Source organism: Microcaecilia unicolor, chromosome 8 (genome assembly GCF_901765095.1).
Source record: "Microcaecilia unicolor chromosome 8, aMicUni1.1, whole genome shotgun sequence".
NCBI lineage: Eukaryota > Metazoa > Chordata > Amphibia > Gymnophiona > Siphonopidae > Microcaecilia > Microcaecilia unicolor.
Genome location: NC_044038.1, coordinates 19,021,518 through 19,309,875, shown reverse-complemented (window position 1 = coordinate 19,309,875; position 288,358 = coordinate 19,021,518). Strand labels below are relative to the sequence as shown.

The following is a 288,358-nucleotide window of genomic DNA, read 5'->3' as shown; positions in this document are numbered from 1 at the left end:
GTTTTTTTTTTAAAATTTTCAACCATGTGGCGCTAACCGGGCAGTAATCGGCAGTGTAGGCACGCTGATGATTACTGACCAGTTAACATGTGAGACCTTACCGCTAAGTCAATGGGTGGCGGTAAAGTCTCAGGCCCAAAATGGATGCGTGCCAATTTTTATTTTGCCGCATGTCCACTTTTAGCCAAATAAAAAGGCCTTTTATGCCGGCGCGCTGAAAAATGGACCTGCGCACGTCCAATGCATGCTCTTACACCAGCACAGGCCATTTTTCAGAGCGCCTTAGTAAAAGTTAGGCGCCAAAGGGTCGAAGGCTAAAATTCTATAATGGCAGTTGTGCACAAAATCTGTTCTACAATACTAGCGAAAGTCTGCAGTCTTGCGCCAAACGTTAGGGTCCTTTTACAAAGGCGTGCTGAAAAATGGCTTGTGGTAGTGTAGGCGTGGGTTTTGGGTGCACACGCTGATCCATTTCTTTAGCGCGCTTGTACAAAAGGCCTTTTAAAAATTTTTGCCGAAAATGGACGTGCAGCAAAATGAAAATTGCTGCGTGTCCATTTTGGGTCTGAGACCTTAACGCCAGCCATTGACCTAGCAGTAAAGACTCGTGCGGTAACCGGGCGGTAATGGCCTACGTGTGCCAAATGCCACTTGGCGCGCATCCATTACGCAAGCCTGAAAATAAAAAATATTTTTCAGATGCGCGTATCGGACATGCACCAAAAATGAAATTACTGCAAGAGACATATGATAGTCAGGCGGTAACTCCATTTTGGCGCACGTTGGGCTCGTGTAGACGCTTATGCAACTTAGTAAAATTATCCAAACATTTTTAAACCCTGCTTTTAGTACATTTTTTGGCAACAAATTCCAGAGTTTAATTACACGAGTGAACAAATATTTTCTCCGGTTTGTTTTAAATTTACTATTTAATAGCTTCATTGTGTGCCTCCTAGTCGTAGTATTTTTCGAAAGAGCAAACAAGTGATTCACCTGTACCCATTAGGCATGCTGTTTATGAAAAATGATGTCTGCTGTGTGCACAATAGCAAATTAGCGCTAATTAGCACTTGTTTTTAATGCCAATTATTGGCATTTATCACCAATTATTTGCCAAGTTAGCGCCAATTAGTTAAGTATGTTACGTAAATAACTGGCCCTATTCTATAACTGTGCGCCCAGTTGCGTTTCTAACTTCGAGATCCATTTATAGAATTTAGAGGTTGGCCTCCAACGGCGGCCAGTGCAGGTCATTTGGAAGTACGCAGCAAATCCCAATGGCAAAGTCCCTTCTGTGCCAGTCACCCCGAGAAGTTAACAAATTCATAGTTTAACTGTGCACAGAGGGACAAATGGTATGATTGAAGCTCCCAATACATTTCCATAGAAGAATTGGCAGAGGGAGTGGTAGCTAAGAGGGCAGCTAATGTGTCTTTAAACATGTCTTTTTTTTTTTTATTACAATTTTGTGTTTCTGTTCTAAATTAGTGAGTTTTATACATGTGACAGAGCCAGACTGATTGCACTTGAAACTCAGGTTCCCCATATTCACACACAAACTCTGTTTTAATAATGCTCAGATCACAGCCAAAACTGAGACATCAGTTCAGTTCACTACAGCTATGCTCTGAGTCTGCTAAATCGGATACCAACCATTCAGTGGCAGGTATGATGAAAACAGTAGCAACGTGGTGGACATTAATCAATTGAGAGCTAGGAAATGAAAAACAGCCTCTTGCACATAGGATAACAAAGCTCTGTCAATGATGTCAACTTTGTTACCATCAAACACAGCCAGAAACAAACAAACACAGGTCCATAGAATGTAACAGTCATAAATGGTATTGAAAGATCCAAAATGTTACAAAACTGACTGTTATTTGAGAAGGGATAGAGAATTTCTTTTTTTCAAAAAGCATAGTCCAAAATATCAGAAAAAGTCAGGAGGAAAGGAGAAACAGGGGTGATATGATACAGACGTTCAAATATTTTGAAAGGTATTCATCCGCAAATGAACCTTTTCCTTAGATGGGAAGGCGGTAGAACTAGAGGACATGAAATGAGATTGAAGGGGGGCAGACTCAAGAAAAATGTCAGGAAGTATTTTTTTCACGGAGAGAGTGGTGGATGCTTGGAATGCCCTCCCGCGGGAGGTTGGTGGAGATGAAAACGGTAACGGAATTGAAACGTGGGATAAACATAAAGGAATCCTGTTCAGATCCTCAGAAGCTTAGCCGAGATTGGGTGGCAGAGCCGGTGGTGGGGCTGGTGGTTGGGAGGCGGGGCTAGTGCTGGGCAGACTTCTACGGTCTGTGCCCTGAAAATGGCAGATGCAAATCAAGGTCAGGTATACACATAAAGTAGCACATATGAGTTTATCTTGTTGGGCAGACTGGATGGACCGTGCAGGTCTTTCTCTGCTGTCACCTACAATGTTACTATGTTCTGTGCCGATTTGTTCATATTGTACCTTGTTGAAATTCTTCTCAACCCCCTCTCCATCGACAGCTTTCATGCTACCGGTTGAAGTCAAATTATCGCCAGCCTTGCAGTGCAGGAACTTAAGGTTTCTTCTCTCTTTCCTTAATAATTATTTTTAGAAAATGTAATCCAGCTTATTATTTTTCATCACACATCTTCATCATTCTCTCTTAGCTAAGACTAATGCCGCATCTAATGAAACACCAAGATCATACAGAGAACGGCTGGAAACTCTTAGGAACAATTAAGAATTCCATTAAAATTCAATAAGATAGTTATTGCTGGGTAATTAAGATGTAATAATTGATAACAATCTTATTAGCATTTAATAGTTGTGCACCAAACTGATAGCATAAAAGTAATAAAACCAAAATTACCCATTTTTTTTTTAAATAAATTCATTTGAAATCTAAAGCGACAATAATATGTTCCCTGTGGATTTGTGAAAATGTACTTCAATTAAATAAACTTTAAATGCCTCTATCTACCTTCAGCTGAGAATTAGAGCTGCCTCTCGAATGCTGGACACAAGAACCCTTGACAGATGGAGAATCATGGTGTTTTCCTCCTTTCCAGTTGAATTCTACGGAAAAAGCCCTACCTAAAGGTTTTACCTAGCATGGTACTTTAGTTTCTTACGAGATATATAGAGATTGAATATTTAGGAATGGGATGCTCTGTTTCAAGAATCATTAGCTTGTCCTATGTTAATTTTCTTTTCTCAGTGGGTAATGTGAGAAGGGAACTTCTTGAGAAGGCCGCGGGCTTTAAAACTCCTAACACATGGAATTGAGAGACGAGGAGAAGGAAGAGGGACCCCAGCCCATGGAAGTGGAAAACACCAGTGCTTCAAATTAATTTTGACAACTCAGTCCATATACCCCTGAGGATGGTGAGGAGATGGAAATAGAAACTGACATTTAAATAGCCTCTGGAAAAGTTCAGAATTAATCTAGCAGCTACCCTGTAAGTAAAGTGTTGTCTTTTGTTTTGCTGGCAGGTGTGTGTGTGTGGGGGGGGGGGGGAGCATAATGACTATGCATGGGATCTGCTAGCTGCTTGAGCCCTAGGATTGTTAGAGGGGCTAAACACAAAACATAACAGAGACATTTTGGGTGCACCCAGTGTTTTGTTGAAATAAGACTGTTTGAGGAACAGGGAATTTGGGGGGACTCTCCCTCATGCCTAAAGACTGAACTATAGTCTGTTGCCATTAGGATAAAACTTTGTTTGAGCAGAAGGAAGAAGCATTACCTTTAAGCAAAAGAAAGATAATTGTTTGCCAAACAGTAATAGGGAACTGCCAGAAAAGCTCATTTGCATAAAGCTCCCATGGTCCTTGGTTGGATTTATATTCTTTTCTTTTGAGGACAATATATGGCAAATGAAATTGAAACTTAAATATTGCAAAAAAGGATACAGGTAGCCACCAAGCTGGATGTTTATTCCTTTTCAAGTTGTGATGTTTGGACAATATGCTTTTATTTCACCCTGAATTAAAAGGGAACTCAAAAGACTGACCCTGCGGTATGGAAAGTGCTTTATATTATGGATTTCTTTGTTTACTTCTGATTATCTCTATGATTTTCTGCTGAGAGGTGTTGCATCACAGTAAGAGATTTAACATTCAGCAGGGCAATTGGCAATTTGAGCATAAAAACATAAGTGGTGCCACACTGGGATAGACTAAAAACCCACTATCTTTTTTATAACAGTGGCCAATCCAGGTCAAATTGGGCGGTTTTCCGAGACCCGCAGCAGGAAATTTTTGCCCGTGGCGGGTCGCGGTTTTTTGGCCTTCTTTTTTGTTCTTTTCTGTGGTTTTTTGGGTGGTTTTTTTGGCTGTGGGGGGTGGGGTTAGTGATGTTCTGGGTGGGGCTGATGATGGGGGAGGCGGGGCTGATGATGGGGGAGGCGGGGGTGGGGTGATGATGTGGGGGTGTCAGGGCGTGGTTTGAGTTTGGGCGGGGTTTGGGCTGTTTTTAGGCTGGATTGGGTAGGAAAAAAATTTTCCACCTGGCAACCCTGATTACCTGGCAAGATCCCAGACCAGTAAAATACAGTTTATCGTGCTGCTTATCCTAGAAATATGCAGTGGAGTTTCCCAAGTTCCACTTATGGACAGTGGTGTGCAGGAGCCGGTTGTTTGTAGCATTTTGCACAGCTGGTTTGCCTCTCCTCCTCCCCCCCCCCCCCCGGTGGTTTAGTGGATTCTTCGGGGCAGGAAATATCCCCAGTCTTTGTTGCTGGTGCTGACCCTCCTGCTGCTGTGTCGCAGCAGCCATTTTTAAGAACGACACAGCAGCAGGAGGGTCAGCACCAGCAACAAAGACTGGGGATATTTCCTGCCCGAAGAATCCACTAGACGACCAGGATGGATGCCTTCAGGTATGTGCTGGGACCCTGTGGCTCAGGGACCCGGGTAGCGGGAAGAAGGTCCTGGAATAGGTGGGTGGAGTGGGGACCGTGGGGAGGATGCTGTAAAAAAAAAAGTTATATTTTCAAACATGCTGGCTTGTGCATAAGGATGTACACAGAGGAAGTATAATAAGGGAATAACTTTTCATAGGTAGAGTAGTAATTTGTTATACCTAAATCGTAATTGGTGTGTCAATTGGAGGGGCTGGTTATAGGGACATCCTAACCCTGTTATATTGGTGCAGAGATTTTTTTTTCTCCTGGTAAAGGCCGTCTGAAACGGACATCATGTTATGAGGGTTATAAGAATTCCTTATATGGTGAGAGTTCCACCACAATACTGGTCTGTCCAGGTGCAACTGTGGGCTCCTATCCTGGACTATTTTTAACCTTCATAAGAAGTAGAGGTGGGTAGATTTATGCCAAGGAGTAGCAAAAAAAAAAAAGCAAAATCTATCACTGATAGTTATTCTTATGGACTGGTGTGTTAGTCAGAAGCTCCCACAGCTGAGAAAATTAGTCATACCCTGTTTGGTCTTTTACGCTAGCATCAAGAATTTATTTCCTCACTGCTGCCTTCCTGCTTCATTTCATCTTTCTCATTCACCAGCGCCTCCCCTCCCAGGACAGAGCAAACAGTAAAATAAACACACACGCAAGCGTATGCTACTTTTGCTATAAAAAAAAAAGGTTTCATGATTTTCAAGGGAGAAAAGACTTATTAAATGGCCACATTTGGGTGTGTGTTTGTCCCCAATACATTTTGTGATTGATGTCCTATCCAGATCAAATTTTCAGGACACATCTGGAGGTCCGAGCAGATGCTGAGCGGAGCAATTATTTTGGGATCCACTTATCCAAAAGCTGGTTCTTTCAGTTCTGCATGGAACTTCTTGTATTGCATTCCAATATGTCATCTAGTTGGCCCCAACCAACATCCCCTTCCTGTTGCTCCTGTTACTCTCACCTATGTCCTATGTCTTTTACGTCTCTCTGTTAGATACTCATGGTTCTTCTCCTTACTTTTTATTGCCCTGTTGCTGTACAAACTCCCTCCCCTCTCTGTAGTCTGTTGTGGTAGAAATTCAGATTAAAAGTCTGCTTTCATCCCTCCTGCTCGGTTAGTAAATGGTTTCTACTAAGTGTGTTACAATTTTATGTCTGTATGGTTCATTTATTGTTTGTGGGGTTTTTTTATATGATTTGTGATCTGCACTGTTCTTTCATTGGATTGAAAAGGCAGGCTATAAATGCAGACATTACAATTAAATTAAATTAGGAAGTGCAAGACATTACTAACTGATTGGCTAGAAATGACTGGAACATTCCATGGTTGCATTAGGAGATTATGGAATGGCAAACAGGACTCTCCGCAAAAGCATATGAAAATTAAACCCTTCATTTGACAGCTGTTAGCTTTTACGTCCAGTGAAATCTTTTGATCCCTCCAGTCACTTATATTCAGCATCTCTGTTCTTCTTATCATGCTTTCACCACCATCCGATAATTAAGAAACAGAGAAACAGAAAAATGTAGGCGGATAAAGACCATGTGGCCTATTCAGTCTGCCCATCTACTCTCCCTATCACTTCCTGAAAGATCCTATATACTCGTCCCAAGCTTTCTTGAATGTAGATACTGGTTTCATCTCCACCACTTCCACCAGGAGGGTGTTCCACAAATTCATTATCCTTTCTTTGAAGAAGTATATCCTCAAATTACTTCTTAGTCTATCTCCTTTCACCTTCATCTTGTGCCTCCTCGATCCGGAGCATCCTTTCAATTGAGAGACACCACCTGCGCATTTATGCCGCATAGGTATTTAAATGTCTCTATAATATGTCCCCTCTCCCGCCTTTCTTCCAAAGAATGCATATTGATATCTTTGTCTGTCCTCATATGCTTTATGAAGAAGACCACTGACCATTTTAGTAGCCGCCCTCTGGACGGACTCCATCCTGTTTCTGTTTTTGAAGGTGTGGTCTCCAGATCTGTACATAGTTTTCAAAATGAGGTCTCATCAAAGTCTTATGATCACTTCCTTTTTCCTACTGGCCATTCCTCTCCCTATGCACCCAAGAATCCATCTAGCTTTCACCACCGCCTTTTTCTACCTGTTTGGCCACCTTAAAATCATTACATATGATGACACCCAAGTCTCATTCCTCTTTCATGCAAAAACGTTCTTCACTCCCTAAACTGAACTGTGCGCTCAAGTTTTTGCAGCCCGGATTAATGACCCTGAATTGTTTAGCATTAAATCTAAGCTGCCAAACTCCAGACCATCTCTCTAGCTTTGCTAAGCCCTTTCTCATGTTATCCACACCATCAGGGGTGTCTACCCTATTGCAGATTTTGGTATCATCCGCAAAGAGGCAAACCTTACCAGACATCCCTTCAGCAATATCGCTTACAAAAATGTTAAAAATAGCCAGTCCAAGAACAGAACCTTGCGGCACACCACTGGTAAAATCCTTTTCCTCAGGATGAGCTCCATTTCCACTACCCTCTGTCACCTTCCACTGAACCAGTTCCTAACCCATCAGTCAATTTAAGGCCCATACCGAGGACACTCAGTTTATTTATTAGTCGTCTATGTGGAACTGGGTGAAGTCTTTGCTAAAATCTAAATACACCACATCTAGCATTCTCCTTCGATCCAACTCTTTGGTCACCCAAAGAAATTAATCAGATTTGTCTGACTAGACCTGCCTCTAGTGAAACCACATTGCGTTGGGTGCTGTAATCCATTGGATTCCAAAACTTTACTATTCTCTGTTTTAAAAGCGTTTCCATTAATTTATTTACCACAGAAGTCAGACTTAACCGGTCTGTAGTTCCCAACCTCTTCCTTGCTTCTGCTTTTGTGAAGAAGGACCCCATCTGATCTTCTCCAGTCCTCCGGGACCACTTCCAACTCTAGAGAAGCATTGAAAAGGTCAGCCACAAGAGCTGCTAGAACTTCCCTAAGTTCCTTCAGTACCCTCAGATGTATGCCATCCGGCCCCATCACCAGATCCTCATGAATACAGTACCTCTGAAAATCATTCCGGGACTACCACCCCTTCATTCCCTACTTGTGTTTGTCTTCTGCGGTCCTCTTCCCGGCCCTTCAGCTGTGAACACAGAGCAGAAATGTTTATTAAGCAATTCCGCCTTATATTTATTAGCTTCTGCATATTCCTCCCCTTCCACAATGACACTTTGCACTTCCTCCTATCACTAACATATCTAAAAAAAAAAAAAAAATGTTTTGTCCCCCCCCCCCCCCCCCCCCCCCATTTTACCGTACTGGCTATTTTTTTTTTCTTCCATTTGCATCTTTGCTTTCCTGACTGCTCTACCAGCTTCTCTTCGCTTTTCCAGATATTGTCGCCTGTCTTCTTCTTTCTGTGATCTCTTTTTCCTTACATTTCAACTACTATTTCTGAGAACTAAAGCGGCCTCCTTTTCCATTTGCTTTTATTTACTTTCCTTACAAAAAGGTTTGTTGCCCTTACAATAGCTCCTTTGAGTTTATCCACTGCTTTCCAACTTCTTCCAGATGTTCCCATCTAGACAGCAATTCCTTGAGGTAATCCCCCATCTGAATAAAATTATTATTATTTTTTTAAGTCTAGAACCTTCACTTTTAAAAGATCCTCTCGCACATTCCTTAATCTTCAACCTCCCAAGTGCAAGGGTCTGAAATACAAATCAATGCATGCATCTACCTTTTCCTATACGAGCACGCAGCTCCGGAACGCTTTGCCACGTAACCTGAAAACGGTCTATGAACTGACCAATTTCTGCAAACTATTGAAAACCTATCTCTTCGACAAGATATATCACAAAGATCAACATGTGTAACGGTATAATCTTTAAAACTTCCAGACTGTCTTATAATGTCTTATAATGTATTTCTGCTTTGACACCTTCAAGTATTTCTCCATCATGTAACACAAAACCCTCTGTAAACCAAATGTATCTTCACTGCTATTTCCAGTATCCATGATGAATTGTAAGCCACATTGAGCCTGCAAAGAGGTGGGATAATGTGGGATACAAATGCCATAAATAAATAAATAAACCTCTCTACACCATCTGGTGATCATCTCCTCGTTCATTTAGTTGCTGCTATTAATGTGCATTAGTTATTTTTCTCAATGAAAAGAAATAATGTGTACATTTTAAAATTTAACCCCCCCCCCCCCCCCCCAGATGTTTAGTGGGATGAGTTTCCTCCTCCCAAAATAGGCGCCTAATTTTTGGGGATTTAGATGGGTTGCTTGCCTTTTCTTAATCCATTCTAGAGGTGAGTTGTCTCCTTGCTCAAACTGGTTTACAATCTAAATTGCACCTAAGGCGGTAGAGGGTGAAGTGACTTGCCCAAGGTCACAAAGGGGGATTCTATCAATAGTGCTAAAAAAAAAAACTACACTGGCTCCCAATCAAAGAACGCATCGCCTTCAAAATCTGCACCCTGGTTCACAAAAATCATCTACGGAGAAGCCCCGAGTTACATGACAGACTTGATCGACTTACCAATTAGAAATACATCCGAATCAACCCGATCTTCTCTAAATCTGCACTACCCAAGCTGCAAAGGACTTTACAAAACAACTTACGCATCTAGTTTTTCCAACATAAGCACACAACTGTGGAACGCATTACCGAAAGCCTTGAAAACGACGTACGACCACCTAAACTTCCGGAAATCACTAAAAACCAACCTGTTTAAAAAGGCATACCCTACTGATCCAACTTAAATGCCTAATCTCTGCAACACAACCAAACTAAAGCACGTAATGGACATAACACAACTCTTCCGTTCTCCGATTCCCTAATGTGGCTGTGCCACATGAACTTCATCTTAACACAACATCACCCTGTATTTGTTCACACCGGCGCCTGCAAAGGCCTCTCCGGTACTATGTAAGCCACATTGAGCCTACAAATAGGTGGGAAAATGTGGGATACAAATGTAACAAATAAAAAAAATAATAAATAAAAATTGGCACTGGAAAAGATTGGCAGTAAGTGGCAGTCTATAAAGGGTGGATGCCCTTTAATAGAATAATGCTTAGCATTGATTCCCAGAATGTATGCAGTGTTGTACATTATATTCAGGTACTTTTCTTCCTAGTGGGCTTATAATCTAAGGTGTTTTTTGTATCTGGGGCAATAGAGGGTTAACTGATTTGCCCATGGTCACAAAGAGCTGCAGCGGGAATTGAACCCAGGTCACCAGGATCCAGGGACACTGAGAGACAAAGCCGGGCCTGGGGCAAACAATCTTAAGGGCACCCCAGCACCCTTCCCCATGCAGGTGGGGGAAAGAGTTGGAGGGGACAGTGTTACCAGTGGGCAGATGAGGGATAGATCAGTATAATTGGAAGACTTTCAGAACAGGTTACCGAGTCCTGGTTTAACAGTGTGTGGTACACACCTGCAATTCCCATTCCCTGGTTTCAATTTTATTTATCTAGTCGTTTATATTCTGCATATCAAATCATCCTGTGCAGGACCTCTTTCTCAGAGTCTGACTGCTCACCTCACCACTTTGTCTCCTGCTGTGCTGTTAAATGGCAGGAACAAAGGCTGGGAAGGTGATGAAGGGAGACCACCAGAACGGATTATCACCTGCAGCCCCCACACTGGCGGAGGAAGTATGTCACAGGGCCGCATGTGCGCCAGAGAGGCAGGAGGGGAGGACGGCAGACAAGGACCTGCAGCTGCGGCGCCACATTAAGCATTAACGCTGTAATGTGTTGCAGCCCAGAAACTCCTCCACTAGCAACATTCCATGTAGAAGCCTGCCTTTGCAGATCAGCAACGTGGCCGCGCAGGACGTCAGACTCACAGAAACAGAAGCCTGCGCGGCCGCATTGCTGATCTGCAAGGGCAGGCTTCTACATGGAATGTTGCTAGTGGAATATCAACATTCCATGTAGAATCTCAAATAGTAGCAACAGAATCTCAATAGTAGCAACATTCCATCTAGAATCTTAAATAGGGAAAGGGAAATGGGACTTGATTTACCACCTTTCTGAGGTTTTTGCAACTACATTCAAAGCGGTTTACATATATTCAGGTACTTATTTTGTACCAGGGGCAATGGAGAGTTAAGTGATTTGCCCGGAGTCACAAGGAGCTGCAGTGGGAATCAAACTCAGTTCCCAAAGATCAAAGTCCACTGCACTAACCTCCATTGCAATGCAGCAGAACAGCGCCAGGCTGGTCATGGAGACCGGGGCTGGGGAATTTGTCATCCCCCCCCCTGCCCCCCTTGGCAGCCCTGCCAGGATCTCAGCTCTCTGCATTAACCATTAGGCTACTCTTCCACTCCTTGGTGTAAATTCTGGTGCCCAAGTTGGATGCAGAGACCCATCCTATCCTATATAATAATTTGCACCTCCGTCTGGCTGTCTGGGTTCGTAACATCTTTAAGAGGCTGACGTCAGCCAGCCTCCAGCATTCCCTTCCCTCTCACTGACCCGCCCTCGCGTCAAAACGTAATGATATCAGAGGAGGGCGGAACAGTGAGAGGGAAGGGAACCCTGGAGGCTGGCCGACGTAAGGAGATGTTAGGAATGGAACATTATGGAAGCCAGCCAGCCAGAGCTTTCAGCAAGTTGACTCCTGCGTCCTCCCCAGGCATTTTACACGTCCAGTAAACAATTGTTTTAGCTAGCAGCTGGGACGTGTAAAAAGGTTGTCTGTGGGCCATTATGGAAGTAGGTTTCGGTTTCAGAAGTTGAACAAGCAAAGGGGAGGAGAAGATAATAGGTTTGTTTAACAGAGCTGTTCCCATAATAGAGATACTGAGAGCAAAACTTTGATGGTGTCGGCATGGTCTGTTCCTGCTGTCAGCTACTGTATGAGGCTTGAAACCTTCCTTGCGAACACACACACACACACTCTCTCTCTCTCTCTCTCACACACACACACACACACTCACTCTCTCTCTCTCTTACACACACACTCACTCTCTCTCTCGCACACACACACACACTCGCACACAGTCTCTCTCTCTCACACACACACTCTTTCTCTCTGTCTCACCTACTCTCTCTCCTAATGGTTCCCTCAAAAACATAATCGCCATTACACGATAACCTTGCTAGTGCCCGTTTCATTTGTTTGAGAAACGGGCCTTTTTTACTAGTTCTTCTATAACATTGTGCCCAACTTTATGGAATGTCTGATCTACCCGTGGCTGTCCTGTGGCTGTGCCCCCTTTCGAGTTAAGTGCTATGGGCCAAATTCTATATATGGTGCATTAAAAATTTGCACCAAAAAAAACCCACATGTTAGCGTGATTCTATAAAGTACGCCAAAGGTTAGGTGTAGTAATTAGAATATGCCCTTTGCCACTCTTACGACTACAATTTAGGCGCATCCATTTAGGCCACCAAAAACCAAGTCTAAATACCTGTGCCTAAGTTAGGCGCAGTTCGAATGTATTCCATAATAGTGCACATAGTTTTTTTGAAATGCCCACCCCTTTTTTGACTGTATGCATTAGAATTTACATGCACCACATTATAGAATACATCTAGAAAGTTGTGTGTATAAATCCTAATTAAAGCCAATTAGTACCACTAATTGGTTAAGTACCAATTATTAGCACAGATTATTTATTTAGATTTTGCTCACACCTTTTTCAGTAGTAGCTCAAGGTGAGTTACATTCAGGTACTCTGGATATTTCTCTGTCCCAGGAGGGCTCACAATCTAAGTTTGTACCTGAGGCAATGGAGGGTTAAGTGACTTGCCCAAGATCACAAGGAGCAGCAGTGGGATTTGAACTGGCCACCTCTGGATTACAAGACCGGTGCTCTAACCACTAGGCCACTCCTCCACTCCAATCAATTAAGTTGTGCGTTCAATTTCACCATGTGGCCAAATTAGCACATACAACTTAAGGCGCCATATATAGAATTTGGGAGTATGGGATTTAGGAACCCAGCATTATAGAACAGTGAGCAGCCAGATGCGTGTGCAAATCCTAATCAGTGCCAATTAATGTCAGTAATTGGTTGTTAGTATCCAATTATTGATGGCTAGCAGCTCGTTAGCCAACGCATCATGGGAGTGTGCACAGATCTAGGTACCATATATAGAATCCAGGAGTAAGAGTGCAACCAGCAGAAAAGGAACTGAGCCTCTGACTTCCCTAGATTATAACCTGCTTATCTCACCCCTAGGCTACTTCTTCACGGCTCTTTTATGAAGTATTAGTTATAATTGAAAAGAGTAGCTGAAGACTGAACTCCACACAAAGGAGGTGCAGGTTATGTGTCTAGAAAACCAAGAGTTAGATTTGTAAAAGGCAAAATACATACAACCGGTGATTTTATAGAACACCACCATAGTCGTTGGGTAAAAATGATCTATATATATAAAACTCACCCTCAATGTTCTATTTGCACTGACGTCACTGAAGCCAGGTTCGTAAGTTCGAAGCTCTGAAGCCACACAAAATCACAGTCTGTGGGCCCCACCCTCACGTCAAACGTTATGACGTTGAGGGCGGAGCACATTCTCAGCTCCAACGATGTACTGCACTGTAGCTCTGCTCCGCCCTCACGTCAAAACGCGATGACGTCGAGGGCGGAGCACACGTTACTTCGCCAGGTCAGTGGGGTGGGGGGGCCTTCAGCGGAGGCTGCAGGGGGGCCGGCGACACACGGAGACACAAAGGGACGGAGGGGAGCCTTGCTAGCGCCCGTTTCATTGCGATTTGAAACGGGCCTTTGTTATTAGTACATTCATAATACTAAAAGCACCTTAAATAATGCAACATTTCATTAAATCACCAGCAGGGGCGAACTGACAGTGATCTGGGTCCCCGGTAACTAAGGGTCATGGGCCCCTACCCACCTATCAACAATGATTAAAGTAGATGGAATCTATGGGAGAATGGTGCCCCCTACTGCTGTGGGCCCTCGGGCACTGCCCTATTGTCCCAACGGTCAGTCCGTCTCTGATCACCAGGCATATTTTGAGAGGTCCTTCCGAGTATACATATAGGGCCAGATTCTATATAATGTGCCCCAAAAAATCAGCACCTAAAGTTAGGCGCAGTTTATACAATATGCTTAGCGGCCATCCTGCGACTAAAATTTAGGCACAGCCATGTACGCCAACTAAAACCTGGTGTAAATGCCTATGTCTTATTCAGGCATCGATTGGACATATTCTGTAACAGTGCGTGGAATGCCCTTGACCGGACCACGCCCCTACCATGGCCACACCCCCTCTTGTGATCCACGAATTAGAATTTACACAGGCCACTTTACAGAATATGCTTAGAAAATTGCACATGTAAATTCAAATTAGTGCCTATAATTGCTTGTTACTGGCCAATTAGTGGTGCTGATTAGCTTGTTAATCGGTTAAGTTGTGCGTGCAAAATGGCTACACATGCAGATTTGCACATGCAATCTTAGTCACCATTTATAGAATCTGGGGGATAGAGTGGCAAATAAATCAGAACTGCTGGTATTGGGTCTGCTGATGTAGATCCTTTCCCTGCTCTGTGCATCGGCAGCACCTGTTTTAGAACCATAAACTTTGAAAATATAAATGGGATCAAAACAGCACATAAACATGTATGTTCTAAAATAACATACATGCCTATGTGCCAGAACATACATGTTCATGTCAAAACAATGTATGAAATGAACAGAAAAGGAGACAAAAGAAATCTGGAAAAGTGAAAACAAATCAAATTTTGCAGACAGCAATATCACTATAATAATTTAATTTGAATTGTGAACCACATGGCTGTTCCTGAAATGAATGGTAGTATCTCAAATCTCATGTTATGTTGTATTGTATTAATTTACTTTTGTATGACCTCTCTTAGATGCCATTTTCAGTGCTCAGCCCATTTTATAAAATGACTTCCCTTCTGATCACTGATCGACCCCCCCCCCCCCCCCCCCCTCAACGTTTTTCTTTCAGACTGTCATTTGAAGACTTTGTATGAATTCACTTATATTGTCTGGTAAATGTCAGCATTCTCTTATAACCTGAGGAAGCACATGCTATCTCCTGAAATCTTGCCAAGAATCCAAAAAAAAGAGGTATCTCTTTATCTCTATAGATAGATTTATCTATTTATTTATTTTGGTGTATGTTTAACCTTAATTTCTGTTTGTTCAAGTGAACTAACAATTTGCAAACTCTTTGCATTATCCGCTTTTCGGTTTCTAAGGCAGGGCTCCCTCTAGTGGTTTTTAGGGGTATACATTTTGGAAGCCCAAGACAGAAACTTGCTAGTTTGTCCCCTATTTTTAGCTAAGGTTGCTAACTAACGTGGAGGGGCATAATCGAATGTCGCCGGCCAAATAGATCGCCAGTGATCTATGTTGGCGGCGGCGGCGCTACAGCTGGCCGGAACCGTATTATCGAAAAAGATGGCCGGCCATCTTTTTTTTCGATAATACACAGTTTAGCCCGGCCAAATGCCGTGGAGTTGGCCGGGTTTGTTTTTCAGCGATAATGGAAAGTTATGTCGGCCATCTCAAACCCCGGCCAAATTCAAGGCATTTGGCTGTGGGAGGAGCCAGCATTTTTAGTGCACTGGCCCCCCTGACATGCCAGGACACCAACCAGCCACCCTAGGGGTCACTGCGGTGGACTTCAGAAAAGCTCCCGCGTGCATAGCTCCCTTACAGATGGTAATGATTCACAGGTTAACATCACACTTACTGTCTGTACGAGATTTGAAGCTCTATAGTTTCAGTAATCAATGCTTAGTGGAATAACTGTGTAGAAAAAAAATTTTTCAGATGACATCATGATAACCTTTGGCTTAGACAAAAGTCCTAAGGCAACCTTCCATAGAGGAAAATGAGCAAAACTGAAAATGTCTCTGAGTAATGGCTGTGACATGAAGGAACTTGAACAGGAAGATGTATATAAATATCTAAAAGAGTACAGGAAGGAGCAACAATCCAACATAAATTACCAAGAGAAAAGCTCAGTACAGAATATTACAGGAGATTAAAATAGATATTGAAAAATATTTTAACATCACAGAACAAGAAAAAGCTATTAATCAGATAAAAATTCCAGTACTCTCATGCAGCTTTGGACCTGTGTACTGGTGAAGAAAAAAAAAAACTCCTCAGTGCCTATGAGGTTATCTATAAGAATCAGTATATGCTGAGACTGTACATTCCTCAAGCCAAAGAAGAAATGGTCCTCATACAGATAGATTATGCATGCAAAGCTACTTTCGTAGGCCTCCAGGTCTATTCGGCAGCATCAACAGACCCATGCACAAATTTTAGGTGCACCAATTTATAGATTAGCTGCACTTATGTGAATAAATGATGTCACTAATTGGCATTTATGCTCGTCAGTGCAAATACAAAGAACAAATCATTAAGAAACTTCAAACTGCCAAAACACAGCAGCCAGACTCATATATGTCCCGCCGTCATGCAAGTTACGTCAGACAAGGGCGGGACAAAGGGAGGGAAGGCCCGAAGGGAGGCGATCTGCAGACTGCCGCTGCTGCGCTTCTTTCACACGGAGCGAGGTCGAGGTGAGGCGCTATGATTTGAATTCAGGGGGGTCCGGCCCGGTGGTGGATGGAGGGGGGCAGGTGGAGGGGACTGTGGCCCCGGGCCCCCCTTGGAGGCCTGGGCCCGGAGAATTTTGTCCCCCCCATGCCCCCCCTCTCAGCGGCCCTGAATCTGCCCAAGGCTGGGTGCTGCCTTCGAGGTACACCCACGAAAGGAAGACAGCCATAAGGGATCTGTGCTTGGTTACGGAGTGCATCGGAAGGAGGAGGGGTTACATCTGGCTGCAGGATAGGCATAAGTGGAGACACTGTACATATGTGAATAGCCATAGTAAGAAACGCTCCCTATATATATATATACTTGAGAAGCACAGTGGTAAAGCTGTTCCCCCCCCTCCCCCCCCGGGACAACAGAAATTTGACACATAGAAGAGTTTCCATCAATGACTGTGTCAAGGATCAGTGACTTAAGAGTTTGCCAGTTGCAAAAGTTACAATAAAAGGTTGAAGTTTGTTAATGAGCCTCCTGGACTGGAAAAATGTCTCTCAAACCCCCGGATCGCTATTCCGGACCATTACCCACCTCATCTCGACTGTAAGGGAACTGGAAAGAAGTGCAGGGTGGCATCAGTGAACCTACATTACTGGCACGGCCACTTAAGCCACGTCAACGGCAGGCATAAATGGGCACAACTAAGTGCAGGCAAATGGCACTGTAAAAAATCAGGGGCACTCAAAGATGAGCATAAGCTGATTTCGGCATTCGGATTTGGGCGCCAGGACTTAACACTTGTTGAAACCAGGTGTAATTCCTGGCATCCAATTTGGGCACACATTCCTGGTATTCTATAACACTGTGCACCAATTCTAGGGATGCCCCTGACCTACCTAAATACCTCCCGTGGCCACGCCCCTTTTTGAGTTGCGCGTTAAGTGATTTGGGTGCACATTGTTATAGAATAGCACATAGCAAGATGTCTGCGCAAATTCAAATTGGTGCCAATTAACATCAGCACCTAATTATCAGCACTAATTGGCTCATTAGCCAATATTAAGTTGGCATACATATTAGATTGGCATCCAAATATTGGCACCCAATGTTGGGCACCATATATAGAATCTAGGGGATAACTTATAGCATCTTATAAGCTGAAGACATGCCCATGACCCTCCCATATTCCATCCGTGTGTATGCCCCCCCCCCCCTTGCCATTACGCGTTTTGCTACAGAATAGCATGCAGTGCACTTTCACACATACGTTCCAATTTTCACGGTACTCACACACGCAACACACATGCAACTGCATGCACCCAGTTACAGAATTGCCAAGCCTCAGGAGCAGACTGAACATACGGGCAACCGGGCAATGCCAGAGGACCCAGAGGCTCTCCCCCCCCCCCCCCCCCACACACACACACAAACTACAGCCCCCTTCTGGTTCAACCTTAAAAGGCCCTGGTGATCTAGTGGCCTTTTTGCGGGCAGAAAAGATCCCCATTCTTTCCTGCCCACTTCCCTGAGACAGTCTCATGAGACGAAGACAGGAAGTCTCGGCAGCCATTTTAAAAACAGGGCGGTGTCGGGCAGAACAGCAGCAGTGGGTAGGAAAGAACGGGAATGTTTCCTGCCCCCGAAGAGGCCACTAAACCACCAGGGTCCTTCAAGGTGTGACCAGGGAGGGCGCACTAGTATGCAAGGGGGCAGCAGTGTGCAGATAGGGTGCACAGGCAGTGCCGGGGGGGGGGGGGGGCCCATGATCCTTACTGCCTGGGGGCCCAGAGCACTGTCATTCCACCCCTGCCTAGCCCACTTCTTCAGCTGCAGTGAAAATGAGTGTGTTAAGATGTTTTTGTGCGCTGCTTTTCAAAAATGTATAAACCTGGAGCTGCTTTGTATGTTTCCGCATTGCAGCAGCTTATTAATAACAAATTTCCATAAATTTTCGTGCATGGATTATGCACAAAAGGTTTTTTTTTAATAAAAGGATGGCCCTCATTTTGCAAATTCTTTGACAAACAGATCCGCCACAAGAAAATCTTGCAAAGTGAAGGATTTTGCATATTTTGGGCCATTGTAAACATGTTTATTCATATAGGCTCCTATTTGCAAAAAAATTTCACAGTTTAGTACATCGACCTCTTTCTAACAGAACTGGATCGACTGTAGCCGTCAAAAAATGTTCAGGAGGCTGAAGTCACAGTAAATGCGGAATATCCCTGCTCGTCTATCTCTCTTGGACAGTCTACAATCTTCTGAGTGAGAAGCAAGACTTGAAGAAATACAAACTGTATCCCAAAAAAAAAGATTGGGGTGGAAACTCTGATGGAAGTGCCCACATTTCAAAATAATTGCGAATGTGAAAGACAAATAACTCCTCCCTGGACACAATGAAGGAGCTTCCTCAGTATTGGAAATGTTCAGCGCCCACAGAGCTGGCTCCTATGAAAAGCCGTTGGTCAGGTGCTCTGAAACCATTTCTTCTGTCCTCCTGTCTCTACTGCTGGTCCCAGTGCCAGCTCAGTCTGGTTCTGAACTGCAGAACTCTGGATCTCAGCCTCATGTTTTCGTGCTTTTGCTCGCAGAATGGCAATGCTACCGGAACGCATCTCTTCTGGATTGGAATCATCCTTTTCCTGAGGTGCTCTGGATAAGGGAAGCAGCGCAGCATTTAACCCTCCAAGCCTGGGAGCCTCAGTGGCATTGGATGACCCCACCATCGGCTCTGGCCGCCCTGATGGTGGTGAGTTCCTGGTGACAGCTCTGCCTGAGTGGTGTCCCTGTAGTTTCAGCTGCCTCCTCATCTTTGCTCTGCGATTCTGGAACCAAACCTGAGAAAAAAGATAGCATGGACAAATCAAGTTCAGGTATACATATGTTGTATCACCTCATACCTTGTGTAATTACTACTACTTCTCATTTCTATAGCGCTACTAGACGTACGCAGCACTGTACACTTGAATATGAAGAGACAGGCCTTGCTCGACAGAGCTTACAATCTATTTAGGACAGACAAACAGGACAAATAAGACATAAGGACAAAGAGTAGCAAGATTCCGGAATCCCAAAGAGTATCTGCGCAGAATCCCAATAGTAGAAAGATTCCGGAATCCCAAAGAGTAGCAAAATTCTGGAATCCCAAACACTACTACTACTATTACTTATCATTTCTATAGTATAGTGTTACTAGACATACGCAGCACTGTACACTTGAACATGAAGAGACAGTCCCTGCTCGACAGAGCTTACAATCTAGTTAGGACAGACAAACAAGACAAATAAGAGATAAGGGAATTACTAAGGTGGGAATAAAATGGGATGCTAAACATGCGAGTAAGGGTTAGGAGTTAAAAGCAGCATCAAAAAAGTGGGCTTTTAGCCTAGAGAAGGAGCTTGACATACCGGCTCAGGAAGTCTATTCCAGGCATATGGTGCAGCAAGATAAAAGGAACGGAGTCTGGAGTTAGCAGTGGAGGAGAAGGGTGCAGATAAGAGAGATTTACACAGTGAAAGGAGTTCCTGGGGAGAAGTGTAGGGAGAGATAAGAGTGGAGAAGTACTGAGGAGCTACAGAGTGAATGCATTTGTAAGTCGATAAGAGTTTGAACTGTATGCGGAAACGGATAGGGAGCCAATGAAGTGACTTGAGGAGAGGGCTAATATGAGCATAGCACTATGAGTTTATCTCTTCGGGCAGACTGGATGGACCGTACAGGTCTTTATTTGCCGTCATCTACTGTGTTACTAAGATTAACTCACCAAAAGAGTTCAACTAAGATAAATGTATTAAGCTTTCTACTTTTTCTTTCATAAAATTCCTAGCCCACTGGTCAGAAGTAGCTTGCTCCTCAGTAGGCACTGTTCATTGTAAGCTGAGCAGGAGTCCTCCACCTACACTACTGCCAGTGGGTGGTGCTGTTTCACCATCACATTTTCAATAGTAAGGGATTGGCAAGCTCTGCAGGACTCCAGGGAACATGCCTGTCTGTAGTGACTGAAAACACAGTATTAAGCACTGCCCCCCACTGGCAGCAATGAAGTTTATTTTATTTATTTATTTATTGCATTTGTACCCCACATTATCCCACCTTTTTGCAGGCTCAATGTGGCTTACAGAGTGTTGTTATGATGTAGTCATTACAAGATCTTAAATACAATCAATGATAGGCTGAGGGATCTTAAGTACAATCATAGTAACATAGTAACATAGTAGATGATGGCAGATAAAGACCTGCATGGTCCATCCAGTCTGCCCATGACAAACTCATATGTGTATACCTTACCTTGAATTTGTACCTGTCCTTTTCAGGGCACAGACCATATAAGTCTGCCCAGCAGTATTTCTCGCCTCCCAACCACCAGTCCCGCCTCCCATCACCGGCTCTGGTACAGACCGTATAAGTCTGCCCTCCCCTATCCTCGCCTCCCAACCACCACCCCCTCTTCCCCCCAACTGCTCCGCCACCCAATTTCAGCTAAGCTTCTGAGGATCCATTCCTTCTGCACAATCGATAGTAGGCTGAAGGTAAATGGGGATTTAGATGAAAAGGTGGTAGGTAAGGTAGTGTGAGAGGTCTTTTTTTTGGTGCATATGAGTGGTTTAAGGAATGATTTGTTTCACCTAGGATTGCTTTGTAGGCTTTGTTGAGTTGGAGGACTCTTGCTCAGTTTAGAGGGCACAGTGTCAGTAAATTACAAAACTATAAAAAATGCAGTTACGAATAAACGAACATAATGGACTCCCCCCTCCCCCTACAAAAAGAAATCCTTTGCTATTACATTCTACCGCCTCTAAGGAGGAAAAGCCTGCAAAAAATGTGTGCTGGACTGGTGTTCTGAGATATTTGGAGAGGTTCAAAACAGTTCATTCTCTAATCTAAATATATCGTTTCTCCCTACAACTGGCAGGAAGTAGAACAGCCGTCTGTCTGCATCCAATGTTCCTCTCCCTGTCTCGGGAGGTTATTTATTAAGCTATGCAATTTAGGAACTATCCAAAAACGTTTTGATTTCAGCTATTTATTACTGCAAAAAGACTTCAGGAAACATAATTCTTGTGTAAACGATTGATAATATCTTTACCAGGGTAATGTCCCAGGAGATTATACTATTTTGGGATCCGCCCAGTGTATGGTGGTGGCCAAGAAAGCAAACAGGATGCTAGGAATTATTAGGAGAGAGATGCAAAATAAGAACAAAAATATTTGAATGCCTCTGTGTCGCTCCAGGGTGTGAGCTCACCTTGAGTATTGTGTTCAATTCTGGTTGCCATATCTCAAAAAAGATATATCAGAATTAGAAAAAGTTGAAGAGCGACCAAAATGATAGAGGGGATGGAACTGCTCCCGTATGAGGAAAGGCTAAAGAAATTAGGGCTCTTTAGCTTGGAAAAGAGACGGCTGAGGCAGTGGCGTTCCTAGGGGGGCTGACACCCAGGGCGGATCGCTGATGCGCCCGGCCCCCCCCCCCCCCCGCCGGTGCAACGCGACCCCCCCCCCCCGGCGAAAGGACACCCCCCCCCGCGGCGGTGAAAGAACCCCCCCCGGGTGCACGCCGCTGGGTTACTTCCTGTTCCGGGGCAGAGGGAGCATGGAAACGAACTAAGCTGACTGGCGCGCGGCACCCCCCCAGCGGCGTGCACCCAAGGCGGACCGCCCCCACCGCCCCCCCCCTTGGTACGCCACTGGGCTGAGGAGGGATATGATTGAGGTCTACAAAATCCTGAGTGATGTGGAACGGGAGGAGGTGAATCGATTTTTCACTCACTCAAAAAGTGCAAAGACCAGAGGACACTCAATGAAATTGCATGGAGATACTTTTACAACTAATAGGAGGAAATACATTTTCACTCAAAGAATAGTTAAGCTCTGGAATTCATTGCTGGAGGATGTGGTAACAGCGGTTAGCATATCTGCCTTTAAAAAAGGGTTGGACAAGTTCCTGGAGGAAAAGTCCATAGTCTGTTATTGAGATGGACATGGGGAAGCCACTGCTTGCCCTGGGATTGGTAGCATGGAATGTTGCTGCGATTTGAGATTCTGAATGGAATGTTGCTAACCTCTAGGGTTCTACATGGAATCTTGCTACTCTTTGGGATTCTGAATGGAATCTTGCTACTCATTGGGGTTCTACGTGGAATGTTGCTACTATTTGGGTCAGGTACTTGTGACCTGGATTGGCCACTGATGGAAGCAGGATATTGGGCTAGATGGACCATTGGTATGACCCAGTATGGCTATTCTTATGTTCTTAAGATAGGAAACTGTGGAACAGAATTCTTTAATGTTATGTAATGCTTTTGCATCTAACACATTTTAACAGCCAATGTTAAGGCATGTTAAGTGCAAAACTTCTGCCTTAAAAGTTTGGGGCATTCCGAGCACTTTCAAGAAAGGAAGCCATGAAGTTAATGGAGAGCAATGGTCACTACCAAATGTGGAATGCACTTAGCTACAGCACTGTGTTACCAGCTAAGGTGTGGAAATGTTCTACATTTAATGCAAGGTACAGTCCTTGGCCTCCCTCCCCCCCCCCCCCCCCCAAATTCATGCCCACCAACAGAAACTGCCATGGTAAGAGGGCGATTCTAACAAGAGGGCACCAAGAACATATGTAAATGTCAAGAATATTGGCATATACACATGTATGCATGCACATATATGTGTAAATGTCATTATTCCAGCTGTGCAGTAATCTGTAACATGGCACCTGCATGCTTTGAAACTGAATGCACACATGGGCGGAGTCTAGGCAGAGCAGAGGAGGGGTCAAAGTTATGTACAGAACGCTAAAAGTTACATGTGATTTTTAGATAATAATTAGAAATAAAACAAAGAAAAGTAAAGGGGAACGGGAATGGATATACTGCCTTTATATGACTTTAGCAACTACATTCAAAGCAGTGGCGTAGCTACGGGGGGCCATGGGGGCCTGGGCCCCATAAATTTCATTCAGGCCCTTAGTTTGGCTGGTGGGGGTCCCCAACCCCCACCAGCTGAAGCCTTCTTCAGCACAGGTCTCCGGCACAGCCGCGTTCGCTGCCCTGCTCTTCTTTCTTCTTGCTCCTCCTGTGCACGCTGCGTCAGCGTGCACAGGAGGAGCAAAAAGAAGGAAGAGAAGGGCAGCGAACGTGGCTGCGCCAGAGACCGATGCTGAAGAAGGCTTCGGCTGGTGGGGGTTGGGGACCGCCGCCAGCAAAGGTATTTGTTTTTGTGGGGGGAGCGACGAGCAGGTTAGGTGGTGGGGTAGGGGCAAGATGGCACTCAAAATGTGGCCCCCAACATCAGACTCTGGCCCCCTCCCACTGTGAGGTCTGGCTACGCCCCTGATTCAAAGTGATTTACATATTCTATACAGGTACTTATTTTGTAGCAGGGGCAATGGAGGGTTAAGTGACTTGCCCAGAGTCACAAGGAGCTGCAGTGGGAATCAAACCCAGTTCCCCAGGATCAAAGTCCACTGCACTAAGCACTAGGCTGCTCCTCCACTCATTCCACCAATAAGAGCCAACCTCATCAGTGATGTCACAATGGCTTGATTGCCTGATACTTGGCTCACTTCTGATATTGTGATGTCATAAGGGAAAGGGGGAAAGGGGGAAAGGGAAATGGGACTTGATATACCACCTTTCTGAGGTTTTTGCAACTACATTCAAAGCGGTTTACATATATTCAGGTACTTATTTTGTACCAGGGGCAATGGAGGGTTAAGTGACTTGCCCAGAGTCACAAGGAGCTGCAGTGGGAATCAAACCCAGTTCCCCAGGATCAAAGTGCACTGCACTAAGCACTAGCTTATCTTTTTGATGAACTAACTTAATATATTTTTTGATCAGCTTTAAACAGCAACACCTTCTTGTTCAGATTAGACGTAAGACATAAGCACCGCCACACTGGGACAGACCAAAGGTCCATCTAGCCCAGCACCCTGTCTCTGACAGTGGCCAATCCAGGTCACAATCACCCGACAAGATCCACGGAGCAAAGCATTTTGTACTGCTTGTCCCAGGAATAGTGGATTTTTCCCTACGTCCATTTAATAACATTCTATGGCCTTTTCCTTCAGGAAGCCGTCCAAACCTTTCTTAAACTCTGCTAAGCTAACCGCCTTAACCACATTCTCCGGCAACGAATTGCAGAGTCGAATTACGCACTGAGTAAAGAAAAAATTTCTCTTATTTGTTTTAAACTTACTGCACTCCAGCTTCATCGCATGCCCCCTTGTCCTAGTATTTTTGGAAAGCATGAACAGATGCTCCATATCTGTCTTTTCCACTCCACTCATTATTTTCTATACCTCTATCATATCACCCCTCAGTCGCCTTTATTCCAAGCTGAAGAGCCCTAGCCGCTTTAGCCTTTCCTCATAGGAAAGTCGTCCCATCCCCTTAATCATCTTTGTCACCCTTCTCTGCACCTTTTCTAATTCCACTATATCTTTTTTGAGGTGCGGCGACCAGAATTGAACACAATACTCTAGGTGCGGTCGCACCATGGACCGATACAGTGGCATTATAATATCCTCATTTTTGTTTTCCATTCCTTTCCTAATAATACCTAACATTCTATTTGCTTTCTTAGCCGCAGCAGCACACTGAGCAGAAGATTTCAACGTATCATCAATGATGACTCCCAGGTCCCTTTCTCGTTTCGTGACTCCTAACGCTGAACCTTGCATGACGTAGCTATAGTTTGGGTTCCTCTTTCCCACATGCATCACTTTGCACTTGCTCACATTGAACGTCATCTGCCATTTAGACGCCCAGTCTCCTAGTCTCGCAATATCTTCTTGCAACTTTTCACACGTAATCTAGGTTTGAACATTTGCACCAGCCCTATGGCTAGTGTAAGTGACTGTACCTAAAATATAGACTTGTATTTGCCTGTTATGCTAATTTTCTATAAAGGAAACTAGGCACCTACTTTTCTTTACAGAATAGGTTGCAAATAGGTGACTTTTTGATGCCTCTTTATAGAATTACCCCCTAAGGACAAGATTATATATGACGCCGAAAATATCGGTGTGGAAAAAACACGCTTGGCGCTATTTTATAAACTGTGCCTAACATTAGGCACGGTTTACAGAATACATGTAGCGCCGAACAAGCGACTTAATTTAGGCATCACCATTTACTCTGATTAAGACCTGTAGTAAATGCCTGCGCAATTTGGCGTATTCTATAACAGTGTGTGCAGTTTTGAGGAACACCCACGACCCACCCATGCCCATCCCATGACCACTCTGCCCTTTGCGCATTAGAATTTACGTACTCCACTTTACAGAATGTGCTTAGAAAGTTGTGTGCGTAAATTCTCATTACTGCCGATAAATGCTTGTAATTGGCGCCAATTGGCTTGTTAAACAATTAAGTTACATGAGCAATTTGACAGCACGGCCAAATTTTCACGCACAACTTTAATCGCCATATGTAGAATCTGGGGGTGTTTAATGTAGCATGTGCTCCTCATTAAAGCTTCATGTTAACTGTCAGGGCTTTTTTTGAGGGGATACTTGGGGGTACTGAGCAGGGGCGTAGCCAGACTTCAGCAGGAGGGGGGGCTAGAGCCCGAGGTGATGGGGCACATTTTAGCCCCCCCGGCGCCGCCGACCCCCCGCCATTGCCAACCCCCCTTCCCCCTGCTGCCACCACCACCAACTTTGACCCCCCCCCCCTCCGCCGACGACCCACTCGACCCCCCTCCCACCCGCCATCGCCGTCTGCTACCTTTGCTGACAGGGGACCACAACCCCCGCCAGCCGAGGTCCTCTTCTTCCTTCATTCTGCTTCTGAGTCTGACGTCCTGCAAGTTGTACGTGCAGGACATCAGACTCAAAGAAACAGAACGAAGCCTTGCGATCTGCAGGGCCTCGTTCTGTTTCTGTGAGTCTGACGCCCTGCACATTGTACGTGCAGGACGTCAAACTCAGAAACAGAACGAAAGAAAGAAGAAGAGGACCTCGGCTGGCGGGGGTTGGGGTCCCCCACCAGCAAAGGTAGCAGACGGCGGGTTGGTGGCGGGAGGGGGGGTTGAGAGGGTCGTTGGCAGGGGGTTCAGGGCCAAATCTACGGGGGCCCAGGCCCCCGTGGCCCCACATAGCTATGCCCCTGGTACTGAGTACAAGCACCTTTTCCATTGTCTGCTAAAATTGACCCATGGACCCCAAGTTTTAATGAAAGAGCTCAGGCTCTACACACCAATTCTGCCTTGTCATAGATTCAGTGACTGGTTGCAGGGGGCCTAGCTATTGTGGGGTGGGTCCCTCAGGGATCACCACACCCCTAAAGGGTAGCCTGGCATTTGAGTACCGGCACCTTTTTTGCTAGAAAAAAACACACTGTTAACTGTTAATGCAGAACCTCGCTGTTAGAGCGCATTAAAATCCACATTCATACCTAACACAGCTTAATAAATGGACTCCTTATTGTAAATTCTGGAAGTGTTGATACCTGTACCTGGACTCTGGCCTCAATGAGGTCCAGACGGAGGGCCAGAGCCTCCCTCATGAAGACGTCAGGATAATGATTGGTCTCAAAGGCCTTCTCCAGTTCTTCCAGCTGCCAGCCGCTGTAATTTGCCCGGGCTCTGCGCTGCTTGGGTGGTCGGCCTTCGTCTGAAAAAGAACTTCATTAATGCAACTCAGAAAAAGAGACTCGCTTTTTTTTATTATGGCCTTTGGAGACTAGGGGCTCTGGGAATGGGATAGCTGCCACTTTCCAGTTGGAACCCCTCTCCTGTTGGACCCCTTAGTATTTATTTTGTTACATTTGTACCCCGTGCTTTCCCACTCATGGCAGGCTCAATGCGGCTTACATGGGGCAATGGAGGGTTAAGTGACTTGCCCAGAGTCACAAGGAGCTGCCTGTGCCTGAAGTGGGAATCAAACTCAGTTCCTCAGGACCAAAGTCCACCACCCTAACCACTAGGCCACTCCTCCACTGTTGCTACTATTTGAGATTCTACATGGAATGTTGCTATTCCACTAGAGCAACATTCCATGTAGAATTCGGCCCTTGCAGATCACCAATGTGGCCGTGCAGAAGCCTGCGCAGCCTTCTACATGGAATGTTGCTAGTGGAATAGCAACATTCCATGTAGAATCTCCAATAGTATCTATTTTATTTTTGTTACATTTGTACCCTGCGCTTTCCCACTCATGGCAGGCTCAATGCGGCTTACATGGGGGCAATGGAGGGTTAAGTGACTTGCCCAGAGTCACAAGGAGCTGCCTATGCCTGAAGAGGGAATGAAACCCAGTTCCTCAGTTCCCCAGGACCAAAGTCCACCACCCTAACCACTAGGCCACTCCTCCACCCTTGGTATGTGTGACTTACTAACTTTTTTATTTTATTTTACCGGAGATCTTCTCTTTCCTGCTTCTTTTTATATTTTTTGTAAACTGCTTTGACCTTATTTTAGTAAAGGTGGTACATGAAGCTGCAGTAAATAAGAAGAACCATCAACTAACCTTTCATTTTCCAAAAAGGTCTCAAATTATATATGTGGAATTCACAGGCACTAATTTTAAATTCATTCTCTTTAGGGGGATTGAGCAAAGGGCTGCTCTAATAACGTCACCAATTCTTGAGGCAATGCTTTCCTGAAAATCTAGAACTCCAAATTTAATTTATTTGGGGAGCAGCATATTGACCCCCCACCAAAAAAAAAAACAGTACGGGTAATATTTAGCTTGTGATGGTCAGCTGTTCTTCAGCTGATGACCACTGCTGGTACAATTGACCCTGAATATTCAATGCTGGGTCATCTCCAGGCTCCGGCGTTGAATATCCGGGTATATTTTGGTCACCCGGAAGTTAATTGAGCGCCAGCTGATATTCAACCCAGTGCCTAGTCAACAAATAAAGGGGTCCTTTTTACCAAGATGCGCTAGAAAGTTGGCACTGATTAGCACGTGGGTTTGCCACACACTCTGGCTACTTTCTAGCAGGGGTATAGCCAGACTTCGGTGGGAGGGGGTTTCAGATCCTGAGGTGAGGGGGCACATTTTAGCCCCCCCCCCCGGTGGCGCCGACACCCCCGCCATTGCTGACCCCCCCCACCATTGCCAACTGCCGCCACCGCCACCAACAACAACTTTGACCCCCCCCCCCCGACGATGACCCTCTCGATCCCCGTCCCGCCACCAACCCTCCCCCAACATCACCTACCTTTGCTGGCGGGGGACCCCAACCCCTACCAGCCGAGCTCCTCTTCTTCCAGCGCAAGGCTTCGTTCTGTTTCTGAGTCAGAACGAAGGAAGAGGACCTCGGCTGGCGGGGGTTGGGGTCCCCCGCCAGCAAAGGTAGGCGACGGTGACGGCGGGTTGGCGGCGGGAGGGGGGGGTCGAGAGGGTCGTCGGCAGGTGGGTCCAGGGCCAAATCTATGGGGGCCCAGGCCCCCGTGGCCCCACGTAGCTACGCCACTGCTTTCTAGCATGGCGGAAAAATGCCGGAATTGTAATTTGTGTCAGTAATGGCCATGCGCTAACTGCACAATTGGCACACGGCCATTCCCGCCTGATCCCTTACTGCCACCTATTTAGTTGGCAGTAAGGGCTCATGCACTAATCCTGTGTTAATCAGGCAGTGCTTGGTGATGGCCATGAGCTGCCTGATAACTGCAGGACACACTTAATCCCTGCCCCCTTCCCCCACCCATGCTAGAAAATAATTTCTATTTTCTAGCACAGGGATCGACGCATGCTGATCACAGCAATACCACAGGGATCCCCGCCAGCCAAGGTATGTGGAGTTCTGGCAGGGAGGCGGGCCAAACTGTGCCCTCCCCCCACACTTTGGGCTCTGGATCCCCCAAACGTTGAGGTCTGGCTACGCCCCTGGGGATGGAGAGCGAGCATTTCTGTGCTAATCAGTTAACAAAGCTGCATTACCTCGCATTAACTGATCAGCCCAGGATTAGCGCATGAGCCCCTTAACACCTACAAAATAGGTGTCGGTAAATGCTCATGTGCTAATATTTTTAATGGCTACTTTAGCGCATGGCCTTTAATAGGAAAAATAGAAAATCGGCCACTTTACTGCTGCAATAGAAACGGCCTTACTGCATGGGAAAAACCCAGGTAAGAATGCACTAAGGTCACTTTATACCACAGCTTAGTAAAAGAACTTCTAAATACCTTGATAAAATTATCCACCAAACTCATAGAAATTGTGGCTAAAAGGAAGCCTTGGACTTTACACCTACTCGTAAATATTAACATGCAAAGTATGCTATCACATGCATATTTTACCAGTAACACATGTGAACCTTGAATCTGCCCAAACTCTACCCCCAAACACACCTACATCTGAGTCATCTAAAAGTACGCGCTTTCTTGTTACCATGCGTCAGGGGCATAGCCAGACTTGGACGGGAGGGGGGGTCCAGAGCCCGAGGGGAGGGGGCACATTTTACCCCCCCCCCCGGCGCCGCCAACCCCCGCCCACTGCCGCCAACTTTCACCCCCTCCCTGCTGCCGCCACCGCCGCAACCCCCCCTTCCTGCCACCAACCCTCTCCCGCTGCGTACCTTTGCTGGCGGGGTCCTCTTCTCGGCCGCGCGGCATTGCTGACCCCCCCCCCCCCCGCTGCCAACCCTCTCCCACCGCGTACCTTTGCTGGCGGGGGACTCCAACCCCCGCCAACCGAAGTCCTCTTCTCGGCTTCGCGGCATTGCCAAATGATCTGATCAAGTTTGAATCTGTTTCTGTGCGTGCGTCTGACGTCCTGCACGTCAGACGCATGCACAGAAACTTGATCAGATCATTCAGCAAGCAACGCCACGTGGCCGAGGAGAGAACTTCGGCTGGCGGGGGTTGGGGTTCCCTGCCAGCAAAGGTACGCGACAGCAGCGGGGGAAGGTTGGCGGCGGGAAGGGTCGCAGCAGGGAGTTCCAGGGCCAAATCTATGGGGGCCCATGCCCCCATGATAGCTACTCCCCTGCCATGCGTGTGACATGGGGTAATTTTTTTTTTTTTTTTACTAAAGCTTAGCGTGTTCTATATGCTAAGCCCATTTTCTACCTTCTGCACCAAATTGTTCTAAAGCACCAAAACAAGACAGAAATTGCAGATCCACACAAAAATAGTAAAGAAAGTGTTCCCACAACCCTCATACTCTCCAAAATTGTGAATTGATGTTAGGTATGAACCATCAGCGGTGCTAATCCCAAGTCTGACTCAAGGGAGCTCAATTTGCACCAGAATCTTCACTGGTCCCATGTAGCAGTCTAATTTTCACTCATGTTATTTCTCCATAATACAGATCGCTTTTTTCAACAAGTTTTCTTTTTAAATAAAAGTATCAAATCACTTGTCCTGGCAGTGAACATTCATAGGGGAAATCGGTGCCTACATGTGTTTTGCCAAAAAGCTGTTTCGAAGCGTTCCCCTTTCACCATATTCCCAACTGGTTAATATTTGAAGGAATTCATTAACTAGTTTGGAGAATGGTGAAAGGGGAACACCATGAGACAGCTTGATGGCTAGACAAGTGTTGACAACGATTCCCCTGTGAATATTCGCTGCCAAGATAAATGATTTGATAGATTTATTTTAAAAGGAAAATTGTTTAAAAAGCGATTTCTATATTATGGAGAAATAAAATGAATGAAGATTAGACAGCTTAATGGGACCGATGAAGATTTTGGTGCAAATTGAGCTCCCTTGAGTCAGACTTGGGACTAGCACTGCTGATGGTCCATACCTAACTTCTAATCACAATTTCGGAGAGTTTCTGGACTGTGGGAGCACTTTCTTTACTATTTAGTCATTAGGATTAATTTACCACCTTTTTTGAAAGAATTCACTCAAGGCAGTGTACAATAAGAATAAATCAAACATGAGCAATAGACAATTATAGCAGTAAAAAATATTCAAATAACAATACAAAGTATGGCATAGTATGCTACTTTATCTGTTGGGGACCACTGGTTGTATATCACTTTATAATTTTACCAAATGGTGTTGAAATATTCATCTCTCAGCGTGTGTGTAGAATTACTGATTTATCAACCCACTGCTATTAAATTTCTCCAACCGGTTGGTGCGTTCGCTCGATGCTCTCCAATCTTCACTCCTGCAATCCTATATTACGTCTTCCATTATGATCTTCTTCTTCTACAAGAACGTCTTGTTTCGCAATTATTGCTGCTTCAGGAAGAGTTCTTCTGTTAATGTGATTTCCCGCTCCAAGATGGCCGCGGTATTTAAACAGACGCCACCCGGACCTGTAACCAATCCAGGGTGATGAGTAATGGCCCTTTAAAAAATCTCCCACCCTGCATTGGTTACAGGTCCGGGTGGCGTCTGTTTAAATACCGCGGCCATCTTGGAGCAGGAAATCGCATTAACAGAAGAACTCTTCCTGAAGCAGCAATAATTGCGAAACAAGACGTTCTTGTAGAAGAAGAAGATCATAATGGAAGACGTAATATAGGATTGCAGGAGTGAAGATTGGAGAACATCGAGCGAACGCACCAACCGGTTGGAGAAATTTAATAGTGGTGGAAGGACAGAATACAGTAGTGCCTCGGTTTTCGTTGACTTCGGTTATCATTGGTTTCGGGTTTCGTCGATTTTTTTCTGCAAAAAATTTCTCTCGAATTTCGTTGGTGTGCGTGCCCACGTGACCTTGCTGCTAATTTTGCGAAAACAAAGGGCGACCCACGCGTTCTCCTGCTCAGTGTGGCGTTGTTTCTCGTTGTGTGAGCGTCACCCCGCGCGTCTAGCCGAACAATTCCATTGCTTTCCAGTGTTGATTCATGTGGAAATAATTGCCTCGGTTTTCGTCGGTTTCGGATTTCGCCAATTCTTTTCAGACGGATTATCGACGAAAACCGAGGTATCACTGTACCTAAAGCCATAACACAGCAGGACTATAAGCTGAAAAAGATAAGTGCACGGCTGGTAGTGGGCAATAAGAGTGCTGTATAATAAGAAATTAAAAAAAACAAACTGCAAAGAATAGACACAGAATGTAAAATGTTAAGATTTAAGCTTATCCTATATAATAATTCTCACCTCCAACAGGATGTGCTTGGGACCGTGCCTGCCGGAAGTGGTCTGCTAGGCAGGTATGCACTGACCTCAGTGACAGACAATTTGGCAAAGCAAAACAATCTGAGTACTGGCCATTAGGACACAGGGTTGATAGGAGAGTTTTAAAAGACTGAAGGAACCGAAAGTGTTAAACTGGAGAAGGGGGGGGGGGGGAGTTGTGAATGACTGAAAGACATGCAAATTTGGGACAGGAAAACAATCTCAATGCTGGCCATTAGCACACAGGGTACATAGGACAGTTTTAAAAGACTGAAGGAACCAAAAGTGTTCAGGGGGGGGGGGGGGGGGGGCAAGTTCTGAATGAATGAAAGAAATGAAAATTTACGAGAGGAACACAATCTGAATGCCGGGCATTTGTACACAGGGTAGATAGGACACTTTTTTTAAAAAAATGAAGGACCTGAAAGTATTACATCTTGGGGGAGGGGTGAGGAGGAAAGCGGTGGGGTATCCGGATACTGGGCGTTAGGGCCACGGGGGTACATAGACTTTTGAAAGCCTTAAGGAACCCAAAGTGTGGGAAGGAGGAGGAAAAGGAGGGGAGGGAACGGGGTGAGGGGCATTAGGAACAGGGGAGGGGGCCCTGTCACACACACTGTCACACAGACAGTCTCACTCTGTCACACACCCGCACATTCACTCTGGCTCTCTCTCTCTCAAACATGCACACTCCCAGGAAAACCTTGCTAGCGCCCGTTTCATTCATTCCAGAAACGGGCCTTTTTTTTACTAGTTTGAATATATTTCTCTCACTCACAGTATGGGTGTTTGCAAGTGGCGGGTAGACTAAAAAACCAATGTTTTTTCTCCTTGTTGAGTTTTTTACATTGGTGTGTAGTGCTCCCGCTGCAATAAAATAGAAAAAATAAGGACCAATGATAGGAACAAAGCTCCAATGATAAACGGAGGCGCACTTAGAGAACTAAGAAAGAGCAAGTATTCTTTGCAGAATAAAAAGAAAAACACAAAAGGCAACAGTCTACTTGCTACATAAAAGTCTGTTATAAAAAGTAGACCGATACACATATATAAAAACAAAGAAATAATTTAGTCAAACCAAGATAAAAGCAGTACCCTGCTTTTATCTTGGTTTGAATAAATTATTTCTTTGTTTTTATATATGTGTATCGGTCTACTTTTTATAACAGACTTCTTTGCAAAATAGCCAAGCTTGGTAGCGTTGAGGTCCTAGGTTGATAAATCAGTAATTCTACACACGTGCTGAGAGACGAATATTTCAACACCATTTGGTCAAATTATAAAAAAGAAAGTGATAGTGTACTACTTACAATGTCAACACAATACGTAATAGAACATTTTAATAGTCAGTGTAGGGTATAAGCAAAGATGGAACATATAGATAGGTAAGAGAGTAAGAGGAGTTAGAAATTAAGGTGACTAATTTAATGAAAGTTGCACTGGCTTCCTATCCGTTTCCGCATACAGTTCAAACTCCTCTTATTGACCTATAAGTGCATTCACTCTGCAGCTCCTCGGTACCTCTCCACTCTCATCTCTCCCTACATTCCTCCCCGGGAACTCCGTTCACTGGGTAAATCTCTCTTATCTGCACCCTTCTCCTCCACTGCTAACTCCAGACTCCGTTCCTTTTATCTTGCTGCACCATATGCCTGGAATACACTTCCTGAGCCGGTACGTCAAGCTCCATCTCTGGCTGTCTTCAAATCTAAGCTAAAAGCCCACCTTTTTGATGCTGCTTTTAACTCCTAACCCGTATTCACTTGTTCAGAACCCTTATTTCATCATCCTCACTTTAATATTCCCTTATCTCTTGTTTGTCCTGTTTGTCTGTCCTAATTAGATTGTAAGCTCTGTCGAGCAGGGACTGTCTCTTCATGTTCAAGTGTACAGCGCTGCGTACATCTAGTAGCGTTATAGAAATGATAAGTAGTAGTAGTATTATCTCAGCTAGGGTAGGAGTGGGTAAACATGTCCTGCTGCAGTATGTGCAGCCTGAGTCACTCCTTGTGTGTGTGAGTGAGACTAACAAGTACGTTACTTCTTCCATTAAAGGCCTGGTTGAAGAGCCAGGCTTATGGGTCTATGATCCTGGCAACCGTATTCCTTTCCAGTTGAAGTTTGCCTATTGTGTATACTGTTACAGTGATCCACACAAAATACACTTATGTCTATTTCTAGAAAAGTGCGTGTTTCCATGTGGATCTGAAAAGGGAGTGTATTTATGTATTTATTGCATTTGTATCCCACATTTGTAACCTCTTTGCAGGTTCAATGTGGCTTACAATACATCATGAATAGTGGAAATAAGAAGGGAATAGACATTTGGTATTACAGAAGGATTTTGGGTTACATGATAATGAAAAACATGATAGTAAAATAACAAGAGAACATTTTAAGACAGTATTGGATACATGTGGGGGAGATCATATGTGTTAATCTTTGTTGTATGTCCTGTTAAAGAGATGGGTCTTCAGTAGTTTGCGAAAGTTGGTTAAATCATGGATCGTTTTTAGGTTGCGCGGCAGCGCATTCCAGATTTGTGTGCTCATATAAGAAAAGGTTGAGGCGTGCATTAGTTTGTATTTTAGACCTTTACAGTTGGGGAAATTTAGATTAAGGAATGTGCGAGATGATTTTTTAGCATTCCTGGGTGGTAGGTCTATCAGGTTTGACATGTAGGCTGGGGCTTCACCATGGATGATTTTGTGAACTAGGGTACATATTTTGAACGCGATGCGTTCTTTGAGTGGGAGCCAGTGTAACTTTTCTCGTAGGGGTTTAGCACTTTCATATTTTGATTTTCCGAATACGAGTCTGGCTGCTGTATTCTGGGCTGTCTGATGGGCAGGTCTAGGGCGTTCTTTTAATGTGCGCAGTGTTGTAGAATAGTCTGGGTCCGTAGCCAACGTGCGTGCCAGGATTTATGCCTGGTTTCAGTTGGTGCAAATCCTCGTGCCCATAGTTGAGTGTGGATCCCGGCACTATGCACTGTTCTACGAAGGGCGCTCATTATCGAATACCGTTCAGTGCTGATTTTTTTGGCACTGAATTTTGAGCGTCAGTCCTTAGTGCACGTTAATTCTGTGAGCACACCTTAAGCTTTAGTAAAAGGGCCTCTTTATGAGGGTTTATGTGTGAAAGCAACATTTGATAAGATTGCCCTTACAATGTACTTTTCAGTAGCTACATGGGCAAAGCTCTATAAAGAGTAGTCACCAAGGGCAATCAGCTGGTCCACAGCCTACATTTTAACAGGGGAATAATCCACTCCCCCCCCCCCCCCCCCCCCCCCCCCCCCCCCCCCCCCCCCCCACTGGGACAGGCCTTGGCTGCCATGGCGGGCTCATTCTGGTTTCACCCTATCATTTCCCCATTGTTACTCTCCATTGTTCTATTCCCAAATGATATCTTGACTTTGACTTCCCATAACTCTTCACAATGTAACCCATAACCGTACTGTGACAAATTGTATTTCCATCATTCACAATGTATTGTAAGCCACACTGAGCCCGCAAATAGGTGGAAAAATGTGGGATACAAATGCAATAAATAAATAAATTCTCGAGACCAGCTTGCCAAGGCCATGGAGAGGGGGTTTGGGGTACAGGACTGCTAGAAGTACTAGCAGGGGCAGCTCTTAATCTGATTGGGCTACAGTATTTACTTTTAAACTTTGGTGGCAGGAAATGCCCTCTCAATGGGGAGCATTTCCCTCCTTACATGGGGAGGGGTTTTGGCCAGGGATAGTTAGGCGAGCACCTCCGAGGTCCAGGACCCTTCCTGCTCCTTGGAGGCAGCTCACTTACACTTCTCGCCCAAATTTTGTTCTTAAGAAACTGAGTTGTTGGTTGCACCATTTTTTTCTCAGGGATTGCTTTGTCGCAGCTCGGGGAGGGGGTGGGGGGTTACCTGAGCTAAGAACATGTTCAAAAGGAGGTCCTAGGTAGTGAATGTTGGGCTCCGGCTTCCGAACTCAGGCATGAAGGTCCATGCTTTTCATTAGCTCTAGCTGCTAAGGTGGGGTAGTTGTTTAGTTACGTTTCAGCTACTGTTACACATGTAACATAGTAGATGACGGCAGAAAAAGACCTGCACGGTCCATCCAGTCTGCCCAACAAGATAAACTCATATGTGCTACTTTTTGTGTATACCTTACCTTGATTTGTACCTGTCCTTTTCAGGGCACAGATCGTGTAAGTCTGCCCAGCACTATCCCCGCCTCCCAATCACCAGCCCCACCTCCCACCACCGGCTCTGGCACAGACCGTATAAGTCTGCCCAGCACTATCCCCACCTCCCGCCACCAGCTCTGCCACCCAATCTCGGCTAAGCTCCTTAGGATCCATTCCTTCTGAACAGGACTCCTTTATGTTTATCTCACGCGTGCTTGAGTTCTGTTACCGTTTTCATTTCCACCACCTCCCGCGGGAGGGCATTCCAAGCATCCACTACTCTCGTACTGACATTTTTCTTGAGCCTCCTAGAAGCTGACCCGCAGGTAGTCCAGGTTTTCGATTGTTCAATACATTTTTACCTTGTTAGCCGGAGTCAAATTTGCTTACCAATAAACGAAGCCGCGGTCTGTATGACTCCACCTACTTGTCTGGTCCAATTCTGAAGTGTCTTGGTTAAATAAAGCTTCTAAGAGTTCAAGTGCTATTGTGATATTAATCATTGTTTCGGGGTAAAGATCTGAGGGGGATGAATTGACTCATATCCCCTGTTAGTTAAATGGGATATGGGGGTGGGCTGCCAGCCACCCTGGTTCCCGACTACTAAATAGCCAAGCAGTGACCGCCCAGCCCAGCAAACGCCTCCGATCCGGTTATTGCTGTCAGATGACCCTAAGAGCTTTCAAATCCTATCACCTCTGCCCCTCACGGAGGATAATCCAGCTCCAGGACTGCCAACGTCAAATATTTATGAGGAGAATTTTCTCTTGAACAAACATACGTTAATGTCTTACGGCCCAGACCATTCGTTTTATTTTAATTTTAAAAATCCTCTGCATCAATATTTTATGAAAATAATATTGTTTGCACATTGCCGGGGCAGCCAAACCTGCTTAAACCTTAAAGCCTAAATTGAAAAATGATTTATATGAAAGTTATACAAAATATCTTTACAGGAATGTCAAGAAAACAAGCTTGGCCATAAAATAACTTATTGTACAGCAGTGTATGTAGGCTTTCAATACCTATGCACTGGAGTACACTTTTCTATTTTTCATTTAAAGACTTTATGGCACAACATTTCCATTTCTTGCTCTTCACATTTCATTGTTTGTATTCCTGGAAATGTGCATCTCAATCCTCTAAAATATATATATATATAAAGTGGAAGTATACTGATGAAGCCAGAATGCTCTCCTGGTGCAAATGATATCAGAGAAATATTCCATTGGAATAAGTGAAGCTAAACCTAGCAGGGCTTTTCAATCGATACATCACAATGCATGTTTCCAGTTTGCCTGATGGCTTCTGGTCATTCAGTGACGGGAAGCCAGGCCTTTACTGGGTCTTCTTCGGACTGCCCATAACAGAAAGTCTGTGCTTACCGGAAAAGTCCCCCAGGGTCCCCAGCCCCGCAGCCTGGCTGGCTAGCTGTAGCGCTTGCTTACAGGGCTCTGGGGGGCTGCAGGACTGCAGGAGCTGATAACTGAAGAAAGGGGGTGGCAGGAAGAGCCCACAACCTGGGTAGGAGCCCAGTGGGCCCGGGAAAGGGACCCTAGAGAAGTGAACTGCTGCTGGGCCACAGGGCAGCAGATGACCAGGGTTGAACATCCTTCCCCAGGCTGAGATCCGGCACTAGAAGAGCATGACAGCACCTGGAGGGGAAAGACAAAACAGTCAGAGACCCAGGGAAGGCTCTAAAGAGTCTGCCAACAAACCAGGAGGGGTTGGAACTGAAGGGTGAGGAGAGATAGAGGAAACCCAGCAGTGCAGAATGGAGCTCTGGGGTGAGAGACAGAGAGAGGTGACAAGAGAGACAGGAAGTGCAAAAAAAAAAAATCCTTAAAGCAAAAGGACTGAGGAAAAAGAAAATGAGGAAGAAAACCTGCTAGAGACCACTGAGGGGTAAAGAGAGAACTAAGGGGGTCTCCAGGGAAAAGATTGAGGAGTCCCAGGGTACTGAAAAAGAGAGACCAGATATACCTTGGAAAAGGATGGAGGGGCCTCTGGGAGGCGGGGGAAGAGGGCTAAAGAGAAGAGAACTACAGAGGATCCTGAGGGAAAGGATGGAGGGCACAAGGGTTCAGAGAAAAAGGGACAAGCAGAGAATTATTTGAGATCTCTGGGGAAAGGGTGGAGAGGGCTGGGCACAGAAAAAGAGGGGTGAAAAAACAGAACTACAGGGAGAAAGAATAGGGGGGGGGGGAGGAGCAGTAAAAGAGGGGTAAAGAGAGGAGAACCACAGGAGATCCACCGAGGAAATGATTGAGAGAAAGAGGATCCTCGAGACAAATATAGGAGTCTCTGGAAAGGACGGACGGGCCCCGGTGCAGAGAAAGCGGGCCAAAGAAACGACTAGAGAGAATGCCCAGGGGAAAAGATAAGGAGATAGCGCGAGAACTATAGGGAACCGTGCGATGCACGAAGACAGGCGAAGAGGTCCAGGGAGGGTCCACAGCGTCCAAGAGGGAAAATACAGGAGAAGGGGCTCGGGGAAGGTACAGCAGAATGGGGCTGGTAGACGAGAAACCTGGAGTCCGACCCCCGAACCCCCCTCCTCAGGATGCTGGAAATGCTTTGACTCTTCCTTCCCTTTACCTGTTTGACAAGTGATCCGGGCGCTCCTGGGTTCCCACACCGAAGACCTGTCTTGGGGTGGAGATCCCGCCTCTGGCTCTGATCTCCCGTGGGAGTGTAAAATGCGGCCGGGGAGCTGGAGACTCAGGTGTGGTGGACTGAACCCTCCCCCTCCTCTCCGGAATCACGTGTTGCCGGACCAAAGTGAGCCGCTCACTTCAAAAGAAACTCTTCAGTCAATTAGAGCGAAGTGTGATCTGGAGGCTGGGATTGAATTTCTGGGTAAATATTTCCACTAATGCATCCTTTGCACTGACCCAGAAAAACGGTCGCACCTAGGGGATGAGTTCACAGAGTCAGACCGAAACCAGGAGTTTGCACTGGCAATAGTTGAGATTTCCCCCCCAAATCCTGAATTTCACAATCTCACTTCTGGGGACACACTTTGCAGCTTTCCAACGAACTTGTCCTCCCCACCCCCCACCCCAGAACCGCGGCTAAACTTCCTCTAAGGCTTCTTAACAGTGATTTTTTGGGGGGGATTCCTATTGCCTGGAATCGGCATGGCCGAGAAATCAGTGTCTGCATTTCCATTCTTAAAACATTCCATCACAGGGAGCTTATATTTCACAAAATATCACTGAACCATAGTGTTCAGGATTTACAATGCTGAATAAGAACAGAATTCCCTAAATTAGAAAATAAAAATCAAATGCAAACTAACAGGAAAGAGTTTAATGCTTTTTTCTAAACTGCAAATAATCACTAATAGATCTAATAGACATCGGTAATGAATTCCACAAATTTGCAGCATGGTTTCCCAATGAAGATTGTAATGTTTTCACTGATGTAATAATCCCTTTAATTATTAGAAAATATTTTAGTAGAGGGTCATGTAAATTTTAAGGATTTATAAAGAAAGTATATCATTTGAATTGCTGTGTTTTGGACCAGGGGCGTAGCCAGACCTCGGCGGGAGGGGGGGTCCAGAGCCCGAGGTGGGGGTGCACAGTTTAACCCACCGCTGCCCCCCCCCCCCCCCCACCACCACCACCACCACCACCACTTTCGACCCCCCTCCCGCCACCAACCCTTCCCTGTCGCCGCCGCCAGGTACCTTTGTGGTGGGGGTCCCCAACCCCCACCAGCCGAAGTCTTCAGCCCCGGTCTCCGGCGCGTTTGCTGATCTGTTTCTGTCGTCCCCCTTCTCCTCCACTGCCAACTCCAGGCTTTGTTCCTTTTCTCTCGCGGCACCTTATGCCTGGAATAAGCTTCCTGAGCCTGTACGTCTAGCTCCATCTCTACCTGTTTTCAAATCTATGCTGAAAACCCACCTTTTCACTGCTGCTTTTGGCTCCTACCACTACTCATTTGCCTCCCCCCTTTTTCCTTCTCACCCAGTACTTCCCTTGCCCTTAATTGTCTTGTCTGACTTTATTCTTTTAGTTTGTAAGCTCTATTGAGCAGGGATTGTCTCTCTGTGTCAGGTGTTTTCCATTGTAGAGGGAAAATATCCCTTGTCTAACTGATTGCTTGCCCAGTCAGGAGGAGTGGCCTAGTGGTTAGGGTGGTGGACTTTGGTCCTGGGGAACTGAGGAACTGAGTTCGATTCCCACTTCAGGCACAGGCAGCTCCTTGTGACTCTGGGCAAGTCACTTAACCCTCCATTGTCCCATGTAAGCCGCATTGAGCCTGCCATGAGTGGGAAAGCGCAGGGTACAAATGTAACAAAAATAAAATAGATACTATTGGAGATTCTACATGGAATGTTGCTACTATTGGAGATTCTAGGTGGAATGTTGCTACTATTTGAGATTCTACATGGAATGTTACTACTATTGAGATTCTGTTGCTACTATTGGAGATTCTACATGGGATGTCAGACTCACAGAAGCAGAAGCCTGCGCGGCCACATTGGTGATCTGCAAGGGCTGACTTCTAGTGGAATAGCAACATTCCATGTAGAATCTCAAATAGTAGCAACAGTGGAGGAGTGGCCTAGTGGTTAGGGTGGTGGACTTTGGTCCTGAGGAACTGAGTTCAATTCCCACTTCAGGCACAGGCAGCTCCTTGTGACTCTGGGCAAGTCACTTAACCCTCCATTGTCCCATGTAAACCGCATTGAGCCTGCCATGAATGGGAAAGTGCGGGGTACAAATATAACAAAAATAAAATAGGTAAAGAAACTGTAGAGTAACTGATTTCATCAGACACAATGGACATTCTTCTAAACTGCATGTAGATTTAGCATATTTAAATAAAAGTCTCCTAACAACTTCTACATTCGCTGCTTCAAAATGCTCCCAGACTCTGTCTGCTGGGATGTTGATGTTATTGGCATCTAAAAATAGCTGTGAATTACCTGGAGACAGTGATGTCATTATATACAGGTAGTTGAGATCTAATGGTGTCAATCTTACTTTTAAAATAATGTGCTAGATCCGTAGCTGTAAGAACAGCAGAGTCAGCTGTTGAAGTTAGATCATCCACAGTGGTCAGAAGTACGTAAGTATTGCCGTACTGCAGTGGCATTCCTAGGCTGGCTGATACCCGGGGCGGATCGCCGATGTGGCCCCACCCCCCGGCGAAATTACACCCCCCCCCCCCCCCCCCCAGGTGCAGCGCAACCCCCCGGGTGCATTTTTACCTGATGGGGGGTGCCACGCGCCTGTTGGCGGACTTGGAGCCAACAGACACGCGGCACCCCCCCCCCAGCAGCGTGCACCCAGGGCGGACCATCCCCAACGCCTCCCCCCCCTTGGTATGCCACTGCTGTACTGGGACAGACCAAAGGTCCATCAATTCCAGCATCTTGTTTCCAACAGTGGCCAATCCAGGTCACAAGTACCTAGCAAGATCCCAAAAAAGTACAAAACATTTTATGCTGCTTGTCCCAGAAATAAGCAGTGGATTTTCTCCAAGTCCATTTTAATAATGGTCTATGGACTTTTCCTTTAGGAAGCCATCCAAACCTTTTTTAAACCCCGCTAAGCTAACCGCCTTTACCACATTCTCTGGCAACCAATTCCAGAGTTTAATTACACGTTGAGTGAAGAAAACTTTTCTACGATTTGTTTTAAATTTACTACTTTGTAGCTTCATTGAATGTCCCCCTAGTTCTAGTATTTTTGGAAAGAGTAAACCGACGCTTCACGTCTACCCTTTCCATTCCACTCAATATTTTATAAACCTCTATCATATCGCCCCTCAGCCGTCTTTTCTCCAAGCTGAACAGCCCCAGCCGCTTTAGCCTTTCCTCATAGGGAAGTCGTCCCATCCCCTCTATCATTTTTGTTGCCCTTCTCTGCACCTTTTCTAAGAAAGCAAATAGAATGTTATAATGCAGTCACACCATGGAGCAATACAAAGGCATTATAACATTCTATCTGCTTTCTTAGCCACCGCAGCGCACTGAGCAGAAGGTTTCAACGTATCATCAACGACGACACCTAGATCCCTTTCAGTGAGTCGAAAAGAATAAACAGTTTTTTAACATCCAGTTTGTCCTCTCTCAATAACTGTGAGTAATATGCTTTCTTTTTTATTGCTATTTTAGTTTTGTGATCATATATTACATGTCGCCAGCACTTACATTTTCAACACCTTCTACGGAGCTCTTCTGCAGTCCAAACGCATTCTTTGCCTGAATTTTCTCTTTTGTTCAGCAGGAACCATTCTGTAATACTAATTAAAACTCTTGCACTGTTGAATAACAAGACAAATCCTATATCCCAAAACAAAATTAAGTTGAAACTGACAACCAGTATTGTCCTCATGTCTAAAGCCAGGTCAACTTAACGATGGTAGGGTTGCTATTAATGGCTGTCTTTAATGTCAGCTCCTAAGCAAGACTTTTAAAGGATTACGTGCGAGATTCTGACAGGTAAACTGAACAATGAGTTTCAGGGAAGTGGTTCAGGGGCATTCCTCCCCTCCGGTATACTCTTCCCTCAGATCCTGGAACTTCAGCAGAACATTTGGGAGCTGATGTTCTGTTCTTCCTTCTGCATCACCCACATTGGGCAAACCAGAGTCCACCTCCTTCACTATCAGCCTTATTTTCAAAAGTGATGGGCGCCCATATTTCGACCCAAATCGGGAGATGGGCGCCCATCTCGCAAAGGCGCCCAAATCGGTATAATCGAAGGCCGATTTTGGGCATCTTCAACTGCAATCTCTCGCGGAAACGGGCAAAGTTGACGGGGGCGTGTCGGAGGCATGTCAGAGGCGTGGTGAAGGCGGGACTGGGGCGTGTTTATCAGCTGAGGAGAGATGGGCGCCTTTGGCCGATAATCAAAAAAGAAAGGCATTTTTAGCGCGAATTTGGGTCATTTTTTGAACCCTTTTTTTCATGAACAAGACCCCAAAAAGTGCCCCAACTGCCAAGATTACCACCGGAGGGAATCGGGGATGACCTCCCCTGACTCCCCCAGTGGTCACTAACCCCCCCCCCCCCCCCCCCCCAAAAAAAGAAGAACTTTAAAAACTTTTTTTTTCCAGCCTCAAATGTCATACCCAACTTCATCACAGCAGTATGCAGGTCCCTGGAGCAGTTGTTAGTGGGTGCAGTGGACTTCAGCCAGGTGGACCCAGGCCCATCCCCCCCTACCTGTTACACTTGTGCTGGTAAATGGGAGCCCTCCAAACCGCCCCCAAAACCCACTGTACCCACATGTAGGTGCCCCCTTCAGCCTTAAGGGCTATGGTAATGGTGTAGAGTTGTGAGCAGTGGGCTTTGGGGGGGGATTTGAGGGGCTCAGCACCCAAGGGATGGGAGCTATGGACTTGGGAGGTATTTAATTTTTTTTTAATTGTTACAAGTGCCCCCTAGGATGCCCGGTTGGTGTCCTGGCATGTGAGGGGGACCAGTGCACTATGAATCCTGGCCCCTCCCACGACCCAATGCCTTGGATTTGTTCGTTTTTGAGCTGGGCGCCTTCGGTTTCCATTATTGCTGAAAAACGAAACCGCGCAGCTCAAATCCACACAACTCCGATGCATTTGCCGGACACAAACCGTATTATCGAAAAAAAAGATGGGCGCCCATTTTTTTTCTAAAATACGGTCTGTCCTGCCCCTTTACATACCCGTTCTCGGACATAGACGCCCATGGACATGGCGTTCGCGTTCGATTATGCCCCTCAATGTGATGCAGTAAAACAGGTTAATTGGCAACTGCATTCTCACAGGAAACAATGACTGTGGATTGGCTGTGGCAGACATGTAGGCTATCAAATAAACTGAACTAAATTTCGTACTAGCCCTATTCTCAGACAGCGCCTCCATTTTATACCTATGGGCTTCTTAGCATTTAGCGCATGCTAAGCTTTAGTTAAATTGCCCCATAGCAAAAAATTTCAGTTATTGCATGCAGCTAGCATGTTAGGCTCTCGGTACATCTACAGTTTAAGTTGACTATAAATATTGACACATAGTAACATAGTAGATGACGGCAGAAAAAAGACCTGCACGGTCCATCCAGTCTGCCCAACAAGATAAACTCATATGTGCTACTTTTTGTGTATACCCTACTTTGATTTGTACCTGTGCTCTTCAGGGCACAGACCGTATAAGTCTGCCCAGCACTATCTCCGCCTCCCAACCACCAGCCCCGCCTCCCACCACCGGCTCTGGCACAGACCGTATAAGTCTGCCCAGCACTATCCCTGCCTCCCAACCACCAGCCCCGCCTCCCACCACCGGCTCTGGCACAGATCGTATAAGTCTGCCCAGCACTATCCCTGCCTCCCAACCACCAGCCCTGCCTCCCACCACTGGCTCTGGCACAGAGCGTATAAGTCTGCCCAGCACTATCCCCGCCTCCCAACCACCAGCCCCGCCGCCCACCACCGGCTCTGGCACAGACCGTATAAGTCACAGCACTATCCCCGCCTCCCAACCACCAGCCCCGCCTCCCACCACCGGCTCTGGCACAGACCGTATAAGTCTGCCCAGCACTATCCCCGCCTCCCAACCACCAGCCCCACCTCCCACCACCGGCTCTGGCACAGACCGTATAAGTCACAGCACTATCCCCGTCTCCCAACCACCAGCCCCGCCTCCCACCAACAGCTCTGGCACAGACCGTATAAGTCTGCCCAGCACTATCCCCGCCTCCCAACCACCAGCCCCGCCTCCCACCACCAGCTCTGGCACAGACCGTATAAGTCTGCCCAGAACTATCCCCGCCTCCCACATTTACCATTATGCGAATACACTAATACAGTACGTGTAATGTACACAATTCAGGTTAAACTGTGATTCTTCCTTCGAAACCAATTTCATTGGATTGAAATGCGTAAAAATAAAGTGAAGATTTATCATGCGACAGAAACATCTAACATAGTAGGTGATGGCAGACCAAAAGCAATGGAACGATCCAGTCTGCCCTATTCCTGTCCACGTTGCAAGGATATATTCCAGCTGCGAACCACAGAGCGTGAGGGCTTGCGTGACATAAGATTCTTAGTTGCTAATGTTTACGCTTAGTTGAATTTACTGTATCACCTATTCCGACAGGCGGGTCGAGGCTAAAATCCAATAAAACACGGAAAAGGAATGCCAATGGGTCGTAGGAACGAGAACAGCCACTCATACCAGATAAGTTAAAATGACATCACAATTAGACATACGTGAAGACGAGACCTTGAAGAGGGTAATTAGCTGAGAAGAAATGTGCTGAACATAGAGGAAAATACCGGATTGTTGGCAAATAGGTATCAGCACTCATTGGACTGCCTGTACATTAATCTGTGCATAAAAATTGGTATTATGGGCTAGATTCTATATGTGATGCCTGAAAAATTGGTGCCAAAAAATGTTCTGCCTATAAACCGTAAGCTAAAGAGGATCCACGTATGTGGAGAACTCAATAGATCCCACGGGGCAGCAAACAGAGATAAAAGAAGCGGGAAAAGTAAACCAGGCTTGTCCAAAGAACTGGGACCAAACAAATAATAATAAACTCATCACCGTTTATTAATGTTTCCTTAGAAATGACTCGACACAACGTTGTGTTTCGGTCTGGCGGCCTGCATCAGGAGTCTTATGTCTTAAGGAAAGACTGATGGTCTAATTTTACATTTAGGTTGAAAAACAGAAGGCTTGAAATAGCAACATAAAGTTGGTCTTAAAAACAGACCGTTGTGTCAAACCGTAAGGCACTGGAGTAAGCACCGATGCAATAGTGAAGCAAATCGTATTTGGTCCCAGTTCTTTGGACAAGCCTGGTTTACTTTTCCCACTTCTTTTATCTCTGCCTATAAACCGTGCCTAACTTTAGGCGCGGTTTAAAGAATACACCTAGAGCCTTTTAACACACACCTAAACCTAGTCGTGGGAATTTATGCTAAGTAAAACCTGGTATAAATACTGGCGCCTAAGTTAGGCATGATCAAGGGGATTCTATAACCACACCCATAATTTTTGTAACGCCCATGATCTGCCCATTCTACACCCATTGCCACGTTTCCTTTTTTGGCTGCACGCCTTAGAATTTACGTGCACCACTTTCTAGAATACGACTAGCAAGTTGTGCATGTATATTCTAATTAAAGCCAATTAGTGTCAATAATTGCCTGTTACATAGCAATTATCGATGCTGATTGGCTTGATATCTAAATAAATTGCATGTGTAAATACATAATACGTCTGAATTTGCATGCACAATTTTGGTCACGCTACGCAGAATCTGGGGGTATATGCATGGATGTATGTGCGTGAAATTTGACAACTGCCGATGCAATTTTTTATGCATAAGACATCATTGCACGGCATTAGGGAGCAAACGTTTTGCGTTATACTTTCTTTAAGAAACTGGGGGGCCCTTTTACTAAAGTGCGTAGGCCCCTAAATGCATCCAACACGTGTCAATTTGGAACTACTGCCCGGCTACCATATGCCCCAGGCGGTGATTCCATTTTTTGTGGAGAATAAGCAAGCAGATCAAAATGACATCCAAAGGATTTTATTAGAGATATCATATATAAGAAAGTTGCCTGACACAAGCCGTGTTTCGCCCACAGAGGGCTGCGTCAGGGGCTACAACAAACAAACAAATCAAATTATAAAATATCAAACTCATAAAAACTATTTTATAATTTGATTTGTTTGTTTGTTGTAGCCCCTGACGCAGCCGTGGGCAAAATACGGCCTGTGTCAGGCAACTTTCTTATATATGGTATCTCTAATAAAATCCTTTTGATTTCACTTTGATCTGCTCGTTTATTCTCCACGTTGGATCTTGCAGATCGCTTGCCTTGTTGTTTTTTTGGGTGATTCCATTTTTTACATGCATCTGATACATGCAGCAGAAAATATTTTTTATTTTCTACCATGTGGCGCTAACCGTGTGGTAATCAGCAGTGTATGCGCACAATTACCACCCTGCTAACATGTGAGGCCTTACCGCAAGTCAATGGGTGACAGTAAGGTCTCAGGCCCAATTTTTATTTTGCCACACGTCCATTTTCGGCCCCCCCAAAAAACAGGCCTTTTTTGCAGGAACGCTGAAAAATGGACCTGCACACTTCCAATGCACGCACCTACAACAGTGCAGGCCATTTTTCGGCACACCTTAGTAAAAGGACCCCTGTGTGCTGAACTTTAACCCCCAGCTCTAATGAAGTAACTATATTGGTCCCTCTGTCTTGCTGCTTCCTTTTAGTCTGCAATATCAAGAAGGGTCCATTGGACATCTGCAAATAGCCAAACCTTTTCATCTGCAAAAGAGAACCAAAGTTCATTAGACTCAAACAATCACTCTCTCTCCTCCCTCTCCAGTTCCCTGAAAGGTTATTTGTATAACTGCTTTGCTGTAGGTTCTAGGGTGCCTCCTCCACGAATGGCAAAACTCCTGCAATGAAGATCACCTCCCCAGACCCTTTGAAATCCAAATCACTTTCAGGAGGAGGCTCTTCCTCGCTGGACGAAATCCAAACAGTGTCATCCCAAATCGTTCCGCAGATAGAAGATAATTGAATTACCTCCACTTACCTGCACACATTAACCAAATCACCTACCTGTCCAGAGTTTGAATTCACCCCGAAACATGACGACTGACAGGCTATTATACCTTTAGCTTGTCCAATTAAATACAGATTACTGTACAGACGTGCAGACTGGTTCCTGGTAAAGGCTCCCCCCTGCATCATCTCAGCTCAATTAACCAGGAGCTCCTGACAGCTGTTAAATTATAAAGAGATTCCCAACTATTTCACCTGTCCAGAGAGAAATCCAGCTGCCTCAGCTCTGACTGTGGAGAAAATAGCCTGGTTGGCTTGAATAGCAATTCCCTAAAATGTTTTAATATGAGAGTTCTCATTTATCTAAATGACCAGTGAAAATGCCCCTTCCCCCGATACACATATACACACATTTTACACTTTATATGTTCTGTTCTTAACAGTTCATCGTGCCTATTATTCTCTTTCTGTCTCTGGATTGTTATTGCTATGTCTCTACCAGGGCCGTAGCCAGACTTCACCGGGAGGGGGGTCCAGAGCCCGAGGTGAGGGGGCACATTTTAGCCCCCCCCACCCGATGCCGCCGAACCCCCCTGCCCGCCCCGCCATTGCCGACCCCCCCCCCGCGCCACCGCCAACTTTGACGACCCCCCCTCCTGCCGCCAACCCTCCCCCGCCATCGCCGTGGGCTACCTTTGCTGGTGGGGGACCCCAATCCCCGCCAGCTGAGGAAGTCCTCTTCTTGCTCCGAAGGCTTTGTTCGGTTTCTGACATCCTGCACGTTGTACGTGCAGGACGTCAGACTCACAGAAACAGAACGAAGCCTTGTGCCAGAAGAAGAGGACCTCTGCTGGCAGGGGTTGGGGCCCCCGCCAGCAAAGGTAGCCCACGGCGATGGGGGAGGGTTGGCGGTGGGAGGGGGGGTCGAGAGGGTCGTCGACAGGGGAGTCCGGGGCCAAATCTATGGGGGCCAGGCCCCCCTGGCCCCACATAGCTACGCCACTGGTCTCTACAATCACAAAATCTTTTTTTTTAGAGAGAGAGATGTACTGAAGAAGTCAGTGCAATTCATGGTACTGAAGGATATTGGTCTCCAACACACGGCCCCCACAGTCCATTTTTGTGGCCCACATATCTAGTGACCCTCGCTACTATGGCAGGTAGAGAAAAGGCCCCGTGAAACTCCGCTGGGTTGCGTGTGCCTGCGTGGTCGTATGGTCACACGCATGCAAATGCCGGTCGACTCAATTCTCCTCATGAGTGCGCATGCACGCCAATGTGACCACGCAGGCACATGTGACCCAGCGGAGCTTTACAGGGCTTTTTATTTACCTGCAGTAGCGGCAAAACCTCCCGATGGTTAACCTCTGCTCCAGCTCAGCCCCGATTTGAAAGACTTGAAAATGCCCCTGGGAGCACTTCCTATCAACTTGACTACAAGGTTTTCATGTCATGGTGCCTAACTTTCAGACGAGGAGTGGCTTAGTGGTTAGAGTGGTGGACCTTGGTCCTGGGGAACTGGGTTCAATTCCCACTGCAGGCACAGGCAGCTCCTTGTGACTCTGGGCAAGTCACTTAACCCTCCATTGCCCCATGTAAGCCGCATTGAGCCTGCCATGAGTGGGAAAGCGCGGGGTACAAATGTAACAAAAATAAAATAGATACTATTGGAGATTCTACATGGAATGTTGCTACTATTGGAGATTCTACATGGAATGTTGCTATTCCACTAGCAACATTCCACGTAGAAGGCTGCACAGGCTTCTGTTTCTGTGAGTCTGATGTCCTGCACATACGTGCAGGACGTCAGACTCACAGAAGCAGAAGCCTGCGCAGCCACATTGGTGATCTGCAAGGGCCGACTTCTACATGGAATGTTGCTAGTGGAATAGAAACATTCCATGTAGAATCTCAAATAGTAGCAACAGTGGAGGGGTGGCCTAGTGGTTATGGTGGCGGACTTTGGTCCTGAGGAACTGAGTTCGATTCCCATCTCAGGCACAGGCAGCTCCTTGTGACTCTGGGCAAGTCACTTAACCCTCCATTGCCCCATGTAAGCCGCATTGAGCCTGCCATGAGTGGGAAAGCGCAGGGTACAAAAAAAACCCCTGCATAATTCACTTTGAAAACAGGTGAGTAAACATTGGTTTCTTCTCCTTGACTATTATTATTGGATTTTTTTCACCCAAAATGCAAGATGTTATATTTGTAAGACACCCCCCCCCTCCCCCCCACACACACCAGTAAATTCATTTTTTTTGTTTCCAGAGAACTATTAAGAATGAAAAATATTTTTTTTCCTTTGGGCTCATATGAGATAGGGAGGATTAACAGTATCACAGAAGCCAAAATAAAGTGATTAAAAAAATATCCATCTAGAATCAAAATTAGTATGTAAAATTACATTTGTAAGCTTAAAATCTTTCGGTGGCCCCCGGAACTTTCTCCTGTCCACTTTGTGGCCCTTTGACATGTTTTTGTTATTTGATGCGTTTACCTTCTGCGATTGTATGCTTTTATATTTTATGGTTTAAACTAGCCGTTGAGCCCGTAAAAACGGGCTGGTATAGAGGTTTTCCTCCCCCCGCGGTCACCACCACTCCCCTCCCCCCCGCGAAGTCGCCACCGCTCCCCCCCCTCGAAGTCGTCGCCGCCGCCACCCCTCCACCCGGCCCGGGCCCTCTCTTCCCTTCTGAACTTACAGATCCATTCGCCGAACGCAGCAACGCACATCAGCTGAGCTGCCCCTTCCTTCTCTGCCTGTGTATGTCCCGCCCTCGCTGACATTACGTCACAGGAGGGCGGGGCCACAGGCAAAGAAGGAAGGGCTCACTGCAGCTCAGCTGATGTGCGTTGCTGCATTCGGCGAATGGATCTGTAAGTTCAGAAGGGAAGAGAGGGCCCGGGCCGGGTGGAGGGGTGGCGGCGGCGACTCCGAGTGGGGGGGGAAGCGGTAGCAACCTCGGCGGCGCAGTTTCCCTCTCTGTCCCGCCCCCACCCCCCATCATCACGTATTGACGCGGGGGCGGGACAGAGAGGGAAGTCTCTACTGCGCATTTGCAGTGAGTACGGTCACTCGCCGTTTATATGTTTGATATCGCCAGGTTATTCCACATGAAATGCAGCTGTGTGACAAGGCTGCAGGAGTGAAGTCTCTTAGCGGGCAAGTCGATGTGGTGACTGAATCTCAGCTTACGATCTTTAAGAAAATGCTAAGAGATTACAAATGGAGGAGTAGCCTAGTGGTTAGTGCAGTGGACTTTGATCCTGGGGAACTGGGTTCAATTCCCATTGCAGCACCTTGTGACTCTGGGCAAGTCACTTAACCCTCCATTGCCCCTGGTACAAAATAAGTACCTGAATATATGTAAACTGCTTTGAATGTAGTTGCAAAAAAAAAAAAACAACCCTCAGAAAGGCAGTATATCAAGTCACATTTATTCTGTTTGGTTTTATTGCGCCTTCTTGATTTTGAAATTATGGACTTGCTCTAAGCAGATAGTTTTGCTACCATTTGTAGTTTTTACTGCCCTTAAAGTTGTCCTTGTTTTATTATGTATGGGGATTTTTGTATATCCGCTTTGGATGGTAAATAAGACCGATAATACTATAATGCCTCTGTATCACTCCATGGTGCAACCTCACCTTGAGTATTGCGTTCAGTTCTATCAAAAAAGGTATAGCAGATTTAGAAAAGGTTCATAGAAGAGGAACCAGAATGATAAAGGGGATGGAATTCTTCTTATATGAGGAAAGGCTAAAGAGGTTAGGGCTCTTCAGCCTGGAAAATAGACAGCTGAGGGGAGGTATGATTGAGGTCTACAAAATCCTGAGTGGTGTAAAATGAGTAGAAGTAAATACATTTTTTACTCATTTGAAAAGCAGAAAGACTAGGGGACACTCAATGCATTTACGTGGAAACACTTTGAAAACAAATAGGAGGAAATATTTTTTCACGCAAAGAATAGTTAAGTTTTGGAACTCATTGCTGGAGGATGTAGTAACAGCGATTAGCGTATCTGGGTTTTAAAAAGTTTTGGACAAGTTCATGGAGGAAAAGTCCATAGTCTGTTATTAAGACAGACATGGGGAAGCCACTGCTTGCCCTGGGATTGGTAGCATGGACTGTTGCTACTAATTGGGTTTCTGGCAGGTACTTGTGACCTGGATTGGCCACTGTTAGAAGCAGGATACTGGGCTAGACGAACCATTGGTCTGACCCAGTATGGCTATTCTTAAGACTACAGAAAAGCATATATAGGTGAATAGATTTGTGTTCTCTTATTAACCTGATGGTAGTCATGAAACTACATCTACTGGTAGCTGACTGAGGTAAGTAAGGAAACAGCAAAAAAGCCTCTTATATGGATCAGTGAAGCTAGGGTTCAAATCTCACTTCTCTCTTGACCTTCTTCATGACTGAGGGCTGTACAAGGGAGGTGAGAGTGCCAAAATTGGCTCCTATCCACTGTCTCCTCTTCTTAGATGCAGCACAGTGGGTGGGGCAGGGGGGGCACCAATAGGTGTGTCACACAGGGCTCAATTCTGGAATTTGTAACTGTCCTTGAGTTCAGATTTGGAAAAGTGAGTGATTAAATCTAAAATCCAAATAGACAACAGATTTCCCCAAACCTCAAGGTACGCATTCACAAAAATGGTGTATCCCTGAAGGTATGGTGGGAGAACATAAAACAGTTTGCCAGCCTCCGGTTTTTCTCAGCTCACACACTCACTCATCAGTTACATAACTTTGTGCTTTCATCACTGTCTATCGTATCAGCAGTCCCCTTTAATTCCATCCTATCCCAGTAATAGGTCAGAAGGATGCTCACGCACAGCTTATTAAAGCAACAGGGACAAATTACCCCCAGCCACTAACAAAAAGGGTATTAGCAAAACAATGAAGGGGTAGCTTTCTGAAACATTAACCTGAAGGAGGAAGACTTGGGTAAGCCTCCTGTTGGTATCAAATTGCAGTCTTGAAAAGCCCCACAAATAGCTCCCTGGCATTAGGGCTTTTGAGTGTGTCTGCAGAGGGACAATTTGAAAGCAGTTTCCCCTTCATAGATAACTGCAGTTGACTCTGTCTCCATTAACGCTTTTTAGGATCTATGACCTTTCATTCAGCTAGGATTTCCACTAATTATAAATGAAGAGATCATTGGACCACACACTAACACTTGCTGTGCTCTGTGAGTTTAGACACCGCTGGGGCCCCTAAGTAGACAGACAAACTGACTGAGAGATCCATACAGAAAGCCGCAGCATGTTAAGAGCCCTGTGCTGATGGCCGAGCACAGGGCTTCTAATGCAAATGTAGTGAGAAAGTTTTGCCCACTGATACAGTAAGATAATCAATGAAAGCACGTAGAACTTGTGCTCTAATTAGAAACTGACCTAATTTCAGTTTTGGTTTCGGTCACGGTATCAAAACTGGTCCAAAACCGGTTGGGTTTTTTTTTCCCCAGTTTTGGTTTCAGCCAATAGGCTATAGCCATGGTTTCGGTTTCGGCTGAAACAGTGTGTTTTCAGTGGAAGCTGAAAATTTGTGTTGTCCTGTTTGTTTGTTTCCCTCCCTCCCCTTTCCCCTCCACTTCAAATAGAAGTTGCCTCCCCCCCCCCTCGCCCATTTGTAGATGCCTCCCTCGGGCCTATCTTACCATCCCTGGAGGTCTAGGGGTATAGTTAGGGCAGGAGTGATCCCCAATTGCTGCTGGCTCTGCTCTCAAAATGGCTGCCGTAACCTCTAATGGCAATCTCACGAGACTGCCACAAACAATCACAGCAGCCATTTTGAGGGTACAACTGACATGGGCAAGAGTGACTGAGGATCAGTCCTGCCCTGACTATACCACTAGATTACCAGGGATTGTAAAGTGGATTGGGGGGGGGGGGGAGGGCTACTCTTTATATATTTTTTAATGTGTATGTGTAATTCAGTTATGATCTTGCATAGTAGTTTAAATGGTAAATAGACTGCTCCAAATAAAATGCTTTTAATACAAAAGTTTAGCAGGAGTTTAAGTCTGTAAATTTGGGGTGAATTATGAATTAGCCCCCCTGTGGCGATATGACATCACTATCACTCCAAATGTGGCACAAAGTCAATCACTGTAAAAGCACTGTGGATTTTAGTTTCAGTTTTCATTAGCTGAGGTGCATGTGTGCAGAGGCTATTTTGCTTGGAGGTAAAATATAGTCTTTCATTAGTTAAATTATCTACTATAAGAAAAAGCAACCTCAACGTTCTGAGGACACTGACGTCACTGAAGCCAGTCAGTCTCCCAGAACGGTTCGTGGATTCATGGTGGTGAAGCCACCCCACAGACCCGTGCCCCGCCCTCGCGTCAAACGTCATGATGTCGAGGGCAGGAAAAAAAATCAACTAAACAAACGGTTGACCCCCCCCCTAAAGCTGCAGCTGAACACAAGGACCTCCAGCACCCCCCCCTGCAACAACCCCCTCCTGAGACACCCACCTTCGCGTTGCTTTGCCGGCGGGGGACCCGAAACCCCGCCAGCACAAGCCCTGTCTGCTCACTACGGCGTCATCTTCGGCATTCCTAGCCTGTGGAGGCAGGGCTTCTGTGCGTCTGACGTCCTGCACGTGCATGACGTCAGACGCACAGAACTCCGCCCTGCACAGCTACCAACGCCGACGATGACGCCGTAGTCAGCAAACAGGACTTGTGATGGCGGGGTTCCGGGTCCCCCGCCGCCAAACCAACGCGAAGGTGGGTGCGATGGGCACGGTGGGTCGGATGGCTGCGGCCGGATGCATCGCTGTGGGTGGGATGGTGCCGGGGGGGGGGGGGCATCGCACCTCACAGGCAACTGCTAAATAAGGAAAACCTTGCTAGCGCCCGTTTCATTTGTGTCACAAACGGGCCTTTTTTACTAGTTATATATAATATACTCTAGCTTGGATACTACTTGGGTGATTCTAAAGAATTTCCAGGCTCTGATGGGTATGATAAAGATACAGCATTTTAATCAAACTTGTGGCGTGCAGAAGCTGGATTCTATGAGAAAGGAACCTGTACCGATTGTTTTCAAGCACAAGTACTGGTCAGCTTATAGTGTTAGTGTAGGGAAATTATATTACAATGAAATGACATTTAAGTGGCATTGAGTGGAGGAGTAGCCTAGTGGTTAGTGCAGTGGACTTTGATCCTGGGGAACTGAGTTTGATTCCCACTACAGCTCCTTGTGACTCTGGGCAAGTCACTTAACCCTCCATTGCCCCTGGTACAAAATAAGTACCTGAATATATGTAAACTGCTTTGAATGTAGTTGCAAAAACCTCAGAAAGGCAGTATATCAAGTCCCATTTCCCTTTCCCCCTTTCCCTTATGACATCACAATATCAGAAGTTAGCCAAGTATCGGGCAATCAAGCCATTGTGACATCACTGATGAGGTTGGCTCTTATTGGTGGAATGAGTGGAGGAGTAGCCTAGTGGTTAGTGCAGTGGACTTTGATCCTGGGGAACTGAGTTCGATTCCCACTGCAGCTCCTTGTGACTCTGGGCAAGTCACTTAACCCTCCATTGCCCCTGGTACAAAATAAGTACCTGAATATATGTAAACCGCTTTGAATGGAGTTGCAAAAACCTCAGAAAGGTGGTATATCAAGTCCCATTTTCCTTTCCCTATATATTTGAAAATATATATGGAAGTTAAATATATAAATATGGAAGTTAAGCCCCGCCCTATGCATCCCAGGATGCACCGGGCAGGGCACTGCCATTTTGAGGTGGCACCTGCTGAGGAGGAGAAAATGCTGGTCCCTCCTCCTTCAACTTTCAAGGTACTAGGGAGGGGGTTGGGTTGGGGGGACCCCTCCACCACTAGCTCAGCAGGGAAAGCTTTCGGGGCAGGTCAGATCTGGCCCCCTGTCGCAGATCACATTGGACCTATGGCAGAAGCTGGAGGGAAATGAGGATAGGGGTCCCACTAGACCACCAGGGTGGTTGTTTTCATTTGCCTGTGGGGGCCCAGGGGTCCACCGGACTCCCAGGGACTTACCAATGGGAGGGTGGGGGTCCACTGGACCCCTGGGGCTATAGCGACAGCCCGGCTGACACTGACAGGCCATGTCCTGGGCATGCGTTCTAAAGTTGTGCTTAACGCAGGCACGCATATCATTTGCATACTATTAGCTTCGATCATGAGGGAGGGAGGTCAGGGTGCTACTGTGGTGGTAAACTCCAGCGCTGTTCCATGCAGCGCCGGAGTTCTGATCATTGGGCCAAAGGTTCTGTGCCAAGAGCAGCAAGTACTGTGTGCACATCCGAGCAAAATGAAAGTGTCAGCCCACATCTGCATGTGTGCTGGAATGATATTCTGTGGATAAATGTTTGCGATGCCAGAATGCACAGAGCAACATCCCAGCTCATGCGTGGATACAGTTTTTTTTTTCTGTTTGGACTTCTGCACAGAACCATCACCTCCTGTCCTGTCTTAAAAGTTGCAGGTACTGTTATGTTTGCAGCAAAAAGGAAAAAAAAACTGGCATTAAATCTCAATGCAGTGGCGTAGCCACAGGTGGGCCTGGGTGGGCTCAGGCCCACCCAACAGTAGCACACATTTAGTGGTAGCTGGTGGGGATCCCAAGTTCTGCCAGCTGAAGTCTTCCCCCTGATGGTAACAAAAACGCTACTCTCCACGATACTGACACCTGCGCATGCTCAGTTTTTAGCGCATGCCTGCTGCAGACTGCCAAGGTGGAAAGAAGCATTTTCCTGTCAGCTGAGATATTTTTTTGGTGGTGGTCTTGGGGGAGGGGGAGAACATTTGGTGCCCACCCACTTATTGCCTAGGCCCATCCAAAATCTGCTGTCTGGCTACACCCCTGCTTCAACTAACCCTTCTAGGTCTCCTCAGACCTGGTGTTCTTGCACTGTGCTCACCTTAGTCTTCTGCATACTCTTCCATACTGGAGCCAAATAGCCAACAGCCTCATTAGCATTCATTTTAATACGATGTGTGCCAGTGTCCTATGTGCAGATTTGGTCAGACTTCTCTGCATTGGGGCTGAATACTCATTACCATTAATTTTAATATGTTGTGTACCAGTGTCCTACGTGCGGATTCACGCAGTGTTACCTTCTGCATGAAACATTTATTTAGATTTTGCTCACACCTTTTTCAGTAGTAGCTCATGGTGAGTTACAGTCAGGTACTCTGGATATTTCTCTGTCCCAGGAGGGCTCACAATCTAAGTTTGGACCTGAGGCAATGGAGGGTTAAGTGACTTGCCCAAGATCACAAGGAGCAGCAGTGGGATTTGAACTGACCAGTGCTCTAACCACTAGGCCACTCCTCCACTCCAGAATCTTGCTATTCTTTGGGGTTCTACATGGAATGTCACTACTCTGAGATTCTGCATGGAATCTTGTCACTCTTCAAGATTCCAGAATCTTATTTATTTAGATTTTGCTCACACCTTTTTCAGTAGTAGCTGAGTTACATTCAGGTACTCTGGATATTTCTCTGTCCCAAGAGGGCTCACAATCTAAGTTTGGACCTGAGGCAATGGAGGGTTAAGTGACTTGCCCAAGATCACAAGGAGCAGCAGTGGGATTTGAACCGGCCACCTCTGGATTGCAAGACCGGTGCCCTGACCATTAGGCCACTCCTCTGCATCATGTGGCCATAACATTGTACATAGACGTCTCGCTAACTGCGCACATCCGCCCACGCCAGTTTCTGAATAGGCTCCATTGTTGTCAGCAGCAGTTACTCAGTCCATATTTTGTTCATAGAGCACTTTGGACTCCTTCAAAAGTACCAAAACTGTCTGATGGTTAGCTCCACTAAACCCTGGTCTTGTAAGTGTGCAGAGGGACCTTTTATCTCGCCTGCTTATACCAGTGCAAATTTTGAAATCCTCTGGGGGGTCCTGTGTGGGAGCGAATTGCAAGTGTGTTTGACAGTCAGGCTAATTTGAGTTATAACATCATTATCTGGAGATTGGTTCCTTTGACCCATAAGTCAGGAAAGAGCTAAACTGTTTGATTTGCTTATGGTTTCAGCAATACAAATAGTATTGTCTTTGTGGAAGGATAATACTGCTGGAATATTGTATGTCTGTGGTTAAGAGACAGTCTTTCAGCATTTAAAAAAAGTCGGGGCTTCTTTTTGGATCATTTTTTTAAAATGCCCCAAACTTTTGTTTGATTTTCATACAGGGACATTGCCAAATCCTCTTGATGTTTGTCGGGGTTTATTCTCTGGGGTTTATTTTTTGACAGTGACGAGTTTGAACGATAACAATTGCAGGATACATTACTGGCCTAAAGTTAGGCCTCTCTTTTCATGGAAAATCTTGTGGCATTGCCAGGGTCATCAACACAGCTGAGTCCCAGGTGAACTCACTGCAGCCAGAGCCCTGATAGTCACTGTTCCTCTAACCTGAGCAGGAGTCCTCCAACTCTATTGCTGCCACTAGGGGGTGCTGCTTCAATATTGTGTTTTCCTTTGCTAGGGACAGGCAATGCCCTGAAATCCTGCAGAGCTTGCCTGTTCCTCACTATTGAAAATGTGATAGTGAAGCAGCGCCCCCCACTGGCAGAACTGTAGATGAAGGACTCCTGCTAAGCTTGAAGGGAACAGGTCTGATGGTGAGCCTCACCACGGCACCTATTTTCCTCAATATGGCCTTTGTTGCTGTAGCCTCCAGTTTCCAGCTGTAGCTTTTTCAAGCTGCAGCATATATTTCAAAAAGTCTGTGTAGGACATTTTCATATATTTGCATATGAATTTGTAAAGCTTTATCTTAAAAAAGTATTGCTATGGTGTTTCATGTTTACAGTTATATTTTGTACATCTTAGGGAAAAAGGGATCTAAGTGATTGGTACTGGGAAGGGAGGAGAGGGGATGGAGAGAAGAAAAGGGAGCTGGGGGATGGGGAGGGGGGAATTTTGGCACAGGGAGAGATGGGAGAATGGATTGCGGGCAAGAAGGGTAGAGGGAGAGGAAGAAGAATCAATGAGCAGAACAAGGAGAAAGAACACGGGCAGAGAAGGGGAAAGAAGAAAAACCAGGATTGGAATAGGGAGGGACAATCTAGACACACCCTTCTGCCCTACCCACTATCCACTCATGGCCACGCCCCCTTTTCAACTATGCAACTTAGAATATACATGCATCACGTTGCAGAATACTCTTAGACAGTTGTGCACGTAAATTCTAATGCCAATTAGTGTCGATAATTGTTAATTGGCAATTATAGGCACTGAATGTCTTGTTAACTAATTAAGTTGCACTTGTAAATCCAGAATACCACTGGATTTACGCACCCAACTTAAGTCGCGCTATATAGAATCTAGGGGCTAACACTGCAAAAATGGCCTAATACAGGATGCGCTAAAGCAGCCATTCCCAACCCAGTCCTTGGGGCACACCTAGTCCTATCGGGTTTTCAGGATATCCACAATGAATATGTATAAGATTGATGTGTATGCACAACCTCAACTGCATGCAAATCTAACTCATAAACCCATAGGGTAACATTTATTTTATTTTATTATTATTAGGATTTTATTTACCGCCTTTTTGAAGGAATTCACTCAAGGCAGTGTGCAATAAGAATAAATCAAACATGAGCAATAGACAATTACAGCAGTAAAAACATTCAAACAACAACAACACAAAGTATGGCGTGAAGGGGCATAATCGAACGGAAACGTCTGTCTCCATGGGCGTTTATCTCCGAGAACAGGTCCGTGAAGGGGCGGACCGAACCGTATTTTCGAAAAACATGGACGTTTATCTTTTTTTGAGCTGGGCGTTTTTGTTTTTCAGCGATAATGGAAAATGAAAGCGCCCAGCTCAAAAACGAATAACTCCAAGACATTTATTCGTGGGAGGGGCCAGGATTCATAGTGCACTGGTCCCCCTCACATGCCAGGACACCAACCGGGCACCCTAGGGAGCACTTTTACAAAAAAAAAAAAAAAGGTAGAACAGCTCCCAGGTGCATAGCACCCTTCCCTTGTGTGTTGAGCCCCCCAAATCCCCCTCAAAACCCACTGCCCACAAGTCTACACCATTACTATAGCCCTAAGGGGTGAAGGGGGGCACCTACATGTGGGTACAGTGGGTTTGGGGGGGTTGGACGACTAAGCATTAAGCAGCACAATTGTAACAGGTAGGGGGGGATGGGCCTGGGTCCATCTGCCTGAAGTCCACTGCACCCCCTAACAACTGCTCCAGTGACCTGCATACTGCTGCCAGGGAGGTGGGTATGACATTTGAGGGTGAAAATAAACATTTGTGAAACGGCATATTTTGTGGTGGGAGGGGGTTTGTGACCACTGGGGGAGTCAGGGGAGGTCATCCCCGATTCCCTCCAGTGGTCATCTGGTAATTTAGGGCACTTTTTGGGGCCTTATTTGTGGAAAAACAGGGTCCAGGAAAAGTGCCCTAAATTCTAGCTAAAAACGCATATTTATTTTCCATTATCGGCGAAAGGCGCCCATCTCTGATTGGCAGATAACCATGCCCCAGTTCCGCCTTCACCACGCCTTCGACATGCCCCCATCAACTTTGTCCGCATCCGCGACGGAGTGCAGTTGAAACGTCCAAATTCAGATTTCGATTATACAGCTTTATTCGTTTTTGTGAGATAAACGTCTATCTCCCGATTTGGGTCATAATATAAGCGTTTTTCTATTTCGATTATAAGCAGGATTGTATACTACTTACAATGCCAACACAATAACATTTATTTATTTATTTAGATTTTGCTCACACCTTTTTCCGTAGTAGCTCAAGGTGAGTTACATTCAGGTACACTGGATATTTCTCTGGCCCAGGAGGGCTCATGATCTAAGTTTGTACCTGAGGCAATGGAGGGTTAAGTGACTTGCCCAAGGTCACAAGGAGCAGCAGTGGGATTTGAACTGGCTACCTCTGGATTGAAAGAGTGGTGCTGTAACCACTAGGCCACTCCTCCACTGGAAATATTCCATCTAGAATCTCAAATAGTAGCAACAGAATCTCAAATAGTAGTAACATTCCATGTAGAATCTCAAATATTTATTTATTTAGATTTTGCTCACACCTTTTTCAGTAGTAGATCAAGGTGAGTTACCTGAGGCAAAGGAGGGTTAAGTGACTTGCCCAAGATCACAAGGAGTGGCAGTGGGATTTGAACTGGCCACCTCTGGATTGCAAGATCGGTGCTCTAACCATTAGGCCAGTCCTGGAAAGGCAATTAATTCTGAAATTTAAAAATATATATCTGGGTTTGGTCCTTCAGGCAGTGGAAATACAATTGTTTTGTCCAGGCAGTTGGTGCTGACCCTGTTTAACATCTTTCTGGCCACTCTTGAGTTTCCACAACCTTATCCCAGAGGCACGGCTAACCGAGCTGGTTTCCGGGACATCTGCAATGAATATTAGGGGTGGGCATTTTGTGCACTATTAGTTTGATTAATTTTTTAAAATTCTTTACTAGGATTACATTTTTTAAGCCTGATCAAAATGTTTAACTCCTCTGTATTGTCCAACATTGGTTTCTCTCCTCTTGCCTATCCTATTTCACCTTAACGTAGCTGTTCTGCTCTCTCTCCTGATAGGCTCTGTCTACTCAGGAGGTTAGCATGCAGTTAACCAGATTACGGAACATCACTGTGAAGACTTAGAACTCTTGAACCAAAATCTTCTTTAATGCAATTCAAACAAAGGGAAATAACTTACAGTTAGATGTGCTGGGCAAGAGTCTCTTCCTTGCAGACTGGGAGTCTGTTCTCACCAACTTACCCTGTATACCAGGGGAGCTAGGAGTAAATGCTGTGAATACTTTTAAAATGGCTGAAGAGTAGATATTGTCAATACTTTTAAATTGGTAAAAACTTGGTCATTTACAGTAGCTTGAAAGGGGAGTATGCAACAGGTACAGCAAAGTCAGCTTACAGTTCTTAGAAAGCACAATGTCAACTCCAAAATGGGAAGAGAAGGGGTGGGCTCCAACCCACATACACAGGGACAAGGCCAGCCAATAGGAAAAGTTCAGCAAGGCCTAGGGCAGTAGTTTCCAAACCTGGTCCTGGAGGTACCCCAGCCAGTCAGGTTTTCAGTATTTCCACAATGAATATTCATGAGATATATTTGCATGCAGTAGAGGCAGTGCATGCAATTTTCTCTCATGAATATTCATTGTGAGTATTCTGAACACCTGACTGGCTGGGGTGCCTCCAGGACCAGGTTTGGGAACCACTGGCCTAGGGAACAGGGACAGGTGCTCAGGAAGAACCTATTACAAGAGAACCACAATTACATCACTTTGTAGTCCTATCCCGCTTAAAGAGCACAGGACGCATATAAACAACAAGCACCCTGCCTCCATGAATATGGGAGCAGAACAGTAGTAGAGGGAAGGCATTGGTGTGAGTTGCAAGCAGCAGCAGGAGAGGAGAGAAATGGGTGTCTGTGTATCAGGGGTAACAGGTTTAGCAGAAGGGGAGACACTTGGGTGTATTTGTAGGGGAAGGATGCAGCAAGAGAGGAGAAGGTGTAGGTACCTGTAGGGGGGAGGGGGAGCAATGTGCTGTGGGAAGTGTGTGTATGCCATTTTTCATTATATTCAGCAGGTTTAAAAAATTTTTCCATACAGTCTGTGCAGTAGAAGTTTACTAGTACCAAGCCATCCAGCCAAGAGGTGCAAATAATTGAATGATTAAAAGCTTTAATACCACGATTAATGTTGATTAAAACTTTTAATCGCTGCCCACCCCTAATGAATATGCATAAGGTAGATCAGAATGTCCAGGGGCATGCAAAGTTATCTTATGCATATTCATTACAGTTCCGCTGGAAACCAGACCTGGTTAGATGTGCCTCCAGGACAGAGGTGGGGAAGCACTAGTTCAGTATGAGTCCCTTTGGGCTTCCTCAGCAGTTAACGTCCTTCCTTGTCTGGTTATTTCACCTGCACTGATCTATTTCAAGAAAAGTGATGAGCCAAGCCAAAGTGAAGAAAATGTTAGAAGATGTAAAGAAACAGTGAGTGAAATGGTTACTTTTATAATGCCACTTATATTCTTAGTAAAGCGCTGTCACGTTCCCCACTCTACATATACAAGTTTGCACTGATTACCTGCTGTCTACTTTACCAGCAAAGTGCAGGGTTTGGCTTCCTGCCCATATCGCTCATTCCACTTCTAGAAACCTTGTCTTTAAACTCCAAAATGAATCAGGAGGTCCCTGAGCATAACCTGAAAATTAACACCAATGTGCATTACAGCTGTATTGTTCTTGCAGTAATGACTCCTTCCTCGCATGCTTGAGTGGAGCTACTCCCAGACTTGGTTAAAAGGCAATGAGAGACACGGCTTTAACAGGCCTTACCTTCATAGAAAACAAGCCCATCATTCCTGCAGCAAGAATACTAATGTGATGAGACATTTTGCCCTTGATAGATAGTCTCTACCAGTGTATTTTTTTCTAACGAAAAAATTGCTGGAACTCAAATGCCAGGCCACTCTTCAGGGGTTGTGTGATCACTGAGGGACCCACCCCACAATAGCTAGGCCCCCTGCAACCAGTCACAGAATCTATGACAAAGCAGAATTGGTGTGTAGAGGTGGAGCTCTTTCATTAAAACTTGGGGATCATGGGTCAATTTTAACAGACAATGGAAAAGGTGCCGGTACTCAGTACCCCCTCAAAAAAAGCCCTGCTAAAGAGTGACAAGATTTCATGCAGAATTTCAAAGAGTAGCAACATTCCATGTAGAACCCCAAAGAATAGCAAGATTCTGGAATCCTAAAGAGCGACAAGATTCCGGAACCCTAAAGAGTGACAAGATTCCATGCAGAATCTCAAAAGAGTAGCAACATTCCAGGTAGAACCCCGAAGAATAGCAAGATTCTGGAATCCTAAAGAGCAGTGTGGTTTTTCTAGCGAAAAAAGGTGCCGGTACTCAAATGCCAGGCCACCCTTCAGGGGTGGGGTGATCACTGAGGGACCCACCCCACAATAGCCAGGCCCCCTGCAACCAGTCACAGAATCTATGACAAGGCAGAATTGGTGTGTAGAGCCTGAGCTCTTTCATTAAAACTTGGGGTCCATGGGTCAATTTTAACAGACAATGGAAAAGGTGCCGGTACTCAGTACCCCCAAGTACCCCCTGAAAAAAGGCCCTGGTGCTCTACAACCTTTTTGCTTCTGTTGTTACCTAACACGTATGTCTTTAATAATAAAAAGAGTTGCTCTTGATTCATAAGGGCTGAATTAGAAAAGTTATTAGATAGTAATAACATAGACAATGGAAGATAAAGATCAAAAGAGCCCATCTAGTCTTCCCAGTTGAGATTTGGCACCTTTTGGCAAAGGTGCATATTAATTCCCAAATGCAACCAACACGAACCTCCTCCTTGCACAGGGCAGGATGAAACATTAGGTAAACTAGGCATGTGCCTAGGGCCCAAATGATTAGGAAGGGCTAATTCAATGGCTCCCAAGGTAGATTGTTGCCCTGGTATTTATTTTATTGCATTTGTATACCACATTTTCCCACCTATTTGCAGGCTCAATGTGGCTTACAGAGTTTTGTTATGACATAGTCATTCCAGGATGTCAGATACAATTCGTAATGTACAAAGATTAAGAAAGGGTAGCGAGAAGGAGGGTATTAGGCAGGATAGTATAGAAGGTGGACTTCAATAGCTGGGTGAGCTGGTAGGTAGTTTTGTAAGGTTATGGGTTCTCGTTGTAGGCCTTGTTGAAGAGATGTGTCTTCAAAGATTTGCAAAAGTTAGTTATTTCGTCAATAGTTTTCAGGGCTGTAGGTAAGTCAGCTGTGTTAGAAAGAAGTGTGCTAGGAGACCCAAAGCCACCATTACCCACAGTGGCTTGTCTGTTCTTCCCACTCCCTCTAGTCAGAGGATGAGTGGGCAAGTAAAGCTTCTTATCTGCTGCGTCATCCTCTGCTGTCAGAATCACACAGGGCCCCTTTCTGAGAGATTTATGTTTTAACATTTTTTTTTGTTATTGAGGAACCAGCAAAGTGAACAACTTCCACAATCTCTGTATGATTCGACAACAATGAATAACATATAAAACAATACTAAGTAAACAATGGAATTCCATCCTCAAAGTTTTATCACATTTTCTCCCACCCACATTGCGCCAATTGTATTTCAAATGTTTGTAATTGAAAACAGTTACAAATACGTACCTTTCTGAGAGATTTCAAATGTACAGTGAGGGACCCAATGAGCTTGTTTCCCTAGGGCCCACCAAAGAGTTTATTATTCACTTATCATTTATTTAATCTTAATATACTGCGTTATTAGCAGAGTAAGTCAAATCGGAATACAATACATAAAATAAAATAAAAAATCCAGATAAAATAGCAAAAAAAAACTCTATAAAATAGGAAAGAATACAAACATACAAAACGGACATTGAAGTCGTCCTTTTAGATTCTGAGCAGAAGCCCCAGGCTCACCCAGTTAGTAGCAGATGTCATCCAGTGGAAATAATCCAATGGGATTGTTTATCCTTTCCAACCCTTGTGTGAAAAGGCAATTTAGAAAAAGTGCGTCTTAAGGGCTGACCTAACTTGTCTATTTGAGCATTCTGCACATAGTGAGTGAGGTAAGAACATAAGTACTGCCATACTGGGAGAGCCCAGCATCCTGTTTCCAACAGTGGCCAATCCAAGGTACAAGTACCTGGCAAGATCCCAAAATAGTACATTTTATGCTGCTTATCCAAGAAATAAGCAGTGGATTTTCTCCAAATCCACTTTAATAATGGCTTATGGACTTTTCTTTTAGGAAGCTATCCAAACCTTTTTTAAACCCCACTAAGCTAACTGCTTTTACCACGTTCTCTGGCAACGAATTCCAGAGTTTAATTACACGTTGAGTGAAGAAATATTTTCTCCAATTCATTTTAAATTTACTACTTTTTAGCTTCATTGTTTGCCCCCCTAGTTCTACCTGTTCCACTCCACTCATTATTTTATAGACCTCTATCATATCTCCCCTCAGCCATCTTTTCTCCAAGCTGAAGAGCCCTAGACACTTTAGCTTTTCCTCATAGGGAAGTCATCCCATCCCCTTTATCATTTTCATCACTGTTCTCTGTACCCTTTCTAATTCCACCATATCTTTTTTGAGATGCAGTGATCAGAATTGCACAAAATATTTGAGGTGCAGTCACACCATGAAGCGATACAAAGGCATTATAACATCCTCCCTTTTGTTATCCATTCCTTTTCTAATAATTTTATTTATTTATTTATTAGGATTTATTTACCAGTTTTTGAAGGAATTCACTCAAGGCGGTGTACAGTAAGAATAGATCAAACATGAGCAGTAGGCAATTAGAGCAGTAAAAATATTTGAACAATACAAAGTATGGCATGGTATACTACTTGCAATGACAACACAATATGTACTAGAACATTATAATTGGTAGTGAATGGTAAGGCAAAGTTGTAACATATAGATGAATAAGAAAGTAGGAAGAATTAGAAAGTAAGGTGATTGATTTGAAGAAAGTTGCACGTGAGGTCAGAGAGATGGTTAAATATTATCTCAGCTAGGGTAGGAGTGGAAAAACATGGTCCCGCTGCAGTATGTGCAGCCTGAGTCAATCCTTGTGTGTGTGAGTGAGACTAACAGTTACTTCTTCCATTAAAGGCTTGGTTGAAGAGCCAAGCTTTCACCTGCTTCCTGAAGTAGACTTAGTCTTGTGTTAAGCGGAGCCTTTCAGGCAATGCATTTCAGAGTGTGGGGGCTACTCCGGAGAAGGCTCGCTTGCGGGTATCACATCATGTAATATCTTTTGGAGAGGGTGTAGTTAATGAAAGTCCTTGGGAGGACCTTAGTGTCCTTGGCGGTGTGTGGAGGATCATCCTATTCTTCAGATACTTGGGGCCATTTCCTTTCAGGGACTTGAAGATCAGACATAGAGTTTTAAATTTAGCCCTGTATTGTACTGGTAGCCAATGAAGTTTTTGCAAAAATGGTTTGATGTGGTCACGTCACTTGCAACCTTCTATGAGTCTTGCTGCTGCATTCTGAATCACCTGGAGCTGGTGCAGGCCCTTCGTAATCAGACCATTGTATAGTGCATACCTAACATTCTATTTGCTTTCTTAGCTGCTGCCGTACACTGAGCAGAGGGTTTCAACATATCATCAACAATGACACCTAGATCCTTTTCTTGGTCAGTGACTCCTAAAGTGGAGCTTTGCATTATGTAACTATAGCTCGGGTTCCTCTTTCCCACATGCATCACTTTGCACTCGCTAACATTAAACGTCTTTTTTCCATTTGGATACCCAGTCTCCCAAGGTCCTCTTGTAAGTTTTCACAATCCTCTTGTGATTTAACAATAACTTTGTGTCCTTAGCAAATTTGATTACCTCACTAGTTACTCCCATCTCCAGATCATTTATAAATATGTTAAAAAGCAGCGGTCCCAACACAAGACCCCTGGGGAACCCCACTATCTTCCCTTCTCCATTGAGAATACTGACCACTTAACACTACTGTCTGTTTTTTATCTTTTAACCAGTTTAAATCCACAATTGACTACTACCTCCTATTCCATGACTCTCCAATTTCCTTTGGAGTCTTTCAGGAGGTACTTTGTCAAATTTTTTTGAAAATCCAGATACACAATATTGACCAGCTCACCTTTATCTACTTGTTTGTTCACCCCTTCAAAGAAATGTAATAGTTTGGTGAGGCAAGATTTCCCTTCACTATACCCATGTTGGCTTTGTCTCATTAATCCATGGTAATTGAATCTCCACAACAGCTCCTCTCCCAACTGGAGAATCCGAGGGTTCTCTACTACTCGGGGACTCTATTGCCATCACACCTTCTGGAACAGCCATCTGAATAAGTGTCTCTCCTGAAGCCGAGGCCAACACACCAGGGCCCGCTCACTCCAGACTCCCAAACAGATTCTGCAGAGCCAGCAGCAGTGGTGGAGAATTCGGGCTCAATGACGCATCACTGGCCAGATGCAGAAAGTTTCTTTTAAGTTACTTAGGTATGTTAAGAAAGATTTTTTTTATTTGAACAATCTAAATGGATCTTGTAGACAATCATATTGTCTTTTTTAGATTATTGTAATTGTTTTGAGCATTCATTTACTCTCTTGCAAAATAAAGGGGCACTTTCCTCATGACTGAGCTTCATTGGCTGCATTGTTCAAGCACATTGCTTTTTTTTTTTTTTAAACTTGTAATATGACTTTCATAATAATTTATGGCTCTCCTTCTTTCTTTAAAAAGATGTCCTTCAACAAAGAATTATTACTTCCTTTTCCTTCTGTATCTAAAGTTAGATATAAGAGGTAGCTTCTTGCTTCTTTCTTATGTCAGGCTGGTAAATGCTGGAATTTACTACCTGATGATATTAGGTCTGAAACATCTTACCTTAAATTTAGGAAGCTATTGTAGACTTTTTAATTTAAGAATTTGTGGTTGGTTAAGGTGTTTTTCTTATATTTTATTGTATGCTGCAAAAATGGTTCTCTCTAGATATGTCTAGACTCTTGTAATCTGCACTAAACCAATTTGATACATTGTGGAAGATAAGAACCTATATTGCACTGTGTTGTCAAGCAGGTGAAGTTTGAATTTCTGCCTGTCTTGATCAGGCCTCCTATGGTTTCGAGACACCGATGATTCACAGTGCCTTGGTGATGCTTCCTCCCCTAGTGCACTGGAAATAAACACTGGTGTAGGCGTGCAGCCTACCTCAACTCCAATCCTTCTCCTGGCCTCACTTTCGAGACATCTTTTTCAGGCAGGGCATGGGACTCAAGCAGGGGCATACGTACCATAGAGCAAGCCTGGAAAAAAAGCCCAGGGATGCTCAGTAATAGGGGCTGCCTACTGTTGGATCCTCAACCCCCCACTTTGAGTTCAGCATCGCCCCCTTCCTCTGCTCCCTATGTGCCTGGCATCACTCAAGGCCCCCCCCCCACCCCCTATAGTCCTCCAACTGTTTAGCAAGTGACTGGCAGAGGCAGCACAGAAAAAAGGCTCTCTCCAGCAGTCCCATCAAGGCTTTTCCTCTGTCATGTCCTGCCCTGATGGGGTTCACCTGAGGCAGTCTGTTTTCAGTGCTGCCTTTGCTGGCCACCCACCACACATTTGGAAGACCATTGGGGGGGGGGGAGATTATGGAAAGATGACAGGCCTGTGGTGAGTGAGGAAGAGATGCTAGATCCTATGGAAGGAGGAAGAAGAGGGGAAAAGTGAGATATCTGGAGCAAGGGGGAGAGCCTGGACCTGGAAAAAAGAGAGAGAGAGAGAGACATTTGGAGCAAAGAGGGGGAGAGATGCTGGATCGGGGGGGGGGGGGGGGGGCAGAAGGAAAAGAGCTTGAACCAAGGGGAGAGAGGAGGAAAGATGTTGGGCCAACAGAGGGAGGGGGTCAGGTGGGGGCGGAGGAAGGGAAGAAACTGGACATGAGGAGGGAGGAGGGAGAGGGATACAGAGGGGCAATGCTGAACACAGGGGGGGATAGGGACACAAGGGTGATGCTGAACAGTATAAGATAAGGACACAGGAGAGATGCTGAATATAGGGGAGGATAGGGCCACTGAGAGAGGAAAGATGCTGAACATGGGAGGAGGATAAAGACAGAGACACTGAAGGGAGATGCTGGACAGGATACAGAGAAAAGGTAAATGGTGGATGAGGAGAGAAGAGACAGAAAAGCAGAAAAGCGATACTGGGACAAAAACTACTACTACTACTACTTAGCATTTCTATAGCGCTGCCAGGGTTACGCAGCGCTGTACAAGTTTAAACACGGGGAGGGACAGTCCCTGCTCAAGACAGCTTACAATCTAACGGTAACAGACTACGTAGTCAGTGTAGGTAACAGGAATGGGGAAGGTGGTTAGGCGCCAAAAGCAAGGGAGAAGAGATGGGCCTTGAGTAAGGACTTGAAGATGGGCAGGGAGGGTGCATGGCGTAAGGGCTCAGGAAGTCTGTTCCAGGCATAAGGTGCTGCGAGGCAGAAGGGGCGGAGAGTCTGGAGTTAGCGGTGGTGGAGAAGGGTACAGATAGGAGTGATTTGTCCTGAGAGCGGAGGTTACGGGTGGGAACATACGGGGAGAGGAGGGTAGAGAGGTAATGGGGGGCAGCAGATTGAGTGCTCAGACAATGCTCAGACAACAAAAGTAGAAAAAGCATTTTTTTCTGAATTCATTAAGGGGTCCCTTTACCAAGCTGTGGAAAAAAAAAAAAAAAAGAGTACAGAAAGCAAAACTAGAGATCCCAGAATGGCAACTATCACAAATTTCCACATGTACCTGGAAGGTCTCTTGGATACATTTTACAAGCTTGATACCTCCGTTTAGATGCTGTTTTCCAGCTTGGCACCTGTAGCCATTTTAAATTTTTCCCAAGGCAGGAGCTTTCCACCTACCAGCCTGTCAGCATAAAATCTAGATTTGACAGATGGCATTTAACCAGTCTGTGCCAATTGGTTTGCAGGTCCAGCTGTTAGCAGGTTTTCCTACAACTGTGCATGTGTCTTGGTGAAAATAATCAAAGCCAGAAAACACACCTCCACAAAACAAATCATGCAACAGACCTCATCAGGAGTCTACCACTTTAACCTTGATGAAGTTTTCACTGGAAATACCAATAAAGGGCATTCAAAGTGTACTTCCACTGTCTATATAACACCTATTTATGCCAATTCTACAAAAAAAAAAAAAAGATGTTAACTTTTCTTTATAGAATACTAATGCAAGTGGCAGAAAACAATCTTGCACTTAACAATAATTTACGACAACCCTAGACCTGGTGTAAATGCTCAGCTCTAGATATTAGCCAGAATCCCCCGGATTCTATAAATGGCAACTAAAGTTGCACATGCCAAGAAGCTCCAATGGAAACTCCAATTTATTCACAAAAATTGCACATAGAAAACCTGATACGGCTTTCGGCTGCGATGGTAGTGCACGGCCGTTTAAGAAGGAAGTCTCAATGCAGTTTCTGCATTCAATTCAAACTTCTCTTACTGACCTATAAGTGCATTCACTCTACCGCTCCCCAGTACCTCTCCACTCTTGTCTCTCCCTACACACCCCCCTCGGGTACTCTGTTCTGTGGATAAATCTCTCTTGCCTGTCCCCTTCTCCTCTACTGCTAATTCCAGACTCCGTTCCTTTAATCTCGCTGCACCTCACGCCTAGAATAGACTTCCCGAGCCTATACGTCTAGCCCCGTCTTTGGCCGTTTTCAAATCCAGGCTGAAAGCCCACCTCTTTAACGCTGCTTTTAACTCCTAACCACTACCTACTTGCCCTGTACCCTTTTATCCCCACCTCTTTAATTCCCTTACCTCTTAGTTGTTCCGTCTGTTTGTCTGTCCTATTTAGATTGTGATCTCTTTGAGCAGGGACTGTCTTTTCATGTATGGTGTACAGCGCTGCGTACGCCTTGTAGCGCTATAGAAGTGATAAGCAGTAGTAATGTAGAAGCCTGCCCTTGCAGATCAGCAACGCGACCGCGCAGGCTTCTGTTTCTGTGGGTCTGACGTCCTGCACATACGTTGCTGATCTGCAAGGGCAGGCTTCTAGATAGAATGTTGCTAGTGGAAGAGTAGCCTAGTGGTTAGTGCAGTGGAACATGGGATGTTGCTACTATTGGAGATTCTGTTGCTACTATTTGAGATTCTACACGGAATGTTGCTATTCCACTAGCAACATTCCATATTTAGATTGTGAACTCTTTGAGCAGGGACTGTCTTTTCATGTATGGTGTACAGCGCTGCGTATGCCTTGTAGCGCTATAGAAGTGATAAGCAGTAGTAGTGGTAGTTTTTGCATGTTGGATTCTGGCTTTTTTGATATCTCTACTGAACATTACAAACCCCTGATGCAGGCGACTACAAGCAGAAACACAGACGTGTACAAGTTTTTGAATACGTTGGAGTTTCCATTGGGGCTTCCTATGCTGTCTCATCTCTTCGTTTGATGGTCATCACTGTTGCTTTGTCTGTTTGTTTTTTGCAAAGACTTTCCTCCTACTGGCCATCACGAGCTGAATTAGATCCGGATATTCAGTGCTGGCCAAATCCAGGTCTTCAGCAGCTCCTGAACTTCATTCGGGCAAATGAGGACCATGGTACGTGCAGTCTTACTTGTCCGGATGGTTATGCAGTACCGGGAGCTGGATAACTCCTGGCTCCACCTTTGCTCCGCTCCCAGACTACCCCAGTGCTAATGCAAGGGTGTTGTGTGATCTATGCTGAGTCGGTAGGCCCTCTCCAGTTAAGTGCTGCTAAATATCAGCACCAGAGCTGATGAGAGTGATTTCACAAGCCCTCCAGACTCAGTTCGATCATACTGAATCTCTATTACTTTCTCACTGTGAGCTTTAGGCCGTTTACTAAGGTACGCTAGCATTCTTAGCGCACGCTAACGCTAGAGACACCCATAGGAATATACGGGTGTTACATGGGTGGCTCTAGCATTAGCACGTGCTAAAAACGCTTGTGTGCCTAAAGCGCGGCTTAAGGAACGGGTTCCTTAATGTTCTACAAAGGAAGTTCAGCAAAAAAAAAAAAAAAGAAACAAATAAAATAAAGCTACAATGAATAAACACAAATCTAGTGCACTGCAGTGCTAAGTGGAAGGGTCTTTAAATATAACGAAAATGCAAACAATGAAACATTTAACGGTACAACTGAACAATATGTGACAAAGGCAATGAACAGATCTTCACCCCCCCCCCCCCCCACCTCACTCCCTTGTTTGCTTCTGTATTTTAACCAAGTAACGAAAGTTCATAGCAAGGCTGAATCATGGACGTTCAGATCCCAAGGTAAAAGGTATAAATGGGAACAATCCAGTCGTCGGCAAGGGAATAGCTGCAGCTATAGGCAATGTTTATTGTCTTAATCTTTTCCATGAGCTACAGAAAACAGAGACGGTCACGATGGCTAAAATAAGAAGCAGTGAGCTGAACCACATCCGAGAACTCTGGGGATAAAACACCACTTAGAAGTTGCTGAAAATAATTTTAATCATGGGAGCAAGGCTTAAAGTAGACCTTTTACTTCACTCCTTTCTAAGATCCAAAGTAAATTCATGAATTTGATGTTGCCTGCCTACTCCCATCAATAAACCAGCCTATAGCATTCTTTTCCTTTGCGCTTTGCAGTCTCCACCTGCTGATGGCGAGAATTCAGTCTGTTTGCTGGTTGCAGAGCTGGTTTCCCAAGACACAGGAAAATACATTCACGTCAGGGCTTCCATGCGCAGGACCTTGAGGGACTCGGAAATCTGAGAGCTGGTATCAATATGCCCATACATCCCAACCAGAAAAGCTCGGTGCAGCAAGACTGCTGCATGTTCTGCAAGGACACAAAGGTGGCAGGTAAGTCCCAAGTAATTCAACCAAAGGATACAGCTAAAGTTTCTGAAGTCACAAAGAGACTTTTTTTTTGTTACCTTCTTCTTGACAACTGATGACCTCAGGCAGCTAACAGAGATTAAAAACATAAGCCTGAGCTACAAAACAGATTTCCTGACATGCAAAGGAGTTCAGCAAGTATAGGGCACCTCAAGCAAAGCCGGATTCATACTACAGCCCACCATTATCAAGGTACGAAAGCAGTAAGGTCTAGAAATCCTTTTTATTTTCATTCTAACAAGCAGTCAACACACTCAAAATAATGCAGTTATTCAGAACGTATACTGTTTATGAATCAATCAATTCAAACAGGCTCTTTTGCTGTAATGTGAGACTCAGCCCCATCCAAGTACACCTAGAAGGGCACCCCGATGTGGCTCTGTCATGATGAAGAAGAAGCCGAATTTACCTTGGCAGAGTAGTGTGTATTCAGGCAGGTTCCGTAGGGCTGTTTGCACTACCTCAAAATCTCGACTGCCGAGGCAGTACATGAAGGTGGGCAGGAAGTCGGTGGCAATGCTGGGGGAGGAAAATATATAGTATCACCATCTAGCAGAAGTCAGAATGACTGTAACTTAATTGCTGTTTACAAAGGACAGCATTCATCTGAAGCATCTCAGATCCTGTTAACATAAAGCACCTGGCACCAAAGGAAAGGGATTTATATGGCCAATCACAGTGCACAGAAAACTTCACAGAACCGAACTCTCAGATCGGAGATGGGGTCAGTTTTACGCCACCTGATTCAAATTCTCATTCCATAGCAGTGCCGAGGGAGGTTTAGAAAGAGCAGCGATTGTGATCATGTCTAATTTTTCGCTCCAGGTTTTTCTCCCCATATGTTAGGAAAGGAATAGAGAACAAAACTGAGAAGAGTATAATGACTTTTTTATTGCTCCATAGTGTGACCGCACCTTGAATACTGTGTGTAATTTTGGTTACTGCATCTCAAAACATTAGGATAAGTAAAGCTACAGAGAAGAGAGTGATGAAAATGATAAAGGGGAAGGGACAACTTCCCTAGGAGGAAAGGCTAAAGAAGCTAGGGCCCTTCAGCTTGGAAAAAAAGACGGCTGAGAGGGATATGAGAGAGATCTATAAAATATTGAGTGGAGTCAACAGGGAGATGTTAATAGCTTGCTTACTCTTTCCAAAAATACAAGGACTTGGGGGCACACTATGAAGCTGCTAACTAGTAAATTTAAAACAAATATGAGAAAATATGTCTTCATTCAGCGTGTAATTAGACTCTGGAATTCATTGTCAGAGAAATGTTGTAAAAGCAGTTAGCTTAACAGGGTTTTAAAAAGGTTTAGACACATTCCTAAAAGAGAAGTATGTGGGAAAGTTTCACTATTTATTTCTGTGATAAACTGCATGAAATGTTTTACTCTTTTGGGATCTTGCCAGATACTTGTGACCTGGATTGGCCACTGCTGGAAACAGGATACTGGGCTTGAAGGACCTTCAGTCTGTCCCAGTATACAATACTCATGTTCTAACCCTTTTCCTGATACAGGTCAGCGACAACCAGATTAGCTCCTAATGCAAACTAACCCTGAAACTGGCTGGCACAAATCCTTGTAGAGTGATGGCTACGATGTCCTCCCTCTCTCATTATGTAATCATTGCTTTTGGGTTTACTTTATGTTTGTACACCTAACTCTATCCTGATCTTCTCTGATCTAGAACGCAAAGCATGCACTAAATCATAAGCAAATGCCTATCTCTTGGCAGCTAAAATGTTAGGCAAAAATGAATACCTTTTGTTCGCTTCTAGTACACATCCCTGGAGATGAAGGAATGGATGTTAAGTGTGTGTGCATGTTTTTTGTTTATTAAAGAACGAGGGACACTGCTGTTCTTAACATGTCGAGCGACCACTTTATAAAGTGGACGGAACTCTTTTTTTTTTTTTAATTTCATAAGGAAGAAGTTTGGTTGCTGCACACAGCATTCATTTTATATCAGAGTACATTTGACCCCTGATGAAGGAGCTGTGCACCGAAACACGGCCCGTGTCGGGTCAATATTGGAAGACTGGCTTTTATAATTAAAGGAACTGTGTCCCGCTTTTGGTTGTATTTTGGACCATGTATGTCTCAGGACAAGCTATGGAAAAGCAGGCAGGTGATTAATAATAGAGAATCAACTGTAAAAGACAGGACATGAGAAAGCCAAGGTCAAACACTTGAGATTCCAGGCCACCTCTGTCCTTTCCTCACCTGGGATTGTTCTGAATTGAACGCAGGGCGAGACTGAAGGCCAGATTTCGACAAGACTCTTCTGAAGAGTTCATCAACTTCTGAAGGTCAGTCTGTAAGGCAGAGACAGCAGAACACAAAAAAACAATCAGAACTGCCTAGTACATAAATACAGCACTACACTCACTAATCCATCTGCTCTTACAGCCTTTATGCAAATTAATGAATGTCTATCTCCTCCTTGTGCAATACCATATTACACAGGAAATAATTCCATAAGCTTTTCATTCGCAACCTACCCTACCTGCCTTTTACACCGGGGACCACCCTCACATTTCTCAGCTCCTTTCTCAAGAAAATTGAAAGCATCCTCTTTTTCTAGTTTTAATCCTTATTTACACAAATCTCTTCCTATAAACAGGTCACTTCAGTAAGCCAATCTCTGTTCACAGTAACATAGTAGATGTTGACAGCTAAAGACCTGTATGGTTCATCCAGTCTGCCCAACAAGATAAATTCATAGTATAAGGTATGATACGTATACTTAATCATGATTTGTCCTTGTTATTTTCGGGGCATAGACCGTAGAAGCCTGTCCGGTACTGACCTTGTTCTTCAGGTACTGAAGCTCAATCTGTTCAGCCACAATCAAGGCACAGACCGTAGAAGTCTGCCCAGCCCTGGCTTTGCTTCCCAATTACTAGTGTTGCCACCTGATCACCAATAAGCTTGTTTGGTTCCGCGTCTTCTATACAGGATTCCTTTGTGTTTACCCCACGTATTTTTGAATTCCGTGACCAATTTCATCGCCACAACTTCCAGCAGGAGGGTAATTCCAGGTATCTACCACCCTCGCTGTGAAAAAGTACTTCCTGATACCGAACGCAGCTATTTGAAAATTCGACCGCTCGCTTAATATATGGCTTGGGAAAACATAGCGAAGTTAGCCCTTTATTGCAGGAACTACATTGATTAAGAATGGAGGCACGTATCAAATTTAAATTTGCATGCTTAGTTCATAAAAGTGTTTATGGGGAAACCTGGTCAATGATGGGTTAGCTATTACCACCTTTGGGTACCAAAGGACAGTTGAGGAGTTCCAAAAATCTAACATTAGATATACCAATAGTAAAGAACTTGAAGCTGAAGACAGGGCCTTGGAAAGAGAAGGAACGTTCCCAGACTAAGATCTGGAATTCAATCCCAGTTTCTCTATGGACTACAGCAAACTACACTTTCTTTCGTAAAGCTTTAAAATCACATTTATTTTGATTCACTGTAAACTTCATAATTCTGAAATTGTAATTCATGTCTTAATAAGATATATTCTTGGTTGTAAACCTCTTTGAAATGATGGTTACAAGCGGTATAGAAGTGTCTATATAGAATAGAATTCCTGAGTCAGCCCCCCTGCAACCTCAATTCATGTCCTCGAGTTCTGCCACCTTCCCGTTTCTGGAAAAGGTTTGCTTGTAGATTTATACCGTTGAAATATTTCAACGTCCGTATCATATCACCCGTCTCTCCTTTCCTCCAGGGTATACATATTCAGTTCCTTAAATCTCTCCTCATACATCTTGTGATGCAAAGCCCGTATCACTTCGTCACCTTTCACTGAACCGCTTCAAGTCTTTTTATGTCCTTTAGCAAGATACGGCATCCAAAGCTGAACACAATACTCCAAGTGGGGCCTTACCAACGCCTTGTACAGGGGGCAGCAACACCTTCTTCTGCAGATTATACTCCTCTCTATCCACCCCAGCATCCTTCTAACTGTGGCCACCGCCTTGTCACATTGTTTTGTCACCTTGAGGTCCTCGGACACCATCACCCCAAGGTCCCTCTCCTGAGGCTGTGCTTATCAAATTCTCTCCTCTTGCCTGGTACATCTCCTTTGGATTTTTGCACCCAAGTACATCTCTCTGCGCTTCTTGGCATTAAAGTTTAACTTTAGCAAACTATAACAGAAACCCTGATTAGAACTTTAAAGTATTAGAAATATTCTCATTTACTCATATTGTATAAATAATTACTTTTTGTAAAAAGCTCAATAAAATTGTATAAATATTTATTTGTTGTGCTCAGTTTTTTTGGTGTATTGCTGTGGACTAAAAGTCCAAGCTTTGCAGGGACACCACATTTACATTATAGCACATCCTACCTCCATCCTGATCACAATATTTAATTAATGGACAATATCCAGAAAATGATGTTAAAAATCTAATGTTCAATAAAAATATTGAATAACAGCTACGTAGCTTAGGTAGAGATTGTGCAGAACCAAAGATCTTCTTCCTGCAAAGTTCTTGTCCACTGCAATACTTTTTTCAAAAATATCACTCCGTGCAAGACATAAGATCAAAAGAATCACTGTTCATAGAACTAAAATCTATGAACAGTGATTCTTTTGATCTTATGTCCATATTAACATTACTTTCCTTTTTACAGTCACTGACTTTCTGGATTTCCTTGCTTCATATGTTATATATTTCAGAATGGTGTGGCCCTAGAGTTATGGTAATAAACACAAAAACCAAACTAAGCACATAAAAAATCTCTAAAGAATACAGGTAAAGTAAAACAAAACACATAAACATGCAATGAATGAATGCCACCACTGAGAATAACAGATAACATATGAAGCACAAAAAAACAATATATTAAAAACTAGATTGTAAGCTCTTTGACAGGGACTGTCCCTCTATGTTAAATTGTACAGCGCTGCGTAACCCTAGTAGCGCTTTAGAAATGTTAAGTAGTAGTAGTAACTAACAGGCAGCAACACACCCAGAAGTACTCAGCAATCACATATAGATGGCAGTACCCAGACAAAGCAGAATCTGACCAGAGTTCTACGTATGACCCAAACTGGCCACTGTCCGAGACAGGATGCTGTGGAGCTTGATGGATCTTGATCTGATCCAACATGACACATCCAGTGTTTTTAGGCAACCTGATCCGGGATACTCACAGGGAAAAAAGCAAGAATTTCAGGTCTGCGCTTGGACATCTCATCAATGTCACTCAAAATTTCCAGGATATCTAAGGGGAAACCAAAAAAGAAAACAATAAATTGGAATCCATTAGCTGGCAGGTTATGGTTTGAATTTTGAGTGGACTGTAGTGGTCTGGGGTGGCCCCATTAGATTCTTAGAATGAATAAAGATGAGAGAAATTCTGTCCCGAGGTTACATATCTCATTTCTACTAGACGTGTAGGCCAAACAATCACAATTCCTACATCTCACTCATCAACCATATTGATCAACTTGCTTATGAGACAGAAAGCAACTGTATATCAAAGGTACCCAACCAGAGAGAAAAAAATAAAGCAAGTTCCTGACTGAATCATGTTGGAGATGTGGTTACTGTGCTCCCATGATTTTCTGGTATAATCTGTGATAACTGTTCAACAAATCCCACCTGCTGGTAAATACTGAGATTACAGGTGGGATTCCAGATTGCTATTAAAGAATCTAATTTCTTTTTGAGTGCTGGGTCTCCTAAACAGCTCAGTCTTACCTTCCACAGTTTGGCCCCTAGAAATCCTCTTCAGGTAAGGAGCCATATCTGCTGCTGTCAGAGGAGAGAACAGGGACATGCTGACGAGTGGAAAGGAGCTTCCTGCTGCTGCGTCGTCTGTGAAAATGGACAAAGATCACACACAGCTCCTAGAATGCTTAGAAAGTAGAGGTTATAGGGTTAAACTACAGCCTACCAACCTCCCACTCCTCCCCAGAAGGTACATTTTAATATTATAATTATGTCCAAGAGCAAATGTCTTCACGCTTAGTAATGCTATCGCCTCACCCCATACGCCAGGCCCCCTCCCTACCCATCTTCAAATCATTGCTCAAAGCCCACCTCTTCAATGTCGCCTTTGGCACCTAACCACTACACCTCTACTCAGGAAATCTAGGCTACCCCAACTTGACATTTCGTCCTTTAGATTGTAAGCTCCTATGAGCAGGGACCGTCCTTCTTTGTTAATTTGTACAGCGCTGCGTAACCCTAGTAGCGCTCTAGAAATGTTAAGTAGTAGTAACATAGTAACATAGTAGTAGTAGTAAGTGATGAAGTGAGTAGTCTGCCCCATCCTTCAGCTTTCATAGAACACAACAGAAACCAAGGCAAACGTCTACAAACCCAAGATAAGTGGGCTTTCTGCAAATTTCATCCAGTTCTTAAGCCTGAACTGAGAATATTTGTATCACCTACTAAAACCAGCCAGCTTACTCATGCCACATGAATGCCCGGTCTCAATGACAAATCAGTATCTAGGGTTCATCCCTGTATGCTCAGCTCAAGCGGGCAATCTATGAGGACTGACGCCAGCAGAAGGAACTAAATTAGCTAAGCAGCTGGACTTTTATAACTACATGACTGAAGGAGGACAGCAGACTATTGAGAATTACACCTAACCCCCAAAAAGCTTCTGTCCTATACATCTAGGAAGAGAATAAGTGTATCTAGGTCAGTTTCCACCGGACCAATTCCCATCCAAAACCCCAAAAAATACAACACACACTAGAACAAGTAATCTTCCTCCCTTTTCTCTTCCAGATCGTTTGGGGGGCCAGTACCCCCTCACCCCCCCCAACATTATCTTTTACACATCCCTTTCCCCTTCCACACATGCAGTTTGTGTGTGTGTGTGTGGGGGGGCGGGGGGCAATGCCCCCCTACACCCTCCCAAACTACAGTAGGCTTCAACCTAATTCATGTATAATCCAGGATCTAAATGTCATCAAACATATAAACGGCAAGTGACCGACTCACCTGCAAATGCGCAGTAGAGACTTCCCTTTCTGTCCCGCCCTTGCGTCAAGACGTGATGACATCAGAAGGCGGAATAGAGTCAGAGTCACTGTCGGATGCTGCCGCCTGGAAACGAACATCGCGCGCACCAACCTCCACCCCCCCCCCCCCGCCGCAGTTCCCGCCCTCCTCCGCATCGGGCCCCCTGCACTGACCTGACAGCGCCTCTCACCTCCGTGTGGAAGCGCTGCAGGCAGCAAGCAGATCTGCTTGCTGCCTGCAGCGCTTCCACACGGAGGTGAGAGGCGCTGTCAGGTCAGTGCAGGGGGCCCAGCACGGAGGGGGGAGGGAGCGGCGGCGAGGAGGGTAGCTGGAAATCTCGCCCGTTTTTACAAGCTTAACGGCTAGTAAATAAGTAAATACAAACCGCACTTCATGTGGCAGGGGAGGGGAGACAATGCGCCCCACACCCCCAAACTAGGTTTCAACCTAACTCAGCCCCTCCAAATGACACACCGATTACGATTTATAACAAATTACTACTCTACCTATGAAACGTTATTTTGTTATTATACGTCCCCTGTGTGCATCCATATGCTGCTCTAATCTCCTTTTTTCAGACGCCTCAAAAAAAAAAAAAAAAAAAAAAAAAGCACTGCCGGGACTTATGGGACCCGATACAAGAAACAAGCAAAAGGATAGGGAGGGTGGGAAACGACTGGGGGGGGGGGGAGTCCTTGGTGGGAATTGGTGAGTGGGAACTGTCCGGTGGGAACTTGCCTGATACCCTTCAGGGGATGCTTTCATCAGAGAGCAGGGAAATCTGAAACCTGCTTCAAAATGAGAACGCAGGCCGTGCTAGCAATAGATTCTGTTCCTAGGAAGTTATTTTTATTTTATTTTTGTTACATTTGTACCCCCGTGCTTTCCCACTCATGGCAGACTCAATGCGGCTTACATGGGGCAATGGAGGGTTAAGGGACTTGCCCAGAGTCACAAGGAGCTGAACTGATCTGGATTCTCCAAACCCACCTTCTTTCTCTTCCTCAGAGCTTCTCTCCAGGACCCCACCGCTACTGGGCAGGCTTAACCCTGCCATAAGAGACTTCAACATCACCAAGTCACCGTTCTCGGACGATAAATCACTACAAAATGAACAAGAGGAAGATTTCTAGTTCCAGTGAGAACCAAAAAAGCAAAAAGGCACACACCTGCTTACAAAACAGTAGATAAAAAACAATAAAGCAGTGGAATCAAATGCATTTATTTGGAATAATACCAGACGTGGCCACGTTTCGCCCTCAGGCTGCGTCAGGGGTACAAACTATAAAAACAAAACAGAAATATAAAAACATATATAACCATTAAACTTCCTCATTGTCGCTCCTTATCCTTTTAGATCTATAACTATGACCGAATACTCGGCTGATAATCAAAAACACCATGATAGATTTCAACTATTATTTTATTTTTAATTGTTAATATTTGTTCTAATTGTTATATAATTGTTTGTTTTGTAGCCCATGATGCAGCCCAGTTGGGCGAAACACGGCCTGTGTCGGGCTTGTTAATTTCATTTTGATTTTAATTCATTAAATATTGTTTTTTATATACGTATCTACTTTGTCTGTTTTCCATCTTGGCGTTTGCAGATCGATTACCCTGTGCTTGGACCAAGAAGAAGTTAATACATCCAGAAGATATTATTAAAGAAATCTTTATTGTAGATGTGACCCAACTTGGCAGAGTTTTCGCACAAAACCCTGCCAAGCTGGTTCGCAACCACAATAAAGATTTCCTTGATGATATCTCCTAGCTGTCTTCACTTCCTCTTGGCCAACTCCACTCATCTGGTGCTACGGACTGGGATAACCAACTTTGATAGCTGTTCAGGAAATACATTCCAAACAATCAGAAGTCAGGCCTCAATGCACTGATTTAGCATGAATATGACTAATTCACATTTTCTAGCTCTCCTGAAAATTAGACCTGTCTGTAGCCTTTTGAAGCTGGCCACTTTGATTCAGGACAAAGACATCGTGCACTATGGAGAAAAAGAAGATATGAAATATTCTACATTTTTATATATTTTTTTTAATTTCTTGCAACCAAAACACCCACAAACGGACAGTTTGCTTCAGTCTCTCACTGCTCCCCTCTGTCCATTTTTCCTGTTCATTACAATGTAACTGAGGAAATAAATGCAGTGGTTTATAGAGGTGTGGGCTGGTGTTGATGGTCACTTACTGGAGAGGGTCAGCATGTTTCTGCAGGAAAGACACAGCCGCTTGTGCATCGCACGTGATGTACTTGTGAATAAACTTAACAAACTTGTTGAGGAACGCTGTCAAGTGACGGAAGAACTTTCTATAATTCTAGAGGAGGGAAAAGTAAGGCAAAACGGAGCGTTAGAACAGAGATACATGGATACCCTTCTGCTTTAAAATGAAAGAGGTATTGTGAAGTACCCATGTGGTCCTGAGCAGCAAGCTCTCTACATGTTAAAAAAAAATTCTGTTGTAGAATGTAATACAGTAACATATCGGCCGACATTCAGCCAGCAGCGGTCAGCAATTTTTTTTTTTTAATCTCTGTCGCCGGCTGTATCCCCGGATATTCAATGGCAAAAGCCAGGTCTGGGCACTAGCATTGAAAATCTGGTCCTAGTTTGGCCGCTAAAACTTATGAGGTTTAAGTGCAAATATTCAGCCCTTGAATGCATAAGCTGAACCGTTTAATTTTAATTTTTGTTACATTTGTACCCCGCGCTTTCCCACTCATGGCAGGCTCAATGCGGCTTACATGGGGCAATGGAGGGTTAAGTGACTTGCCCAGAGTCACAAGGAGCTGCCTGTGCCTGAAGTGGGAATCGAACTCAGTTCCTCAGTTCCCCAGGACCAAAGTCCACCACCCTAACCACTAGGCCACTCCTCCGACTGCTATTTATACGGCCCAATTTAAGTGGTTATCCTATTCCTATGGTGTCAAGGGCTGATTATTGATACTTAACCACAAAACTCTATCCCAGAACGCCCACAAGTTAGCTGCTTTTGGCGCAAGCACTAACCATGAATATTCAGCGGCACTAACTGGTTATATGCCGATGAGTATCAGCGGTTAGCCACAGACAAACAATTTAAGCAGGCAGGAGCCTTTCCTGCCTGTTTAAATCTTCTGAATAAGTGGCTAGATAGTAAATGATGGCAGACAGAGACTAACATAATCCATCCAGTCTGCCCAGAAAGGCAGCGGGGGCTGTATCTGCAATTCCCTTTTCAGGACTACAAATACCTTCCCAGACCCCTCTCACGACTTGGAATGGGGCCTCTGGGTCTTAAGGTAGCATGCAGTTCCTGCAACTTAAAAGGTCTCTTGCAATGGGAACTCCAAGAAACACTGCGACAGATCAAGAGAATTCCAACTTGTAACCGTTTCTGATCACTTCCAAAACCCTCTGGGTCTACGCCTCGAGAAAGCTGGCCAGCCAACCTCCTATTTGCTGAACCAAGAAGCAGGCCAGAGACCTATCATTGGGAAGCCCAAGGGGCATTAGAGGGTCTTTCTGCCAATTCTTTCCTTTCCTGGACTGGTCTGGTAAGGACGCTAAGAAAGGAGAAATTATATCTTAAGTGACAATTTTCACTGTTTAGTTCTAGCAGGCCAGACCTTCCACTTGGTCTGAATCACATCTCTAATGGTCTGATGCACAGAAAGGGAAGGTGAGGATTTCCAAATCCCTTTCAGCAACAGGTTCCCCAGGGCTTTTTTTCCCCCTAAAGCAGACCCCACTGGCTTTCAAGAATGGCTGTCTGCTGCCAGGCAGAGGAGCACAGCTGAGGTACACACTACACTGCCTAAAGAGGGATGTGGGGGAAGAGGAAAGGGACCCGGCCACCCAGGTGTGTCACCCCCATGGGCCTCAGCTCCTGTCCACCATGCTCAAACACCACCACCTAGTCCTGAGATGGAATAAAACCAATATGGAAACCTTAGATTTTTTTTTTTTTTTAATGAAACCGATCCCTAGCGGTTCTAACACCCAATATCCAACCAAGATTGCACAGGTCTAGCACATCTATACCTGCTGGAGACAGAACTATTGATTTGCTGGGGACTGTACAGCATGGTTATAAGTGAACTCAAAAGTTAGTGGTTCTTAGTCTCCATCTGCTGATCGGAGTGCATAACCCATCTGTGCTGGTATGGAGGGACACTATGGAAGTGTGGGTTTTGTGAAACACTGCAAGCTTGTAGCTTGGTCTAACTGCTTGAAGTAGCTTTGTCCTATGTACCAGCCTTTGTTTTTACACTTTTGTTTATGTGGTCAATAAGATAAGGATCCCGATGAAGGCACGTCTGCCGAAACACAGCCATGTCGAGCTTTTCAACAATTGGCTTACATCACCTTTGAAGCAATAAAGACTGATTTGTTGAATTAGCTTTGGTTTCCTCTTTTTTGCGTCCTCACCCGACTGTTGGTTTTACACACAATCGTGAGGTTTGGAGTTTCTCCTTTGTTTGTTCCTTATGTCTAACAATGGACATGACACATTCTGGACTGGTCTGCTAAGGATGCTAAGGAAACACCTTTTCACTTGGGTAAATGTCTTTGCACCTTATCCTCATGGAATCGTGCACATTACACACACATCTCCTGATATAATAATTTGCACCTCCAATGTTCCATGTCTGGCTGCCTGGGTGCGTAACATCTCCTGACGTCAGCCAGCCTCCAGCGTTCCATTCTCCCTCACTGTCCCGCCCTCGTGTCAAGACGTAATGACATCAGAGGGCGGAACAGTGAGAGGGAAGGGAACGCTGGAGGCGAGCTCACGTCAGGAGGGATGCTACGAACGGAACGTAATCCAGCGCCAGCCAGCCAGAGAACGTTCAGGTACAAATCGAGGGAATGAGAGAATTGCGGGACATCGAGGGGAGGAAGGGAAGCGCAGAGGAGAATTGATGGATGGGATGGGAGGACAGTAGAGAAGAGAATAGCGGGACACGGATGGGAGGCAAGGGAAGAGGAGAATCGCTGGACATGGAGGGGAGGGAAGAATTGATGGACATGGAGGGGAGGGGAGAGAGAGAAAAAAAAAAAGCTTACATGACAGCCTTCCTAGGGCCCGTTTCATTGCCGAGGAAACGGGCATGGTTCCACTAGTTTTCCATAATTCATGTGTTGTGTTGTATACACTGATGAACCACGTAAGAGTGCCGCTTGGGACAGTATATAAACACATATCCATCATAACATGGTGTATGCTCGTTTCTTTTCTGTCAGAAAGGTAGAGTACCTGCAGCAGGTGAATGAAGGAAAGAAGGCAATCCCACAGTGCTCCCTGGTGCTCGTTATGGAATACTTGCGGCTGCAGCAACTCTAGAATCCCCAGCACATGCATGAAGAAAGTCAGCTGGTTCTGCAGTCGAAACTCCTGGAAATTGAGGTGGGTTCTCCCATGTAGCAGAGCAGCAATCATCGGCAGATGTCTACAAACAGAGCAGGATATCAAGAAATTTCACCACTCACAGGAAAGAGACACTAAGTGGACTGAACTATTCTCAGAATTCCTGTATCACCATTGCTAAGAGATACATTGTGATGCCCTTATCTCCTCCACCCTGTTGCATCCATTGCAAGCTCTTCTTTACACAGCTCTCTGTCTCACCCCACCCAAAGGGGAATTCTCACTCATATATTCATGTCTATTGTGCATAAATATTCTATCCGCATTGAGGAAATCAACTTATGCTAAATACATCCGCTTACATATAAGCCAATCCATTCGTTTGGCATTTTCCATAAAATAAAAATAATCCTTAACAGCAATGGGAGATGTTTAATTTGAACACAGATACAATAGTAAACTGGGCACCTACTGCAGTGCCCCTCCCAGATGTGAGTCCTTCACTCACTCCAGGTGTTGCTATAGATCTTTCCCTCACTAGTCAGAGTTTCACCTTTCTTCATGTTAAATCAGGTGTAAAAGCTTAGGCACCAATCCGTATCATCTATATTTGTTTAATGTTTATTGTATTTGATATACCGCCTAATCTGGCAGGCAGGTCAAGGCAGCCTACATAAAATAGTAATATATAACAAACAGGAAAAGAATGCAAACTCTTAGACAGGATAGCTCACAGGCATACAAGATAAATCACAACCATGGTCGGTGTCTTTGAGACCTATCTGTCATTCAATTTTGTATCTGACCCCTGAAAGGAGGAGTGGCCTAGTGGTTAGGGTGGTGGACTTTGGTCCTGGGAAACTGAGGAACGGAGTTCGATTCCCGGCACAGGCAGCTCCTTGTGACTCTGGGCAAGTCACTTAACCCTCCATTGCCTACCGCATTGAGCCTGCCATGAGTGGGAAAGCGCAGGGTACAAATGTAACAAAAAAAAAAAAAAAAAAAAAAAAAAAAAAAAAAAATACATAGCAACAGTAAATCCCAGCCGATAAAGCAGGGGTGTAGCCAGCCTTCGGTGGGGGGAGGGGGTCCAGAGCCCGAGGTGAGGGGGCACATTTTAGCCCCCCCCCCCCCGCTGACGACCCTCTTGACCCCCCTCCCGCCGCCAACCCGCAGTTGCCTACCTTTGCTGGCAGGGGACCCCAAACCCCCCCCCCCCCAGCCGAGGTCCTCTTCTTCCTGCAAAAGGCTTCCTTCTGTTTCTGACGTCCTGCACATTGTACATACAGGATGTCAGAAACAGAAGGAAGCCTTTTGCGGGAAGAAGAGGACCTCGGCTGGCAGGGGTTGGGGTCCCCCGCCAGCAAAGGCAGGCGACGGTGGGTTGGCGGCGGGAGGTGGGGGTCGAGAGGGTCGTCGACAGGGGGGTCCAGGGCCAAATCTACGGGGGCCCAGGCCCCACGTTGCTACGCCACTGCGATAAAGACCTGCATGGTCCATCCAGACTGCCCACCGAGGAGGCCAGAGTTGAATCTGGCACTCTGCACAGGTTCTACTTCTTCATGATTAAATGCTGGTATACTTAGAGGCTCCTAGGAGTGGCCTAGTGGTTAGGGTGGTGGACTTTGGTCCTGGGGAACTGAGGAACTGAGTTTGATTCCCGGCACAGGCAGCTCCTTTTGACTCTGGGCAAGTCACTTAACCCTCCATTGCCCCATGTAAGCCGCATTGAGCCTGCCATGAGTGGGAAAGCGCAGGGTACAAATGTAACAAAAATAAAATAGATACTATTGGAGATTCTACATGGAATGTTGCTACTATTGGAGATTCTACATGGAATGTTGCTATTCCACTAGCAACATTCCATGTAGAAGGCTGTGCAGGCTTCTGTTTCTGTGAGTCTGACGTCCTGCATGTGCAGGACGTCAGACTCACAGAAGCAGAAGCCTGCGCGGCCACATTGGTGACCTGCAAGGGCTGACTTCTACATGGAATGTTGCTAGTGGAATAGCAACATTCCATGTAGAATCTCAAATAGTAGCAACAGTGGAGGAGTGGCCTAGTGGTTAGGGTGGTGGACTTTGGTCCTGAGGAACTGAGTTTGATTCCCACTTCAGGCACAGGCAGCTCCTTGTGACTCTGGGCAAGTCACTTAACCCTCCATTGCCCCATGTAAGCCGCATTGAGCCTGCCATGAGTGGGAAAGCGCAGGGTACAAATGTAACAAAAAAAAACAAAAAACTTTGTAAGTCTATGTGCTTTGAAAATGAGAACCTTAATCTCTCCCTGCCAATTTTGGGGCACAGAGCATAGAAGTCTGCACGGCACTGGTCCTACTTCCCAACCTCTGAAGCTGCCGTCAAAGCTCACTCCAGTTATGAGACCATCTAAGTTTTGTTTTAATTGGATTCCATCCTTTTTCTATATTGTGATCCTGCTTGTTGAAACAAATAGCTCCCCTGTGGAATGATTTACCTCCTGTTCTCCGCTCAGAACAATCCTTTAAAAAATTTAAGATTTCACTTAAAACCTAAGTAGAGAAAAGTCAATGACATGCCTCACATGCCAAGTGATTTGAATGGATTGAAACGTCAATTTTCAGCCTCATTATTACCAAGGCTGTTAACAAGTATACACAGTCTTAAAATCTGGGGATTTCTTCTTACAATTTTGTCATAAGTTTAGTTTTCTCTCCCAATATAATCCAACCCACCTAGTACTGATTCGAGCAATATACCTGAGCAGGAGGATGGGATGTGCCACTGCAAGCTTACGGCATGCCATGTTAGCATCTGACATCCGACTCTCGGATGACTTGGAGTCACCTGTCTCTGCAAGGAGGGTGATGAATCGATGAACAAGGGCATCCAGCTAATTTGGGAGTGGGAGAGGTGAAGAATGCAAAAAAAGAAATACAGCAATCTTAGGGGAAAATATTAAAACCAAAAGGCACACGACCTCGATTATACAGAACTATCATCTTTCCAGTTAGACTTCAAATCTTACATGGACTTTTACTAAACACAGCAGCCAGTTGTCAGACTTCTATCTGGAACCTAAAGAAGTTTGTGTTTCCATCTTATATACAAACATCAACAGTCAAAAGCCAGTGAATTTTGAGTGGCATTCCACTTATTGGACTCATGAAGAGCTCCATCAGCTGGCAGGAAGACATAACACCTCTCGTCTAGGCTTGTCTGGTGTGGATGATAAGGAAACTCTTTTCTAGAGAAGCACATGATAAATGATACTGAAAACTAGGAAGCATGTACAGATGTCTGTGGCATTGCCATGGTCTGTGGTTCCCTCACACCTACCTTGCAGTTGCTGGTGTCTGTGGTCCCTTCTCCGCTCTGCATGATCTCAGGCACTGGCACAATGAGCGCTGGCAGCTGCAGGTAAAGCTGTAGGAGCAAATGTCGGGCATGTCTTTTGATTGAGCTGCAAGAGACCACATTAGTTACAGCGGGAACATAAAAAGGAAGGGGGAACTGAGATTTAGCTCATGCCTTTGGGGGTTACATTCAAGTACAGTAGGTACGTTCCTCTTCCAGAGGTTAAGTGATTTGCCCAAGATCACATGGACTGACATTGGGATTTGAACCAGGCTTCTCTGGTTCTCAACCCCCTGCTCCAAAAGTAATTTATTCGCAAGTGGAGGCCACCTGAATACTGGTTAGTGGGGACTAAAGCTCTCAGGTGTCCGAGACAGCACAACCCTCTTCTAACCTAAGGCAGTGACATCAGGCCTCTTTTAGACTTAGAGAAGACGACAGATTACAGTTCTGCCTGCAAGTAAATGTGGAAAGAAATCTCTGTTCTGTGAGTTCTCCAGTCGGTTCAAAACTCTGCTGCCCGTCTCGTCTTCCGCCAGGGTCGCTTTACTCATACTACCCCTCTCCTCAAGTCGCTTCACTGGCTCCCTATCCGTTTTCGCATCCTGTTCAAACTTCTTCTACTAACCTATAAATGTACTCACTCTGCTGCTCTCCAGTCTCTCTCCACACTCGTCCTTCCCTACACCCCTTCCCGTGCACTCCGTTCCATGGATAAATCCTTCTTATCTGTTCCCTTCTCCACTACTGCCAACTCCAGACTTCGCTCCTTCTGTCTCGCTGTACCCTACGACTGGAATAGACTTCCTGAGCCCCTACGTCTTGCCCCATCCTTGACCATCTTTAAATCTAGATTGAAAGCCCACCTCTTTAACATTGCTTTTGACTTGTAACCACTCGCCCCACCTACCCTCCTCTCCTCTCCTCTACACATTAATTGATTTGCTTGCTTTATTTTTGTCTATTAGATTGTAAGCTCTTTGAGCAGGGACTGTCTTTCTTCTATGTTTGTGCAGCGCTGCGTACACTTTGTAGCGCTATAGAAATGCTAAATAGTAGTAGTAGTAGTATATAGGATACAGCAAACACCACTTCACCGTCTCCACTTAAGTGAGTGTTTCTGCATTTAACAGCATCATAGTTGTATGGATGCTGTATGACTGCTTAAATAACAATTAATCCTCTTTCTACCTATCACCCCAATTTCCTGTAACCCACATACCCACCTGCTTCCCCGCTGCTTGATACAGTCAATCAGATATTCTACCACTTTTTTGATACTTTCATCTTCTCCATGACAGCAGCTGAGCAGTAAGGGGAGCCGAGATTGGATAAGGGTACAGGCTGCTTCCTCTGAACTCTTGCTTCTGGTTTCAGACTCGGCTAAGATAAGCTCCACCAAACAGATCAGCTCAGGAGGCTTCAGACGCAGAACAAACTCATCACACCGTTTCTGCAAAACAGCAAGGTCTGCGTCAGAGCTCAATGCCGTGCCGTAACACAGTGATCCAAAGGAATGCTGCGGACAGCACCTATGCAGGAACAGCACCTATGCAGGAACAGCTTCTCCATCATGAGTGCTTCTGGTGCCTGCAACCTGCAACACAGTTAACCAGTTCTCTAGGTAAGCCATCCTTCATCTTCAAGCTAGGCTTTACCTGAGGGGTGCGCTGATCCCTGCCCTGCCAAATACGAGGGATGTGAATACAAGCCCAAAGGAAATCCAGAGCTGCTGATGGGTCAAATCTGCTAGAAAAAAAAAGAAGACATCAAAATGCTTCCAGGTGTGCATGTGCAAAGAGAAGAAATGAAAAATAAACCAGGGCTCTTATCAAGATGACCTGAGTTGGATTTCTACTACCTTTCCAACAATTTATTAATGAAGTCCAAAGTGGTGCAAATCTCTTGGTTTCTACACTCATATTTCAAAGCTGCCTGAGTTAGCTTAACAAAGCAAAAAAAAAAACACTTCCCAAGTCAATGACCATGGAGAAATGAGGTCTTACCTGATCATTTTCTTTGCATGAATCCTTCCCATTATTCCAGAACCTGTGGGATAGTTGTGTTCATCAACCAGCAGGTGGAGATAGAGAACTGAAAATTGAGCTGAGACATACCTCTCTTGGCATCCAGTCTTTACATAAACAAGCAGTAAGGAGAAACTCAGAACAAACGTAACAAACTTAAACAACTTGCTAACTTAACCCTAACCAGATGAGCAAACACGTGTGGACCTTTCATCTCTGGACAACTTGTAGAGAAAAAGAGATATGCAGGAAGCAACATGCAAGGTGACTGTCATTATTTGACCCATTACTTCACACCGACTAAACATCTTGGAAACCTTGGGTGGGCCTCTGGAATAGCAGACAGGCCTAATGGAAAGAAAATTATCAGGTAAAACCTAATTTCTCCTTCCGTTATGTAGCTTCCCACTATTCCAGAACCTGTGGGATCTTCAAAAACAATCCCTAGAGTGGGTGGGATCCTGGCACCACCACCCTGAGGACCGAAGCCCCAAAACTGGTTTCCGAGTGCGCCGCAACATCCACCCTGAAGTACTGCATCAACTACATTGCCACCTTGTAAATATCCACCAGAGACAGTAAAGGTAGATTCCGCCCAGGATATCACTGTACACCTTGTACAATGGGTCCGTAAGGCCTGAGGAGCCTGCTTCCCTGCAAGCAAATAAGCTGACGTGATAAGTCTCCTTCAGCCATCTGGCAACTGTGGGTTTGTAAGCCATAAGCTCAAGTCTCTGTTTACAAAAAAGCGCAGTCTGTCTGATTTGCAAAACTCATTCATGACTTCCAGATATCTAATGAGAACTCTACGCACATCGAGAAACTTTAAGGAAGAATACTGAGCCTCTTCATCCTCTCTGTAAAAGGACGGAAGCTCCAAAAATTGGTTGAGATGAAATGCTGATACCACTTTCAAATGAAAAGAAGGAACCGTGCACAAGGAGACCTCTGCCTCCAAAAAGTGAAGAAAGGAATCCCGACAAGAGAGCCCGAAGCTCAAACCCTATGTGCCAACACAACAGCCATCAAGAACGCAGCCTTTAGTGAAAGGTTTTTCAAGGAGGCCTTCCGGAGTGGCTCAAAAGGAGGCTTCTGAAGGACTAAATTATGGTTCCACTCTGGACACAGCATACAAAAGGGAGGCCACAAGCGGCCTGCTCCCTGCAAGAATCAAACAATATCCAGGTTAGTCTCAAGAGATGTCTTCTGTAGCCGGCCCTGAAACAGGCAAAAGTCACAAACTGAACTCTTAGAGAACCCAACGCCAACCATTTCTGAAGACCTGCTTGGAGAAACACTAGGATATGCGTGATCTGAGCAGAGAAGAGAGAAAGTCCATGCTCAGAACACCTCAATGGAAAGCACTGTCAGTGCCTCAGAAATAAGAGTGCTGAGCTCCTCTTCACAAAACAAACAATCTCAGTACTTCTGGATCACCTCCCTCCTCAGGAGGGAGCTCTCCTTCCTCTAACAGCTCCTTCAACAATGGCTCCTTTGAATAGACCGAGGCCACATCAGATAAGGAGGGAAAAGTAGGGATAGCCTCATCTGCCCAATCCTGGAGGTCTAAACGAGATCTCTTAGGAGCTGGAGGGGCAGAGGGGCAAGAAACTGAAGCATCTTGCTGCAACTCTGTCCGTCCATACTTCAGTAAATAGGCCTGGTGTAAGAGCAATATAAACTCTGGAGAAGACAAAGATCTTGATGTAACTGAATGCTCTGTTGGGCCCAAAGGCTGTAAAATGGCGACTGTGCTCCACGCTTTATCAGACAAAAGCTGCTCTTCACTGTCAGTCGCCCTGACAAAATGGCACCCGTTCCCACATTCTCCATAAAACTGTGCACCGGCCCTGCCAGAGAACCCAAAGACCCTGGCATATTCGGTCTCCCAAGCAGCGAGTCAGGATCCCTCTCCTGCACCAAGTAGAACGTGCAGCCCTCCAAGTGGTTCCGAGTCAAACTTTAGTTGGACTTACCACTGTCGGCTGTTGCCCCCAAGCTCACAGTCTCCATAAGTCTTACCACAGATGAGAAAGGCTCAAGATTGATATTCTGACCCATGCACTCCAACAAACCTCTTTCCTTCTCCTTTCTTTTCTTTCTTAAAGGTTGTTGTTCTAGAAAAGAAGAGGTCTACAGGAAATAGGGGAAAGGTGAAGGAAGGGAAGAAGCAAAATCACAGGGCACCACAGACAGGGATCTGCAGACCTCCAGATATGACTCCTCAGACTCAAGCCACCTGCAAAGCTCAAATGGGGACCAGCTGACCAACTGGACCATACTGAGAACCAGAGGCTATAAAAATGTTTCCATCCACCTGCTGGAGATAGAAAATACTGAGAGCTGGATTGGATGACAAGAGAGATATGTCTCAGCTCAGTTTTCAGTTCAGTTTCCCTGTCTCCTCAGCTCGAAACCTTGGGGTCATCTTTGACTCTTCTCTCTCCTTCTCTGCTCATATCCAGCAGATTGCCAAGACCTGTCGTTTCTTTCTTTACAACATCCATAAAATCCACCCCTTTCTTTCCGAGCACTCTACCAAAACCCTCATCCACACCCTTGTCACCTCTCATTTAGACTACTGCAATCTGCTTTTTGCTGGCCTCCCACTTAGTCACCTCTCCCCTCTCCAGTCAGTTCAAAGCTCTGCTGCCCGTCTCATCTTCCGCCAGGGTCGCTTTACTCATACTACCCCTCTCCTCAAGACCCTTCACTGGCTCCCTATCTGTTTTCGCATCCTGTTCAAACTTCTTCTACTAACCTATAAATGTACTCATTCTGCTGCTCCCCAGTATCTCTCCACACTCGTCCTTCCCTACATCCCTTCCCGTGCACTCCGCTCCATGGATAAATCCTTCTTATCTGTTCCCTTCTCCACTACTGCCAACTCCAGACTTTGTGCCTTCTGTCTCGCTGCACCCTACGCCTGGAATAAACTTCCTGAGCCCCTACGTCTTGCCCCATCCTTGGCCACCTTTAAATCTAGACTGAAAGCCCACCTCTTTAACATTGCTTTTGACTCGTAACCACTCGCCTCCACCTACCCTCCTCTCTTCCTTCCCGTTCACATTAATTGATTTGATTACTTTATTTATTTTTTGTCTATTAGATTGTAAGCTCTTTGAGCAGGGACTGTCTTTCTTCTATGTTTGTGCAGCGCTGCGTATGCCTTGTAGCGCTATAGAAATGCTAAATAGTAGTAGTAGTAGTAGTTCTCACCTGCTGGTTGATGGACACAACTATCCCACAACAGGTTCCTTCTGGATCAGTGGAAAGCTACATAATGGAAGGATGGTTTGCACACCAGCAAGTCGTTAAGAGTGCTCCTGATGTTGACGGTGATTGTAATATTTGTTATGAATGCAGCAGTCACAGATTGTATGCATTGTGTTACTAACTTAATGACAACTTACTCATGAGTGTGAAAGTCTCTTGTTAGTAATAACAGGGCAGCTTTACACCAAAAATAAAAATAAAAGGATAGATATTGAAAGGAATTTAAGAGGGCAGAAGGAATATTAAAACCCTATCAGCGGGCCAGGAGGGGATACTAAGCAGTGCCACTGAATATTCCCTCTGACTTCCATGGCACTATCTGCTTAGTGCCGGGGTGGAGCTGGCAGATAGGAGGGCGCTGGCCATATTCTGTGCCTAACTGGGCAGAAAGATTTGCCTTTTGTGCGGTTCTATCTTTGCCTGGCTAGGTATTTGTATACTGGCACTAAATGTCAGCTGGCATCCGCATAATTTCAAGTCCCCAGATGACCCGGATGTTCAATGCCTGCCTCAGAATTGACTATCTCTGTCAAATTCAGGCCACGGCATTTAGCAGCTTTAAAACGTCTTGACTGCCGAGAGCTGAATATCGCCCAGAAACTGTTATTCTTTTGTGTCTTGGTGTACAGACTGCTGGAACCCACCTCATCTCTCGATGTTTGCTCAGCAAAAGGGTGATGCAGTGGTGCAAAGTTGTCCAATTGGACTGATGGGTCAGAAGGGCCAAGAGGTATGGTCGAAAAGAGAGTTCTTGTGCCCGCAGGTTGCCCTTTACCTGCAAAAGATATTGGCAAAAACTCTGATTACTCAATAAGCACAAGGCAAAACCTGCATTCTATCATTATTAGCAGGTTGTGATATGGTTAAGAAAAGCAGTAGGATGGGAAGGGAAGGACCATTCTGACCAAATCGTGTCCGAGGGTTATTTTTATACCTTGTTCCAGGAAAATAGCAGCTTCTGCTGGAGGTCTGGACAGCTACTGATCACCTCAGGGTCCAGCAAGTCCAACCAGTCAATAAGGAGGCCTGATGAATGACTCATCCACGTGGCTTCAACACTTAAGGAGTAAAAATATGGAGACAATGTAATGATGGCTGGCACAAGGACCGAGTCAATGCAATTACTTCTATAATGTATAATAACCTATAAATGTATTCACTCTGCTGCTGCCCAGTATCTCTCCACACTCGTCCTTCCCTACTCCCCTTCTCGTGCGCTCCAATCCATGGATAAATCCTTCTTATCTGTTCCCTTCTCCACTACTGCCAACTCCAGACTTCGCTCCTTCTGCCTCGCTGCACCCTACGCCTGGAATAAACTTCCTGAGCTCCTACGTCTTGCCCCATCCTTGACCATCTTTAAATCTAGATTGAAAGCCCACCTCTTCAACATTGCTTTTGACTTGTAACCACTTGTACCTCTCGCTTCTACCTACCCTCCTCTCCTCTTTCCACTATACATTAATTGATTTGCTTACTTTATTATTTTTGTCTATTAGATTGTAAGCTCTTTGAGCAGGGACTGTCTTTCTTCTATGTTTGTAGCGCTATATAAATGCTAAACAGTAGTAGTAGTAGTAGACACCCCTGAAGTGACACAGTCTTTACCACCCTCTGCTACATAATGACTACAACACTGCCCTTCTTCACCCCCAACTCCTAGACTTGCAGAGGCAGCGTACACAGTAGCTCTTGCAACCTCCTCACTGTGGTCTCCAGTCAGCAGTCTCTCCCCTGCTCACCTGTAGCTGTCATTTTCTTTCTTCATTGGCACATCCTCCTTTTCCTGAAGCAGCAGTGTGCTCACCAAAGCCACAGGGCCGGTGGCAGGGAACTTGGACGCAGAATCTATGCTGGCTGAGAAGAGAACCGTCAGCAACTCCTCCAGGTATGGAGACCTTGTGTCAATCAAACCCTGAAGAACTAACAACGGAAGAAACAGGGGGGAGAGCGGGTCAGTATGATCTCCACTCACACCCCTCAGTTTGAAATGTGCTAGTTATAGTATTACCCAAATTCTGAGGGGTAATCCGCTTTTCCCCTTAACATCCAGGAACTAGTTCCTACTCCCTTGATCTCCAGACAATTAACAGTAGTTTTCAAACTAAAAGCATACCTTTGCCAATCAGCTCCGGTTCAATGCTGCATTTCCCCCCAGATTTTAGAGTCGTGATGATGGCTCGTACAGTGGAATTAATCACTTCTGAGTCACGATGGAACGCCAGTGCCTCAGCGAGGTGCAGGAACCCTGCTTGAACTACAGAGGAGAAGGCTCTACAGAACTTACACGTATAAGGACCCCAGCTCCCTATCCTCCACTAAAGGTAGAGATCAGACAAAGCGCTCGACCACGAACTTTCCCTTACTGCTACCTCCAGAGCAAGGGCATAGCCAGACCTTTCGGGGGGGCGGGGGGCGGCAAGCATTTCCTCTCGGTTGTCCCTTCACCCCCACAGAATCATACCTTTGCTGACGGGGATCCTCAAGCCCCACCGGCCAAAGAGATCTCTGCCAGAGCAGTGAGGAAGCCAGCATGGTGCTCCAGCTTCTGCCGCCGGCAACTCAGTTCAATGCATTAACTGAGCATGCGCAGAAATGCTGGTGATGGCGGCTGAAGCTCCCCGCCGATTTCCTTGCCGCTCTGGCAGAGAATCTCTTCGGCTGGCAGGGCTTGAACATCCTCGCCAGCCAGGCATCTGGTGCCACAAATTTGGAGATGGCCTGAGTCGGAAGTGTGTGTGCGTTGGGAGGGGGGGGGGGGGACAGGCTCCCAAGACCCCACCCCCCTTCATGTATACACCCCTGGCTCCAGAGATATGCCTATTTCTTAACTCGGTTTATGCAGTCTGTTTCCACTGATGGCATTAGTCGTCATATACTTCATCTATCCATCTCACAAAACACTAAAATCTGACAGCATCCCTTCCCCTCTCTCTAATAGTTTTGTACAATAGCAGATGTCTAGCTGAATGTTCCAGTTAGATCATATTTAACTTCATTTTATAACATCTCTGGCATTAATGCCACAGTGCACCTATCAGCTTGGTGAACTGATTTCACCCCTTAATCACCAGACAAAGCTGATGTAAAGGCATTAGAACCCCGATGTGCCTCCGTTACATAAACCTCTGACCGCCACTGATCGTCAGTTCCGTACCGTCACTGATCCTGTGTCTGGCGGAGTATTGATCAGCGAACGACTTCAGCTGTGCATGGAGTGGTCCGTCTTCCACTCCTGGAGTATCCAACCACTGCAGCATCTGCATGACCACTTTAAAGAAGAGCGAGGAGAATGCCATGTCCTGGGGAACACAGCGCTGGGGGGAGGGGAAGAAGACAGGGGAAAGTCAAAGATGAGTAACAGAAACAAGACAAGCTCATCCGGACAATGTTAAAGCGTGTGGCACTTCCGGTCAAGTCTCCACAGGTACTCACAAAATATCTTGAAGATCTCTTTATTTCCCCACATTTGAATGGAATTTACTTGGGTCCCTTATTTTCAAAACATTTTACCTGCATAAACTGACTATCTGAAAATTGCTCATCCTGCATATCAGCAGACGTGTACAGCTTGTGTTTTTACCCAAAGTTGGGACAGCCATTCCTGGAGTGGGAACTGAAATGCACCTACTTTCTGTTTTCAAATGTACATGCGTTGTTTCAATCAGTAAAATAGTATCCACTGAAAGGATATATAGGTACTTTTCTCTTATGAAAAGTAGGGGTAGACATTCAGAACTATTTAATTGAGCACGGGAGGTGAGTGGACCATCCCTGGACTTTTAGCAGCACTTAATTGCCCAGTGCCGCTGAAAATCCAATGTGACCACCGCAGCACTATCTTCCCACTGTTCCGACATTATAGTCATTCCTTCTCATGTTCCCCTTCTGTGGCTGAGTGCTGTTTTTACCTTGTTTTTCTGAAATATATTGTCTTCTTCTGCTTTTAGTGATGTCCTGTTTTGTTTTTTTTTAATTTACTTCCTCCCCATTATTTTCAACAATATTTTTGTAAACCGCTTAGATTTTGTTTTGACAATAGATTTGTGGAAAGTCAAATAAATTGGACTTGAACTTAGTGCCAGAGTGGTCCAAGGACAGTCGGGGCAGAGCCAGGATTTACCCGGTTAGCAGAGAGATTCAAACCGCTGAGCAGGTCCAGATAAAAGGTTGTCCTATCTTAATCCAGGCACCGGTCTGAATAACGCCAGCAACCAGATGTTCTGGCAGCTGTCTATGACTAGATATTCAATGCCAGTGTCTGGATTGGGTCCAGCATCTGAAAATGCAGGTCAAATTCAGCCGGTGACGGTCAGTACCTTTGAAAACATTAACCACTACCAGCTAATTTTTACTTTGAAATTTCTTGTAAAGTCCAAGGGTAAAAAATGCTCTTTGGATTCTGCAGACATGCAAGCGGTATGAAAACTTCTGTAAAGGCTAGTTTATTCTTCCCCAAAATTTCCCCCCACATCTAAAAAGGTCAATTTACTTTCACAAGAAATACATCTATACTCGTAAAGAAATACTCATATGTTACAAGACACAACAGACCAATAACCTCAAGAATGAGTCTTCATGCAGAGCTGCTGGCATACAGAGTATTAGAGAGTTAATGCCTTTTCAGTTTCCAAAAACCTGCACATTAAATCCCGACGCTACAAGAACAAGCACAGGGGAATGAAAGCCAACGACTCCTGTAACTCCTCACCTGGTACTGATGAAGCTGTCGCATAAGCGGGCAGGAGAGGAAGTGACTGCGATGCATGACCATAACCAGAGCACCGCTGTGTGAAGAGTTCATTAGCGCTGCCAATGCCTGCAGAAGACGCACTGTGATTCCCGACACTTGGGTGTTGCCCTGCCGGATCCGTGCCAGTTCTTGCCCCAGAGCTTGCTGCAGGGCCAGGGAGATGGGACGTGGGTTTGAGTTCTGCCACCGAGGGTCTTGGTTCAGAGGGAAAAGCTGGAAAAAGATTAGTCAATAACAGAGTGAAGCAAATAATTCAGATTGTGTGTGAAGGCTGCTCCCGTGCTCAGTGCTTAAGCGCTGTCCTCTGCCACATAGAGGTCCTGGGTTTGATTTCAGACCAGGCCCAAGCAGTCTCAGTCATTATTCAGTAGTGACACCTAAATAGCAATGCTGTAAGCTACATACCTGCCTTTACACGTGTTGTGCAAGTAAATGTCTACATACCAGCATTAACACATGTATGTGCATGTGTAACCATGTAAATGCCAGTAAGACACCCAGGAGCTATTCTGTATAGCTGTATATTCTGTATACAGCTATATTCTGACTACAGCTCCTTGTGACTCTGGGCAAGTCACTTAACCCTCCATTGCCCAAGGTACAAATAAGTACCTGTATATACTGTGTAAACCGCTTTGAATGTAATTGCAAAACCCACAGAAAGGAAGTATATCAAGTCTCACTTCCCTTTCCCTATTTGAGATTCTACATGAAATGTTGATACTATTTGAACTAATTGCGATTCTAGATGGAATGTTGCTAGTGGAGGAGTAGTCTAGTGGTTAGTGCAGCGGACTTTGATCCTGGGGAACTGAGTTTGATTCCCACTGCAGTTGCTTGTGACTCTGGGCAAGTCACTTAACCCTCCATTGCCCCATGTACAAAATAAGTACCTGAATATATATAAACCGCTTTGAATGTAGTTGCAAAAACCTCAGAAAGGCAGTTTATCAAGTCCCTTTTCCCTTTCCCTTATGACATCACAATATCAGAAGTGAGCCAAGTATCGGGCAATCAAGCCATTGTGACATCACTGATGAGGTTGGCTCATTGGTGGAATGAGTGGAGGAGTAGCCTAGTGGTTAAAGCAGTGGACTTTGATCCTGGGGAACTGGGTTCGATTCCCACTGCAGCTCCTTGAGACTCTGGGCAAGTCACTTAACCCTCCATTAGCCCAGGTACAAATAAGTACCTGTATATACTGTGTAAACCGCTTTCAATGTAATTGCAAAACCCACAGAAAGGAAGTATATCAAGTCTCACTTCCCTTTCCCTATTTGAGATTCTACATGAAATGTTGATACTATTTGAACTAATTGCGATTCTAGATAGAATGTTGCTAGTGGAGTAGCAGCCTAGTGGTTAGTGCAGCGGACTTTGATCCTGGGGAACTGGGTTCGATTCCCACTGCAGCTCCTTGTGACTCAGGGCAAGTCACTTAACCCTCCATTAGCCCAGGTACAAATAAGTACCTGTATATACTATGAGGCGTATTTTCAAAGCACTTAGCCTTACAAAGTTCCATAGGTTACTATGGAACTTTGTAAGGGTAAGTGCTTTGAAAATGAGCCCCTATGTAAACCACCTTGAATGTAGTTGCAAAAACCAAGAAAGGGGGTACATCAAGTCCCTGCTTAACTTGCATAGTGCATATTTGCAAGGAGGCTCCCACTTATGTGGTTAACTTACATCTGTTTAGGAACTAAATTATCATCCTGGGAAGGGACTATTGGAGAAATAGCTGTAACTTTCTACAAGAAAACAGCGGCCGCTGTGAGACAATTCAGTGTGAAAACCTGTAAGGACTGCTGGGAGTTGAAATTCAGGTGACGGTTACAACTGCATTTCCCTGTACTTTGAAAGACTTCTTTTGAATGATGCAGAACAGAATCTGGAGACTGCAACAACCTTTCCCCGGGGTTCAACTTTAGACTAGATTTATTATCTTATTACTAGTGAGCCTTTGGAACAGAACTTTGGAGAGACTGGATGTGACAACAATCATGGAGATAAATAATCCCTCGGACCTGTTGTAATGATTTTTCCAGTCCAATTATTAGACAACTGTCTGGCAGCCATAAACCACACTCCCTAGCATAAGGTCTGAAAATACTGAATAGCCAGGACTAGTCTTCAAGGAACCCTCTCTTCCTGTAAGAGCAATACAATTTTTTTCTCCTAAGGTGTTAGAAACCGTACCTGAAGAAGCATCCCAGTCAGGTCATCCTCTGGACCCAGTACTGGGATCTTTGCCAGAGCACGCACCCTTCCCAGGCCTTGAGGAGTTTCAGTGCAAGACTTTGGCCTTAGAATATCAGCGCAGTCTGCAAACAAGGATGGATAAAGAGTTATTAACAGGGAGAGCAATTCTGAAATGCTGCAGGCAGCTGGCAGACACAAGGATAACCTGCAATTGAATTTTCAATGAAAACTTCCCCCAGTTTACATAAATCCTACACAAAAGATAATAAAATTGTGCAGAATTTAAAACATATTTCTTAAAAAGAAACATCTTAATATTTAATCGATACTCTACATATGAATGTGAGGATCTGATTTGCAGCTTGAAAAGCTTAAAAGGGACTTGAATATTTGTAACCTTTTAATACCTTTCGCAGATGGAAAAGGGAAAAATGTATTCTGTTTTCTACAATTCTTAATCTCTTTTGCTACCTTGATATGATCATAGAAATAAAATGTACTGAACCATCTAACACCTTATAAAGGAAGCTGGATTTTTGCTTCCACCAGGAGCTAGTGTAACTTTTCATAGAAGTGAGATACTCTGTTGGGTTTTTTCAAAGAAAAACAATCAAACGAAGAGCTGTATTTTGAATAGTTTGTAGGTTTTTTGAGTATTTGTTTAGTGCAGCCCAGGTGTGCAATATTACAATAGTCTAATTGGCTCAATATCATAGACTGAACTAGTATCCAAAATTGATCTTCTTTGAAATATTTACGTATCTGCTGGAGTTTTCTAAAAAGCATAAAAGTTTTTCTAATTAGATCATTTATCTGTGGTTCCAAAGTTAACATTTTACCCAGATAAAATCCTAAAATTTTAATCGAGGGCACCAATTTAAATTCTGTCTGATTGACAGAAATAGCCCGAGTCTCTTATAATGGTCCATACCACCAAAGGAGGTCTCTAACTGCTTTCTACATCTAATATCAACATACCTGCCAGGAAAGCAAAACCCAAGACATAGTAACGTGAAGAAGCACACAGAAAGATTACAAAATCTGTAAAGGCAGTATAGAAAGTTTTAAACATTAAAGACTGAACTCCACTCTCAGATCGAGGGGCAAGCGACCCCCCCCCCCCCACCCCGCCAGGCAAGTATAGGTACCCTAGCTAAGATAATATTTAACCATCTCTCTGCCCTCATGTGCAACCTTCTTGAAATTTGTCACTTTACTTTCTAACTCCTCTTACTCCCTTACCTATCTATATGTTCCATCTTTGCTTTACCCTTCACTATCAATGAAAATTTCTATTACGTATTGTGTTGCCATTGTAAGTAGTCTACTATGCCATCTTTGTATTGTTATTTCAATATTTTTACTGCTGTAATTGACTATTGCTCATGTTTGATCCATTCTTACTGTACACAGCCCTGAGTGAATTCCTTCAAAAAGGCAGTAAATAAATCCTTATAAATAAATATATAAATAATGTGAATACCTTGTTGTGGTGGCAGGGAGGCGGTGAGCAGAGTATGAAAGGTCTGGCCTCCTGTAGCTCCTCTCTCATGCTGAACCTCCACAAGATGAGCCATGTAGTCTGCAACAAAGCAAAGCCGAGACAAAAGTGTCATGTGGCCCTTTACTAACCTGTTCCGTACAATCCCCTACCTCAATTCTCCCCCAAACCTGTGTGCTCGGAGGTCAAAAAGCTGGTTTAGGTGAGCTACTCCTTCCATGCCACTTCTTAAAAACTGAATATATATATATATATATATATATTTTTTTTTTTTTTAAAGACTGGCATGGTTTGCAACTTGGCAAATTATTTTAATAGCATAACTAATGCTTTATCTAAAAACGAAGGGACCAGTTCAATGCCAGCCACGTGCAAACTGCCTATCTAGAGAGGTTAAGTAGCGTATCTCACAGGACAGCAATTTCCTCCTCCCAGTGGCTAAGAGGATTACTTTAGAGGCATTTAAATGTGTAGACTGGTTGTATAACATGTAAATGCTGATTTCAGAAAGCCATTATTTACACATGGTGATTTATTCCATGCAGAGATTTCAAGGGCAGGACAAAAATCCACACGTATATTGCCCCTTTTAAAAAAAGAATACAGGTTTATGGGGAATTTCCCCACTGGGTCTTTCATCAGCTCAAAGGCAGTTACAGTTTATATACCGCTAAAACTAAAATTTGGGTCGAAGCGGTTTACAGTAAGAATTGAAACCTTACATCATAATAATGGGAATTAGGAACACTAACGAAAAACCTAGGGGCCTCTTTACTAAGCCGCATGGGTGCCTACACATGCCAATTTGGGATTACTGCCCGGCTACCATGTGGCCCGGGCGGTAATTTCATTAAAATAATTAACATTTTCTGGAGCGCGGCGCTACCGGGAAGTAAAAGGCATTCTACGCACGTAGACCTTTACTGCTACTACTACTACTACTACTAACTAGCATTTCTAACTCCCAGTTAACACGCGAGACCTTACCACTAAGTCAACAGGTGGAAGGTCTCAGACCCAAAATGGACACGTGCCAATTTTCATTTTGCCACACACCCATTTTCACTCAAAATTTTTAAAAAGGCATTTTTACAGGTGCGCAGAAAAATGATTCTACGCATGTCCAAAACATGCTCCAACACTACCACAGGCCATTTTTCAGCGCACCTTAGTAAAAGGACACCCTAATCAGACATAATTAGAAAGCCCTTAAAAAGAGCTGTTTTAAGCCTATAATATATATTCTAAATTGAACTGAACACAAGTGGCATATAGGTGCCAAATTTTAGGGGCTTGGTAAGCAAGAAGCATATCATGGATCCTTAACCTCTTCACACCTTTAGCAGAGGGGAAAGGGAAATGGGACTTGATATACCGCCTTTCTGAGGTTTTTGCAACTACATTCAAAGCAGTTTACATATATTCAGGTACTTATTTTGTACCAGGGGCAATGGAGGGTTAAGTGACTTGCCCAGAGTCACAAGGAGCTACAGTGGGAATTGAACTCAGTTCCCCAGGATCAAAGTCCGCTGCACTAACCACTAGGCTACTCCTCCACTAGCAACATTCCACGTAGAAGCCTGCCCTTGCAGATCAGCAATGCAACCACGCAGGCTTCTGTTTCTGTGAGTCTGACATCCTGCATGTCGCAGAAACAGAAGCCTGCGCGGCCGCGTTGCTGATCTGCAAGGGCAGGCTTCTACATGGAATGTTGCTAGTGGAATAGCAAATTTTATTTATTTTAATTTTATTTTTGTTACATTTGTACCCCACACTTTCCCACTCATGGCAGGCTCAATGCGGCTTACATGTTGTATACAGGTACTTATTTGTACCTGGGGCAATTCCATGTAGAATCTCAAATAGTAGAAACAGAATCTCAATAGTAGCAACATTCCATGCAGAATCTCAAATAGGGAAATAGGACTTGATATACCGCCTTTCTGAGGTTTTTGCAACTACATTCAAAGCGGTTTACATATATTCAGGTACTTATTTTGTACCAGGGGCAATGGAGGGTTAAGTGACTTGCCCAGCGTCACAAGGAGCTACAGGGGGAATTGAACCCAGTTCCCCAGGATCAAAGTCCACTGCACCAACCACTAGGCTACTCCTCCACTCAAAAGGATCACAAAAGGAGAACAGTTTATTGTTCTTCTACTTCTAGAAGAACTTAAGAGTTCAAAGTGGGGCAGCGGATATTAAGGACATAGAACAATAAGCAGGAAAATGTAAACAAAACCATGGCCTCTATAGGAAGCCAGTGAAGATCCACATAAAATTGAGAAATCCTATCATATTTACTTAGGCCCCCTTTTACCAAGCTGCGACAAAACGGGGGCCTGCATTGGCGTCGGCGCGTGTTTTACACGTGCGCCAAGGCCCCCCTTTTACTGCAGCTGGTAAAAGGGCCGGTCTCGCTTTCTTTCAGGAAATGGCCGGGCAGCAAGTAAAGCACTTGCAACGCGGCCATTTTTGGGAGGAGCCCTTACCCCCCCCCCCCACTGAGGTGGCGGTAAGGGCTCCCGTGCTAACCCGGCGGTAACCGGGCAGTGATTACCGCCGGGTAGTATCCAGCGCTACAAATTTGTGTAGTGCCGGAAATGACAGCGCGGTGAGATTGGGGGGGGGGGGGGGGGGGGGGGGGGGAAGTACCGCCGGGCTGCTGCATTAGCCCGACGGTACTTCCTAAATAGCGAGCGGTAAGCCCGCGTTGGGCTTACCGCCGCTTAGTAAAAGGAGCCCTTAAGGAGTAAATAAGTCTCACAGCAGTATTTTGAACTGCCTTGAAATGTAAAAGATCCCAGATGTTCTTAGGAAAATCAAATTACAACAATCCAGATTTTGACAAAAGTAAAGCTTGAACAAAGCGATCATTTTGGCCGGGACATTACAGGAGGAACCAAGAGACTGACTCTCCTTAATCCCCCATTGTTTATTTCCACCTTCAAAAAAGCAACACTGGGCCTTCAAGACTGAGACAACAGGAGTATTTTATTGGCAAGTGACCCGACACGGGCCGTGTTTCGGCGTGAAACAATGCCTGCCTCAGGGGTCTAGCAACAAAACATATAAGAACATATAAATCACAACAAAATATAATAACAATTAAAACAATTAGCCAATTAAAAATGATTTATAATGGTAATAAAAACATATACTAAAAAAATCTATAGTAAAGAAACATCACTAAGAAGTATATACACCGTATTTTTCGGACTATAAGACGCACCTAGGTTTTAGAGGAGGGAAATAGGAAAAAAAAATGTTTCCTTTTTCCCAACTGTAAAACCTAGGTGCTCCGGTGCGTCTTGTCCGAATCCCGCCCTCCCCCCGGCCCTGTCACCACTTCTTCCTACTCACGCGATCTTCCCTGGTGGTCTAGTGACGTCGGGGCAGGAAAGAGCCCCCTCTTTCCTGCCCAGCGCGCTGCTCTCCATCCTCCTGTATGCAGCCTGACGGTCTCGGCGAGATTCAAAATGGCCGCTGAGACTTCAATTCTCGGCGGCCATTTTGAATCTCGCCGAGACCGTCAGGCTGCATACAAGAGGATGGAGAGCAGCGCGCTGGGCAGGAAAGAGGAGGGTCTTTCCTGCCCCGACGTCACTAGACCACCAGGGAAGATCGCGTGAGTAGGAAGAAGTCTACCTTCGAACTATAAGACGCACCCCCCATTTTCCTCCCAAATTTGGGGGGAAAAAAGTGCGTCTTATAGTCCGAAAAATACGGTATGTAAAATGTCTTAGTGGCTTTATGTAGACAACATTGAGAGCTTTTCTATATATAAAAATACATACATTGAGAATAGCTTAATTGGCTATTGTTTAGGAGTGTAAAACCGGACAGCTGCATGCGGAAGTGGCAAAATTGCCGATTCCACATGGAAATGCCGACACTACCACCTAGAAGCTTGTGTATATTTGTAAAATGGTGCTGCTCCTGCATATCCTTATAGGTATTTTATGAAAGGCTCCATGTTTGGCAGACCATTTTGTAAAATACGGCTGAAACTGAGCACATTCTGACCTGGACATCTGAATTCTGATCTCAAGATTCTAAGTAAATAATTAACTTTCAAATTTCAATTTTTAAAAAGGGGGGACCCCAGAGGCATTCCTGGGACAAAGGGAAGCCTTTGCTGCCTACCACTGATTTTTAGGGCTAGGTGGCTAAAAGCAGCCACCAAGTGGCAATCCTAAATCTAAGCAACCAAATTCTGTGTGGCTGAAACTGAAACTAAGATCCCCAGCTAAGTTTTAGGCGGGGAATTCAGGACATTGGCAGCCAGCTGAAAATCAGCGCCATAGTTTCTAAAAGTGAAACAGAGTTGAACTGAAAGTCTCACTCTTGTCCATGATGTTCTGCTCCAGGGTCTGGGGATCGTGAGACACGGCCTGGTCCAGGTACTGAAGCAGTTTACTCATACTGGACACCGGGATTCCAAAGGACTGGACGAACAGAAGCAGTTGCTGGGGTTCCAGATCCTGCAAAGCTGCAACGCAAAACAAGTTCAAAGTTCACATTCATTTGTATCAAACCTGCGGCAAGGCCAAAAGTTCAGTGAGTCCGTATCCTGCAATGCTATTGAAGTGGCCAGCAGTCACCAGAAAAAGATAACTGGACAAAGTTGTCCATTAACTTTATCCGGATACTCAGGCCAAATGCATCTGGGCTGAAATATCCCCTCTAAAAGTATCCAGTTCATTTTAGCATAGTTATGTTTTCCGACCAGCCATTACCCATGTTACAACAGCATCCCAGGAATGCTCTCAGCACTGACTCCTTTAACTGTGTAAAATTTGTGTGGGCAAAACTCTGCCATATAAAATTAACTTGTCTGGCTAAATCCCAGATTTAGCAGGGCAAATCTTTTGAACATGGACCCCAAATTCACAGTGTCATATTTTCAGTAGTGTGATCAGCGGTATATCAAGTGCCTGTAAATGTAGCTAGGCCCCTGAATCTACATAACGTCCTATTCAAAGTTCAAAGGAAACTAGGGCTGTAAATCAATTAAAAGTTGCAATCTAATAAAGCGCCCCCTCATATTTCCTCCTCTACAATGCAATATATAGATAGTAGACGTAAATTCTCAAAACTGACATATTTCAATTACTAAACTAAAAATAAAATCATTTATCTTACTTTCGTTGTCTGCTGATTTTATCTTTCTAACCATCAAGTTCCCTCGTCTCTGCTTCCCTGTGCTTCCAGCACAGTTCTGTGCTGTGATCTCTGTTTCCAGGGGCTCCTGTCTATTCACTATTTCTTTTTTTTTTCCTCCTCCTTCACTTCCTGCCCTACATCCATCTTTCATATTCAAGTTTCTTCAATTTTTCTTCCTCTTTCTCAAATCTACCTAGTTTCCATCTCCTTCCATCTCCCTTTTCCTCCTCTCCAAGGGCACCATCGCCCTTCCCCTCCTCTCTATGGGCATCATCTCCCCTCTTTCCATGGGCACCATCTCGTCTATAAACCCCACTTGATACAGGAAGCTTTAGCCTGAGTTTCCCCCCTCCCCCCCAAATGACTGGCATATTTTTCTCTCTGTGCCTCCCCTCCAGCACTCTGGCATCTTTTTCTCTTGTACCCCCCCCCCCCCCCCCCAAAAAAAAAAAAAAACACATACACACTCCGGCAATTTTTTCCTTCTGTTGCCCCTGCGTTCACCGGCATTTCATTCCCCCTCCCCCCATCTCCCTGGCAACCCTTCAAATTTGCCTGTATAGACAGCAGCGCTAAGCACAAGCTGCTGCTCTCTAGCCGGGACCTCCCTCTCTAGTGTCCTGCCCACAGGAAATAGGACGTTTTGTCAGAGGAGGAAGGACGCTAGAGAGGGAGGACTTCGGCTTGAGAGAAGCAGCATGTACAGGCAAATTCAGAAAGCCGCCAGGGGGAGGGAGAATGTGATTAATGTGTTAAAATTATTAATGCAATTTAAAATTTTAATGCATTCATCGCGATAAAAAAAACGTAAAAATGTGCAACTCTAAAGAAAACTAATGACTTCTACTGCCTCGTGTGTGGATCAAAATACAGACTGCTGTGCTCACTACTAGCAAATTCAGAACAAACTATTTCTCTTTTCTTCTACTCCAACCCCACATACCAGCATCCACCAGACGAGGGACCTCTGAGCGAATCATTCGCAGCTTTAGCCAGTCAGGGAACAGCAAAGCCTCTTCTGAGGTATCCACCAAAAAGGCTGTAGGAAGAGGCTTCTTGTCAGGAAACCAGATGTCCAGCAAGGAGTAGAAATCACTCTCCCCTTCAAGGATAAAATGTGAAACATATTACTGACTCATTCAAGAATTTGTCATTTGAAAGGTCTCCTATGCCATCATGCTGTCCAGACAAGGTAACCTCCCTGGACTCTTTTCCTACACATTTAGATCAATGACCTTTGCATCCCGGATATGTCCTTAAACTTGTTGAATGAATGAATGTATGCATTATGTATCAATAAAGTTTTTATAGCTTTACTGACCTTGAGGGGGTCCAAGGGTTAGCAGAATGACCATGGCATGGACTACTAGAATATGCATAGTGGCTGTTTCACCACTAGTCCAGCGCAGGAAGACCTGATCCTGGGACTCTGACTGCAAGAAAAAAAAAACGAACAAGGAGAGGAGGAAACCACCCGGTTTTGCAACCAGATACAGAAACTATCCTGTACCGGAGACTAAATGCTAAAGAATTAACCATGGATCAGAAGCAACTTCCTCCCGAGTACACGGGATTAGAGAGTGTTGAGGAAAGGGGGTACCTACCCAGCTGTAAACCTCTTCACCCTCCTTGCTTTTGCGCATACGCTTAACGTATTGGGAGAAAACAGAAAGCAGCGCAACCAACACAGCATCCGACTCGGGGCAATAGGACAGCTTTGAAAAGAGGTGAGTCATTATAGTAGATCGTTCCACCGTAAGCCTGGCCACATCCTATAGAAGGGAAGCAACAACATCCATGGATAAAAGCACAAATTCTTTCCATTTGCTTTCACCACTACCACACTTCCTGCCAGCCTCACTCCCATTTTTTTGTCAGTTCTTTTTTTTTTTTTTTTTTTTAAAGCTTTGTTTCTCCTTGACATTTCTCTCACAGTTCAAATTTTAAGTGTGGGTTTTTTTTCCCCCCCAAATACTTTTGCCTCAGATATGCAAACAATATAACCTCTGCTTTCTCTTTCCCACATAAGGCTACAAAGTCGGATGAGCAGACACATCGGACGGATCTCACCAACAACAAGACACGCAATGCAGATTTTTACTGGCGAGTCGATTTCAATGAATTAAAGCGATCTGTTCATTTGAGTATATGTAGTTGGGCAAAGATAAGAGAAAGAGAGATCCTCATGGTGTCTACATCTTGTGTTCTGCACCATCCAATCTCTTCCTCGCCTATTCCACTTTCTTACAGGTCTGCAAACTAAACTCCACACATAGAACAGTAGAACAAAAGAAAGGAACCTTTTGCAGATTGTGTCCAAAATAGACTTTATTGAAATAAACTTCTAAAAAAGTAAGGGAGACCAGACACGACTCGTGTTTCGGCCCTACCAGCCTGCAACAGGGGTCTAAGAAATCTGACATTCAATATGTGTTCCTAGATTAGTCGTTAAACAGCAAATTTTAACTCTGTATCTGCCTGAGCCCCATCCTCCTCAGGGGATTCTCAGCAAGGGCTGCAGTGTCCAAAGACTGGCCTGAGGAAGAAAGAGATTTTGATGTTTGACGACTAACCTAGGAACATGTATTGAATGACAGATTCCTAGATCCCTGATGCAGGCCGGTAGGGTTGAAACACGAGTTGTGTCGGGTCTCCCTTACTTTTTTAGAAGATCTACTATAATAAAACGCACCTCAACGTTCTGGGGACACTGACGTCACTGCAGGCACTCACACACCGGTTCGTAACTTCATGGTGGTGAAGCCACAACACTCACCATGTCTGCATGCCCCGCCCTCGCGTCACACGCCCTCGCGTGTTTCCCTACTCCTCCCCTTCCAAAAAATACCTGCAGCTGACATGCCCATCACCCCGCCCCCTTTCGCCCCATCGCAACGCCCCTTTCAACTTACCGCCCCGCACCCGGTAGCAAACTCTTCCCCTCATCAACTTCCCTCCCCTCCCCTTACGCCACTATCCCTGGTGGTCTAGCGGTACCTGTTCGCACGGCCAGGAATGAAGGAACCCCCGGTTTCCAGGCCCGGAGCGCTGCTGCTAGGTGCCCGGCAACATCGTGTCTGAGTCCGGCTCTCGGCGATTCAAAATGGCCGCCGAGAGTTGAAGCTGCCTCGCGAGACTTCAACTCTCGGCGGCCATTTTGAAACGCCGAGAGCCGGAATCCCACACGATGCAGCAAGACACCTACTAGCACCGCTACGGGCAGAAAAGAGGGGGTCTTTCTTTCCTGCCCCGACCGAACAGGTACCTCTAGACCACCAGGGAGGGGAAGGGAGTTCGGTGCCGGCTAGGGCCCGTTTCATCAAAGGCAGAAACGGGCCTTTTTTACTAGTTATTTTAATAAAGTCTTTTTTTGGACACCATCTGCAAGAGGTTCCATTTCTTTTGCTCTACTGTTTTATGCCTGGCGTTTTTCCTTCAGTGGAGTGCTTTCCTTCTGTTGGAGACTGCAAACTAAACTATCATTAAATTCTTGCTTTGTGTTCTAGCTTATTGATCTGCAGTTTGTGAGTCTGTAAAAGAAGGGAGTCTTACAGCTGGTGAATGCTGGACACTCTTAGGGCCTCTTTTACAAAACCGCACTAGCGATTCCCGAGAGGCAAATGAGAAGAAGCCCCGGAATTTCTGGGATAAGCAGTATAAAATGTTTTGTACATTTTTGGGATCTTGCCAGGTATTTGTGACCTGGATTGGCCACTGTTGGAAACAGGATGCTGGGCTCGATGGACCTTTGGTCTTTCCCAGTATGCAATACTTATGTACTTATATAATTGAATGGGCGTCCTCTCATTTGCCGCACAGGAATCGCTAGTGCGGCTTTGTGAAAGAGGCCCCTAGTCTCTTTCTGAGCAGACTGAGCCCTCAGAATATCGTATTCATCCCTGCTAAGGAGCTTGAACTCGGTCTCTCACCAGAGCGAGGTCATTGTGCTGTCCCTGATCTTCCACGGGAGCGTGCTGGGAGAGGTACACCAGGTAAGCGCTGATGGTTTGCGGATCTGTCTCCATATGGATTGCCTAAGGAAAAGAAGTTTTCAAATGAAATTATTTAACAGCCAAGATTCTCTCACTTAATGATACCATCGTTAAGGCAGGTTACACATTCACAGAATCATTAAAAACGTCAATACCCATCTGCTCAACAAACAAAACTAAAACCACACAAAATGTTTCCTAAAATAATATTCTCTCCAAAGACATACCTGCTGCGATTCTCATCCACTACGTTATATCCTGTATATTCCTTCCTATACTAGGCCTGTAATATGGCTCTGGTGACCCTCAGTATTCCTTGCTTTGCTGTCGTCAGCATATTTTTAGTTTCTTCCTGCAGCTGCATGTAAGCTACAGTGCTTTCTCAGTAAATGGAAAGTACGTGTTACATGTTAAGGTGACACTCAGGAGGAACTGAGGCTATGCGGCCCATATATAGCAGATACAAATGGATATAACCTTGATGGTGATGAGAGACTGAGGACTCTGCAGACTCCAAGATGTTCCAACGGAAATATGTGTTCGGAGAAGGACATCAGGTGTGTCATACTAGTTTGCTACATGGTTTTGCAACGCTGTGAGCACGCTTTACTGATAAGGGATTAGCCAATGGCCATAAAGTGTGCATGTGAACACAAGTAGGAGAGGATGGTAGAATACAGGAAATTGCCATTTTTGTATATTACTATATTGTGTAATGGAAGGAAACAGGAAGATCCATATATGATCATACGTTGGTTTAGGAGAAACAAAACTTACAACAGTATATATGTGATGGCTAGGAAGGTTTTGCTGAGCAGTTTTGTTATTCAGTCTGTGCGTCTGGCTACTGGATGACAACCTGCTCCAGAGAGAACAATTATTTTGTATTGGCTTAGTGAGATATCAATAAAGATTTTTACTGGTTGCGCCTATACCTAAGTTTGATTGTCTCTCTTATTCCAGCCCCTAGGGCTGAAGTGTATTCCCCTGCCCAGGGGCAAAGGACAGGATTACACTATCCCTTGGTAACCTTTTGAGAATAAAAATGCTTTGAGATGTTTTCTAAACACTACCGTATCCGTAGGTAATCTAAGTTGAGTTGGGATCTGATTCCATTCACTTGTGCTGGCAATTGAAAACGCACAATGTCTGGTCACTTCATAATGTATGGTCCTAGGAGCTGCTACCATCAAACATCGACTAGCACTTTCTGACTGTAAAGATCTTGTTGGTCTATACATTTTTAGAAGAGCAGAAAAATAAAACGAAGAGCTAAAACTCAATGACTTGTTTATTAACAAAAGAATTTTAAACAAAATTCTTGGTTCTACCAGAAGCCAGTGAGGCATATTTTCAAAGCACTTTGGGAGGCTAAGTTCCATAGGTTTCTATGGAACTTTGGGAGGCTAAGTACTTTGAAAATAAGCCTCAGTGTAACTCCTTAATAACTGGGCTCAAATGTTGAAAGTATAGAGTTCCAAATATCAAGCTGAAATGACAAATGATGATCACTTTCACGGTGCGGTATTAAATATAACTCTAGATTATTTTGTTCTTCTATTAATTGGAGGAAAAGACCTCAACAGTCTATGCTTGGCAGCAGATCATCATTTCTAAGTGCCAGCTTATATAGACTCCGGTTTTATCACTGGTCAAAAAAACCTCCATATTTATCTGTTAATTTTATAATTTTTTCAATATATTTTTTTACTAATTCTTTGTGCATCAATTATAACAATCCTAGGCAATTGGGAAACTAGCAACTAGCGGGAAAATGTGGGGTATAAATGTATTAAATAAATACATAAATAAAAATTGTGCCTGGGACTGTTATAATTATAATTGATGCACAAAGAATTAGTAAAAAAATATATATTGAAAAAATTATAACATTAACAGATAAATATGGAGGTTTTTTGACCAGTGATAAAACCGGAGTCTATATAAGCTGGCACTTAGAAATGATGATCTGCTGCCAAGCATAGACTGTTGAGGTCTTTTCCTCCAATTAACAGAACAAAATAATCTAGAGTTATATTTAATACCTCACCGTGAAAGTGATCATAATTTATTTTTATTTGTTAAATTTGTATCCAACAACAGCAATCAAACAGCGGATTAAAACAAATGGTTTGCACGATGACAAAAAATAATATGGAAGGGGAGGAACCGACCTCAGACTGGTGACGATCAGCCAAATTAATGGGATTCCTTATAGGTGGTCACCATACTTCAATCATTGGTCCATAGCTAGCCACCTCCCTCAGTGTCAAACAATACGTAGTTTTTAAAAGGTTTTTTTAATGCAAAGTGCTACATCCACCAATCGGGACATGAAGAGCAGAAACACTACTTATCTTATAGCAGCGTTAAACTTGGGCCTCCCCTACGGACCCGTTTCGCCACTGGGGCTTCGTCAGGTAAGGACGCCCTGGTATGCAACTGCTCGAATGGCAAGTAATAATGTCCTGGGGAAGTCAGGAAAAGTAACTGCTCACAGGAGTTGAATAGGGTGGTCGCAGCACAGAGGTCTACTCCCTCTACACTACCAACATTTGTATCCCACATTTTCCCACCTATTTGCAGGCTCAGCTTGATAATTGGATATATACAAGCTATTTCGCTAAAACGTTTGTCTAGTTAGAAAAGTATGGAGTTCCCATAATAAGATGGGTAGCAACATTTTGTACAATCTGTAAAGCTCTAATACTTTACAGACTGGCCCAAGTATTTCAGAAGGCCCAAGTATAAGGAATTACTAGTTTACCATTCCACGTGGGTATGAAGTTCCCATCCACACCATAGCCTGAGCTTTTTCTCCTCCTTCCTCTGTGTTTCTTAGTTCGTTAAGTCACTCCAATCTTAGCTCCAAGCAATGCTGGTCTTCTTTCTGTTCTGTTTTTCCTGCTTTATCCTTCCCATTCACTATGCATAAATTAAACTCCCTTCTCCCCTCTGCTGGCTGTGCCTCTACTTTCTACAGTGAGAGATTGCACTTTTTCTGTTACATGTACCTGTTGCAGAGCAGCAGCTGTAGTTCCCATAACGCTATCGAACAGCGGCAGTCTTGGCAGGTCTCGCAGCAGCCACTGGTACCCGTGAAGCAGCTCCGAATCCTCTGAGTCCTCCTCCATCGGTTGCTCTTTCTCGTCTCCGTCACGTGACGCACCTTCAGACAGCACCATAGAAAGACCCTACAAAAGGGAAAGGGACTTGATAAACCTTCTTTCTGTGGTTTTTGCAACTACATTCAAAGTCATGTACATAGTATATACAGGTACTTATTTGTACCTGGGGCAATGGAGGGTTAAATGACTTGCCCAGAGTCACAAGGAGCGGCAGTGGAAATCGAACCCAGTTCCCCAGGATCAAGATCTGACGAACTAATCACTAGGCTACTCCTCCACTCCAGAAGTAGGAAAATAACTGAAATCAAAACCAGGAATAGAATGCTAAGATACTCTCTTGGGCTGTGGGTACGACATAAACCCAAAGTTCATCTCTCATTCTCAGAAGTGTGAGAGGTCAAACGTTCTTCAGAACCAAGAGAGGAAGACAATAGACAGTCTTGTGGCTCTTTTCCTATCTTTTATAAAAGGTTTGAGATTAAAAACCTCTGATGACTGAGAAAATACTGGCTAGTGGGTGTACTGCACAGATTATATATACAGTATGCAAAAGCTCAGTGTTTCTCAGTCTCCCTCTGCTGGTAGGAGTACATAACCCATGCGTCTTGACCGGTCTAGAGGGTCGTGGAGGAAGGAGAAAATTTCTGATAGATTTCAATTACAGATTAAAAACTACCTCCTCTGTTAGCCAATTTTCACTATAAGCACTGGAATGCATTTAACCAAATATATGTTGCTAAGATAGATCCCGGCCAAACACAAGTTTCTGCCGAAACCAAATCTGTGATTGAAACTGGCTGCTTGGTAAACCAAAACCATAAACTAAACTGCCCACTGCACTCCCTCCCCCACACCCGACCAAAAAAGCCCCCTCCTGAGCTTGCCCCTCTCTATCTCTGACCCCACCTCCCCCCCACCCCACCACACTCCTGCCCGTGCTGGTTCCAATCACAAAATGGCTCATGAGACGGACAGCCACTGCGTCAGGAGCAGTGGAACAGGGCAGGAATGAATAGGGTTCATTCCTGCCCCCGAAGAGGCACTAGACCACCAGGGCTTCCTAAGGTAGGCCCAGGGAGGACCTATGGGTGGTCGGGTCAGCTGGAGGAAGAATGATTTTTGCCATGATCCTTTGCATTTAAACATTCTTTTCTAACCTTCATGGCCAGAATGCGGGAAGCCACCTGGGGTGAACTGAGGCGTCTCAGGAAATAATCAAGAACTTCACAGGTCGTCTGCTCATCTGCTTTAGGACCCAAGAGCAAATCCTGCAGGCGTCCAAGCAGCTGCCTTTGTTTCTGTTGTCTCTAAATAGATGAAAAAAAGAAACACTCAAAAAACTATAAGAGGAGCAGATGAAGAGGCCTTCATGGAGACTCAGGAGGATGCAGCAGCCCAATCATTGTTCAGGCAGAGAAACCCATGAAAAGAATTGTAGACAGAGAGCATGCATGTCAAACAATAATTTTGCCTATTTCAGGAAACACCTCAAAACTTACCTATTAACAAAGTTTTTGACTAATACTTCTTCATGACCGCTACTGCTGCTCTTGATTTTGTTTGTTTTCATTATTGTTATGTTTCATCTTTTATTTTATTTTTTTTTGTTACATTTGTACCCCGCGCTTTCCCACTCATGGCAGGCTCAATGCGGCTTACATATTGTATACAGGCACTTATTTGTACCTGGGGCAATGGAGGGTTAAGTGACTTGCCCAGAGTCACAAGGAGCTGCCTGTGCCTGAAGTGGGAATCGAACTCAGTTCCTCAGGACCAAAGTCCACCACCATAACCACTAGGCCACTCTCCACTATGTGAGAAAGTTTTGACATTTATGACGAAAAAGTGGGTTTCTAAGCCTGTAAACGGTATTATTCCATGGTGTATTTCTCCTAATTGACCAGCAGATGGCGATTGTTTTGTGTTTTAAAGCTGTTGCAGAAAAAGCCTCTTTTCCAGTTTGAGCTTGTGGAAAGGCAATTTGCAGTACCATTGGCCACATACTTTCAAAGTGAGTGCCCTGGGCTCTGATTGGCCCTGGAGTTCAAATCTAGCCAGGAGGTACTAGATGTTTCTTAGTGTCACCCAGGGAGCAGAGAGAGAAAGATCTCTTTAGTGAGGCCCTGTCAGAAGTTACATTATATACTCTGTGAGCAGCTAAATTTCCTGAACTCCTCAGGTACTACTCAGGTAGTAAACAAATATAGTAACATAATAGATGACGGCAGAGAAAGACCTGTACGGTCCATCCAGTCTGCCCAACAAGATGAACTTATATGTGCTACTTTATGTGTATACCTGACCTTGATTTGCATCTGCCATTTTCAGGGTACAGACCGTAGACGTCTGCCCAGCACTAGCCCCGCCTCCCGAGCACTAGCCCCGCCTCCGCCACCCAATCTCCGCTAAGCTTTTAAGGATCCATTCCTTCTGAACAGGATTCCTTTATGTTTATCCCACGCATTTTTGAACTCCGTTACCTTTTTCATCTCCACCACCTCGTTTAGTTTTAAAATGGAACAGATCCATATTCAGTTACCTGTTACCATTTGCTGATTTATTTCTTTTTCTGTTCACTGTTCAAGTTCTGTGACAATAACCCTTATTAGTTTATTGACTCTGTTGTCCTGGACTAAGAATCCTGGTTTGTGTTTTGTGGTCTATGGGTGCTTTTTAGGAACTGTGGGACCCCTGGAGTGTGGCCTCAGTGTCTTAAAAATCAACGGGGAATGACCTGAGAGTAGGAGACTAGCCCAGAGGCAAACAGGACCCAGGTGGTGGGAGGAGAGTGCTAGTATAGAGCATGTGCCCAGGTGCAGGCGGGCCTGAGCAGTGCTGGGGACTGACCTTCCAAGGTGGCCACAGGGTTTACCCCCAGGCGAGTGCTAGTTTCATGACAACATTCTTGTACGTTGTTTTATAATATGGATTTATCGTTATGTATGTTTTTATTACTACCTGCCCAGAATGGCAGATAGCACTATTTTATTTTAAATGTATCCTCCACACTATGTTTGACACACGAGTTTCACAGTCGACCAAACTACTTATGCTTTACAGTCAAGGCTGAAGATACTGGGAGTAACCATAAACCAACACCTCTCTTTTGATCCACAAGTATCTATAGTCATAACGAAAATCTTTAGGACTTTGTGGAAGCTAAAAAGAATTAGACTCGTCTTCTCAAATGAGATTTTTTCGTAATTTAATTCAATCTGTAGTTTTAACACAAATTGTTACTGCAATGCTCTTTATGAAGGATGTAAAGACGCTACTCAATAAATTACAAACAGCTCAGAACACTGCTGCACATTTTGTATATAGAGTACCATGTTATGAAAAGGCATTGTCTATAAATGTTTAGCTATAATGTTCTACTTTAGGTATGCTGCACTATTTCCCATCCCCCATCTTTCTTTACTATCAGCCACATGAAGGAATTTCTGGCTGATCACAAACTCTGATGGGGCCTCCAGTTGCTAGGGCAACTCAGCTACCTGGTATAACTTGTTACAAATGAAATTTACTGAGAAGAGGTGTGGCAAGGACACCAATTGCAAGCCTCCAGCATATATGAAAGACCCAATTACAAGTCTCCAGCACATATGCAGCACCTATGATTGGTCCAGGGTAGAGGAGAAGTGGATGCTCACCACAGGCCTATAAAAGCACGCTGCACACAAAGAAACTCTGAAAACTAGCCATGCTGGTAAGAGAGTTTCATATCCTCACATGGCAATTTTGCCACACGTCCATTTTTGGCCAAAAAAAGGGGGGGGGGGGGGGGGCTTTTACAGGCACGCTAAAAAATGGATTGGCGCGCACCCAAAACCTGCGCTATCGTAAGCCATTTTTCAGCGCACCTTTGTAAAAGGACCCCTTAGTTTGTCCCGCCCGATGGCAGGACAGGCTGAAGGAAGGCCTCTGGGATTGGCCGGGGACCTTCTTTCTGGGCGGGACAAGCTGAAGGAAGGCCCCTGGGATTGGCTGAAGCAGCATGCTCTTGCTGACCGTGCCAGAATGGCTTAAAATAAATTAATCGCAACAGAAGAGTTACTGATTGCGGAGGGGGGGGGGGGGGGGGGGGGGGGGGGGGGGGGAGGACAAAAAGGAAGAGAGCAGAGAGGTGCTGCATCAGGGCAATGGGGAGAGAACATGCCCGAGCTACAGGGGAGAAGGACGCCAGGAGGGGGCCCGAGCCCAAATTTGGCAGACGGATGTTAAAATAGCTATTTTATCAACCGATTCCCAAATTCTTAAAAAACTAACAAACGGCTCTCGCGAGCCAGTGCAAGTCGGGTCCAGCACACCACTGAATCTACTGAACTTTGATATGTTCCTCGTTCATCTAATTTTCAGTTTTTTTAATTAATCTGCATGTTATCCATTATATTGAACTTACAAATTAATTTTCCTATATTACTTACTGAATTTAACTGTAAACCTTATTTCTTTCAATTCTGTTGGGACTGAAGATGTAAGCCACGTTGAACCTGAGCATGTTTTGGGATAATGTGGGATATAAATGTCAATCAACAAACCAATAAATAAATAAACGTATACACATATGCATACTTGCAGTATCAGTAGAAGTCTGTAGCTTCTCTCATTGGAGCTTCATGTTTTCTTTTTTGCTGAATCATAATAGAAAAAAAAAAAAAAGAAGAAGACAGACCACTGAGAGTCCTGTGATTCTCCTGGGGACTTCGCTCACCTGCCGTTTCTTGGCTCGCTGCTCTTTACTTTCTCCTTCCTCATCTTCTTCACCAGATGTGGATTCTGCAGCAGCATCGTGCAGCAGAAATTCACAGAGGCACTGCACGGGCAGCACATCCAAAGACCCCTCACTCGACTGCACCAAATCAGCTAGCCATGGCATTGACTGGGAAGAGGCCTAGGGAAACAGAAAAAGTTTAAATCTAGAGCTTACAGCTGATTGAAAGCAGCATAAGAGAAGTAATCTTCAGTCGCTCCTGCTTATACGGTTTCCAATCCCAAGATGGCTGCCAGGACCTCCTGTGGCAATCTTGCGAGGCTGCCATGAGACATTCCAGCGATAATTTTAGCTGTGGAACTGGCAGGGGCAAGATTGACTGGGGTTCGCTCTGGCACTGAAGACCCACTGGACCACCAGGAGGCTTAAAGGTAGACCTGGGGAGGGCCTTTCTGGTAGTGGGAGGAAAGGAGGGGGGCAACAGGGACAGACAGTACTGACAGTGATCACTGTGGAGGGGCTACCAAGAATGAAAGTAGGAGGGAGGTGGTTCGGTTTCAGTTTTTAACTGCAAATTTCGGTTGCTGGTTCAGTTTTGGTCAGCCTCTACGCACATGGATATCAGAGCACTGAATCAAGACCTTAATGATGGGTTCTAGGAAAACAGCAGTAACAGGGTGGAAAGGAACCAATTCCAAGAGATCACTTGGAATTGGTTCCTTTCCACCCTGTTACTGCTGTGTTCTGCCTTTGTGGAGAGTGTGAACCCCATTTGTCTTTTCGGGGGTTCTAGGAAAACCCACCTGGCGCTGGATGATGTTGAGCAGAAAGTCTGGATTTCGGCTGCGACACAGAAGGTGCCCTAGACGCAGGGACTGGTTAAGGGTTTTCACTTGTTCCAGAACATGAGGTGGTGGCCTCCGTGGAGGACCCCTACAAGAAGAGAAATGGCCACTGAAAAAGTACTCCTGACATGATACTGAGATGGGGGACAAAAGCTAAAAGCTGACTGTGCAGTAGGGCACAGGACCCCCAGCCAGTGGAGGTAGTGCATGGAAATCTCTCCTATGGATATTAATAAAGAACATCCTGAAAAATGGACTGCCTGGATACCCCAGGACGGATTTGGAAACCACTGTTCTAGGGGTATTAGCAGCAGAACAGATGGTCAACCATGAGCACATGCAAGTCTGAACTTGTAGACGATCGAGTGAGTCAGGCTGTGGCCACTGTTCATTTGACTTCAGAGGTAATCCACACTGTCCCTCCCTCTGGGGTCAGCTAGACAATGGAACACATTGATAAATATCGCTCCATAAGAGCAAGAAGCACAACAAAGCTGCCTGCCTATGAGCACTCTGGGGAAAGAAAAAGCTTTACGTTTTAAACATCTTATATTTATTTATTTATTTATGTATTTATTTTAAAGTAAAAATGGCTGCCTCTCCCAAAGGCAATACACCTTTCCAGCGAAAGGGTAGCCCTTCCCAGCTAAGTATGGAAGATGGGGAGGAAGGGGGAGAGGGACTCGGGGCACCCGAGTTTAGTACCCCAGAGGCTGGAAAAGAAAGAAAAGAAATCCCTATCTGCCAAGCCTCTAACAGAGATTCCCCAGGCACAGAAGCAGCAGCAGCCTTATTGTCCTTATTATTAGCTTCTAAAAGAAAAAAGAGAAAAAGAGAGACTAATGGGCTCACTTCCTACCTGCTGGGAGACTGAGAAAATACTGAGGCTAGGGTCACATGGCCAGGGCTCTCATTGGCTCTCTAGTCTTAGAATTTTCTCAGTCTCCACCTGCTGGTAGGCGTGCACAACCCATCAGTCCAATCCTGGTCCGGAGGGACGCTAAGGAAATATTGGTTCACAAATCTATCTGGTGGTCTTGAGGCTTTGCATACTGCATATGATGCAGTTATCAATTGACTTAGTTGAATGACAAAACACATGCTAAGAAAAGAGGTGACCATTTCTATGAAATGGGGTATAGAGAAGCAGACTATACAGGAGGACACTTACTGGGGGTCCAGGCTGGTGAGCTGTGACAACAGCAGGCTGTTACTCTCTGTTATTGTCTGTTTTGTTGATGCAGCAGCCAGGTGGCTCTCGAACGCCAGGATCTCCTGTTTCTCTCGCTGAGAGACCTGGAGCTCACGATTGACCAGTTCTGTCCTGGTTTCTTCATCTGTCACTGTGCAAGGTGGGTAGGAGTAATTACTGTAGAAAAACAGAAAGGCCCTTTAATCCTCACTTGGACCATGCCTCCAAAATAAACAATGAAGGAAAAATGCTCATAACGTTTAAACCAGCTGTCTCCCCTGAGCAAGACACTGTGTTTAATAGAACTGTGCTTTTATTATGTTACTTAGTTATAAGATTTTTATATATAATTTTCGTGAATGCTCATTCAAAATGGTTTACAGAGTTGTCGTAAAACAAAAAATTTCCTTTCCACCCCACCAGACCAGTCCAGAACTGATGGATGATGTCCTGTCACCTAGCACAAGGTGACAGACTTAACAGCTGTGAGTTCCACACCATATAAATTATTGCACAGGCACAGCTCACCAATATTCTCTGTCTCCAGCAGATGGTAGCAAACATTCCATGCAATTCTGTACTGCTGGTCTAGATCCTGGGCCTGATTCATCAGCTGGCTTTCAGCAAAGCAACTTACAGGGTGGCCTAATTCTAGTAGCGGCAGCTCAGGGATGGACATTGTGGCACACGTGGAAGCCACTTGTGGGGCTTCGGTCCTCAGGGCGGCGGCACCAGGAGCCCACCCACTCTAGGGATTATTTTTGACATCCCACAAGTTCTGGAACAGTGAGAAGCAATGTAATGGAAGGAGAAATTAGATCTTACCTGATAATTTTCTTTCCATTAGTCCTTCACACTATTCCAGAGGCCTACCCAAGATTTCTGAGTTATTTACTCGGTGCAAAGAAATGGGTCAAATAATGACACCACTTTGCATGGTGCATCCTGCATATCTCTCATTCTCTACAAGTTGTCTAGAGATGAGAGAGGTCCACACGTTTGCTCGTCTGGTTAGTGTTAGGTTAGCGAGTTGTTTAAGGTGGTTGTGTTTATTCTGAGTTTCTCCTTACTGCTTGTCTACACAAATACTGAAGAGCTGTACTGGATGCCAAGAGATATGTCTCAGCTCAGTCTTCAGTTCTCTATCTACATCTGCTGGTTGATGGACACAACTAACCCACAAGTTCTGGAATACTAGGAAGCTACGTAATAGAAATACATTTTAGCAGGCATTAACCTACAAATTAATGCATGTTAAGTCTTTTTGCACACATTAAAGTTTTTTCATTAAACCAAATGTGTGAAATAAACTGGGGGAAAAAAACCCCACCAGAAAAACAATTTCCCAAAATTCAAAAAAATCAATGAAAAGTTTTGCCTGTGCACATCCCTGGTGCTTAAGCATCAGCCTCAGTCTTGACTAAGGTACGGAGGAGTAGTCTAATGGTAAGTACAGCGGCCTGAGAACCAGGAACAAAAAGCAGCTTAGACTGTGAGCCCATTACGGACATAGAAACTACCTGCATACAGGACTAAATTCTATTCATGGCACCAAAAAAAACCCCAAAAAAAACGCTTAGTGCTATTCTATAAAACCACACTTGGCCATTTACTCCAATGGAAACGTGGTGCCTACCTCAGGTGTGGATTCCACTTTATTCTATAACTAGTAAAAAAAAGGCCCGTTTCCGAAACCAATGAAACGGGCGCTAGCATGTGGCTTTTTTTGTGTGTGTGTATGTCTCACAGAGTTATTTTGTGTGTGAGTGTGTGTGTGAGTGTGTGAGGGTGCGGTGTGTGTCTTTTTTTGTTTTGTTTTTTGCTTGGGGGTTGGGGGATGTGCTGTGCTGTCCTTGGTCGCCGTTTGCTGCTGGCTAGGTCGCGGGTAATCCTTCCAGCTGGGCCGCAGCTTGTCCTGTTCGCCCACATCCCAGATGGTGACGGGCACGTTGTTTTCCGGCTCCTCTGACTCCATGTCAAGTGATCCCAAATATAGTCTGTGCTATAGGCCCTCTGGCACTCTTCAGTACTGGCATTAGGCATTTAAAAATTTCTCCCCCCCCCCCCCCCCCCCCCCCGGGTCTATTTTTGCACATACCCACAGCAGGAATATTCTTCTCTCATTCCAGCGGTGGTTCTGTGCTCTCCGTGCTGCACAGATAATGAGCCATTCTGCTGGGGAATGCTCCTCCCTTATTGTCACGTAGTTTCCTCTGATTGGTCCGTCTTACGTTGCCTAGTGTTGCCTGGGAACGGTGTTGTGATGGTCCTTTGTGTTTCAGAATGTTGAGGGTGTTTTTTCTGATTGGTCCGTCATGCGAGGGCGGGGCAGAGAGACATGGTCAGTGTTGTGGCTTCACCACCATGAATCCATGAACCCTTCAGGGAGTGACTGAGTGACTTCAGAACGTTGTCTTCAGAACGTTGAGGGTGAGTTTTATTATAGTAGATTACACGTCTAACTAAAAGGAATGCCCCTGATCTGCCCATGACCCTCCCATGCTTGCCCCCTTTTTTCACTCGTGTGGATCCCACACCTAAATTTAGACATGCACATTTTTATGTTTAAACACTTTTTATTGAACACCAATAAAATAACAATCCAAATGTCACTTGTAAATTGTTCAATTTTTTTCAGTACACACCCTCCCCACCCTCTCTCTTACCAACCCCCTCCCCCGATGAATAGAAACAAACTTGTTTCCAAGGGAAAAACATTGAGGATAAAACAGCCATTAGGACTTCAATATAGCAATTACATTAGAGAAAGGAGGGAGGCCTGTGTTCTGATAGCCTTCCTCAACTTGTCTATTAGATTGTAAGCTCTTTGAGCAGGGACTGTCTCTCTTTGTTAAATTGTACAGCGCTGCGTAACCCTAGTAGCGCTCTAGAAATGTTAAGTAGTAGTAGTAACTAGCCCCAACGTTCCGTTATGTTAAGTTCCAGCCATTTTCCCCAAGAACCAAACAATTGACCATTCACCAACCTCTATATGATTTAGCTTGAATAAGCTTCATGAGAAACACTGCAATATAGAGTAATAAACTTTCTCCCTAAGAATTTAAGATTTCCCCCCTCCCTTATTACACCCCCTCATTTCCTGGTCCCTAGTACCCCCCTCTTCCCCCCTCCAACCTCACCCCCAACCCCAAGAACCCGTCTACTTCCCAAACTACTAAACATACCGGACAGCTACCACTCCTAAAACTTCTATACCTTGTTCACTATTAAGCTTTGACCCCGGGGACTGAGAGACAGCAAGAAAGGATCTAGACATGCACATTTTAAATAATTCTAATCAGTGCCAATAAATTTGTTTGTTAAGTCAATTACTGATGCTAATTAGCTCGTTATTCAATTAACTTGCATGTACCCAAATTTGTGCATGCAAATTAGCATTTTTTATTTTGTTTTTTTTATAGAACTCTTTACAGCCCAATATTCAGCGACCCTTATCCAAATAGCAAGTGCTTCTTAAAATTTCTGTAGACCAATCAAGATAGTACTAGGGCAGCCTTGGGGGGGGTGGGGGGTGGAGCCAAAATTTATCCAGATACCAGCACTAGTATCCAGATAATGCCAGCGGTCAACTATATACCTGGTCGTTCAAGGCCAGTATCTGGATATCAGCTGGTACTAAACGTTTGAGTATATCTTTAAACACTGCAGGCTGAGCGTAGAGTCTGAATATTGCTCGATTATTTATTTATTTGTTGCATTTGTATCCCACATTTCCCCACCTATTTGCAGGCTCAATGTGGCTTACAATGTTCCGTCATGGCAATCGCCATTCCAGAGTAAAAGATACAATTGATATTACATAAAGAACATGGATAACACAATAAAATTAAGCAATCAGGTATAGAGAGATCACATCTCTCATCTCCCTCTCCCAGAAGACAAGAGACAACAGGGGCTGCAATGCCAGAGATGTCTTTCCTTCACACAAGGCTAAAATAAAGCGCAGTCAGACTCACTTGGTCATCACCATTTCCATCAGCATCTTCAGCGTAGGGTACTCCTCCCAGGCAGTCAAACCTGCAAAGACATAAGGAGACATCTATCGTTATCATGTTTGTGTGCAAAGATCAATGCTTCCCAGTAAGTGTTCTGCTTGGAACCATTTTTAAAGGATATTTCCTCACAAGGCGGGTTATTTTCAAAAGATTGTACCCGGATAATTTAAGTAGTTAACTGGGTAAACTTGGGGGCTGCAGTGAGGAAGAGAAAGAGAGCAGAGCCAAACAATAATGTGTGACATTTCACTTTGTGGAACCTGTGAAAAGGTGACTTGTACTAAAACACAAGTTGCACCATCAGCCTCTGATTTTTCACAGAGAAACACTGCAGGAAGCTTCTCTTTGATTATTCACTTGCAGGCCCGAGAGTCCTGCAAACTCCACTTTTTTTTTTTTTTAATTGTCCCCGCAATTTTAACACTGACTATCCTCCAAAATTAAAATCACCCTCGATATTAACATAATGTTGGAGCTGACAATTTGCCCTCTGTTTAAAAAATATCAATAAGAAATTACATGAACATCCTGCATCTTACTTTTACTTCTTTTCCTGGGATTTGATTCTGTGATTCACTTTTGGGTGTCATCCACAGTTCAAAAACCAGTGTAGTACATAAGTAATGCCATACTGGGAAAAGACCAAGGGTCCATCGAGCCCAGCATCTTGTCCACGACAGCGGCCAATCCAGGCCAAGGGCACCTGGCAAGCTTCCCAAATGTACAAACATTCTATACATGTTATTCCTGGGATTTTGGATTTTTCCAAGTCCGTTTAGTAGCAGTTTATGGACTTGTCCTTTAGGAAACCGTCCAACCCCCTTTTAAACTCTGCTAAGCTAACCGCCTTCACCACATTTTCCGGCAATGAATTCCAGAGTTTAATTACACGTTGGGTGAAGAAAAATTTTCTACGATTTGTTTTAAATTTACTACACTGTAGTTTAATCGCATGCCCCCTAGTCCTAGTATTTTTGGAAAGCGTGAACAGACGCTTCACATCCACCTGTTCCATTCCACTCATTATTTTATATACCTCTATCATGACTCCACTCAGCCGTCTCTTCTCCAAGCTGAATAGCCCTAGCCTCCTTAGTCTTTCTTCATAGGGAAGTCGTTCCATCCCTGCTATCATTTTAGTGTAGTAGATATATGAACAGAGAGTGGAGACAGTGGTGAAGGGCATACACAGAACCAAAGATCTCTCACAACAGCACAAATCGACAGTCTATGCATATAAATGCAAACAGGGAAAGGGAAATCTCTGCCACAAAGCTGAAGAAATGCCTCACTCACCTATGTTTTCAGGGTTAAAGGCAGCCACCACGAGTAGCAGAGGCCAAGCTTTCCAGTACAGCGTGGAAATGGCCAGGTTTGGAGGTTGGTACCTGGAATAAAACCCAAAAGAGAACTTACTACTACTACTACTTAACATTTCTAAAGCGCTACTCGGGTTACGCAGCGCTGTACAGATTTACAAATAAGGATAGTCCCTGCTCAAAGGAGCTTACAATCTAAAGGACGAAATGTCAAGTTGGGGCAGTCTAGATTTCTTGAATAGAAGTATAATGGTTAGGTGCCGAATGCAACATTGAAGAGGTGGGTTTTGAGTAGGGATTTGAAGATGGGTAGGGAGGGGGCTTGGCGTATGGGCTCAGGGAGTTTATTCCAAGCATAGGGAGAGGCGAGGCAGAAAGGGCGGAGCCTGGAGTTGGCAGTGGTGGAGAAGGGTACTGAGAGGAGGGATTTGTCCTGTGAGCGGAGGTTTCGGGTAGGAACGTAAGGGGAGATGAGGGTAGAGAGGTAATGAGGGGCTGCAGATCGAGTGCATTTGTAGGTTAGTAGGAGAAGCTTGAACTTCTGCTAGGCACTCCAATGTGTAGATCATTTCCACTCAAAAAAACTCTTCTACAGGATCTCCAAACTTCTTCAAAGAAAATACTATAGATTATAACATATATTGCTAACGAGTTCACTTGCAATATAAAAATACAAAGAAGGAGGAAAAGACCTCAAAGTCTGGGTGGCTCAAATGAACATTGCCATTTCTGTCTTCACAGCACTCACCAGGCCATTACATCATCATTGGCCAAAAAACTCCTTACATATATTTATTTTAATATTTTTCAATAATTTTTAAAATTTTATTTTATTTAATGCTCACAACAAACAATGCATTAAAAAAATCTTATTTCAAGGTACTTAGCTTCTTATTAGTCGACCAAGCTGCACGGTTTTTATATGCATTGTCTATTGTTCGCTGAGTGAGTGAGCAGGATGTTGAGCATTAAAAGAAAAAAAAAATAATGTAAGGAGGTTTTTGGCCAGCGATGATGTAATGGCCCGGTGAGTGCTGTGAAGACAGAAATGGCAATGTTCATTTCAGCACCCGGGTACTTTGAGGACTTTTCCTCCTCCTTTGTATTTTTATATTGCAAGTGGACTCCGCTGTGTAGGGCCAAGTGTAGGATGACAGTCTTAAGAAAGCAGTGGGTGTCGTGAAACAAAACCCAAATCAAAAGCAAGGGAGAGGAGAGGTTTTGGCAGAGATAAAGAGGATCTATATTTACAAAGCTGGTTAAGGATGGAAATCATACACTACAAGTTTGGGTCCCTGACATTAATCTAAAATACACGATGGCTAATGGCTAGGTTGAAACCTAACGGTGCACTTCACATATCTTGTATGTTTTTTAACTGGAGGAAAAAGCCCCGTATTTTTGGCTATACAGCTCAATGACTTGTTGGAGTTCTAACTGTCATAGGCAAAAAACCTCCCGGTAATCAAGTTTATATCCAGTCTTGCATAAACTTAGATAAAACACCACTTATCTTGTTGGTCAGATTTATTTCCCGTGATCTGTTGCCACTCCGTCAATTCCACTGCCGACACTGGCTCAGTGTCGGAAACCTGGGCCAGTGTCGGCAGTGGAATTGACGGAGTGGCAACAGATCATGGGAAATAAATCTGACCAACAAGATAAGTGGTGTTTTATCTAAGTTTATGCAAGACTGGATATAAACTTGATTACCGGGAGGTTTTTTGCCTATGATGACAGTTAGAACTCCAACAAGTCATTGAGCTGTATAGCCAAAAATACGGGGCTTTTTCCTCCGGTTAAAAAACATACAATATATGTGAAGTGCACCGTTAGGTTTCAGTGAGATAATACTGGAAGTAGAGGGTTCCTAATTGACGCTCAAGTACAGTTTGTAGGCAATGGCTCAGCTGGTCTAAAAGACAATTCGGCTAAACACAGGATACTGATGCAAAAACCAGTGTAATTTTGTAAGAAAAAAACTACAGCAAGATACAGGTCTCAGTCCTTTAGATTTTCGGAAAATAAATATTAGCACATTAACTTTATGGAAGAAGTTAATTTTATAAACTTATAAGTGAAGAAAGTTAGTGTGAGAAAATTTAAAAAGCACACGTTTGTCAATGTTCTTCTAAAAGCATAGACTGTGGGCAATGCTACATGGGGATAATGCCTTGATTAGATTAAAGCCTGTGGCGTATTCTCATTATTGACTTTAAAAAAGTGATCTGCCACTTTATGACAAATTTATGACTTCACATCTTTCTCTATAATTTAATTTTTACACCAATTGTCCATTAGATGAATTAACTTTTAGACAAATTGTCTCTCTAGATGAACTGTACCTTAGACCAACTGTCATTAATCGAACTGTACCAAACCCACTGGTTTCTGGTTGACTTATTATTTTGTTAAGAAAGGTTGGCTGGGGGGAAGGAAGAAGAGAAGGTGTATTCATAAAAACTAAAAAGCAATTTTTAAGAGTGGTTTGCTATTTAATGGAATACTGTGGTTTTGCTCAGTATCCTTACGTACACTTGTTATTAATAATATTGATTTCCATTCACGATTTATAAGCTTATAACTGCTTGTTAATAATAGTTAAATTAAAAACAAGATCAAGGTGATAAGCAAAATCTGGCACTCTCTCTCTCTACCAGGGTATGAAGCTGAGACATGATGTAGGAAAGCTATTACATAGCAGGGGCGTAGCTAGGTGGAGCCACAGGGGCATGGGCCCCAAACAGATTTAGCCCTGCCCCCCTGCTTTCACCCCCCATGCCGCCGACCCTCCCCTGCTGCCAGGTACCTTTGCTGGCAGGGGTCCCCAACCCCCGCCATCCGAAATCCTCTTCAGCGCCGGTCTCCAGCGTGTTCGCTGATCTGGATTCTGTTTCTGAGAGTCCTGACGTCCTGCCCGACATCAGGACTCACAGAAACAGAATCCAGATCAGCGAGCGCGCCAGACTCAGAGACCGGCGCTGAAGGGGACTTTGGCTGGTGGGGGTTGGGGACCCCCGCCAGCAAAGGTACCTGGCGGGCGAGGATTGGAACTTGGCGGCAACGGGAGGGGGGTCAAAATGGACAGGGAGGGGTGCTAAAATGTGACCCCTCACCTCGGGGTCTGGACCCCCCTCCAGCCGAAGTCTGGTTACACCCGTTACATAGCAGGATGGAACCTCTTCTGAAACATCCACGCTTGCAGCCTGGGAGTCAATAGCAGGCGGGGGTTACCTCAATACCAACACAACCTAGTGTCTCAAAATCTAAATAAATACATAAGACAGTGAATATTGTACAGGATCAAATCCTTACGACTCATACAATCTGTCATTCTCATATTACCCTTGGGGCAGCTGAATGTTCTCGGGATGGTGGTAGGTGCACAGGTTGAGGACTGCATCAAGAAGCTGAATTCTCTCCACTCTCAAGACATCCACATCTGCAAGATGAACCCCCCCACCAAAAAAAAAAACCAAAAGCAAATCTTATTCAACTGTTTATCCAACGAAAATACTAAAGCTCACAAATCATCTGGTCAAAACCGGTCCTTTTTGTGCAGAGGAAGTGCTACAGTCACTAAAGGGGTCTTTTACTAAGGCGCACTCACGCTTTTAGCACGCGCTAAACGCTAGAGATGCCATAGGAATGCACTGGCGTCTCTAATATTTAGCACGCGCCTATTTTTAGTGCGCACTAAAAACGTGAGCACACCTTAGTAAAAGACCCTCTAAAATCCCACCTTTGTGTTTTGGCACGAATACTGAGGGTCCCTCCATTTCAGCATCTGCATATTTCCATCTAGCCCTCCTCTTACTCAACCCCGCGCTCCCGCTTATCCCAGCACTCACCTGTCACCTGCAGTCTATCATATACTTGCTCTCTACAACTCACAGGCCCACCTTTTTCAGGTTGCTTTTAACTCTTAACTCCTATTTACGTTTTCAGTACCCAAATCTGATTTAAAGCCCTGATCCCTTATTTGTCCTGTCTTGAATAAACTGTAAGCTTTGTTGAATGAAGACTGTCTTGAATGTATTTGAGTAGTACGTTTAGAATTTTTATTAAAATTTTTATATACCACTACACAATACAAATAAATGATTGATCTAAACAGTTTATATCAGGGGCGTAGCCAGATCTTGGCGGGAGGGGGGCGGAGCCCGAGATGGGGGGGGGGGGGCACTGTTTAGCCGCCTCTCCCGCTGCCACTTTGGACCACCTCCGCCGCCGACCCCCCTCTCCCCGCCACCACAAAAACCCTTCCCCATCGACATCAGGCACCTTGTTTGCTGGCGGGGGTCCCCAACCCCTGCCAGCCGAAGAGTCTTCTTCAGCGCCGGTTAACTCTGGTGCCTTCGCTGTGTGATCTGTTTCAAACTCCTGACGTCCTGCACCGTGCACGTCCTGTATGTTGCCCCGTGTAGGACGTAAGGCGTCAGAAACAGATTATCACACAATGAAGGCGCCGGAATCAACCGGCGCTGAAGAAGACTCTTCGGCTGGCAGGGGTTGGGGACCCCCGCCAGCAAACAAGGTACCTGATGTGGCAGCGGGGCGGCCGGTAGCTGGGGGGGTCAAATGTAGAGGGGGCCTGGGCTTAATCTGTGGGGACCCATGCCCCCACGTAGCTACGCCCCTGGTTTACATATAAAACACGCAAAATCAAAAAGATTAACAACATGGAACTGACCTACTCCCAAAACTCCCCAGAGTACACCTTTCCTTTCATGCTGCAACTGAGGCTTCCCCTGCTTCTACACAAACACCATCCAAGATGCAGCTGATGTTTAAGTCAAATCCCCAGACACCTGCACCTTGTGTTGCCTCTCCCATGCCCACAGAAACACGCAGTGTGTCCTTGTGAGGGTAGTACTGTAGCACCCGTGTTCACATGAGAGTCATGTAGCCTGTGGGTAGTTTATCTTCTCTGTCCCAACCCAAACTGATGTCACTCTCTCCCACAGCTCATGGGGAACTTACCGTCTGCCTGGATGGCCGCAGCACGCTTTACCAGATGGTCTGCAAGCTCCATGGCGTCTGCAGGGCCCAGAGGGAGTTCACGCGACAAACCAATGACCAGAATACGCATCAGTGTATCTTCCAGCAGTGGCACTTCTGAGCAGAGGCGAAGGAAGAAACTGTGGCAGAGAATTGAAAGAAAGACACAGTGGCAGAAAAGGCCTACGTCACTCTTATCATGTGGCAAGGTAGTGCCCATTATACTATGCTACAATACGACAACAGAGCCAAATGCATGGGAATCAATCAATCACTCATCCTCTTACCCAACAGCGGACCAATACAAGGGGCATGAATGACCTACAGCGGAAGAGTGTCTCAGCTAAACTTTAATCCCTGTGACATTTTACTGTGTAAAATAGGATACGATTTTAATACGAAGAGTTCTGAGAAACAATCAGTCACAGGCCAATCAAATTTCACTATGTGAAAGAATGTGGTTCTCCCAGCATTTAGGGACTGATGAAAGAAGGCCCTGTGTGCAGGCCATTTTCTCATAGAGAAAGCGGATAATTCTATACCTAAAGTGGTAAAATATGTGCCCGCTTTGGGGTATTGTAATCATTGATGTGTGGATCTGGCAACATATGTGAATAAATGACCTCTTACAGAATACCAACTAGTTGAAACTATGCGCTATGACATGATGGCGTATATACACTGCCAGTGAGCATGCACAGGGGTGGAATTTGGGCAGACTATGGGTGAGGAGCACAAGTACACACATAGATTATAAAATAGTATAAGATGTATAAGAATAGCCAACTCTGGGTCAGACCAGTGATCCATCTAGCCCAGTATCCTGCTTTCAACAGTGGCCAATCCAGGTCACAGATACCTGGCAGAATCCCAAAGGGTAACAACATTCCATGTAGAACCCCAAAGTGTAGCAAGATTTCATTCAGAATCTCAAATAGTAGAAACATTCCATGTTACCAATCCTGGGGCAAGCAGTGGCTTCCCCTATGTCTATCTCAATAGCAAAATATGGACTTTTCTTCCAGGAACTTGTCTGAACCTTTTTTAAAACCCAGATATGCTAACCCCTGTTACCTATCCTCCGGCAGCGAGTCACAGAGCTTAACTATTCCTTGAGTGAAAAATATTTCCTTCTATTTGTTTTGAAAGTATTTTCATGTAATAATTTATAGGTGTAGATGTTGGCGCAGGCATATCTGTTGTAAATATTTGCGCCTGCCACGTACACTAGTATTAAACAAACAAAAAAAAAGTATGTGCCTACTTTTCATTACAAAATTAGCACCCAAGCAGCACCTTCTCACACTCTTAATCTAGGTGCCCTGTTATAAAATTACATTCAAATGAGCATCATTGTATAAATCGTCAGGTAGATTGGGAGGGAAAGTAAAAGGAAGGGGCATAATCGAAAGGGACGCCCAAGTTTTGCTGAGGACATCCTCGCAAAACGTCTCGATGGAGGGGCGGGGAAACCCGTATTATTGAAACAAGATGGATGTCCATCTTTCATTTCGATAATACGCTCGGGGACGCCCAAATCTTGAAATTTTGGTCGTCTTTAGAGATGGTCGTCCCTAGACTTGGCCGTTTCTGATTTTCCGCGATAATGGAAACCAAGGACATCCATCTCAGAAACGACCAACTGCAAGCCCTTTGGTCGTGGGAGGAGCCAGAATTTGTAGTGCACTGGTCCCCCTGACATGCCAGGTCACCAACCGGGCACCCTAGATGGCACTGCAGTGGACTTCAGAAATTGCTCCCAGGTACATAGCTCTCTTACCTTGTGTGCTGAGCCCCCCAAAACCCACTACCCACAACTGTACACCACTACCATAGCCCTTACAGGTGAAGGGGGGCACCGTGGGTTTGAGATGGGTTTTGGAGGGCTCACATTTACCACCACAAGTGTAACAGGTAGGGGGGGGGTGTTGATTGGATTAACTACATTTATTACAACCAACAAAGATTTATCAACTATACCACAGTTGCTGTCCAGGGTATTGCAGAACAATTGGATGCTACCAGTCAGATGACTTGGGAAAATCGATTGGCCCTTGATATGATACTAGCAAAGGAAGGAGGAGTTTGCGTAATGATTGGAAGTGGAGACTGTCAGCCCATAGTGCTTCCTCACAGAAAGCCAAACCTCTGCAGTTTGAAAACAGACTAAGCCTGAAATGAGTCTGAAAGGCTCAGGTTAAATATTTTTTTCATTCGTTTGCTTTGTATGATAATGTGCACCCACCCTCTCTGTGCTAACTAGAAATAAAAAAAATAAATGGCATTTTGGGTCCATTATCCAGCAAGTGGCAATCAGTGTTTTGTTGCCTCCGGCATTATCTCTGGAAATTCAATGCTAGGCCACGTCTAGGCTCCGGCACTGAATTTCTGGGTATAAGGGAGTGGCAAAAAAAACAGCCAGTTAAGTGTGATATTCAGCACTTAAGAACTGCATAAAGGTAGGACTAACTTTTACGCCCTCCTGTTTATATGGTTACCTTGGCCGGTTATGTGCTGAATATCGGCACTTAACAGGTCATGTGCTGACTCCGTCCCCGGAACACTCCCATAACAGCCATTTTGGTGTTGGGCACTAACTGGGCATTTTCAATGGCACTATACAGTTACATCCTCTGGATAAGCCTGGTTTGTCCCAAACAGGCGATTTAAACGGTCAGGATTCTGTGACAAAATCCAACCTCGGGTGAAATGGCATTTTTGCTTTGTTTTACTCCAGTGTCTTCCACCTCACAGACTTCTGTAACAGCACTCGTGTGTCTTGTTTGTGGTAACAGTGAGAGGCTGGCAGCTACCCAGGGGAAAAGTAAACATGCACAGGTATGCATTAGAAGTGACAAAACAATGTTGAGGCCTAACACCAGAATGCAAAGGGGCCGATGGAGAAGAAAAGGTATTTCCTTGGGCCTTTTCCAGTATGGAAGAATCTTCCGGAAACACCTTTCCCAATGGTGGATGCTGGACTCTTACTTGCGGTCACTCTCTGGGGGCCAGTTATCCCATTTATAGTAGGTTTCCGGCTGCTCTGTGAATAACACTTTGTGGAGACTACAAGAAGGAAGAAGAAAAGATAAGATTAAGCCCACGTTAGTGTATCCACAAGTAACAGAGCTTCAAACAAAGGCTTCCCTTCCTGCCGAAAATGACTGAAGCACAACAGGTAAAGCACCTACCAATGAACATAGTCCTTGGGGGGCAGTTTGCTGATTGACGGGACAACGGTGTGGAGCCACCAGACGGCGTCTCGTTGGATGGCAGCAATTTGATTCTGAAATGAGCGCAGCACCTCCAGATCTGAAATGCACACACAGCCCGGTTATAGAGTGAGCCGACATTTTCCAGGGTCACAGGAGTCTCCGTCATCATAGAGCTCTGCTGCCAGGGGAAGATTCATCAAGAGGTCCTTTTACTAAGGTGCGCCGAAAAGTGGCCTGCAGTGGTGTAGACGCGCATATTGGATGAGCATCTAAAAAAAAAAAAGCCTTTTTGGGGGTTATGGCCGAAAACGGACATGTGGCAAAATAAAAATTGGCACGTGTCCATTTTGTGCCTCAGACCTTACTGCCACCCAGCGGTAAAGTCTCACGCGTTAACCGGGCGGTAATGGTCTACGCACGTACAATGCCGATTACCGCCTGGTTAGCGCTGTGCACCGGCTGAGTGGACACGCGTAAAAAATTAAATTACTACCCAGGCCACACGGTAGCTGGGCGGTAGTTCAAAACTGACGCGCTTAGGCACCTATGTGGCTTAGTAAAAGGGTCCCCAAATACTTGCCTAGTGTCAGGGTCTAAGGCTATTAGAAAGAATAGCCAACAACCAAGGGAAATCTCATCTCCCAGAGGGCCAAATAATTTACCTGCTGCCCGAACCCATCATCAGATTAATTTCCCTTCAACAGCGAGCGAGAAAGCCAACTTACTCTTTTTCTCTCCTTTATCCCAGGCAATGCCGGCCTCCTTCACCTGAGCTGTGATCCCCAGCATCATGGAGACAGCAAGCAGGTCGGTTATATGGATTACGAACCGTTCCTAGGAACCAAGAGTGTCAACATGCTACCATCAGTACGAACGAGAATGACCCTTTCTCTCACAGCAATAAACATCCCTCAATACAAGTTCAAAACTATTCCAGAGAAGGAAAAGGAATAATCTATAGAATATGACAACAAGAAAGAGATACTGCAATTACTTGAATGACATTCCAGGATACAATTTTGTTGTAAACTGAGCTGGAAAGTCAGCATGTCCGGAAGTCGGTGCAAGGCAGAGGAGGCCCTATTCGATGAGAAAAAAGGTTTCACATGCCTCCAGTGATACACTGTTTCTCAACCTGTTCAAGCCCAAGATGCACCTACATTTTCAACAATATAGTGCCAATACACCAACCTTTGCGGAGCAGGCAATATGGACAAGGGAAAAGAATCATAGGGCCAAGACAAGAAAAAAAAACCCTAGAGAAGAACTGAGAACCCCACCAAAGAATGGAAGGTCTCCATTCTCTCCATAGTCGATGACCTAATGTATGTTACAATCCAATCTATTAGTCAGGAACCTTCGTGCATTGCCATAATATATTCTTCCTTACCATGTATACATGCACACGATACATATCTATACCATGATCTGTTCCATGTATGTTATGTTCCATGCATGTTACCATGTATGTGTGCACCTTAATACAATACCATTTGTAATTCTCTTACCTGGAAATGGCAACCGCCACTACGGCAAATGTAAGCCACATTGAGCCTGCAAATTGGTGGGAAAATGTGGGATACAAATGCTACAAATAAATAAAGGTCCAAAAGAAGGTGACACCATGTTATAGTGTGTGCTATACAAAGCCACAAATTCCTATCTGTGCACCACATGCTGCATGTTAATTCCCGTACTCTGCTGTTCATGTTGCATCTAAGAAGGAGAAAGGTTCAGAAAGGAGCTCCTGCCGAGAGGTGCTCAGAGCAGGGCCCATGCATCAGGCAGTGGTGACATTGTTTCATGACATACTTGAACAGGGCTGAAGGCCTTAGCACAGCGGTTGGAAAACTGTGCATTAACATATTATTGGGTGTGATGGGTAAAACTAGCAAAATCAAGAAGGGTCTGTGCAGTTGTAGGAGGAGTAACTTCTCATCAGGTACAAGAAATTCCAGCACAAACTACAGACTGCTTTCTAGGATGAGTGCGCATGCATGGATCTGAAAAACACAAAATCACATCCCTCCTCCCCTGCCATGGCATGAAAGTCTGGTGTGGATAGGACCCCAAAAAGAGTAATTAAGCCTCCTCCCCCCCACCCCCACACAGTAATCGTGTAAACCTTTTTCTTAGGAAAGAGGACTAGAGTAAAATTGCCCCAAAAGAGAAAATTAAGGGTAACAGCTTTCTAAGTGGAGGAGTGGAGTGGAGGAGTGGCCTAGTGGTTAGGGTGGTGGACTCTGGTCCTGGGGAACTAAGTTCGATTCCCACTTCAGGCACAGGCAGCTCCTTGTGACTCTGGGCAAGTCACTTAACCCTCCATTGCCCCATGTAAGCCGCATTGAGCCTGCCATGAGTGGGAAAGCGCAGGGTACAAATGTAACAAAAATAAAATAGATACTATTGGAGATTCTACATGGAATGTTGCTAATCCACTAGCAACATTCCATGTAGAAGGCTGCGCAGGCTTCTGTTTCTGTGAGTCTCAGGTGCAGGACGTCTAACTCACAGAAGCAGAAGCCTGCGCGGCCACATTGCTGATCTGCAAGGGCCGATTTCTACGTGGAATGTTGCTAGTGGAATAGCAACATTCCATGTAGAATCTCAAATAGTAGCAACAGTGGAGGAGTGGCCAAGTGGTTAGGGTGATGGACTTTGGTCTTGGGGAACTGAGTTAAATTCCCACTTCAGGCACAGGCAGCTCCTTGTGACTCTGGGCAAGTCACTTAACCCTCCATTGCCCCATGTAAGCCGCATTGAGCCTGCCATGAGTGGGAAAGCGCAGGGTACAAATGTAACAAAAATAAAATAGATACTATTGGAGACTCTACATGGAATGTTGCTAATCCACTAGCAACATTCCATGTAGACGGCTGCGCAGGCTTCTGTTTCTGTGAGTCTGATGTCGTCAGACTCACAGAAGCAGAAGCCTGCGCAGCCACATTGGTGATCTGCAAGGGCCGACTTCTACATGGAATGTTGCTAGTGGAATAGCAACATTCCATGTACAATCTCAAATAGTAGCAACAGTGGAGGAGTGGCCTAGTGGTTAGGGTGGTGGACTTTGGTCCTGGGGAACTGAGGAACTGAGTTCGATTCCCACTTCAGGCACAGCTCCTTGTGACTCTGGGCAAGTCACTTAACCCTCCATTGCCCCAGGTACAAATAAGTACCTGTATATGTAAGCCGCATTGAGCCTGCCATGAGTGGGAAAGCGCAGGGTACAAATGTAACTAAAATAAAAAAATAAGCAGGCAGGAGTAACAGAAAGAAGCGGCGGACAACCATGAAATTTCTAGACGAGAACACTTCAGCTGTTCTCCTACAAGAAAGAGGAAGGATTTCAATCACAAAGGCAGACACCGCACAAGTGTACCTTGAATTCCATGTCTGCATACTGTGGCTCCTTCCGTTCCTGCATGAGTCCCAGGCAAAAGGCCTGGAAGTTGATTTCATGCTTTGTTTGTTTGATAATCTCTCGAAGCAGCGCACGCGATGCCCTCAGGTAATCATCTTTGTTAGTCAGCAAATCTTGAAACACCATAGCCAGGTACTGATGGACAGAGAGAATAGTTTCCTTAATAACCACCATCATGACATTCAAACCTCCCGCACCCAACTGCAACGATAAAAAAGACCTCAAGACATTCTGCACACAGGGCTCTAAGGAAAATTTGGATCATTTCTTCCCTTCCTTCAAGGAAACGTATCTTTATTTTAGTTATTTACTTAAAAACATTTATATTCCACATGGTCCACAATTCCCAGCGGATTACAATAAAACATACATTTAAAAATACCTAGTTCAACACAATGAAATAAGCAGACCACAACACCTGAGAGTTAATCCTCTTTAAATATCTTGAAACTGATGTCACAAGTGAACATCTATCCACATGTGAATAGCAGCATTTATAGATAACATCACACACGCGTTTACAGTGGAGATCAACACTGTGCAGCGATTTCAAGCAGGCTGTGGTTTGGGCAGGATTAAATTTACAAAGGGAACATGTGCATATGGGAGAAAATCTCCGCATCATGTTTACACCAGCTCAAAAGGCACACTCACTGAAGCTACAGCTTTACAGAGGGATTAAAAGCAGTCATTCTTAATACCGTATAGTTTATTCTTTAAAAGTCGAGATGACAAAGTTAATGCAGTAAAAAAACAGCATGAACCGAATGAATCATAAAAGATAGTGACGTGAACATCATCCTGAACCTTCACAATTCTAGAATGCTCGACTTTTAAAGAATACTGTGTAGTCCCTGACGCAGCCCTGTTGGGCGAAACACGGCCAGTGTCGGGCTGATTTGTTTATTTGGTTGCCATTCAATAAATTCTTTGATAGATCTGCTTTTTTTGTCCTGCCCAGAATATAGCACTGCATTTTTTTCTAGGGGGCTATTTTGTATAGGGGCTATTTTGTGGGAGGGGCCATTTTGTTAGAGGCTGATTTGTCAAGGGCTATTTTGTCAGGGCTGTTATGTCGGGGTGCCAACACATATTTCTGAGGTTAGCAGAATGATAAAGAACACGAAACCGTGTCCCTGATCAGTAAATTTAATTACAGCTTGCTTTTAGGAAATCATAGATTTGTCAGCATTAAGTGACTTAAGATCCGTTGCCTGACACTTGACACTGAATTAGAAAGATAAAATATAGGTCAGATTGTTACTAATATGCTGGAAGGACAACTGCTGACATATTCTGATAATACAACAAATTTCCATGATTCTGCTGAACTTTCATAAGAAAGGTAACGATTAATGAGTAATGTTTTCCATATGATGCTGATAACATGTGATTGGTTCCCGAATCTAATGATGATGTGGCATTGATTGCTTACTAATAAAAAGAAGGGGGCTGAAGTGTATCTCTGAGCCAGCCCTGCAGAATCTCTGCGGTTCAAGAAGAGACTCAGGAGTTCGCTCCGCATTGGCCTTTGCTTTTATTTTTTATATATATTTTGTGTGTTTTATTTCCATTTCACTTGACCTCTTCAGGGGAATCTAGGATAAAGAACTGATAGGTTCCCTGGTGGGGGAGGGCATATCTGCGCATATCCAGCAGATAGCCAAGACCTGTCGCTTCTTCCTCTTTAACATCAGCAAAATTCACCCTTTCCTCTCTGAACACACCACCCGAACTCTCGTCCATGCTCTCATTACCTCTCGCCTGGACTACTGCAACTTACTCCTCACCGGCCTCCCACTTAGCCATCTATCCCCCCTTCAATCTGTTCAGAACTTTGCTGCACGTCTCATATTCCGCCAGAACCGATATACTCATATCACCCCTCTCCTCAGGTCACTTCACTGGCTTCCGATCAGATACCGCATTCAATTCAAGCTTCTCCTTCTTACCTACAAATGCACTCAGTCTGCTGCCCCTCACTATCTTTCTACCCTCATCTCCCCTTACGTTCCCGCCCGTAACCTCCGTTCACAGGATAAATCCCTCCTCTCAGTACCCTTCTCCACCACCGCCAACTCCAGGCTCCGCTCATTCTGCCTCGCCTCACCCTATGCTTGGAACAACCTTCCTGAACCCTTACGCCAAGCCCCCTCCCTGCCCGTCTTCAAGTCTTTGCTTAAAACCCACCTCTTCAATGCTGCGTTCGGCACCTAACCCTTACCGTTCAGTGGATCCAGACTGCCCCAATTTGACTGCCCCTATCGGACCGACCGTTCACTTGTCTATTAGATTGTAAGCTCTTTGAGCAGGGACTGTCTCTCTTTGTTAAATTGTACAGCGCTGCGTAACCCTAGTAGCGCTCTAGAAATGTTAAGTAGTAGTAGTAGTAGTAATATAAAGATCAGCCTAACCCAGAACACTTTCACCAGATCTGTGCCGTTCATTTTTCCAACGTGTATATTTGTAAAAGGCTACGCCTACGGCACACACCAGCAGACACACTCGCGCTCCTGCAAGCATTTTAGAAAAGGCTTGGCGTCAGCAGATCCTTCTCTAAACTACCACTGGAATTCAACTCGTTCTGACCTGGACATATCAATTCTGACTCTACATTCTATATAAAACGGGGCTTATTGCCTTCTGTACAAATCTCGCTCTCACATTAGTTTTTATGGGGCCCGATATTCAGACCGCGGGAGGTAGCCAGACTGCCTCCTGCGGTCGGCGCCAAGCCTGAATATTCAATGCCGGGTTGCTTCCAGTGATCAGCATTGAATATCCAGGCATATCTTGGCTGGTTTCAATTTAACCAGCCAAGCTGATATTCAGCGCTGGTCGGTTAAGTTGAAACCGGCCAAAGGTAGGCCAGCTATTTTGGTGGCTTAATTTGGCCGGCAAACTGAATAATTGGCAAACGGTTGGTTATATTGCAGGATATAACTGGCTGCTAGCCGGTTATCTCCCATTGAATATCAAGAGATAGCCAGAGAAGTGCAGTTTAACCAGCCAGGCGCCGTTCCTGGGCAGTTCATGGCTTTTAAATATCGACCGGTATGTGCACAGAGACAGACCGTGAAACTTCAGGTATCTTATCAGGCAGCGAGGACTGAATTGACAGACATTCCCATATATGGCCAAAAAATTCCCAATCTGATACATATTCTACAAGCTTCAAAGTTTAAACTCTTGTAATGAATGACCCTAAGTAAACAGACTGCGGAATCCAAGCGCTGTGCTCTGCTCAGCCATGTACCAGAGGCCAGACCCTCCTCCCTAAGCTCATGCCAGTACCTTTGGTGCTAACTCAGAGCTGTGCTGTAACACCGTGTACAGAATCTGCATGTTGTTTGGATTTCTGGCATTTGAAAGTTCGTTAAAAATCACAAACTTGACCATGGTACCCAAGTTATCCCTGTGCGCGTTCAGCAGCTCTCTGCAAACAAAGAATAGAAATATTAGCAAGTGGAGGAAATCCAGTCATCACAGATTGCACAGTTTTCTGACGTTTTATAGTACCTGCTCTCTACCACCGCAAACTAAACCATGTTGTTTGGTTGAGCACTGGGCATGTCAACATCTTTTAAAACTTACTACACGAAAGACAAAAATGTTATTATTTAGTAATTCTTTACTGACTATTCCATCTTCTATTATATTGAAGTCTGGAGAGCCAATTAAGCTAGAAGCGTCATCTAAGGTCCTTGGCTTTATGCTGGATAGCTGATTAACTCTGGAACCCCGGATAGACTGAGTAAAAGAATATTTTTTAAATTAAGACAACTTTGGGCAATTTGATCTTTCTTATTTCCCGAACATTTTCAGCTACTGATTTAAACGATAAATGTATCCCAACTTGACTATTGCAATTCTTTATATGTAATTAAAGTCTGGAATTCGTTGCCAGAGAATGTGGTAAAAGCAGTTAGCTTAGCTGGGTTTAAAAAAAGGTTTAGATAACTTCCTAAAAGAAAATCCACTGCTTATTTCTAGGATAAGCAGTATAAAATGTATTGTACAGTTTGGGGATCTTGCCAGGTACTTGTAAAACCTGGATTGACCACTGTTGGAAACAGGATGCTGGGTTTGATGGACCTTCGGGTCTGTCCCAGTGTGGCAACACTTATGTACTTATGTAGGTCTTTCATCTAAACACTATAAAAGGTTAGAATTATTGCAGAACACTGCTGCATAATTGATTTTCAGCCAGAAGAAGTTTGATCAGGCTAGCCCATTGCTCATTAAACTACATTGGTTGCCCATTCGAGCCCGAGTTTAATTTAAAACTGTTTGTTTTTTTTTAATTTTACATGGTTTCTGCCCTTTTAACTTTTCCAGTTGTGCAGAAATCTTCACGTTTTCATTCTACATTGATTTTAGGTTTCCCAACTGTTAGAAATACTCGATTTAAAAGTATTCTTGAAAGCTCTATTGTGTATCAATCTAGTAAAATTTGGAATAGTATTCTATTCAAATTCGAACAATGTCAGAATATTGCCTTTTTCATAAGACCTTGAAAACTTTTTTAATAAAGTATTTCAATTTGTGTTTAGGGGTGTATTTTTTCTTACTGGATGTTTTTTTCTGTGTTTAGATTATTATTGTAACCTGCTTAGATTCTTTGTTGATCCAAACGGAATACGAATGCTGAGAAAAGAATAGAACATGCTGAATGGTTAAAAGTCCACCGAGCATCACAAGGGATGCAGATACTTTCAAAAGCTCCGGTTTGTTTTCCTCGGAGATGTTCACTGAAGCAGTCTGGATACATACCGTTTGATAACGTATTCACCAGAAAATATACAGCGTTAGCTGTGTGTTTCAGACACTGTCAAGGGCTCCAGCTGCTCACCTGACGCACAACATGTAATGATTGAGAAGGACTTTGGGTTTCAGACGAATTTTGATCAAATTGGAAACCACTTCCATGTCCTGGGAGCCATGAGTGCTGCAGTTCATGCACACTGACATCAGCAAGTCCTGAGCGGGTCTGGTCAGCTGTAAGTTAAAAATGAACAGGACTAATCTTAGCACACGCAGAGTCTACAGCTCGCCAAAAGCACAACATGCAGAAACAAACATTTGGGAGGGTCACTCAGTCTGCACCATTTTTTCTGTTTGGAATATTGTACACTGCGCCTGAATCTCTGGCTTTGTCTTCGCCTCTCTGCAAGTGGGGATTCTTGGTGTTTGTCTCACCCTGTTTAATATTTTGAGGCAATTTTTACTTCCACCAATTCCACTGGGATTCTGATACCCATGTAGGGGAACGCACACACTGTTAGAAATTCACAAGAGGGGGTATTTAGATTAGCCTAATTAAAAGATACCTTATACTACACTGTGATTATACAGAGACATCACAACCAGACCCACACAAGGGCTGGCAGTATCTAAATCTTTATAAATAGCTTCATTTTAAATCTCTGAAGACATATTTCTTCAACAAAGCCTACAATGAGAACCTACAGCCCCACTAAACCACTTCACCAACCCATTCAGTTATGAAAGTCCATCTTCTATAAATACCCTAATAAATCCCTTCCTTCTCTTTCTTCCCGTAATTAATCTCTACACAATACTAACGATACACTGGAAAAACCATGTTAATAATACTGTGTAAGCCACTTTGAGCCTGCAAATAGGTGGGATACAAATGCAATAAATAAATAAATAAATAAATAAATAAGCCTGGAATTCTGTTGCCCATAATCCATCTGCACCTGGCATTTCTTCTACGCTTAAAATTAGTATTTCTGGAGAGGTACACAGCTGACCAAAATAAAATACTGAGGAGCTGAAGGCTATACCAGATCCCTAAGAGGAGTATGAAGATTTGAGTTGTTACCATGTGGCCCCAAATTTCCTCCGGGCCCCTGGTTTTGCTGGTGGGGGTCCCCAACCCCTGCCAGATGAAGCCTCATCCAGCGCCGGTCTCCGGTGCCACCGCGTTGCCTGCCCTGCTCTCTCTTCCCCCTCACGTCCTGCACACTCCTTTTAGTGAAATCGAGCATGCTCAGTTTCACTAAAAACAGCGTGCAGGACGTGAGGGGGCAGAGAGAGCAGGGCAGGCAACGCTGCGGTGCCGGAGACCGGCGCTGGAGAAGGCTTCAGCTGGCGGGGGTTGGGGTCCCCGCCAGCCAAGGTATTTGCTGCAGCAATGGGAGGGGTGCAGCAGGGTGGTGGGAGGGGGAAGAGGCAGGGCGGCAGGGGGAGGTGGCGGCAGACCAAAGTGTGCCCCCCTCACCTCGAGGTCTGGCCACACCCCTGGTTGTTACCATCTACTGAAAAGAGATAACCTTACTTGTTTGGGCTGATGTACTATGGATAAGGAGAAACAAAAAAAACCAACTTGGCAATGAGTTTGTAAGATTCTTGAAATCCCCTGCTATTGACTAGATGGGACTGGAAAAAGAACTCAGATATGAATGGAAGTAACTCTAACTCATCATCTCAAACCACCCAGAAAAACACCATGATCCCCGGAGGAAACCCTCTTACCTTAGGGTTCTGCAGCCACATCTCAAGCCTCTGCACAGCCATCAGACGCACTTCCTCATAGCCACAGGTAGCTGTCAGAAGCCGGAGAAGATTCCTGGACACGTTGTCCATGGGTTGACGGCGGTTCAGCTGATCTCGCAGCATGTCCAAAACGTATTCCTCCACACTCTCTGCCAGGTCGTCGTACCTGTACAGAAACGTAATGACCTAAACTCTCTACAACTATCAACACCCCATCTCACTTGTAATACAGAAAAGAAGTATACATTAGGGAAGCAGTTCCCAAACTGTGTGCCGCAGCGAACCCTCAGGGGTGCCGTGGCAAATCCTGACCTCCCTCCCACCACCCACAATCCAGCATCGCTCCCTACTTTCCCCTTCCGCAAGTCTGGAATCTGCCGCTTTCTCCTTCTTCCCACGCCGCAGCCGCAGCGCTTGCAGCTTACATTTTCGGGCCGTCTGCGATTCACACAGGCACTGCGGGGCCTTCCCTCTGCCGCGTCCGGCCCTTATAACAGAAAGCTGCATCAGAGAGGGCTGGATGAGGCAGAAGGAAGGCATCGGAGTGCCTGTGTGAGTTGCAGACGGCCCACAAATGTAAGCTGCAAGCACTGGAGCGGTGGCGAGGGAAGGAGAAGGAAGTGGCAGCGATCCTGGACCTGCGGAAAAGAAGGTAGAGACTAGAGAGCGATGCTGGATTATGGGAAGGCAGAGGTGTGCTGGATTTATGGGAGGAGATGGGCTGAACGGAAGAGAGAGATGTGCTGAACTATCTGGGAGGAGGGGGTCTGCAGGGAATGGAGAGGTGTGCTGGACTTTCTGGGAGGAGAGGTGTGCTGAAGTGAGAGGAGGGACTTGCAGGGAAAGGGAAACCTATATGGTGGAGGGAGGTGGAGACCTATGTGGCTGAGGGGTGTGTGTGGAGGCCTACGTGGCTGGAGGGGGTGCGGAGACCTATATGGCCGGGGGGGGGGGGGGGGGGGGGGGGATGCCGTGCAAAATTGCTCAGACACTAACACCCTCATGATCTGTTAGCTGTTAGCACCATACTAGCGCCGGCGTTTGCTACCGCCCCATGATTAGAGCCCTCTTTGTGCAAGTAGCATGCAAATGCATGCTAAACAGGGCTCAGCGCATTCATTCCCAATGATCAGCGACCAGCTCCGTGCTGGCGTTAGGGTTTGCCAATCATTAGGGAGTAATGGTGAGCCCTGTCCAGCCCCCCCCAACTCCCCCCCCCCCCCAGCGTTGTCTGAGCAATCCCTGGTGGTCCAGCGTAAGGACAGCCCCCTCCCAGCCCCCCTACCTTAGTTGGAGGAGGGACGCAGCCTGCCTCCCTCCTCTTGGTTGACGACACAGCAAAATGGCGGCTCCCAGTGCATCCTGGGATGGGCAGGGCTACAGACCATGTAAGGGACCAACCAAGAGGAAGGAGGCAGGCTGCCCCCCAAAATTGGTCCCTGGTGGTCTAGTGGCCGCTGGACCTCCCCCCTCCCCCCCCCCCCCCGTCGCTCGCTGGGTGGGAGGCTGGAAGGGGGTTTTGCCGGCGGCCACTAGACCACCAGGGACCAATTCTTTTTTTTTTTTGGGGGGGGGTGGGGGGGTGGGGGGGGTTGGAGACCCACCGGATCTCCAGCCCTCCCTGAACCTGGGAGGGGGGGCGGGGGGGTGGGATCGTCGGGGGGACCGGAGGTCCACCGGACCTCCAGCCCCCGTTGCTCAGGCCTTGGGGCAGGGTGTTTCACAGGTTTGGGCTTTTGACAGCCCAGACCTGTCAAACAAGTGCGGGAGGATTGTGCTGAGCACATGCTCAGGCAAAATTCGCCCACACTTCTACCCTATTATCAGAGATAATTGCGCTGCTTACATTTGAATGCATTATCTCTGATCATCGGTGCAGTAAAGCCCCGCGCTGCTCCAGCGCTATTTTAGAGCGCTGTTGGGAACAGCGCGGGGCTTTTGATCATGAGGGCCTAAGGGTGCCGTGAACCGAAAAAGTTTGGGAACCACTGCATTAGCCCTCATAAGTTAGTGTAGCTGAAGGACGGAAGACACAGATAAACCAACACCAGATTCTCTCAGCCAAGGCCAAGTTACAGAACAGACTGGAGACAATTCTATACCACTCCAGCCCTTCCCTCAACCAGCAGAGGACCAAAGCAAGGCATGGTGTCATGGCATCGGGAAGCAACTACCAGCTGATGAACTCCCATCTTCACTTTCTCTACATAAAGTACATGTATTGCTCATAGTGTCCTCCAGAGGCCACAATTTGAGCAAGTACCTGTATTAGAGTCTAATCATCTCCACTTCAGACTCTCATCGGAGCCCTGCTTCATTAAAGTGGTTTCTGACATACCTGGGCATCAGCTGCCCCTCTTGCTCTGGGCTTAGTTTCTCCTCGGCTATCAGCACTTCAGTCTGGCTATCTTCTTCTTCAGTCATGGAGGGGTGGGGGCTGCTCCCTGCTCAAAGGCAAAACAAATCAGCTGAAGTGAGGCAGGAGTGCTGTGCTGTGAGTTAGGCAAAGGGAAAGGACAGAGTGGGTTCTCTTGCCTCAACCCCAGTCTGTACCAAACAGTACTAGATTGGGCTACCTAGGACAGATAAAATCCTTGCTGTAGATTTCATTTTATTCCAATACTCCCCTTTCAGCGACCCTGCATGCACTGTTACCGGGAACCAACGTGGCATGTGATCAGCAAGCTTGTTGATATTGCATCTTTCATGGACTATCTTTCCAGCAAAGCCTTATAGTTCCTAAACTAACCTTTTCAATGGCCAAACACCGTTTTACGGGCTTGATTTCCTTGATTCATGTGTTTAACTTCAGCCACTACACCATGACTCTCGAGTAGTGTAAAGTGATTAAAAAAAATCGAAGGATAACAAAAATCCTCAGAGACTGGTAAAAAATACGTGGCATTATTCTGCACTGAGGGAACCTCAAAGTTTAAAGACTAATGAAATCAAGTGGAGAACAATTCTACTACTATAAATCTTTTCTATAGCGCTACCAGTCGTACGCAGCGCTTCACAATTGAACATGAAGAAAAGACAGTCCCTGCTCAAAAGAGCTTACAATATAAAGTATGTCCTAACAGTTACCTGCACATAGCATATATGTCTGCAAATACTCATATACGTGCCTGGAAAATTCTGCCTAAGTGATAATCTGTCAATACACTGTATCTTACATAGGGTGAAATTAGGACTTAACTGCTAAATTTTTCTTTAAATCTCACCAGACCAGTCTGGAACGTATGGGTATTTTGTTCATCAACCAGCTGATGGAGCTAAAGAATACAGAATTGTCTACTCTGCCCATTAAGGGCACTGTGCAGGTGCTGTAGATCACTATTTCATTAAAGTAATGGAGTTCTCTAAAGCTGGGAGGTAAATCCTAATTTCTCCTTCCTTAGTTTTTTTTTTGTTCACCAAACCAGAATGTGCATTTGCATATAGCCCCAGGCCCAAGGGTTTGCTGCTGATCAATAAACACAACACCCACACATTCTGGACTGGTCTGGTGAGGAAGCTAAGGGTATATGCGTATATTGTTTGTCACCATATTTTATTTTTGTCATTTTATTGTTGTGTGTTTTGTACTTGCCTTGAACTATAGGGAAGGTAATAGATTGAAAATTAATTCACTTTTCAGTTTATCATGCTAATGAGCTCTGTTCCAGCATCAGGTCCACTCAACTTTAAAGTGCTTTGCCTCCATCATCATGTCTTCCCCCGCCTTCCTCCCTCCACTCATCTCCCCAAACACAAAGAAAGGATCATCTTACCAGCACTAAGATCCCCTCCACTGCGGCACGCCTCCCCTTGCAACAGCATGGTCTTTGGAGGCATCTTTGTGCTGAATGCTGTCTGGATGTTATCAACAAACGTCTTACAGTGAGGGCTGTCCACCCATATCCTCTCCCCAAGCGAGTCTTCTATGTACACCTGCAGGAAGGGCCAGCATACAGACATGAAAGCAAGAGAGGAAGGAGACAAGAAAGAGAAAACCAATCCCAAAGACATGAGCAGGGAAGGAAGCGAAAATAAAAACGATCAAGAAATATTGACACATCATTAAATTATTTTTAACTGTCTGTCCTTGTTGTTTAACAAACATTTATACCCCTTTCTCTTTCATCAGACATAACTGAACCCAGGTTACAGTGTTGTTCCTTGAAGCTGAGATTTACCTTTACAAAGATCTCTGGCCAGTTCTCATCCTCCTCATAAGCTGCCATCAGAAGATTACACGTCAAAACGGACACCAGGCTGTTCCCCTTCGCTTTGAAGTTAATCGAGGCATCCCGACGTAGGAGGCTGCACAGGGCCTGTAAGAAATATTAGGAGCACAATAAGGCATGGTGCAGAATCCTCACCCAACCACACTACAAGGCCTGGTGGGCTCTAGCACAGACTGCTGCAAGTCCTACAACACAGTGGTCTACAGCTGGCAGCATGGAATCCAAAAGCAAATCCTGAAATCTCAAAACATAACTAGTGGCTATTAAAAACTAATAATAATTGGGATATGGGTTGTTAGGGGGATTTGGGGTTTGAGCATATTTTGCTATGCCAGGGTTTTATTTTGCGTTATGCCTAAGGATGGTATAATTTTGACATAGTTTGGCACACATTAACAGTGTATCCAGGGAATTCATATAAACATTAAACCAAAAAAGGAGATGGGGAAAACCCTGGGGAACTCCATAAGGCGGTTGTCAAGCAAATGATGAATCAGTATCCTGATAACACAGTACGATCTATTTGTTAGAAAATAGTTAAACTAGTTAAAAACAGAAATTTCTCTGATGCATGGACCCTGTTAGAAGAAAATTAGACACCGCTCCTCTCACCTCAATAACACCCTCAGTTGCAAATATGTTGGGCTTAATTTTAGCCAGGTACATCAGACTCAAGTACAACGTGGAATCTGGTTTCGCTCGGTACATTTTCAACTGCTTCACGGCACCACAGAGGACACCCTCGATTCTGTCATCATCTCCTTCGGCCTCTGCAGTTTCAATGTCGTCCAGAAGCGCAGCAGGGAGAACTGACAAAGGAAAAAAGGCCAGGGTGAACATCAGCTGTCTAAGCTAATGGTTTAACCACCCCAGAGGTGTCTGCAACTAAAACCAGTAAGGGTAAATTAGGCCTTACCTGTTAATTTGCATTCCTTTAGTCCCTCCGGATCGGCCCAGATCTCAGTCTCCACCTGCTGGAAGGCGTGCACAACCCATCAGTCACATTCTGGGTCGGTCCGGAGGGACGCTAAGGAAGGACAGAATTATTGTTAATTCCCTAACCCAGTGTTAAATGTCCACAATGAGCTCTACCCCACCCAACTGGGCAAAAGATGAGAGAAGTGGGAAGTGGACCAATGACTTCAGAGACTGGGACGGTGGAGTCAAAGAAATTTTATTAGACTCAACACAGATCCGTGTTTCGGCCAAAGGCCTGCCTCAGGAGTCTCTGTAATATATTTTGGCTCCACAAACAGAGCTGCAAGACGTGTCATTGGGATTTCTAAATGACAAGGTCTTTTTCAAGACCCACTTACCTCTCAGTGTCATCTATTTTGACCACATATTACAGAGACTCCTAAGACAGGCCTGTGGCTGAAACACAGATCTGTGTTGAGTCTGTAATAAAATTGCTTTGTTTGACTCCAGTCTCTGAAGTCATTGGTCCACTTCCCACTCCTTTTTTTGTACTATTGTTCTGCTGTATTTTGCTGTTCATCTGCCTTGGTGGATTACCTGTTCTGGTTTTATTCCAAAGATGAGAGACCCAACAAATCGTAGTTTCTTTTTTATGGGGCAGAATGGGAAGAGCCAAACAATTTGGAACGTCTCTCTATTTCTTGGAAGACAATAGTTATCAGCTGGAATAAGTTACAAAAGATTCAACTTCATTTCCAGCATGGTACCGGGAACTTAGGAAATATGCCAAGCTATTTAAATTTTAGTCAAAACAAAAACAGATCTCCATGAGAAGCCCTGAATGTATTGTAACTTTGTAAACCATAAAAAAAAATTCACCCTGCTCCTTAAAGCAAGTCACTGACATTACCTTCTATCGGGACAACTGAGGGCTCTTTTATAGAGGGCGAAATTGCTCGTTTTTCTGCGACAGCAGCCTCTGCTAGACGCCCTAGGGCACTCAGTGGCGGAGTAGAGGAGAGTTTGGGACGTTTCGTGAGCCCAGACAGCCCTGCTGTGCTGGACAATGAAGTTGTAGCCTCACGTTTGCGTTCAGATGGCAACCCAGCTGGAGCTGGCTTCAGAAGAGTAGCTGGTGCTTTGGACTCATTAGTCTGTCCCTTCGAGCCCAATGCAATGAAATCTCCTGGAGGAGGGTGACCTATGCAGAAAAACAAAGATAACAGATCAATGTGCTGTACAGAGACAAAATGCAGAACACAAACCATTATTACCTACTAAACACATATAACAGTTTCTTTCCTTAACCAAGTCATGCTCTCTAGGAATGCCTCTTTTCACCGTAGCTAAAGGAATGTGCTTTGTAAAACTATGAACACACTTTAAGGGAGCAGAAAATCCACTTGGGAAGATTCAGCCATTCTGGTCACATAAACTCTGTTTTCACTCATGTAGTTCCCAACTAAACTTTCAAAAATTAACTCCTCAAAAGACTACCCCCCCCCCCCCCAATAAAATTATTGCTTTTCAGTAGTAACTCAAGACAAGCTACATGAAGGTACAATATTTCCAGGTTCCATGAGGGCTTACAAGCTAAGGGGGCCAATATTCAGACTGCAGGAAGTAACTGGGCTGCCTCCCACTGTCAGCGCTGAGCCCGGATAATCAATGGCGGGCAGTTTCCAGTGACCAGCATTGAATATCGGGTTTATTTTTGGCTGGTTCGAACTTAACTGGCCAAGTCAATATTTATCACTGGCCAGTTAAGTTTGAACTGACCAATGATATTCCAGGTATTCACATGGTCATAATGACAAGACATAACTGGCTATCAGCTAGGCGCTAATCGGCAATATTCAGCAGTAGACAGCTGGCTGTCTCCTGCTGAATATCGTCAGCTAGCCAGCTAAGTATCATTTAACCAGCCAAGTGCTGCTCTTGGCTAATTAAATTATTTAAAATATCGGGGGGCGGGGGGGGGGGGGGGGGAATAAGTCTGTACCTGAAGGAACAAAAGGATGAGTTTTGCTTCGGTCTTCACTGAGGAAGATCTGGAAGAGATATCGATGCCAGAAAAGATATTCAAAGCTGATGAGTCAGAGAAACTGAATGAAATCTCTATAAACCTGGAAGATGTAATGGTGCAATCTGACAAACTGAGGAGTAGCAAATCGCCTGCACTGGATGGTATTCATCCCAGCGTACTGACAGAATTGAAAAATGAACTTGCAGAACTACTGCTAGTAATATGTAATTTATCTTTAAAATCAAGCATGGTACTGTAGGAGTATTTACCTGAGATCTCACCTTTGCTGGTCTTGGCCTATACAGCCATTATGATAACAATATGGATTTTACAGCTTTTGGCCTGTATGCATCAGTAACCAGCTTTGTCAAAGGATCATTATTGCTGAGCATAGCAAGATGACTTCATCCAAGGACATATTCTGTGTTGCAAACTAGCCAGTTATCTCCTGGGAAGATTGGAAGAGAGAGACACACATGGCTCCAGGAGTATGTGATCAGACAGGGAGGTTTGCATGCCTTCGATAAGTTTCATGGCTAGAACAAAGGCTTGCTTCTTGACCATGAAGCTGGCTGGACATTATTACACCATCTGTGATTGGTCCACAAGTATCATCTGACCCTAGGATACCAAAAGTTTGGACTGAAGAGGAGAAGGAGAAGGGAGAAGACCGGAAGAATTGCAGGTGGATAGAAGGCTCGAAAAGAGCCAAAGACAACACTGTCTTTTGTATGTGCGGCTCCAGGGAAGCAAAAAATATGCACATCAACTGGCCACACAGATACTGGTGGCTAGCAAACTGGTGCGGCATGGAAGCAACAGACTTTGCCGAGACTACGGGTGATTCTACGGAAACTGGACTATATTCAGCTGATGTCCAAGCTAGCAACAATGCGACAAGGTCACCTGATATTTTACCATCATGTGTGGGATCCATACATTGAGTGGTCGGCGCAGCCCGATCCTACCTTGCCAATTAATTAGGGGGGGAGGTGGGAAGGGGGAAACACATGGGGGTTAAAGCTTAACAAAAGTTGTTGTTTTTTAATTATTTATTTATAATTTCACTTTATACATCTTATCAAAGAGCATACAGAAATAGGAAATAATCAAATCATAATCAAGATTCTTGTCCCAATTAAGAAAACATAATAAAGTCATCGTCCACTAAACAGGAAATCCTTAATATGAACCAAGTTACAAATATGTATTTAACTATATAAAATTAAACATCAAAACAATACATTCTCAATCTATCATACAGTGTCCATATGAGTATCTAAACCTTCACTACTGCATTCTCAACTACCTTAGAAATCAAAAAGTCCTCGAGTTGTTTTGGATCAAAAAATTGGTAACTATGTTGTTGATAAAGGAAACAACAAATGCAAGGAAATTTAAGGGTGAATGTTGCACCCAAATTTAAAGTTCTTTGACGAAGTGCCAAAAAGGCCTTTCGTCTATACTGGGTCTCTCTTGCGAGATCCGGAAAAATTCTAACTTTAGAGCCAAAAAACATCGAGTCTAAATAACTTCAATACCATTTCCCTATCTATCTCAAGTGCAAATGTTACCACTGCTGTTGTCCTTTGGGTAACTATCTCCAATGAGGATTCTAAAAAGGACGTCAAGTTCAATCCTCCCTCCTTAATTCCAGGGTCAGCGCCATCTTGGTTCACATTGCTTAACAAAAGTTTTAATACTTGCAGCTGGAAATATTTATGCTGTATGTTTGCAGTTATATTTATAGTCAATAAATATAAATAAACAAAAAAAAAAAAAAAGAAAAGAGCCCGAGACTGATTTTCCTAAACACCAGTGAACTGCAAACCTTGCAACAAATTCACAAGGTTAGCTCACCTACAGTTTACGGCCTTACTTATGACTGTGTAATCTGTGTCCAGAATACAGATCTCGGATTTTATTCCTGGACTGAGAGACTCGCTGAGGCTTCAGCTTGAGTCTAAGAGAAGGAATCCGCTTCTTTACCATTGGAAGTCTGCCACAGACTGCAGGGTGACATACTAGGATTTACTACCTATGGTCATGGGGATAATTAGTCCTTGGCTTTTGTCTGAGACAGATAGGTTGTATGTCACGACTTAAGGTCTATGAATTTAGCTGCTAACTGTATTCTGCATAAGACGTGTGAAATGAGCTCTCATAATAATCATTAGGATATCAGTATTGTGATTGGTTATGTAATCACTCATTTAGTTAGTCCATTAGGATAATCATATTTCATTATCTATTTTTGGTGATAATCTATTTTTATAGCAAGTTATTTTGTATTTGGCTTGGCATTTTGCTTCAGAATTATTCATATATATATTTTTCCAGCAACTAACTAGTCATTGGGCTACAGAGGTACGCTTCCCCTAGAGACGAGTCCAGAATAATTGCTATTTAGTAATGTTCTGACAGCTAAGTACCTCTGATTACCTACAGTACCAGAAGATTGGAGTGTGGCCAATGTAATGCCGATTTATAAAAAAGGTTCCAGAGGTGATCCTGGAAATTATAGACCGGTGAGCTTGACGTCGGTGCCGGGCAAAATGGTACAGACTGTTATAAAGAACAAAACTACAGAGCATATTCAAAAGAAGGAATTAATGAGACAAAGCCAACATGGATTTAGTGAAGGGAAATCTTGACTCACCAAACTATTACATTTGTTTGAAGGGGTGAACAAACATGTGGCTAAAGACGAGCCAGTCAATATTGTGTATCTGGATTTTCAAAAGGCATTTGACAAAATTCTTCACGAAAGATTCCAGAGGAAATTGGAGAGTCATGGGATAGGAGGCAGTGGTCTATTGTGGATTAAAAACTGGTTAAAAGATAGAAAACAGAGAGTAGAGTTAAATGGTCAGTATTCTCAATGGAGAAGGGTAGATATTCCCCAGAGGTTCTGTGCTGGGACCGCTGCTTTTTAACATATTTATAAATGATCTAGAGATGGGAGTAACTAGTGAGATAATTAAATCTGCTGATGACACAAAGTTATTCAAAGTTGTTAAATCAAAACAGGATTTAACAAGACACAAGAGGATATGAGACTGGGAGACTGGGCGTCCAAATGGCAGATGACGTTTAATATGAGCAAGTGCAAAGTGATGCATGTGGGAAAGAGGAACCCGAACTATAGCTACATAATGCAAGGTTCCACATTAGGAGTCACCGACCAGGAAAGGAATCTAGGTGTCAACGTTGATGATACACTGAAACCCTCTGCTCAGTGTGCGGTGGCAGTGACTAAGAAAGCAAATCGAATGATAGATATTATTAAGAAAGGAATAGAAAACAAAAATGAGGATGTTATAATGCCTTTGTAACACTCCATGGTGCGACCTCACCTCAAATATTGTGTGCAATTCTAATCACCACATCTGAAAAAAAAGATATAGTGGAATTTGAAAAGGTACAGAGAAAGGCAACAAGAATGATAAAGGGGATGAGGAAAGGCTAAAGTGGCCAGGGCTCTTCAGCTTGGAGAAAAGACAGTGGAGGGGAGATATGATAAAGATCTTTCAAATAATTAAAAGACTAGGGGGCACGCAATGAAGCTACAAAATAGTAAATTTAAAACAAATCTGAGAAAATATTTCTTCACTAAATGTGTAATTAAATTCTGGAATTCTTTGCCACATGTCGTAAAAGCAGTTAGCTTAGCAGGGTTTAAAAAAAAGTTTGGCTAGCTTCATAAAAGTAACCAGAAACTCGATCAGATCATCACGCTCTTATTTAAGACTCCGCCACCCGAGTTGCAAAGGACTGAAATACAAATCAGTTCATGGATCCAGCTTCTCATATATAAGTACACAACTCTGGAATGCACTCCCAAAAACCGTGTAAACTACATACGACCACCTCAACTTCCGGAAATCACTAAAGACTTACCTGTTCGAAAAGGCATATCCTAAGGACCCAACTTAATTACCTGAATCCAGTAACTCAAATTTGTTATGAACTTAATAAACTTTATATAACTTCCATCTCTATGTTTCCCTAATGTGTCCGTACATATCTATTTAAAATAACATCACTCTATATTTGTTTCTTCACTGGAGGAGGTTTTCGCCCCACGGTGCTATGTAAGCCACATTGAGCCTGCAAATAGGTGGGAAAATGTGGGGTACAAATGTAACAAATAAATAAATGTATTTATTTGTAGCATTTGTATCCCACATTTTCCCAACAATTTGCAGGCTCAATGTGTCGTACATTTGCCGTAAGTCCATAAACCATTATTAAAATGGACTTGGGGCAAATCCACCTCTAAAATGTATTTGTACTGTATTGTGATCTTGCCAGGTACTTGTACCCTGGCAACAGGATGCCGGGCTTGATGGACCTTCAGACTGTCCCAGTATGGCTGTACTTATGTTCTTAAAAGAATGAATGAGACTCTCCCCATGGACACAAGGATCAGACATCAAAGACACAGGAAGCCAAACAGCCGTCACAACAGACACAACCAGTAGCCCTTCTCGAGGTTTTAGAAGCTAAAAATACATCCCCCTAACTTCAGATTACAATACTACACCTGCACATTCCTGACACAGAAAACGTTTAATTATTCACCAGATGTCTTAGCCGCAGTACTCGGCCGCCGCACCGTGGCCGGCTTCGGACGATTCATCCTGCTCCAGCTCTTCAAATACAGTTACCAAGAGAGAAGCAAAATCCTTAAGGCAGAGATGGGCCCCGGGTCCATGTAATCCTGCAGGACGTGAGAGAACTCCCTGAACAAAGCTCAGGGGCTGGCTCGGAGCTCCCACCCACCACGGCCTCTTTCTTCCCAGGACATCAGGGGATCTGAAGAACGGAGCTCCCGACCCATTCGCACCGATCCCCGCTGCTTCCTAGAGGGCCCCAAACCGCCGTGTAACAGCGGCGCAGGCCATTGGTTCTCTGTGTCATCCAAGGAGGCGCCGCGGGATGACGTAAAAAAGTTGAAGCCAACTTGGTCGGTCGCCGTTTCCCCATTCCCGAATCCCCGCGCGCAGCCGTCATCTAGTACACTCAAAACAAAGGCAAGCAAACGTTCTTCTCGTTCTTTATGGTTCTCTGTCATCCAAGGAGGCGCCGCGGGATGACGTAAAAAAGTTGAAGCCAACTTGGTCGGTCGCCGTTTCCCCATTCCCGAATCCCCGCGCGCAGCCGTCATCTAGTACACTCAAAACAAAGGCAAGCAAACCTATGAGCTGCTGCTTCCCACGTTTTCTGTCATCCAAGGAGGCGCCGCGGGATGACGTAAAAACGTTGAAGCCAACTTGGTCGGTCGCCGTTTCCCCATTCCCGAATCCCCGCGCGCAGCCGTCATCTAGTACACTCAAAACAAAGGCAAGCAAACCTATGAGCTGCTGCTTCCCACGTTCTTCTCGTTCTTTATGGTTCTCTGTCATCCAAGGAGGCGCCGCGGGATGACGTAAAAAAGTTGAAGCCAACTTGGTCGGTCGCCGTTTCCCCATTCCCGAATCCCCGCGCGCAGCCGTCATCTAGTACACTCAAAACAAAGGCAAGCAAACCTATGAGCTGCTGCTTCCCACGTTCTTCTCGTTCTTTATGGTTCTCAGTCATCCAAGGAGGCGCCGCGGGATGACGTAAAAACGTTGAAGCCAAGTTGGTCGGTCGCCGTTTCCCCATTCCCGAATCCCCGCGCGCAGCCGTCATCTAGTACACTCAAAACAAAGGCAAGCAAACCTATGAGCTGCTGCTTCCCACGTTCTTCTCGTTCTTTATGGTTCTCAGTCATCCAAGGAGGCGCCGCGGGATGACGTAAAAACGTTGAAGCCAATTTGGTCGGTCGCCGTTTCCCCATTCCCGAATCCCCGCGCGCAGCCGTCATCTAGTACACTCAAAACAAAGGCAAGCAAACCTATGAGCTGCTGCTTCCCACGTTCTTCTCGTTCTTTATGGTTCTCAGTCATCCAAGGAGGCGCCGCGGGATGACGTAAAAACGTTGAAGCCAATTTGGTCGGTCGCCGTTTCCCCATTCCCGAGTCCCCGCGCGCAGCCATCATCTAGTACACTCAAAACAAAGCAAGCAAAACCGCTGCATCCACCACCAAGTTGTCGTTCTTTATCGTTGGTAGCATTTTTCGTTCATCTCGCGTATATTATCAAACATGCCTGGGTTGTGCAGTATACAGAGGAAGCGCTGGCCTCATCGGTTAGGGTACTAAATCGTTGTGTCATTTGGAGGGGCTGCCGGAACAAGGTATAAAACCAGATTAACCGAATATAACGGACATCTACAGGAATCCATTTTGTCCTTGAATGAACGCGGGCCCCGGGGCTATAGGGACTCCCCGCATTCGTGCAGAGAGATTTTCACCTACCTAGTAAAGGGCCATCAAAACTGGCATCATGTTATGAGAACTCAAATAAATAGGAATCCCACAATCTAAATTCCCCCCAAAAGTGAACAATTACAAATCAGGAAAATGTAAATATTAACATATCATCTTTATTGTTAATATTAAACAATGTAAACACAATAATTACTCAACTTATTGTGTTTGCATTGTTTAATATTAATAATAAAGATGATATGTTAATTATATAAAAATATTTATATTTTCCTGATTTGTAATTGATCATGTTTTGAGAATCAGGTACTTAACAATCAGACTTCCTGTTGCTTTTTTTTTTCTTTTTACTACTATTTTACAGAAATGTATTGAATATGAGGTAGGGGCTTGAGGCGCCGTTCACCGCTGCTGTTTCGACTTTCTCTCATCTCATGCTGTTCTTGACCCACTCCAATCTGGCTTTTGCCCTCTTCATTCATCTGAAACTGCACTTACCAAAGACCTGTTCCTGGCCAAATCCAAAGGTCTCTATTCTCTCCTCATCCTTCTTGATCTTTCCGCCGCTTTTGACACTGTTGATCACAGCCTACACCTTGACATGCTATCTTCATTTGGATTCCAGGGCTCTGTTCTTTCCTGGTTCTCCTCCTACCTCTCGCTTCGCAACTTTAGTGTACACTCTGATGGATCCTCTTCCACTTCTATCCCTCTACCAATCGGCGTACCTCAGGGTTCTGTTCTCGGTCCTCTCCTGTTCTCCATCTATACTTCTTCCCTTGGCTCTCTGATATCATCCCATGGCTTTCAATACCATCTCTATGCTGATGACTCCCAAATCTACCTCTCCACCCCCGAAATCTCAACCAGCATCCAGACCAATGTCTCAGCCTGTCTATCTGACATCGCTGCCTGGATGTCTCAATGACATCTGAAACTTAACATGGCCAAAACCGAGCTCCTCATCTTTCTCCCTAAACCTACCTCTCCTCTCCCCCCTTTCTCTATTTCGGTGGATGGCACTCTTATTCTCCCTGTCTCATTAGCTCGTAACCTTGGGGGGCATCTTTGACTCCTCTCTCTCCTTCTCTGCTCACATTCAGCAGATTGCCAAAACCTGTCGTTTCTTTCTCTATAACATCAGCAAAATCCGTCCCTTCATCTCTGAGCACTCTACCAAAACCCTTATCCACACTCTTATCACCTCTCGTCTTGATTATTGTAACCTACTACTCACTGTCCTCCCTCTTAGCCATCTCTCTCCTCTTCAATCAATCCAAAACTCTGCTGCGCGACTCATTTTCCGCCAAAGTCGCTATGCCCACATTAGCTCTCTCCTTAAGTCACTTCACTGGCTCCCTATCCGTTTCTGTATTCAAACTTCTCCTAACCTATAAGTGCATTCACTCTGCCGCTCCCCAGTACCTCTCCACTCTTGTCTTCCCCTACGTTCCCCCTCGAGTACTCCGTTCTGTAGATAAATCTCTCTTATCCATCCCTTTCCCCTCTACTGCTAATTCAAGACTCCGTTCCTTTTGTCTCGCTGCACCTCACGCCTGGAATAGACTTCCCGAGCTTGTACATCTAGCCCCGTCTTTAACTGTTTTTAAGTCCAAACTCAAAACCCACCTCTTTACCACTGCTTTTGACTCCTAACTCACTTACCCTGTCCTTTATCCTCACCTCTTTATTCCCATACCCCCTTAATTGTTCTGTCTGTTTACCTGTCTTATCTAGATTGTAAGCTCTTTGAGCAGGGACTGTCTTCTGTGTATGGTGTACAGTGCTGCGTATGCCTTGTAGCGCTATAGTAATGATAAGTAGTAGTAGAGATGCTGGATGTGTGGGGGACTAGGGAGACAGCGGAGATGCTGGATATGGGAGGGGGACCAGGGAAACAAGCAGAAATGCTTGAATGGAGGGGCCCTGCCCCAGGCCCGGCTCAGTCTCTTGGCAGCCCTGCCAACATAGCCAGCTTTGAGAGCGATATTCAGTGATATTTGCTAAGGAATACTAGAGGCTAGCCCCGACCAAGCAATTTAGCCAGTCAGCAACTGGCTAAATCGCTTTGAACATCAGCCCAGTAGTTAATTGTGTCAGAGACAAAAATAAGAGTCCTAACTGGTCTTTTCAGACTTCATTACATCTGCACATTGTACTTTAAAGAAAGTAAGAGGCCATAACATTTCTAAGTACAAAGGTAAGTGGAGAGCCAAATAGTTTTCCATCATAAGGAATGCCAAGCCAAATGCAAAGCGGAGATAAGGAGGGCAAAAAAGGACTTTGAGAAGAAATTAGCGTTGGAAGCAAAAATACATAGTAAAAATTTTTTTAGATACATTAAAAGCAGGAAACCGGCCAAAGAGTCGGTTGGGCCGCTGGACGAAAATGGTGTTAAAGGAGCGATCAAGGAGGACAAAGCCGTAGCGGAGAAATTAAATGAATTCTTTGCTTCGGTCTTCACCGAGGAGGATTTGGGGGGGACACCGGTGCCGGAAAGAATATTTGAAGCGGGGGAGTCGGAGAAACTAAACAAATTCTCTGTAACCTTGGAGGATGTAATGGGTCAGTTCAGCAAGCTGAAGAGTAGTAAATCACCGGGACCTGATGGTATTCATCCCAGAGTATTAATAGAACTAAAAAATGAACTTGCGGAGCTACTGTTAGAAATATGCAATCTGTCCCTAAAATCGAGTGTAGTACCGGAAGACTGGAGGGTAGCCAATGTTACTCCGATTTTTAAGAAGGGTTCCAGAGGAGATCCGGGAAATTATAGACCGGTGAGTCTGACGTCGGTGCCGGGCAAGATGGTGGAGGCTATTATTAAGAATAAATTGCAGAGCATATACAAAAACATGGACTGATGAGACAAAGTCAGCACGGATTTAGTGAAGGGAAGTCTTGCCTCACCAATCTAATGCATTTTTTTGAGGGGGTAAGCAAACATGTGGACAATGGGGAGCCGGTTGATATTGTATATCTGGATTTTCAGAAGGCGTTTGACAAAGTGCCGCACGAAAGACTCCTGAAGAAATTGCAGAGTCATGGAATCGGAGGTAGGGTATTATTATGGATTAAGAACTGGTTGAAAGATAGGAAGCAGAGAGTAGGATTGCGTGGCCAGTATTCTCAGTGGAGGAGGGTAGTTAGTGGGGTCCCGCAGGGGTCTGTGCTGGGTCCGTTGCTTTTTAATGTATTTATAAATGACCTAGAGATGGGAATAACTAGTGAGGTAATTAAATTCGCCGATGACACAAAATTATTCAGGGTCGTCAAGTCGCAGGAGGAATGTGAACGATTACAGGAGGACCTTGCGAGACTGGGAGAATGGGCGTGCAAGTGGCAGATGAAGTTCAATGTTGACAAGTGCAAAGTGATGCATGTGGGTAAGAGGAACCCGAATTATAGCTACGTCTTGCAAGGTTCCGCGTTAGGAGTTACGGATCAAGAAAGGGATCTGGGTGTCGTCGTCGATGATACGCTGAAACCTTCTGCTCAGTGTGCTGCTGCGGCTAGGAAAGCGAATAGAATGTTGGGTGTTATTAGGAAGGGTATGGAGTCCAGGTGTGCGGATGTTATAATGCCGTTGTATCGCTCCATGGTGCGACCGCACCTGGAGTATTGTGTTCAGTACTGGTCTCCGTATCTCAAAAAAGATATAGTAGAATTGGAAAAGGTACAGCGAAGGGCGACGAAAATGATAGTGGGGATGGGACGACTTTCCTACGAAGAGAGGCTGAGAAGGCTAGGGCTTTTCAGCTTGGAGAAGAGACGGCTGAGGGGAGATATGATAGAAGTGTATAAAATAATGAGTGGAATGGATCGGGTGGATGTGAAGCGACTGTTCACGCTATCCAAAAATACTAGGACTAGAGGGCATGAGTTGAAGCTACAGTGTGGTAAATTTAAAACGAATCGGAGAAAATTTTTCTTCACCCAACGTGTAATTAGACTCTGGAATTCGTTGCCAGAGAACATGGTACGGGCGGTTAGCTTGACGGAGTTTAAAAAGGGGTTAGATAGATTCCTAAAGGACAAGTCCATAGACCGCTATTAAATGGACTTGGAAAAATTCCGCATTTTTAGGTATAACTTGTCTGGAATGTTTTTACGTTTGGGGAGCGTGCCAGGTGCCCTTGACCTGGATTGGCCACTGTCGGTGACAGGATGCTGGGCTGGATGGACCTTTGGTCTTTCCCAGTATGGCACTACTTATGTACTTATTAGATAATGTTTTCAGTGGCGTAGCTAGCTGGGGCGGCAAGGGAGCGGCCGCTCCCCCAAACAGAGTTCTGCCGGCGCCTAATTTTTTTCATCCTGTTGCACTGAAAATGTGTGCCGGCAGAAGTTCGCTCTTGCTCCCCCCAGTGCTGTCAACCTGGCTGATCCTGGCTCCGCTTCTGGGATAAAGACTTTTATTCATTGTGGCTTGTTTTATGGCACTGTCATGGGCATTTCTCTGCCCATCAGGTCTTGATTACTGAAGAAATATCTGAAAAAGGGACCCATGTGGTCTATAAGGTTCATGTCCAACGTCCATTCATATACATACATGTGCTTAGACGGGAAATGTTGGCAAACAGTGTTCCTGGGTGCCACTTCCTGTGCACATATGTGAAATGGAAGTGCTTGAGATTTCCATTGGCCTGTGCAGATCTGAGGAAAGAGGGGACTGTAACTCTCAGATGAGAAACATTTGAGAGGGAATTCTTTAACTGGGCACAGTGAGGGAATGTATAGGAGACCTGCCCGTTCCCCCACCCCCCCCCCAAGGAAACTCCCTCCCTGGGCCAACTTAAGGAGCTAGTTCCCCTGGTACACAGTAGAGAGGGGTGGGGTTCAAGAGGGGCAGAAACAAGTCAGAGAGGCCCTGGGAGAAGAGGAGCAGCCCTCAAGCTTCTGCCTCCCCATACTATGTGTAAAAGAAGGCTGAGATAGGACATTTTCGATGTGGAAGGAGCCTGTTTCTGCAATAGTCTTCCTGTGGAATTACGTAAGTTCAAGAGTTACCTCCAATTCAGGAAATTCCTTAAAGCTTATTTTTTTTTCTCAGGCCGTTGGTTAATGGGGTTGTTTAGACTTTTTATGGTTGATTCCCTGTGAATTTTTAGACTTTTGCTGCCATGTTAGTACTGTTTTTAAAGTTGGATTATGAATGGGGTTTTTTGTACACCGCCTAGAATTTCAGATAGTCTGGTTTATAAATTGTGTTATAAATAAAGTTCATTGTGAAGATTCTGATTCTGAATGTCCAGACTGGAGCCAGACCTATGTTTGTCTGTTACTGTTTTGAAACTGCTGCTCAAGGTGTTTAGGCCTGGCCAGAAGCCAGCCCTAATAAGATTTCCCCCTCTTATCTGCAACAGACTTTTATTGGCACAATACTCAGTCTGTAAAGCTAGTTTCATCTCATCTGCAAATTTAATGGCCTCACTCATTGTTCTGTTTCCAGATCATTTATAAATATGTTAAATAGCATGATCCCAGTACAAATCCCTGCAGCACTCCACTATTCACCCTCTTCCATTAGAGAACAGTTCACTACAAATCTGAGATCAGTCATCACCAAAGAATGTCACAAAAAATAGGTTGTCATATATTTCCTAAATTGCTGTCTATTACAGCAAAGTCTCAAATGTCCAGGCAAATGGTTCCATAAACTCTCCCCTGCAATAGAAAAAGGTCTATAAAATCCTGAGTGGTGTAGAACAGGTACAAGTACGTTGATTTTTTTTTTACTCTTTCAAAAAGTACAAAGATTAGCAGATACTTGATGAAATTACATGGAAATAGATTTAAAACAAATAGGAGGAAATATTTTTTCACTCAAAGAATAGTTAAGCTCTGGAACTCATTGCTGGAGGATGTGGTAACGGCGGTTAACATATCTGGGTATGTTATTATATGTTAATGTATGTTATCGATTACTGACTGCTTTTCCCACCTGCGGGTTGTGGATGCAGTCTGTTTGCTTCCTCTTATTTGTATTGATGAGAACCTCAATAAAGATAATTATACAAAAAAAGGTTTTGACAAATTCCTGGAGGAAAAGTTCATAGTCTGTTATTGAGATTGACATGGGGGAAAGTACTGCTTTCCCTGGGATTGGTAGCATGGAATGTTGCTACTAATTGGGTTTCTGCCAGGTACTGGATTGGCCACGGTTGGTAGCAAGATATTATACTAGATGGACCATTGGTCTGACCCCATATTGCTATTCTTATGCTCTCCTAGGATTGTGACGCAATGAAAAATATTTTTTGAAGTTTATTGTTTTATGCTGTTTTATTGATTTTATGTATGTTTTTATTGTAACCCGCTTTGGGAAAAATAAATAAATAAATAAAGTTAGGCATCTGGATGGAGTGTGCTGAACGTGAATTCTGGAACATTTGGGTGCCAGGATTCTGTTATAGAATACTAGCGTTAATCAGTATCTACGCATCTACAAATAGCCACACCCACAAGTGTGCCGTTGTAGTACATAACTTACAATAGTCTGTAAGTCACATGCATAAGTGAAAGCACCACCTCACATTTATGTGCTAAGCTAATTGTGTGCCTAAATTTTAAACCCTATAGAATGCAGATAACACCCCAAAAGCTCCAGGGAAACATTAAATAAAATTGGTTTTAAAGAGGAGCCCTGAGAGACCCCCCCCCCCCCCCCCCCATGGGAGCTACTTAGCTTCTGACTGAACTCCCTCCCAAACCCCCACCTGTGATCTTCCTGCTGAATTTCAAACGTCTAGTAGAGCGTACAGAGCAGATTACATCAAACCTAAACAGGAAGTAGCTCTTTCTGTTCATTCTTCAGTATTCTCTGTAATATTCTAATATAATAATTTGCTCCTCCAACGTTCCAATGAGGCTACCTGTGCCCGTAACCATCTCCTGACGTCACTCTCCTCCAATGTTCTCTGTCCCTCCTTCCCAGTCCCAGGGCCCCCCCTCTCTCCCAGTTCCACGATCGTCGTCAGCCCTCCCTCCCTCCCAGTTCCACGGTCGTCGGCCCTCCCTTCAAGTTCCAGTCACCCTCCCTCCGCTTTTAAAAACTAATCTTCACTTACCGCGTCGGGGTTACGGCGGCCGGCAAAACGTGCAGGCTCGGCCCTTCTCTGTCAGCTCTGGTCCCACCCTCATTTCCTGTTTCCGCAAGGGCAGGACAAGTTATGAAACTAACCAGACTGATGTGCCAAGTACTGACCTCACGGTTATTGATGTGTTATGATGGGCAAGAGTGGTACTTAGACACAGCAACTCCAGCTGTGAGGAACCACGGCCAGTGCCAGGCAGTGTTGGGACGTAAGGACAATGCCGGGCGGACTTCTAAGGTCTGGGTCCTGAAAATGGCAAAGAAAGATCAGGATCAAGTATGCCTATTTTATATCACATTCATTGTTGGTTTAATTGCGAACTGATAATGAATGTGACTGTTGGGCAGACTGGACTATTCAGACTTTACCTGCCGTCATCTACTATGTTACTATGTAATAGACATCAAGGGAGTGAGGTGCTAAAATCTTGTGCAGAGCTGCTCTGATAAAATCACAGAACAACCAGCCTCCAGCCTGCACGGCTGATTAAGTGCCTGGAGTTGTATTGCACCCTTCTTCTCCTCTTTCCCTACCTAACTCCCTTTTCTCTATCCTAACACTGTAACTGCCCTTTATTACCCCAGTCTCATACAGTAACAGACCTCCTCCCTCCCTGGAGAAGTGGGCCGGGTTACATTTCATCTTCCTCCACCTGTTCACGTTACTGCAGTGCCATTGGCAGGGAGCAGTGTCCTTTAAATACAGGAAGTGAGTGGGCTGGAGAGAGAACAGCATTGTAGAAGCTTCTGAGAAGGGGAAAAGAAGGAGAGCTAAGAGCACAACAGAGATCCAGCCAGCTACTCCAATACGAAAGCAGGAAGGTAAATTAACCAATTGCTTAAAAGCTTGCAACTATCTCATTTCTAAGCATTCAGGAAAGCTTTATTACCACAGTCCCGTGCAAAAACTAAAACCTATTTGCAGGGCTCCAGGCTGCGTCTTTAGAGTAAATTAATGAACCCTCTGCTTGGCAAGCTATGGGCATTTCTCAGAGTTACAGAACCAGGATTAGTGTCTGGACTGGACTGTGCTCAAGATCTGAGCTAAACAGAGTAGATAATGGCAAGAAAAGGCCATCCTGCCCAGTCAGTTGTGCCTGCAGAGTTTTGCTGCAGTGTCTTTATCCTGTCTTGTCTTTTGGTTTCCTCCTGGGTATTCTCAAAAGAGTATAAAAGATCTCCACCAAGCCTTTTTAAACACAGGGAGAAGAAGGAACATCAGAGCCAGCCAAAGATTTAAGAGTTTATTGTTTTTTTGAGGATCTCCAGACTATTTTCTAAATATGTCATATGTGTGTGTTTCCCCTTCATTTTTGCTTTAGGTCCAATCCACACCAGTTACTTAGGAAGTGCCAGGGAGATACAAGGACTCTGTTGGGATGTGCCTTTAAAAAAAAAATCTGGGCCTTGAACTAGGCTCCTTTAGTTTTGGGTGGAAGATTTTTTTCATTCAGTTGTGAGAATGGATGAGATTGAGAAATTACAGGAATGGTTCCCATGTCTCAGGCTGATTATCACTGACTAGCAGATTTGGTTTATGAGGTCTTGTCAAGTTTCTCTGAAACGTTAATATCACCATCTCTTACCATAAGCAGGAGGAGAAACAACAAAAGAAAACCCACCAAAACTTTGACTATACACTGGGTCTAAATTCCCTTAAAGTAGACCAGGCTGAGAAAGAGCAGCCTCCCGTGGGTTCCGATCATCCAGCACTTCCTCTGTCCTTCACTACAGATTATCCCAACTATAAATAAATCAAGGGTAATGTTGGAACATGACTTGGAGTCTTGCCTCTGCTTGACCATGGATATGTCTCTTAGCTCCTACTTTACCCAAATATTATTAATAGAACCATAAATTAAGACCATATCCAGTCTGCCCATCCATGCCATCTACTCTCCCTTACAAATCCTATGTATTAGTCCCAAGCTTCCTTGACTTAAGATAAAATTTTTATTTATTTTGTTACATTTGTACCCCTCGCTTTCCCACTCATGGCAGGCTCAGTGCGGCTTACATATACAGGTACTTATTTGCACCTGGGGCAATGGAGGGTTAAGTGACTTGCCCAGAGTCACAAGGAGCTGCCCGTGCCTGAAGTGGGAATCGAACTCAGTTCCCCAGGACCAGAGTCCACCACCCTAACCACTAGGCCACTCCTCCACTCCGCTGGTAGGCTGTTCCACAAATTCACCACTCTTTCTGTGAAGAAATATTTCCTCAGGTTACTTTTAGTCTACTCCCTTTCACCTTTATCCTATGCCCCCTTGTTCCAGAGCTTCCTTTTAATTGAAAGAAGCTCGATTCCTGTGTATTTATGATAGAGACATTTAAATACTTTTGTGGCATATCTCCTCTCTCCCACTTTTCTTCAGAAGTATATGTTGGTGGTATATCTCCACTTTCCTGCCTTTCTTCAAAAGTATACGTATTGAGATCTTTAAGTAATAACAACATTGTTCCTCCTCTGTTCCCTCTAGAATTTTTCCTGTATTTCAGACCTTAAATATACATCCAGGCCACTCACTCCATGACACTATAGAAATGCAAAGTCTCATAACTATAGGATAAATGTAATATTACACAAGATGGGACATTGCAAAGTGGAAAGGGTTGTTTATTACACCGTACGATATCTTGAGGATTTTGATGAGATCATTCTAGTTTACAAATGTTGAAATTAAAATATTTAGCAATCAACATATATCATTTCTGCTTCAATATACTTCATCAGACTGAAACCAAAACTGTTTTTGAATGTGGAAGTGTACTATTGTACTGGGGAAAGGGGCAGGCATTAACCTTTAATTCAAGTTCAGCAGCAACAAAAATAAAATAATAACAATATGGATAGATAGATTTCCTCTGGTCTGTATACTGTCCTGCAACTCCCAAGTACTGGTACAATAATGCCCATCTCAGATTAATAAATAGATCTCTTATTATGTAAAATAAGCTGTACAATGCACTTTGCCTCACATACCACACAACCCCCCCCCCCCCCCCTCTGTTGACAAAGCCTATTCAAAGTGAATGGGCTGCGTTGGCATTAGCACACTGCCAGCCGTTAGTGTGGCTTAGTAAACAGGGGGGAAAGAGTCTAGAATTCACGGTAGCACCACCTTGCTCTCCGGGGAGTCTTTGCGTCCTTCCCGCGTGGACAATCTGGACTAGAGTGAGGCAGTTCAGGAGGCGTCTGATGATCCTTTTGTGGTGCGCATCTTTAATAGAGATGAGCTTCCACCACTCATTTCCAGCACCTTGGAGGCTTTAAACATTGCTGACCCGGACACACAAGCAGCGGCTACGGTCAACCCCAAGATGGCTGGTATGAGAAGGCCATCTAAGTCCTTTCCAGCCCATGAGGCTATTCAGGAGCTTATTTCGGCCCAATGAGCCAACCCGGATGGCGGCTTGAAAGTGGCCAAGGCAGTGTCTCATCTGTACCCTGTGGCTACGGAGAGAAATGCCTCCTCCCTAATGTGGGTGCTTTGGTCATGGCAGTGACTAAGAAAACTACTCTCCCAGTGGATGGAGGGGTGGTGCTCAAGGACATGCAAGATCGATGCCTGGAGGTGTTTCTAAAATGTGCTTTTGAGGTTTCTGCTCTGGCCCTCCAGGCCTCTGCAGTTGATATGCCGCCAGAGCATGCCTTAGCTGGTTTCATCAGGCGCTCCAGCAAAATCTGGATTTGGGGTCTGGTTTTGCTGGCTCTGTCTCCCAGATGGAATCAGGGCTTGCTTATTTTGCGGACACCCTGTATGATTTGGTGCAGGCATCAGCCCAACAGGTGGCGTTGGAGATCTCGTCTCTCTGTTTGTTGTGGCTTCATCATTGGGCTGCGGACATGACGTCTAAGCAGCGCCTTACATGTATGCCCTTTCGAGGGAAACTTCTGTTTGGAGAGGACCTAGAGAAGATTGTTAAAGACTTGGGCAACTCTAAGACTCAGAGGCTACCCGAAGATAGACCCAAGCCCTCATCGAGGTGTTAGGTCTGTTAGACTCCGCCTTCAGGAGGCTCGCCAATACCGGCCTGGCAGGGCATCAGGCTCCTTCCAGCGCCCTCACTTTCAGCAGTGTTCTTTTCGAGGGGACAAGCGGCCATCGGGCTCCACCTCGTCAGGGAGCAGGCGGACGCACTGCCCAATGATGGGGCGCTGGTCTGCTCTTTAGTGCCCAGTATTGGCGGTTGGTTGACTCATTCCTACAAAGAGTGGACCAAAATTTCGTACAACCAGTGGGTCTTAGATATTGTCTGAGAAGGTTACAAGCTGGAGTTCGCTTCCTCTGTGTGCGAGGTATTTCTGGAGTCCCATTGCGCCACGGCCTTCAAATGGCCCGAGGTCCGGGACATGCAGACTCTGATGGATCTGGGAGTGGTGGTTTCTGTGCCCCCGGCAGAAGTGCATTCAAGACAATATTTGATTTACTTTGTGGTCCCTCGGAAAGGAGGTTCCTTTTGCCCCATTCTCAATCTACGGAGAGTGAATCAGTGACTCTCCGTGCAACATTTTCACATGGAGACTTTCAAATCCGTTGTTTCAGTGGTACAGCCATGGGAGTTCCTTACGGCCCTGGACCTCAAGGAGGCCTACTTGCATATCCCTATTTGGCCGCCTCATCAGTGGTTCCTCCGCTTTGTTATCCTGGGACATCATTTTGAGTTTCAGGCCTTGCCTTTTGGCCTGGCTACTGCTCCACACACTTTTTCCAAAGTGATGGTGGTAAGTGATTAGTGAAACGAGGAAGACTAAAAAGGGAATTGTGAGACTGAAAGATGCTGCGAACCGCTATGTAGAAAATGATGAAGAAAAAACAAATTTGCTAAACAGATACTTTTGCTCTGGTTTCACAGAAGAAAATCCTGGAGAAGGACCATAATTGACTGACAAAAGTACATATACTACTACTACTTAACATTTCTAGAGCGCTACTAGGGTTACGCAGCGCTGTACAGTTTAACAAAGAAGGACAGTCCCTGCTCGAAGGAGCTTACAATCTAAAGGACGAAATGTCAAGTTGGGGCAGTCAAGATTTCCTGAATAGAGGTGTAGTGGTTAGGTGCCAAAGGCGACATTGAAGAGGTGGGCTTTGAGCAAGGATTTGAAGATGGGCAGGGAGGGGGCCTGGTGTATGGGCTCAGGGAGTTTATTCCAAGCATGGGGTGAGGCGAGGCAGAAACGGCGGAGCCTGGAGTTGGCGGTGCTGGAGAAGGGTACTGAGGAGGGATTTGTCTTGAGAGCGGAGGTTACGGGTAGGAACGTAAGGGGAGATGAGTATATCGGTCCAGGCGGAAGATAAGACGTGCAGCTGAGTTCTGAACAGACTGAAGGGGGGATAGATGGCTAAGTGGGAGGCCAGTGAGGAGTAGGTTGCAGTAGTCAAGGCAAGAGGTAATGAGAGAGTGGACGAGAGTTCGGGTGGTGTGCTCAGAGAGGAAAGGACGAATTTTGCTAATGTTATAGAGGAAGAAGCGACAGGTCTTGGCTATCTGCTGGATATGCACAGAGAAGGAGAGGGAGGAGTCGAAGATGACTCCGAGGTTGCGGGCAGATGAGACGGGGAGGATGAGGGTGTTATCAACTGAGATAAAGAGTGGAGGGAGAGGGGAAGTGGGTTTGGGTAGGAAGACAATAAGTTCGGTCTTGGGCATGTTCAGTTTCAGGTGGCGGTTGGACATCCAGGCAGCAATGTCGGATAAGCAAGCCGATACCTTGGCCTGGGTCTCCGCAGTGATGTCTGGTGTGGAGAGATAAAGCTGGGTGTCGTCAGCATAAAGATGATATTGGAAACCATGAGATGAGATCAGGGAGCCCAGGGAAGAGGTGTAGATTGAAAAAAGAAGGGGTCCAAGGACAGATCCCTGAGGAACTCCAACAGAGAGCGGGATGGGGGTGGAGGAAGAACCATGAGAGTGTACTCTGAAGGTACGGTGGGAGAGATAAGAGGAGAACCAGGAGAGAACAGAGCCCTGGAACCCAAATGAAGACAGTGTGTCAAGAAGTAAATTGTGATTGACAGTGTCAAAAGCGGCGGATAGGTCGAGGAGGATGAGGATGGAGTAGTGACCTTTGGATTTGACAAGGAACAGGTCATTGCAGACTTTAGTGCTGTTTCTGTCGAGTGTAGGGGGCGAAAGCCGGATTGAAGCAGATTGAGGATGGCATGAGAGGAGAGAAAATCAAGGCAACGGCTGTGAACGGCGTGCGCGTTCAAGTATCTTGGAGACGAAGGGTAGGAGGGAAATTGGGCGGTAGTTGGAGGGACAGGTAGGGTCAAGTGATGGTTTTTTGAGGAGTGGTGTGACTACAGCATGCTTGAAGGTGTCAGGGACAGTTACAGTGGAGAGAGAAAGTTTGAGGATATGACAGATGGGGGGGGGGTGACGGTAGGAGAGATGGTGTTAAGTAAGTTGGTGGGGATGGGGTCAGAGGAACAGGTGGTGCATTTCGAGGAGGAAAGAAGATGGCCGGTTACCTCTTCAGTGATATCAGGAAAAGAGGAGGAGGCCTGGGTTGGTTGGTTGAGGGAGTGGGTTATAGGGTGAAGAGGAGGAGATGGTTTGGTGGTGAATTCGAGGTTGATCTTCTGCACCTTGTCATGGAAGTAGTCAGTCAGCCAGTGATTGAAGAGAGAGTGAGGGGGGGGGGAGTGTGAGAGGAGGGCACTTTGAGGAAGGAGTTAAGGGTGGCGAAGAGACGACGAGGGTTAGAGCTGAGGGAATTAGTCAATTGGGTGTAATAGTCCTGTTTGGCGAGGAATAGGGAGGACTGGAAGGAGAATAGCATGAATTTTGTAATGGATGAAATCAGTATGGGTGCGAGATTTCCTCCAGAGGCGTTCAGCCGATCGGGCGCAGGATAGAGAAGAGAGTGTGTATGAATAACTTAAAAATCTAAAGGTTGACAAAGCCGTAGGACCGACGGGATCCACTCAAGGATATTGAGGGAGCTCAGAGAGGTTCTGGCGGGTCCTCTTAAAGATTTGTTTAATAAATCCTTAGAGATGGGAGAGGTTCCATGGGAGTGGAAAACTGCGGATGTGGTTCCTCTTCACAAAAGGTGGTGATAGGGAAGAAGCTGGAAACTACAGGCCGGTAAGCCTCACTTCGGTTATTGGAAAAGTAATGGAAGCGATGCTGAAGGAAAGGATAGTAAATTTCCTGGAAGTCAATAAGTTGCAAGATCCCAGACAACATGGTTTTACCAAAGGGAAATCGTGCCAAACGAATCTCATTGAATTCTTTGACTGGGTGACAGGAGAATTGAATCGTGGACATGGTATGGATGTAATCTACTTAGATTTCAGCAAAGCTTTTGACACGGTTCCCCACAGGAGGCTCTTAAATAAACTTGATGGGCTGAAAATAGGACCCGATGTGGTAAACTGGATTAGGAACTGGTTGATAGACAGACGCCAGAGGGTGGTGGTAAATGGAATTCGCTCGGAGGAGGGAAAGGTGAGTAGTGGAGTGCCTCAAGGATCGGTGCTGGGGCTGATTCTGTTCAGTATATTTGTGAGTGACATTGCCGAAGGGTTAGAAGGTAAAGTTTGCCTTTTTGCGGATGATACTAAAATTTGTAACAGAGTGGACACCCAGGAGGGAGTGGAAAACATGAAAAAGGACCTACGGAAGCTAGAAGAATGGTCTAAGGTTTGGCAATTAAAATTCAATGCGAAGAAATGCAAAGTGATGCACTTAGGGTGTAGAAATCCACGGGAGATGTATGTGTTAAGCGGGGAGAGTCTGATATGTACGGACGGGGAGAGGGATCTCGGGGTGATAGTAGCTGAGGATCTGAAGGCGATGAAACAGTGTGACAAGGTGGTGGCCGTAGCTAGAAGGTTGCTAGGATGTATAGAGAGAGGTGTGACCAGCAGAAGAAAAGAGGTTTTGATGCCCCTGTATAAGTCGTTGGTGAGGCCCCACCTGGAGTATTGTATTCAGTTTTGGAGGCCGTATCTTGCTAAGGATGTAAAAAGAATTGAAGCGGTGCAAAGAAAAGCTACGAGAATGTTACGGGATTTGCGTTACAAGACTTATGAGGAGAGACTTGCGCACCTGAACATGTATACCCTGGAGGAGAGGAGAAACAGGGGTGATATGATACAGACGTTCAAATATTTGAAAGGTATAAATCCACAAACGAACCTTTTCCGGAGATGGGAAGGCGGTAAAACGAGAGGACATGAAATGAGATTGAAGGGGGGCAGACTCAAGAAAAATGTCAGGAAGTATTTTTTCATGGAGAAGAGTGGTGGATACTTGGAATGCCCTTCCGCGGGAGGTGGTGGAGATGAAAACGGTAACGGAATTCAAAAATGCGTGGGATAAACATAAAGGAATCCTGTTCGGAAGGAATGGATCCTCAGAAGCTTAGCCGAGATTGGGTGGCAGAGCCGGTTGGGAGGTGGGCCTTGTTTCTGGGCAGACTTCTACGGTCTGTGCCCTGAAAATAGCAGAAACAAATCAAGGTCAGGTGTAAAACACAAAGTAGCACATATGAGTTTAAATTGTTGGGCAGACTAGATGGACCATGCAGGTCTTTTTCTGCCGTCATCTACTATGTTACTATGGTAGTGGCAGCGTGCCTCCGCAAGGAGAGCATCAGGGTTCACCCCTATCTCGACAAGTGATTAATCCGGGCAGAGTCGGAATTCAAGAGTTGCCAGGCCACCGACCGAGTGTTGGCCCTCTTACAGTCCTTGGGCTGGGTGGTCAACCTTCCGAAGAGTCACCTCATTCCGACCCAGATGATGGAGTATGTAGGGGTCCTTTTTGACACAATTCAGGGCCAGGTCTTTCTGCCGGATGGCAGGAGGCTTAAATTTCAGGCTCAGGTATGCAACCTCTTGCAGTTGTCAGGGTGGACGTTACAGCGTGCTTGGAATCCGGTTTTGGGGCTTTGTTCCTCAGAGCAGTGGCGCCAGGATCACACCCACTCTAGGGATTGCTTTTGAACATCCCATAGGTTCTGGAATAGTGGGAAGCTACGTAATGGAAGGAGAAATTAGGTCTTACCTGATCGTTTTCTTTCTGTTAGCCCTTCCCATTATTCCAGAGGCCGCCCGAGGTTTCTGAGATGTTTAGTCAGTGTGAAATAATGGGTCAGATAACGACTGTCACCTTGTATGGTGCTACCTGCATATCTCTACAAGCTGTCCAGAGATGAGAGAGGTTCACACATGTTTGCTCATCTGGTTAGTGTTATGTTAGCAAGTTGTTTAAGGTTGTTGTGTTTTTTAATCTGAGTTTCTCCTTACTGCTTGTCTATGTAAATACTGAGGAGATGGACAGGATTCCAAGAGAGAGATGTCTCTACTCCATTTTCAGTTCTCTATCTCCACCTGCTGGATGATGGACAAAACTATCCCACAGGTTCTGGAATAGTGGGAAGGACTAATGGAAAGAAAATTATCAGGTAAGACCTAATTTCTCCATACATGTGAGTATTTACATGAGCCTTTGACATGGCATAATTGCTTGCGACTAAAGTTAGGCACTAAAATGCAGACTTATGCTAATATTCTGTAATGGCAATTACATGCGTATTTGCCAATATAGAATTTGTGTTTTAGCACCTAAATTTAGGCGACCTTTATAATTACTTCCTGTGCACTTTATAGGATCATTCTAGGAGAAATGATATTGACATTATCAAAATCTCAAGAGGGGTGCCTGAGGGCCTGAAAAACAATTGGGGCAGGGGTTATAGTTCTGAAGGTTTATCCGTGATGTCTAGTATCCTTGCACCAGCCCTGGGACCGGCTGGTGGAGTTTATGCAGCAGTAGAGCTCAGGTGCAGCGGCAGAAAAGACAAAGAGAAGCCGGACTCTGTTCTATGTTATCTTCTTGGATAGACTGTGTAAGGATTGCTACAGAGAGGATCAGGTGGAGATGGGGAGGGGGCCTAGCAACAGTCATGGGAGGGAATAATGTGTCAGCAGGTCACAAATTTTGAGAGGGGAGGTGAGCTTTTCTTAGGGAGGATGAAGAAGAATGCAAGAGTGGAGGTGACTCGGGAGATCCAAACTGGAACGAAGGTAGGGAAAGAGGACCAGGGAGAGGGGAGAGAGAATAGAGGATGAGGTGTAGGGGGTAAGGATAAGAGGAGAGAAGATGGTGATGGGGGATGGAAAAGGAGAAATAGGGAGAAGGGAATAGGGGTGGCTATTGGGCAGAGGGAGAAGAAATAGAAACTTAGAAAAATGTCAGGATAATTTTCACTTAATCATGATTCAGCAATTTCTCTTCTTTTCCTCAACATATGTTACAAGGATGTTTACTTATCAGAAGCTGGAAGCCCCCAGTTTTGAATCGGAGCTGTGTCCGGAGAAAAAGGGGGACATTTGCCAGAAGTCCATCCGGGTCCGGAAATCCTCGCTGCTGACTTGGACGTTGGCCATCATTATTTTAGGTGTAGTCTTTGTGTTGATTGAAGTCATTTTATGGGCACTGAAGATCTCTCATGGCCTGGATTCTAGAGATGAAACATTTAGGCAGACAGAAATTAATCTGTCCGGACAGACACATGAACAGAATCCTCTGGACAAATGCAGCTCTGTCTTGGACGATCGGCGTTTTGACTGTTATCCTGAGAGAGATGTGGTGGTTACCCGAGAGCTCTGTGAGAACCGGGGTTGCTGCTTCCTTGAAGTTAGCAGAGGGCGAGGGATACCCTGGTGTTTCTACCCTCCAGATTTCCCCAGTTATACTCTGGAAGAGGTGAACCAAACCAGTCTGGGGCTTCGAGGCCTCCTGAGGAGAAAGGTGAAGGCTTATTATGTGAGAGACATTGAGAGGCTGCAGCTAAGTGTGAATTTTGAAACAAACACTCGGTTGCATATAAAGGTGAGGTACTTTCTCATTTGAAGTGTAATAAAGCAGTTTTGGATGTATTTGCGGAAAAAACAAAACCAAAAACCCTCCCGTATTTTAGCTATCATTTGACTTGCTAAATTTATTACTCACTAAACAGATAGTGAAAGCTGAAACGATTTAATTGTTCTACGTTTTCATTCTTAAAATGAATAGAATAGCGCTATATGTAGAATGTGTGCATAAGATTATTGAATGAGGGGATCAGTCTCCAGAGAAGGTTGGGGTGGAATTAATACACTGGAATTTGAACTGGTTGGAAGGGGATAGATGAAAGGAGGGTTAAGGAAGTAGACTGGTGGAAGTAGCAATTGAGGGTTGAGGCTTGCTAGACAAAGGTCAAATAAGTGTGTATATTAGGGGGAGAAATTGTGAGGGGAGAGAAGCTGAAGAAAGAGTGAGTATTGGGGGAAAGAGTAGATTGTAGAGAGACGAACTAGAAGAACAGTTTATTGGAGTTGGGAGCTGAAGTGGACAGACAAAGAGGGGGCATTTTTGAAAGGGACGTCTAAGTTTCGATTTGGACGTCCTTGCAAAACGTCTCGATCCAGGGGCGGGGAAACCCGTATTTTCGAAACAAGATGGACGCCCATCTTTCGTTTCGAAAATACAGTCAGGGACGTCCAAATCCTTAAATTTCACCGTCCCTAGATTTGGACATCCTTAGACACGGACGTTTCTCATTTTCAGCGATTTTCGAAACCAAAGACATCCATCTCAGAAACGACCAAATGCAAGCCATTTGGTCGTTGGAGGAGACAGCATTTGTAGTGCACTGGTCCCTCTGACATGCCAGGACACCAACTGGGCACCCTAGGGGGCACTGTAGTGGACTTCATAAAATGCTCCCAGGAACATAGCTCCCTTACATTGTGTGCTGAAGCCCCCCAAACCCCCCACCCTCAACTGTACACCACTACGATAGCCCTTATGGGTGAAGGGGGGGCATGTAGATGTGGGTACAGTGGGTTTCTGGTGGGTTTTGGAGGGCTCGCTGTTTCCTCCACAAAAGTAACAAGTAGGGGTGGGGTGGGGCTGGGTCCGCCTGTCTGAAGTGCACTGCACCCACTAAAACTGCTCCAGGGACCTGCATACTGCTGTCATGGATCTGAGGCTGGCATAGAGGCTGGCACAAAATATTCTTACAGATGTTTTTTTGAGGGTGGGAGGGGGTTAGTGACCACTGGGGGAGTAACGGGAGGTCATCCCCGATTCTTTCTGGTTGACATCTGGTCATTTCAGGTACCTTTTTGTGCCTTAGTCATAAGAAAAACAGGTCCAGGTGAAAATGTCCAAGTGTTTGTCAGGGATGTCCTTGTTTGTTTGTTTTTTTCAATTATAGGTCAAGGACGTCCAAGTGTTAGGCATGCCCAAGTCCCACATCCGACACGCCCCCTTGAACTTTGGCTGTCCCTGCGACGGAGTGCAGTTGGGGACGTCCAAAATCGGCTTTCGATTATACCGATTTGGACGTTTCTGTGAGAAGGACGTCCATCTTCTGATTTATGTCGAAAGATGGGCGTCCTTCTCTTTCAAAAATGAGCTCAAAAGTGTGCGTGGGGGACAGTGTTTCCTCTAAGGAGTGGCCTGGTGTTGTGCAAATTTTTTTTGTGTGTGAGCAGCAAGTTTTGAAAACCAACAATTTTTGAGTACCAGTATTAGCAAAGCATTTCTGTATATAGCACAAAAAAACTCAATTTTTGTGAGCAACCACGTAAAATCTGTGAGTGACGCTCCTGAAACCTATGAGCAATCGCTCATTCGCTCCACTTAGAGGGAACATGAGGGCGAGATAGGGGAGCCTTTAGTTAGACGACTCGCTCCAGACCAGCCTTTTGAGTCCTGTTTGTTAACCCCCCCACAGGTGGCCCAAGGCAAGATGCTGCCTGAGGTGGAGCTAGCATCCCCCCCCCCCCCCCCAAGTGCTTTACCTTGTCATGGTGACGTACCAAACCCTGCAGCGGCAGCAATTCTCATACACTGCCCTGCCGCCGCCGGCACCTGCCTCTTCCCTTCCCTGAGCCTCTGACGAAACAGGAAGTTACTTCAGAAAGGTGGCCACAGTAAAGGGCAGAGGCGGGTGCCGGCGGCAGCTGGGCAGCATGTGGGAATCGCTGCCGGGTTTGGAATGTTGTGACAAGGTAAAATGCCGCAATGCTGCTCCTATGGAGTGCTGCCTGAGACCTCCGCTCAGGTGGCCTAATGGTCGAGCTGCCCCTGAGTCCCCCAACTGAAATATGTTACAGTCTCTGGGAAAAGGTGGCTGAAGTCTCAGATCCAAAATGGCTGGCTGAATTTTCATGTCACGGGTCCATAGGCAGTCTGAAAAAGCTTCTGTAACTTTTGAATTTTTTCATGTAAAAGGATGGGGGTTTGGACTGTTGTATTACAAATTGTTTGCTCTAATGGAATTCTTTAAAACCACCTTTTTTTTTTTTGTTTGTTTCTAGTGACTTTAGTCACCTTTTCCCAGAGATGGTCAGATATGTTCCAGGAAGCCTCTTTTTAAGCCAGCCAACACTAGGTGTGCTATGGAAGTCCATTTATTTATTTATTTTCCCAACTTCTATAGCGCCTAAAACTAAGCGGTTTACAAAACTAAGCAGTTCGGGTAAATGGCTTTGAAAATTGTTCTCTCCATGGACTGACTCCCATTTTTTGTTCATGGTAAGGGCATTTTTAAAAATCAGCTCAGGACTGATTTGGAAATCCAGCACTGCCTGTGGTTCGTGGGTGATATCTACTCTGGGAGTGAAGGTACCTGCCTCTTTCAACACTTCCAACTCACCACTGAGACATTATCATTCTAACCGCTTGAGTGTTTGACAGGCTACAACATGTGTTCTGTGTAATTGTTATGACTTGAGCTATGCTTTTACCACCATCATGCAATGTTCACATCTTCCGTCCCTCCTATGTAACGCAGTTGACTGACGCTTCCAGTCCGAGATACGAAGTTCCATTTGATGTCCCTCAGGTGACTAAGAAAGCAGAGAAACCTATTTACGGTGTAGACCTTGTCGAGGAACCGTTTGGAGTGGTAGTGAGGCGTATCGACTCGGGAGCCATTCTGTAAGATTTAAACCTTTTAACCTTTCTCTTTTCTCAATTTCAGAAGCCATTCCCAGGTTGGCTTTGAATTTTCTCTTTTGATATGGTACAGGTCTAGAATACCATGGGGGCAGCGAGAGGGTTGGTCTGGTGATGGTGGAGGAATTGGTGCAATTCCTAGCAGGGGAGAAAGAAAACAAATGACTTTGGACATAAAGGGGCTCATTTAAAAAAAAAAAAAAATTCCAAAAAATGTCCTAAGGTGGCAGGATGCTTTTCTCTCAAAAACATCCAAGTTGCAGTTTTCCACACCCCAATTTTAGATGTTTCAAAAGACGTTATTCTGCAATAATGGAACAAAATGAAAATGTCTAGGGCCAAAATTAAGACTTTTTTTTTTTTTTTGGCTAGACCTCTTTCAGTCACAATTAAGGGGTCCTTTTACTAAAGTGTGACGAAAAATGGCCTGTGCTGTTGTAGGCGCCTGTATTGGACACACACAGGTCCAATTTTCAGCATTCCTACAAAAGCGATTTTTTTTTTTTTTGGCTGAAAATGGACGTGCAGCAAAATAAAATTGGCGCTCGTCCATTTTGGGCCTCAGATCTTAACTGCCACCCGTTGACTTAGTGGTAAGGTCTCACGCGTTAACCAGGCGGTAATAGTCAGTGCGCGTACATTGCCTATTACCGCCATGCGGTAGAAAATAAAAAAAATATTTTTTTCTGACGCGTGTAAAATATTGAACTACCGCCTGGGGCACGTGGTAGTTCCAAATTGACGTGCGTTGGGCACACATAGGCGCCTGCGTCTTTAGCCGAGTTTGCAGTCTCTACCCCCCCCCCCCCCCCCAGCTCATAATTATCTCATGTGCGCCACCAACTTATTCTTTGGCCTGTCTCTGCCTGAGTCATATCTCCTCGATGCAATAGTAGCCAACAATGGTCCAGGGCCATATAGAAGCAATAGACCCTCTGCAACTCCCAGTCTGGTATCTGTGAGCATCAGCTCTGCTCATTGCCCACTTTATAGCAGCTAATTTTCAGAACCATTACTAATTCAATACAAACTACCCTTCCTTGGACACAGTGGAGGAATTTGTTTCATTTCAAGGCGCTCAACTACCCACACGGTAGGAAGCTATACCCAATTTAGTACCCTTGGCATAGGGGAATTACTGTGTGGAGATGTGATCTAGAGAACAAAAAAAGTGGAAGGGCACCAAGGCAAAGTACCAGGATGGCCAAAGGCCCAGTTTATTCAAGAATTTCAGGAGACAAAATACAGAGCCACTTTCTGCAATGAGGTACAGGATACGCTTGTCAAAGGAACCCAACGCTGGCTGTGTTTTGACATGTAAAGCCTTCGTCGGGGTCCTGTGAACAGTGCTACCAAGGAACTTGGATTCTTACACACACAATAAAATGTTTGCCCAAAGGTTAAATAGCAGTTATGCTTCGCTGAAACATGGAACTCTTTTCCAAACGAGTAGCCTGACAGCGTCTCTTGTTTGTATGAAAGTGCAAAACCCTACTTCACTACTACCTACAAGAATAACAAAAACACATTTATAAACTTTCAAAACATTTTTTTCAGTTATAAATTTATGTTTCAATATTTTTATTGATAACAAATGCAAAATTACAAGCAGGTTCTTGTAAGAATCTTACATATCATTTCCATTGTCATCAAACTTTATACAGTTATGTGTCCCTTTCCCTTTCCCTCCTTCCCACCCCATCCTCCCTCTCCCCCCTTTCCCCCTTTACAGATGTTACTAATAACTATATTCTAACGAGATAGAGATTAGGAAACAAACAATTGTCTCTTTGCTGATGGTTGTAGCGTGTTCCAAAATTTACTCCAGGTCTGCAGCAACCTTTTCCCTTCTGCTGAATCTAGGTCTCGGACTGCACATCGCTCTAGTCTTGATAGATCTATCATAAATACTCTCCATTGGGTGACATTAGGGTCCGTTTGTTCCAGCCAGCCATGTAATATCACTTTTTTTCCAATCTGTACTGCACGTTGTAAAAATCTTCTGTACCCCGGCAATGACGGCTTGGCATATCTATATACATCAAATAGCATCAGTGGCTGCAATTCTGTCTTTCTGTGCCAGTATGACCAGACCTTCCCAAGCACCTGCTTCCAAAATCTTTGTACTCTAGAACAAGTCCAAAACATATGTCCCAGAGTCGCCTGAGGGGAGGCACAGCGTGGGCATTGTCCTGTTGCACCAAAACCCGCCTGGTGGGCTCTGTGCGGTGATACATGCAAACGAAGTGCAAACTTATACTGTGATTCCCAGTATCTTGTGAATGGGGAGTTTTGTAATATAGCGAGTAAGTAAGTTTGTAGTACATTCTCTGATACTTCTACTCCAAGATCCGCCGACCAGTCTTGGGCCCGTTTTTTATAATCTATGTCTTCTGTAGTGTCTAATAGATGTCTGTGATGGTATTTTAACGGGACTTCATTCTGAGACCCCAAAGTCAGTGCAGTGTTCAACGTATCTTGTACATCTTCGCTTAGGTTAATCCATCCTAATGATACAGCATAGTGTTTCACTTGCATATAAGCGAACAGGTCTGCAGCTGGTAGCGAATATTCCCTTTGTATGTCTGCAAATGTCCGTAATTGTCCTTCTTCATTTATTAGTTGATATAAGAAGTGAACTCCTTTCTGCCTCCATCGAGCAAACACTCCTGAGGTGGTGCCCACTGGAAAGTCAGGGTTATGGTGCAAGGGTAGAAAGGGTGTTGAACTCGCTGAGAACCCATGGCGTTTGCATAACCATCTCCATGTTGCTCTGGCAGATGTCACAAAGGGGTTAGTTGCGGTCTTAATATCTGGGCCGCGCTGATATTTATGCGAGTGCAGCAGCCAACCCAGATGTATCCTGGGGAATGCAGCTGACTCTATCAAAGTTGCTGAAAACTCCTGGCCCCCCACCAGCCAATCTCTTATATGCCTCATGGAGCTTGAAATAGTTAGATACCTTATACTTAGTAGGCCCATTCCCCCATGCAACCTGGGCTTCTGCAAGACACTAATTGGGAGTCGAGGTCTCCGACCCTGCCAGAGAAACCGTTGGGTCGCCCTAGTTAATGCCTTCTCCTCCCTTTGCTTCAAATACAGCGGGAGCATCTGAAAGGTGTATAGCCACCGGGGTGCCACCATCATATTAAATAGAGCGATCCTTGCAGTCAGGGAAAGCGGCAACCTTCCCCACAACAATAATGTACGCCTGGTCTCAGTCAAAAGCGGCAGCACATTCTCCCCGTACAGCCGTGATAGATCTGTGGGCACCACTACCCCTAGATATTTCAATTGCCCCGTTGCCCATTTCAGGGGGAACTCTCCCCGCCAGCCAGCCCGGATTTCCTCCTTTATCGGCATGGCCAAAGACTTTGTGTGATTTAGCTTAAATCCGGACAGTTCTCCGTATTCCTGTATCACTCTGAGCAGATTTTCCAGCGACTGTTGGGGTTCATCCAAGAGAAGCATTAGGTCATCTGCGTATGCTAACAATTCTACCCTATGTCCTGAAATTTGCGCCCCTTTGATATCTTTAGAATTCCTGATTACACACAGTAGGGGCTCTAGAGTGAGCACAAATAATAAGGGCGAGAGTGGGCAGCCCTGTCGGGTCCCCCGTTCTATTGCAAATTCCCTGGTCCTGACCCCATTAACCAGGATTGCAGCTTTCGGTTGTGTGTACAGAGCTTTAATTGCTTCTAGATACCATCCTTGGATTCCCACCCACCTCAACGTCTCGAACATGAACGGCCATCCGACTTCATCAAATGCCCGTTCTGCATCTAAACTGACTACCAATCTGTTAGTATCTGAGTCTCTTGCATGCATCAGTGCTGCTATTAGCTTCCGCACATTAAGCACTGATTTCCGCCCTCTGACAAACCCCACCTGGTCATCATGTATGATTTGGGGCAAACTAGGGGCCAATCTGTCTGCCAATATCCTGGACATGATTTTAATATCCACGTTTATTAAGGATATTGGTCTGAATGAGCCAGGTTGCAATAGATCTCTTCCTGGTTTCGGAATCAGACTTATCAATGCCGAATTCGCATGACGGGGAAAGGCCCCCTGCCCGGCCACCGTGTGATATAGCTCTAACAATGGACCCACCAATTGTGCTTTAAGCATTTTGTAAAATTCGCCAGTGAAGCCATCAGGCCCCGGCGCCGAATGGAGGCGAAGCTTCGTGATGCTCTGCATGATCTCTTTTGCTGTTATTGGTTTATTCAAAGCCTCTACCACGGCCGGTGACAATTTAGGCATGCCAGTGGTGTTCAGATATTCCAACAATCTGGCCTTTCCTTCTTTCTGCTCCCCTGCATCTTTATATAATGACGCAAAGTGCTCCCTTAACACTTCAGCCACCCCTTCCATTGTGTTTGTCACCCCTCCCGCTTTTGTATGTAATACTGGTATGAAATTTTGTTTTCTGGCGGCTTTCACCACCTTAGCCAAATAGGCTCCAGGTCTATCTCCATATTTCTGTAGTCTAAACTTTCGGTAAATCAGGGAGCGAGTCATTCTCTCGTGTATAAGACTATTCAATGCCATCCTGGTCACCATTAGGGTATCATACCCGGCTGGCGTGGGAGCTGCTGTGTATGCCTTCTTTACCTCTTTTAACTTCCGCTCCAGTGCGATGACTTTCCGATTGATGCACCGATTGCGCTTGCAAACATAGGCAATTACATCCCCCCTTAGCACTGCTTTTGCCGCGGACCAAAACAGGCCGGGGTCTTCTAGGTGTTGCTCATTATGCTTCAGGTATTCCCCCCATCTGTCTTGGATGTATTTATTGAATTCAGGGGAGGAGTATAGGTATGCAGGAAATCTCCAGCCCGAGGATTGTTGAAAAAAGAACTGTGCCTCCAGGTCTACCCAAATCAGGGCATGGTCAGAGATTTCCTCCGGGCCTATACTAGCGTCCAGCACCTGTGGAAATAGTGTCTGAGATACCACTATATAGTCTAGTCTGGACTGTGTACGATGCGCCCTTGAGGTGTGAGTGTAATCTCTTTCCTCTTGATGGAGCAATCTCCATGGGTCTACTAGTCCTGCTAGTGTGCAAAAGGATTCCAGTATGGTCTCGCTCCCTGTTCCTCCCTGCATTCGTTCTCCTGATCTATCTGCCTGCATATCATATACCTGGTTCATGTCTCCTGCTATTAGCAACGGTAAGTGCGCGTATTGTTGACATCTGTTAAGCAAGTGTGTAAAAAATTTCTTACTTTTCACCAGGGGCGCATAAACCGCCACCAGGAGCACTTCTTTCCCTTGCAGGTTAATTTGAACTCCCAGGTATCTCCCTTCCCCATCTTTAAACCTCAATTTGGTGGAACACGCTAGGGATTTGTTAATCAAAATTGCCACTCCTCCTTTCCTTCCAGCTGCCGGGGAGCAGAACACCTCCCCCACCCAATGCCGTTTTAATTTATCATGCTCCTCTTGTGATAATCTTGTTTCTTGTAGACAAGCGATATGCGCGTCATGGCGTTTTAGGGCCGCTAGAATTTTCGTGCGCTTCACTGGGGATGTAATGCCGCAAACATTCCATGAGACCAGGCGTACCGCTTTACTCTTTAATTTAGCCAGGATCTTCTGTGTGCGGTCCTACAATTATGTGATATATTAACCACCCCAGGGCGCCCAGCCTCACCCTTGGGAACTGCTGTTTCGCCACACCACCTTTACTGCTATTATGCTTCCCTCTAGTTATATCTCCGTGTCCCGGTCTGATGCGTTTTCCCCTCTCTTCTCGCCTCTTGCACTTATGTTCATCTCCCTCCCTCTCCCTCCCCCCTGACATAGTTCCCTTCCCCCCCTCCCCTCCCATCACCTCCCAAACTGTAACAGTAGGAAACACTTCAATGCACAAGGCCCCCACACCCTTTCTTATTACAACAGCATGCTATACAACCCAACATTTCAAATGTTAACATCTCTTCATATATCTCAGGCAGTCAAACCTTACAATGATGTTCAGTCTCCTGTGGGGCTTCTCTTTATTTCTCCTGAATCTTTTTCCAGACGTGAGACAAATTCTTTTGCAGCATTCACTGTTTCAAAAACTTTCCAGCTGTTATCCTGTCTGATCTTTAATAGAGCTGGGTATAGAAGCATGAACTTGATTTTGAGATCAGCCAGTCTCTTGCAGATAGGTGTATACTGTCTCCGTCTGTCCTGCAGGTGGGCAGAATAATCCTGGAATATTCTTATGAGGTGCCCATCATACTTTACCTCATCTCTCTTAAGCCGATATCCCCGCAGTATTTCTGATTTATGTATGTAATTGTGGACTTTCAAAATCACTACCCGAGGCGCCTGCCCGCCATCTTTGCTTCGCCCCACGCGGTGTGCTCTTTCCAGGCATAGTTTTCCCGCTGAATCTGACAAGGCGAATTCGGAGGCCAACCAGCGTTCTAGTGTTGTTGCCAGCACTCTGTCTCCGATAGTTTCAGGTAGGCCAACGATCCGCAAATTGGACCGTCTTGACCTGTTCTCCAGGTCATCCAGTTTTGCTGATAAAGAAACTACCGTTCCGGTAAGTTTTTTCACTTCCGCTTGAAGTGGTGTAGTAGTATCTTCGAAGTCTGATATCCTCCGTTCCAGCTCTCCAGTCCGCTCTGTAATAGCGGTAAGTCGGGCTTCGAAGGACTCAAATTGGCTGGATAATTTATCTATTTTTGGCTCCAGCGTCGTTGCTATTACCTCTGTAAGCTGCGCCAATTGTTCCGCCGAGAACGTCGGCCCAGCTCGTGATGGCGATTTCTCTCCCGCCACCTCTAGCGCCTTCGCCTTTTCTTTATCTTTCTTCGCCCCTCTACTTGCCATTCCTTTAACTGGCGCTTCCAAAAATTTGTCCATGTATAATCAGATGGCCTGCTCTGCCTGAGAGGTATTCTTTTTTTATCGTTGTTGGGTTTTTTGAGTTTAAGCGCGTCTGGGCCTCGGAGAGAGCAAAAAACACGTCTCACTCTCTCATCGCACCACGTGATCCAGTTATAAATTTATAAGAGGAAACTGTATTGAATTTAATTTTCTTTTTTACTAACTGGCTTACACTGTTGCAGTGCTGTATAGTGCTGTCCAACCATGGTACGGCTCAGTGGTCTAGGCCAATGCTTCCCAACCCTCTCCTAGAGGCGCACAGGCAGTTGAGGTTTCAGGATTATTATAATGTATATGCATGAGATTAATAGGCATATATGGAGATTCATTGTATGCAGACTCAAGTAGAGCCTCTGGCGCTAACCTGCTTAGCCTCTAGACCAGGGTTCTCAACCCAGTTCTCGGGACACACCCAGCCAATCAGGTTTTCAGGATACCCACAATGAATATGCATGAGAGAGATTTGCTTACAATGGAAGCAGTGTATGCATATTTATTTATATATTGCACTTGTATCCCACATTTTCCCACCTGTTTGCAGGCTCAGTGTGGCTTACAAAGACCTGTTATGGCATCACCATTTCAGGGTACAAGAAATACAGTTGGTGTTACAAAGATATCAAGGCTAACAAGTCGATCTAATCAAGCAGTTATGGAAAGAAGACAGTCGGAATAAGGGAGGAGTGGTGATTTGTTGTGGTTAGTTATGGATTCTAGTGGTAGGCTTTGTTGAGAGAGATTTTCAGCGATTTGCGAAAGTTAGTTATCTCGTTAATCGTTTTCAAGTGAGTTGATAATGCATTCCACAGCTGTGTGCTCATGTAGGAAAAGCTGACGCATGTGTTAGTCTGTATTTTAATCCTTTACAGCTAGGGAAGTGTAGATTAAGAAAAGTGTGGGCAGATCTTTTAGCATTTCTGGGTGGGAGGTCCACAAGGTCAAGCATGTATGACAGGGCGTCTCTGTAAATGATTTTATGAACAATTGTGCAGATCTTGAACGTGATACGTTCTTTTAATGGGAGCCAGTGTAATTTCTTTCTTAGGGGTTTTGCACTTTCGTATTTTGTTTTTCCAAATATAAGTCTGGCTGCGGTATTTTGGGCAGTTTGAAGTTTCTTGATGATCTGTTCTTTACAGCCAGAGTAAAGTGCATTGCAGTAGTCCAGGTGACTTAGTACCATTGACTGTACCAGGTTTCGAAAAATGGCCCTTGGGAAGTAAGGTTTTACTCTTTTGAGTTTCCACATGGAGTGGAACATTTTCTTAGTAGTATTCTTCATTTATTTCATGCATAGTTATTGTGGACATCTTGAAAACCAGACTGGCTTGGTGTGTCCTGAGGACTCAGTTGAGAACCTCCTGCTCTGGATTCATGATAGGAAATTTCACTGAAGTCATATCTAGGACAATTGTGGGGGCCCCCATGGAAAAGAGAGAGCAGGAGGTCGATTTTTCAGAAGCATTGCTATTCCTGTTCTGTCCAATACCTTTATAATTTTTTTTTTTTGTAATTCCACCATTCATGAAGTATTGTAAGCCACATTGAGCCTGCAAAGAGGTGGGAAAATGTGGGATTCAAATGCAATAAATAAATAAAGTCACTGAACGTAGCAGCTGCCGTATTCATTATTTTCCTATTTTGCCTACTCTAGTTTGAACACCACCGTGGCACCCTTGATTTTTGCTGACCAGTTCCTGCAGATTTCAACCACTCTTCCTTCTAAATTTCTCTACGGCCTCGGAGAGCATCGCAGCAGCTTCCTACATAGTCTGGACTGGAAGACTTTAACTTTCTGGGCTTGCGATGTTCCACCAGTGGTATAACTCTATATTACTGATTAGAAAAATGGAAATGTACTATGTTATGACTGCAGCACTAGATAAAATCAATAAAGAGAGAGGTGGCATATAGCTATGGTAGATAATGAGCTTACAGTTTAAGACGCTAGCAGTCAACTGTGCACCAGTTACACTCTCGGATGCCTTCTGTAAGATACTGAAACAATTTTGAAGCATGGAGGTTATGACCTCAATGTAATAATGAGCATGGATTTCTACACCAAGACAAGCAGAAGTCAGCATTCAAAAGATTTAAGTGGCTAACATGGTGTTTTAACCAGTTGAGTTACAGCTAATCAAAATCCATCTACTTTACCCAGCTAAACTGCTGCAAATTAGTGTAACCTGCACACATATGGGCTAAATGTTTAAAGGGAAAAGTCAAGCTTTTAAAATTGAGCCAGGTATCATGCCATCTGATATTCAAAACGATTTAACCTGCCGGAAATGGCTGCCGACCAGTTAGATCGCTTGTTTACAGCTATCCAGTCATTTTCAGCAGCACTTAACCAGTATCTTCGCTGAAAATGACCAGTTAGCACCAAATTGAAAAGCAGCTAATTCAAGGGTGTTCCAGGGATAGAGTAATAAACTGCTTAAATCGGGCTGCATAAATATCAGTTCTGTCTTTAAACGGTTTGGCTTATATGGTGGGGGGCTGAATATTGACTTAGCCAGCTGTGTCCAAAAAAAAAAAGGATATTGTGATGAAACAGGGTTTAGTCCATAAGTAATGCCACACTGGGAAAAGACCAAGGGTCCATCGAGCCCAGCATCCTGTCCATGACAGCGGCCAATCCAGGCCAAGGGCACCTGGTGAGCTTCCCAAACGTACAAACATTCTATACATGTTATTGCTGGAATTGTGGTTTTGATCTAAGCCTTTGATCTGAATTAATTATTTCCTGAAGTGTATGTCTCATATTTGGCCAGCAGATGGTGATTGTTTTGTGTTTTAAAGCTGTTGCAGAAAAATACTTTTTCTCTTTTCTAGTTTAAGCTTGTAGAAAGGCAATTTGCAGTACCATTGGCCAAGGTACTTTCAAAGTTGGTGCTCTGGGCGTTGATTGGCCCTAGAGTTCAAACTAGCCAGGAGGTACTGGATTTTCCCCAGTCTCAGCCAGGAAGCGGAGAGAGAAAGATATCTTTACTGAGGCCCTGTGTGCAGTTATATTTTATAACCTGTGAGCAGCTACATTTCCAAAACTCCCCAGGTACTACTCGGGTAGTGAACAAATGTCTAGATAGTTTTATAATTGATCCGTATTCGGTTACCTCTTATTGTTTGCTGATTTCACCCTTCTCTGTTCACTGTTCAAGCTCTGTGACAATAAACTATTAGTTTATTGACTCTGCTGTCCTGGACAGACTAAGAATCCTGGTTTATTTATTTATTGCATTTGTATCCCACATTTTCCCACCTTTTTGCGGGCTCAGTGTGTTTGTGTTTTTTGGGTCTGTGGGTGCTTTCTAGGAACTGTGGAGCCCCTGGAATGTGGCCTCATTGTCCTAGAAATCACCGGGGAATGACCTGAGAGTGGGAGACTAGCCCAGAGGCAAGCAGGGCCCAGTCAGTTGGAGGAGGGTGCTAACATGGAGCACGTGCTCAGGTGCAGGTGGGCCTGAGCAGTGCTGGGGACAGACCCTCCAGGTGGCCACAGGGTTAACCCCAGGCAGGTGCTGGGCATTTCGTGACAGCTATTCAGTGCTGAAGCCTGGACAGGTCAAGCATTAAATATCTGGAAATAATTCCGGCAGTGGGCAGCAAATGACTCACTGCTGCTGGCTGAATATTGGGGGGGGGGGGGGGGGGATGATATTTGGTGCTGCCTGGCCAAACCTGTGCATATAACTATGTTCACACAAATGCCCGACTTAAATCTACCTACACAAAATCTGTATGGATAGATTCAGCAGCACATTAAGGCCCTGTTTACTAAGCCGCACTGGTGATATGAGGAACTTTGTCGTTCATTGCTTAGTATGCTCTGATCTTGATAGTGTAATCTGTGATTTACTAGTACCGACCTCTGGGCCAGTACCAAGATTTTGAGCAGAGCTTATGATTTTGCCTCATTCTGATTTTACTGCAGGCTGAAAATAGAAAGCAAGAGAGTTCCTTTCTGATGAGACATGTGAAATGGGGCTGAAAGACAGACTTGTCGAGTTCATCAGGCTCAGCTCTGTTTGTCTCTCAAAAAATCTTACATATTAACAAAACTGCAAAGCCAGTAACACAGTAAACGACGGCACCTGCCCTTCAAGGTGGCCAGACCCATGCTTGCCACTCTGTGCGGGCCCCAGTCACCCACGCTTAAATGCTGGTTGCCAACTGTATAGGCAACCAAACATGATGGAGTCTTGGTTATAACCATACTAGCCGTTAAGCCCGTAAAAACGGGCGAGTATTGCAGCCCTCCTCTTTCCCTTGGCCTCCCCCTCCCCCCATGTCCAGCAACCCTCCTCTGTGCCCTGCTCTCATCCCGTCCAGCAACCATGGCCCCTCCCCCCATGTCCAGCTACCCTCATCGCCGCCGCTCCCTCCCCCCTCCGTGCCTGGCCCCCTGCACTGACCTGACAGCGCCTCTCACTTCCGTGTGAAAGCGCTACAGGCAGCAGCAGATCGCTCTGCTGCTGCCTGCAGCGCTTCCACGGAGGTGAAAGGCGCTGTCAGTGCAGGGGGCCCGATACGGAGGGGGGCGGGGAGGGGGGAGGTTGTTTCGCGCAATGTTCCTTTCCAGGCGGCAGTGGCGGCAGCGCCCGACAATTCAACTCCGTTTCCCTCTCTGTTCCGCCCTCTGACGTCATGACGTCTTGACGCGAGGGCGGGACAGAGAGGGGGAAGTCTGTACTGCGCATTTGCAAGTGAGTACGGTCACTTGCCGTTTATATGTTTGATGTCATCCCCAAGTATTGCTGACAGTATTCAACTTCCCCCTCTCCCTTGAGCTGCACAGCACCCTCACTCACAATGATCTACAAAAAAAATAATAAAGTTACAACATGGAAATCTGACGAGCATAGAAGGATCCTTTACTTAAGTGCCAGGAAGCCTTTGGGTCCTCAGAAGCCCAGGTAAACCATCATACTACCAAGGCCTGTGAGATGCCTAGAGATCCTTTGCTGTTTGAAATACTACTGTCGCAGATATTTCATGCCTTTTTTTTTGTACAGTCTTCATGTCAGCTTTTGAGCACATGTACATTACAAGCCATAGTTAAAACGTTTCCAGGCACAAAGCAAATTTAGCTGAAAAGATATATTTCAACATTTTTATTGACGATAAACACTAATAAATACATCCAATATCTGGCATAAATCGAAATGCCACCATCAAAACACTCAAAATAGAAATACATTGTTAAAGTCCATCGTCGACCTTTTTTTAACGTTTTCTCCCTTCTCCCCTAGCCCACCCTCCTTCCCCCCTTCCTATATGATCACCCTTTTATTGAGAATACACCAAAAACAACCAACTTCTCTATACATCCAAAAACTCATCCATCTCAAAAGAACAAAGCAAAGCACAAAATGAAGCATTGAATATGCAACCTCCTCCCCCCACCCTTAACCATACACATACCACCTACTGTGTCATGTATCTCCTTACCGAACATTATACAAACTGAATGCCTCTGAACTGATTATTCCCAACCCTCCCTCCCTCCCACCCGCAACCCAACCTTCCATACCCCTGTACAACGCTCAAAGAGCCGGACAGCAACAATTACCCATTCCAAGAAAGTCTTTAGCTGAAAAGATAATGCACAGATAATCTTGTTACAAAAGGAATTACGAAAAGCATAATATAAAGAGAGGTCCTGGGGCATTAGTTCAGTCCTTCCCTCTGCCGCTGACCTTGGGCAAGTCCGACGACCTAGTTAAAAAGAAGGCATTTGCTTTCATCTGGCTTCCCTGAGCAACGCGTTCTTTTTATATATATCCCATTCTTTCGGTATTTTGGGGGGGGGGGGGGGGGAAGGAGAAGGAATGCTCTATAATCCTCAGTCCAGGTTTTCTGAATTCATTTTTTTGTTTTGTTACTTTTAGGAAAATTGCAACCTGTATGGGGCTCACCCTTTTTACCTGATGCTGGAGGACGGAGGATCAGCTCATGGTGTTTTCCTGTTAAACAGCAATGCAATGGGTATGTATTTATTACTTTATTCGTTTTCTGTTAGATCATGCGGTTTTTGTGCGCTGTTCCGTCATTATGGCTTCTGAGCTGTTGGCTTTACCGCAGGAGGCCTCAGCATCGACCCATGAGGCAGCAGCAGCTGGACTCGTACATCACTGTAGTACTGGAAGCCAGTATATAGTCACAGATGAAAGTAGAGGCTAACCAAAGACGATTCACCACTGGAGAATTGAGTCCAACAGTCTTTATCAAACATATAAATGGCAAGAGGCGTACTCACTCGCAAATGCGCAGTAGAGACCCTCTCTGTCCTGCCTCCGAGTCAATATGTGATGACGGGGGCGTGACAGAGAGGGAACCTGCGCACCTGCGAGTGAGGGAACCACCGTCGCCACCGCTCCCCCCCCCCCCCCCCCCAGGGTTGCCGCTACTGCTCCACCCAGCCCGGGTACCTGGCTTCACTATTCAAACCGCTGGAACGCAGCACACAGCTCATCTGAGCTGCCGTTGGCCTTCCTTACCTGCCTGTGTCCCGCCCTCCCCGACGTTACGTCGCACGAGGGCGGAACACACGCAGAGAAGAAGGAAGGCCGACGGCAGCTCAGATGAGCTGTGTGCTGCGTTCCGGCGGTTTGAATAGTGAAGCCAGGTACCCGGCCCGGGTGGAGGGGTGGCGGAGGGGGCTCCGGGGGGGGGGGGGGGAGGGGGGCGGCGGCAACCTATCTGGGGGGGGGCTTTCAACCCCCCCCCCCCTTCCTTTACTAGCCTGTTTTTACGGGCTCAACGGCTAGTAAGTAAAATAAGGACCCGACATGGGCCGTGTTTCGACGCATGCAAGCGCCTACATCAGGGGTCAAATAAAATACTCTGGAGGATAACACGGAGCCCCAGTTCTACTGGTATGTAAAGCTGTCACCTTTCAAGACGCGTAACACTAAAAACAAATGTGTAAACACTTGCCACGACTGCAAGTGTCGGGTCCTTATTTTACTTATAATAATAAAGACTGTTGGACTCAGTTCTCCAGTGGTGAATCGTCTTTGGTTAGCCTCTACTTTCATCTGCTGTGATTCGTCATCGTAGAGCATTCCCCCCGTTTTGCACTTTAGCCAGTGTGTACTGACAGTCCCTTGGGAACATCCCCATCATCCTTCTGTGTTGGGTTATCTAATTGCTTTCTACCTAAGGTAGATCCCAGTAAAGTGACGTAATACATTTTGCCAGAGATATTGGAGCCTTTAACCTTTAGTATGTCCGTTTCAAACCATCGGTGATAACCCAGAGGTGTCTCTTAGAAGGTTCTCACTGAATAATTTTATGATAACAAAGAACCTAATCGCTAACTGAAGCAGAGATGCTAAGAGTCTCTTGATAAGAGATTTGCAGCACAAAACCATATTAGGCTTATGGTGACCTGAAGTTACTATTAGCTGATGGTTGTTTGATTAGCAAGTCTGTTTGTCAGTTCTAGCACAACCTTTAGCCTCTGTAAGGGCCTGATAATCCCAGTCTCGCACCAGTGTGTTATGAGTAACTAGGATTACCATACATCCTCTTTTTAAGAGGATATGACCTCCTTTTAGTCCTCTTCAGATATGTCCTCCAGTTTTTTTTTAATTTTTAGGAAAATAGCCTCTTTTTTTATGTGCCTACTAGCCGTTGAGCCCGTAAAAACGGGCTAGTAAAGGAAGGGGGGGGTTTGAAAGCCCCCCCCCCCCCCCTGATAGGTCGTCGCCGCCCCCCCGGAGTCCCCTCCGCCACCCCTCCACCCGGGCCGGGTACCTGGCTTCACTATTCAAACCGCCAGAACGCAGCACACAGCTCATCTGAGCTGCCGTCGGCCTTCCTTCTTCTCTGCGTGTGTTCCGCCCTCGTGTGACAACGTCGGTGAGCTGTGTGCTGCGTTCTGGCAGTTTGAATAGTGAAGCCAGGTACCCGGACTGGGTGGAGGGTGGGTGGCAGCGGCGACTCCGGGTGGGTGGGGGGAGCGGTAGCGGCAACCCTGGGGGGGGGGGAGCGGGTGGCGACGGCGGTTCCCTCACTCGCAGGTGCGCAGGTTCCCTCTCTGTCACGCCCCCGTCATCACGTATTGACGCGGGGGCGGAACAGAGAGGATCTCTACTGCGCATTTGCGAGTGAGTACGCCTCTTGCCATTTATATGTTTGATGACCAACACACCTTCTCTGGCCTTTTAGTCAGTCTGGACACATGGGGGCGCTAAAGAGAGAGAAAGGCATTGCTGATCTCTGTTTTCCTGCTGATTGAATCTGTCAAAGAAATGTTGTTTTTGGAGGACAACTTTAAGCATATGTCATACAAAGAAGACTTTCACACGTATCTCGGAAGCCAGCCAAAGTTGTTGAGGGATAGCCACTCTTCTGATAAGTACGCTTGGGCTAAGACTCAGTCAAAATCAAATCCGGTAGTTTTTGAAAAGTAGATTGTAGAGCTGCCAAGGGGGCTGACCCACTCATCGGGAGATCTACACCCATCCCCGCTCCACCCTGCCCTGCCCCATCCATTGCTCTGCACAGCTCCACTCACAACTCCGCCCATTGCCGCACCCTAACACAGCTGGTTTGCGGCCATAAAACATCATCTCCTACTGCTGTGGGATCAGCGGCTACAGGAGATGAGCTTTATGAAGGCGTTTCCTGCTGCTGCTGGAGAAGGGAGGCTACTCAGCGGGAGATCCCAGCTTCTCGGCAGGAATGCGGGAGATGACCCGCAAAAGTGGGAGTCTCCCGCTGAATGTGGGAGACTTGACAGGTCTGAGATTGTCTACTGCTATACTGTAAGTCAGGCACTGTTTGATGTGTGCTGATTAACTAAACAACCATTTACACACTTGCTACGATTAAATATTTCTGGAGGAAAGGAGAAACAGGGGTGATATGATACAGACGTTCAAATATTTCAAAGGTATTAATCCGCAAACGAATCTTTTCCGGAGATGGGAAGGTGGTAGAACGAGAGGACATGAAATGAGATTGAAGGGGGGCAGACTCAAGAAAAATGTCAGGAAGTATTTTTTCACGGAGAAGGTAGTGGATGCTTGGAATGCCCTCCCGCGGGAGGTGGTGGAAATGAAAATGGTAACAGAATTCAAACACGCGTGGGATAAACATAAAGGAATCCTGTGTAGAAGGAATGGATCCTCAGGAGCTTAGTCAAGATCGGGAGGCGGGGCTGGAGGTTGGGAGGCGGGGATAGGGCTGGGCAGGCTTATACGGTCTGTGCCAGAGCCGGTGGTGGGAAGCGGGACTGGTGGTTGGGAGGCGGGGATAGTGCTGGACAGACTTGTACGGTCTGTGCCACAGCCGGGGTTGGGAGGCAGGGCGGGGGAGGTGAGGATAGTGCTGGGCAGACTTATACGGTCTGTGCCTGTGCCAGAGCCGGTGGTTGGGAGGCGGGGCTGGTGGTTGGGAGGCGGGGATAGTGCTGGACAGACTTATACGGTCTGTGCCCTGAAGAGGACAGGTACAAATCAAAGTAGGGTATACACAAAAAGCAGCAAATATGAGTTTATCTTGTTGGGCAGACTGGATGGACCGTGCAGGTCTTTTCTGCCGTCATCTACTATGTTACTATGTAGCAACCATTTTAATTTTTGTGTCCCTTTGAGTAATTTTATAAGAAAGACCCATCCATTCCATCTTGTGTTGTGTTGTGTTCTAGTAACTGTGTGTGATTTTAAATGTGTTGGTGAATGTGAGTATGTATGGATTGGTTCGACATAACTATGGGTTAAGGGAATGGATTTAATTTTAGGAAGATTGTACTGATTCATTAATAAAGAATTTTTTAAAATGTCAAACGGTTACTAGTGAGCAATTTGTGTTCTAGCAATGTGGATGTGGCAGTATGTGGAGACCTTCCTTATTGTGGTGGCTCCTTAGCTGCAGAACTTATTGATTTAACATTTGTTTGCATTTATTGATTATGTTAGAAACCCATTTCCATCCGATTAGGAGTAAGGAGGGGGGTAAATATGAAAAACCGGTGACGCACGTTGCTTCCTGTTTGTTCTGGAAATGAGTTCTGTATCCCTTATCCAAGAAGGAGAGTCGTTAGAACACATCCTAAGAAACGGCATAAATTCCTACTTAAGTTCTCATTGAAGCCTGTTTTCACATTTTGCAGAGGTCGCTGTGCAGCCAGCTCCAGCCCTGACCTGGAGAACCATTGGAGGCATCCTGGACTTCTACATTTTCTTGGGTCCCAGTCCAGCTGCAGTTATCCAGCAGTACCAGGAGGTGATAGGTGACCATCATTCTCATGGATATTAATTCTGTCCCCGTCATCCTTGGTCAATTCATTATGAATTGGTTTGGAGGGTCCATGTCATGTGACTGGCTACTGGCTATCATGAAACTGCTTGAAGATCGCATAATTACACATCTCTCTGTCTCATTCTCTGCTAGAAAAGATCTTGATCAACCAACCCTTAGAGTAAAATATTGTGGCAAAAAACCTAGCCCCTCCTTATGCCACTGTAACCAGTACATTTTATAATTGTTTTAGTAAGCATGGTCCAGAGCCCTGAACTAGCCCACACAGACGTTGGGGGATATCTTGAGGGTAATTTTCAAAAGTGTTTCTGCAGTATGTGTGTAAGTGTACCAGGACTGAACACAGGTGTTCCTGGATGCATAAAACAATAGAAACCATTAGATCCAGGGAACACCACAGTTTATCCCTGGGACTCGGTAGCATGGAATCCTGCTGCTCTTTGGGATTCCGGATTCTTCCAGGTACTTGTGACCCAGCTTGGTCACTAATGGAAGCAGAATACAGGTGTTCCTGGATGCATAAAACAATAGAAACCATTAGATCCAGGGAACATCACAGTTTATCCCTGGGACTCGGTAGCATGGAATCCTGCTGCTCTTTGGGATTCCGGAATCCTGCTGCTCTTTGGGATTCCGGATTCTTCCAGGTACTTGTGACCCAGCTTGGTCACTAATGGAAGCAGAATAGTGGGCTAGATGGACCTTTGGTCTGACCCAGTGTGGCAGTTCTTACATCCTGCACTGCACGGACCATGCCTGAACTGAGTTGTGCAGTGCAGACGAAACAGGATCACCTGTACTGGCAGTGGCAACAAATGCAAAAAAGAAACCCTGTAGAAGTATGAAATCCTGGACACGTGTGCAATATCTAGCTGCCATGGTAACCTGTGGCTAGGGTGTATCAAGCCGTGTTTGCACGTAGACTTTAGAAAATGTTCATGCACGTGAATAAATTAACCTGGCAGATTTGTTCACAGTCAAGCGCAGGTATAAACGTTGGTGCATAAATTGCCTGGGGGTAATTTACAAAGTATGTGTAGGCTTGCCTTTTACATACCTAGCCAGGAAAAAATTTGTGTTTTCTATTTATAAAATGTCAGTTATAAAACGACTCCTTTTCTGTATTAAAATTTATTCTCTAACATAGGGGTTTTTTTTTTACTAAGGCGCGCTGACGTTTTTAGTACATGCTAAAAATAAACACGCGCTAAACGCTGGAGATGCCAATGTATTCCTATAGGCATCTCTAGCATTTAGCGTGCGCTAAAAACGCCAGTGCGCCTTAGTAAAAGACCGCCATTGGGTTTTAGAGACCTTTATTAATATGCAGCACAATATCAGAAGTAGAAAAAAAATTAGTATTATAAGAATTTGTTTTTTTTGCAAAGAAGAAAGGCAGAGAGGGATATGTAGCTGTTATAGATTAGTTACGAGCTCTCGTTAAATGTTAGGTTAAATTCTTAGATCTATTTCTTTGATTTCTCCATTTAGAATTCTTGGGTTTCCAGGGTAATGGACTTGAGTGGATCTTGTGCATTTTGGTTTCTTATTATTACGTTATTTCATATAACTAGTTCCTTAAATGATCACTTTACTGTAGAAGTTTTCATTGCTTGGTTATATGTAAAATAAACTTGCATAAATAAAAAAAAAATGTTTGTTTTGTCTCAGGTTTCCCCACGATGCCTCCTTTTTGGGGTCTGGGTTTCCATCTCTGCCGCTGGGGTTACGGAACAAGCAATGATACCTGGCAGGTTGTGAAAGACATGAGGCGTGAAGAGATACCACAGGTAAAATTAAAAAAAACAAACGTGAAGAAATTCATCCCATACTAAATAGCACACTGAGGGAGTTTCCAGTGTGAGTATCCTCACTTTCTTTCTTTGCCTTTCAGGATGCTCAGTGGAATGATATTGACTACATGGTCGGATATCGTGATTTTACCTTTGACCCTGAGAGGTTTGACACTCTGCCTCAGATGGTGGACGATCTTCACAGGCACGGGCAGCATTACATTCCGATTCTGGTAAGGATGAGCATTTTATGTGGAGAATCCTTGTAATAATTAAGGAGGTAACTAACATGCACATATGCCAAAATATGCACATGTACTCTGATTCTATAAAAGTTGCCAAAACATTTAGGTACATGCCCGGTTTGCATGTGCAATTAGTGCCATTAATTGGCTTTTTAGCAAGCAATTATTGGCACTAATTTAGATTTAATTGTGACACGTTTGCGTAAAGCTAGGTGCAGGATCCGCACCTAAAAGTTACGGCCCGAAAATGGGAGAGTCATGAACGTTTCGGGAGCATGGTTTTGAGTTACACGCATAATTATAGAATAACGGCGCTCTGTGCATAAATTTAGGTACGGGCATTTGCACCACACTGTCGTTGGTGCAAACAGCGGCGCCTAAATTTACGCATGACCTCTCCGTCTAAGCGGACTGGTTCTTTTTGCTTGCACTGAAAAGTGGCCAGACATGTGACCTGCACACGCCCTGCCCACACTTAGGGGGCTGTTCTAGCATTTTTAGCTCGCAGTAAAAATCAGCTGGCGCTAAACGCTGAGATGCCCATAGGAATATAATGGACGTCTCAACGTTTACCGCGAGCTAAAAACACCAATACAGCTTTGTAAGAGGACCCCTTAGGCACCAGACCTATAGAAAAAATAGATTTGCCTTAGTCACCCATTATCTCTTGGATCCTATTATATTTCAATGATTTTTATTGATTAATTTTCAATAATTATACAAAGAAAGAAGGTACATGGAGGAGTGGCCTAGTGGTTAGGGTGGTGGACTTTGGTCCTGGGGAACTGAGGAACTGAGTTCGATTCCCAGCACAGGCAGCTCCTTGTGACTCTGGGCAAGTCACTTAACCCTCCATTGCCCCATGTAAGCCGCATTGAGCCTGCCATGAGTGGGAAAGTGCAGGGTACAAATGTAACAAAAATAAAAAAATAAATAATACACTGATACGTACACTTTCTTAACCGCTTATGTGGGAACCAGAAACAAACTAACACTCATCAATATTCTTTTTCAAATAACTAAATGTTCCTCCCTAATCCCCCCACCCAATCCTCCCCACCAACAAAACAAAACGACAACAACAAAAAAACCTCGAGACTTCCAGCGTATGTGGCAGGGGGAGTGCCCCAGTCAAGAGCTGGCCAGAGAAACCCCTCTCAACTGCCCGCACCAAAAGAATAGTGATTTCAAAAACCATTCAAAATCAAACTTCTTGCTCTATGTGAAAGAGATTGAATATATGCACCCCATACTGCCAAAAATAACTTCTTTCATTTTGGAGAAGCGCTACCCGCTGTTCCAGCAGCAACAATGTGTGTAAACGATTTCTCCATGCCCAAAAAGACGGGACTGCTTCACCTATCCACCCTAATATAATTTGTTTACCCAAAACTGCCGCTTTCCGTATGAAAAGAACAGCATCGCGGTTAGGGATCTTGGATCCTATTATATTGTGGGCTTTAGCTGTTTCCAGATCGCTAGTTTTAGGGGGGTTTCTTTTTTCATTTTCTCTTAAAATATTTTTTGACTCCTTTGTAGTTTCTGAATGGCTAGCTGTGCAAGATTATGTTGCTAGATTCTTAAATTGAAAAGTGCTATCATAAAAAATGGGGGGAAAAAACCACGAGAGAGCTTTATGCTGTGGCAGTTGCAGGGTTTTGCCCGCTGAGCTGTAAATATATAAATAATATATCATTCCTCAAAATTTACTGATGCTTGGGACGGTGTATCTGCTGCAGGGCCCGTTTTATTCTTCCACGCACGGCAGATAGCGTGTACTAATTTTTATTAAATGGTCCCCGTTAGAAGTGAACAGGAAAGGAGAGCAGTGTAGCCAAAACGAGCACAGGGATGCCAACTAAGCGTATTCTGTATACCGCGCCGAAATGTAGGCACAGCTTATAAAAATACGCTTAGGCGAAAATGTTATCCTCATGGATTTTTTAGGCACCATATATAGAATCTCCCCCACCCCATGTTCCTAAATTTACGTTCCTAAAATTTACACTCCTAAAGTGTAAATTTTATGCGCGTAAATTTAGGAGCATAACCTTTATAGAATAAGCCCCCTAATTTTAGCATCCTTCATAGAATTGCCCCCATAAAGGTCAAATGTAACTGGGCGTCTTGAGGTTACACGCCCTTTGTGTGCATAACTGCTGCTACTACTACTACTTAACACTTTTAAAGCGCTACTAGGGTTACGCAGCGCTGTACAGTTTAACAAAGAAGGACAGTCCCTGCTCAAAGGAGCTTACAATCTAAAGGACAAAATGTGCATACAATCAAATTGTGGCAGTCTAGATTTCCTGAGTAGAGGTAGAATGGTTAGGTGCCGAAGGCGACATTGAAGAGGAGGGCATAAATGCAGAGAAAGTGAGCATCTACCTTAATAAGCACCGTAAGCTCTATTCTATAAGGGTGTAAGTAACTGCAGTGGGGTGGGGGAGGGGACACAGGCAGAGCAATGGTGGGCTCCCAGGTCCATGTGCAACTTACACAATACTGCAAGTCACGTGAGGCCTTTTGCAAAAAAGGCCTCTGGTAGAACCAGGGAGGTGAAGGATTAAACCAGCTTGTGTGGGAGGAGGAAGTAGAAGGTTTTGACACCTATAGTCTTGCAGGCCTTACTTTGCCCACTCCTGGTCTAGTGCTTCACCATCATTTGATCTTGATCTATTATCCTTTTCTGACCTCAAGAGATATAAGCCTGAGGAGTAAAAATTAAAACTGTTCGTTGCATGGGTGCGAACAATTAGCTGACACTTCTTTTCTGTAATGTGAAGTTCAGCAGGGGTCTGCTAGCCACGAAACCAGAAGTGGCAGCAGAAACTGAATGCCAACTGATTTTATCATTGGAAAAAACTCAGTGAGTTTTTTTTTTTTTTTCCCCCTTGCCCTTACAGGATCCTGGGATCAGCAGCACTCAGCCTCCTGGCTCTTACTGGCCTTATGATGAGGGTTTAATACGAGGAATATTCATTAATACAAGTCAGGACAAGCTCCTGATTGGAGAGGTGAGAGGACAATGTAGTTGTACCTGTTTCTAGTCTTGGATTTTATCTCAAGTAAAGCAGTGGCGTAGCTAGGGGGCCTGGGCCCCCCCAAATTCGCTCTGGGCCTCAACCCCACCAGCTGAAGACTTCGTCCAGTGCTTGTCTGCGGCATCGCCGCCGCTTTGCCTGCTCTCTCTTCCCCTCACGTTGGGCACACTCCTTTTAGTGAAATTGAGCATGCTCAGTTCCACTAAAAGGAGCGTGCCAGACATGAGGGAAGAGAGAGCAGGGCAGGCAATGTGGCGGTGCCAGAGACCAGTGCCCCCGCCAGCCAAGGTATTTGTGGCGGTGGTGGGCGGCAGGAGGGGTTTGGTGGGGCGGTGACCAAAATGTGCCCCCCACACCGTGGGCTCTGGCCCCCTCCCACCTTGAGGTCTGGCTACGCCCCTAAATTGTAAAGCACTGCCATTTGGAAGACCTGGGTCTGATCCTGGGCTACAGTTCTGTTCCCAGGAATAACTAAGGCTCGGGATGCTGTGGAGGTCTACAGCTAGTGGCTAGACAGAGCTCAGTCTATTCTCCCCATCCCCTGTGCATTGCTTTCCAGTTGGTAGGAAGAGTCACTGAGTGGCACTTCTATCTGCTGCTTCTTCATCTGACAGCTTTGCAGTCAGATCCACACAGAGTACCATTGGTGGAAATCCAAAATGTGGTTCCTCAGCAACCCTCCAGACCGGTCAAGACGCTTGGGCTATGCATGCCTACCAAGCGTCTTGACCGGTCTGGAGGGTCTAGAGGAAAGAAAATGAGCAGGTAAGGCCTAATTTCACTGTTTTGAGGGGAGTAATGTGCTTGTTTGCCTAGGACCCGTTTCGCAGACATGCTTTTAGGAGCTGACTTATTACCTGCTAGCTCTCCTATGACAAGAATGTTCTTTTTCTAGTGTTAAAAGTATTTTTTTAAACACTCAGATGATTCTGGACTTCTTCACAGGTCTGGCCTGGGCATACGGTCTATCCTGACTTCACCAACCCAGAGACCCATCAGTGGTGGTTCGAGAACTTGAATCGTTTTTATAATCAGGTGCCATTTGATGGACTTTGGATTGTAAGTTCCTCATTCCCTGTTTCATAGTATTGCAGCAAAAAGCTCATTCCCGTCCCATCCCTATGATGGGACCAGAGGAAAATAGAAGTATGTCCATCTGGGAGCAGTAGTTTAAGCACATAAGCATTTCCGTGCTGGGACAGACGGAAGCCCAGGATCCTGTTAGTGAATGGGAGGGTTAAGGGGTTGGGGAGGGTGGGGGGTTGCGTGAGATGAAAAGGTGCCTGCGGAGTCACAATGTGTCCCTCATGGTGGGAGGTAGTTTGGGGGGGGGGGGGGGGGGGGGGGGAGAGATGGGTATGGGTGGGGACAGTTTCTGGTATTTCAGTGTATTTTGTGGGGTTTGTATGTTCTTGTTTTAATAAAAATTTATTGATACAAAAAAAAAAGCCTGCCCTAACCATGCCCAAACATATCTCCTTCAAATCTGTGCACGCTTCCAATCCCATATGTATAAGTAACGGCTTTTATGGAATCACTGCTCATTTTTTTTGTTACATTTGTACCCCGCGCTTTCCCACTCATGGCAGGCTCAATGCGGCTTACATGGGGCAATGGAGGGTTAAGTGACTTGCCCAGAGTCACAAGGAGCTGCCCGTGCCTGAAGTGGGAATTGAACTCAGTTCCCCAGGACCAAGTCCACCACCCTAACCACTAGGCCACTCCTCCACTGTTGCTACTATTGGAGATTCTACATGGAATGTTGCTATTCCACTAGCAACATTCCATGTAGAAGTCGGCCCTTGCAGATCACCAATGTGGCCGCGCAGGCTTCTACATGGAATGTTCCTAGTGGAATAGCAACATTCCATGTAGAATCTCCAATAGTAGCAACATTCCATGTAGAATCTGCAATAGTATCTATTTTATTTTTGTTACATTTGTACCCTGCGCTTTCCCACTCATGGCAAGCTCAATGCGGCTTACATGGGGCAATGGAGGGTTAAGTGACTTGCCCAGAGTCACAAGGAGCTGCCTGTGCCTGAAGTGGGAATCGTACTCAGTTCCTCAGTTCCACGGGACCGAAGTCCACCACCCTAACCACTAGGCCACTCATCCCTGAATGGTGATTTACAAGTCTTAATTCAGCTTTTTACAGTTATAAATGGCTCACAGCTCTTCTAAAGTGGAGTCTTTGATGTAATTTGCTGCACTGAGGGGACTTTACACAATCTGAGTAAATCAACTGAGGAAAGTAGAAGGTGTATTCTTGTTTGTGGGTGGGAGGAGGGCACATGGCAGGCTTTACAAGCTTCTGATGGACGTGGAGATAGTTCCAGCAATAATATAACTGTGACCTCTTGTCCTCATTTTAGGACATGAATGAACCATCCAACTTTAAAGATGGGTCACTGGATGGCTGTTCCTCAGGGGACTTCGATAACCCACCGTATGTTCCTGGTAAGAAGAAAAAAACGTGTAACCCGACCAACCCAACTCTTCTTATAAATCACTGCATGCCAAGAGATGACCTTCCTCATGCCGTCTAATATGAGGAAGGTTTGGTGTGCCCACTAAGGACATGCCAAGCAAGTATTTTACCTCTGTACAGATGCCACCTTGTTGAGCAGCTTATGCCAAAAGCTTTTTCCCTCCCAATAACTACAAGCACATGGGTCAGTTGAACTAAAATATAAATGGTTTTGTTAACAAGATTTGTAGTATTAGAATTATGATGGCAGATAAGGGCCAAAAGGCCCATCCTTGGTAACCACAATTCCTCTTTTTCCTAAGGGATCCCACGTGTCTGTCCCACGCTTTCTTAAATTCCGATACAGTCCACCGGGAGGCCATTCCATGCATCCACCACCCTTTCCGCGAAAGAGCATTTTCTTAGATTCCTCCTATTTCCTCTTAACTCTATCCTATGCCCTCTCATTCCATTGTTTTCCTTCATTTGAAAGAGGCTCTTCTCCTGTACATAACGCCACTGATGTATTTAAACGTCTCTATCGTATCCCCTCTCTCACCCGCCTCTCTTCCAGCGTATACATATTGAGGTTGTGATAAGCCTGTCTCTATATGTTTTATGACTGAGCCCCCTGACCATTTGTAGCCACCCTCTGGACCGCTCCATCCTGGTTTATATCTTTCTACTAGATAATGATGTAGATAAGCATTGTAGAAAGGACATCAAATGGTATCCTGGTTGGGATGTCTCAAGCAGGGCCGCCGAGAGACTGAGCCGGCCTGGGCAGAATCATCATCGCCTCCCCTCCCGCCCGCCCCGCAAGTACCTTGGCTGGCAAGCGCGGCTCCTTCCTCTGTCCAGCATTGCCTGCCCCTGTGGCTTGCTTTCCTCAGGTTGCACGTGGTCGGTCTCAAAACTGAGCATGCGCAGTCTGAGGGCCCAGCAGCCGCTAAGCAGGCAATGCAAGGGGGGCCCAGTACCGGGAGTTTTCTCTCTTGTGCTCCTGTTGGGACACGATCACCTAGGTCCCGTCCAGAGCGGGGGAGAGAGAGAGAGAGACCCCTGTGCTGCCCCCCCCTCCCCCCCCCCCCCCCCCCCCCCCCCCCGGTGGCTATGGGCTCTCCATCAGCAGATCCTGTTCTAAAATACATGGCAAAGGGCGTTCATGCACAGGCTATAAAGGTGGCAGGACTGGTCCATTTTAGAAAACTAAATGTTTAAAATAGCAGCAGAAACAAAACTGGAAACGTGAATGTTCTGAAATGAGCTTGAACATAAATGGTTATGTCAGCCATTTTAGAAAGATAAATGTTTATTTTTCCCAAAGTTGTTACAGAGCCCGTTATGCATAACCAGTTTTGCTTATGAGGAACCAGGGCCTCTACAAAGCCAAAGGCCACACTTCTGATTCTCAGTGTGGCAAACGAGAAGAAGTCCATTCAATTCCTATGGGCTTCCTCTCATTTGCCGCGTGGGAATCGCTAGCGCGGCTTTGTAAAGAAGCCCTTAGGCAGGTGACTTCACCTAATCCCTCCAGCGTGGCGCTGCTCAATAGGAGCACTTTTTGAAATCTAGATGTCCCAGATACCAGGTCAGTCAAAGAACGGAACGGATCTCAGTCAATGTCCAGAAACCACAAAACTTTATTAAAAATCTGATTTTATACACCCGGGATATAAATGTCTAAAACTGAGGATTTTCCATAAGGCACGGGGCATGGTCTGGGTGGTTTTGGGTGACACTAAGGTGGGTCCAATAACAGATATTTATTTCCCATTTTAGAAGGAGAATGAACGTCCATATCCAAAAAGATGGACATCAGCATTTAGACCTAGTATCCGAGTCCAATCCAGAAAAGGAGAGGCAATAGAGGTCTGTAGATCACAGCAATCAAAGAAGAGAACAGGTCTCGGGCAATGTTCAGAAACCACAAAACTATATTAAAATAACTCAACGCGGCCACGTTTCGCCTCCCAAGAGGCCGCATCAGCTCACATATGTCTAGCAGCGGTTAATGTGCTAGAAGGAGGAGAAGCTTTGGGGTCCTTTTAGAAAGGCGTGCTGAAAAATGGCTTGCGGTAGTGAAGCTGTGGGATTTGGGCCGCGTGCCAATCCATTTTTTTTAGCACGCCTGTAAAATAGGCCTTTTAAAATTTTTTGCCGAAAATGGACGTGCGGCACAATGAAAATTGCCACTGATCCATTTTGGGTCTGAGACGTTACCCGCCAGCCATTGACCTAGCGGTAAAGACCGCGCGGTATGACCTACGCTCGCCAAATGCCACTTGGCGTGCGCCTGAAAATAAAAAATATTTTTCAGACACACCAAAAATGAAATTACCACAAGAGCCATGCGGTAGTCGGGCGGTAATGCCATTTAGGTGCACATGGAGACGCTTACATGGCTTAGTAAACAGGCCCCTTTGTTTCTTGAAACTCTGATTCTCAAAAACTTTGCAGCAGCCGAGAGTGATTCAGTGCTGCTAGTTACTAACCAGTGCTAGATGTATGGCTTTGACAATAACTTCAGAAATTTTGGAATGGAGCCAATGCTGGGCAGACTTCTACTATCTTTGCCCTAAAATTGGCAAGGATAAATCAAGATCAGATATACATATGATGTATCACTTCATACCATATGTAATAAGTTTATCTTATTGGGCAGGACTGGATGGATCCTACGGATCTTTATCTGCCATCATCTACTATATGTTACTATACTATATACCCTTCACTCCTCTCGTCCCACTAAATGGTCAAATTCAGAAGCAAATAGAATATTAGAGGGAAGACAATTGATCCATTTTTCTAATGTTCCTTATAATAACTTTGTGAAAAAAAACCATATACTGTGACTTTATATACAAATTACATGAACTCACCTGAAGCAGAAATTCCAGTTGTTCATCTATTCAGGAAACCTTGGGTTTTACGCGGGTGGTAAAAGTGTACAGCTGCAGTTTTAGCAGCTTTCGTGAGCCTGTTTTTAAGGCGCCTCATGTAACTTATAAAATAGCCTCGAAATAGGCTTCCTACCTAGACAACGTTTTAACAAAATTACCCTCCGTGCTGTCAGTCGTAGGCCATTCCACCGCCATGGTACATTTGGTAGTAAGTCCTAGGAGGGATGTCTGAGGGCAAGTTTTCTACCCATCTTTCCAACGCTATTAGGGAACTATCTTTAAAGCGCCCTTTCATTTTTCTCACATTAGTTTACCTCTCTGATTTTCTCCACCAGCTGTCCTAGGGGAGTCGCTATTTACAAAGACTGTTTGCGCCTCTGCAAAGCAGAACATCTCTGTGCACTACAATGTACATAACCTGTATGGACTAATGGAAGCAAAGGCCACAGCCATGGTAAGAGTGAGCATCTCCGGCTGGAAGAACACAGTGGCCTACAGGCAGGCCAACTGGCTTACAAATTATTAGTCTTCCCAATTAATGTTTGGTAAAATATCCAGTCAGTGTTATAGTTATTGTTGTTACATTAGTACCCCGTGCTTTCCCACTCATGGCAGGCTCAATGCGGCTTACATGGGGCAATGAGGGGTTAAGTGACTTGCCCAGAGTCACAAGGAGCTGCCTGTGCCTGAAGTGGGAATCAAAACTCAGTTCCTCAGTTCCCCAGACCAAAGTCCACCACCCTAACCACTAGGCCACTCCTCCACCGTTGCTACTATTTGAGATTCTACATGGAATGTTGCTATTCCACTAGCAACATTCCATGTAGAAGTCGGTCCTTGCAGATCACCAATGTGGCCGCGCAGGCTTCTGCTTCTGTGAGTCTGACGTCCTCGTCAGACTCACAGAAACAGAAGCCTGCGCAGCCTTCTACATGGAATGTTGCTAGCAACATTCCATGTAGAATCTCCAATAGTATCTATTTTATTTTTGTTACATTGTACCCCGCGCTTTCCCACTCATGGCAGGCTCAATGCGGCTTACATGAGGCAATGGAGGGTTAAGTGACTTGCCCAGAGTCACAAGGAGCTGCCTGTGCCTGAAGTGGGAATCAAACTCAGTTCCTCAGTTCCCCAGGACCAAAGTCCACCACCCTAACCATTAGGCCACTCCTCCACTGTTGCTACTATTGAGATTCTATATGGAATGTTGCTATTCCACTAGCAACATTCCATGTAGAAGTCGGCCCTTGCAGATCACCAATGTGGCCGCGCAGGCTTCTGCTTCTGTGAGTCTGATGTCCTGCACGTACGTGCAGGACGTCAGACTCACAGAAACAGAAGCCTGCGCAGCCTTCTACATGGAATGTTGCTAGTGGAATAGCAACATTCCATGTAGAATCTCCAATAGTAGCAACATTCCATGTAGAATCTCCAATAGTATCTATTTTATTTTTGTTAAATTTGTACCCTGCGCTTTCCCACTCATGGCAGGCTCAATGCGGCTTACATGGGGCTATGGAGGGTTAAGTGACTTGCCCAGAGTCACAAGGAGCTACTACTACTACTTATTTCTATAGCGCTACAAGGCATAAGCAGCGCTGTACACCATACACAAATAAGACAGTCCCTGCTCAAAGAGCTTACACTCTAGATAAGACAGGCAGACAGACAGAACAATTAAGGGTAAGGGAATAAAGAGGTGAGGATAAAAGGACAGGGCAAGTGAGCAGTGGTTAGGAGTCAAAAGCAGTGGTAAAGAGGTGGGCTTTAAGTTTGGACTTGAAAATGGCCAAAGAGGGGGCTAGACGTACAGGCTCAGGAAGTCTATTCCAGGCGTGAGGTGCAGCAAGATAAAAGGAACGGAGTCTGAAATTAGCAGTAGAGGAGAAGGGGACAGATAAGAGAGATTTATCTACAGAACGGAGTACCCGGGGGGGGGGGGGGGGGGGGGTGTAGGGAGAGACAAGAGTGGATGCATCTACACCAGCGCAGGCCATTTTTCGGCGCACCTTAGTAAAAGGACCCCTGTGTTATAGTGTGTCCTTGTGAAAACACCGGTGCTCCTTTCTGGTTCACCACAGTGGTCAGTACTTACAGAACTGAGATGGGTTTTACACTGCGTTAGATTAATATATTTATTTCAAATACTGAACTGAGAAGTAAAATCAGACAGAAATGGCAACATACTAAAGTGTGGTACCATCAGCTGTTCATATGTGTTAATTAGCTCACATTAGTTCACATTAACAGCCCAGGCCAATGATATGCAAAAAAAGGTTTGACATAGGGGCCCTTTTCCTAACCTACGGTAAAAGAGGCCTGAGCTAGCACCAGCACGTGATTTAGGAAGTACTGCTGGGCTACCGCAGGGCACCGTCATTTCCGGCGCTACAAAAATTTATTTTTGTAGCGCCAGAGTGTACCTGACGGTAAGGTTACCAGCAGGTTAAGGTGGGAGCTCTTACCGCCACCTCAATGGGTACTGGTAAGGGCTTCTCCCCCCCCCCCCCCCCCCCCCCCGAATTGGTTTACTTGCCGCACGGCCATTTCCTGCAGGAAAGCGAGACTTCCCTTTTATCAGGTGCGGTAAAAGGGGGCCTGCGCTAGCGTCAGCATGTGATTTAGGAAGTACCGCTGGGCTACCGCCATTTCTGGCACTACAAATATTTATTTATTTTTGTAGCGCCGGAGTGTACCTAGCGGTAATTGAGCAGCTTAGATAAAAGGGGGCCTCAGCGTGAGTGTAAAACATGCACAGATGCCAGCACCGGCCCCCTTTGGCTGCAGCTTGGTAAAAGTGGCCCTTTGAGCATGAGGATATATACCAACTGAAACCTGGTATAAATCCTAGCGCATAATGTAGGGTCGGATCCCCGGTATTCAGTTATACTGCGTTCATCTTTAGTGAATGTCCGACCCGCCCATGCCTGCCATGCCCCCTTTTGAGTTGCACGCTAAAAGATTTGCGCACAGATCTTTATAGGATACTGCGTATCAAAATGCACGTGCAAATCCAAATTGTTGCCAATTGATAATTGATCGGCACCTAATTATTGGCGCTAATTGGCTCATTAGCCAACTTGGTTACATGCACATCTCAAAATAGCATACAGTTTTGCATGTGGAAATTTGCATGCCATGTATGGAATCTGGGGGATACTGGATTGTGGTACATTAGTATAAACTGAGAACCAGAACCGGTGTCTCTTCATTTCCTTGAAGCCGGTGCTTCGGTGTCTCACTTGGTTATTGTAGACCTCTCATAGAACAGAGGAGTGGACAGCTGCAACTTGCTCATTACAGAGAGACAAAATGTTAGATGAAAAAACTTTTACAGCTGTTCTGATGCAGCTGGACATTATCACCAGGGGAAGAAAGTGGTGGGGGGGATTGAGGGATTTCATGTTTTTGCATTCTCTGCATCTTTATTGGTAAAATAACCTTCATATGCCACATGGTCCTATCTCTTTTGTCCACTAGTGCTTTGATTAAGCTTCGGAAGAAACGTCCCTTTGTGATTTCACGCTCCACGTTTCCCAGCCAAGGCAGATACTCTGGACACTGGCTAGGGGATAACAGGAGCCAGTGGAAGGACATGTACTGGTCTATCCCAGGTAGGATGTAAATTCAGGGGACACGTGCACACTGGAACGGTCACGTTTTATGGGGTCAATTTACCTGGCTAAAACTGGGTTCTAGCAGGGTCCAACTTTTAAATACCATTCTCCTCTCTCTTGTACGTATTTGGGGATAAAGTATGATGCTCATAGAGGCAGCAGCAACCTGTATGTCAGCTCCTTTCAAATATTAAATCTGTTCAATATTTCCACTCCTACCCAGTTAAATTTGCGCAGGTAGAATTACTACCTCCAGATAAAACAGGGGCCAGGTTGTGGCGTTCCTGGGGTTGGCTTTTTAGATCTAGCCATGTAGTGCGATATTCAGTGCTACCCAGCTAAATCTGTGTGAACAAGTATCTGTTCTAAAATTCAAAAGTACCTTTGCCCGGTTATCTTTACAGCACATCTGGCTTTTAAATACCACTTCCCACTCCCGCGCATGTGTTTGGGAATAAAGTATGAAGCTCATACAGTGGTGGAAATAAGTATTTGATCCCTTGCTGATTTTGTAAGTTTGCCCACTGACAAAGACATGAGCAGCCCATAATTGAAGGATAGGTTATTGGTAACAGTGAGAGATAGCACATCACAAATTAAATCCGGAAAATCACATTGTGGAAAGTATATGAATTTATTTGCATTCTGCAGAGGGAAATAAGTATTTAATCCCTCTGGCAAACAAGACCTAATACTTGGTGGCAAAACCCTTGTTGGCAAGCACAGCGGTCAGACGTCTTCTGTAGTTGATGATGAGGTTTGCACACATGTCAGGAGGAATTTTGGTCCACTCCTCTTTGCAGATCATCTCTAAATCATTAAGAGTTCTGGGCTGTCGCTTGGCAACTCGCAGCTTCAGCTCCCTCCATAAGTTTTCAATGGGATTAAGGTCTGGTGACTGGCTAGGCCACTCCATGACCCTAATGTGCTTCTTCCTGAGCCACTCCTTTGTTGCCTTGGCTGTATGTTTTGGGTCATTGTCGTGCTGGAAGACCCAGCCACGACCCATTTTTAAGGCCCTGGCGGAGGGAAGGAGGTTGTCACTCAGAATTGTACGGTACATGGCCCCATCCATTCTCCCATTGATGCGGTGAAGTAGTCCTGTGCCCTTAGCAGAGAAACACCCCCAAAACATAACATTTCCACCTCCATGCTTGACAGTGGGGACGGTGTTCTTTGGGTCATAGGCAGCATTTCTCTTCCTCCAAACACGGCGAGTTGAGTTCATGCCAAAGAGCTCAATTTTTGTCTCATCTGACCACAGCACCTTCTCCCAATCACTCTCGGCATCATCCAGGTGTTCACTGGCAAACTTCAGACGGGCCGTCACATGTGCCTTCCGGAGCAGGGGGACCTTGCGGGCACTGCAGGATTGCAATCCGTTATGTCGTAATGTGTTACCAATGGTTTTCGTGGTGACAGTGGTCCCAGCTGCCTTGAGATCATTGACAAGTTCCCCCCTTGTAGTTGTAGGCTGATTTCTAACCTTCCTCATGATCAAGGATACCCCACGAGGTGAGATTTTGCGTGGAGCCCCAGATCTTTGTCGATTGACAGTCATTTTGTACTTCTTCCATTTTCTTACTATGGCACCAACAGTTGTCTCCTTCTCGCCCAGCGTCTTACTGATGGTTTTGTAGCCCATTCCAGCCTTGTGCAGGTGTATGATCTTGTCCCTGACATCCTTAGACAGCTCCTTGCTCTTGGCCATTTTGTAGAGGTTAGAGTCTGACTGATTCACTGAGTCTGTGGACAGGTGTCTTTCATACAGGTGACCATTGCCGACAGCTGTCTGTCATGCAGGTAACGAGTTGATTTGGAGCATCTACCTGGTCTGTAGGGGCCAGATCTCTTACTGGTTGGTGGGGGATCAAATACTTATTTCCCTCTGCAGAATGCAAATAAATTCATATACTTTCCACAATGTGATTTTCCGGATTTAATTTGTGATGTGCTATCTCTCACTGTTACCAATAACCTACCCTTCAATTATGGGCTGCTCATGTCTTTGTCAGTGGGCAAACTTACAAAATCAGCAAGGGATCAAATACTTATTTCCACCACTGTAGAGGCAGCAGCCTGTATGTCGGTTCCTATCAAATATTGTGCCTGACACACTTGGTATTTCTTCTCATCATCACAAACATCTGGGTCACCTATAAAGGGTCATGGACTTGATGTACCAGTTTTCTGTGGCTGACGGTAAGGTCTCAGACCCAAAATGGACATGCGCCAATTTTTATTTTGTCGCACGTCCATTTTTGGCAAAGATTTTAAAAAAAGGCCTTTTGTACAAGCGCGCTGAAAAATGGATCTGCGTGCGCCCAAAACACACGCCTACATTAGTGCAGCCCATTTTTCAGCGCACCTTAGTAAAAGGACCCCTAAATGAGGTAAACTTGAAAAAGGTAGATTGAAACCTAATGATAGAACTACCGTGAAACAGTATCAAAAATATACACATTTAACAGCACTGGCATTCAAAGTTCCGCTGAATTCTTAGCGTGCTCCAAGGTGATCTGGAGGGTGACCAGCTGTTTGTGTGTACAGTATGTCCCATGTTAGGTGCACACAAGCTATCTTCTGCAATCATTTGTGTGCCTACTCCCTGCCTTCCATCCCACAGCTGATAGATGAATTCTTAGCGTGCTCCAAGGTGATCTGGAGGGTGATCAGCTGTTTGTGCCCTTCTAGGGATGCTGAATTTTAATCTCTTTGGAATACCGCTGATTGGGGCAGATATCTGTGGGTTTTCGGGCCCCACAACAGAAGAGCTTTGCACTCGATGGATGCAACTTGGAGCTTTTTATCCTTTTGCAAGAAACCACAATATGGAGAAAGAAAAGGTAAGCGAAGGACCTGCCCTTTGCAAATACACTTAAAATAAGCAGCTTATTGTCTGGGTGACAGTAATAATGAAAGAAGCGTTTGATCTGTTGGACACGGCCCATCCTCTTTGCAGAGACGTTTTCTTGTTTCCTCTGCCCTGTAAACCTGATCTTTGTCTCTGGATTCTTAGGCCCAGGATCCAACCGTATTCAGCCCAAAAGTCCGAGCAGCCATGAAGGACGTACTACTGACACGATACTCTCTCCTGCCTTTCCTCTACACTCTGTTCCACAGAGCCCACCTCTTTGGAGAGACTGTTGTCCGACCTCTGTTTTTTGAGTAAGCAATGTTTCTGTGGAGTAGGTTCTTTCCAACAGATCCTGCACGGATAAATCCCTCATCACTGGCATTTATCACGGGGCGGCAAACACAAGACTCCTCCATTATATGGCAGCTTTTGATTTTATTTAGGTCTGCAATAGACCGAAGTGTATGAGCTGGAAAAGTGGTAACAGGATTCAAGAATGTTTGGGATAAGCACAAGAATCCCCTCATTGTACAGAGGGAAGAGAAAACCACAGATTAGCTGGGGTCTATGTCACCACTCCAGGAATATTAGATAGACCTTTCAATGCTTATTGCCATTAAAATCTATATTCTGTGCCTGTAGATTTTGCCTGGGTTTATGTCCCATGCATACGTTTTCCTTTTCAAAATTGTCCACCACTATAATATACCTGCAGCCTCTTCATCTACTTTTGATGCAGATGAAATTTCACTAGGAAATAATGTGCATACATTTGAAAATCCAGTGCACACATTTTTTTTTTCTTCTGCAGACCAAACCCGTCTCTGGGTACACCTTTTCGCAGTCCAGCTAAAAGTGCATGCAATATGGACCACCACACCTACCTGTTCCTTTAGATGGGGGGGGGGGGCAGTAATTTTCAAGCAGCTAATTTAATCCTGGTACATGGCTTTGAAAATTGCCTTCCTCATAAATCAAAGGAAATAATTATTATACAGTGGCGTTTGTTTAGGGTAAACATAAGCTTTGCCTCTCTAAAGTCCTTAGCTTGGAGTCAAACACATTCCTCAGTGAATCCTACTATCTGTATAGGGGAGAAAGGGAAAAACTCCGAGCCTGAGATTCAAAATATTTATGTTCATGTTTATTACGGCTTGATATACTGACTTTCAAATTAAAATTAAAGTGGTTTACGATGATATCACAGCAGGGAGATGAAATGAAACTACAACTCCAAGATAGGACAGCCAAAAAGAAATATAGATAGGGGCTTGATGCTGCCAAAACAGAGACTGTGGTGAACCACCATACTACAACCCCCCACCCCCACTCCCAAAAAGACCATGGTGAAAAGAAAAGTGAGGGATGACCAAAATTTGAGGTAGGACAGTTCAGATGAATGTGGGCAAGGAAAGAATTCCAAAAGATGGTTAAAGCCCAACGAGCTGTCTATTTGCCAACATTCAGTGGAACTTACGCAGGTAATGGAGTTGGAGCAGTGTCTAGTGGTTAGTGCGGTGGCCTGAGAACCTGGAGAACTGGGTCTGATTCACACAAAAAAAGGAACTGTGAACCCAAGGCAAAATAGTAATCGAATTAAGTTCACACAAGTATATTCTCGATACAAGGATCTCAAATTAAATATAAATTTGTAAACAATGTATTAATACAAGAGAGAAAAATAATTGAATCTCAAAACTGGAAAAGGTAAATCATGTCATAGGCTGAAGAAAAACCCTCTGTGAGAGTTCAGATATCATAATTTCAAAATCAAAAATACAAAACCTACCTTGCTTTTAACTGTAGTCTTAAAGTTTAGATGGTTCTACCCGTTTCGCGATGTAGCTTCATCAGGACAGACAGACCATATTATAATGTAAACATTGGCAGCATTCAGCTCGCTGAAATCCCATCGTTGGACCATCTAAACTTTAAGACTACAGTTAAACACAAGATAAATTTTGTATTTTTGATTTTGAAATTTTGATATCTGATCTTTTACAAAGGGCTTTTTCAGCCTATGATGTGATTTACACTTTCTAGTTTTGAGATTCAATTATATCTCTAACGGGGTTCTAAGGCTTTTTCTCTCTCGTATTAATATATTGTTTAAGAATTTATATTTAATTTGAGATCTTTGAATCAGGAATATACTTGTGTGAACTGAACTGGGTTCAATTCCCACTCCAGCTCCTTGTGACTCTGGGCAAGTCTCTTAACCCTCCATTGCCCCAGCTACAAAATAAGTACCTGTATATAATATGTAAACCACTTTGAATGTAGTTGCAAAAACCACAGAAAAGCAGTATATCAAGTCCCCTTTCCCGTTCCCTATTTGAGATTCTATGTGGATTGTTGCTGGTGGAGGAGTAGCCTAGTGGTTAGTGCAGCAGACTTTGATCCTGGGTAACCATTCAGTTCCCACTGCAGCCCTGGGCAAGTCACTTAACCCTCCATTCCCCAGGTAAATAAATACTGTATATATTATGTAAACCGCTTTGAATGTAGTTGCAAAAACCACAGAAAGGTGGTATATCAAGTCCCATTTCCCTATTTGAGATTCTACATGGAATGTTGCTAGTGGAAGAGTAGCCTAGTGGTTAGTGCAGTGAACTTTGATCCTGGGGAACTGGGTTCAATTCCCACTGCAGCCCCTTGTGACTCTGGGCAAGTCTCTTAACCCTCCATTGCCCCAGGTACAAAATAAGTACCTGTATATAACATGTAAACCACTTTGATTGTAACCACAGAAAGCCGGTATATCAAATCCCACCCCCTTTCCCTCTCTCTAATGCCACAGCACTGTCTGGTTAGTGGTAATATTCAGTCCGCTAACCGGTTAAGTATCAGCTGGTGACTGCACATACGTGGACATTCAATGCCAGAGCCCAGACTTAAAACCGCTGACCACTGTGGACTGCATATCAGGCAGTCTGTGTGAGGAGAAATGAGACCTGCTTGGAAGAACAACAATCTCTTTAGATGTCTGATTTTTCTCGGGCAGGTTTCCAGAAGATGTGGAAACGTACTCCGTCGATCGGCAGTTTCTATGGGGGAGGTCACTCTTGGTGACTCCTGTATTGGATGCAGGAATAGACTCGGTGACTGGCTATTTCCCAGAAGGAATGTGGTACGATTATTACACGGTAAGAGGTGTTAGGAAGGTGAAATGATTTCACATTTTCTCAGTGCTCACTGTTTTCCATTCTCCTGTTCTCTTTTCTTTGCCTCACTTCTTGCTTCTGTTCCACTAATGTTTGAAGCATTTGTGGAACGCAGAGACCAGTGATTAAAGCTACCTTCCTTAGCATCCCTCCGGACCGGCCCAGGATTGGACTGATGGGTTGTGCTCGCCTTCCAGCCGGTCCGGAGGGATTAAAGGAAAGCAAATTAGCAGGTAAGGTCTAATTTCTCCTTGGGCTCAATTTTCAAACATTTTAATCCAGTTTAGAGTGGGTTTCAGCTGGTTAAATTGTCATCTTTGAAAAGGTGGCTGTGTTTATCTGGCCAAATTCACAGGCTGCACACATTTAACCAGTCCAAAGGAGCCAGCTGTAAGTATTCCTGTGGCACTTCTTGAATATAACCAATTAGGGGGCTACATTTACTAAAGGCACTACTGCATTAATATGAGTTATTTGCCACAAATTCTGTGTTATGCATTGGGACCTATTTACTAATAGCATGTGCTAATGCCATTAATACAATTTAACGCAGTAGAATGCTTTAGTAAAGCTAATCCTCATTTTAGCTGTTAATCTAGATGCTACAATTAGCAATCCTAAATGTCCCCAGCCATCCCTCAGCTTCCCTCCCTCATGGCGTTTAGTCGATATTATTTAAAAGAAGGTCTTGAAGCTGAATTCCATTTCAATGCTCAGCCTTAAAAGAAAGTTCCCTTAGCCTCTTTTCCATCCTTCCTGATCAGCATCTGATAAAATAGAAATTTAGGGGCCCTTTTTCGAAAGGGTTGCCATGTGGCAACCTGGAACTACCACCTGCCCACAAAAAACACAGGAGTGGGAAGTAGACCAAGAACTGCAGAAACTGGGACAGGAGGGGTAGAGAGAGAAAACCTTTATTACAGACTCGACACAGATCCGCGTTTCGGCCACAGGCCTGCCTCAGGAGTCTCTTTTGTGAGATGTAGTTGAAAGGAATGCGTCTGAGAGATTGGGTGGTCTTGAAAAAGACCTGAAGGTGTGTGTGCAATCTCAAAAAGTACGTAATTTAGCTCTATCATCGGAGCTCAGACGGGAAAGCGCATACAGCTCTTACTGTAGATAGTGCAATAGTTCCACATCAAGTGTGCGCCATTTCTGATGCGCCGTAAAATATTTTTGTTTTTACCTTAGCGCTAACCTTGTGGTAATTGCTGCCCGGTTACTGCCAGGTTATCTCAGGAGCCCTTACCGACACCTCAGTGGGTGGCGACGTGCTCCCTGCTGCATGACCACGTGGTAAGAGTAATCTTACCGCATGGCCATTTTATTTTTAGGGCTTTTTACCTGCTGTGGTAAAAAGGGCCCCGGCGTGTGGGAAAAACGGCCCCCGCCGCTAATGCAGGGCCCTTTTTACTGCAGCTTGGTAAAAGGACCCCCTAATGAGGGAGGGCTAATCTCCAGACCTCCCCAAAATTCAACCCCCAAACTGAGCCAGCAGGAGGACGCATGCTCCCCTCCTGCAGGCTTGGCATCTAACTTTCTGATAATGACGCTTTGTCTCAGAGCAACCCTGAATAGCAGGCTGACAGGAGAGAAGCATAAATCCTCCTGGCAGCTCAACTTGGGGGCGACTTCAAGATATGAGGGTCTGGAGAAAAGCAATTATATTTAAGACTCTTTCTAACTCGCCAGTCCAAGCACAGCTCATAGCCCATGGGCTTTGCGGAAGATAATGCATGATAATAGCATTATCGCCTGCTAAGTATTAGTAAATAGGAGTGTAAGGCTTTGTCTCTTTCCATGTCTATGAGACAGAATTTTAGTGCACGGAGTTTATATACAATCTCCCACCAGTGGCATCGAGGCAGTTCCTAGTTCAAACAAAACCATACCCTCTCTTTTCCCCCTCAGCTGTAGCCCCGTCACAAGGAAGCAGAATATTTCTCAAAAAGTCAGGTGCTAACTATCTTAGGAAAAGTGAAGTAATCAGACTCATTCCTAACTTCCTTTTGGTAATGAATTTCATGAGGCCATCTGGTTATGAAAGACAATACACAAAAATAAATCTGAGATGCTCTGTTTACTGGATTAAAACAAATTGCACACTCAGAACACCTTCAATTGTTCCACAATAAAATAGCATCTTGGATTTAGGATTACTCTTTAATGGGCATTTGCTCCTGATTTGCCAACAGTAGGTTGTAAATCTATTTAATCCCAGGTACCGCTGTTCCAGATATTACTTTTACAGCATTCTGTCTAGACAAGTACATTGCGGGCCAAGAAAATGTTTCTCTAATCACAGACACATTTGTGTAAATGAGACCTCTACCCCTGTGCCTACAGCTGGATTTAAATTTTATTATCCTTCCTACTTGTCATAAAGCTTCTTTGGATGGGAATCACATTGTTCAAGTGAACCTCTAGAATACAGATATAGACTGAAGTAGAATGTTCACATTGCAAAGAGCACTAGCACACATTTCCAATATCAGAGTGCTGTGATTTTAAGTTATTTATCTCTGGATAAGATTACAATTCAAGCTTTGACGTGGCTATAAATATGCAGTTGATGGCCCTGTCACTTTGGAATCAGGGGTAAGAATGACCACGTGAAGTGGAGGAACACCAATCCCTACGAAAGTAGCAGGAAAAGACCGAAGAGTTAGGGTAAAGAGGATGGCCCTTCCAAAAACACGAGGGAGACTGGATGATCCTTGTACACATGTTTAAATACATCTAAAGACTCAACACGGCATCATGTTTTGGCGCTGGAGCACCTGCCTTAGTTGTTTTGAATTAAGAAGTATACTGACGGGCTCATTTTCAAAGCACTTAGCCTCCCAAAGTTCCATAGAAACCTATGGAACTTAGCCTCCCAAAGTGCTTTGAAAATATGCCTCTATATGTGTGTAACTGTGTAAATTGAAATTCTGGCATAGCGCAGTCAAAATCGCAAGACAAGTCTTGGAAAAAAGCTCTCCGGTAAGACTGAAAGGTCTTGCAATTTTCATTGCACTGTCCCAGAACTTCAACTTCAGTTCACTGTGGAATCAGGCCAGTCCTGTCGGTGGCAGCCCCAAGGGCCACTGAAAGGAGAACTGGAGGTGATGCCAACATCTGCATTATTTTGTGCCCATCCAAGTTACAGGCCCCACCAAAAAATCAGTTTGGGCTATACCACTGGAGAGCACATGGTCTATAAGCCTAACTGAATAGGAGACCAAGATACCTAAACCATAGCCAATTATTTCTCCAACTCAAATCAAATATCTTTATATTCAAACTAGAGGATTCCATTGTAAAAATTCACTCTGTAGCCTTCCTCCTCATAATTTCATCATCAGTCCTTATTGTTTCAAAGTCATTCATGATCCCATTCATATTAACTCTTCATTTTTTAATAAAAATGTACTGTCTTTCATCAAAATAATCTTTACTTATTTTTTCCAGGAAACTGTTCACTAGATTCTGGCAGTCCTCCTCCTCTGCTCCCATCCTAAAAGAGAATATGGCATCAGCTTCTTAAAAACTCTCTTACATGACTCATTTCAGCCAATCCTGTACTAGGGTTTTGTATTTCTTGGAAATTAGACTGTTTATTCAAAACTTAGAGCTGTGCTAGGCATGCATAATTTTTGTCGCTTGTGGATACCTAATTATTCAGAACGAACTAAGCCTTTTTACCAGAAATTGTTCGGCAAACAAGACAGACATCCATTCTCATTCAGAAATTAATGTACCTGGTTGTAAACAGGTTCTGGATACTTAAATTATACTTTCTTGATAACTAAGTGGTGCTGTCTATCAACTCCACACCAATTCCTCTCCTCATGATCAATAATTCTCCAACAAATCTCCGCAGTTTTATGTTGTTTAAAAGAACAGTGGCAACACCTCATTAAAAAACAAAAACATTTCAAGCAAAATAATGAATTGCAATTTTGATGGGCCGATGCTTAGAACTCCGGCACTATTGGCAAACAGCACAGGAACAACACCGGAAAGCAGCCCTCTAATGCTAGAAACTAATGCCATGCAAATTTTATGCACATTGTAAGAGAGGAATGTGTCGGGCGTATGAGGACAAGAGTTTTGTGGTAAGCGGAGCTCTTGTGCGCATGGGCAGGCGATCACAGACAGCAAACTTCTTAGGAGACATCCACAGTTTTCAAGATCCACTTTCTTCCAGCAATGGGAAATCAGAAAGAAACCCCCTGGAAACGGAAGATAACGAGCTCGGGTCCCAGAAGGGATAACGACACAGGTTCGGGCAGTAATAATGATCGGCATTGGAAGAGACGTGGTGTTCACAAAATGATAACGTCTACACACAGACAAGCATCGGGTCTTGGCAGAGGTCGTGACTGTTTGGGAGAGAGGGCTTGGCCCAGCATCTGGGGCAGGTTTGGGATAAAATAAACGGGACTGCTGGAAGAACGAAAGACAAAACGTCAGCAGGGAGTGTTAAGAGCCAGTGCACTAACATCCTTAGTGAAATTGGCGTAACAGATGTTGTCTTGTCCTGGTTCCATGGCTTTTTAACAAGAAGATCTTAGGTTGAAACGAAGGGCTACGCATCTAACAGATGGGCACCTAGCCATGAAGTTCCATAAGAATCTCCCCTCTCTCCAATTTTATTTAATGTTTTATTGTGGTCACTTGGCTTTCAATTGGCTAAATTAGGTTTCAGATCTTAAATATACACGGATGATATTAATGTAATGCTTCCAGTTACCCATGGTTGGGATGAGACACAGAAACAATTAAATGTTGTATTTTAACACCATTGAGAAGTGGATTCTCAATTATAAACTTAAATAGAGAAAATACTAAATTTTTATTCGTGGCTCCCACTAATTATTATTATTATTTGTTACATTTGTATCCCACATTTCTCCAGACCGGTCAAGACGCTTGGGTTATGCTCGCCTACCAGCAGAGGGAGACTGAGAACACTAACTTCAAACTATGTACATATAACCTGTGCCTAGCCACCTGACGTCAGTATCTTCTCAGTCTCAGCAGAGGGTAGACAAGCAACCTGTGCAGCTTGTCCGGTCTGGTAGGATTCAGAGATTATTTAGAGCTTCTTTGGTCTGTTTTTCAGTTTTATCCTCTGTGCCTGGAAGACTTTAGTGTGCTGGGGGTTGGTGGGTCCGGTGGGGCCTGCCATTGTCCCCTTTGGGGTGTCACACCCGGGTGGCCAGGTCCCTCCCCCTAACTGGCTCTCCCGTTTTGGGCAGCTTTGTGCCTCGGCTACAGTCCTGTGCTGCAGCCTTGAGTGCTAAGAACATGACCCTGGTGGTGGCTGCTCGTCGGGCCCTGTGGTTGCGGGGCTGGATGGCTGATGCTGCTTCTAAGGCAAAGCTGTGTTCGCTGCCGTTTAAAGGTTCTTTGCTTTTTGGGGAAGAGTTGGATAAGTTGGTGAGGGGTCTTGGTGATACTAAGGTTCCTCGTCTTCCGGAGCTTCGTCCTAAGGCTGCTAGGGGGTCCGCGGTGCGCGGACGGTTTCAGGAAGCTCGACGATATCGGCCTGGCAGGTCCTCCGGGGGGACTAGGGGTCGTTTTTTCCAAAGAACTCAGTCCTTTCGAGGTGGCCGCCGTGGAGGGCGAGGTTCCTCGTCGGGAACGCCCGGAGCGTCCCGTCCTTCGCAATGATGGTGTGGGGGCCCAACCTCTGGTTCGCGTGGGGGCTCGTTTGCGCTTGTTTTACCAGAGGTGGGTCCAGATCACCTCAGATCAGTGGGTACTGCAGATTGTGCGAGACGGCTACGCGTTAGAGTTCGACGGTCCTCTGCCCGATTTCTTTCTCGTGTCCCCTTGTCATTCCAGGCGCAAGGCGAGAGCAGTGCGAGAGACCTTGGCGCGTCTGGTCGAGTTAGGAGCAGTAGTTCCGGTTCCTCCAGGAGAGCGAGGTACGGGTTGTTATTCCATCTACTTCGTAGTTCCCAAAAAGGAGGATGCTTTTCGGCCCATTTTGGACCTCAAAAAGGTCAATGCGGCTCTGAAGGTTCCTTCCTTTCGAATGGAGACGCTGCGCTCGGTCATTGTAGCGGTTCAGGAAGGAGAGTTTCTGACGTCTTTAGATCTGACGGAGGCTTACTTGCACATCCCCATCCTAGAGGCACACCAGCGTTTTCTTCGCTTTGTGGTGTTGGGGAGACATTTTCAATTTTGTGCTCTGCCGTTCGGCCTGGCGACAGCGCCTCGCACCTTTTCCAAGGTCATGGTAGTGGTGGCGGCAGCGCTGCGTTTGCAGGGCATTTTGGTCCATCCGTACCTAGACGACTGGTTGATTCGAGCCAAATCAAAAGCAGAGAGCGAGGAGGTCACCGGTCGGGTGGTGTCCTTTCTGCAGTCGCTCGGTTGGGTTGTCAATCTGGCCAAGAGTCACCTCGTTCCGTCGCAGTCCCTAGAATATTTGGGAGTCCGATTCGACACGAAGAGAGGCCGTGTGTTTTTGACAGCGCCTCGCATCTCCAAGCTACAGTCTCAGATCCGGCAGCTCCGAGCTCAGAGGGCGCCGTCGGCGCGGGAGTATCTTCGGGTGCTGGGTCTGATGGCGGCATCAATAGAGGTGGTACCTTGGGCCAGGGCCCACATGAGACCGTTACAGGTAGCGTTGTTGTCTCGCTGGTCTCCTCAGTTTCAGAGTTTGGAGGAGAGGCTCTCCCTGCCGGAGGTGGCTCGGGGCAGTCTTCGCTGGTGGCTCCTCTCTCCGAATCTAGCGAAGGGCATGCCGTTGGACACGCCAGACTGGGTGGTGCTGACCACGGATGCGAGTCTGTCAGGATGGGGGGCGCATTGTCTGGGTCAGGTGGCCCAAGGGCGTTGGACGTTGGAGGAGGCGAGTTGGTCCATCAATCGCCTGGAGACGCGAGCTATTCGGTTGGCTCTTCGGGCCTTTCAGAGTCTTCTGGACGGCAAGGCAGTCAGGGTTCTTTCAGACAATGCCACGGCCGTCGCTTATGTAAATCGACAGGGGGGAACAAAGAGTCCCGGGTTAGCGGTAGAGGCGACGGAGTTGCTGTCATGGGCAGAAGTTCATCTGCAGAGTCTGTCAGCGGGACACGTGGCAGGGGTGGACAACGTGAGTGCAGATTATCTGAGCAGGCATACGTTGGATCCCGGAGAGTGGGCTCTCCATCCCTCCGTGTTCGAGCAGATAGTGTTGCAGTGGGGTCGGCCAGTGTTGGATCTTATGGCGTCGGCCGACAATGCGCAGGTCCCTCGGTTCTTCAGTCGTCGAAGGGATGCTCGAGCCGAGGGCATCGACGCGTTGGTGCTTCCGTGGCCACCTCAGCAGCTGCTCTACGTGTTCCCGCCGTGGCCGCTGGTGGGCCGCGTGGTACAGCGGATCGGTCGTCACTCGGGGTTAGTGGTTCTGATAGCGCCCAATTGGCCCCGGCGTCCGTGGTACGGAGATCTGATGCGGTTACTGGTGCAGGATCCGATTCCTTTGGGGCCTCGGGTGCGACTGGTTCAGGGGCCGATAGAGATGGCAGATCCCTCTCCGTTCTTGCTTACGGCTTGGCTCTTGAGAGGCACCGGTTGAGAAAGAAAGGGTTTTCACCCAGAGTGGTTGATACGATGTTGCGGTCTCGCAAGAGGTCTACTTCTTTGGCGTATGTGAGAGTGTGGCGCACCTTCGAGAACTGGTGTCAAGAGCGGGCTTATGTCCCTTTGCGTGCTTCGGTGGTGGAAGTTTTGGATTTTCTGCAGGATGGCTTGGAGAGGGGACTGTCGCTCTCTTCCCTGAAAGTGCAGGTTGCTGCCTTGTCTTGTTTTAGAGGTAAGATTCGGGGAGTTTCCTTGGCGGCTTCTCCTGATGTGGGGCGGTTCCTGAAGGCAGTGAAGTTGATTCGGCCGCCTCGTCGTCCGTTGGTTCCGCCTTGGGATTTAAATTTGGTTCTGGAGGCATTGGTGGCACCTCCGTTTGAACCCGTGGCATCCATTACATGTAAGGATCTTACTTTGAAGGCGGTTTTTCTGGTGGCCATTTCTTCGGCGCGTAGGATTTCAGAGCTTCAGGCTCTGTCTTGCAGGGAGCCTTTTCTGTCATTTGCTAAGGAGAAAGTGACTTTACGGACGGTTCCTTCCTTTGTGCCTAAGGTGGTGTCGGCTTTTCATGTCAACCAGGTGATTTCCTTGCCTGTGTTGGGGGATCGCGCTAGGGACCTTACGCAACGTCGGCTGGCTAAGTTGGATGTACGGCGCGTTTTATGGACGTATTTGCGCAGAACGCAGGATTTTCGAGCATCGGATAGGTTGTTTGTGTTGTTTGGAGGTCCCAAAAAAGGGGCAGCAGCTTCCAAGGCTACTCTGGCTAGGTGGTTGAAGGAGACCATTGCGTCGGCGTACTTGTTGAAACGCCGTGCCGTGCCCTCGGTGCTTAAGGCTCATTCTACTCGGGGGGTAGCTGCTTCTTGGGCGGAAAGTAGTTTTATTCCTCCGCAGGATATTTGTAAGGCAGCGGCGTGGTCTTCCATCCATTCCTTTGTGAAGCATTACAGACTTGATGTTCGGGCAAAAGAGGATGCTCGGTTTGGAGCGGCTGTGTTGTCTTCTGCTTTTCGAGGGTCCCACCCTTAAGTTTCTACTGCTTTGGTACTTCCCAAGCGTCTTGACCGGTCTGGAGGGTTGAAGAGGAAGGTGAAATTAGGCCTTACCTGCTAATTTTCTTTCCTCTAGACCCTCCAGACCGGTCAAGAGCCCGCCCTGTGTATTATCAGAAGTGTGTATTATCAGAAGTGATTTTGAGCCGTGTTCTGCTATGACTATTCTTTCAAGTTTAGTGTGGTCGGAGAGAATTTCTTTGACTCTAAAACAGTACAGAGCGGGACGTTTGGACGTTCCGTCTGTGGAAGCACACTGTTGGTGTTTGACTATTGGTTTTCCAGGTACAGGGGTTTTGTTTCTCGTTTTCAGGTTTTTGGTTTTCTGCTTTGCTAAGCGGATACTGACGTCAGGTGGCTAGGCACAGGTTATATGTACATAGTTTGAAGTTAGTGTTCTCAGTCTCCCTCTGCTGGTAGGCGAGCATAACCCAAGCGTCTTGACCGGTCTGGAGGGTCTAGAGGAAAGAAAATTAGCAGGTAAGGCCTAATTTCACCTTTCCCACACATTTGCAGGCTCAATGTGGCTTACATAATACCGTGAAGGCATTCGCCAAATCCGGTACGGGATAGGTACAAAATGTTGTATTGGGATAGGGAAGATAAGATTCAATCAAGTTGGGTTGAGGTAAAAGAGTTTGTTAATGTCCCATACGATCTTTAATAGTGAGGTGTTGCAGGGTTGAGTCATTTAAGTTGGGTCATTCGGATATGCCCTTCCGAATAGGTGAGTCTTTAAGGACTTAGATAAGTTAGATAAGGATCATTACTTACTGGAACCAACAGCCCATATTTTAGGGGTTCAAATTGATAATTTATTATCAGTGGAACATCTTGATAAAAAGATCCTTTTTTCTAATGAAGAAATTATGTTCCATTAGGAAATATTTTGATTTACCTAGGTTTGTTTTGATAGTGCAGGCTCTGTTGTTGTCCCAGTTGGATTATAGTAACAGTGCCTATGTAGGCTATTTAAAACCCATATACAAGAAACTACAGACTATTCAAAATATGGCTGTCAGGCTTATCTTTGCTGTCCAAAAATCTGATAGGGTGATTCCTTTCTTTATTCAATTGCATTGGCTTCTGGTTGAGACCCGTGTAAGATTCAAAGTCTGTATGATAGCCTTCAGATACTTTATGGCATAACCCCTGCGTATTTACTGGTTCCATTTTATCTCATGGGAATTTTGTGGTACTGATTCTGAAATCAAATGAAATTAAAATTTCCCTACTGTAAAAGGTATCAAATCCCTGCAACATGCCAACTCTTCATTATCATATCAAATGGTTTCAATTTGGAATTATCGTCCTAATAGAAGTCAGAGGTTTAACCGATTATCTTTTATTTGGAGGAGCAGGCAAAACTTTTTCTGTTTAGAGAATACTAGATTAATTATTATTATTATTTTTTTGTTAATAGGATGTTTTATTAAATCTTTTTAGCAGTATTTTGCACTTCCTGGGTTGTTCCCAGTCTCTTTTGTGTTGCCCATGTTGAGCTGTAAAAGTATCTGTGGGATACAAGAATTGGAAGTAAAGTTTAACTCGTGGATCTCTCATCTTCTTTTGCTGTCCACCACAGCAGGAATAGATCCGTTCTTCAACGCCACGGCAGTTTCATTTTTGGCACACATCCGATACGCGTGTCTGAAAAATAATTTTTATTTTCAGACGCGCGTATTGGCTGCATGCCGAGTGGCATTTGATGCACGTAGGTCATTACCGCCCGGTTACCGTGTCTTTACCGCTAGGTCAATGGTTGTGGTAAGGACAAAGACCCAAAATAGACGCACGTCCATTTTCAGCCAAAATTTTTAAAAAGGCATTTTTTGCAGGTGCACTGAAAAATGATACTGCGCGTGCCCAAAACACACATCCATACCACCGCAGGCCATTTTTCAGTGTGTCTTTGTAAAAGGGCCCCTTACTTATCAAGGACAGTTCTGGATATTTAAATTATGCTCTTTACAACCAGATGAAATAAATTCCAAATTGGAATGGATGTCTCTAATTTAAAATACTAGTGCATGATTGGCTGAAATGAGTCATGTGACATAATAGTGTTTAAGAAGCTGATGCCATATTCTCTTTTAGGATGGGAGCAGAGAAGGAGGACTGCCAGAATGTAGTATACAGTTTCTTGATGCAGAAACCTATCGGAACTATTTATTTATTTACGGTTCATTTATATCCCACATTTTCCCACTCATGCAGGCACAATGTGGCGTACAGCAAGTTATGAAAATATACAATAAAGAGAATATGACAGAAAAGACAAAGGATAAATGGGGGAGTAGTGAGTGGCAGAAGAAAACGAAGCAGGGTGGGGAGCATGAGGGGCACATCAATTAGCAGAATGGCTAGGGGAGTAAGTTTTGGCAAAGAAGTAAGTCTTCAGCAGCTTCTTGAAGAGGCTGTGGTCCATTTGTGTTTTGAGGTGCTGCGGGAGAGCGTTCCAGGATTTAGGGCACCAGTAGCAGAAAGAAGAGGTGAAAATCCTCTTGTACTTGACTCCCTTACAGTTCGGGAAGTGTAAATGGAGATATGATCGTGCAGCAGGCGTGGCATTCCTGGGTGGGAGGTCGATCAAGGGGAGCATGTAGTCCGGCGCAAACCCCATAGATGATTTTGTGGGTTAAGGAGCAGAGCTTAAAAGTAATACGCTCCTCTACAGGTAGCCAATGGAGTCTGAAGCGCAGAGACGCAGCATGTGCAAAACGACGTTCTCCAAGAATCAGTCTCGCGGCAGTGTTCTGGACAGTCTGAAACTTTTTCAGTAAAGAAGCCTTGCAGCCCACGTAAATTCCGCTACAGTAATCCAGGTGAGAGAGGACTAGCCAATGCACCAGTGTACGAAATAGATCTCTGGTAAGGAGGCATCGTATGCGTTGTAGCCGCCACATGGCATGAAACATTCTTTTGGAGACCAAATGTACATGATTATCCAGCTGGAGGTGCGTGTCCAGGTGCACTCCCAAAACCCGCAGACTGTTGGTAATCGGAAGAGAGTAGCCCTTTAAAGGAAGCATTGTATCGGATATTTGGACATGGGGGGACGAGAGTATGAGACATTGGGCTAGGGCTCTGAGCCTTGGAAGAGATAAGTAAAGATTATTTTGATGAGAGATAGTAGTAGATTTTTTGTAAGAAATGAGGAGTTAATATGAATGGGAGAACTCTCTGCAGAATTCCTAAGCTACCATCAACCTTTCCTCCCAGTCTCCAAAGTGTTTGTTCCTCAGCCTCCATCATCACCACCTTCTGTGCTTGTTTTCTCCCTTCCTCTACAGGGCTCAGAACTGCCAAGTAGTGGAGAGAACCTAACGCTAGCAGCCCCGCTGGATCAAATTAATGTGCACATCCGGGCAGGTGCTGTCATCCCTACACAGGTACCTAATCTCATGGGGAAAGGAATTTTCACAGGAGAAAATAAAATTCATGAACAATATTAACTTGTATAACGTTCCTGTTCTTCCACATTAACAAGCCTGTTTTAATAATCTTTCTCCAGAGACCAGGTACCACGAGCTGGGTGAGCAGTGGGAACCCCCTCAGACTGATTGCAGCACTATCCCAGCAAGGGGAAGCCTGGGGAGACTTGTTCTGGGATGACGGAGAGAGCGTAGACACATTTGAGAGAGAAGACTATTCTTATCTAATATTCAATGTCTCAGAGGTGAGGAAACAGAGCTTATACCTTTCTCTTATAGAAGAGCCAGTGGGTATGAGGTTTAGGGTTGGGAGGGGGGCGGGCAACAGATATGCTTCAAATCCTAAATAAGCAGGTCATTTTCTACTGGTCATGGAACAACGTTTGGACATGGCTCAAATTCAAAGATGAACAAACTAGGGCCCCTTTCTAAGTTGGGTTGGTGAATGTATGGGGGGTATAAGAATTAGGGCTAGATTTACCTACATGCAGTGAAGGGTTACTGTGTGTTACTCCCCAGTAATGCTCCTTAGTAAACCTAGTTCTTAGAGGTGGTGGACCAGAATTTCCAATGAGGAGCAGGCCAGAAACTAATGCTTTGGCAGACGGTGGTTTGTGCAGCCCTGCTCTAATTCATTGTGGTCCGTCTCTTGCATGTAGAACACTTTCTCATCCCGCGTTGTTCATGCCAATAAGGAAGCTACTTGCATCACTGTAGAGACGCTGAGCGTTTTAGGAGTCAAGAGCAAACCATCGAAAGTCACTGTCGATGGTAAAGAAGCTCCATTCTTCTATCTGGAAAACCAGGTATGAACATTCCCAGTTCGTATCATCCTCTTTCCCACTCCATGCATATAAAATTTTAGACACAAGCCATTTTCCTAATGATTTTTCATTCATCACTTTGTGTTTTTATCATAAGTAGAGGAGTGTGGTAGCCGTGTTAGTCCACTCTTAAGGTTATCAATAGAAATCAAACAAAATAAAACATGGAAAAGAAAATAAGATGATACCTTTTTTATTGGACATAACTTAATACATTTCTTGATTAGCTTTCGAAGGTTGCCCTTCTTCGTCAGATCGGAAATAAGCAAATGTGCTAGCTGACAGTGTATATAAGTGAAAACATTCAAGCATTACTATGACAGTCTGACAGGGTGGGAGGATGGGGGTGGGTAGGAGGTATGCATGGGGACATCAAAGCATATCATTGATATTCTAACAGGATGGGTGTGGATAGGTGAGGGGTGGGGTGATCAACAGAGACATACAGCTTTATGGTTTATAATGGGCTAGGAACCCCAGATCCTTGTTAAGTCCTTTCTGTTGGGTGTTAAAATATTCAATCATTCTGACTTCAAAGGTCTTACGTTCTTGTATGGTTTTAAAGTTACCTTTCAGGATTCTTTTTCACCCAGTTAAAAATATGTGCACCATGTGCATATTATTAGCTGCTCTGAAGAGGGTGGTTTTCACACAAACCAATTTACCCACGTAGTCAATTTTAAAAATGACCCTCAATGTAGGAAAAAGCCTCTTTAGTGCATATGGGCCTCTCAATTATATTTCTGAGACTAGAAACTTTTATCTTTTTTTCTTCCTTGTTCATTTCCCTTCCCTGTCACAGGTTCTCATGGTGGAACACCTCAATCTCAACCTCAGTGTGGCTTTCTCCATTTATTGGAAGTAGACTAGGTTCCAGATTTGTGACCCTTCAGGAAGTAATGTCTCAGGAACTTGCTGAATGCACAGGACCGTAGCCTATGACTGAGCTCAAGAACACACAGAAGGCTCTGTTTCAGAGTCCTGGTCTCTAAATGTTTGTATCTCAGATCGCCGCTGAAAATGAATGCCAAATATTACTATTGCACTGCTTGACCCAGGTTGCCAGACACTAAAAAGTCCTAAAGAAATGTAGCACCGACAACCAGTATTGTGTTTAATCCTGTGGCAATGCAAGCTGCATGGTTTATGGAATGTTTAATTGTACAGCACCCAGATATAAAGCAATGTTCTTTTCAAGCCAGGCTTCTGCAAGGAAAACTATATAATTAAATCTCCTTTTACTCCACGTTTCATGGGATTTTGTGAACTTGGGGTAGGGGAGAAGCTAAAGATGTCATGATGTGCACATGAAGGCCCCATGTTTGTCCCTATCACAGAGTAGGTAACAAGAAATAATTTATCAACTGTCTTTGTAATGGGATTGCACTGAAAATACAAGTAGGTGATTAAGAGAACTAATGCACTCATTTGAACTGTTTCTTTGATTAACTGAAAAAATAATATTAAAGTCTTTCCATTTAGAGTTGCATTTACTTTGACGTACAATCGGCAGTTAAAGACACAGGCGCCTTCTTTTGAAGAATCATGCTGGGATACTTTGCAAACTTCAGAACCCAATTCAAATTCTTGACACAAGCATTAATCTTAAGCCAACTAGATTACTGTAACTCCGTATATGGTTTGTAGTTTTTTTTTCTATTGAGAAAATTGCAGACTACAGCCGCCAGATTGGGAAAATGAGCATGAAACCCCTCTTTTGATTAAAACTCATGGGATCATGTTTAAACTCTGTACAATGTTATTTAAAATATTTCATGACTTAGCATCATGTTACATGTGCTCTATTAACTGTCCTACTATAGAAATATTCTTAAAATTACGAGAGTCTCTTGTATTGCGTTTTCCTTCTTCTAAAAGAGTTCGTTATCTGACAGTTTTTAAATCATCCTTTCTGTATTTGTCTGTTAGTTTTTGGAACTGTCTCGCAAAAAATTTTAGATACCTGTTGGACTACTTGAATATTAGGAAGAACTTGAAAACTTGGCTTTTTCGAAAACACTTGGATTAGCTTTTCAACATTGTAAATTTTAGTGTTGTTTTATATGTAAAAGCTCACTGGGCTATTCCCAGTTTTCTTTGTTTTGTAACCTGTGCCCAGGTTTTCGTGGAATATAAACATTTAAAAAAATAAATACTTAAAAATTAAAAAAAAAAACAAAACAGGACTTCAACCATGAACCTGAAATCAAAACCAAAGCCACAGCCACCAGGAGTAATTGTCTTCTACCAATCTATCAATAACGCCACATTGAGCCTGCAAAGAGGTGGGAAAATGTGTGATACAAATGCAATAAATAAATATATAAAACATGCAACTGTTAAATGTGATGATTGCTCTTTTATCTCTTCCACATGACCTGTAGCTACAGACCTAGTTCCCCATATAGAGGTTATGCCTTGTCAATATTAGGCATTGTGCTTCCAAGAAGGAATGGGGTATACTGCAGCGAGCAGCCATTAAACCCCCAAACGTATTGGTATGACTCCATTGGATCTATGAGAAAGCACCAAGATAACATGATAGACTTCCATGGTGGACATATGGGGCAGTTCCCTCACAAATGTCGTGAGTTCTAGTGCTTAACTGGTCTCCCTAGTGCTTACTAGCCTTTTGCCACCTGTGAGGGAGTCTATAGGATGCTGCCCCTCTCCCTTAATAGCACGCCCTCACAGTGTCAGAGCCACCTTAAACCTCATAGTCATGTCCAAGGGGGGAAGTGGTCCAAGAAGTATATAAGCTGAGGCCATAGCTCGGTTAAGGAGGCCCAGAGGGAAGCAGAAATGCCCCATGGCATGTGCCTCCACCATTTATATGTGAACTTCCACTACAGTCAGGCCAACTGACGGGAGCCTTGAAGACTTTTGTTTTTTGACCTGAGTAATTGCTAGAGACTTCCCTGATAACTCTGAGAAAGCAGGAAAGGGACAAGTGTATGTTGGACAGTGGCCCTGCAGGAGCAGGCCACATGAGGACACTGTTGTAGGTACGGACCAGTTTTATGTTGCCTTTTTCCTCCTACCTGTGAATGGAACGAGATTCCTGACCTACCAGCTTTCAATAAATGCTTTTTCCCTTTATCTGCAACTAGTGTATGGCTCTGGTCTTACTTGGACACTGGACCCGTCCTTGTTCACATCTCCACATATTGTGGTGGTAGTGGGATTTGGAGCTTAACCTAGCAGAAGAAACTGGAATCCTAAGCCTCAGGGGCTCTGGGCCTTATAGGACTATCCCTGCAGGAATGATAGGCTAAAGGGACCAGCCCTGCCTTAGGAGCTGGAAGTATAGTTAGTGTTTGTCACGAAACACCTAGCACCCACCTGGGGTTAACCCTGCTGCCACCAGAAGGGTCTGTCCCCAGCACTGCTCAGGCCCACCTGGGCATGTGCTCTACACTAGCATCCTCCGACAGTCCCGCTTGCCTCTGGGCGAGTCTCCCACTCTCAAGTTATTCCCCAGTGATTTCTAAGGATACTGAGGCCACACTCTCAGGGATTTCACAGTTCCTAGAAAGCACCCACAAACCCAAAACAAAAACCACCAGGATTCTTAGTCCAGTACAACAGAGCTAATCAACTAATGGGTTTATTATCAGAAAAACAGAACAGTGAACGATATAAAACAGGTGGAAAAACAACAAGCAATAACTGAATAAGGATCAATATTAAGCTATCTAAACACTTTGTTACTACCTGGGGAGTTTCAGGAAAATAACTGCTTACAGGTCTTGAACAAGGTCTCGGGGTAGAGATGTTTACCCTCTGCACTCCCTAGGTGAGACGGGGGAAATCCAGTACTTCCTAGTTGGAATTTGAACTCCAGGGCCAATCAGAGCCCAGAGCATTACCTTTTGAAAGAATCTGGCCAATAGCAGGGCAGGATGCTTTTTCCTCACGGCTTAAGCTAAAAAGAAACAGTCTTCTCTGCAACAGCCTTAAAATACAGAACAAACACCTGGCCAAACAAGAGAAATACACTGTATGAAAATATTATTACAGTTCACAGGCTTGAAAACCCCCTATTTCGCCACACCACCCCTCTTTAAGAAAAACCCAAACTGCAGCCTCTTCAGTCCGCTGGTCAGGTCTCAACAGTCCAGTATCAGGGCAGTCCTGATTACTTCCTGGAGTGCCCATCAGAACTGCCATGTTTACTACCCTTCTGGTGTATGCAGGGACAGGTTCCACTGGAGTAGCTTCCCATTCTCTCCCAAGACTTCTAAGCCAGACCAATGGATTGTGATCTGTGATGACAGTAAAGTCTTGCTCAGACAGATATGGTTGCAATTCCTTTTGGGCCCACACTAAGGCCAAGCATTCTTTCTCAATAGTGGCATATACTACCTCTCTGTCAAAGAACTTGCGACTCAAGTACACAATGGGGTGCTCCTCCCCTCTGCTATTCACTTGACTGAGTACAACCCCAATGCCATATGGCGAGGCGTCTGTACCATAAATCTTTTTTGCTAATCGGGCACAATGAGTACCGGGGTTGTAGCTAATGCATTCTTTAATACTTGGCAGGCCGTTATTCAGGGCAGTCTCTTTTCAGTCAGATCAGTCAGTGGTTTGGCTATGGTGCTATAGTGAGGCACAAACTTTCTGTAATACCCTGTTGTCCCAAGAAAGGCCAATACTTGATTTTTGGTTTGGGGAATGGGCCAACTCTGTATAGCTTCTACCTTAGCTGGCTCAGGCTTTAGCTGTCCACCTCCCACTCTGCGCCCTAAATATTGCGCATCTGCCATCCCCAACTGACGTTTGCTGGGCTTGATGGTCAGGCGTGCCTCCCGGATCCAACACCCCATTTGTATGGATCAGGTGGTCATCCCAAGTCTGACTGTACACAGCAATGTCATCAAGACAAGCCCTAGCATGCTCCTGGAGTCCATCTAACAGATGATTCACCAAGCACTGCAACGTACCAGGGGCATTTTTCATTCCAAATGGCATCACAGTAAATTATGGCCAAATGGGGTCACGAAAGCTGATCACTCCTGAGCAGCAGCTGTTAGGGGAATCTACCAGTACCTTCGACTAAGGTCCATTGTGGTCAGGTACTGGGCCCCAGCTAAGTGGTCTAGCAACTCGTCCATTCAGGGCATCGGATAGGCATCAGATACAGTACATTCATTAAGCCTCCTGTAATCACACAGAAGTGGGTTGTGCCATCTTTCTTAGGAACAAGCCCAGGGACTATGAGATTTCTTTATGACACCTAGGGCTAGCATCTCATCAGTCTCCTGCTTCATTTGCTTCTCCGCCTCAGCAGATATTCATTAGGAACTCTGCTTCAGTGGTTTATAATTGTGACGAAACAGTGGGGCCCAGATGCAGAAAGCCTAATGAGCCAGCAAAGTGGTTTTTAAACTGGTTCTAGCTGGTTTAGCAAGCAAGTACAGCCAGACATGCAGAAAAGGGTTCTCCAAGCTCTTTTCCTATCACAGTAGCAGCTAACGAAAACGGAAAGCAAAGCTATTATAATGAGCTAATTACCATATAAATGTGCATGCAAAGCAATGCACAGCCGTTTTCCGACCCGATACACAGAAGCAGCTCCTACCTTTACCGTGGAAATTTTAATGGGTGGTCAGGAGCTGCAGGCACTGCCTAGAATGACAGCTGAACAGTGGAGGGAAGGGGAGGAGATGATATCAATTCTAACAAACCAGCTATGGTTTAAAAAAAAAAAAAACTTATTATAATTTCCACTCCAAAAGATTCCTAAATGGTCCTAATTGTCTAAAGCGCAGCCACAAACACTTTCACTTTAAACCACAGCCAAAAGTCTGAGCACACATGCGGTCTTTTAAACTTGAGCAATGCTTCCCAAATAAATGCACAACTACGAAGTACTTCGTACACGGCAAGTGCAGAAATCGTTGCCTTAAATGTTAAAAGGCTCTCTCTTACTGGAATTATTAATAGCATTTGTATAGCGCTACCGGACGCACGCAGCGCTGAACACCTGACACAGAGAGACAATCCCTGCTCAACAGAGCTTACAATCTGAGCAAAATCACTTGCCCCACATTCTCACACATACAGTGCCAGCTATGAAGAAGTCCTTCCCGGCAGCAAAAAGACGTCAGCTTAGAAGAAACGTTTGTTCCTTCTCTCCCTCCCCAGCAGAAGGATAACACAGAATGGGTGGGGCCACACCGCTGGAGATGCTGCTGTGCAGAGTGAAAGCTGGTAAGATAATGGTGCTGTTTTCTTGAGATGTCTGAAGCCAGTAACTCCTGGGGACTGGTTTTATTAGTGCAAGCACCACAAAGCTCTGAAACACACAGAAAAAAATAAGGTAGGTGGAGACGCCAGAGTCTGCCTCATTCATGACTTTATGTTTCAACATTTTTACTGACGACAATCCAATATTAAGACTTCAGAAATAGAAGAACTCCAGAAAACACACTCGCGTGTGAAAGCAGAATACACACAACAGTAGTCAAGAGTACCATGTCATCAAATAATTAAACCATTTATCCCCCCCCCCATCCTATAAGTTAACAACAATTTATTAAAACATCTGATTCCAATTCAACATCCCACTTTGCTACCCACCACCCTTAAATCACAATCTCCCTGCCTTAACCCTTCCACCTATTATTATAACTGTTCAACAATGCCTCAAACCCACCCAGCATACACTCCTACTGCTATTAAATTCAAACCCCGTAAGTTGCATGAGCCCAACCAGAATCCCAGACCCCCTACTCCCTATCTCCGCATTAACAATTCCCTGGAAAAAAAAAACCGTGACTTTGTTTAAAGGAATAAGGCATTCTGAACAAAAAAAGAACCAAGTCAGGAATTTACAAATTTTAAAATACCACGTCCTCTCAGGGAGGCAGGATGCTCTGTTCCATTCCAGCTGGCTAAATGTAGCCTATGTCGGTTACCGAGGCTAACTAGAAAAGCTTCCTACAAGCCGGTAAAGCTGCATAGCGAGTGGCAGTATTTTTATTGCTGACGTTTCTTCTCAATTTTCTGTCCTGGTCTTCCTCCTAGCGTGGGCTTGATAGATGCTATTGAGGTTTTTGTTTTCTGTATTATATATAATTTCATTTATAATAGTTTGTATCTTTAGCATTTTCTGTACAAATATATACTGTAATATGCATTTAAAAATAGAAAAAACACTGTCCACCTCTGACTGCGTTGGCATCTGTGGCAGGCATTCATGAAGGTTCATCACTTCTATAATGTTGATCTTTTCACCGTGTTTCTTCCCCATCTTTTGCCAGCAAATCTGCCATTCTTGCTCATCGGTCACGTTCACATTGACCATGAGTGCATCCATTGGGTGGTGTGGACCATCATCTGAGAAACGCCAACAATTGGGTTTTTTTTGTAGAACTCCAGGGATCTCTGTCCTAGTCCATCTTTTTCAGTGCATCCTAGAAAAGAAAGGAAAATTAATATTAAATTCAGACAGCAAAAATATAATAGAAATAAATTAATATAGTACTTATAAACCACTAATTTTCACTGCGGTGTACAAAAAATAATAAGTAAAAAATCATCTTATCGTTCATTACACAGTCATAATATAAAACCTTCAACAACTAAACAACATCCTAAGGTCACTCCAAAAAAAATTTAAACCTTTTCCGGAAATAATAAGGGGCCTTTTACAAAGGCGCGCTAGCGTTTTTAGCTTGCTGTAAAAATCAGCTAGTGGTAAACGCTGAGACACCTATAGGAATATGATGGGTGTCTCAGCATTTACCGCCAGCTGATTTTTACCACGAGCTAAAAATACCAGCACAGCTAGATTCGTATTAAATTTACTACTTTGTAGCTTCATTTTGAAAAGAGTAAACAAACGATTCACATCTACCTGTTCCACTCCACTCATTATTTTATAGACCTCTATCATATCTCCCCCTCAGCTGTCTTTTGTTGAAGACACGTTGCATGAAAAAGACTCCTCAACTGCTTCCATGGCCCTTTCCCATTTCTACTAGTTTACATTCTGTTTTGGGTCTACTTAATAAGCATGTTTACAGATGAAGTGTTATAATGGATTCCATGACCTGTTTGCACAGATGGGAAACTGTACTTTACCTTGAAATCTTCGATACATCTCTTAGTGCTGTCATCAGAAGACACTCACATACGTAAACTCAAAGTCAAAATCCATGTCTTGTGTTCCCACTGTTCCAATGGAATACGCCAGTGCTCAGAAGGAGGATGGCGGGTGAAGCAAAGGAAGCACCGTTTCCTCAATCTGGTGACCTTTCACTGACACCTCCAGCACTTCTGAAGGACAGTTCATCTTGATATCGTGTACTGTAGGAACAAAAATACACTCAGGGAACTGTTCTGAAAATTAGAAAGAATAAGAAACTCAAAAAATATTACAATTAAAAAAAACAAAACAATTCAGTGGATTTCATAGACCAGGATGGAAAATTTGCACATATCTACCACGATGCCTCTTGAGAAATTCTTACATTGATCTAATAAGAGATTTTCACTGCCTGCAAAGAACTGAACCAGCAGCAAATTTAAGAACACAACAATAAGGCAAATCAACCAAAACAGATTTAAGGCCTGACTGCCGTCCTTAATGGAGGAAGGTGAACAGTAGAATACCCCAGGGATCTGTACTGGGACTGGTGCTTTTTAAGATATTTATAAAACGTCCTGGAAACAGGAATAACGACTGAGGTGATCAAGTTTACTTACGACTTTGTTATCCATAGGTATATCACCAGATGGTTGTGAGAAATTGAAAGACTTTACAAAACTGGGCCTCCAAATGGCAGATGAAATTTAATGTGGACAAATGCAAAAGTGATGCACATTGGGAAGAATAATCCAAATCACAGTTACTTGATGCTAGGTTGCACCTTAGGCATTACCACCCAAGAAAAAGATCTAGGTCTCTTTGTGCACAATACATTGAAATCTTCTGCTCAGTGTGCAGCAGTGGCCAGGAAAGCAAACAGAATGCTAGGAATTATTAGAAAAGGGATAGAAAATAAGACAAAGCCTTTGTACCGCTCCATGGTGAAACCTCACCCTGAGTACTGTGTGCAATTCTGGTCGCCATATCTCAAAAAAGATATAGCGGAATTAGAAAAGGTTCAAAGGGTAACAAAAATGATTAAGGGGCTAGAACTCCTCTCATATGAGAAAAGGCTTAAGAGGTTAAGGCTCTTCAGCTTGGAGAGGAGACGGCTGAGGGGAGGATACAATTAGAGGTCCACAAAATCCTGAGTGGGGTAGAACAGGTAAACGTGAATCAATTGTTTACTCTTTCAAAACGTTATGACGACAAAAAGACACCCCGTGAAGTTGCATGGTTAAGAGTTTAAATATTTTTTTTCCATTCAATGAATAGTTAAGCTCTGGAACTTGTTACAGGATGATGATGATGTGGAAAAGGGAATTAGCGTTATCTGCATTTTAAAAAAAGTTTTGGACAAGTTCTTGGAAAGGGAATGGGGCTTGATATACCGCCTTTCTGAGTTTTTTTTTTTGTAACTACAGTGGGGGAAATAAGTATTTGATCCCTTGCTGATTTTGTAAGTTTGCCCACTGACAAAGACATGAGCAGCCCATAATTGAAGGGTAGGTTATTGGTAACAGTGAGAGATAGCACATCACAAATTAAATCCGGAAAATCACATTGTGGAAAGTATATGAATTTATTTGCATTCTGCAGAGGGAAATAAGTATTTAATCCCTCTGGCAAACAAGACCTAATACTTGGTGGCAAAACCCTTGTTGGCAAGCACAGCGGTCAGACGTCTTCTGTAGTTGATGATGAGGTTTGCACACATGTCAGGAGGAATTTTGGTCCACTCCTCTTTGCAGATCATCTCTAAATCATTAAGAGTTCTGGGCTGTCGCTTGGCAACTCGCAGCTTCAGCTCCCTCCATAAGTTTTCAATGGGATTAAGGTCTGGTGACTGGCTAGGCCACTCCATGACCCTAATGTGCTTCTTCCTGAGCCACTCCTTTGTTGCCTTGGCTGTATGTTTTGGGTCATTGTCGTGCTGGAAGACCCAGCCACGACCCATTTTTAAGGCCCTGGCGGAGGGAAGGAGGTTGTCACTCAGAATTGTACGGTACATGGCCCCATCCATTCTCCCATTGATGCGGTGAAGTAGTCCTGTGCCCTTAGCAGAGAAACACCCCCAAAACATAACATTTCCACCTCCATGCTTGACAGTGGGGACGGTGTTCTTTGGGTCATAGGCAGCATTTCTCTTCCTCCAAACACGGCGAGTTGAGTTCATGCCAAAGAGCTCAATTTTTGTCTCATCTGACCACAGCACCTTCTCCCAATCACTCTCGGCATCATCCAGGTGTTCACTGGCAAACTTCAGACGGGCCGTCACATGTGCCTTCCGGAGCAGGGGGACCTTGCGGGCACTGCAGGATTGCAATCCGTTATGTTGTAATGTGTTACCAATGGTTTTCGTGGTGACAGTGGTCCCAGCTGCCTTGAGATCATTGACAAGTTCCCCCCTTGTAGTTGTAGGCTGATTTCTAACCTTCCTCATGATCAAGGATACCCCACGAGGTGAGATTTTGCGTGGAGCCCCAGATCTTTGTCGATTGACAGTCATTTTGTACTTCTTCCATTTTCTTACTATGGCACCAACAGTTGTCTCCTTCTCGCCCAGCGTCTTACTGATGGTTTTGTAGCCCATTCCAGCCTTGTGCAGGTGTATGATCTTGTCCCTGACATCCTTAGACAGCTCCTTGCTCTTGGCCATTTTGTAGAGGTTAGAGTCTGACTGATTCACTGAGTCTGTGGACAGGTGTCTTTCATACAGGTGACCATTGCCGACAGCTGTTTGTCATGCAGGTAACAAGTTGATTTGGAGCATCTACCTGGTCTGTAGGGGCCAGATCTCTTACTGGTTGGTGGGGGATCAAATACTTATTTCCCTCTGCAGAATGCAAATAAATTCATATACTTTCCACAATGTGATTTTCCGGATTTAATTTGTGATGTGCTATCTCTCACTGTTACCAATAACCTACCCTTCAATTATGGGCTGCTCATGTCTTTGTCAGTGGGCAAACTTACAAAATCAGCAAGGGATCAAATACTTATTTCCCCCACTGTACATTCAAAGCGGTTTACATATTGTATACAGGTACTTATTCGTACCTGGGGCAATAGAGGGTTAAGTGATTTGCCCAGAGTCACATGGAGATGCAGTGGGAATCGAACCCAGTTCCCCAGGATCAGAGTCCGCTGCACTAACCACTAGGCTACTCTTGGAGGAAAGTCCCTAAACTGCTATAAAGTTAAACATGGGGAAAGCTACTATTTATCCCTGGGATTGGTAGCATGGAATCTTGCTACTGTAAGATTTTGCCAGATACTTGTGACAAACTTTGGCCACTATTGGAAGTAGGATAGTGGGCTAGATGGACTATCGTTCTGACCCAGAATGGCAATGTTCTTAAGGGCTAAATCATGCTCCAAATCCTGCTGTACAACTAACAGGCACAGTGCTTTCCACGATGAAGCAAGCCTGTCAGAGCAACAGCTCTAAACAGTCTCTACATGTAAACATAAGCCACAGAGGTGGAGGAGGAGGCAGGGGTGGCCCGGCCTTTAGGCCCCCTGAGGTGAGGGCCTTAGGCAACACTCTTCAGGCATCTCCCCCTTCCCTCCTCCACCCTGTTTCCTGAGATTTACCTTCTTTATGTTCCAAAAGCCAAAGGTGGCAGCGATTCCCAATACGCTTTCCTGCTGCCAGCACCCACCTCTTTACTGCGTCCGCCTCTCTGATGTAACTTCCTGTTTCGTCAGAGGCAGCTGCAATAGAGAAGAGGCTGATGCCGGCGGCAGGGCCGATTCCAATATACTTCCCTGCCACCGGCACCCGACTCTTCTCTTTGAAGGCATTGAGAAGTCTTGCAAATGCTAAGGTATAACTCTGACTCAACACCTCTATAATTCACTGGTCTGAGGTGAAAAAGGCCCACTCGTGTTTGAAGAGGCACAGCCTGCCCCCCCCCCCCCAACCTCAACATCGAGGGGCTGGCCTAAACATTGCTGGGAATGCCTAAAGAGTGGAGTCCCAGAATCCTTGGACCTTCTCACACCTGGAAAAGGACTACCCCTTAACACTCTTGGGGGCAGCGGAGCCACAGCCCAGCCTCCTACCCAGAAAAAAACCTCTTCCAATCTAAAGGTCATGACTTGCCAGGCCCAGGATGAGTCAACACCTTCAGCTGGTCCTCTGGCGGCTGCCGAGGCTTCACCAGCATCTCCCTTGAAGAAAAGGCATCCCTGAAAGGGATATTTACTGACCTGATCCTCAGAGGCTGTATCCCCCACCAAGTTACAAAGGTACAGCCACCTCTGGATTACTATCACCAATGCAACTGACCTGATGAACCCCTATTCCACACTGGCCAAGAACTGGAAGGGACCCTTACCAGCTTGTCTAGCAAGCTAGAACCTGTAGGCTGAAGCAAAGGGTTGGGGGCTGAGCAGTACTCCTGGCTCTGCTGGGATAAGGACTTTGGTCTGAACCTCCATGAGCAAAAGGCCAACAGACCATCCCCAGGGATGCAGGCCGTGAACTGCCTCCCAGAGGGGTCAGGCCTACCTACAGCACAAACCCTACCTTACCATCTGCTGGAGGAAGAGAAATACTAAAGCATTCTAACAAGAACCAGCCCTCATACCGGTGATGTCATTTAAAAGCGCAGACGAACAGTGCCAATGTGTGCTTGCACTTCCAGGTTTGTCTAGGCATGTGCATAAGAGCCAAGCTTACTGCAAGCCCTTTGTTCGTAGGTGCTAGGCACAATCCTCTCCTTGCTTTTGGTTTGTTAGTGCCAATTAACTGCACATATCATTTGCATAAGATTTCTCCTGAGCATTGCTTAGCTATTTTTCTGCGCTGTTGTGCTATGGGCTTTTGCATTGCTGGCTTTAGCACCCAGCTTTGAGCATCGGTTTCCTAGAGCAGCAAGAGGCAAACCAGAAGATGTAGACACTCAACAACTCACATGCCACACCCTCCCCCTCCGTCCCTACTTGATATCTCTCCCTCTCAAACCCAAATCCCCAGCCCCAATACAGTATCTCTCCCTTATTCTCAAACTCCCCACCACCACGTCGTCTGGGTTTTATTTCCATTGCTTTCAATGGAAGCAAAACATGGACTGGATCCATGTGTCCTCCTTTTTCTGGAGCCATATGGTAACCCTAACTGTGCAACAGAAACTTCACCTGGCCCAGCAAGTAATCTCCTACATCCCCACCTGTACCCATAACCTTCACAAGTAGTTATTTCATTTAATTATGTTACTGAAGTATGTATGCTACCCGGTTAGTATTTCCAAATAAGCAAAGGCACATTATTAATTGGAGGCAAATGGAGATCGCCACATGCATGCACCAGTAGGTCAGGTGACCTCTGATGCTGCTGGCACATGGGTGTGTGACAGTGTGATCTTGGTCATAAATCTCCTTGGTTTAAACGTCACCGCATCAGCCCCACCCCTGCAGAAAGCAAGTGCGGCTGAACTGAATACATCTCATGGAAAATGCTCCTTTTTGATTACAATCACATCAGCACGCTGTATTGGTGAGTTTCAAGCGCTGGTACACTATGAGCCACATACTCAAATATTGCAATAATAAGATAGTCCTTCACAGGGCTTTTTTTGAGGGGGTACTTGGGGGTGCTGAGTACCGGCACCTTTTCCATTGCTAAAATTGACCCGTGGCCCCCAAGTTTTAATGAAAGATCTCAGGCTCTACACAGCAATTCTGCCTTGTCATAGATTCTGTGACTGGTTGCAGGGGGCCTGGCTATTGTGGGGTGGGTCTCTCAGTGATCACCCCATCCCTGAAGGGTGGCCCGGCATTTGAGTACCGGCACCTATTTCTCTAGAAAAAAACGCACTGGTCTTTCGACCACAGACAACATTTCTTCCTAAGGTGGTGGCTCCATTTCATTTAAATCAATCCATAATACTTTCACTATTCTGTCTGCCTGCTCATACTGATGCTAACCAACGTCGATGGTATACTTTAGATCGTGCATGAGCACTTAACGATTTAACTCGCACATACCCAGGCTGCCCATCTCAGTTATTTCTTTTTCTGCGGGTGCAACGACTGCTTCAACCAGTCACAAAACTTACTTGGTCACAATGGATAGCGGCTTGTATCTTTTTCTACTATGAAAATGCAGATTCCTCAAGGCACAGCTCATCATCTTCGGACTATGGCCAGTAAAAGCGCATCTTCCTATAGATTTGTAAGGCAACCACATGGGTATATATCCTCACATACTTTTACGGAGCACCAACTGCATCAATCAATGGAGGCGTGGCCTAGTCCAGAGGTGGCCGGTTCAAATCCCACTGCTGCTCCTTGTGATCTTGGGCAAGTCACTTAACCCTCCATTGCCTCAGGTCCAAACTTAGATTGTGAGCCCTCTTGGGACAGAGAAATATCCAGAGTACCTGACTGTAACTCAGCTACTACTGAAAAAGGTGTGAGCAAAATCTAAATAAATAAGATTCTGGAATCTTGAAGAGTGACAAGATTCCATGCAGAATCTCAGAGTAGTGACATTCCATGTAAAACCCCAAAGAATAGCAAGCTTCTGGAGTGGAGGAGTGGCCTAGTGGTTAGAGCACCGGTCTTCCAATCCAGAGGTGGCCAGTTCAAATCCCACTGCTTCTCCTTATGATCTTGGGCAAGTCACTTAACCCTCCATTGCCTCAGGTACAAACCTAGATTGTGAGCCCTCCTGGGACAGAGAAATATCCAGAGTACCTGAATGTAACTCACCTTGAGCTACTACTGAAAAGGGTGTGAGCAAAATCTAAATAAATAAATATTTGAGATTCTACATGGAATGTTGCCACTTTTTGAGATTCTGGAATGTTGCTACTATTTGTGTTCTTGCAATCCACAATGCAGAGGTGGCCAGTTTAAATCCCACCACTGCTCCTTGTGATCTTGGGCAAGTCACTTAACCCTCCATTGCCTCCAGTATAAAAATTAGATTGTGAGCCGTCCTGGGACACAAAAATATCCAGTGTACCTGACTGTAACTCACCTTGAGCTACTACTGAAAAAGGTGTGAGCAAAATCTAAATAAATATATCGAATGTTGCTACTATTGAAGATTCTACATGGAATGTTGCCACTTTTTGAGATTCTGGAACGTTGCTACTATTTGAAATTCTTGATGGAATGTTGCTAGTGGAGGAGTGGCCTAGTGGTTAGAGCACCGGTCTTGCAATCCAGAAGTGGCCGGTTCATATCCCACTGCTGCTTCTTGTGATCTTGAGCAAGTCACTTAACCCTCCATTGCCTCAGGTACAAACTTAGATTGTGAGCCCTCCTGGGACAGAGAAATATCCAGTGTACCTGAATGTAACTCACCTTGAGCTACTACTGAAAAAGGTGTGAACAAAATCTAAATAAATAAAGATTCTAGAATTCTAAAGAATAACAAGATTCCATGCAGAATTTCAAAGTGTAGCAACATTCCATGTAGAACCCCAAAGAGTAACAAGATTCTTCAGGGTGGAGGAGTGGCCTAGTGGTTAGAGCACCGGTCTCAAAATCCATAAGTGGCTGGTTCAAAATCCCACTGCTGCTCCTTGTGATCTTGGGCAAGTCACTTAACCCTCCATTGCCTCAGGTACAAACTTAGATTGTGAGCCCTCTTGGGACAGAGAAATATCCAGTGTACCTGAATGTTACTCACCTTGAGCTACTACTGAAAAAGGTGTGATCAAAGTCTAAATAAATATATGGAATGTTGCTACTATTGAAGATTCTACATGGAATGTTGCTACTATTTGAGATTCTAGATGGAATGTTGCCAGGGGAGGAGTGGCCTAGCGGTTAGAGCACTGGTCTTGCAGTCCAGAGGTGGCTGGTTCAAATCCCGCTGCTGCTCCTTGTGATCTTGGGCAAGTCACTTAACCCTCCATTGCCTCAGGTACAAACTTAGATTGTGAGCCCTCCTGGGACAGAGAAATATCCAGAGTACCTGACTGTAACTCACCTTGAGCTACTACTGAAAAGGTGTGAGCAAATTCTAAATAAAATGCTGCTTCGTCAACCGCAAGGAGGTTTGATGGACCCGACTTCCAGCTTCTGCGCTGAGTGCGCTCTCCTGTGACGCAACTTCCTGTTTCCGGCGAGGCAGGATGTAGACGACAGGGAGAGAGAGAGAGAGCTTGTGTGATGTGTGTAGTGTATCATAGGGGACGGTCACGGGGCACCGGAGAAGGAAAGCTGTGGGATTGCTAGTGGGCGACCTCAGAGTCAGGTACGAGTTTGATCCGGGGTTGAGGGACACGTGCCGTCTCCAGGACCCAAGAGGGGAGAGATGGCAGATCATGCGATCCCCCAGTGCGTGTGAGCATGGGTGCTCGGAGTGTGAGTACAGCCGAACGCCTGTGACTTTGCTTCTCTTTGCCTTTATTGTCTGGTGTCAGGATGGTACAGAGCTGGAGTTTTGCCTCCTTGCGGGACTGATGGTACTGCAACATGTGGAAAGTTAAAACCAGCCCATTTACCTAGATCTTGATTTTTTTACAAAATAATTGGCATGCAGAAAGAATGTTGAAAGGAAATAGAATTTCGGTCTCTGCCTTTATGTTATGGTAATGCAGGGTTCTTTAGCATTTGGTGTCTTGCTTTTACCTTGTCTTTGTTGGTGATCGTGGCTGGTAGTTTCTTTCTCAAGCAGGGCACTCTAGGCAAACCCACCTCCCGGCAGCTCAACAAGGGTGGGAAGTGGCAAAAAGGAAGCAGGCGTTCGCCTTTTTACTTTAGCACTTCTCCTCAGCTCCTGTGCTGGCAGGAGGAAGCCAGAGCCGCCAAGTTTGTATCTCCAGGAGAGAGACTTTTTGGCCAGTCCTGGTTTTAAATTTACACCCCAGAGTAGTGTGTGGTGTTTGCAATGTCTAGAATCAGGGTCTAAAATCGTTGCTGAAAGTCCCTCAAAAATTATGTAGTGGAACTGGGAAAGGTACAAAGAAGGGGGACCAAAATCATTGAGGGGATTTAAGGGCTCTCATATAAAGAAAGGCTAAAGAGGTTAGGGCACTTCAACCTAGATGCCAGACAGCTGAGGGGGAGATATGATAGAGGTTTTATAAAATCCTGAATGGAGCAAAAGGTGTAAATGCAAATCAGCGTGCTTACTCTATCTAAAGGTACAAAGACAAGGGGATGCTCCGTGAAGTTACATAATAACACATTTAAAACAAATAGGAGAAAATATTTTTTTCACTCAATATATAGTTAAGCTCTCAAACTCATTGACACAACAAGTGGTAAAACCAGTAAATGTATCTGGTTTTAAAAAAACAGTTTGGACAAATTCCTGGAGGAAAACTTCATAAACCATTATTAAGGTAGAGCTGGGGAAAGCCATTGCTTATCTCTCAGGTTAAGTAACATGGAAACTTGCTACCTTTTGGAACTGTCTCTGCCATAGGGCAGAAATCAGGATCTTCGGTTTCCACCAAAACCGTGACTGAAATTGGTTGCTCAGTTTCATTAGAAACCAAAGCTGAAAATTAAACTGGCCAGGCCTCGCCCCCCGCCCTCCCCCCCCCCCTCCCACTGCACCACACACAGCCTAACTTCTCCTCTCCCACGTGTCAGCCAGCATCCCCTCCTCCCTCTCGGCCTACCCCAGCCACCCTGGTGATCTAGTAGCCTAACTGTAGGCAAGAGTGATTTACAGTTGCTCTCGTTCCTGCCACCAAAGGGCTGCCGAGACCACCTGTGGCGGTCTTATAAGACTGCTGCTAAAAGTCATGGCAGCCATCTTCAGATTGGAGCCCCGGTATAGGTAGAAGCAATTTACAGTCGCACCCGATCTCAAGATGGCTGCCATCAAAGGTCTAGGCCACCAAGGTAGGCCTGGGGGTGGGGAGGGAGGGGAGCTGGCTCATGGATAGGTCTGGGGGGGAGGTTGTGTGTGGCAGCGGCGGCTGGGGAAGGGATGGGAGAAGTTTTGATTTCAGCTGAAAATGTGCTGGCATTTTCGGCCAAAACTGAAACCGTATTTCTGGCCAGTTTTGGTGCCAAAACTGAAATTCAGTCAGCCTCTAGTGTGCCAGTGCTTGTGACCTGTACTGGGTTAGATGGTCCCTTGGTCTGACCTTGTGCAGCAACTCTTATTTCCCATAATACATCAGAATGAGGTTGTCAGAAGTCCAGGATTGGTCTGAAATCTCCCTACTGGAACTGAGTAATTTGGAAGCTCTGGGAGAGGGGTACTTCATTGCATGTTAGTTTGGCCACAGCAGAGGAGCCTTATGGTACAAACCACAAGGTTATGGGATCTTGCAGTTGGTATGGCAAGACTGACATCATGGCACAGAGCAAACTGCACCAGTAAGTGTCAGCCGTGGGGACTAAGCTGCTGGGGGGGGGAGATTAAGGGGCTAATTTTCAAAACACTTAGACTTACAAAGTTCCATAGTAACCTATGGAACTTTGTAATTCTAAGTGCTTTGAAAATACGCCTCTGTATGTATTTTTAAAACTTATACTCTGCGGCTTACAAAAGAAATATACATAAAATTATCCATTGACGAACAAATTAAAACAAAAACATTAAAACCAGCACATAAAGCTTAAACAAAAATGAACATGAAAAAACTGCTTGTAGAAAGGCCTGTGGACAACTGTAAGAGCATTCATCGTAGTATTGGGGGAAAAATACAACTTAAAAAAAAAACCACACACACATTCTTAGTATGTTGGAAACAAACTTTTGTCTTAATACACATAAAGCTTTCATCTAGGCATTAAAAAGAAACACTACATAAGCAAATTAGTTTTTAAAACGTTCTTAAATCGTTGCAATGTTGTACAAAAGTGAATATGTCCTGGGAGCTTATTCCGCAGTGCTGGACCTGCAATAGAGAAAGCACATGCTGATGTCTCGGCATGATGAATTGCATTTAGTGCTGGTACAGAAACCTGTTTCTCACTATCGGATCTCAAACAGCGCATTGTAGGCCAGGCCAGACAAGTGGATTGTGTCTCTTCCCGTCCAGCAGATGGAGGCAGAGAACTCTGATGACATCATTAAGATAAGTGGCGGTATAGTGCTGGAACTTGTCAGCATTTCTCTGCCTCCAGCAGATAGTGTGGTGCAGCAGAATGATTGAAAGAGGGCGTGATGCTTGCCTTTTTGCCACCTCCGGAATCTTGTTGCTCTAGCAGCTGCCTAGTTCAACAAATAGAAGAGCCAGCAGCCCTGTTCTCAAGAGGTTCAATACATAACTCCAGTGCATTTTAGGGGCCCTGTTTACTAAGCCACACTAGAGGTGCATTAGCGTTTTTAGCATGCACTTTGTAGGCGCCCACAATATTCCTATGGGCACCTACACAGCGCGCGATAATTTTGTGCACGTGCTAAAAACCCTAGCACACCTTAGTAAACGGGGCCCTAGGTTTGACGTACAGTTACTTCTAAAGATGTTTTAAGTTTTAAAATAAATGTTGAGCCTGTTTTACTGGTAATAAACATAGCCGTGGAACTTCATTAATTATCAAATTTCTAGTGGTTTCTTTTAAGAAAATCAGCCCTAATGTCCTGAGCCTCTCAGGACCCATTTTCCTGTCATATATACCCTCTTGGAAAGTGGTTTGTGAAAAATGGGGACTATTTTCTTGCATGTGAGATATTGGAGGGGGGCTGCTATTCTAAAGTTAGTTGGATCAGATGAAAAGATTTTACGATGAATTATAGAATTACATTTATAATGTAGGGAATGATTTCTGAGTGGTTTTTTTTTTAGGTTATACCCCTTTTTCTCCAATATTTATAACATTTCCCCACCCTGTCCTCCTCCCACTCCCCCTAAAAAATAAGTACAAAATTGGCACTTTACCTTGGAGCATCGTTTAAAGTGTGTCAAATAAATATATTCTGCACCCCCTCCAGTGATTCATCCTGTTTCTTCTCCCCCCCCCCCCCCCCCCCCCCCCGGTTTAACCACTGCGTGAAGTCCGGTCGCTGAAATAAGGTGTGAGATTTTGATGTGATCAAAGAATTGAAAGGGAGGAATTATCAGAGATCTGAAGAAGGAACCTTTGTGTTTATTGTTGCTGTGTGTACAGGTTTAAGTGACTGTGGGCTCGTTTTACCAAGCGGCGGTAAAAAGGGCCCTGCGGTGGTGGTGGCGCACGGATTTGCCACACGCCAAGGCCCCCTTTTACCGCCGCAGATAAAAGGCTTTTTTTTTTTATAAAGGAAGGAAATGGCCATGCGCCCCTGGTGGTAGAAAATACAAATGGCGCGTGGTGTGGGTCGGAGCTGCCTCCTTGGCTTCCCCAGGAGCCCAGCGGTAGAGCCGAATTGTCACACAGAAAGCCCGTGGTAGGCTCGCTAGGCTTTTGTAAAAAGGCCTCTAAATTAACATCTTCCTGATAAACTATTACCTAATTAGAAATTAGGTGTTAATATGGTGTAGTAAAGATGCAGCACAGTGGTTAATTGAGTACTTAAAAAAAAACCCCCAAAAACTTTCTTCAGCAAAAGTCCTAGGGTCTTTCCTATAACCCCAGACCAGGAAATACCCCGAGGGCAGGTTAAACCCATCTGATGCTCTGCCCATTCTGAAAGTGGCACTATGACAGAGGTTAATGGTTACACTTATTTTCTATTACTGTGACTTTACCGTTTCCCTCTTTTTTTGGGAGGGCCACATATCTTTCAGGTGTGCTTTTACAGTAGTGTGAGTTAAGGTGGTATGAATTCTGGAAATTCCCAGAGAACTTTGTTTTGTTTTCTTTCTTTCATATTATTTGCTTAAAAAAAATTAGGCTTCTTCTCAGCTGTACTTCCCCAACTGAAACCGTTCTGGTTTCAGTAGAATCGAGTATGTGTGAATACAGAAATGATTCACGTTTGTAAGTGAAGAGTGTGATTTGAGTATTTGTAAACTAGAATGATCGCTTCCATATTCCCCTTCCTTCCTCGCATTGTTTTATTAGTTACATTTGTATCCGGGTAACAAGCCAAAAAGAGGGAGAAACTCCGCTAGAATTTGTGTTGTACAACAGTCATATACGAGGGAGTTAATGCTTACAACATGTAGGATATCTGTACCTGTGGTCACCATGGTAGGCACGGAAAGTACCATCGACGGCGACGATACATTCGGATGTCTGCCCTATCAACTTTCGATGGTACTTTCCGCGCCTACCATGGTGACCACGGGTACAGATATCCTACATGTTGTAAAAATTAACTCCCTTACATGTGTATCCCACATTTTCCCACCTATTTGCAGGCTCAATGTGGCTTACATAGTACCGTGAAGGCAAGGTGATATAATGGTACATGTGTTTTAGGTACAATGGGATCGAGGGGACGAAGGTTATATATTGTCCATTACGAGCTTTGGTTTTACTGTGTTGCAGGATGTAGGTTTTTATGTTTGTGATATCTGTTATTTTTATTTTAAAAACTTTTATCTCACCTAACACTAAGCGGCCTAAACTGCCCAAAATACCGCAGCCGGATTTATATTTGGTAAAACAAAATATGAAAGTGCAAAACCCCTAAGAGAGAAATTACACTGGCTCCCAATTAAAGAACGTATTGCGTTCAAGATCTGCACGATTGTTCATAAAATCGTTTACGGAGACGCCCAGTCATGCATGCTTGACCTCGTGGACCTCCCGCCCAGAAATGCCAAAAGATCTGCCCGCACCTATCTTAATCTACACTTCCCCAGCTGCAAAGGATTAAAATACAAACTAACACATGCGTCCAGCTTTTCCTACATGAGCACACAGTTGTGGAATGCACTACCAAATCACTTGAAAACAATCAACGAAATAACTAACTTTCGCAAATCGTTGAAAACCTATCTCTTCACCAAAGCCTACCACGAGAACCCATAACTAACTACAACACATCACCACTCCGCCCTTATTATGACTGTCTTCTCTCTATAACTGCTTGATTAGATCGACTTATTATTCTTGTTATCCTTAATATCTCTGTAACACCAAAAGTATTTTTTGTACCCTGAAATGGTGATGCCATAACAGGTCTTTGTTAGCCACATTGAGCCTGCAAATAGGTGGGAAAAATGTGGGATACAAGTGCAATAAATATATTAAAACTAAGACAAAACATCAACTAACAGAAAAAAATCTGAACAGGAAATCTGCACCTTGACGTTTAGGTATTAATGAAAGATTACAAACATTTTGGGCCCTGTAATTAGCACTCGTTACCGTGTAGACGCCCTTAATATTCCTATGCGTGTCTGCATGGTTAGCGTGCCTTTGTAAACAGGGCCCTTAGACTGTGATTATATGGCTTCTATAGGGACAGTGGGGTGAGTGGCCTGGATGCATAGCTGAGGTCTGTAACGCGGGAAGAATTCTAAAGGGAAAGAGGGGGGAACAATGTTCAAATTACTGCTAAAGCTTAGCATGCCACGTGACCCATAGATATAAAATAGGATAAGCTGCATTTAGCGCACACTGATTCCGTTAGTGCATGTGCAAAGTGCTAGATTCCATATATGGCACTGAAAAAAGTGCTATTCTATAAGCCGCGCTTAAAGTTAGGCACAATTCCCAGGCATAAACGCTATTCTAACTTTAGGGGCCCTGTTTAGTAAGGTGCGTTAGCGTTTTCAATGCGCCTGCAGTTAGCCTGCGTGCTAACCGTGTAGGCGCCTGTAGGGATATTGTGGGCGTGTACATGGTTAACGAGCGATAAGAACGCAAATGCGCCTATAACGTGGCTTAGTAAACAGGGCCCTGGCTGCGGCCACTTGCACCAGCTGAAATATGGTGCAAATCTAGGCACATATCTCCGTTATTCTCTAACAACGTGTGTTAATTTAAGGAACGCCCCTGCTACAGAACCAACGAGGGTGAAAGTGAGGAGAGTTCCAAATGACCAAGGCAAACGAGGAGTAAGAGAGTCCAAGAGTTTATTTTTCTAAAATATGCTGATACAAAGACTAAACGGGCCGTGTTTCGGCACAAAGCCTTCCTCAGGGTTCTTAAAAATATAAATATATTAAAAGCACAGCATAAGTTATTAAATAATGATGCATAATGAATCATTGGCACAGCTGAAACAAAACCAGCATGAGAGAATAAATAAATAAGAAATACAAGTAGAGACGCATAGTAGTAATGATGATTAAGCACAAATGAAGCAACGTGAAATATACGAGTATGTGTGAAAAACTGTTGAGGGATTGGAATATTATGGTGTAATAGTGTGGACAGTAACAATTGAGGAATAAAATAATGTATGTACCCAAAAAGATTGGTGAGTGAGTGGTGACAAAAGGAGACACTCATAATGATGTGTGTGCAAGAGCTGATGAAAAGTGATCGAGTGGCATAAAAAGTAAACTAACAAAATATATGGGTCACGTACTGTAGCAGTTCGGATAAGGTCAGCTTCACAGAGTTTTTAAATGTGGGGGGGGGGACATAAAAGCTCTGGATATGATCTAAAAGGAATAAGCGAAATCTTAAAACTGTGCCATGTGATATGACAGCGTACATCAGCTTCTACAGAAGAAAACAAAAGGTATAAAAAAAACACAATAAATAAATCACGGGGACCCGTCCAAACAATTTATATATATATATATATATATATATATATATACACACACACACACACACACACACACACAAACAAAAAAGGCTTTGGAGCTAAAAAGTATCAAATATGTCTATGCATAAAAATAAAAGATATCAGCAAATTTTGAAAAGGTTGTTGTAAAAAGCGGTTATCATGTTGTGAAACAACAATATCGCCTCGGTATCTTATATACAAATGACATGCTTGACATAGCGCTGTCACTGTGAGCTGATGAAAAAGCAATCTGAGAAGTGCAATGAAAAGTCTGTCCAAGATTAATAATCCACATAGAAAATAAAAATATATACAAGGTTGGCCGATTGAAAAGATAAGCTTCTCTTCAATCTATAAGATTGTCTGTTTAAGAGGTACCAATAGGCAATCCAATAACACAGACAGAAGCTGAAAAAACTGAGCAAGTGTGACTACTAGGCATAATGCAAAGCGGCAGTATAAGTGAGCCATTATTGTGTAATGTACTTTGGCATCCAAAAAGCATAACAAAACTAACTCACTAATTAATCTAGAAATTAAAAAAATATGGGAACCTGTCCAAAAAGTATGTATATATGCAGACACATGTGCTATGGATCTAAAAATATCAAATATGGCTATGCACCAGTGGCGTACCAAGGGGGGGGCAGTGGGGGCGGTGCGCCCCGGGTGCACGCCGCTGGGGGGTGGCGCGGCGCGCGCCTGTGGGCTCCGACTTTGCGAACGAGCGAAGTTCGCGAAGTCGGAGCCCACAGGCGCGTGCCACGGCACCCCCCCCCCAGCGGCGTGCACCCGGGGGGGCTGTCATTTCGCAGGCGAGGGGGGGCGCGCTGCACCGGGGGGGGCGCATCGGCGATCCGCCCCGGGTGCCATCCACGCTAGGAACGCCACTGCTATGCACAAAAGGATACAGTGGACCTAGAAAAGGTGCAGAGAAGGGCGACAAAAATGATAAAGGGGATGGGACGACTTCCCTATGAGCAAAGGCTAAAGTGGCTAGGGCTCTTCAACTTGGAGAAAAGGCGGCTGAGGGGAGATATGATAGAGGTCTATAAAATAATAAGTGGAGTGGAAAGGGTAGATGTGAAGCGTCTGTTTACTCTTTTCAAAAATATTAGGACTAGGGGGCATTCGATGAAGCTACAAAGTAGTAAATTTAAAACGAATCGGAGAAAGTTTTTTCTTCACTCAACGTGTAATTAAATTCTGGAATTCGTTGCCAGAGAATGTGGTAAAGGCGGTTAGCTTAGCGGGGTTTAAAAAAAGGTTTGGACTGCTTCCTGATGGACTTGGGGAAACTCCACTGCTTATTTCTGGGATAAGCAGCATAAATGTTTTGTACTTTTTGGGATCTTGCCAGGTACTTGTGACCTGGATTGGCCACTGTTGGAAACAGGATGCTGGGCATGATGCACCTCTGGCTGTCCCGTATGGCAGTACTTATGTACAAAAGTAAAAATACCGTCATGTTTAAAACATAGTAACATAGTAGATGACGGCAGAAAAAGACCTGCACGGTCCATCCAGTCTGCCCAACAAAATAACTCATATGTGCTACTTTTTGTGTATACCCTACTTTGATTTGTACCTGTGCTCTTCAGGGCACAGACCGTATAAGTCTGCCCAGCACTATCCCCGCCTCCCAACCACTGGCTCTGGCACAGACCGTATAAGTCTGCCCAGCAATATCCCCGCCTCCCAACCACCAGTCCCGCCTCCCACCACCGGTTCTGGCACAGACCGTATAAGTCTGCCCAGCACTATCCCCGCCTCCCAACCACCAGCCCCGCCTCCTACCACCGGCTCTGGCACAGACCGTATAAGTCTGCCCAGCACTATCCCCGCCTCCCAACCACCAGCCCCGCCTCCTACCACCGGCTCTGGCACAGACCGTATAAGTCTGCCCAGCACTATCCCTGCCTCCCAACCACCAGTCCCGCTTCCCACCACCGGCTGTCATATTATAAGCAACATGGTCGCCTCAGTATCTTATATGCAAAGAAAATACTTGATGTAGCGCTGTCACGCCCCTGCTACACCATGACCGCCCATTTCCATGCCCTTTTTTTCAGATTGTATGTAAATTTACGCATGTAAATGCCAAATCTAATCACTGCCACTAATTGCTTGTCAAAGCCAATTATTGGCACTAATTAGCGTGTTACATAGGTACATAAGCATTGCCACACTGACCTGGTCATTCCATCTACTTTATCATCCTAGTTGCCCTTCTCAGAGGCTCATAGTTTGTTTGTTTTTTTAATGGGGTGACCTAATATTGCACACAACAGTTGCAAGCTTTTACGTACTTGGTTCATTTACCCTTACTGCTTTTGTATTGGAGGAAGTGACTGGATCTCTCTTGTGCTCTTAACTTTTCTCTTTCTCAAAAGCTTCAGTCTTCCTGTATTTAATGGACACTGCTCCCTGCCAGTGAGACTGCAGGAAGGTGAACAGGCAGAGAGAAGATGAACTGTAACCCAGTTAACTTCTCCAGTGAGGGAGGAGTTCTATATGAGACCGGGGGGGGGGGGGGGGGGGGGGGGGGGTGATAAAGGGCAGTTACAGTGTGAGCACAGAGAAAAGGGGGGTTAGGGAGGGAAACAAGAGGTACAAGAAGACTCCAGACAGTTGATGAGCTCTGCGGGCTGGAGGCTGATCCATGACTAGCAAAGTAGAGCTACCTGGTTACCCAGTTCCAGGAAGAAGACTTGTCAGCCAGTCCAGGTTTTGAAATTACATCCCAAAGCAATGTGTGACTTGTCGCCTTGAAATCAGTGCTGCAGATCCTATGGGTATTTCCAGAATAACAACCAGGCACCCCATTCAGTTAGTGGGACCAGTGCACTACAAATGCTGGCTCCTCCAACGACCAAATGGCTTGGATTTGGTAGTTTCTGAGATGGGCGTCCTCGGTTTCCGTTATCTCCAAAAACCGGGGACGACCATCTCTAAAGTCGACCTAAATTTTCATGATTTGGGCGTCCCCGACCGTATTATCAAAACAAAAGATGGACGTCCATCTTGTTTTGATAATATGGGTTGCCCCCGCTTTACGGGGCCGTCCTTAGAGATGGGTGCCCCCGTTTGATTATCCCCCTCTCTGTCACCTACGAACCTTAATGCAATATAACTCTGTATTTCTCATTCCGGAAATGGCGATCGCCATTACGGAACAATGTAAGCCACGTTGAGCCTGCAAATAGGTGGGAAAATGTGGGATACAAATGCAACAAATAAAAAAATAATGTATCAGGAGAGAGTTAACCTGAAATTCAGGTCTGGCCCAAACTTTCCTCCTTGAAATTGGGTAACTTGGCAGCTCCGGCACCTCACATCTCTCTGCTTAGAATAACAGTTTGATAGCGTTGCCCTGTGTTCATTGCAGAGATATATTTAAAATTCTTTAGGAATGTTCTTTCCCAAAGTCAGCTGCTCGTGCATTAGGACCAGCCTCAGACATGCAAAGCTAAGGCCGACCATGGACTTTTTTTTTTCTCTTTTCCAGTAGGTGCAAAGTACACACGGTAAAGTACAATCAGTATTTCAAAATGAATTCCTTGCACATACCTTACATGCCCCTGGCTTCTCTCCTTTTAGCTATGGCATCACAGCCTGTATAATTTCAGCAGCTAAGGGGAGGCAGTTCTTTGGCCTGGCAAATTAAACCCAGGTTTCTGCTTAGGTAAATTTCCTTGCAAATTGTGTTCAACTTCCACATTCGCTAAGTGGAGTGAGCAGGTGGCTGTGCAGAAACTCGGACACATATTTAAATAGTGATGCCTTAAAAAAAATGCAAGTATTTCAAAACAGATCCTAATGATATCTGAATTTTTAAAACGGGTTTACACGTCAGTGTTTGGCTAAGAAGCTGTGCAGTAGTAATCTTTTATTGGAGGAGGGGTCTCTAGTTTCTCCCTTTTGAGTCATGGCCTGCCTGTATTCTGGGTTTTAAACAGCAGATGTTGGGGTACCAGCCATAGTTGGCAATAGTTATTGAAATTTTTTGTGAGCAGAAGAGCTAAAATTAAAAGGTTTTCCCACCCCTGCTTTTAGCAGGGTTTTCCCTCTGAAGCCATTAGGTCCTGGAGCCTCCTCCTCCCCCCCCCCCCCCCCCATTTTTTTCCAGGTAGACCATTCCATGTTTTGTAGGAAGGAATCCACATAGCGTAACTCCTATTTCAACACTACATTTTGGCCACTGTTCCTCTCCTTTCCCCATTCCCATCCACCAGAACCAAAACAAGTTCTCTGGAGATCTCTAGCTTTCTTCCCTAAAGAGAGAACTTGGCTTACAAAAGACTTCTCACAGATTTATTGTAGAGTTTCCAGGATCTTTCTCATTCAGTGTCAGTTCTGCCCCTAATGCATAAAGGAAACAGTTTCAGGACTGTCCAGCTGGGAGGGTTGTGCCAGCACTTGCTTCCCAGAGCTGTAAACAGTGACTCATTCAATGCTTTTTTTTTCCCCTTCCATACTCTGTTTTTTTTTTTCTCTCTCTCTCTCTAATGTTGCTTCAGACGGGCTGTCCTTGCCACACACTCTCTTTTTGATCTCCCTGTCAGTGACTTCCTCTTTCTGTCACGGGTAAACTAGTCTGTCCAGCTTTCCCCGTGACTGACAGGTGCTCCCCCTGGAGCATTAGATTTTACGAATGACTTGAGATTTCTCTCCTTGTGCCTGCTGTTTCAGGGTAGGAAGTGCTGCTGAGGGTCATATGGAAGAGAGTGATTCAGAGCAGAGGTATGTTTTCATTTTCCCCTTTCACTGTCTGATACATATACTACAGGTTTTGCTTCGGTAGGTTTGGCCAAGACAGGAAAACAGGGATATAACCTCTACAGAAACAGCAAGCCAGACATTAATAGCAGAAGTGGGCCAAGGGAAGAGGAACAATCGATGGTGCATAAACTAATTTATTGAAGAAAGACCCGACTTGGCCAGGTTTCTGCAACTGCCTGCATCAGAGGTCTACAAACAGTAAAAAAAAAAAATATTAACAACAAAGAAAGCGAATTTTAAAACACAATAATAATACATTTTAAAAAACATGTAAAAATTCAACAAGAGAATGGGACGAGTTCCGTATGAGGAAAGGCTAAAGCGGCTAGTGCTCTTCGGCTTGGAATAAAGACGGCTGAGGGGAGATGTGACAGAGGTCTATAAAATAATGAGTGGAATGGGTGGACGTGAATCACTTGTTTACTCTTTCCAAAAATGCTTAAGACTAGGGGCACGCAATGAAGCTACAAAGTAGTAAATTTAAAACAAATCATAAGTACATATTAGATTGTAAGCTCTTTGAGCAGGGACTGTCTTTCTTCTATGTTTGTGCAGCGCTGCATACGCTTTGTAGCGCTATATAAATGCTAAATAGTAGTAGTAGTAGTAGTAGTAATGCCATACTGGGAAAAGACCAAGGGTCCATCGAGCCCAGCATCCACGACAGCGGCCAATCCAGGCCAAGGGCACCTGGCAAGCTTCCCAAACGTACAAACATTCTATACATGTTATTCCTGGAATTGTGGATTTTTCCAAAGTCCATTTAATAGCGGTTTATGGACTTATCCTTTAAGAAACCGTCCAACCCCTTTTAAACTCTGCTAAGCTAACTGCCTTCACCACTTTCTCCGGCAACAAATTCCAGAGATTAATTATACGTTGGGTGAAGAAAAATGTTCTCCGATTTGTTTTAAATTTACTACACTGTAGTTTCATCGCATGCCCCCTAGTCCTAGTATTTTTGGAAAGCGTGAACAGACGCTTCACATCCACCTGTTCCACTCCACTCATTATTTTATATACCTCTATCATGTCTCCCCTCAGCCGTCTCTTCTCCAAGCTGAATAGCCCTAGCCTTCTTAATCTTTCTTCATAGGGAAGTCGTCCCATCCCCGCTATCATTTTAGTCGCCCTTTGCTGCACCTTTTCCAATTCTACTATATCTTTCTTGAGATGCGGCGACCAGAATTGAACAGTGAAAAAATATTTCTTCACTGAATGTGTAATTAAACTCTGGAATTTGTTGGCAGAGAATGTAGTAAAAGCAGTTAGCTTAGTGAGGTTTAATAAAGGTTTGGATAGCTTCCTAAAAAATAAAAACTCCATAAGCCATTGTTAAAATGGACTTAGGGAAAATCCACTGCTTTTGTCTAGTATAAGCAGTATAAAATGTATTATACTTTTTTTGGGATCTTGCCAGGTACTTGTGACCTGGATTGGCCACTGTTGGAAACAGGATCCTGGACTTGATGGATCTTCGATCTGTCCCAGTATGGCAATACTTACGTTCTTATAGCATATCACTAATAACAAAGATTACTACTACTTGTCATTTCTACAGCGCTACAAGGCATATGCAGCGCTGTACACCAAACACAAAAGACAGTCCCTGCTCAAAGAGCTTACAATCTAGAAAGACAGGTAAACAGACGGAACAATTAAGGGTAAGGGAATAAAGAGGTGAGGATAAAGGACAGGGCAAGTGAGTTAGGAGTCAAAAGCAGCGGTAAAGAGGTGGGTTTTGTGTCTGTACTTGAAAATGGCCAAAGAGGGGGCTAGACGTACAGGCTCGGGAAGTCTATTCCAGGCGTGAGGTGCAGCGAGATAAAAGGAACGGAGTCTAGAATTAGCAGTAGAGGCGAAAGGGACAGATAAGAGAGATTTTTCTACAGAACGGAGTATTCGAGGGGGGACGTAGGGAGAGACAAGAGTGGAGAGGTACTGGGGAGCGGCAGAGTAGATGCACTTATAGGTCAATAGGAGAAGTTTGAATTTGAATACGGAAACGGATATGGAGCCAGTGAAGTGACTTAAGGAGAGGGCTAATGTGAGCATAGCGACTTTGGCGGAAGATGAGTCGCGCAGCAGAGTTTTGGATTGATTGAAGAGGAGAGAGATGGCTAAGAGGGAGACCGGTGAAAAGTAGGTTACAATAATCAAGATGAGAGGTGATTACTATCAGATTCTTCATTAAACCATCAAAAACCACTGTGATTTTAATAGTGCTGTTGATTTTAATAGTGCAGCACATATATCTAAAAACAAAAAAATATAAACAGGGGGCCTCTTTTATGAGCTTTGCCAGTGGCTCCTGGTGCGGTAATGCTGTCAAATCCCGTTCACTGTGAATGGGCTCTGTCGGCATTGCCGCTTGGAAACCACCGGTGGGCTTGATAAGAGGCCTCAAGTTTGCAAACATATTTATTTATTTAGATATTTTTTTTTTTAATATGAATAAAACTGTGATGTTATATGGCTAGTTGCAGTGGTAATATACTATGACTTAGAGATACAGAATGGATAAGTCATGAGTAAAGATCAAGAAAGGGAAACGGGACTTGATATACCGCCTTTCTGTGGTATTTTGCAGCTATATTCAAAGCGGTTTACATATACTTGTTTTGTACCAGGGGCAATGGAGGGTTAAGTGACTTGCCCACAGTCACAAGGAGCTGCAGTGGGAATCGAACCCAGTTCCCCAGGATCAAAGTCCACTGCACTAACCACTAGGCTACTCCTCCACTCATTCCACCAATAAGAGCCAACCTCATCAGTGATGTCACAATGGCTTGATTGCCCGATACAGTTCCCCAGGATCAAAGTCCACTGCACTAACCACTAGGCTACTCCTCCACTCATTCCACCAATAAGAGCCAACCTCATCAGTGATGTCACAATGGCTTGATTGCCCGATACAGTTCCCCAGGATCAAAGTCCACTGCACTAACCACTAGGCTCTGAAATAGTAAGAACCAACAATAACATAGTAGATAACGGCAGATAAAGACCTGTATGGTCCATCCAGTCTGCCCAAGAAGATAACTGATCGCATAAAGTATGATGTGAACTACATATGTATACTTGATCATGATTTGTCCTTGTCGTTTTCAAGGCATAGACTGTCGAAGTCTGCTCATCAGTTCTTGTTCTCCGGCTACTGATTTTAAGAACCATCTGCTGGGTGTCTCTAGCTTTAGCGTGTGCTAAGTTTTAGGGTTCGCTAAAAAGTTAGCGCACCTACAGCGCAGCTTAGTAAACAGGGCCCTTAATAACAGAAAATGTCAACTTCTCAAATGTATGATTGTAGTTAGTACAGTGTAAAACCAAGGAAGCAGTAGTAATTTTTCTCTTCAGATAGCTTTTGTGTTCCAGTAGTCTAGTTCTAATTTTTCTTTTGGTTTTCCCCACATACAGTAAGGGACGGGGCAGACAACAAAGAGGTGGTCAGAGAAATCTGGCAGATGGAACGTGCTCCATAGGGAAAGTAGCCTAAAGGGGTATATGCTATGCTAAGCTAAGCTCTGCAATTCTGATAACTTAGATATGATACAGGTCTATAAAATAGAGTGGAGTTGAACGGATAGATGTGAAGCGTGTGTTCACGCTTTCCAAAAATACCAGGACTAGGGGGCATGCGATGAAGCTACAATGTAGTAAATTTAAAACGAATTGGAGAAAATTTTCTTCACTCAACGTGTAATTAAACTCTGGAATTCGTTGCCAAAACACGGTTAGCTTAGCGGAGTTTAAAAAAGGTTTGGACGGCTTCCAAAAGGAAAAGTCCATAGGCCGCTATTAAATGGACTTGGGGAAAATCCACTGTTTCTGGGATAAGCAGTATAAAATGTTTTGTACATTTTTGGGATCTTGCCGGGTATTTGTGACCCGGATTGGCCACTGTTGGAAACAGGATGCTGGGTTTAATGGACCTTTGGTCTTTCCCAGCAATACTTATGTACTTATGTAGATTGAGATTGAGCTGTTTATTTATTAGGATTAATTTACCCCCTTTTTGAAGGAATTCACTCAAGGCTGTGTACAGTCAGACTAAATCAAACATAAGCAATAGACAGTTACCTAAGAACATAAGAGTATAGCCCTACTGGGTCAGACCAATGGTCCATCTAGCCCAGTATCCTGTTTCCAAACAGTAGCCAAGCCAGGTCACAAGTACTTGGCAGAAACCCAATTAGTAGCAACATTCCGTGCTACCAATCCTGGGGCAAGCAGTTGCTTCCCCATATCTGTCTCAATAGCAAACTATAGACTTTTCCTCCAGGAACTTGTCCAAACCTTTTTTTTTTTTAACCCAGATATACTAACCACTGTTACCACATCCTCCAGCAAGAATTCCAGAGCTTAACTATTCTTTGAGTGAAAAAATATTTCCTCCTATTTGTTTTAAAATTACTTCCATGTAACTTCCTCGAGTGTCCCCGAGCCTTTGTACTTTTGGAACGAGTAAAAAATCGATTTACTTCCACTCGTTCTACACCACTCAGGATTCTGTAGACCTCAATCATATCTCCCCTCATCCATTTCTTTTCCAAGCTGAAGAGCCCCAACCTCTTTAGCCTTCCCTCATCCAAGAGGAGTTCCGTCCCCTTTATCATTTTGGTTGCTCTTCTTTGAACCTTTACTAATTCCACTATATCTTTTTGAGATAATGTGACCAGAACTGAACGCAATACTCAAGGTGCAGACACACCATGGAGCAATACAAAGACATTATAGTGTTTTCGGTCTTATTCACCATCCCTTTCCTAATAATTCCTAGCATCCTATTTGCTTTTTTGGCCACACTGCATACTGAACAGAAGACTTCCACGTGTTATCTACAACGACACCCAGATCGTTTTCTTGAGCGCTGACCCCGAAGGTAGCCCCAAGCATCACATAACTATGATTCGGATTCTTTCCCATGTGCATCACCTTGCATTTGTCCACATTAAATTTCACCTGCCATTTGGATTCCGAGTCTTCCAATTTCCTAAGGTCTTTCTGCAATATTTCACAGTCCACACGTGTTTTAACAACCTTTGAATAGTTTTGTATAATCTGCAAATTTGATCACCTCACTCGTTCTGATTTCCATGTCATTGATAAATATGTTAAATAGTACCGGTCCCAGTACAGATCCCTGTGGCACTCCACTGTTCGCCCTCCTCCATTGAGAGAAATGACCATTTAACCCTACCCTCTGTTTTCTGTCCAGTAACCAGTTCCTAGTCCACAACAGAACTTTGCCTCCTATCCCATGAATCTTTAATTTTCTCAGGAGTCTCTCATGAGGAACTTTATCAAAAGCTTTCTGAAAATCTAGATAATCTACCGCAAATGGCTCACTTTTAGTCACATGTTTATTCACATCTTCAAAGAAATGAAGCGAATTGGTGAGGCAAGACTTCCCTTGCTGACTCTGTCCCATTAGACCATGTTTGTCGATGTGTTCTGTAATTTTATTCTTTAATAGTTTCCACTATTTTGCCTGGCACTGATGTCAGGCTTACTGCTCTGTAATTTCATGGATCACCCCTAAAACAGCAGTAAAAATATTCAGATAACAATACAAAGTATGACATAGAGGTACTATGGAAGCCACATTGAGCCTGCAAATAGGTGGGAAAATGTGGGATACAAATGCAACAAATAAATAAGTAATATACTACTTACAACATCAGCGCAATACGTAATAAAACGTTTTAGTAGACAGTGTAGGGTGTAAGCAAAGATGGAATGTATAGATAAATAAGAGAGTAAGGGGAGTTAGAAAATAAGGGTGCTAATTTAAAGAAGGTGGGATAAGCATAAAGGAATCCTGTGCCGAAGGAATGGATCCTCAGGAGCTTAGTCAAGATCGGGAGGTGGGGCTGGTGGTTGGGAGGCGGGGATAGTGCTGGGCAGACTTGTACGGTCTGTGCCAGAGCCGGTGGTTGGGAGGTGGGGCTGGTGGTTGGGAGGCGGGGATAGTGCTGGGCAGACTTATACGGTCTGTGCCAGAGCCGGTGGTTGGGAGGCGGGGATAATGCTGGGCAGACTTATACGGTCTGTGCCAGAGCCGGTGGTGGGAAGCAGGACTGGTGGTTCGGAGGCGGGGATAGTGCTGGACAGACTTATACGGTCTGTGCCAGAGCCGGTGGTTGGGAGGTGGGGCTGGTGGTTGGGAGGCGGGGATAGTGCTGGGCAGACTTGTATGGTCTGTGCCAGAGCCAGTGGTTGGGAGGCGGGGATAGTGCTGGGCAGACTTATACGGTCTGTGCCAGAGCCGGTGGTTGGGAGGCGGGGATAGTGCTGGGCAGACTTATACGGTCTGTGCCCTGAAGAGCACAGGTAAAAATCAAAGTAGGGTATACACAAAAAGTAGCAAATATGAGTTATCTTGTTGGGCAGACTGGATGGACCGTGCATGTCGTTTTCTGCCGTCATCTACTATGTTACTATGTAATTTAAAGAAGGTTGCACATGAGGTCAGAGGGGATCTCTGCTAGGATAGGAGTGAATAAAAATGTCCTGCAGAGGGGGGGAGGGGGGGGTGAGGGAGTTATGAATCGTTGAGCAATGGTTGTACTTGGTTGATGTATAATTCTTACTGTAATGTTGTATCATACAGTTTATAATCCCGGGGGGGGGGGGGGGATTTTGTACAAGTATGCATGGTGTCTGTTGGATGTTATAGAAAATTAATAAAAATGTTGAAAAAAATGTCCTGCAGTATGTGCAGCCCATGTCGCTCCTTGAATGTGTGTGTGAGACTAACAGGTTAGTTACTTCTATTACTACTACTACTACTTAACATTTCTAGAGCGCTGCTAGGGTTACGCAGCACTGTACAGTCTAACAAAGAAGGACAGTCCCTGCTCGAAGGAGCTTACAATCTAAAGGACGAAATGTCAAGTTGGGGCAGTCAAGATTTCCTGAATAGAGGTGTAGTGGTTAGGTGCCGAAGGCGACATTGAAGAGGTGGGCTTTGAGCAAGGATTTGAAGATGGGCAGGGAGGGGGCCTGGCGTATGGGCTCAGGGAGTTTATTCCAAGCATGGGGTGAGGCGAGGCAGAAAGGGCGGAGCCTGGAGTTGGCGGTGGTGGAGAAGGGTACTGAAAGGAGGGATTTGTCTTGAGAGCGGAGGTTACGGGTAGGAACATAAGGGGAGATGAGGGTAGAGAGGTAAGGAGGGGCTGCAGATCGAGTGCATTTGTAGGTTAGTAGGAGAAGCTTGAACTGTATGCGGTACCTGATACAGGTACAGGCCTGGTCGAAGAGCCTGATACGACCAAAGGTACTTCCTTTCCCTGGCATATGCAACAGTGACCTCACTCTCTGAAGCAGTCGTAATTCTCTAATATATTCCAATTTTTCCTCATAATTTTTTTGTATACTATGGGCCAAATTAGAAAAGCGTAACATGCAAACTATTCCTGGATCTCTTCTGTGGGGTACAGTGAAACAGTTTCTTTCTGCTCACGTTTAGCTTTAATTTATCCCTCATTTATGCTTTTACTCCTGTAACCTCTTTTTTTTTTGTAAGTTTTTCCACTTTGCCCTCTAATTCTTGAGAATCTGAGCATAATCTGTGTAGGTGTAAAAACTAGCAATATGGCAAATTATACTTGAGACTCGTTATGAAAACTACTGAACTCAAGGTATTAAAAGTGTTCTTTTGATTAAGAATGTCTAAATACTAGGGAATCTGATGGTAATCCTACTGCATTTTAAACTTAACATAGTAACATAACATAGTAGATGACGGCAGAAAAAGACCTGCACGGTCCTTCCAGTCTGCCCAACAAGATAAACTCATATGTGCTACTTTTTGTGTATACCCTACTTTGATTTGTACCTGTCCTCTTCAGGGCACAGACCGTATAAGTCTTAAGATTTACGTCTCTTGGGTTTAACCATTGTAAGAATGCCAATAATAATTCCTCACCACCTTGCCAGAACAAAAGCACATCATCTATGCACCAACATTTAGCAGGTGAGATAGCCCTAGTTAGTGCAGGGCTGGTCAACTTGGATTTAAAGTTTTGCAGCATTAAAAATCAGTCAGGTCATCAGACAATAATTAGGTTTTCTTCCTGTCCCAAGTTGTTGTTTTAAAAAGTAGAGGAGTGTGGTAGCCGTGTTAGTCCACTCTTAAGGTTATCAATAGAAATCAAACCAAATAAAACATGGAAAAGAAAATAAGATGATACCTTTTTTATTGGACATAACTTAATACATTTCTTGATTAGCTTTCGAAGGTTGCCCTTCTTCGTCAGATCGGAAATAAGCAAATGTGCTAGCTGACAGTGTATATAAGTGAAAACATTCAAGCATTACTATGACAATAAAATAGATACCATTGGAGATTCTACATGGAATGTTGCTACTATTGGAGATTCTACATGGAATGTTGCTACTGTTGGAGATTCTACATGGAATGTTGCTATTCCACTAGCAACATTCCATGTAGAAGGCTGCGCAGGCTTCTGTTTCTGTGAGTCTGACGTCCTGCACGTACGTGCAGGACGTCAGACTCACAGAAGCAGAAGCCTGCGCGGCCACATTGGTGATCTACAAGGGCCGACTTCTACATGGATTGTTGCTAGTGGAATAGCAACATTCCATGTAGAATCTATAGAAATCAAACAAAATAAAACATGGAAAAGAAAATAAGATGATACCTTTTTTATTGGGCATAACTTAATACATTTCTTGATTAGCTTTCGAAGGTTGCCCTTCTTCGTCAGATCGGAAATAAGCAAATGTGCTAGCTGACAGTGTATATAAGTGAAAACATTCAAGCATTACTGTGACAGTCTGACAGGGTGGGAGGATGGGGGTGGGTCGGAGGTATGCATGGGGACATCAAAGCATATCATTGATATTCTAACAGGATGGGTGTGGATAGGTGAGGGGTGGGGTGATCAACAGAGACATACAGCTTTATGGTTTATAATGGGCTAGGAACCCCAGATCCTTGTTAAGTCCTTTCTGTTGGGTGTTAAAATATTCAATCATTCTGACTTCAAAGGTCTTACGTTCTTGTATGGTTTTAAAGTTACCTTTCAGTATTCTCACTGTGAAATCACTGATACAGTGTCCTGGTTCTGTGAAGTGCTGTCCCACCGGGGTGGGGGCCCTACTGGCTGTATTGTTCATGTGATGTCTATGTAAATTGAATCTTGTCTTAAGCATCTGGCCTATTTCTCCAATATAGCATCCTTCGTTACATTTTTTACACTGAATGATATATACCACATTGGAAGATGAGCGTTATAAACCATAAAACTGTATGTTTCTGTTGATCACCCCACCCCTCACCTACCCACACCCATCCTGTTAGAATATCAATGATATGCTTTGATGTCCCCATGCATACCTCCGACCCACCCCCATCCTCCCACCCTGTCAGACTATCATAATAATGCTTGAATGTTTTCACTTATATACACTGTCAGCTAGCACATTTGCTTATTTCCGATCTGACGAAGAAGGGCAACCTTCGAAAGCTAATCAAGAAATGTATTAAGTTATGTCCAATAAAAAAGGTATCATCTTATTTTCTTTTCCATGTTTTATTTTGTTTGATTTCGATTGTTTAAAAAAAAAAAAAAAAGAGCATTTCAACTCCAAAAGCCAGATTCCTGCCCCTGCCTCTTCCTCCCCTCCTGATCCCTGCCCTGTAGTTTTCACTGTCGCTGCTGCTGTGTCCCTGCTATTTATGTGGCTCTGACAGTAGGCCATTGACCGGAGGTGTTTTCCTTGGCTGAAGAATAAAGGCTGTTTTGTCCGGGTTCTTGTTTTCCTTTTGGAACTCTGGTCTCATCACCCTTTCTGTCCAGCCTCCCCGGTCTGTAAGGAAGCTTTGCAAAGACCGGGGAGCCTGTTTTTCTAGTGTGTACAAACACATTATTATTATTATTTTTGGTCATGTGTGTGCCACGTGCTTTAGAAAGCGAGCAAATAATCTGCAGTTTGTGTGGCAGAAGAAATGCATCCATGCATTGCCATGGAGGAGAGAACACACACACGGGGATGGACATGCATGCGTAGAGGAGAGCTCACACGAACACATGCGTGCATTGGAGGAGCGTGCACACACACACATCTACACACTGTGTGTAGGTGTGGCTTTGAGTTGTGTGGGAATCGGAGCTCGGGAAGGCTGTAAACAGCCCAGTGAGTCACTGCATTGCTATGTGACAAGGGGATGCGCTCAGGGCTTTGCACTCTGCGGGGGTGGGGGAGTGAGTAAATTGTGCTTTGGGAGGGGAAGTTTTCTTTCCAGTTGTTTTCGGGGGATTCTTTAGCACTCTCCAGTCTGGTTTTTTTTTCCTACCTGTACGATGTGGTGGCGGGAAGACGGAGAAAAGGAAAACAGCAATTGTCAGCGAGGGAAGAATGAGGCGGACCAGGAAAAGCGGAGATCGGTAAAGCCAGGAATGGTGATTGACACTTTTTTTGTGTGTGCTTTCTGGATATGGTTCGCAATCTGTCCCCTCCCCCCTCCCCCCCAAGTGGGTTTCGAGGTGACAGTGTTTTTGGTCGGGGGGGGGGGGGCACTTGGTGTTGCCCCTCCCCCTCTGGATCTGGGGTCGAAAAAAAATGCTGCTTCTGGATTCTTTGCAGCTCTCTCGGTCGCTGCTGGGTTTCCCCGCGTGACCTAAAGACCGATCAACATGTTGTCTGAGCTTTGCAGACCACAAGGGCCCCCTTTTGCCTCCAGACGTGAACGCTGTGGCCTGAGAGGCAGTGTTTTGTTGCTTTCTGAAAATGAGTTGGGCTTTAGCATGCTGAAAGGGCCATTTTCTTACTCTGCTCTGATGTCATCCCAGATTTCGTTTATTTCATGACTAATTTTTAAAGGGTTTTTGCTTCTGTCTACCGCAGACTGTCTCTTCCTGTAGTGGGTAGGATCGTACCGTGCAATGGACATGCAAGTGGGTGGTGTGATCTGAAGACAGGGAGGTATAGAAAGAGGCAAAGTCACTTAACGTTCTCCTTACAATATTTTTCCATGTTGCATACGTAGAGTTTTTACTAGTCTGGCACAGAAGATGTAATAATTGCAGTAGCTCTTGGCTCTCTTATGCTCATTCACTTAACAGATCATAATATTTTTATTTATTTATTGCATTTGTATCCCACATTTTCCCACCTGTTTGCAGGCTCAATGTGGCTCACAGAGAGTCCTGTTATGTTATTGGACTCTCTCCGGCCATAACAAGGCTACCGATCCTCTTGTGTTGTCCCTGCACTCCATAGCCCCCCTCACTCCCTTTGATCCACTGAGTGTGTGAATGAATGAGTTTTTTTAGGAGGGGGGGGGAGAGGTTAGGTTCTTGCTTTGCACTTGGCCCCAAGTCATTGCTGGGTTTTTGGGCTTCACTTTGTTTCCATGGGGACCGTCTCTAGGTTGGCTAGTTTCAGCAGGTTACCGTGGCAACCGGCACCGATCTCATTCTTGAGATGCCTGGGCTGGATTTTTTTTTTTTTTTTCATGAATGATTGAGATGTCATATGTGAGAGCTCATGTGACACACAGTGTGAAAGGGACAATCGGCGCGTCGGAAGTTCGTGTAGCTTTATTCCCTCCGCCCGAGGTCTCCCCCCCCCCCCCCGCTGCCCCTTCGTACCCCCATGGAACCACGGCAGTCGCCTCGTCAACCGCTCAGCATCTGTACTGCACACCAGAGCCAGGCAGTGGCAGCGACTGGCTTCCTGGCATCCGTGTGGCTGCTAAATCGCCGCGAGCCTTAGGTTGGGAATGAGACAGAAGTGCTGCTGTATACACACCAGACTTAACAAGGTGATGTAACCCTTTTGTTGGGAAGGGTGTACCCGTTAGGGGTGTGCGTTAGCAAGGGTCAGGGTGCTTGCTGTACACTGGTGACCGCATGTGAATTTATTGACGTGCGGGTTGCCCATGAAGGGTGAAGGATGTGTTGGATGTCAGCATACATCAGGGCTCTTCATTGTTCCTTGTGCGAGCCTGGCCTGCTGCATAGAGTGGAAAGTGTTGACAGGAAGCAGCAAGTGGCTTGCTTTTGGAGTAGATTGTGGTAGCCAGGCAGTTTTATGTGCGGTGTTGGTTGGTCAGCTCGGATGGCTGCTGGGAAACCATACTCGATTTCCTCATTTTTAGCTGATGTCAGCACATAAAACTAGACTGTGAGATTCAGTGTTTGGGAGCCAGTCGCTTCTTTGATGCCCATTAGATGAAGGGTGTGGCATTGCTGATAGAAGATGTATGATGCATTTGGGTGCTATGCATATTAGACAGTGTCAGATAACTAATCCAATTAATAAAGGTAAGCAAAGTGAAATGGAGATTTTTTTTTTTTAATTATTGGATTAACCTTCTCTATTGACTAGCTTTGTAGAAGTGCCTTACTTTATCAGGTCACTGGAAGTAGGAAAACCCATCACATACAGGAATGTCACAGGTTGGTAGTAGCATGGTAAAAGTAGTTTGTTTGGGGGGGGGGGGGGGGTTCCTAACTGCTTAGGAAAACAAAGCTCCTGACTTAATTTTGGCTATCGACTGTTTGTTTGTTTGTTTTTTTCAAAAGCTTCTTTTTATTATGTAGTTAAACCAATGTGAATTCAGCGTCACACAAGGAAAGCTACAAGCTTTTAACCTAGCGATAATGCAGTATTTTCAGCAAAGGTTCTGTGCTCTGATTTTAACTAAGGTTTGTTTTTGTTTTTTTCTTTTCTAGTTTGCATTTTCTGAGCAGTTCTGCCCTGGTGATTGTTTACAGGTTATGACGACTAATCCCAAACCAAACAAAACATTAAAGGTGAGCAAAGATCCTTTTACTTTGGCATGAGAGTTCATTGTGAAAGTGTGATCTAGGTCTTATTTTCGGGGGGATGTCTTATTTTCTGGGAAACATCGGTCGCCCCCCCCCCCACCCGAGGTCGCCGGGCCCCCCCTCCGTCGCTCCCGGAACTAACCTGAAGCTCCTTTCACCTTTGCAAGTTCGGATTCGAAGCAGCAGCGCAGCAGGGCAGACCTCTCCTTCCTTCCATGTCCCGCCCTCGCCTGACGTAACGGGAGCGACGGAGGGGGGCCCGGCGACCTCGGGTGGCTCTTGGCGGCCCTGAATGCCTTCCCAGGTTTTGAAGCCTGCAGGATTATGTGTAGTGTGCTCCTCTTCCCGTCCACAGAGATTTCTAGCTTTGTTGGACGACTTGGCTAAGTGTGATACGTTTTGGTGGCGCTATTGTCTTTAGCACACGCTAAACACTAGAGACACCCATAGGAATATATGGGAGTCTCTAGCGTTTAGCGCAAGCTTATATTTAGCGTGTGCTAAAACCGCTAGGGCGTCTTTGTAAAAGAACTCCTATATTATTGCACAAAGGAAGCTGTCGTGCAAACTGTCATGTGTCCAAACAACCTTGAAAACTAACACAATGCGACAGTCGTACTATATATTTTAATTTTATTTATTTTAAATTAAGCAAATTAAATTGAGGCTGTTCCTACTAGGAGTGGATTTGCTTGCCCTTTCAAAACCAATGTGACCCGCTGAGTGAAAAGGTACCAGAAGTGGGGTTATAAAAAAAAACGGACGTAAAAGCTATAAAAGTCGGCCAAAATTGCATGCGCAAATTTAGGTGCGCACCCAATTTGCACATGCAGTTTAATTAAATAAGCTAATTAGCACCAGTAATTGGCTTAAGCAATTAGTGTCAGTAATTAGATTTAATTGAAATTTTATGCGCGAGTTTAAAAAAGGGGAATGCAGAAATGGGAGGGTCTTGGGCGGAACAGGGGCGTTACTAGCATTTACGCGCATTGTTATAGAACAAGGGGGGGTATATGCCTAATTCAGGCACGTACATTTGTACCACATTTCAGTTGGTGCAAATGGCCACGCCTAAAGTTAGGCACGATTCTTGGGCGTAAGCGCTATTCTATAAACCGCTTTTAAGCACGGCTTACAGAATAGTGCGGGGGGAGGGGTTTCAGTGCCATATATAGAATTTACCCCGTTGTGTGCTATAGGGTCAGTAGATGGGACTATGTACATTTTTTTCACAGCATTGATGATTTTTATGTTCTGCAGCCTAAAAACTGCAGGATACAAATAAGAGAGAAATGCTGTAAATGTTTGGAGGGATAAATTTGGGCAACTTTCATTTTTGAACTTTTTGGGACTTTGCAATTTTTTTTACACAGCTTTGATGTTTTTTTATGTTCTACAGCCTAAAAAGTATAGGTGCCTAAAATGTAGTTACTTTTTTTTATTGATAAACATTTCTCATGTTTTAAAAGTCATCATTAGTCCATACCCCAGGCTGAAATTTAGCAGGATTATGCTGTTGACATCCCTGAGCGAAAAGGTACCAACCAGGGGCGTAGCCAGCCTTTCGTGGGAGAGGGGTCCAGAGCCCGGGGGGAGGGGGCACATTTTAGCCCTCCCCCCGGCGCCGCCCCCCCTCCCGCCACGAACCCGCCGCCGCTGCAGCCTACCTTTACTTTTGCTGGCGGGGGATCCCACTCCCCGCCAGCCGACGTCTTTTTCTTAATCGCTTCCTGCTCTTCAATTTGTTTGCTGACGTCCTGCACGTTGTACGTGCAGGACGTCAGACTCAGAGAACAGAACTGTTCTCTGAGTCTGACGTCCTGCACGTACAATTACGTGCAGGACGTCAGCAAACAAATTGAAGAGCAGGAAGGACTGAGAAGACGTCGGCTGGCGGGGAGTGGGATCCCCCGCCAGCAAAAGTAAAGGTAGGCGGCGGCGGGGGCGGGTTCGCCGGGAGGGGAGGTCCTGGGGTGAATCTGCGGGGGCCCCGGCCCCCTCAGGCCCCACATAGCTACGCCACTGGTACCAACAGTGGGGTGTATGTGACCTATTTATACCACAAGATAGAGGGATATCTCTTGTGGTATAAATAGGTCACATACCCCACTGTTGGTACCTTTTCGCTCAGCAGGCTACAAATTCTAAAGAGACATGAGGTTTCCAGAATTATGAAGCTGTTATTCTGTAAGGTACAAGTGAAACATCCTATCACAATAATGAGAAGCATCTTGTGTAATTATCACCTGCATAGCTCATATGGCTAGTATGACGTTTTTGTGAAATAATGCAACCATCCAGTAGTTCATTGTATTCACTGTCTTAACATCGGTGTTCTCAGGTTAAGAAGGAGTCAGGAGAGAACGCCCCTGTTCTGAGCGATGACGAACTTGTCTCGATGTCTGTGCGGGAGCTGAACCAGCATCTGAGGGGCCTCTCCAAGGAGGAAGTCATCCGCCTGAAGCAGCGCAGGCGGACACTGAAGAATCGGGGCTATGCCGCCAGCTGCCGGATAAAGCGGGTCACGCAGAAGGAGGAGCTTGAGAAGCAGCGCATCGAGCTGCAGCAGGAGGTGGACAAGCTCGCCCGCGAGAACTCCAGCATGAAACTGGAGCTGGACGCCCTCCGCTCCAAGTACGAGGCTTTGCAGACCTTTGCCCGCACTGTCACCCGGGGACCGATCACCCCAACTAAAGTTGCCACCACCAGTGTGATCACGATTGTGAAATCAGCTGACATTTCTTCAGCATCCATGCCATTCTCTGCACCATCCTAGTGCCTGTAGAGGAAAGAGAACGAACATCATGTTCCAAAAGGGACTTCATGGAGTAAACTTGCATTTTGTTTTTCTGAGTTCCTTTTCTGCCATTTGAGAATGACAAGAATGATCTTTTCTACCCATCAGTTTCACGCTGAAAAATAAACTGCAAAAGCGAATATGATTGGCCTTTCTAATGTCACCTTTTCTGCACCAGAAAACTCAACTCTGCCCTCAAGAGGAGGTTAGAGAACCTTCATGTGCCAGAGTCTTCCTGTTGTAAGGAGCTTTTGCGCTCGTATCTGGTGTCTGCTTTGAGAAACTTGGAACCTTCAGAAACCAACTTGTTGCACCCAGAAAGTGGAAGCGTCTCTGAAGATTTCTGAATTGAACCGATGCTTCCACTATTTCTAAAATTTAACAATTTAATTTAAAGGGTGTCATAGCGGTTTTTATTTTTTTTCAGTTACCATTTTCCTGCTTCCTACCACCTTGTGCTACCAGACAAATGAGGATAGGAGGCCGAATCCGCAAAATCTTCAGAGCATGTGTAATCTAGTATCAGGGGTGCTAGGTGCCCTCTACATAAGTACACAAATATTGCCACACTGGGACAGACCAAAGGTCCATCGAGCCCAGCATCCTGTTTCCAACAGTGGCCAATCCAGGTCACAAATACCTGGCAAGATCCCCAAAAAAGTACAAAACATTTTATACTGCTTATCCCAGAAATAGTGGATTTTTCCCAAGTCCATTTAATAATGGTCTATGGACTTTTCCTTTAGGAAGCTGTCCAAACCTTTTTTAAACACCGCTAAGCAAATAAACAAGCACACACATTCCAGGGAGGGGCTGAACTCTGTGAGTCTCAGTGTGTATTTTGGCTAGTAGAAGTAGGAATCTACCAACAAGAGGATGTGCTAAGTAAGAACGTAAGAATGGCCATACTAGGTTAAATCAATGGTCCATCTAGCCCAGTATCCTGTTTTCAACAGTGGCCAATTCAGGTCACAAGTATCTGGCAGAAACCCAAATAGTAGCAACATTCCATGCTACCAATCCCAGGCAAGCAGTGGCTTCCCCATATCTGTCTGAGTAGCAGACTATGGACTTTTCCTCCGGGAACTTGTCCAAAACCCAGATAGCCAACCACCGTTTCTACATCCTCTGGAAAAGAGTTCCAGAGCTTAACTATTTGTTGCGTGAAAAAATATATTCGTTGAGTGCCATTAAATTGAGTAATCAAAGTGGAACTTTATTGACGGTGGCAGACAGCAGTAGATTGAAGCCCAGTACAGATGTAACAAAGGAAGTGCAGAGTGAGAGAAATTACCTTGGCTTTGTGGTCCGTCCATTAACTTAAACATTTAGAAATAGAGCATGGCAATTCTGGTCTCCTTTTAGGAGAGTTGTTGATGTACTGGGAGGAGTTTGACGAAAACCTGCTTTGTGCAGATGACTAGAAATAAAATTTTCTGGAATATTATGTGAGGGAGAATACCACTGAAGTGGACAGAGTCATCGGGCAGGAAACCCACTGATGCCATCTTTCAGTGCATGCAAACCTTCGAGATGTGTTTCTTGAACATAGGAGAGACATTCATGGTCTGTAGATTTGAAGCCAGAGATTGTAAACAGTGTGCAGTTTGGGCAAGTATTATTGGAGCACTCTGAAGTCTACCGAGAAGGCCTGTCTAGTGGCTCAGTGAAATGTGCTGCATACTACTATATGGAGGCCTGTGTTCAGTTTGGGGGCCAGGACTCTTCACTTTGAGCTGTTTGGGGGAAAGGATGCTGTGCAGGGAGTGTTCGCAGTCCGTTAGGGTAGGGAGTGTCTGCCATTACTCAACAGGAACACTTAGTGGCCATACTTAGGGTTTATATTAGCCATGTTTTGGAAGGACCCAGCCACAGTTTGTGGCCCCTGGGTTGCCTGAGTTGGGTGTAGAATATAAAAACATGAGAAATGTCCTAGGTAGCTGAGACTGGTTCTGCCTGATCCAGAAACCCAAAAGAGAGTAGAAGGAAGGAATCTTATGGGCCAAAATTCAGTTAAACGCCGATTGTGTGCTTTGCATTTTAATTTGAGTAGGCACAGGAATATGAGTTCTGTGCCGGGTCAGTTAAATAGCTTTGCCACACTATTGCTTTACTTTTTCCTGAAATATATGATGAAAATGCTGCTTTGTTGCCAAAAGTCTAAAGTGAAACAAACAGCGAAGTGGACTAAAATAATAGACGCTCCAGGTAAAAATGAAAATTTGAAAATTAAAAATTAATTGATTGAATGGTGAGCACGACTCGACACAGCTGTGTTTCAGCCCAAAGGGTCTGCATCAGGAGTCTTGTGTGATCAAAGGTTCCCTCGTTGTCTTAGTTGTGCAGTAGATGGTGTTGAATTGGAGCTGTTGCGTCTTATGCCTCAATTCAAATCCCGTTTTTTTTCCCCTCGAAATTAGAAATACTTCTAAAAGCATTACTCCGTATTGAGGCATTTTTTAATTTTCAAATTTTCATTTTTACCTGGAGCATCGATTATTTTAGTCCACTTCACTGTTTTGTTCCACTTTCTATATCCCTGCGAAGATTTTGTTTCTTCTGTTTTTGTATCGCCAAAAGTCGAAAGCCATGGCTCCTAGAAAATTTGCCCCGATGCCTGAGATTTTCCTGCTTCAAATGTCCTTTATACTCCAAACAGTTTTCGTCTGTGGTGTGCCTTCCAACGAGTTTGAGCCGTGCAGTGCCTGAACTCCCGCCGAGCTTAGTCTTGGGAGACCAGTTTGGGTGTTGAGGCACCATACTGCTCAAACTCACTTGAGCCATGATGACTGATAACCCCCCCCCCCCCCCCCCCCCCCCCCCCCCCCCCCCCCCCCCCCGCTTTTTGGCATCGGTGGCAGTGGCTATGGTGGCTGAGGAGTGCTGGCACTGATCAGCTGGGGGGTGGGGTTGATGGTTTTGTGGGAGATGGATGGTAGGCAGGATGGGAAACGTTGAGAGAGGAGGTGAGTGGTGGTGGAGGCAGGGAAGACAGAGGCAGACTGGAGAGAGGGTGGAAGGACCATGATGATAAGTGAAGCAATTGTGCATTACATTTTCACCATAAATACAGAATGGAAAATAGCCTTAGTGATTTAGAACATAATAATAGCCATGGTCAGACCAATGGTCCATCTAACCCAGTATCCTGTTTCCAACAGTGGCCAATCCAGGTCACAAGTTCCTGGCAGAAACCCAAATAGTAGCAACATTCTATGCTACCAGTCCCGTCGGCTGTCTCTCTGCCAAGCTAAAGATCCCTTTCCTAATAATTCCTCTCATTCTGTTTGCTTTTTTGGCTGCTGCTGTTGCTGCACACTGGGCAGACGATTTCAGCATATTGCATGATACCTAGATCTTTTTCTTTGGGTGCCGACTCCAAAGGTGGACCCTAGTATCAGGTAACCATAATTCGGATTGTTCTTCCCAATGTGCATCACTTTGCATTTGTCCACATTAAATTTCATCTGCCATTTGGATGCCCAGTCTTCCAGTTTCCTAAGGTCTTCCTGCAATTTTTTGCAGTCTGTATTTGTTTTAACAACGTTGAATAGTTTTTATTACAGACTTTGGTGGGGAGGTGGACCTCGGTGAGAGAAGGAAAGTGCTACAGGCTACTAAACTCTTTTTGGAGGAGAGGGGGGGCATTGATGGCTCGTATATTCAAAGGAAGTTTGCCAAGGCCCACAGTAGGTGACCAAAAACTGAAAAGAAATCCCTGATGCAGAGAATAAAAAAACTAGAAAACAAATTTTTAAAAAGACATAAAGGGAGAAGATTGTAGTGTTCTTGGTTGAATAATATGTTTGACCTGCTTTAAAGCAAATGAAAAATATTGGGTATTTTGAGATGGTGAGTTTTCTAAGCCAAAAGCATAGATGGTAACAGAAATTGTGTGGTACACGTTGGAAAGAAGACTCAAATTACTAGATCTTCTTTTCTGGATTGAAGCGATTGGTGATGTGGTGGAGGAACGGAGCAAAATGGTGGATGTGCTATAAAGTGATAGAATATGATTTGAAGAAGATAATCTTGTGTACAATAGCAGAAAGTAGGGAGGGTACAGTAAGAAAAGTAGGAAGAAGGTTGGCGTTTGGATCATGATTGGAATAAAGCTTTCCTCTTGTGGAACAAGGTGGTGAAACCTGAGCGAAATCTTCTGGTGATCTATATTGTAAGAGCAGAGCAGACAATGGATGTCCCAAACAGGACCAAATTGGGTTGAAGGTATCCTGAGGTCAGAGCTAAAGAGAGAACGCAAAACGTTTCAGAGTAATGGGACAAGAAAGTGAGTGCAGAGCAGACGTGTTAAGGGAAGGGCATTAGACACGTTGACTTGTTATAGAAATCCTGTTCTGACAGTTTAATTTCTAGGGTGATTTGAAGTGTGCTGTAATCGTAAGTCAGTTCTCCAGGAAGTACATTGAAAATCTATTGCTTGGTAGTTCAGGAACGGAACAGCTAGTGAAACCTAGTGGAATTTATTCCCCATTCTAAATGAATGCCTACCAGGCACCAGCGGAAAACGCCCAAAGTTGTAGTTTCATAATTTAACTTACTGTACAAATAAGGAGCCTTCTTTTTTATTTTTTTAATGTGTAATCCCTGTATCAGGGCTAGTGCCTGTTGTAACAGCAACTTTAGCAAGTGCAGTAGATAACAAAAAGCCAAGGGCGCGGCAAGGTAAGACATGCTCTGAAGATTTTTCTGAAGTGGGCAAATTTTCCTTCCACCCTTGGAAATGGAAGAAAGGACTGCCAGGAAAGATGATATTATGCCTATTCCCTCCATATTCCCTCTTAGCTCCTTGAGTCAAAAATATTTCTGAAGGTTCCCTAGCTCTGTTGATCGCTGGGCAGAGTCAGATTTTCTTGTGCAAAACTGGACAGGAAAGCAAAAAAAAATAATAATAATAATTAAAAAAAAAAAAAATGAGCAAGCACATAAGCAACCTTGAAATACCAGAGAAACACTGTTATGTTTTCTAGAATAGCCTTAGAAGTCCTGTCTGGTTCGAATAACCTCAGAAGTCTGTCTGGTTTGATTGGCAGTGAGGTGCTGTTGGGTTCTGAGAAAAGAATTAATATTTTCTACCTGGAGACTGCCGTGGATTCAAAGAGTATCACAGCACTTAAGTTATTAAAGGCACACCAGTATAATAAAAAAAAAAAAAAGACAAAAAATATAAAAGTAAAAAACAGAAAAAAAATTCATGGCAAATGGTGATGTGAAATTAGTTATATGTAACTTGTTTTTTTTTTTTTTTTTTCCTGTTCAAATGAGGTAAGAAACATATCAATATTTGAGAGTGGTGGCTCTGTGCTGCTGCCACATCTTTTCCATTTACTGGAAGTGTGCCAAAGGGTTTGGCTAAGCGAGAGCTGGCCCAGGGCTAAAATAACTCCTCCTTCCTCTACGGTGAGGGTGAGGGAGGGGGGGAAAGCAAAAAAGGGTATTTGGGGACCTGGGCATCATTAAGCTGTTGATACCATAACAATGGTAGGTAATCCATATTGGATATCAATAAGGAACATATGGAAATATTTAAAGAGAGAATTTAAAAAGATATATATATGCATTTTATCATACAGATTTTTCCTAAGTAATTAAAAATAAAATCTTTTCAAGTTTGATATTGAAAATCTTTATTAGACGAGAAATGCAAATTGACGAGGTGTAGGTGGAGACTGGGAGGGACGAGGGAACGGACAAGCTGCTCCCCCACGACCCTCCTGCCCGATTTTCTACAGATTGGATGGAGTGGAATTCAGAAGCTACTTGCAGGGGGGAGGGGTCAAAGGGATATCGCAGACCCCTTCACCAAACCTTCTCTCTTTCTAGTAGGTAGGGCTGTGTGTGTGTATGAGATCGGAGTTTAATATTATTTTGTATGTAATTGTATTCCTCGGATTTTATTTTTGGTTTTCTGCAGTTTGTACACAGGGCACGAAAAATAAAACGCGCTCTCTCAAGAGAGAGCCGTCTTTGTCCCTCACTTTCGCTTTCTCTCGTCATGGGTGTGAACTGTTAACCATGCACACAAGAGGAATGGGACAGCAAACGTTTTATATATGGCTGGAGATGTCCACACACTTCTCGCATTGTGTTCCATGCCCGTCCTCAGATCACCCCCTGTGCACGGAATTGTGAAGCAAGTGTGTTAAAGCAGACCAATGTCTCAGTGATGTGTGAGAGCTAAGCGTACCATGAGCAAAAGTCTTGAACTGCTGTGTAATTCTTTCTTGTGTCATTGCCATGGTTCCCCTGCAACAGTGGATGTAAATGGAGACATTTAATCACATTTAGGTGCCAGGAGAGCAGAGACCTTGAGGTTCTGTGCTGTGGGACTCTGGGGCTTTATTCTCTTGCAGAATAGTCTGTGGTGGTCAGTTTTGCTTTCAGAATCAAATGTCGATCTGCATATGTGGGGTTGGGTTTCCCCCCTTTCACTTTTTTCACCTTTCACAATAAGTTTTCCTTTCGCTTTCTCTTGGTCTTCCATACACTCGTTCCATTTACCTTGTCTCTCTTATTTTTTTTTTTTTTTCCTTGCTCTATAAATACTTTTCTTGGTTTGTTTTTTCTGCTTCTGGTCTCTGGTTTACAGAAACGCCTCTCCCTGGCATATCCTGGTAGTGAGGATAGAGGTCTTATAAGTTCTGGCTTTTCCCTGCTGTGGTTACTCAATAGATTCATTTCAATATTTATTATTTCTGTGCTGCTTTTTTTATACATATTATATATATGAATAAATTATTGGGATATATCCAAGTAATTGTGGATTTATGTTTTTTTGTCAGAACCGTAACCCCGTGTACTGTACTTGTTCACCAATTTTCTCCTCTGATGGCCACAAAGTAATTTATTTCTGTATATAATACTGCTGTGACTGGTTTTGTACCTTTCCAATAAAGCGTTTTCTCATTTATCACTCTCGGGTATTTTTTTCTTCAATCTACAAAATTACAGGAACAGAAACTACACTCGTGCTAGATGTGTCAAAAGGGAATTTAAAAATAGCAAAGGTTGCTTTGCAAATAATTGAAATTCGCTGGTTTTTTTTTTTTTCTTTAAGGTGTGGCGGGCATGGCCAGGCTCCATTGGAGGCAGCGAGATGCCCTGTCTGTTCTGGGACAGTTGCTCTTTCATTTGGCACACGTTCACATTTGGGGCAGCAGTTCAGGGGTTCTAGAAAAGAAATCCTCTGAATACATCGATTGGAAACTTAAGGGAATGAATGGCAGCTAAGGACTGCAGACCCAAACTAAGCTATGCTCATACAGGGGTCCTTTTACTAAGCTGCAGGAAAAGGGACTCTGCGGTAGCCTGTTTTTCCTGTGCACCAGAGGCCCTTTTTACCGCAGCCAGTAAAATGCCCCCCCCCCCCCCCCCCAAAAAAAAAAACGACCACTTGGTAAGAGAACTCTTACCGTGTGGCCAGCTGGTGGGGAGCACGTACACCACCCATTGAGGTAGCGGTAAGGGCTCCTGCAGTAACCAGGCAGCGTGCGATGCCCAATTGCCGCCGGGTTAGCGCCGCACTAGGGAAAACAATTTCCTGGAGCACCAGTTCCGTTTTAGCGTGTGGTAAGCGTGCGTTGGGCTTACCGCCGCTTTGTAAAAGACCCCCCACAATACTTGGCCTAGACCAGGGGCTCTCAACCCAGTCCTCTGTACTCACCTAGCTGGTCAGATTTTCAGGATACCCACCCTTAATAGGCATGAGACCAGTTTGCACGCACTATTTCCACTGTACGGAAATCTCTCTCATGCATAAACATTGTTGACATTCTGAAAACTTGACTTGGTTGGGTGAACCCTTTCCTGGAGGCACACCTAACCCAGTGCTTTTCAACCTAGGAGCACACAGTCATTTAGATTTTCAGGGTGCCCACTAGGTATATCATTTGAGTTCTCCCCAATACTTATTTTCCCTGACTATCCCTTATATACCCCTAGCCCTGCTCTCAGATCTTTTGTAGTTAATTGACTTGTGCTCTCTCCCCCAAGGAAAGCTCACTGTAAGTCAACAAGGAATTATGCTTATTACCTGACACCTAAGCTCTGGAATAAAGTTGTCATTTGCTAAGTTGTGTCTGGCTTAAAAACCCAATTTTTTTTTTTAAATCTTGAATTGGAGTGCTGATATTAAGGGGGTCTTCCTTGCTCGAGACAGTCTTTATACTGCTACAAATGTTAGGGACAATCTTTTGTTGAGTGTTATTCTGAATGCTTGAATTAAATGTCCTGTTTGTTCGCTGTTGCTTTCTATGCTGTTTTTATGTTAGACTCAAGTAGAGGAGTGTGGTAGCCGTGTTAGTCCACTCTTAAGGTTATCAATAGAAATCAAACCAAATAAAACATGGAAAAGAAAATAAGATGATACCTTTTTTATTGGACATAACTTAATACATTTCTTGATTAGCTTTCGAAGGTTGCCCTTCTTCCTCAGATCGGAAATAAGCAAATGTGCTAGCTGACAGTGTATATAAGTGAAAACATTCAAGCATTACTATGACAGTCTGACAGGGTGGGAGGATGGGGGTGGGTAGGAGGTATGCATGGGGACATCAAAGCATATCATTGATATTCTAACAGGATGGGTGTGGATAGGTGAGGGGTGGGGTGATCAACAGAGACATACAACTTTATGGTTTATAATGGGCTAGGAACCCCAGGTCCTTGTTAAGTCCTTTCTGTTGGGTGTTAAAATATTCAATCATTCTGACTTCAAAGGTCTTACGTTCTTGGGGTCTTACGTTCTGGGGTTCCTAGCCCATTATAAACCATAAAGCTGTATGTCTCTGTTGATCACCCCCCTCACCTACCCACACCCATCCTGTTAGAATATCAATGATATGCTTTGATGTCCCCATGCATACCTCCTACCCACCCCCATCCTCCCACCCTGTCAGACTGTCATAGTAATGCTTGATATGTTAGACTCATAAACCACTTTGACCTGCGTGTCAGAAAAGGTGTTATATATCAAACTTGCTCATAAACAAAAGATAAAATTTGCATGCCTGCTTAACATTGTTTGCAACTCTGTTTCATGCATGTTCATGTTGTGTATCCTGAAAACCTGAGTAGTTAGATATGTCTCAAGAACTTGGCTGAGAACACCTAGCCTAGATCGGTGTTTCCCCAACCCTTTCCTGGAGGTTCACCTAACTGGTCTGGTTTTCATCCATACTAAATGTGCACGAGAGATTTTGCTTACACCAAGCTGCTCATGTATGCAACTCGACTCGTGCACATCCATCGTGACAGTCCTAAAAATCCAACTGGCTAAGTGTGCCTCCCAGGAGAGGGTTTTTGAACGGCTGCTTCAGACGCTAGTTACCCTGGGGGGTTTCTTCTCTTTTTTTTTTCCCCCTTAAGTAGAGGAGTGTGGTAGCCGTGTTAGTCCACTCTTAAGGTTATCAATAGAAATCAAACAAAATAAAACATGGAAAAGAAAATAAGATGATACCTTTTTTATTGGACATAACTTTATACATTTCTTGATTAGCTTTCGAAGGTTGCCCTTCTTCGTCAGATCGGAAATAAGCAAATGTGCTAGCTGACAGTGTACAGTATATAAGTGAAAACATTCAAGCATTACTATGACAGTCTGACAGGGTGGGAGGATGGGGGTGGGTAGGAGGTATGCATAGGGACATCAAAGCATATCATTGATATTCTAACAGGATGGGTGTGGATAGGTGAGGGGTGGGGTGGGGTGGGGTGATCAACAGAGACATACAGCTTTATGGTTTATAATGGGCTAGGAACCCCAGATCCTTGTTAAGTCCTTTCTGTTGGGTGTTAAAATATTCAATCATTCTGACTTCAAAGGTCTTACGTTCTTGTATGGTTTTAAAGTTACCTTTCAGGATTCTCACTGTGAAGTCACTGGTACAGTGTCCTGGTCCTGTAAAATGCTGACCAACAGGGGTGGGAGCCCTACTGGCACCAGTATTGTTCCCCTACAATTGAGAAGTTTCTGTGTTTATTTTAGGATGTGTTAAATCCAAATGTTCTTGAATTTTGTTACTGTATTTGTTTCCACTACCCAGTGGTGTAGCCACGGGTGGGCTTGGGTGGGCCAGGGCCCACCCATTTATGGCTCAGGCCCACCCAACAGTAGCTCATGTATAGTGGTAACTGGTGGGAATCCCAAGCTCCGCCAGCTGAAGATTTTCCCCTGATGGTAATGAAAACGCTACTCTCCACGACACCGGCACCTGCGCGTGCTCAGTTTTCAGTGCACGCCTGCTGCCAAGGTGGAAAGAAGTGTTTTCCCACCAGCTGAGATCATTTTTTTTTTGGGGGAGGGGGGGGGGTAGAACACTTGGTGCCCACCCAATTCTTGCCTAGGCCCACCCAAAATCTGTTGTCTGGCTACGCCCCTGCCACTACCACCACTTGCAAACATCACCCTTTCTGTGAAGGAATATTCTTTCAGGCTTCCCGAGTTGCTAGGCCCTTGGAGTCTCGTTCCAGAATTTTCCTTTCCACTGGAAAAGGCAGGCTTCTTGTGTGCTCTTTAAACCTTGAGATGTATCTGAATGTTTTTCCACTTTCTTATAGAGCTCACATATATAAGTAACATAGTAGATGACGGCAGAAAAAGACCTGCACGGTCCATCCAGTCTGCCCAAGAAATGTGCCACTTTTTTGTGTATACCTTACCTTGATTTGTACCTGTCTTTTTCAGGGCACAGACCGTACAAGTCTGCCCAGCACTATCCCCGCCTCCCACCATCAGCTCTGGCACAGACCGTACAAATCTGCCCTCCACTATCCCCGCCTCCCAACCACCAGCCCCGCCTCCCACTACCAGCTCTGTTATCCAATCTCGGCTAAGCTCCTGAGGATCCATTTCTTCTGAACAGGATTCCTTTATGTTTATCCCACGCATGTTTGAATTCCGTTACCGTTTTCATCTCCACCACCTCCCGCGGGAGGGCATTCCAAGCATCCACCACTCTCTCCGTGAAAAAATACTTCCTGACATTTTTCTTGAGTCTACCCCCCTTCGATCTCGTTTCATGTCGTCTCGTTCTACCGCCTTCCCATCTCCGGAAAAGATTCATTTGCGGATTAATACCTTTCAAATATTTGAACGTCTGTATCATATCACCCCTGTTTCTCCTTTCCTCCAGAGTATACATGTTTAGTTCAGCAAGTCTCTCCTCGTACGTCTTGTAACGCAAATCCCATACCATTCTCATAGCTTTTCTTTGCTCCGCTTCGATTCTTTTTACATCCTTAGCAAGATACGGCCTCCAAAACTGAACACAATACTCCAGATGGGGCCTCACCAACGACTTATACAGGGGCATCAACACTCCCTTTCTTCTGCTGGTCACACCTCTCTCTATACAGCCCAACAACCTTCTAGATACGGCTAAGCTGTGCTAGGTATTTGCAGAAGATATAGAACTTGCTAAGGGAATTCAGGTTTAAGGGGCATTTATTTAATATGTGCTATTTTGCTCTTGCAAGCATGAACACAAAGTTATGTAAAATAGGTAATGGGCTTAAGAATAGGCCAATTCAGCTTATTGCTGATGAATGCACAGTAACGTCGATGGGGTAACTACGTTTGATTTGTGTTGATGACATCTTCTTCATGATACATTTTATGTGTTTTATCAGGGATGTCAAGGGACAGCAATTTTGGGGAGGAGCCCGCAAATAGGTGGGAAAATGTGGGATACAAATGCAAATAAATAAATAAATAAATAAAATAAACATTCCTTGCCCTACCTCTCTCCACCTCACTGTTTTTCTAGCAAATGCTTTTTCTACGCTGGTGACAACAGGGATGGAGGAGAAATATATATATTTCCTCCTGTGCTGTACAAAATATTAAGACAGCAGATGTAAATTCTCAGAACTGACATATTCCAGTCACTAAATTGAAAAAGTGATTTGTTTTTTCTATCTCTGGTGATTTAAAATTTTTTTTTTACTCGTGTTGCGCTGTCTTTGGTTTTCCTTTCCTCTCTATCTCCTCTTAACTCAGGGGCCCTTTTACAAAGAGGCGGTAGGACTACCGCATGTGTAGCACGCGCCAAATCAATGCTACTGCCCGGGTAGCGTGCCCACCCGATGGTAATTTAAACATACCCGGCGGTAATTTAAACGTTGGTGTGCACTGCTTCCTGTGGTAAAAAATATTTTTCAGTTTTCTACCATGGGGGGGGGGGGGGTGCGTTCCCACATTGGTGCGTGCTGCTCGAGTACTGTGTCTGTAGCAGGGGCGAAGCTATCCTGCAAATTTTGTCCGGGCCCCTGGTTTTGCTGGCAGGGGTCCCCAACCCCCGCCAGAAAAAGCCTTCTTCAACGTGGTCTCCAGCGCAGCCACGTTCGTTGCCTGCCCCCTGATGCTGAGCGTCAGCGTGCACAGGAGGAGAAAGAAGAGCAGGGGGCAGGCAGCGAATGTGGCTATGCCGGAGACCGCTGAGCATCAGCGTGCACAAGAGGAGAAAGAAGAAGGTGGCTTTGGCTGGCGGGGGTTGGGGACCCCTGCCAGCAAAGGTATTTGTGGGGGGGGCAAGGTGGGGGACGGCACTCAAAATGTGCCCCCAACCTCAGCCTCTGGCCCCCTCCCACCATGAGGTCTGGCTACGCCCTGGTGTGTATCATGGGAGCCCTTACCGCTAAGTCAGTGGGTTCAGGCAGTAAATAGCCGTACGCTACTTTTAATTTTAGTGCACGGCCATTTACTGCCCCATTAAAAAAAGTGCCTTTTTCCCTAGTGGCAGTAAAAAAAAAAAAGGCCCAGCACGTGCCAGAAACATGATGCGCCCACACCACTGCAGGCCACTTTTTACCGCAGTTTAGTAAATGCATCCCTCAGTTTCCAAAATCTTCTGTCCCATTGCTATTTTCAGTCTGTCTCTCTCTTTTTCACTTCCTGCCTTACATCCGTCTTTAGCATTGATCTTTCACATGGCGGGTTTTTTTTTCCTTTTCCATTTTTCTGTGTTTAACCACTCAGATTTCACCCCTCTTCATCATTCAATCTTCAAGACCCCTTCTTTTTGAAGCTGCTTTTTATCTCTGTATTACTCATGATTTAATCATTCCCATCATAAATTAAACACCCTCTTATCGGCCCTGTTTGTCTTTAGATTGTGAGCTCTGTAGCGTAGAAACTCTAGGACTCTATTGATGTAGTTTTCCATCTCGTCCAATCCTCTATTTATGTCTGTCCCCTCCCCCCCCACAAAAAAAAATCCTGTCTCCCTCACGATTCTCTGGTACATCTTAGTTCATGGGTCACCTAGAATCTTGTGTCATAAGGTGTTTGGTGCAGACTCTGCAGGATTTGAGTAGCCCTGCTTTGGACCTCTGCCATCCAGTATGTATCCTTTTGGAGGAGTTTTCAGCCTAGACGACTCTCCACACCTTAAAATTGGGTAGGTATTTATTGTGGTTCCACTCTGGTAAGAAAAGCCATGTGCATTCCACCAGGTGGAGATGTTTACCTACAAAAGTAAAAGCAACATTAGAGCCGGAACCATTTTTGCACCTTTCTACTTTGGATAGGGATGGCTCACTGTACCGTGGGATTCATATTTGAAATAATGTCTCTGTTAAGGCAGGCTATATACCTCATTGTCCCACACTGCTGAGAGCAACTTGGCGGTTTATAGACAGATATAATGCCAAGTTGCCCTAAACAGTGTGGGCAGAAATGAGGTATATACTCTCTCCCTGAGCCCAGATTTTTTCCAAGCTTATTTTATAGTTGTGATCCCACTTAATTAGAGCAACCTTTCAAGCATCTTACACTTTGTTATTCAATAGGAAATAGAGGGAAATGTACAATACTACAAGGGACAGCTTAGTAAAGTGAGAGAAACGTAGTACTCTGCAGCCCCAAGACGCCATTTCCCCCATACCACAATCTTTACATAAAGGAATCCAGATTAAGGTCCAAAAGTGTCCTGAAAGAGGTAGACCTTTACCTTAATTTTGAATTTCTGTAAGGTAGACTAAAATCAAAGGGATAGAGCAGTGGTCTTTGCTCATTTTTAAATCGGGGGGGGGGGTCACTTGGGATCCAATA

At 44.8% G+C, this 288,358-nt stretch overlaps 4 protein-coding genes and 1 long non-coding RNA gene across 14 annotated transcripts; 2 read left to right on the top strand and 3 right to left on the bottom strand.

Moving 5' to 3' along the window:
- Window positions 1–18,876: 18,876 nt before the first annotated feature.
- LOC115475957 (paired mesoderm homeobox protein 2-like) lies at window positions 18,877–39,397 on the bottom strand. The gene is made up of 4 exons (XM_030212046.1): window positions 39,225–39,397; window positions 38,012–38,281; window positions 26,870–27,027; window positions 18,877–19,248 (listed from the first exon to the last, which is right to left on the bottom strand). The coding sequence occupies exons 2-4, from the start codon at window positions 38,235–38,237 to the stop codon at window positions 18,877–18,879; spliced, it is 756 nt and encodes a 251-aa protein (XP_030067906.1). The 5' UTR covers window positions 38,238–38,281; window positions 39,225–39,397.
- A 33,777-nt stretch (window positions 39,398–73,174) lies between these two features.
- Window positions 73,175–157,633, bottom strand: INTS1 (integrator complex subunit 1). Its single transcript, XM_030211312.1, has 47 exons — window positions 157,338–157,633; window positions 151,638–151,928; window positions 150,422–150,618; window positions 149,759–149,896; window positions 149,354–149,513; window positions 147,919–148,024; window positions 145,560–145,746; window positions 143,911–144,056; window positions 142,353–142,494; window positions 139,017–139,193; window positions 136,363–136,471; window positions 135,614–135,734; window positions 135,411–135,488; window positions 132,405–132,562; window positions 130,767–130,863; window positions 127,399–127,490; window positions 126,064–126,124; window positions 122,066–122,263; window positions 120,853–120,982; window positions 120,050–120,229; window positions 116,493–116,642; window positions 115,222–115,401; window positions 112,145–112,249; window positions 109,820–109,987; window positions 109,537–109,648; window positions 109,159–109,317; window positions 107,395–107,541; window positions 103,032–103,130; window positions 101,546–101,670; window positions 99,305–99,559; window positions 97,751–97,910; window positions 96,710–96,850; window positions 96,336–96,516; window positions 95,528–95,651; window positions 95,238–95,368; window positions 90,949–91,036; window positions 90,517–90,743; window positions 89,273–89,396; window positions 88,693–88,826; window positions 85,845–86,037; window positions 82,795–82,922; window positions 81,580–81,692; window positions 79,312–79,428; window positions 78,762–78,832; window positions 75,812–75,903; window positions 73,996–74,105; window positions 73,175–73,527 (listed from the first exon to the last, which is right to left on the bottom strand). The coding sequence occupies exons 1-47, from the start codon at window positions 157,393–157,395 to the stop codon at window positions 73,412–73,414; spliced, it is 6,576 nt and encodes a 2,191-aa protein (XP_030067172.1). The 5' UTR covers window positions 157,396–157,633; the 3' UTR covers window positions 73,175–73,411.
- A 9,254-nt stretch (window positions 157,634–166,887) lies between these two features.
- On the top strand, window positions 166,888–233,553 carry LOC115475533 (lysosomal alpha-glucosidase-like). The gene is made up of 20 exons (XM_030211313.1): window positions 166,888–166,985; window positions 176,444–177,017; window positions 179,971–180,116; window positions 188,683–188,848; window positions 192,920–193,016; window positions 197,152–197,271; window positions 198,972–199,090; window positions 199,195–199,326; window positions 202,245–202,355; window positions 203,328–203,441; window positions 204,758–204,842; window positions 208,091–208,204; window positions 211,232–211,369; window positions 214,067–214,218; window positions 214,392–214,540; window positions 217,234–217,375; window positions 229,305–229,403; window positions 229,526–229,690; window positions 230,105–230,251; window positions 231,072–233,553. The coding sequence occupies exons 2-20, from the start codon at window positions 176,445–176,447 to the stop codon at window positions 231,132–231,134; spliced, it is 2,832 nt and encodes a 943-aa protein (XP_030067173.1). The 5' UTR covers window positions 166,888–166,985; window position 176,444; the 3' UTR covers window positions 231,135–233,553.
- Window positions 233,554–235,458: 1,905 nt separating this feature from the next.
- Window positions 235,459–246,407, bottom strand: LOC115476259. 7 transcript variants are annotated; one of them, XR_003943148.1, is made up of 3 exons: window positions 238,361–238,702; window positions 237,054–237,690; window positions 235,459–236,629 (listed from the first exon to the last, which is right to left on the bottom strand). It is a non-coding gene; the product is annotated as an uncharacterized LOC115476259 (long non-coding RNA). The 7 variants fall into 7 exon arrangements; XR_003943153.1 differs by having other exon boundaries at window positions 235,459–236,570; window positions 237,441–237,690; window positions 238,361–238,687; XR_003943147.1 differs by lacking the exon at window positions 235,459–236,629 and adding an exon at window positions 246,319–246,407 and having other exon boundaries at window positions 236,826–237,690; window positions 238,361–238,585.
- Window positions 246,408–246,480: 73 nt separating this feature from the next.
- MAFK (MAF bZIP transcription factor K) lies at window positions 246,481–274,903 on the top strand. 4 transcript variants are annotated; one of them, XM_030212535.1, is made up of 3 exons: window positions 246,481–246,585; window positions 271,398–271,478; window positions 273,835–274,903. In XM_030212535.1, the coding sequence occupies exons 2-3, from the start codon at window positions 271,443–271,445 to the stop codon at window positions 274,267–274,269; spliced, it is 471 nt and encodes a 156-aa protein (XP_030068395.1). In that variant the 5' UTR covers window positions 246,481–246,585; window positions 271,398–271,442; the 3' UTR covers window positions 274,270–274,903. The 4 variants fall into 4 exon arrangements, with proteins under 4 accessions (XP_030068395.1, XP_030068394.1, XP_030068396.1 ...); XM_030212534.1 differs by lacking the exon at window positions 246,481–246,585 and adding an exon at window positions 246,610–246,695; XM_030212536.1 differs by lacking the exon at window positions 246,481–246,585 and adding an exon at window positions 258,570–258,654.
- Window positions 274,904–288,358: the final 13,455 nt, after the last annotated feature.

What these genes read in the sequence shown, in the direction of transcription:
- LOC115475957 (XM_030212046.1), bottom strand. Translation starts at nt 38,237, where the DNA reads ATGTTCAACCCTGGTCATCTGCTGCCCTGTGGCCCAGCAGCAGTTCAC. An exon ending in GACCCTGGGGGACTTTTCCG is followed by an intron (nt 27,028 to 38,011) that starts GTAAGCACAGAC and finishes GTTCTTTTTCAG; the next exon opens with ACGAAGGCCGACCACCCAAG. An exon ending in TCATTGAGGCCAGAGTCCAG is followed by an intron (nt 19,249 to 26,869) that starts GTACAGGTATCA and finishes CTTTTTTCTCAG; the next exon opens with GTTTGGTTCCAGAATCGCAG.
- INTS1 (XM_030211312.1), bottom strand. Translation starts at nt 157,395, where the DNA reads ATGAATCGTCCGAAGCCGGCCACGGTGCGGCGGCCGAGTACTGCGGCT. An exon ending in CTTTAACCCTGAAAACATAG is followed by an intron (nt 126,125 to 127,398) that starts GTGAGTGAGGCA and finishes ATGTCTTTGCAG; the next exon opens with GTTTGACTGCCTGGGAGGAG. An exon ending in ACCGGAGCTGATTGGCAAAG is followed by an intron (nt 96,517 to 96,709) that starts GTATGCTTTTAG and finishes TTCCGTTGTTAG; the next exon opens with TTCTTCAGGGTTTGATTGAC.
- LOC115475533 (XM_030211313.1), top strand. Translation starts at nt 176,445, where the DNA reads ATGTTTACTTATCAGAAGCTGGAAGCCCCCAGTTTTGAATCGGAGCTG. An exon ending in ACAATATGGAGAAAGAAAAG is followed by an intron (nt 214,219 to 214,391) that starts GTAAGCGAAGGA and finishes CTGGATTCTTAG; the next exon opens with GCCCAGGATCCAACCGTATT. An exon ending in TCTTCTATCTGGAAAACCAG is followed by an intron (nt 230,252 to 231,071) that starts GTATGAACATTC and finishes TCCCTGTCACAG; the next exon opens with GTTCTCATGGTGGAACACCT.
- MAFK (XM_030212533.1), top strand. Translation starts at nt 269,022, where the DNA reads ATGTGGTGGCGGGAAGACGGAGAAAAGGAAAACAGCAATTGTCAGCGA. An exon ending in GATCGGTAAAGCCAGGAATG is followed by an intron (nt 269,121 to 271,397) that starts GTGATTGACACT and finishes TTTCTTTTCTAG; the next exon opens with TTTGCATTTTCTGAGCAGTT. An exon ending in AACCAAACAAAACATTAAAG is followed by an intron (nt 271,479 to 273,834) that starts GTGAGCAAAGAT and finishes CGGTGTTCTCAG; the next exon opens with GTTAAGAAGGAGTCAGGAGA.